At 41.2% G+C, this 288,358-nt stretch overlaps 1 protein-coding gene across 1 annotated transcript; it reads left to right on the top strand.

The window, feature by feature from the left end:
- Window positions 1–47,454: 47,454 nt before the first annotated feature.
- Window positions 47,455–276,228, top strand: pdss2 (prenyl (decaprenyl) diphosphate synthase, subunit 2). The gene is made up of 9 exons (XM_072246133.1): window positions 47,455–47,538; window positions 58,346–58,708; window positions 147,292–147,426; window positions 170,238–170,436; window positions 231,545–231,619; window positions 239,477–239,647; window positions 247,881–248,012; window positions 260,112–260,147; window positions 275,127–276,228. Exons 2-9 carry the CDS (start codon window positions 58,461–58,463, stop codon window positions 275,280–275,282), a joined length of 1,152 nt encoding a protein of 383 aa, XP_072102234.1. The 5' UTR covers window positions 47,455–47,538; window positions 58,346–58,460; the 3' UTR covers window positions 275,283–276,228.
- The last annotated feature ends 12,130 nt before the right edge of the window (window positions 276,229–288,358 follow it).

The following is a 288,358-nucleotide window of genomic DNA, read 5'->3' as shown; positions in this document are numbered from 1 at the left end:
AAACAGGAAGATGACTAGAGTGAGGGTTGGCCCCCTCAGGGATAGAAGAAGAAACATATGCTTGGAGTCAGGAGACGTAGGGAGGTCCTTAATGCATACTTCGCTTCAGTATTCACCATTGAGAGGGACCTTGATGTTTGTGAGGACAGTGTAAAATGGGCTGATATGCTGGAACATGTCGATGTTAAGAAAGAGTATGTGCTGGAACATTTAAAAAAACATTTAGATAGATATGTCACAGGGCTGGATGGTATATATCCCAGGTAACTACAGGAAGTGAGGGAAGAGATTGCTGCACCTTTGATGATGACCTTTGCATCCTCACTGGCCACAGGAATAGTACCAGATGATTGGAGGGTGGCAAATATTATTCCTGTGTTCAAGAAAGGGAGTAGGGATAACCCTGGGAATTATAGACCTGCCAGTCTTACTTCAGTGGTGGGCAAATCATGGAAGAAAATTCTTAGGGACAGGATATACGAGCATTGGAGAAGCACAGTCGGATTAGAGATAGTCAACATGGCTTTGTGACAGGAAGGTTGTGCTCATGAGCCTGATTGAATTCTTTGAGTATGTGACAATGCGCATTGATGAAGGTAGAGCAATGAATGTGGTACATATGGGTATTAGTAAGGCATTTGATAAGGTCCCCCATAGTAGGCTCATTCAGAATATCAGGAGGCATGGGATCCATGGAAACTTGGTGTGTGGATACAGAAATGGCTTGCTCATAGAAAGTAAAAAGTGGTTGTAGATGAAGTGTATTCTGTCTGGAGGTCAGTGACCAGTGGCATTCCACAGGGATCTCTTCTGGGACCGTGCACTTTGCAATTTTTGCAAAGGACTTGGATGAGTAAGTGGAAGGTTGGATTAGTAAGTTTGCAGATGACACACAGCTTTGTGGAGTTGTGGATCATGTGGAAGGCTGTTGTAGGTTGCAGTGGGGCATTGATGGTGCAGAGCTGGGCTGAGAAGTGGCTGATGGAGTTTAACCTAGAAAAGTGTAAGGTGATTCATGTTGGAAGGTTGAATTTGAATACAGAGTTAATGGCAGGATTGTTGGCAGTGTGGAAGAAGAGGGATCCACATCCACAGATCCTTCAAAGTTGCTGTGCAAGTTGATAAGCTTGTTAAGAAAGTGTATAGCCTTCATTCATCGGGAAGTTGGGTTCAAGAGCCATGAGGAAATGTTGCAACTCACTTAAACCCTGGTTAGACTACACTTTGAATATTGTATTCAGTTCTGGTCATCTCATTACAGTAATGATGTGGAAGCTCTAGAGATGGTGCAGAGGAGATTTATACTGAGATGCTGCCTGGATTAGAGACCATATATTATGGAGATAGGTTGAGTGAGTTAGGGCTTTTCTCTCTGGAGTTAAGGAGGGTGAGAGGTGACTTCATAGAGGTGTAAGAATTGAATTGAATTGACTTTATTTCTTACATCCTTCACATACCTGAAGAGTAAAAATCTTTACGTTACGTCTCCATCTAAATGTGCAATCATAGTAATTTATAATAAATAGAACAGTCAATGTAATATGGAGTACATTCAAATCAGCGTGAGTTCATCAGACTGATGGCCTGGTGGAAGAAGCTGTCCCGGAGCCTGTTGACCCTGGCTTTTATGCTGCGGTACCGCAACTGGAACAGTTTGTGGTTGGGATGACTTGGGTTCCCAATGATCCTTTGGGCCCTTTTTACACACCTGTCCTTGTAAGTGTCCTGAATCATGGGAAGTTCACAACTACAGATGCGCTGGGCTGTCTGCACCACCACTCTCTGCGGAGCCCTGCGATTAAGGGAGGTACAGTTCCCATACCAGACAGTGATGCAGCCAGTCAGGATGCTCCCATTTGTGCCCCTGTGGAAATTTCTTAGGATTTGGGATCCCATACCAAACTTCCTCAACCGTCTGAGGTGAAAGAGGCGCTGTGGTGCCTTTTTCACCACACAGCTGGTGTGCACAGACCATGTGAGGTCCTCGGTGATGTGGATGCTGAGGAACTTGAAGCTGTTCACCCTCTCAACCCCAGATCCATTGATGCCAATAGGGTCTCCATTCCTCCTGTAACTGATTGTTTTCTTGACACCACTGTGTCAGAGAGATTACTTCTTCCCTGTCGGCCACCTCATTATTGTTTTAGATAAGGCCAATCTATGTAGCGTCGTTGGCAAGTTTAATTAGCAGATTAGAGCTATGGGTGGCGACTCAGCCATGGGTATACAGGGAGTAAAGGAGTGGCATAAATTGAGTGGATAACCAGGGACTTTTCTCCCCCCAGGACAGAAAAGGCTAATATAAGAGGGCATGATTTTATGGTAATTGGAGGAAAGTATGGGGAGGGGGTTTGTCAGAGGTAAGTTTTTTTACACAGAGCATTGTGAGTGTGTGGAATGCTCTGCCAGGGCTGGTGGTAGAAGCAGATACATTCGGGGCTTTTATGAAATTCTTGGACGGGCACACGGATGATGGCAAAATTAGATCTATGAAGGAGGAAAAAGTTAGTTCGATCCTAGAATAGGTTAAAATGTTGGCACAATGTCATGGGCCAAAGGGCCTGTACTGTGCTGTTCAATGGAAATCTTACCCTTGTACAGGATAAACTCCATCTGCCATTTCTCCACCCATATATCCTCGTGTTACTTTTTGCTGTTTCCTTTGACAACTTTCCTCATTATCCAAACCTCTGCAATATTTGTGTCATCTGATCATCCCACCAACACTTCTATCCAAGACTTTTTTATATATATATAACAAAAACATTCATCCTAGCATCAATCCTTGCAGAAAACCGTTGGTCACAGACCCCCAGCCAGAGTAACATCTCTTCTTAGCCCTAGACAACCCAATCCACAGGTCACCTTAAACTTTTTGATCAGCCCACCATAATACACTCTGTCGACTGCTTCACAAAAGCGCATCCACTTTGTATCTGCCCTTCTGGAATGCTACAGAATTTGAAGGAACGCGGTACATCTTCGGTTTACCCTTGCTGCTTTGTGATTCTTCAAAATGTTGTTCAACATTGAGAAGCATATTCTCCATCTTTGGGGGGACGGTGGAGGGGATGGTTGTGAGTAATCAGGAGCTTTCCTTCTCCAACAATAAGTAAGCTGCTGGAGGGATTCTGCATGTCAAGCAGCACGTGCAGAGGCAAAGGGCTGTGGCACAGCATCAGAACCAGTCTGGAACAAGCCAAAGAACATCTGGAGCAAGGCCAAAGAGAATGTAATTGGCTGCAACAAGGTCAGCATCTAAATGATCTCCAAGAAGAAGAGCTAACCAGGATTCAGGCGTGAATCTTTGGTGTATTTGATTGGCTCACACTCAGCAACTAAGATGCTTCAAATTGGTGAAATGGAAGATGGAGATGGCAGCATAACATCCAATATCCTGGTGGTAACAGAAACCAAGATAGACGAAATGCGTCAGGTGAAGAATGGACTATCAATGCGTATTGGTAAATTGGTTTATTATTGTCAGATGTGTCGAGGTACAGTGAAAAATTTGTCTTGCGTACCATTCATACAGATCAATTCAATATAACAGTGCATTGAGGTAGTTCAGTGTAAACAATAACAGAATGCAGAATAAAATGTTATCATTACAGAGAAAGTGGAGCGCAGGTAGCCCATCAGATGCAAAGTCATAATGATATAAATTATTAGGTCAGGAATCCATCTTATTGTACTGGGGATCCATTCAATAGTCTGAACACAGCAAGATAGAAATTGTCCTTGAGCCTACTGCTATGTTGTTTCAGGCTTTTGTCCAATGGGGGGGGGGGAGGGGGCGAGGGAGAGAAGAGAGAATGTTTGGGGTAAATAGGCTCTTTGGTTATGCTGACTGACTGCTTTACTGAGGCAGTGACAAGTGTAGAGAGACTCTCTGGACGGAAGCCTGATTTCCACGAGTCTGCGGCAATGACTCTCTGCTGCTTCGTGCAGTCATGGGCAGGACAGTTGCAATACCAAGCTGCGAGGCATCCGTATAGGATACTTCCTATTGTGCGTTGATAAAATCACATGAAGGGCAAAGGGTACATGCCAAAATTCTCCAGTCAACCGAGAAAGTAATGGTGCTGATAAGCTTTCTTGGCTGTGGCATTGATGTGGTTGGACCAGGGCAGGCTATTGGTCATATTCACTCCTCAGAACTTGAAGTTCTCAACCCTCTTGACCACTAAGTTAAACAGGAGCGTGCAAAAGGCTTTCCTTCCTGAAATCAATGACTAGCTCTTGTTTTGCTGACATTGTAGTTTAAGTAGTTAGTTCAAATAGTTCAAGTTTAATTGTCATTCATTCAACCACACATGACTACCCATGAATACTGCCAAAGGAAACAGCATTACGCCGGGGCCAAGGTGTACAACACAGCACAAAGCACACATATAACACATATGAGAGAAAGGTTACTGTCATGAGACCTTGTCACTGTCTATCTCTTTCCTCTATTCCAGCCCATCATTTTTTGAGATTTGGCATCATCTGCAAAATTGTAGATGGAGGTAGGTGAGAATCAAGTCATGTAGTCGTATGTGCATAGGGAGTAGAGTAGAGCCTTGTGGGGCCCCAGTATCGATCATAATCATGGCAGAGATGTTGCTCCCTATCCTTACAGATTGTAGTCTATTGGTCAAGAAACCTCAGATCCAGTTGAAGAAGGAAGTGTTAATTCCCAGGTCTCAGAGTTTGGCGATGAGCTTGCTTGGAATTATACAGTAGTACTGAGTGGATCTTGTGACTTGAACAGAGTGCAATATGTGAGTGCTTTTATTTGTCTTTGCAAATAAATAGATGAATGAATAAAGGTTCAGACCAACCTTTTTTTTATGATATCTTGCAGTAGATGTAATTTGCCTTTCCATGAAATCGAGCAAAGCTCAAACCTGTAAAGGACTGGGTACCCCCCTCACCGCAATGGTTTACCTGTAACACAAGCAAGTATGGTACCCCGATCCAGTTCCATCTCGCTACTGTTTCAGCATGCATCACCAAGGCACAGAAGAAACACTGGAGATAGTACTGAGAACATAGTCAAGTATAATTGGTGCTGGTGGCCTGAATGATAAGAAAAGGCTGCAGAGGAACAGTGTTAGGAGGTATCTAAGAGATGATCTTACACAAGTTCTAAAACTAGGTGAAAGGATAGGAAAAGATAAATCAGAGGAGAAAGGCAACTAACTGATTGAAATAAGATAGAATTTAGGGCTGGTGTTGGAGAGTTCATCTGGAGAATTACAGTAGAAGTCAATAATCTGGCAGCCTTGCGACTTGGGTACTAGATTTTTCAGACTTGAAACTTACTCTTAATATGCCCAAACCACATTTAATTCATTTTGTTTAGATGTCATAAGGCAGGATAATAATTTTTACATTGAACCAGGTGAGTTTAAAGAGAGCATAGGAAATTGGGCTTTGGCAAGCTTATGGGAACACAGGAAATGGGACCCTGATGAGCTTAAAGGGAGAGTGGAAAACAGGAATGTGGTGAGTTTAATTGGACCATAGGAAATGCGATGTTAGTGAATTTATAGAGAAGGAAGGAATAGGGCCCAGATGAGTCAGATAACAAAGTATAAGCTTTCTGATTAATTGGACCGTGGAATATCACAATTCTACTGAAAAGTAAACTGATAGTAAATAGACAATGGTTGAAGTGGCCAAAAGAGATTTACAAAGACGAGATTCCGAGTCCCTTGAAAATGAAAAGAAAAGTTACCTATGTACATCTAATTCAAACTAAGTGGGTATCCACACGAGTCTTAAACCATCTACAATTCAAATCACGTGTAGTTTGAACAAAGGTCCCCTCCTTTTCATTCTGGCATCTCCCCACTTCCTTCCCAGCCCTGATAAAGGATCTCAGCCTGAAAAGTTGACTGTTTACTCCTTTCCATAGATACTGTCTGACCTGCTGAGTTCCTCCAGCATTCTGTGTGTGTTGCTTTAGTTTTTCCTTTTGTCCATTTTTCCTTGTTCTAGTGACACGATTTCCAAAATCTAACAAAGAAGCAATAAAAGAAGTAATTCAGCTTTGACTGTCAGAGGCAGTGTGATATAACTAGACAACTGCATTTGAGGCAACCCTGGTTTTGGAGTGTAGCGGCTATACTTTGAATAACTTCCCATTAGCTCTGGAAATTAGCTTAATTCTTGCAAATTTGTTGGAGGTAAGATAGAACATCCCAGGAAGAAAAATTGAGGCAATGCAAGTTTGAAAGATTGAGACAATGATGTAGGATTGTTTCACTGTTTAGAGTTTTGTTGTTATGGTGTGCATCCCATTGTAGGGCAATTGAAGGAGGGAACTGAATTTCTGTGGGAAACCAAAATTCAGAAGGCAGCCTTCTAACTGATGGAATCAAACACTTTTCATCTCTCTGTGCTGAAAACTTTACTGAAAGCATTTCAAGCTAAAACTAATTACCATCTTAGTGTAATTCTTATTCCTATGAAACATGTTTACAGCAATGTGAGAAATAATCTGGTAATATCCTCTGTGGGTTTTAGTTAAGGATTGCTCGTTGGTACAACTTCACTTTAACTATTGCCTTGGGATATGCTAATATTCAACAGAAAGGCCAGTTGACTGACCACCTCATTAGGATGATCAGGAGGTGCTCTTACATGGTTGTACTGGTGCATATTTTATGTTGATCATGTTAAATGCGCAATCTTTTAACTGATCAAGACTTTAACATCATCTCTCCATTTGTCTTCCTTCCAGAAGCAAGGTCAGTGGCCACCTCCCAGAGTTCCTTCCCAAGTTACCCACACTGCCCTGTTCCTTCAGCCTTTGCTGGTTTATAATCATGGAAGCCCTCACCTTGGTAGAGAGTAAGTCCTCTTAAGGATCAGTGTGACCATCTACATGTTGAGTCACCAGAAATAGGAGAAAGACATGGAAGCTAGTGAATTAATGGACGGGAACAGTGATAACCTAGGCAGGGGTGGCACTCCTATGGCACGTGCTCACACAAACATTTTGTTGGCGCGTGGCATGCAGTGCCATCCCTGCACTTCTTTAAAGCATACCAGTAATAAAAAGACGCATAATGATTATCTTTACTGCCAAATGAAGCATTGAATGATTTTTTCACAACCCGAGCGCATGAGAAGTTTTCACAGGAAGCAACCTTTCAAACCTTTGCAGACCTGGTGTGTGCATAATTTTGAAATACAGTTAATTGATTTACAAAGCAGCTCAATTTGAATGCAAAAAACTTGTCAACTTAAGAGCTGAAATAGAAAATATAGAAACTCAAAACGTAAAAATCCACACAATGATGTTCTTAAACTCTGGAATTCAATTCCTGAAACTTTTAACTGTGATAAATTTTGCAATGGCAATATTAGCAGTACTTTCATTGACATTTTCATGTGACACATTGTTTTTAGTATGAACTTCATCAAGACTGATTATAGGAATAGATTTACTGAAGAAACTAGAGCTATTTGCACAGCTCTCAAAAGGCAAAAATACAAGCCGGATACAAAATATTTGTCATCGTTAATGCAGCAACAGAGGTCTCACTGAGATCAAAGTATGCTTATTTTCCTTTCCTTGATCTTTTATGAATAGGCCCCAAAATTTAAAATTTAATATGCACATTTCTTATGTATGAAGTAAATAACAATACTATTTAGAAATACAGTTATTTTCAATTGTCTTTTTAAAAGATTACTATTAATAATTTTTGAACAGGTAATAATACATGCTTCATTTATGTCAATCAATCTCTGTTATACTTTTATTAATTGTAAAACAAGGAATACATGCAAATGAACAACAGGACTCGCCCTTTTTCCTCAAATATTGTTGTTAATTGATGAATGATCATCTCTGCTCAAAATTACCACGTTACACAAGAGAAATTTTCAGAAGAGTAGTGCCAATTTAGGCACATGCTCTCAAAAAGGTTTGCCACCCTCCTCTGAGAAGATATTTGTTGTACAAAGGAAGAGATATTGGAGCAAGAAGGACATTGCTAAGGCATTGGCAGAAATGCTTGAATTTTCATGAGCTACAGGTGAGGTACCAGAAGACTGAAGGATAGCTGATTCTGTTAATTATGAACCATTCTGTTGTTTAGTGACTGTTGCTGTATGTATTGTATTTATTTGTACCGTCGGCCATGGTGGATTTGAAATATGGAAGAAAGTGTTGAACTCGAATGGATCAAGGACAGTGGAAGCAGACAAGTCAGTTGTCTTTGTGTCTGCCATGTGCTTGGAGATGGAGGCTGCCATTCTGCGGAACTGTTTTACATCTTCCGTTTTGTGTGTTAGTTGCTTGGCTTGATCAGTGTCTTAAAGAAGTCACAGTGATACTTCAGGTAATCTGATGGACTAGGGATAATTTCCAAATAAGAAGTTACTTGTGAGATGTTCTTTGGTTGGATATAATATGCAGGTTTTTGACTGTTGGAGTCAGTACCTGTTTTGCATGAATCAAGCTCGTTGCTGATTGAGAACAAAGAGCCATGAATTACCAATGGTCACTTGCAGGGGGAAGAGGGCATTGATGGATGCTGGCCTGGAGCAGAGCCAATAAAAAGGTGTTAAAGGTCAGACACATGACCTACAGCCAATGACACTGGAATGCTACGTTTGAGTTGTTAAGAAATGAATATAAAAGTGGTCACTTCGAGTGCGCTATCAGTGATAACTCCGGAGAATAACCATTGCAAGGAAGAACCCCCACACCAGGGGCTGGGAGAAGAAGGGATCGATTGTCTGGTCAGTATTTGTGTTATATATTGGACAAGTTATCTGAGTGGGTACAGATACAGAGGGAACAGTAGAACTCGTGGTTTAAGTTGTTTGCCCGGGGTCAACATAGTTACGTTGTTGTTTGGGCAGAGACAATACCGTGTAAACTTCAAATAATTATCAGTTCCGTAGTGAATTTCCCAACCTAGTTCTGTTGACGAATGGCCAACAGTACTGTGTATACTGTTTGTTCAAGTGAAGTTCAGATTAAGGAATGTCATTGCAACCTGCTGTGATTTGACAATAACCTTGGTATATATGACAATAAACTCGTGTGAATCTAATGTTGTGCATTTATTTAAGAAGGGCTTAGCCAGAGAACTACAAGCCAGTAAGTCTTACATCTGTGGTGGGTAAGTTTATTTGGCAGGGATTCTGAGGGGCAGGACTTCTTTTCATTTGGAAGGGCGAGGCTTGAGTAGAGATGGTCAGCATGGCTTTGTGCTTGGAAATCCTGTCTCACAGATTTGACTGAGTTTTATGCAGAGCTGTCCAAGAGGGTTCACAAACAAGGTGATGGACATTACCTACAGTACATGTACTTTAGCAAGGCCTTTGACAAGGTCCAGCATGGTGGACTGGTTTGGAAGGTTAGATTGCATGGGATCCAGGTTAAGTTAGTAAACAAGAGACAAAATTGGTTTAGTGGTAGGAGACAGAGGGTGGATGGAGAAGCTTACTTTACAGATTGAAGGTCTGTGACCAGAGATGTGCTGCAGGGATTGCTGTTGGATCAACTGTTATTTACCATCTAGTATATTAATGATTTGCTGAGAATGTAGCTTGGTAATAATTACTAAGGTTGCAGAGGATACCAAAATTGACGATCAAGTGGGCAGTGAAGTTGATTGTCTAAGGTTACAAGAAGATATTGATCAACTCAGAAAGTGGGCAAGGGAATGGGAGATGGAAATTAACTTGAACTGAAGCATTTTGGGAAGTTAAACCTGTTAGGACATACACAGTAAACAGCAAGGCCCCAGGAAGTGCGGCTGAAAAGTGGGACCTTGGAAGAAAGAAGAAAGAAATGATCCCTGAAAGCAGCAACACAGGAAGACAGGGTAGTGAAGAAGGCTCTGGTATGTTTGCCTTCATGGGCAAGCATATTGGTCAGAGTTGGGACGGCACATTAGAACTGAACAAACCGTGGGTTAGGTTGCACTGGAATATTGTGTGCACTTTTGGTTATCATACTGAAGGAAAGACACAGAGAGGCTGCAGAAAATATTCAAAAGGATGTTATCCATATTGGAGGACTTGCATTTTCAGGAGAGACTGCATAGGCTGAGTTTGTTATGCCCAGAGCAAAGAAAGTTGAGAAGTTACAAGATAGTGGTATATAAAATAATCAGAGCCATAGAATGGATAGATATTCAATGTCTGTTTTGCATGGTAGGAAAGTCCTAAACTAGAGGGCATAGATTTGAGATGAGAGGGGCAAGGTTTAAAGGGGATGTGAGGGGTAATATTTCATTCCTCTGATATCTGGAATCAGCTGCCAGAGAAGGTGGTGGTTTAGAGTAACACAAGAGGGAGAAATGTACATAATTCACAACCACCGATATTGAGTTTAAGTTTCGCTTTAAGAGGCTGGTCTGATGTGATGCCATTGTTACGTAAAGATTTTTGGTGCACTTTTGTGTTTAGGTTTTGTAGTTCAATAAAATATGTTATGTGTTTCATTAAACATAAAACACCTCACTTTGTTTTATTTGCGAAAACCTACATTAGTGAGCCTGATGCTCTGGGACAATTCCAAAGTTATCAAACATGTCGGCCAATGCAGCCACTTTGAAACTGCTGGTGCTTTGGGAGCAAAATGCCGACACTTGGTTTGTACAAGATGAGGCTCAATTTTCTCAACGGGAAATCTCTGCCGATGACACCAAATTCTACTACATGATAATGTCGCTCAGCAATTTCACGGTGGCAAGAGTGGTGAGTATGCTTAAACACCCATCCGAACATGATAAATACAAATTCCTGAAAACTTAACTTTTACAAACTTTTGGACTATCGCGCCAATCAGTTGGTGTCCTTGCCTGGTCTTGGCAATGCTGGGCTTTCGGAGCTAATGGGCCACATACTGTTTCTCCTGAGAAATCACCATCCTTGTTGTATTTTTAAAGAACTCTTCATGCAGTAAATGCCTGATCAAATTCGCACAGCCCTTGTTAATGCACCCGTGATGGACGATAGGGATCTTGTTAATATGGTTGATAGTCTACACTCATCTAGGCAGTGGTGTATCATTCCTCCTCCTTTCTCTACCTTAATAAGCCCAGTCAGCCAATACCCCGATATAAGGACACTTGTGGCTGTGAAACAGACGCTGGGTCTATGTTTTTACCACGTGCGCTTTGGTCGGAATGCTAGGAAGTGTTGACCACCTTGCAGTTTCAACAGTGCCAGTGCATTGGGACATCAGGGAACACCATGGGTTCCAGCTGCCAGGGTCATCTACTGTACATCATGGGCACCCTTTCAGGGCGACCTTTCTTGTGTGACATGGGTGCTGAAGTGAGTGTGCTGTGAGCATAACCTTTTGATGAGAAGGCAAAGAGTGATGAAACCTTGCTGGAGGCTGCCCAACGGCAGCAGGGTTCAGACTTACAGCACACGACGGGTGACACTCTACTTTAGTGGGTGACATTACATATGGGACTTCACTCTGGCTAAAGACCTCTGCTCGGTTCAGATTCCCTGTGTGCCCAAGGACTGTTGGTCGATATTAAGAACTGCTTGAGGATATCAAGGAATTTGGGTCATTACCCTGCACCCCCAGGAACTTCCCCACAACAATTCTGTCAAGCACATGCACCACCACATGTGAGTTTACTCGGCTGCTGGGTGAATTCCCAAACCTCACCAAGTCCACATTCTCAACTACTGTCACAAAACATTGGGTCAAGAGCCCCATTCCCACAACTGGCCCGCGCAGGACCCAGAAAAGCTGGGAGCCGAAAGGCTGAGCTTGCCAACGTGGAAAGACTCGGCATTGTACGCCAGTCGAGTAGCCCCTGGGCTGCTCCCCTCCATCTGGTCCCTTGTGAAACACAACAAGTTCTTTGAAATATTACAGGAAACTCTAGATCTAGATTGGAAAGACCTCTGCCTAATCAGAAATCTGTACTGGGAACAAACTGCCGCTGTAAGAATAGATGGAGAAGTGAGTCAGTTTATGAAAATCAAGAGAGGCATTAGACAAGGGTATGTTTTCTCCCCTGATTTGTTTAATGTGTACAGTGAAACAATATTATAAAAAAAATAAGAGACATCTTGGGAATCAAAGTTGGCGGTGAAAACATCAATAATTTCAGATATGGGGATGACACTGTTAATTGCAAGTATGGAGGAAGAGCTACAAAACTTAATTGATATAGTTGTTGAAGAAAGTGCAAAAATGGGTCTATCTATCAATTGCAAAAAGACAGAATGTATGGTGATATCCAAAAAAGGAGAATCCTATCTGCAGGCTGAGAATAAATGGGGAAGACATAAAACAAGTACAGAACTTTTGCTACTTAGGAAGCTGGGTGACATCAGATGGCAGGTGTGACATGGACATCAAAAGAAGAATAGGGATGACAAATGACACCTTTACGAGAATGAAGAGCATACTGACCAACACTAAAATAGGCAAGACAACCCGCCCCAGTTATGTTATATGGATTAGAATGTTGGACAATATCTAGTAACATGTGGAAATGAATTGAAGCAGCAGAGATGTGGTTTTTGAGGAGGATGCAAAGAATATCATGGACGAAATGAGTATCTAACAAGGATGTCATGAACAGAGCAAGCACAAAAAGAGAAGTGATATATGAGATCATGAAAAGGCAATTGGACATGTGATTAGGAAAGAGGAGTTAGAATGCACGGTAATTATGGGAAAGATTGAAGGGAAGAAAGCAAGAGGAAGACAAAGACAAATGATGATGGAGACAGCAGCCAGAGAACTGGAAATGAATACCAATGAATTGATCCACTTGACCCGAAACAGGAGTGTGTGGGTCATGGCAGTCAAAGCTCAAACTGGGCATGGTACCTGATGGTGATGATACTTTGCACCATTCCATTTCCTTTTGAGCTTGTTGCTGCATTTACCGTTGTGTTTATGATTACCATGCATACGATTTACTGTGTGAGCTTCATGGAAGCAAGAAATTTCATTGCAGCCTGATCTATATGGCAATAAACTTACCTGAATCTACACTAAAGGTAGAGGAACTGGGGAGAATGCAGTAAAGTCTTTATAGGGGGCAGGTTGACAGAAAGAGATAATCAATATCTTTGTGCACTTCTGGGCAAACCCACACTCTGAGATGGTAACTAAGAGATTGTAAGGGGAAGAGATGGATAATGTGAAGGTAAGAACAGGTGGAAATGAACAGCAAACATGGTAAATGTTAAAAATGCTTCTGACCTTAGAAAGTAGCCACATGGCAGTCATTGATGTATCAATAAAGAATTGGTGGGGAGAGGGTGAATGGGGCTGAGGAGAGCAGAAGGAAAGACTCTTCCATGCACTGGAGTTAAATTGCCGCCTTAATTCTGGCTTCCTTAGCAGCTTTCCATTCCACCCCTCCCCACTCTCTTTGCTGCTGAGAGGTATTTTATTTTCTCAGTGTTCCTCTTTTGAAGCACTTCAGCCTGAAACATTGCCTTGTTTTTTCCTTTCCTCACTTGCTGTCATGCCTGCTGAGAGTGTCTTATGTTTCTACTTTTATTGCAGTGAAACGATAGGGTCAAGGAGGAAATTGCAGAGAGGAAGAGCTCAGCATTAACAATGTCCCTGGTTTTCATGTAACATGGAAAAACACTCTTCTTTCCTAAAACGTACAAGATTAATTTTAGGCTTAATTTTCCATAGCCTTTCCCCAACATGATATCAATTTTATTACCTAACAGAATTGCCACAGAATATGCTGTCTCCAGCAGTGTGTAATGCCGGGATTTAGGCAGCTAAATCTGGCAGCTGTCTGGGCCACCAACTGGCCCAGAATTTGCCAGAGCAGAAACAGGCTGGAAAGCTGATCATCTTGAGTTTAACTCCGGGCCTGTTCCATTTCCTTGGTATACAGTTTATTACTATTCTTCATTATTTATTTAATTTTTGGGGATTTGGGCATGGCAGGGAAAAGGCAAAACTTATTTCCCATCACTAATTACGTATAAGAAGATGATAGGCAGCTGCCACCTTAAAGTGCTGCTGCCTCTTTCTGATGAAAGATCTCCTACAGTCCTGTTGGAATAGAGTTCCCGGGTTAAGGCCCTTGTCAATGGAAGACTGGCGAGACATCAGGATGATGCGCAACTTGGAAGGGGAGCCTGTAGGTGGCAGTGTTCTCAAGTGCCTTCCTGTTGGTTGGGTCGTGGCCACAGTTTTATTGAAGTACTATTAAAACTGCCTCAGCAAGTGGCAACTACTGTAGCCACTGTATCTCATTGGTGTGGGGAACAAATATTTAGGGTGACGAATGTGGTACCACTCAAAAACACTGCTTTGTTCTGGTTGGTGTCAGCTGGCGGGGCTCTCGTTATCCAGGCTGGTGGACAGTACTTCATGCTTTTGACTTATGTTTTATAGCCGGTGGCAAAGTTTTAGGATAACAGAGAGCGAATCATTTGTCGCCACAGCCTCAGATCTCCTCTTGTAGCCATGTGGGTAGTTGATATGGTGGTCCACTCCTATCACTGTTTACACAGGGCATGTCTTTGAAATTCTCAAATGATTTCTCTCCACTTTGAGCTGTCTTGGAACAGAGATTCTCAGGAGTTGATGAAAATATTGTGCTTCTTCAAGGTGGTTTAACTCCTACTGGAGAATTCCTGCACACACTTGGGTCTCACTTGTTTCTCTGTGCGTTGGTATAGATCTCAGGGATGAGATTAGGGTTAGGATTCTCCTCTGCAAGACTGATTCCCAGGATTATAAACATCAAATTTCTCACAGCTTACAGCATGGCCTCAAACTTTGTTCTCAGTTCTACTATTCCAAACAAAATATTGGGCATCAGCGTTCATTTCTCTGTCTTAGCACTCATCTCACTTTGCAATGGGTGCTTGAGGAATTATTCCTTCAATGGTGCAGTGCCGTGTGAGTCCAAAATTCAAGAGTATTTCAGATGCAATACTTGACTATATTCAAAGTTTGCTTCGAACATTGTTTTCCCAAACTCCTATGGAATATATTCTTTACACTCTGAGGGCTTTCTATTTTAAAAAAAAGTTTTGTTTTTATATTCTTTTTACGCACTGTTATGCTATTTACTACTCATCTTCTTGCCAGTTTCTCCAATGAGGTACTCTGTTCTTAATTTTCTAAAAATCTCGGATATTCAACATCTATCATTTGTCCCTTTCCGAGAAGCATTTTCATTGTGCCCTCAAGAAAATTCAATATGTTTGTGTAAAGTGTTTTACTTCCCTCAAGTCTAGATTGGCATCCATCTACTATATTCACCTTCAAAAGATGTTCCTGAAATTCATCACCTCTGAGGTTCAGAACTGGATAATTCATCTGCTGTTTCTTTCTAAAATAAATGTGATTATGTTCATAAGTTTAGAGTTAAGTGGTATATTCCTGATTTTGCATGACATGCAATACTTTTGTTAACAAAAACAGAAAATATTGGGTGTGCTCTGTTGGTAGACAACATTTGAGGATTGAGAACCAGGCAGCCAGTGACCTATCCTTGGACTGAGTGTGCACCAGATCAACTGTAGTGGCCAAGGGGTAATGCATAATAGAACTGCAGCATACTTCTAAAAGTGAAATTGGTCTAGAATTAGAAAAAAATGTCAAAAAAGACTGGCTGCTTATTAATAAAAATACCTTAGAATTTTCTGCATGGCATTTGCGATGAAGAAAAATTCATAACTTGGAGAAAATTCATAACTTGATTGGAGAAAAGCACAACGTTATAATCTAACGCAATTATATTTGCTTGCCTCAGGTTGTGTACCATCGTGAGAAGTATGAGGTAAATAACTGTTCGAAAGCAACACCAGTTCATATACAGATGGGAATGTAGATTAATAAAGATTAAAATTAGAGTGGATAAAAAAACAAATGAAAATAAAAATTAACTTGTAGATGCTAGAATCGTAAGAAAAGCAGAAAATGCTAGAAAAAGTCAGGAGGTCAGGCAGCATCTGTGGAAGGAGAAATAGTTTGTTTTTCAGGTGAAAACCCCTCAGAGAGGCCCTCCGTTGATTGGGGTTGACCATGGATGTTGTGTCCCAGCTGTCAAGGTGATACACAAGCCAGGGCAGTACGACATGGAGAGCAAGCTGTTTTCCATATCATCTCCACGCAGCTGATGAATCCAAAGGAAGGGCAGAGACGGATACAGTTTGGCACCAGCGGCATCACGGTGTTGAACTCAATGTACGACGGCCTGAGGGACACCAGCTCTGCATTTTTCCTCAGGATTTATTCCTGAAGCCTTCCCCAAGAGTGAGTATAGCCCCAAGGCAGCAGAGGTTTGAGATCAGAGTTTTCCCTCTCCGAGATCAGCTGACAACCCCATCTGCCCAAAGTGACACCAGTAACCCACCGTTGCCCCTTCCCCTGTCATTTGACACACCACCACCGGGTTTAGTAGCTAAGCCACATGTGAAGGCCAGAAGCTGGACTTGGTTGTTAGAGACTACTTGAGCCACGCACCATTGGGAGCATTTAGTAGGTAGTGGGAGCTTATCCCCATTACCAACCCCATACTGTATTTTCACACTTTCTCTGCTTCCACGAAAGGCCTTGACTTGAAATGTTACCTGTTTCCCTTTCCACATTTGCTGACTTGTTGGATATTTTAAGCAACACACATCAAAGTTGCTGGTGAACGCAGCAGGCCAGACAGCATCTCTAGGAAGAGGTACAGTCGACGTTTCAGGCCGAGACCCTTCATCAGGACTAACTGAAGGAAGAGTGAGTAAGGGATTTAAAAGTTGGAGGGGGAGGGGGAGATCCAAAATGATAGGAGAAGACAGGAGGGGGAGGGATGGAGCCAAGAGCTGGACAGGTGATTGGCATAAGGGGATATGAGAGGATCATGGGACGGGAGGTCCGGGAAGAAAGACAAGGAAGGGGGGGGACCCAGAGGATGGGCAAGAGGTATATTCAGAGGGACAGAGGGAGGAAAAGGAGAGTGAGAGAAAGAATGTGTGCATAAAAATAAGTAACAGATGGGGTACGAGGGGGAGGTGGGGCCTAGCGGAAGTTAGAGAAGTCGATGTTCATGCCATCAGGTTGGAGGCTACCCAGACGGAATATAAGGTGTTGTTCCTCCAACCTGAGTGTGGCTTCATCTTTACAGTAGAGGAGGCCGTGGATAGACATATCAGAATGGGAATGGGATGTGGAATTAAAATGTGTGGCCACTGGGAGATCCTGCTTTCTCTGGCGGACAGAGCGTAGATGTTCAGCAAAGCGGTCTCCCAGTCTGCGTCGGGTCTCGCCAATATATAAAAGACCCGATGTTAGAGAAAAGACTTCTCTAACTTCCGCTAGGCCCCACCTCCCCCTCGTACCCCATCTGTTACTTATTTTTATGCACACATTCTTTCTCTCACTCTCCTTTTTCTCCCTCTGTCCCTCTGAATATACCTCTTGCCCATCCTCTGGGTTCCCCCCCTTCCTGGACCTCCTATCCCATGATCCTCTGGTATCTCCTTTTGCCAATCACCTGACCAGCTCTTGGCTCCATCCCTCCCCCTCCTGTCTTCTCCTATCATTTTGGATCTCCTCCTCCCCCTCCCACTTTCAAATCTCTTACTAACTCTTCCTTCAGTTAGTCCTGACGAAGGGTCTCGGCCTGAAACGTCGACTGCACCTCTTCCTACAGATGCCGCCTGGCCTGCTGCGTTCACCAGCAACTTTGATGTGTGTTGCTTGAATTTCCAGCATCTGCAGAATTCCTGTTGTTGGATATTTTCACCATTTTTGTTTTCATTTCAGAAGACAGAAAAAATTACAGATGAACATAGAAAAAATACCACAAACAGGAAAAAAACTGCAGATGCTTGAACAAAATATAAACACAAGAATACACAAGTAATACATTCAGTACTAATGAGATGTTCTCCTTCTTCAAAGAAAGGGGCTTTCCTTCCTCCACCATCAACGCTGCCCTCGCCTGCATCTCTTCCATTTCATGCAAGTCTGCCTTCACCCCAAGCATCCACTACACCAGCGATAGGGTTCCTCTTGCCCTCACCTATCCAACATCAGCCTCCGTGTCCAGCACATAATTCTCCGTAACTTCTGCCATCTCCAAAGGGATCCCACCATCAAGCACATCTTTCCCTCCCCTGTAGGGATTGCTCCCTTCGCAACTCCCTTGTTCACTCATCTCTCCCCCACTGATCTCCTCCTGGCACTTATCCTCGCAAGTGGAACAAGTGCCTCACCTGCCCCTACACTTCCTTCCTCACTACCATTCAGGGCTCCAAACAGTCCTTCCAGGTGAGGTGACACTTCACCTGTGAGTCTGTTGGGGTCATCTATTGTATCCAATGCCCCGAGAGCAGACTCCTGTTTATCGGTGAGACCTAATGTAGTTTGAGAGGCTGCTTTGCCAAACACTTACATTCTATCCAGAAAAAGCTGGGATCTCCCAGCGGCCACACATTTCAACTCTACTTCCCATTCCCATTCCAACATGTCAGTCCATGAAATCCTCTACTGCTGCAACGAGGCCACACTCAGGTTGGAGGAGCAACACCTTTTATTCTGTCTGGGTAGCCTCCAACCTGATGGGCATGAACATTGATTTCTTAAACTTTCAGTAATTGCTCCCCCTGCCTTCTTCACCATTCCCCATTCCCATTTCCCTCTCTCACCTTATCTCCTTACCTGCTCACCTGCCCATCACCTCTCCCTCTGGTGCTCCTCCCCCTTCCCTTTCTTCCATGGCCGCCCTTTTTCTCCTATCTGATTCCCCCTTCTCCAGCTCTTTATCTCTTTCACTAATTGACTTCTCAGCTCTTTACTTCAACCCCGCCCCCCAGTTTCACCTACCACCTTGTACTTCTTCCTCTCCTCTCCCCCCACCTTCTTACTTGGACTTTTAATCCCTTTTTACCAGTCCCGATGAAGATCTCAGCCGGAAATGTCGACTGTTTACTCTTTCCTATTGAGTCTGCTGAGTTCCTCCAGCATTTTGTAAGTATTACATGGAAAAAAAATGTACTTGGGTATGATTGTTGATTACTTAAAATTATTTTAAATTCCATGATATTGTTTCATGTGCGGAAGGTTCAGTGTTTATTTCTCTTGATCAGGTCGTTCGGAATAGAATACAGATAAAAACAGATTATACTGATGGTATTAAACAATGCCTTTGTTCCTGAATATCTGGTTAAAATATGAGCAGATGTTAACATTACAATGCCACAATTAATTTTATCTATACAATTTTCAACCTGTAATTTGCCTTCTCTTGAATTAACAGTTGCATTGTAAGGTTCTACAATACCTACCACTTGTAATATTAACATATATATTTTTAGTGGAACTGAAAGGTGTATTTGTCAGCTGCAATCCAAGTTACCTCAGGTCTTTATTCTATGGGGAAATCACCAAGATTAGAATCAAAATCGGAATTAGAATCAATATCAGCGATATATGTGGTGAGATTTTTTTGTTTTGTGACAGCAATTAGGTGCAATACAAAACAATATGATAAATTACAATATGAAGTATATATACAGTATGTAAAAATAGTTAGATTAAACTAGGGTACAATGGTAGTGTATAATGAGATGCTTTTGCAGCTCAGGGCGTTGGTGTTTGGAGTTCAATTCCAAACTTGAAACCGCTCACCCTTTCCACTGCTGATCCCTCAGTGAGGCCTGGTGTGTGTTCCTTCAACTTCCCCTTCCTGCTTCCACAATCAACTCCTTGGACTTGCTGATGTTGAGTGCAAGGTTGTTGTTGCTACAACACTCAAACAGCTGATCTATCTCGCTCCTGTATGCCACCTCGTCCCTATCTGAGATTCTGCCAACAACAGTTGCGTCATTGGCAAGGTTATGGATGCCATTTGAGCTGAGCCTAGCCGTACGTGGATGTAACGAAAATAGAGGAGTGGGCTAAGCACACGTCACTGAGGTGTGCCAGTGTTGATTGTCAGTAAGGTGGAGATGTTATTTCCGATCTGCACAGGCTGTAGTCTACCAGTAAGGAAGTCGAGGATCCAGTTGCAGAAGAAGGTACAAAAGCCCAGGTTTTGGAGCTTGTTGATTAGTACTGAGGGTACAGCCGTGTTGAACGTTGAGCTGTAATCAATAAATAGCAGCCAGATATAGGTATTGCTGTTGTCCAGGTGGTCCAAGACCGAGCTGAGAGTCAGTGACATTGTGTCCGCTGTAGTCCTGTTGTGGTGGTAGAATATTGCAGTGGGTCCAGGTCCTTGCTTGGTCAAGAGTTAATTCTAGCCATCACCAACCTCTCAAAGAACTTTATCACAGTAGATGTGAGTGCTACTGGACGATAGCCATTGAGGCAGCTTACCCTGCTTTTCTTGGGCACTGGTATGATAGATGCTGTTTTGAAGCAGATGATAATCTCCGACTACAGCAGTGAGAAATTGAAGATGTCCCTAAACACACTCAGCAGTTTGTAGGCACAGGTTTTCAATGCCCTACTAGGTACACCATCTGGGTCCAACACCAGCCTGTTCCTAGCATGTGAAGTCAGCTCCCGCAGACTAGGCAGGTAAGATCTACAGAGAGATCTTCTGACCAGGAGGGTAGCTCTGCAACACCATGTGGAGAGCGAAGGGCATGACAAGGCACAGAAGAAATCGTGGTCATCCACGGTAAACACCTTGTGCAGTTGGATCCTAGACTTCCTATGGGATCGCCGACAGTTGGTAAGGATGGGCTCCCTCACCTCTGCCCCTCAGACCCTCAACACAGGTGTCCCCAGGGTTGTGTTCTGAGTCCCCTTCTCTACTCCCTTTACTGCCATGACTGTACTGCCACACACAGCTCCAATCTGCTGATCAAATTCGCAGATGACATGACTTTGATCAGCCTTATTTCTAGCAGTAATGAGACAGCTTACGAAGGAGATGTTGACACCCTGACAGGATAACAATCTCTCTCTCTCTCTCTCAAAGTCCAAAGAACAGAACAGCTGATTGTGGATTACAGGAGGAATGGAGACAGGCTCAGCCCAGTCAACATCAATGGGACTGCAGTTAAGAGGGTGAGTAGTTTCAAGTTCCTCAGTGTACACATCAGTGATTAACTCACCTAGACTGTACACACTGGATTTGTGGCAAAAAAAGCATTTCTTCCACCTCAGGTGACTGAAGAAGTTCTGCATGGTCCCTAAATCCTCAAGACCTTCTACAGGGGCACCACTGAGGGCATCCTGAATGTCTGTATCACCTCCTGGTATGGGAACTGCACCAACCTTGATCACTGGGCACTGCAGAGAGTGGTACAGACAGCCCAGCGCATCTGTGGGTGCAAACTTCCCTCCAAGGAGGACATTTACAGCAGCAGGTGCAGAAAGAAGGCCTGGAAGATCATTGGGGACACCAGTCACCCCAACCATAAACTGTTTCAGCCGCTTCTGCCTGGCAAACAGTACCGCAGCATTAAATTTCAAATCCCTTACTCACTCTTCCTTCAGTTAGTCCTGACGAAGGGTCTCGGCCTGAAACGTCGACTGCACCTCTTCCTAGAGATGCTGCCTGGCCTGCTGCATTCACCAGCAACTTTTATGTGTGCCGCACCATTAAAGCCAGGACCAACAGGCTACGGGACAGCTTCTTTCTGCAAGCCAATAGTCTTATAAATTCACATGTCTGTACATTGCAACGGAGTCATAACGTAAAGATTTTTACTCCCTCACATTGTGGGATGGATGTAAGATTTAAATAAATTCTAAGTAAATTCTACCTGTCTTACTGGACGCAGGTTGGGAGAGAGAGAAGATTGAGAGAGAAGAACTGCCCCAGCGCGATGGCATTTCCACTTTTAAACCTCTTCCACACAGGTTTCCTATTATTATCAGTTACAATGGACAACCACCAGTTGTATTGTTAGTGTTCTAGTTTGTTCTGTATTTCATTTAAATACATAATTTGTTACTCATTTAAACAGTACTTTGTCTTTTTTATACTTTTTTAACAATTTCCTTGAAATTTCAGCTAATTAGGGCAGCCGCTTAATTGGGCCAAAATGTACTGGTTCCAATTAAAAGTAAACCACTGTATAAGAATTATTAAGTACTTTTGCATATCCTTGCTGGGAATTAACAGCTTTTACCTGATTTAAATTCCAACAATTGTCCATTTCCCTTGAGAATCGTATAAAAAATGTAAGTGATATATAACAAATAACAGAGTTGCTTCCAAATTAATCAGACAGAAAATTGGATATTTTTATGCTGGAAATAGATTCACTGTGTTGAAACACAGGAAATTAGAGCAAGGGCTGACGTCTTGCCCCTTTGGGCTTGCTCTGCCATGTAGCACAATCATGCCTGAGTATCCACTTAGTTCATCCACCCAGTTCCAACCTGCTCTTTAAATCCATTAATTTTTTTAATTAAAAAAGTCAGCCTACCTTCCTGAATATGTTTAATGACTTTGCCCCACTGCCTTCTGCAGTATTCAATGGATTTACGACCGTCAATGAAGAGTTTTCTCCTGATCTCTTTCTGAAATGCCACATCCTGTGTCCTGAAGCTGTGGTCCTTGGTTCTGGATCTTCAGAAATATCATCCCTGTATCTACTATGTGTAGCCCTGCCTGTTAGAATATCATAGATTTCTATGAAATTCCTCTTATAGATCTGTACTCCAGTGAAATAGGCCTAACGAATCATATTTTCATTCATTCATATGTGCCGTGTCATATGATGTGGGCAATCTTGACCATGATTGTTCTCGGCAAATTTTTCTACGGACGTGGTTTGCCATTGCCACATTCTGGGCTGTGTCTTTACAAGACAGGTGACCCCAAGCCATTATCAATACTCTTCAGAGATTGTCTGCATTCAAGTAAAGTCCTTGCACCACATTCATGGCAAGAACATCTTTCCTCGGCTAAGGAGACTGAAATATCACAAAAAACTGAATATGGGGCCTCACCAAGGCCTTGTACAGCTGTAGCAAGGCTTCACTTCTCCAGTACTCAAAGAGATTGACTAAGAAGGAGGAGATGTAGGAAGGAATCTCGCTGGAAGGATGACCACAAATGCATTCACTCTTTCTAGGATCTCTTCCTTTCATATTCTTGTCACCCAGCCCCGGTGGCACTCTCTCCAGAATGTCCTTTCAATCGCGGGCCCAACCACTGAGAGGGCCCATCTCATTAGTGTTCACTCCTGAGTCAGGCTGGGGGGACTGCCTTCAGATCCCATGTGCAATTTTTTCTCTTTCTCGGTCTGTTTGCCATCACTGCCTCTGCCATTGCTCAGATCCCTCCCATCTTTTTTCCCAATATCATTCTATTCTGATCTCTATAACAAATCATTTACCTTCAAGAACCAAACTTCATTACAAAGGGCCACTACCATTCTATTTCTACATGTTACCCATGGCTTGCTGTCTTCAGCGTTGGTGTTACCGTTCTTTTTCATTTGCTGCTCTTGCTTCAATCAGGAGGTTGATGGTCATTATTTAAGTTTAACACATTTCCAAAGAACAAATAAAAAGAACGTCCCCCCACTCCCAACACACGAACACATTCACACAACCACTTCAAGGCACAGCCCTCTTAAAAGCTAAGAACTCCTGCACATTCATGTCACCGATAAGCGAAATATTTCAATCAGTCACCTTTTCCCCTATATAGGATTAATTAATTGAAGTATATTTTTAATTCCAACACCCTTCCGACACAGATATAACACACGTGGAAGACTTTGCTCGCACTCTCACTCAAGTGAAGTCACGTGTGCCCACACCTCACACATTTTTCAAGCTTAAACCATTCACACTTTTTGATGGGGGGAGGTGCAGGGTGAGTGATTCCCCCCCCCCCTTTCACAGGGGTAGGATAGGAAAGCACCTCCGTTGCTGCTGGAGGTCCACCATGGGCTTTTGCAGAACCTCCAGCCAGGGATGTGATGAACCCCGAGCATAATGCCAGGAATCCTGTGGGGGAACAGAAGGAGAATGACCCTTCTCCCTTTTCCCATTTCCCTTTTCTCCTCTTTTCCCGTGGCAGTGCTCCTTCCACATGGCATAGAGGGTGGGAGTGGGATCCCCATCGACCTGTTCCCTCAGGACCCTGGTTTTAAGCAACACCAAAAATATTTCCTTACCGGTCACGCAAGGCCCTCCACCCACAGGCTGCTTGTTTAATTAATGTGCTTGACTACAGGCACTTTCCCTCATGTACTCTAACCTCTCCAATAGTCTGATGGAGGCATCTAAGAAACCCCCTATCGCTGGTCCCAATGAGGGCAGCACCACTCCCCTTAAAGAATGAGCTGCTGCTTTCGCTAAATACCCAGCCATGGTCGAGGTGAACCTATGACCTTCCGGTGGTCAGCCATGAACAAGGCCCTCTGGGAAGGGTTTTGGTTCCTTCCTTTCACTGTGTTTCACTCCTCCTGGGACTGCAAATTCCACTGGAAAAGTGAGCGATACCTGACCTTAGCTGCCCCATAGCATGACCTGTGGAAGCAGAGACACTTTCAAGGCATTGTTCATCTCATGGTGGGATGACAGCCCCCTTCCCCGCCCCCCCCCCCCAGGCCACCCATCTCCCTGTTGGATAGGCTCACTCCAGCATCTCCTGCATCCCAAATCCCAGAAACCACGTGGACACCGGCTCCACTGGCTTCTGCCTGTACCTGTTTCCCAGCTCCATCATTCCTCGGTGGAGAACTCTCTGATGGTGGTCGTCTTGGTGAGACTCACTGTATTATCCTCCCCTAACCTGCTGCTCTTCCTCACCCTGTTCTATAAAGGGTGGAGGATCTACCGGCCAGGGTCTAGGACCATGTGGCCATCAGTCTGTCCTGTACTGGTATGGCTGCACAAGGGGAAGGGCACTCATTTAGAGGGTGATCGCTGAGGCTCTTTTCTAACCTCTCTTTCCCATCCACAGCATCTAACTAAATGCCCCCATTTCACATCCACGTGTTGGGGGCCACCTCCCCACAACATCAGGGCTTGGACCTTAATGGGATCCGGTCACCAGTTAGACCTGTGGCAGCCTCTAACAGCTGCACCTTTAGAGACAGCCAACAGGCCATCTCTACACCCTTATCCTCAAACTCCATAGCCTGAGTTCGTGCTGATCAGGGTAGCCTCCCCTATGGTAAAGCATTGCTGGTTTAGCACCTCCAATTTGTTTCTCAACCTATCTATCTCTCCTTCTGCGAGATTGTCTCCTATTGCCACTTTACAATGGCTGCCAGCAGTCAGAAAGCATCCTTTTGGTTCCCGTGCTCTTCGAGAACCCTTCCTCATTAAGTTCAGGCATGATGTGCTGTCCCAGTTTCACCCCGTGGGAGATCAATTTGTCTAACCAGTCTATGGGTTGGCGAGACTCCAAGTACTACACTGTTGTCTGTCCACTCCAGGACTCGGTACTCCACACACAGGGAATACCCTCTCTTATTTTTCCTTCTAAATATATTTATCTTATGCTTTATCACTGAATTCTGCTTGCATTGCTAATTGATGTGTGAACTCTGGGTTGTGCATTTGGTGAGTGGGGACAGAAGACACTCACTACCAGTAAGTAGGCTAACAATTTATTTACAGGACAAGAGAGACACTAAGTATTCAGTAAACACCTCAAGTTTACACTTGGTTACATACTTATCTAAAACAGGTTGGTCAAAGGGCCAGTTTCTGTGCAATGATACTCAATGAATCCATTCCTCAAGTCTGCTCTGTTATTCGGTGCCACTCACATATTTCTCTAATCATATTCTACCTCACTCTCCATATCATTTGATTCCTTTTGTGTCAAGAAGTATACTGACCTCTTCCATAAATATATTAAGTGACCTGACCTCAACAGCCAAGTCTGGTGACCAATTACATATGTTCACCAGCCTTTGAGTGAATAAACCTCCACTCATCCCACCCTAAATCTCAAGAGGGGAGCTAGCTGAGGTATTTAAAATGATTCAAGCCCTTCAATAGGAGGTTATGAAAATTAAGAAATCCTACCTATATCTATATAAAAGGCAGCAGTGGTTCACTACAGTGAAAAAGAGCTCTGACCAGCACAGCTCTGGATATCACAGGTTTTGAGAGGAGAGGACTTCAATCAGGTCCACTGCCCGAGTACAAAAGGCAGCAGTGAGAAAGAGCTTTGACCAGCAACCAATCAGTGTTTGGGATTGGGATGGAGAGCAAGTTAAGGGAAGGCAGGGCCAAGCACAGCAGCTGTTGTCATAGTGGACAGAGACAGAGCAATGATCTTGAGGCTTCAGCCGGGCAGGATAGTGGAATGCTCCTCTTGTGAGATGTGGGAAGGCAGGGAGACCTCCAGTGTCCCTGATGACTACAACTGCGAGAATTTCATCCAGCTGCAGCTTCTAACAATCCGCGTTAAGGACTTGGAGCTGGAACTGGATGAACTCTAGATTATTTGGGAGGCTGAGAGGTGATAGATAGGACATATAGATAGGTGCAGGACACAGGAAACTGGGTGAAAGTCAGGAAGGGGAAAGGGGTTAAGCAGCTAGTACCGAGTACCCCTGTGGACATCCCACCCAACAACAGGTATATATCTCCAGATTCTTCCTGGGGGAGGGGGGATTGACCTAATAGAGGAAAGTCATAGTGGTCGGGTCTCTGGCACTGAGTCTGCCTCTGTGACTCAGAAGGGAAGGGGGAAAAGAGGAACACTGTGGTGATAGGGGATATGTTAGTTTGGGGAATGGACAAAAGGTTCTGTGGGGAAGAACGAGATTCCCAGATGGTATGTTGTCTACCGGGTGCCAGGGTCTGGGATATCTCGGATCGAGTCCTCAGCATTCTTAAATGGGAGGGTGAATAGCCAGAAGTTGTGGTCCATGTAGGTACCAATGACACGGCTAGGAAGAGTGGCGAGGTTCTGCATAGGGAGTTCAGGGAGTTAGATGCTAAGTTAAAGGGCAGGACCTCCAGGGTTGTCATCTCAGGATTGCTAACCATGCCATGTGCTACTGAGGCCGGAAATAGGAAGTTTAGACAGTTTAATACATGGCTAAGGAGTTGGTGTGTGAGGGAATGCATAAGACTTTTGGCTCATTGGGCTCTCTTCCAGGGAAGGTGGGACCTGTACAGAAGGGATGGTTTGCACCTGAACTGCAGGGGGACTAATATCCTATTGAGAAGTTTTGTTAAAGCTTCCTGGTGGGTTGCAGGGGGATGGGAACCAGGTTGCCAGAACAGTTAGTGGAGAAGTTGCAGAGGCGGATGTTGGTAAGACCTCAGATGAAGTCAGGAATCAAAAGATTGAGCATAGTGCGACTGGTGTCCTGAGCTGCATATATTTCAATACAATAAGTATCATAGGAAAGGCAGATAATGGTGCTGAAGTTGGGATAGCTGGTTTACAAACAGAGGCAATGTGTAATGAGGAGAGGCTGTTGATAGGGCAAAATTGCAGTCAGCAGGATGAGTTGCAAGGTAATAGGTGGACAAAATCGAAGAAGGAGAATGCAGGACTGAAGGTGTTGCATTTGAATGTGCGCAGTAGACGGAATAAGGTAGATGAACTTGCAGCACAGTTGCAGATCAGCAGGTATGATGTTGTAGGCATCACTGAATCATGGCTGAAAGAAGATTATAGCTGGGTGCTTAATGAACAAGGATACACATTGTATTGAAAGAATGGGCAGGGAGGTAAAGAGGGTGGCGTTGCTCTCTTGGTAAAAAAATAAAATTAAATCATTAGAGATGACATTGGGTCGGAAGTGTTGAATCATTGTGGAAAGAGCTAAGGGTAAGAAGACCTTGATGGGTGTTGGATACAGACCTCCGAACAGTAATAAGCATGTGGCCTACAAATTACAATGGGGGATAGAAAATGCATGCCAAAAGGGCACTGTTACAATAGTCATAGGGGACTTCAATATGCAGGTAAATTGGGGAAAATCAGGTTGATGCTGAATTTCAGGAGGGGGAATTCCTAGACTGCCTATGAGATAGCTTTTTAGAGCAGCTTGTGGTTGAGCCCACTAGGGGATCAGCTATTCTGGATTGGGTGGTGTGCAATGAACCAGAATTGATTAGGAAGCTTAAGATAAGAGAACCCTTAGGGGAAAGTGATCATAATATGATTGAATTCACCCTGCAATTTGTGAAGAAGCAGCTAAAGACAGATGTATCAGTATTACAGTGGAGTAAAGGGAATTACAGAGGCATGAGAGAGGAGTTGGCCAGAATTGAATGGAAGAGAACTCTTGCAGGGATGACAGCTGAGCAGCAATGACTGGGATTTCTGGAAGCAATTTGGAAGACACAGGATATATACATCCCAAAGAGGAAGAAGTATTCTAAAGGAAAGATGACAAAACCGTGGCTAACAAGAGAAGTCAAAGCCAGAATAAAAGCCAAAGAGAGGACATAAAATAGAGCAAAAATTAGTAGGAAGTTAGAGGATTGAGAAGCTTTTAAAAACCAACAGAGGGCAACTATAAAAGGTAAAGATAGAATATGAAAGTAAGCTATTAAAGAGCATACCAAAAGTTTCTTCATATACATAAAGGTCAAGATTGGATATCGGACCCTGGAAAACAATGTTGGAGAGGTAGTAATGGGGGACAATGAAATGGCGGACAAACTGAATAAGTATCTTGCGTCAGTCTTCACTGTGGAAGACACTGGTGGAAGTTCCAGGTGTCAGGGATCATGAAGTGTGTGAAGTTGCCATAACTAGAGAGAAGGTTTTTGGGAAACTGAAAGGTCTGAAGGTAGATAGGTCTCCTGGACCAGATGGTGTACATGCCAGGTTCTGAAAGAGGTGGCTGAAGAGGTCGTGGGGCCATTAATAACGATCTTTGAAGAATCATTGGATTCTGGAATGGTTCTGGAAGACTGGAAAGTTGTAAATATCCCTCCACTCTTCAAGAAGGGAGAGAGGCAGAAGAAAGGAAACTATAGGCTAGTGAGCAAGACCTCAGTGGTTGAGAAGATATTGGAGTTGATTATTAAGGATAAGGTCTCAAGGTACTTGGAGGCAAGGGAAAATCTTGGCTGACAAATCTGTTGGAATTCTTTTAAGAAATAACAAGCAGGATAGACAAAGGAGAATTAGTTGTTGTGTACTTGGATTTTAAGAAGGCCTTTGACAAGATGTCACAAATGAGGCTGCCTAACAAGCGACGAGCCCATGGTATTACAGGAAAGATTGTAGCATGGATAATGCAGTGGCTGATCAGCAGAAGGAAATATTGGGAATAAAGGAAGCCTTTTCTGGTTCACTGTCAGTGACTAGTGGTGCTCAGCAAGGGTCTTCTTATTATGTTATATGTCAATGATTTGGATGGTGGAGTTGATGGCTTTGAATCAAAGTTTGCAGAAGATATGAAGATAGGTGGAGGGATAGATAGCTTTGAGGAAGTAGGGCTAATCTTGCAAAATGTGAAGTTAAATGGGTTTAAAATTTCTGTTGTCATCTCTGCTAATGAACAGCCTCGTTATTCGCTGAACATCAAACAAATCAAGGGCATCATCAAACTTTGGAAGTGAAGTTATCCACTTTAGTTCAAGAACCTGATGGCTGAGGAGTAATCACTATTCCAGGTCTCACACCACCAGGTTCAGGAACAGTTCTTACCCCGCAGCCATTAGACTCTTGAACTGGAGGGGATAACTTGCTGAACTTCACTCACCCCATCATTGAAATGTTCCCACAACCTGTAGCTCACTTTCAAGTACTCTTCATTTCATGTTATCAATATTTATTGTTCACTTATTATTATTTGTCTTTTTGTATTTGCACAGTTGGTCTTTTACACACAAGTTGAATGCTCAAGTTGTTTCGATTTTTTATTGATTCTGTTATGGTTATTATTCCATTATGGATTTATTGAGTAGGCCCCCAAGAAAATGAATCTCAGGGTTGTAGATGGTGACATATATGTACTTTGGTAATAAATTTACTTTGAATTTGAATGGCAGATGGTGCAGAGTAAAACTGTCTGTCCCACCACCCCCCCACCATGTAAATTGTTTATAGAGTTGTGGACATGGTTAATCACATCATGGAGGCCAGCCTTCCCTCTATGGACTCTGTCTGCAATTCTCGCTGGTAAAGCAATCAATAGAATCAAAGACCCCACCAACCCTGGAAATTCTTTCTTCTCTCTCCTCTCATATGTGAAGAGCAAGAGGATAAGATGTGAGAGAATAGGACCAATCAAGTGTGACAGTGGAAAAGTGTTTATGGAACTGGAGGAGATAGCAGAGGTACTTAATGAATACTTTGCTTCAGTATTCATGATGGAAAAGGATCTTGGTGATTGTAGGGATGACTTACAGCGGATTGAAAAGCTTGAGCATAGAGACATTAAGAAACAGGATGTGCTGGAGCTTTTAGAAACATAGAAACATAGAAAATAGGTGCGGGAGTAGGCCATTCGGCCCTTCGAGCCTGCACCGCCATTTATTATGATCATGGCTGATCATCCAACTCAGAACACCGCCCCAGCCTTCCCTCCATACCCCCTGACCCCCGTAGCCACAAGGGCCATATCTAACTCCCTCTTAAATATAGCCAATGAACTGGCCTCAACTGTTTCCTGTAGCAGAGAATTCCACAGATTCACCACTCTCTGTGTGAAGAAGTTTTTCCTAATCTCGGTCCTAAAAGGCTTCCCCTCTATCCTCAAACTGTGACCCCTCGTTCTGGACTTCCCCAACATTGGGAACAATCTTCCTGCATCTAGCCTGTCCAATCCCCTTAGGATCTTATACGTTTCAATCAGATCCCCCCTCAATCTTCTAAATTCCAACGAGTACAAGCCCAGTTCATCCAGTCTTTCTTCATATGAAAGTCCTGCCATCCCAGGAATCAATCTGGTGAACCTTCTCTGTACTCCCTCTATGGCAAGGATGTCTTTCCTCAGATTAGGGGACCAAGACTGCACACAATACTCCAGGTGTGGTCTCACCAAGGCCTTGTACAACTGCAGTAGTACCTCCCTGCTCCTGTACTCAAATCCTCTCGCTATAAATGCCAGCATACCATTCGTCTTTTTCACCGCCTGCTGTACCTGCATGCCCACTTTCAATGACTGGTGTATAATGACACCCAGGTATCGTTGCACCTCCCCTTTTCCTAATCGGCCACCATTCAGATAATGATCTGTTTTCCTATTTTTGCCACCAAAGTGGATAACTTCACATTTATCCACATTAAATTGCATCTGCTATGAATTTGCCCACTTACCCAACCTATCCAAGTCACTCTGCATCCTCTTAGCATCCTCCTCACAGCTAACACTGCCACCCAGCTTCGTGTCATCCGCAAACTTGGAGATGCTGCATTTAATTCCCTCATCCAAGTCATTAATATATATTGTAAACAACTGGGGTCCCAGCACTGAGCCTTGCGGTACCCCACTAGTCACCGCCTGCCATTCTGAAAAGGTCCCGTTTATTCCCACTCCTTGCTTCCTGTCTGCTAACCAACTCTCCACCCACACCAATACCTTACCCCCAATACCGTGTGCTTTAAGTTTGCACACTAATCTCCTGTGTGGGACCTTGTCAAAAGCCTTCTGAAAATCCAAATATACCACATCCACTGGTTCTCCCCTATCCACTCTACTAGTTACATCCTCAAAAAATTCTATGAGATTCGTCAGACATGATTTTCCTTTCACAAATCCATGCTGACTTTGTCCGATCATTTCACCGCTTTCCAAATGTGCTGTTATCACATCCTTGATAACTGACTCCAGCAGTTTCCCCACCACCGACGTTAGGCTAACCGGTCTATAATTCCCCGGTTTCTCTCTCCCTCCTTTTTTAAAAAGTGGAGTTACATTAGCCACCCTCCAATCCTCAGGAACTAGTCCAGAATCTAACGAGTTTTGAAAAATTATCACTAATGCATCCACTATTTCTTGGGCTACTTCCTTAAGCACCCTGGGATGCAGACCATCCGGCCCTGGGGATTTATCTGCCTTCAATCCCTTCAATTTACCTAACACCACTTCCCTACTAACATGTATTTCGCTCAGTTCCTCCATCTCACTGGACCCTCTGTCCCCTACTATTTCTGGAAGATTATTTATGTCCTCCTTAGTGAAGACAGAACCAAAGTAATTATTCAATTGGTCTGCCATGTCCTTGCTCCCCATAATCAATGCACCTGTTTCTGCCTGCAGGGGACCTACATTTGCCTTTACCAGTCTTTTCCTTTTTACATATCTATAAAAGCTTTTACAGTCCGTTTTTATGTTGCCTGCCAGTTTTCTCCCATAATCTTTTTTCCCCTTCCTAATTAAGCCCTTTGTCCTCCTCTGCTGAACTCTGAATTTCTCCCAGTCCTCAGGTGATCCACTTTCTCTGGCTAATTTGTATGCTGCTTCTTTGGAATTGATACTATCCCTAATTTTGGAAAGCATCAGGTTGGATAAGTCTCTGGGACTGGACAAGATGTACACCAGCCTACTGTGGGAGGCAAGGAAGAGATTGCTGAGCCTCTGGCAATGATCTTTGCATCATCAATGCAGGCGGGAGAGGTTCTGGAGGATTGGAGGGTTGCAGATGTTGTTCCCTTATTCAAGAAAGGGAGTAGAGATAGCCCAGGAAATTAGAGACCAGTGAGCCTTACTTCAGTGGTTGGTAAGTTGATGGAAAAGATCCTGAGAAGAAGGAATTATGAACATTTGGAGAGACATAATATGATTAGTAATAGTCAGCATGGTTTTGTCAAAGGCAGGTCGTGCCTTACGAGCCTGATTGAATTTTTTGAGGATGTGACTAAACATATTGATGAAGGTAGAGCAGTAGATGTAATGTATATGGATTTCAGCAAGGCATTTGATAAGGTACCCCATGCAAGGCTTATTGAGAAAGTATGGCGGCATGAGATCCAAGGGGACATTGCTTTGTGAATCCAGGGCTGAAATGGCTAGCACGAAAGGGCACAGTTTTAAGATGCTTGGAAGTAGGTACAGAGGAGATGTCAGGGGTAAGTTTGTTACGCAGAGAGTGCTGAGCGCGTGGAATGGGCTGCCAGCGGCGGTGCTGGAGGCGGATACCATAGGGTCTTTTAAGAGACTCCTGGATGGGTACATGGAGCTTAGAAAAATAGAGGGCTATGAGTAACCCTAGGTAATTTCTAAAGTAAGTACATGTTTGGCACAGCATTGTGGGCTGAAGGGCTTGTATTGTGCTGTAGGTTTTCTATGTTTCTAAGTAGGGAGGCTACAGAAGGACTTAGACAAATTTGGAGAATGGGCAAAGAAATGGTGATAGAATACAGTGCCAGAAAGTTTATGGTCATGCACTTCGGTAGAAGAAATGAAAGGGTTGACTATTTTTAAACGAAGAGAAAATGCAAAAAAAGGATGTACTGAAACTGGAGCAACACACATCAAAGTTGCTGGTGAAAGCAGCAGGCCAGGCAGCATCTCCAGGAAGAGGTACAGTCCACATTTTGGGCCGAGACCCTTCGTGAGGACTAACTGAAGGAAGAGCTAGTAAGAATTTCTCGTGTGTACTGAAACTGGAGGGGGTTCAAAGAAAAGTTCATGAAAATGATTCCAGGATTGAATGGCTTGTCATATGAAGAGTGTTTGATGGCTCTGGGCCTGTATTACTTTATTGACTAGAATTCGGAAGAATGAGGGATGACCTAATTGAAACCTATCGAATGGAGAAAAGCCTTGATAAAGTGGATGTGGAGAGGATGTTTCCTATGGTGGGAGAGTCGAAGACCAGAGGGCACAACCTCAGACTAAAGGGGTGTCCTTTTAGAACAGAGATGAAGTGGAACTTCTTTAGCCAAAGTGTGGTGAATCTATGGAATTCTTTGCCACAGGCAGCTATAAAGGTCAAATCTTTATGTATATTTAAGAAAGAGGTTGATAGATTCTTGATGGTTCAGGGCATGAAGGGATATGGAGGTTAGGTGGGAGACTGGGGCCGAGAGGAAAATTGGATCAGACGTGGAGTGGAGCAGACTCGATGGGCCAAATGGCCTAATTCTGCTCCTGTATCTTATGGTCTTATTATGGTCTCATATCCTGAGATTTATGACTACTTGGTCTTGACACCCCAGTCAAGAGAAATATTTTTTCCAAAATCCAGTATGGTTATTCCCATCAGAAATTTGTATGATTCAACTTGATTCCCTCTCCTTCATCTGTATTTCTGTCTGATGGCTTTTAATAATTTAAAATGCTTCAGTTAGCCCATCTGTAATCTTCTAAACTCAATGGAATAAATGTTTACTTAACTTGCTCACATATTGAGTCTGTGGTGGCCAGTGCTATCTTGTTTGCTGTTGTGTGCTGGGGCAGCAGGCTGAGGGTAGCAGACACCAACAGAATCAACAAATTCATTCGTAAGGCCAGTGATGTTGTGGGGATGGAACTGGATTCTCTGATGGTGGTGTCTGAAAAGAGGATACTGTCCAAGTTGCATGCCATCTTGGACAATGTCTCCCATCCACTACATAATGTACTGGTTGGGCATAGATGTACATTCAGCCAGAGACTCATTCCACCGAGATGCAACACAGAGCGTCATAGGAAGTCATTCCTGCCTGTGGCCATCAAACTTTACAACTCCTCCCTTGGAGGGCCAGACACCCTGAGCCAATAGGCTGGTCCTGGACTTATTTCCTGGCGTAATTTACATATTACTATTTAACTATTTATGGTTTATTACTATTTATTATTTATGGTGCAACTGTAACAAAAACCAATTTCCCCCGGGATCAATAAAGTATGACTATGACTATGAATCTCATCATCTCCATATCTTTTTGGTGAACTTGGGCTGAAGAACCCAGTCGAAGGCCAACACACCCTAAGCTGCAGGATTCAAAGCTGAACTTGTGAATCTAGAGCCCGAAACTTGGTGATCTACCAGCACATGGAGATGTCCGTGGGAGAATGCTGCCGACTGGCACACTCTCGGCTGCAGGAGTACGTGCTGAGGGACGCACTGAAACTTGGTGCAGCCACCGCAAGGGCCCGGTGGGGAAGGACCACAGTATAGGTTTCTCCACCCGTGGGAGTGGGAGGGGTCGGTGGGCGAGGAGTATACCCCTCAACAATGAGATGCTAAGCTGAACTACTGGAGTGCCACATGGGTGGCTATAAACACGGGTATTTTACTGAGTATAATGGAAACGTATGTAAAGGATGAAAAGTTATTGAATGGTTTACTGTATATATTTATTTTTGAATAAAGTATATTTTGAAATAAAAAAAAAAAAAAAAAAACACACACAAAATGCTAGAGGATCTCAGCAGACCAGGCAGCATCTATGGAAAAGAGTAAGCAGTCAAGTTTTCGGGCCAAGACCCTTCATCAGGACTCTAGTAGGGATCTGACCAAGGCAGTTAAAAGTGAAACATAACACCCCACTTTGAATTTGAAACCTTTTTATAATCATGATAAGTATGTTCATATTTTTAAACTTATCTCTGGACTTGTGCTTAAGCTTTTAGTGAATTGACTACTAGAATACTTAAATCCCAGCCTCTTTCACAGTCCTTAGTCTTTCATCATCATCACCAGCGAATCCTGTGAGTGTGGCGAAAGGGTGCAGAACATTGAACACATTCTGTGCAACTGTCCACTCTCAACTGATTTAGCTGCTCAACATCAACCAAACAACACTAGAGTGGCTGGCTGTTTGGTGTGACAAGCTATGATGATGATCATTATTATGTGCCATGTCGTATGACATGGATGATTATGGTCTTTCCATGACCTACATGGTTCTTGGAAATTTTTTTTACAGAATTGGTTTGCCATTGCCTTCTGGGCAGTGTCTTTACAAGACATGTGACTCGAGCCATTATCAATAGTCTTCAGAGATTGTCACTGGTCGCATAATCAGGACTTGTGATAAGCATCAACTACTCACACAATCATGCACCACCCGCTTCCATGGCTTCACAGGACCCTATTGGGGTCCAAGCAGGTGCTGCACCTTGCCCAAGGGTGACCTGCAGGATGGTGGAGGGAAGGAGCGCCTTACACCTCCTTTGGTAGAGGCATATCTCCACCCTGCCACCCACCTAGGACTTTACTACTTCAAAGACATTCCAGTTTGTTTTTTTTGGGTCAACTGCAGATACTCCATCTACCAACGTTGCTTCATTCATTCTTCAGGATATGGGCATCTCTAGCAATATACAGTACTCTTATCTCATCTCTCCTTAGGATAAACAATGGAAAGCAGAGAAAGGGCAGTTGAGATCTATTGTAACTCAACTTTGTACACCTCACTAAACAATGTCCATGGTCTTCATTCCTATTCTTTATCTTCTCCCAGTGAACCTAATCACCAGACCGTGTCAGGAATTCCCTTCAACTGCATGCATTTTCAATCTTAAAACATAAGAAATAGGAGCAATAAGATCTGGTCATGGACTCATCTCCACCTACCTGCCTTTCTTAATTCCCCTACTATGCAAAAATCTATCCAACCCAATCTTAAATATATTTACTGAGGTAGCCTCCACTGCTTCACTGGGTAGAGAAATCCACAGATTCACCACTCTCTGGGAAAAGCAGGTCCTCCTCATCTCCATCCTAAATCTACTCCCCCTAATCTTGAGGCTATGTCCCCTAGCTCTTGTCTCACCTACCAGTGGAAGCAACTTTCCTGCCTCTACCTTATCTATCCCTTTCATAATTTTATATGTTTCATCTCATTCTTCTGAATTCCAGCGAATACAGTCCTGGGCAACTCCTCATAAGTCTAACCCGCTCATCTCTGGAATCAACCTGGTGAACTTTCTCTGCACCACCTCCAAAGCCAGTATATCCTTCTTCAAGTAAGGAGACCAGAACTGCAAACAATACTCCAGGTGTGGCCTCACCGGTATCCTGTACAGTTGGAGCATAACCTCCCTGCTCTTAAATTCAATCCCTCTAGCAATGAAGGCCAACATCCCATTTGCCTTCTTGATAGCCTGCTGCACCTGCAAACCAACCTTTTGTGATTCATGCACAAGCACTCCCAAGTCCCTCTGCACAGCAGCATGCTGCAATTTTTTACCATTTAAATAATAATCTGCTCTTTCATTTTTTTTCCTTCAATCTTGCTGCTAACTTATTTAAACCTTTAATGTCTTTTGGAAGTCCAGGTTAAAAAAGCATTTCATAGACATTTCCTCATGCATCATATTGGCAACCACCCAAAAATTCAATTTGTTGTGATCTTTATGATTAATCCTCCAAAAATCTACAATAAATCTCTTTAATGAGTTCGTCCATTTCAGTTATCCAACTGCTGTCCTAGTTGATTCTAATTCATATTAAACAAATAGCCTGGCAATTTCCAGGTTTCTGCTTTCCTAAATAATACGGATACATTAGTACTTTTCCAAAGAAAAGCTGTCATTTTCAAGTCTAACGACCTATGGAAAATTATGACAAAGACATCTGTATTATAATTCAATGTCTTAGAGTGGAATCAATCTTGCTATGGAAATTAAGATATTATTTTCATCATTACAATTTTCTTCAGCCTACTAGACCAAATAATTTCCTCCTTTTCTCATGTTTTTGGGTTCCTCTGCTATGAAAATGGATCCTAACAATTATTAATTTTCTGTCATGTCCTTGTTATCTGTAAAAATATCATAAGTATTTGTCTTCATTTTACCACTCTCATTCTGTTCAGAGGTTTGAGCTGGTTATCAAACCAGAGGGTGAAAATAACTAGAATAAAGGTTTTGGATCTAAATTGCAATAAGTTGTGTTACCTCAGATTTGAGTTGGATTTACAATCACCATGTGAAGGAAGTCTGAAGTGGTTTTGTTAATTTAAGAATAGGTGGGGTTTCAGCAGGAGTGTCTTTGATTGGGAAATTCTGTTGTGGTTTCGATGTTGTTGATAGAGATATTTCTGCATGGGATGATGGGGTTGTTTTCTGTTGGGGGTTCTGTAGATATCCAGTGTATAGAAGAGTAAATAGAGGACCTAGAGCACAGTGGGTAGGGAGATGTGATGCAAGGCGAAGGAGAAGTGAAAACCATCAAAGGTAGTATATGAGTAATTGTCCATGCTTACATTGGCAATAATAAGAGGTGGCGGGTAGCCAGTAAGGAATTGTGACAGAAGGAAGCAAATAGGTGCTTGACTGCAGGAGCAGTAACAAGTGGTGCAGGCCATTGCTGGAAATCAAGACCACTCAAAGGGGATAATCTGCAGCACAATGGTGGAGCCTGGGGAAGGGGACAACTCAATGGGTGGGGGGGGGGGGAGCTTAAAATATTAGCAACTTATGGAAGGACTGAGAGGCATGGGTAGTGAAATGGAAAGAAACAACAGATGAATTTAAGGCTGCACAATAGCGTAGTGGTTAGCACAAAGCTTTACAGTACCAGCCACTACCTGTAAGTTCTCCCCGTGACCGCGTGGATTTTCTCCAGGTGCTCCAGTTTTCTTCCACATTCCAAAGACATATGATTAGTCGGTTAATTGGTCATTGTAAATTGTCCCGTGATTAGGCTTGCTCTGCAGCATGACTTGAAGGGCTGGAAAGGCCTATTCTGTGCTATATCTCAATAAATAAATCATTGCCACAGATAGCTGTGGAACCAAGCCATTGAGTATATTTAAAGTGGAGGTCGATAGGTTCTTGATTAGTAAGAGGGTCAAAGGTAGAAGGCATGGGAATGGGGTTGAGAGAGATATGATTGAATGGCGGAGCAGTCTCAATGGCTTAATTCTGCTCCTTTGTCTTCTGATCTAAATGATTTCCTCCTGTGAAAGAAAATGCACTTGGTGGCAAGTAGCAGCACTGGGGGAATGCCTTTGTCCCAAGGGCCAACATACTGAGAGGTAGGAGGTAAGACTACTATTTTGTGGAGGTAGCAGTGGGAGGAAAGGATCAGAATTGTGGATCAAGGGTAAGTGTGGATGGAATGGAGATAAATAAAAGTATTGCTCTCATAAAGGTATCTCTTGCAAAAGACAAACGTTTTCAAATCTTGATCACTGTGAAAGTTCCATTTTGTTTAAACAACAAGCATAGCTTTCATTCACAATCAATGTTAATTCTTCTAAGCACGATTAACCTGAAACCATTCCACTATGAATGTCGCTCTTAGTCCTGCAGAGGTTGGGCTGATCGGGTAAAGCTTGGATTTGTTTAGGTGTAAACAATACATTGGTGGGGGTAGGGGTGGAAGGAAGAAGAGCAGATATATTGGCAAGTTTCACAGAAGTATATAAGGAAATCATTTAAATTCCCCTAACATTAATTGTGAGAGAGGCCCCTCCACTGGTCGGGGTCAACCATGGCTGTTGCATACTAGCTCTCGACTTTATCGATACGCAAGCCAGGGCAGTAGGATACAGAGAGCAAGCTGTTGCCCACACAACAGGCTTCCCATTTCCACACTGATGATGAATCCAAAGGAACAGCAGGGATCGATACAGTTTGGTACTAGTGGTACTGTGGGAATTAATAAGGGACCAGACTGGATATAGCTTTATTTTGGCAGTCTCATGATATTTCTTCTGCAATATGCAATTTCATGAAAATATGATTTGTAAAAGGAAGCACACAGAAGTCACTATACAGAACCAGGATAATTTTTTGCCTTACATTTTAAGATGTAAATTGATCACTTCAGAGATTACCTTGAGATTTATCCTTGTTCATTGCTCATGAAGCAACCAGCATGTCAACTTACAGTAATACCTGCAAAACATGTTTTCACATTTCAACTTGAGCAAACAAAGCATTTGACAGAAAGCATAGTTTAAAGTAAATTGATTATCAAAGTACATACATGTCAGCGTTTACTGCCAGGGATTCATTTTCTTGCAGGCATTCACAGTAGAATAAAGAAATACAACAGGATCAATGAAAAACTACACACAAAGACTGACAACCAATGAGCAAAAGAAGACAATCTGGGCAAATGCAAACAAAAATAAGCAAATAAATGAACAAATATTGAGAACATGAGTTGTCAGGCTATTGACCGTGAGTCCATAGGTTGTGGAATCAGTTCAGAATTGAGGTTAGTGAAGTTCTCCACTCTTGTTCAGGAGCCTGGTGGTTGAAGGGTAATAACTGCATCTGAACTTCGCACCTTAGGCTCTTATAGCTCCTTCCTGTTGGCAGCAGCGAGAAGAGAACATGGCCTGGATGGTGGGGGTCCTTGCTGATGGATGCTGCTTTCTTGTGGCAGTGCTCCTTGTAGGTGTGCACAATGGTGGAGAGGGCTTTTCCTGTGATGGACTGGGCTGGATTCACTACTTTTTATTGGCTTTTCCTTTAGCTGATTGAAGCGCCAAGCCAGATTAGAAAGATCAAGGTGTCAAGGCCAAAAGGTGAATGACGAACCAGTGTTCAGCTCACTTCTCCAGGAGGCTTTACGTGTTCCAGCGCTGAACTGGCTCCATGGCTGTGAACTCACTTTCGGGGACTCTGTGGTTCATGTTCTGTGTGTTATTTGTCTACTTTTTTATTGTTTGCATGATTTGGTCCATTGTTTGCATACTGGATGTTGGATGGTCTTTGTGGTGGATTATATTGAGTTTCTTTCTTTTGTGGCTGCCTGCAAGGTGAATCTCAAAGTTGTATGTTGTACACATACTTCGATAATTAATGTACTTTGACCTTGGGCATTGGTGTTTTCAGACTAGGCAGTAGCACTTGGAGTGGTTGAGTAGAAGGGTGAGGGCCATTATCATGAGTGAATGTGCCAGCCTTCTTGCATTTCTTAAAGGCAAATTGTTTCAGGGCTACAGCTCATGGCAGATTTCATGATGATTATCATCCTTACTGATGAAATGCCTCAAACACTACCCACTAAGATTCAAGTCAGGAGAGTGTGCAACCGGGCAGAAATATGCTCCTAGAGAAGGGGTTCCCACCCTGGGGTCCACAAACTCCTTCCTCAATGGTATCCGTCCATGGCATAAAAAAGTTGGGAGCCCCTGTCCTAGAGAGAGCCCTTCGTGTCTCCTCTCCTCGAGCATCCTCTGTCTCATTTGACTTTCTAATCATTCTAATGATTGCTGCATTTGAACTAAAATTCATGGCTTTATTAAGAGCCTTTACAGTGATATAAAATAGTTTGTGGTCCCCTTTTGGGAAAAATCAGATATTGTTTCAGGTTTGAAATGTTGTCTGATGCATGACTTAAAAAAATGTTGAGAATTGCACCTGTTATCTTAGTCAGTGGGCCTGCTGGAAACCGCAGAGAATATCAGAGTGCCGTGCTGATTTGATTTCACATTGTCAATTCGCAGCTCAGCTGTCCAACCATTGCCCTCACACATCTAAAATTGCATTCACAAGAAGAAACTCCCACCAGTGTAATCAAAAGTGATTAACAGCTACTTTAGAATTGCAATCTGGATTATTTCTATTCACTGTTGCTATGAGTGTGTACTGGCTGTAGTCAGGAATCACCCTTAAATACTCTGATTGATGACCCCACTCCCACCATGTCTTTGTTGTACAGGATTTTCACAGTCTATACTGTAAATGGTGATTAATTGTCATTTTAGCAACTTCTATACCTGCTATTGTTTTTGTCAGGATAACTCAGTTTCTCAAATGTGTTCATCTGTATGAATCCAAACATGATTGCAGAAGGAATACAATCATTGGAAGATTGAACCAACATCAACAGAGAAAGGGAAATGTACTTCAAGAACACATTTTAATGGATAAAAAAAGTACTTCTAAATTAAATTATATTTTGCTAAGATCTGCAGTGTGGAATACATTTTCTTACAAGTCAGGTCCACCATAAATGAAATGGTCATGGTTTATTGAGAAAAAGGATGGAATGTAAATAGATTTATATTCATATACAGTAAATATAAATTATTACATCTAAAATATAATGCTATTTATATTTTTTTTAGATATTGATAGAAGCTGAGATTAAGGAGTATGGGAATGAGAGACAACACAGGCAGATTTTAAAGTCATCTATAGATATTATCACTGAAGACAATGTCATATCGCCCAGAAATTTATGCTTAGTTTATTTTTAAAGATATTCAATTCTAATTTTAAATCATAATTAAACTAATTTGAATAAACCATAGTTCACCTTTGAAGTTTGTAATTGCTATAAAGCTTACCCACTCTGTTAAGTCTGGGTTGAGTTTTTAAGATGGGAAATTTCACTCGATCAACTTAGCCTTCATTGCATGATCAAAGTAACCAAGATGCAGGGATGAACAATATTGTCAAGGTGTAGATGTTTACTTTGAAACTCCTTTGATAGCTGAATTTAAATAGTGTTGATTCCTGTCATGTAAGCATTCAGAAACGTCTCCTTTCTACAACTTTTAATATTTTCTGAGTTAAACCAGCAAAATTTTGCTGATTTTGCTGCACTTAGATCCAGGACATTGTGGAGCACTCAACTCAACCTCAGAAAGCTTGGTGTCAGCATGTCCAACTGAAATGATGATGCAGCTGAAACCCTTTGCCTGCATTTCCAGTGCCATTTGGGAACCCCAGCATACTTTTGGATAACCATGTATGCAGGAAATAACTCCAGTGGCTCTCTTCACTTGAACTTGAAGACAGGCTATAGTTAGCACAGAACACAAAGGAAAATGAGCATTTCCTTTGATCTACTCCACAGCTGCAAGGAATTCAGACACTTCGGATGTTGGTGATCATGTGGCAAGGGAGATATCCTCTGAGAATGAAATGCCTTCTCCAGTGGTCTACTGCTTAATGCCAGTAACAGAGATGGGCAATCCAGGTAAACAGATCAATGGCATCATGTAACAGTAAGGGGTAGAAAAGCAATTGCCATCTGGGAACCTGAAAAAGAGGGGTATGCACAGTTGCTTCTACAACTGTGATGTGAGCTTCGCATATTCTGCAGCCTCCCTTGTGTGAGGAAAGCATACCAAATATATCACCAAATGCATGCGGATTTTTTTTTGGAAGAATACAAACAACCAAAGTTTGAGGTCTACTTTGGAACAGATGTTGAAGCTAATTTGGAAGGAAGAAATTCATCAGGATAGAGCATTGGAAGTGTGAAGCAAGAAGAGAGGTCATAATTAGTACTAGAACAAAGATTATAAAGGGACTGTCAGGGTGGAAGGGAAATTTGACACAAAGTGAAAAAGCTTAGTATGACAAATCTCCAACTGAATTTTCTTTCATTTAAAGCAATTAGGTTCAGAACTTCAGGGAGAAAAATCTGCTTTCATACTTTTTTGTTTCTGTTGTTTGCACTTGTGCATAATGTGAGAAGGTTGGTGGCAATAGACACAGATAGCGGCATGGAATTATGATTGACAATTAGTGGGAATCAGGCTCTGGCTCCAAAAGAATGATCATAAGGGCATTGGCTACAGAGAATACAACAATAATTTGGAATAAAAACAATACTTTGGAACAGAGGTTAGGATGGAAGTACCAGTCAAGATACTGAAAAAAAGGAATGGTTGCAGAGAAGGAGCAGCGCTGCCCTCCCCATCTTTCCCCCTCCTGAAAATTGACTTTTTTCTCAGTTCTGATGGAAGGTCACAGAACTGAAAACATTTATTGTTTTACACCAGGATCTGCAGACCCTGGAAATCCAGAGTAACACATAAAACTGTTGAAGGAAGTCAGCACTTATGGTAAAGAATAAACAGTCTATGATTTGGGCTGAGACCCTTCATCAGGCCTGAAATGTAGGCTGTTTATTCCTTTCTATAGATGCTGCCTGACCTGCTGAGTTCCTCTAGCATTTTGTGTGTGTTACACTAACTGTTTATCCTTCTACAGAGGTTGCCTGACCTACTGACGGTCTCCAGCATCTGCAGTTTCTCGATTTCCGAGTTGTAGAGTCTGAGACAGATACAGCATTGGAAACAGGCCCTTTCACCCAGCAACTTCTTGATGACCATCAACTGCCAATTTACACAAATCCTACAATAGTCCCATTTTATATTCTCCCCACAGTCTCATCAACTCAAGCACCCCTACCGATTTCACAACTCATCGACACACATGGGCAGTTTACAGTGGCCATTTATCCTACTGATCCTCATGTCCTTGGGGTGTGGGACAAAGGTAGAGAACCCAGGAGAAGTCCACACAGACACAATGAGAACATGCCAAATTCACAGACAGCATCTGAAATCAGGAACTGAACGCAGGTGTCTGGTGTGGTGAGGCAGTGGAACTAACTTTGATACTATTTGTCTTCTAAGTTTTTTTTAATCTGGCTCTCAGTAGCATTTTCTCCTTTGGTGAACACTTGGTAAAATTCTCATCTGAAACCTTATGCATAGTCATTACCTCCCTGATTAAAATTCCTTTTTGTTGTCAGATTAGTCACACCTCTGTTCTTACAATTATTTCTCTGATCACTTGTCTACAGAATGCCTTTGGATTCCCTTTCATGTTTGCTGGAAGTCTTTTCTCATGCTTTCAATTTGCCCCTAATTTTTCCCTTCCCCTCTGAACTCTTTTAGCAACCTTGACATCTGATTGGAAAAGAAATAAAGGCAACATGATATTTTAAAAAAACATAGCAAACTGATTTAGAATCCATGACATAATTTGATGGCTTTTCCAAGAGTTGGAACAGATATAATAGCTTTTCTGAAATGTATAATTATTCAGCAGATCAGGCAGCGTATGCGGAGATGCAGAATCAACCCCACTGATTGATTATCGACTTCTGTGCAGTTTTTATAATGGTTTTAATCATTATCAGAGGGTATTGTCCTGATGAAGGGTCTTGGACCCAAATGTTGACTGTTTATTCCCCTCCATAGATGTGGTCTTACTTGCTGAGTTCCTCCAGCACTTTGTGTCTTGCTCAAGGCTTCCAGCATCTGTAGTGTCTCGAGTCTACAATACCAGAAAGTGTTTTTTTTTTTGGGAATAGCATTGATAAACAATGTTTTCATTAATCAATTTAGTTACATCCAATTTTTTAAAAAATTTGCAATTGTGAAGAAATTTTTTGACAAAGTCTGTAGTCCTCAGTATTGCTGTATTAAACTGCAGGGGAAGATCATGTCTCGCTGAGAACAGCAACAGCAGCAGAGAAGGTGGCCCCGATAATGACCCCACTGAGGTTTGGGCACCGCATTATCATTTATTCCGAATCTGCAGCAGATTTAATATCACTGGCATATGTCATGAAATTTGTTGCTTTGGCAGCAGTACATTACAATACATACTAATAAAGTAGTAACAATAATAAACCCTATAAATTACAAGAAGAAATATATTTCTAAAATTAAATAAGTAGTCTGAAAAGAGAGGAAAAAATATTGAGGTAGTGTACATGGGTTCAATGTCCATTCAGAAATCAGACAGCAGAAGTGTTCGTAAAGTGTTGAGTGTGTGTCTTCAGGCTCCTGTACCTTCTCCTTTGTTGGTAGCAATGAGAAGAGGGCATGAGCTGAGTGATGGTGGTCCTCAATGATAGATGTACCTTTTGTAGAAATTGGCAAGTATTTTGTGTCATAGCAAGTCTCCTCAAACTCCTGATGAAATATAGCCGCTGTCGTGCCTTCTTTGTAATTACATCAATATGCTGGGCTCAGGGTGGATCTTCAGAGATGTTGACAACCAGGAACTTGGAATTACTTGCCCTTTCCACTGCTGATCCCTTGATAAGGACTGGTTTGTGCTTCCTCAACTTAACCTTCCTGAAGTACACAATCAATTCTTTGATCATCCTGACACTGAGTGCAAGGCTGCTGTGCAAACTCCACTCAAGCAGCTGATCTATCTCGCTCCTGTATGCCACCTTATCACCACTTGAAATTCCCCCAAAAATAGTTGTGTCGTCAGCACATTTATCGATGACATTTGATGGCTGTGGATGTAAAGAGACCAGAGCGTTGGGCTAAGCACACGTCCTTGAGGTGCACCAGTTGTGATTGTCAGCGGGAAGATACTATTTCCGATCTGCATTCACTGCGGTCTCCCTGCGAGGAAGTCAAGAATCCAGTTGCAGGGTGAGGTACAGAGGCCCAGGTATAGGAGCTTGTCAATTAGCATTGTGGGTATGATAGTGTTGAACGGTGAGCTGTCATCAATAAACAGCAGGCTGATGTGGGTATTGCTGTTGTCCAGGAGGGCCAAGGCTGAGGGAACAGCCAGTGAGATTGCATCCGCTGTAGACCCATTGTGGCAATAGCAAGTTGCAGGCAAATTTACGGTCCCCCTTCTTCTTCGATCTCTCTCTGTCTCTCCATCTCTGGAGACAGACTAGTTACTGATACTTTTTACAAACCTATTAACTCTCAGTTACTTTAACTATACTTCTTTATTTTTTCTATTTATTTTATTGCAGATGTTAATTTTGTTTGATTTCGACCTTTTCCGGATGTGGGAATTAATATAAAATCCAAATAAAATATTTTAGATAAATGGAGTCAAATCTATTTGAAGGGACTCGATCAAATCGTCAGCTGTCCATTTCCCTCCTCAGATGTTGCCTGACCCGATGAGTTGCTCCAGCATTTTCATTGCTTTGTTCCAGATAACTGCAAGCATGGTCGATCCCAGCTGATCCATGTTCCAAGCCTACACTGTGAATGCTCCCAACATTTCCTCTGCCACATTGACTACAGCATTGGTGCTGCTTCCTGTAACCATGCTGGGCTCATCAACTTTTAATCCAATTTCCACTTTGCCCTCAAATTTACTTGGTCCACTTCTCTTCCCTTTTTCATCTCCAGAGACAGTCTATTCACTGACATCTTTTCCAAACCCACTGACTCTCACAGTTACCTTAACTATACCTCTTCCCACCCTGTCACTTGTAAAAATGTTATTCCCTTCTCTCAGTTTCTCTGTCTGAGGCTTTCCATTCCAGAACATTTGAGATGTCCTCTTTTTTCCTAAAGAACGCGTGTTCCTTTCCACCAAAATCAACACTGCCCTCACCCATTCCCCGCCATCATAACAGTGATAGGGTTGCTTTGTTCATTTCCTACCACCACACGAGTCTCTGTATTCCACATTTCCCGTAATTTACGCCACCTCGAACGGCATCCTGTGTCTTTACCTAACTTTGCTCCCCGCTTTACCGAGGGACCAGTCTTGACAGAACTTCCCCGTGTACTTGTCCCTCCCCACTTCACCCTGCAAGCTTGACGAGTGCTACACCTGCCCATGCACCTCCTCCCCTTCCACCATCCTAGGCCTCCAACAATCCTTCCAGGTGACGCGACTCTTCACCTGCAGGTCTGCGACGGTCATTGACCCTATCAGGTGCAGCCTCAGCGAGAGCTGACGGAGGTGTGGGGACTGCTTTGTCTTTTACTGGCCTCCGCACCCTGAAGAGGGGTCTCGGCTCGAAAAGTCGACTGTTTACTCGCCTGCACAGGTGCTGCCTGACTTGCCGAGTTCCTCCCGTATTTGGTGTATGCGTATTGCTCGAGGTCTCCAGCAAGCGCAGAGCCCAGCACATTGTGTGTGTTGCTTTGGGTTTCCAACGCCTGCGGATTTTCTCGTGTTTGGAAGAGTAGCATCTGCCGAGTTTAGGCTTGAGAGCCGAACACACGCGCACCGCTGTCCTCCGGCTCCAGCCGTGCACTTTACGGCATTGTCGTTCATATCTTGGCGCAGCGACGGGTCGTATTTTGGATTTCGTGCAATGGCGGCGCGCACGACTTGGTGAGTACAGCTAGTGATGGACACTCAAGAGTTAGAGACGGGGAAAGAGGGAGAGGGGGCAGACTCACCCGGGAGGAGGTGGAGTGTGGTGTTAACCCACGGTGCACTGGACCCTGTTGATAGAGGGAACAACACGCCGGGCGCTGGAGGAACTCACCGGGTCAGGCAGCATCTACGGAGGGAAATGGGCAGTCGACGTTTTGGGTCGAGACCGTTCACTTGCTTAGTTTCCTCCGTCGCGGCTGCTTGGTCCGGTGAGTTCCTCCAAATTGTGTGCTACTCCAAATTCCAGCATCTGCAAACTCTTTGTCAGGTCGGGAGGTGACAGACAGTGAAACGGGTCCCGCCGGGTAGGGAGGTGACAGACGGTGAAACGGGACCCGAAGGGGAGAGGTGACAGACGGTGAAACGGGATCACCCGGGTAGAGAGATGATAGACGGTGAAATGGGTCCCGCCGGGTAGAGAGGTGACAGACGGTGAAACAGGACCCACCAGGTTGAGAGGTGACAGACGGTGAAACAGGACCTGCTGGGTAGGGAAGTGACAAACGGTGAAACGGGATCACCCGGGTAGAGAGGTGACAGACGGTGAAACGGGACCTGCTGGGTAGAGAGGTAACAGACAGTGAAACGGGACCTGCCGGGTAGAGAGGTGACAGACGGGGAAACGGGATCACCTGGCTGGAGAGGTGACAGACGGTGAAATGGGTCCCGCCGGGTAGAGAGGTGACACACGGTGAAATGGGTTCTGCCGGGGAGAGAGGTGACACACGGTGAAATGGGTCCCGCCGGGGAGAAAGGTGTCACACGGTGAAACGAGTCCCGCCGGGTAGAGAGGTGAAAGACGGTGAAATGGGACCCGCCAGGTAGAGAGGTGAGACACGGTGAAACGGGTCCCGCCGGGAAGAGAGGTGACACGCAGTGAAACGGGTCCCGCCGGGGAGAAAGGTGACACACGGTGAAACGGGTCCCGCCAGGTTGAGAGGTGACAGACGGTGAAACGGGACCTGCTGGGTAGGGAAGTGACAAATGGTGAAACGGGATCACCCGGGTAGAGAGGTGACAGACGGTGAAACGGGACCTGCTGGGTAGAGAGGTGACAGACGGTGAAACGAGACCCGCCGGGTAGGGAGGTGACAGACGGTGAAACGGTACCCGCCGGGTAGAGAGGTGACACATGGTGAAACGGGTCCCGCCAGGTTGAGAGGTGACACATGGTGAAATGGGACCTGCTGGGTAGGGAAGTGACAAACGGTGAAATGGGATCACCCGGGTAGAGAGGTGACAGATGGTGAAACGGGACCTACTGGGTAGAGAGGTGACAGACGGTGAAACGGGACCTGCCGGGTAGAGAGGTGACAGACGGTGAAACGGGACCCGCCGGGTGGGGAAGAGATAAACAGTGAAACGGGATCACCCGGGTAGGGAGGTGACAGACGGTGAAACGGGATCACCCGGGTAGAGAGGTGACAGACGGTGAAACGGGACCCGCCGGGTAGGGAAGTGACAGACGGTGAAACGGGACCTGCCGGGTAGAGAGGTGACAGACGGTGAAACGGGATCACCCGGGTAGAGAGGTGACAGACGGTGAAACGGGTCCCGCTGGGTAGAAAGGTGACAGACGATAGAATGGATCCCGTTGAGGAGGGCTGACAGATGGTGAAATGATTCCCTCCGGGTTGGTAGGTGACAGGCAGCCAAATGGTTCCCGCTGGGTCAGGAGGTGATAGACAGCGAAGTCAGTCATGCTGGGTACGGAAGTGATAGGCGGCCAAACGGGCCCTGCTGGGTCAGGAGGTGACGGATAGCTAAGTCGGTCCTGCTTGGTGGGGTGGTGCTAAGTGGCGAAGTGGGCACCGCTGGGTCGGGAGGTGAAAGGTGGCGAAGCGGATCTGTCCTGGTCGGGAGATGACTGACAGTGAAACTAGTCCTGTTGGGAGATCCCAGCATTCAGTCAGTTATCCTGGCTGATCTCGGTGTTGGGCACTAAGGAGCAGTTTGACTTGCTGCTCATTGATCCAGGTTCAAGCAGAGGTAGGAATGCCAGCCTGCCTTTCAGGAAGTTGAAGTTATCACCAGAAAGGAAAACTTGACTCAACTTCATTTGCCCATCACTGAATTGTTCCAACTAAACTGGCAACACACATCAAAGTTGCTGGTGAACGCAGCAGGCCAGGCAGCATCCATAAGGGTCTCGGCCTGAAACGTCGACTGTACCTCTTCCTAGAGATGCTGCCTGGCCTGCTGCGTTTACCAGCAACTTTGATGTGTGTTGCTTGAATTTCCAGCATCTGCAGAATTCCTGTTGTTTCCAACTAAACTGGACTCACTTTCAACGACTCTTCGTCTTATGTTATTGATATTCATTGCTTATTTATTTACTAGTATTATTATTATTTTTGTTCTTTCTTTTTACATTTGCAGAGGGTTTTTTTGCACAATCATTGTCCTTTCTGTTGTGTGTGGTATGTCATCGGTTCTATTGTGCTTCTTGGGTTTACTGTGTATGCCTGTAAATAAAGGAATCTCAGGGTTGGAAATGGTGATGTATATGTCCTTTGATAATAAAGTTAGCTTGAACTTTGATCACTCGATGCTCAAAAGTGCTTATGGTTTAAAATAAATATAGAATGCAGCACTCCTTCAGTGGGTGAGCCAGTGTTCATGGAAAGATTGAGGGTCTCGGCTTACTCATGGAATTCAACTTAGATAAGTATGAAATGATGCATTTTGGACAGTCAATGCAGTGTAGGACTTTTAGAGTGCATTTCAGGGCACTGATGATTGTTGTGTAACAGAGGGAGCTGGGAGTAGAAGTGGACAGTTGGCTGAAAGCAGCCACACAAGTACACAGGGTGGTGAGGAAAGCATTCAGTAAGCTGGTCTTCATTTGTCAGGGCATCTAGTTTAGGGGTATCAATGTTATAACTCAAAGTTCAAAATAAACTTATTTTCAAAGTACAGGTGCCCCCCTGCTTTTCGAGCGTTCGCTTTACGAGACCTCGCTGTTATGAAGGACCTACATTAGTACCTGATTTCGCTAACAGAAGGTGTTTTCACTGTTAACGAAAAAAATCAAGGTGCGATAAAAGGCAGCCACTCTCCCCGGATTCGGAACGGCATTCTCACCGACATTGCTTAAGCACGTGCCTGTGAGCAGCCGTTAGCAAGATGAGTTCTAAGGTGTCAGAAAAGCCTGAAAGAGCTTGTAAGGGTGTTACACTTAACGTAAAACTAGACATAATTAAGCGTTTTGATCGTGGTGAACGAAGTAAGGATAAAGTGAGTTTGCCTTGTGGAAGTTGACGAAGATGATGTTGAAGAGGTTTTGGCATCCCATGACCAAGAACTGATAGATGAAGAGCTGATGCAATTGGAAGAGGAAAGGATAACAATCAAAACCGATTGCAGTAGCGAACGGACCACAGACAGATACCGATTCGCAGAGAATGCTGCAGGAGCCGGGAGGCACACAGCGCATCTTTAAGAAAAAAGCCGAAATAAACAAGCTAATTAATTAGGTGCCGCCTGGCACGTAATTGTCGGCCCAGATCAGAGGCAACACAATCGGCAATTGCCTCTGATCTGGGCCAACATTTACCTGCTGGGTGGCACCTAATTAATTAGCTTGTTTGTTTCGGCTTTTTTCTTAAAGATGTGCTGGATGTGTCCCGGCCACCGCTGTACCCCTGCATGCTTCGTGGATGGGTAGCGGTTCGCTGCCCGGAGGGTGGGGGCTGCTGCACCACCCAACCTCCGACAACTGAGCCTAACACACCATCAGCAGTGTGCTCGCTGTCTTCCCGATTCCTGTAAGAGATACTACACTGTACATACATTATTTCTACTTTATATCGGCTGTATATTTTTACGTGTTATTTGGTATGATTTGGCAGCTTCATAGCTTAAACGTTACCGGAGAGAGTGTTTCTGCCAACAGCGCTTGCGTGAGATTTTCTGCCGACGGCCCTTGCGCCGTGTTTCTGCCGAGAGTGCTTGCGCGAGATTTTCGCTACAGAGAACAGTGCGGCAATGATTGTGGAAAAGTATTTCTACTTTACATAGGCTGTGTATTTATCATATCATTCCTGCTTTTACTATATGTTACTGTTATTTTAGGTTTTATGTGTTATTTGGCATGATTTGGTAGGTTATTTTTGGGTCTGCGAACGCTCACAAATTTTTCCCATATAAATAAGTGGTAATTGCTTCTTCACTTTACGACATTCCGGCTTACGAACCGTTTCATAGGAATGCTCTACCTTCGGATGGTGGGGGAAACCTGTACATATATGTCAGCATATACTGCCCTGAGATTTATTTTCTGAGTTGAGCTGAGTGAAGCTATCTATCTGGTTAAAGGTACATAATTGTTCTTGAACCTGGTGGTGTGGGACCTAAGGTTTCTGTTGCTCCTGCCTGATAGCAGCAGTGAGAGGAGAGCATGGCCCAGATGGTGGGGGTCTGTGATGCAGTTTATGTTTTTAGTAAGGCTGGAGTATTCTCTACAGCAGGGGTAGGCAACCTTAAGCACAAATGATTTTCTAGCATGAGTTATTCATAAATTTGAGGCAAAACATAATTAGATGTATTTAAAATGGATAATTCCCATATTTCAAGTTTTTTATGGCATTTATCTGGCCCACCGTCCGCTCATTAATACGCGATCCAGCTCACAGAGGCAAAAAGTTTGCCGACCCCTGCTCTACAGTTTTGGTCACCTTGTCATAGAAAAGACATTGGGAGAGGTTGGCCATGCAGGATCTTTATTCCCATGAGTGTAGGGTATTTATAAAATCATGAGGGTTATGGTGGACGGTCATCATCTGTTCTCCAGGATAAGAAAGTCCAAAATTAGAGGGCACAGATATAAGATAAGAGGGCAGAGATTTAAGAGAGATGTGAGCAGTAACTCCTTTACATATAGGGCAGTGTGTACCTGGAACGAGCTGCCAGATGAACTGTGGAGGTGGGTACAGGTGCAACACTTAAGAGGCAACACATACAAACTGCTGGAGGAACTCAGCAGGAAATGGAAAAAAAAATTGACATTTCAAGTCAAGATCCTTCATAAGGACTGGAAAGGAAGGAGGAAGGTGCCAGAATATGCAAGGGGCCAGATGCTTTCCTTGGGTTTATTCTCTGGAAGACTAATGATAAAATTTATGCTGTAGATCAAAAGGTTGCATTTGCATACTGCTTTTCTTGTAGTTTTGCTAAGGTGCTTCGGAAATGTGTCAGATAATAAGGCTGCTGATCTTGAGGAATTGTGAGATGGTGAGATGATTGACTGAAGACTTGTTGAGTGACAAGGTGGCTGGAGGAGAGGCTTTCAGACTGCAATAAGTGGGAGAACTTAAATCAGGGAAGGGAACTCCAACTGTTTGGAATACTGAATCAGCAAGCAGTGCTAATACATGAATGGATTGATGGGAGGCGAATGAAGAGAAGATTGACCCTCTGTATCTGAAGGATGTCCTTTGAAGTGGAGAAAGCTGTGGGTTATGACAAAGCTTTGAGGGCTTGCCCCAGAGGATCCCAAATGCCTTTTGATAGCTCAGTGCTGTCAAAGACCTGTGTACAGTTTTAAAATGTATTTATAATAATTAAGAAGGTAGGTTAAATGATATTTGGCACAGAGTCTGACCCTGTGGTTCAGAAGTGTAGGGAAGGGAAGAGGATGGCAGCGGTGATAGGGGACTCTATAGTTAGGGTGTCAGACAGGCAATTCTGTGGACACGGGAAAGAAACTCGGATGGTAGTTTGCCTTCCAGGTTTCAGATGGCGTCCAAGATATCCTGCAGTGGAAGGGAGAACAGCCAGAGGTTGTGGTACATATTGGTACCAATGACATAGGTAGGAAAAGGGAAGAGGATCTGAAAAAAGACGACAGGGAGTTAGGAAGGAAGTTAAGAAGGAGGACCGCAAAGATAGTAATCTCAGGATTACTGCCTGTGCCACGCGACAGTGAGAATAGGAATAGAATGAGGTGGAGGATAAATGCGTGGCTGAGGGGTTGGAGCAGGGGACAGGGATTCAGATTTCTGGATCATTGGGACCTCTTTTGGGGCAGGTGTGACCTGTTCAAAAAGGACAGGATACACTTGAATCCCAGGGGGACCAATATCCTGGTGGGGAGGTTTGCTAAGGCTACTGGGGAGCGTTTAAACTAGAATTGTTGGGGGGTGGGAACCGAACTGAAGAGACTGGGGAAGAGGAGGTTGGCTCACAAATAGAGAAAGCTTGTAGACAATGCAGGAGGGAGGATAGGCAGGTGATAGAGAAGGGACACATTCAGACTGATGGTTTGAGATGTGTCTATTTTAACGCAAGGAGTGTTGTGAACAAAGCGGATGAGCTTAGAGCGTGGATCAGTACTTGGAGCTATGATGTGGTGGCCATTACAGAGACTTGGATGGCTCAGGGACAGGAATGGTTACTTCAAGTGCCGGGTTTTAGATGTTTCAGAAAAGACAGGGAAGGAGGCAAAAAAGGTGGGGGCATGGCACTGTTGATCAGAGATAGTGTCACGGCTGCAGAAAAGGTGGACGTCATGGAGGGATTGTCTACGAAGTCTGTGTGGGTGGAGGTTAGGAACAGGAAGGGGTCAATAACTTTACTGGGTGTTTTTTATAGGGTGCCAAATAGTAACAGGGATATCAAGGAGCAGATAGGGAAACAGATCCTGGAAAGGTGTAATAATAACAGAGTTGTCATGGTGGGAGATCTTAATTTCCCAAATATTGATTGGCATCTTCCCAGAGCAAGGGTTTTAGATGGGGTGGAGTTTGCTAGGTGTGTTCAGGAAGGTTTCTTGACACAATATGTAGATAAGCCTACAAGAGGAGAGGCTGTACTTGATCTGGTATTGGGAAATGAACCTGGTCAGGTGTCAGATCTCTCAGTGGGAGAGCATTTTGGAGATAGTGATCATAATTCTATCTCCTTTACAATAGCATTGGAGAGAGATAGGAACAGACAAGTTAGAAAAGCATTTAATTGGAGTAAGGGGAATTATGAGGCTATCAGGCAGGAAATTGGAGGCTTAAATTGGAAACAGATGTTCTCAGGGAAAAGTACGGAAGAAATGTGGCAAATATTCAGGGGATATTTGTGTGGAGTTCTGCATAGGTACGTTCCAATGAGACAGGGAAGTTATGGTAGGGCACAGGAACCGTGGTGTACAAAGGCTGTAAAAAAAGTCTAGTCAAGAAGAAAAGAAAAGCTTATAAAAGGTTCAGAGAGCTAGGTAGTGTTAGAGATCTACAAACGTTTGTAAAAGATTATATGGCTAACAGGGAGGAACCTAAGAAGGAAATCAGGAGAGCCAGAAGGGGCCATGAGAAAGCCTTGGTGAGCAGGATTAAGGAAAACCCCAAGGCATTCTACAAGTATGTGAAAAGCAAGAGGATAGGACATGAAAGAACAGGACCTATCAAGTGTGACAGTGGGAAAGTGTGTATGGAACTGGAGGAAATAACAGATGTACTTAATGAATACTTTACTTCAGAATTCACTATGGAAAAGGATCTTGGTGATTGTAGGGATGACTTGCAGCGGACTGAAAAGCTTGAGCATGTAGATATTAAGAAAGAGGATGTGCTGGAGCTTTTGGAAAGCATCAAGTTGAATAAGTCATCGGGACGGGATGAGATGTACCCCAGGCTACTGTGGGGAGGCGAGGGAGGTGATTGCTGAGCCTCTGGCGATGATCTTTGCAACATCAATGGGATGGGAGAGGTTCCGGAGGATTGGAGGGTTGCGGATGTTTTTCCTTTATTCAAGAAAGGGAGTAGAGATAGCCCAGGAAATTATAGACCAGTGAGTCTTACCTCAGTGGTTGGTAAGTTGATGGAGAAGATCTTGAGAGGCAGGATTTATGAACATTTGAAGAGGTATAATATGGTTAGGAGTAGTCAGCATGGCTTTGTCAAGGGCAGGTCATGCCTTACGAGCCTGATTGAATTTTTTGAGGACGTGACTAAACACATTGATGAAGGAAGAGCAGTAGATGTAGTATATATGGATTTCAGCAAGGCATTTGATAAGGTACCCCATGTAAGGCTTATTGAGAAAGTAAGGAGGCATGGGATCCAAGGGGACATTGCTTTGTGGATCCAGAACTGGCTTCCCCACAGAAGGCAAAGAGTGGTTGTAGACAGGTCATATTCTGCATGGAGGTCGGTCACCAGTGGAGTGCCTCAGGGATCTGTTCTGGGACCCTTAGTCTTCGTGATTTTTATAAATGACCTGGATGAGGAAGTGGAGGGATGGGTTCGTAAGTTTGCACAAAGGTTGGAGGTGTTGTGGATAGTGTGGAGGGTTGTCAGGGGTTACAGTGGGACATTGATAGGATGCAAAACTGGGCTGAGAAGTGGCAGATGGATTTCAACCCAGATAATTGTGAAGTGGTTCATTTTGGTAGGTCAAATATGATGGCAGAATATGGTATTAATTAGATTAGATTAAAGGCACCCGTTAGTCTTGCGAGACCATGGATCTGCGCCTGGAAAGTCTTCACTCTCCAGGGCGCAGGCCTGGGCCAGGTTGTATGGAAGACCAGCAGTTACCCATGCTGCGTCTCCCCTCTCCATGACACCGATGTTGTCCAAGGGAAGGGCATTAGGACTCATACAGCTTGGCACCAGTGTCATCGCAGAGCAATGTGTGATTAAGTTGCCTCATCGCCCCGGCTGGGGCTCAAACTCACGACCTTCAGGTAGCTAGTCCAATGCCTTAACCACTTGGCCACGTGCCCACACAATTAGATTAGATTAGATTCAACTTTATTGTCATTGTGCCAAATACAGATACAAAGCCAATGAAATGCATTTAGCATCTGACCAGAAATGCAAAGAGTAGTGTTATTTACAAAATAACTGCGAATAAAAAAAGTGCTACAGCACACTTGGTAAGACTCTTGGCAGTGAGGAGGATCAGAAGGATCTTGGTGTCCGAGTCCATAGGACACTCAAAATAGCTGCGCAGGTTGAATCTGTGGTTAAGAAGTACGGTGTATTGGCCTTCATCAATCGTGGAACTGAATTTAGGAGCCGAGAGGTAATGTTGCAGCTATATAGGACCCTGGTCAGAGCACACTTGGAGTACTGTGCTCATTTCTGGTTGACTCACTACAGGAAAGATATGGAAGCCACAGAAAGGGTGCAAGGGAGATTTACAAGGATGTTGCCTGGATTGGGGAGCATGCCTTATGAGAGTAGGTTGAGTGAACTTGGCCTTTTCTCCTTGGAGCGACAGAGGATGAGAGGTGACCTGATAGAGGTGTATAAGATGATGGGAGGCATTAATCGTGTGGATAGTCAGAGGCCTTTTCCCAGGGCTGAAGTGGTTGCCACAAGAGGACACAGGTTTAAGGTGCTGGGGAGTAGGTACAGAAGAGATGTGAGGGCTAAGTTTTTTACTCAGAGAGTGGTGAGTGTGTGGAATGGGCTGCCGGCAACGGTGGTGGAGGCAGATATGATAGGGCCTTTTGGGAGATTTTTAGATAGGTACATGGAGCTTAGTAAAATAGAGGCTATAAGTAAGCCTAGTAATTTCTAAGGTAGGGACATGTTTGGCACAACTCTGTGGGCTGAAGGGCCTGTATTATGCTGCAGGTTTTCTATTTTCCTATGATATTTGAAAAAGAATTGAAAAGTAAAATGAATTTATTGAAAATATTATGGTATTGGAAATATTTACCAGGGTGTAGATTTGGCTGAAAAGAGAGACCGGATAGATAAGGGGAAAATTTGCAGATGCTGAGAATAGAAGCAACACACATAAAATGCTGGAGGGACAGTCGACATTTCGGGCAAGTCCCTTTTCCAGTCCTGCTGAAGGGTCTTGGCCCGAAACGTCAATTGTCCTTTTTTCTATAGATGCTGCCTGGCCTGCTGAGTTCCTCCAGAATTTTGTGTGTGTTGACTGGATAGATCTATTTTCCCTGGAGCGGACAAGATTAAGATATGGGACTCAATTGGGGTATATAAGATTATGAGGAATATAATTAGGGTAGACTGAGAAAACCTCTCCCCATATCACATGTGGAAAAAAACTAGGTGACATAGGTTTAGAGTAAGGAGGTAAGATTTAGAGGGGATGTCACCTTCACCCAGCATGGCAAGTGTCTGGACTGCATTGCCTGAGAGAGTGGTTGAAGCTGAGTCACTGATAACACTTCAGAAGTGTTGAGATAAGCACTTGAATCCGAGTGCTGGGTAAGAGGATTAATACAAAAGGATGCCAACTAGTTGCTTTGGATGAGTTAGGTGAATGGATTTTTTTCCCCCAGAAAAATCAGTAAATCAATTAGCATGTTTGACTTGAGATCAGCGATCTTGTTCAAGTGAATGAAGTTGCTTTATTTACTCAGGTCACTTGATATGAAGGTCCAGCCTTGAGGTACGTATGGTCCCACTGTATAATGCCTGAACTTCAGCTTGTTTCTGATTTCCCTGTTTCAATGCACAGGCACTGAGGGTTGAGTTGAGTTGAATGGCAAATGGCATTGTCAGGCAAATATGATGGTACTCTGATATTCAGAGTGCCTATGGGTGTAATTAATGGAACAAAACCTTACATTATCTGTTGCAGTCCTGAAGAAGGGTCTTGGCCCGAAATGTCGATTGTTCATTCATGTCCATAGATGCTGCCTGACCTGTTGAGTTCTGCCAGCATTTTGTGTGTGTTACATTATTTTTTTTTAAGTCTTTTACTTCTTACATATTTACTTCCAGTTGAATGACTGATGGAATAAAAAGAAGCATGGCAAACTAAATTAATTAAGTATCTCTTTTCTTGGCAGGATCCACTGATGATTTTCTTCATCCTTTGTTCCTTCGCTGTCTTTAGCATAGACCCTGGAGTATATGGTTTCCTAGCAGTAAAGTTAAGTATCTCCTAGATCTTCACACTCAACCATGTCACTGATACTAAGAATCCTGAAGTGTGGAACTGCTCTGACTGGTGCTTGCAACCACAGTCGTGCCCTGTACTCAACCACATCCCCTTCATCGTGGACAAAAGTGGTGTCTGAGGCAGAGAAGATCGTTGGATACCCAACTTCCTTTATGAGTCTTCGTTGTCTGCTCAGTGATGAGTTAAGCAACATTGCTCTTCATGTCAGAAAATTGGTTGGGACGAAGCATCCTTTAATATCTACAGCCAGGTAAAAGATGCAGCCAAATACCAGGGGTGGGAGTCCTTTAAATGGTGTCAAAGTCATTTGCCTTAATGATATATTACTGAATGATGTATTTTTGCTGATCTTTTACATGGCCAGAAAACCACTGCAAATCTTAATGGCTATTTACATGTACAAGTATCAACTAAATTGACAAGAGAGCATAAGGCAGGGAGTTAAAATGTAAGCTGACCAGTCCAGCTAAGAGGAATGCTGAAGATCAATGTCTCACAAGCAGCATTTGTATTTCTGCCAACTGCATATGCATCTGATAATTGGTCTGTACATAGTAATGTATGCCCTTATTTCCATTTGTGCTAACAAATTATACAGGGGTGAAAAGTCATCTCAAGTCAAGTTTATTGTCATTTAACTACATGTATACTGTCAAATGAGACAACGTTTCTCTTCTAGACCAGGGATTGAAGCACAGTAGTACACATAACCGACAATAATTTAGGAAAATAAGAAAAAAATTAAATTAAATATTGTTCGGTACTGATCAAATTAACTGGTGACATTTTGAATGAGATGCGGCAGGGAGTTCAAAAGCCTAGTGGTCCGAGGAAAGAAACTGTTTCCCATCTTGACTGTGCTTGTCTTTATGCATCAGAGTCTTCTGCCTAATGGCAGAAAGTCAAAGAGGATGCTGGATGGATGGGTGGGATCCTTGATAATACTTAGGGCACTGTGTATGCAGCTTGCCTGATTAATGTCCCCGATGAGTGGTAGGGAGATCCCTATGATCCTTTCAGCTGTTCTCACAGTCCTTTGTAGAGACTTCCAGTTTGATGCTCTGCTGCTCCCAAACTAGATGGAGACGCAGCTTGTCAATAGTGTTCCTGTAAAATACAGTTAAGATTGAGGTTGAAGTTCCCTACCTGGGAGTGGGTGATGTAGAATTGATGCTGAGGATTACATGTTGGGTTGGAGGCTAGCATTGAGGTAATTTTTATTTTAAATACACCGAAGCAAAAATAACAAATATCCTTGGCTGCTCGCTGTCCCAAGACCAGCTGACTTCATAAAAGGAGCAGCCCATGAGATTATCAACTATTCATAGAGGGGGAAGGGCGAGAATTTTATCGAGTATGAATGAGTTAAGCTTGCCTTTGAAAATGTTGGCTGCACTGGTGTAAAATAAGTAAATTGATATGCTGGCTTCATCTCTGCTGCCCTCTGATTTATTTTCTCCTGAAGTGATGACTTCCCCAGTGTGAGATTTTTAAGGAATTAGTGAGGGTTCAGAACAATATGTTCCCACTGAAAAAATGTATGCCTTCCAAATCTGGAGGCACTTAATTTCAAGAATCACACAGCAAGGAGTAGTAAGTCATAGCAGTCACCAAACGCACACTATGAAAATGTCTAGAAGTGCATAGAAAGGCTGTACATCATACCTTAAATAGAATAGATTAGCTGTGTAGAAGTTCCCAATTTTTTTTTCCTTGGACCAATACCATTAAGCAAGTGGTCTGTGGACCCCAGGCTGGGAACCCTTGGTGGATGGAGTAAAACATAGATTTGATAATATAAACTGGATCTTAAAATTCTGGAGAGAATGTGCATGTGATTACCATGAGATTGTAAAATAGCAAAGAGTGCAACAGTGTTTCTTTTGCTTCAAGAGCAAGATTGTTGGATGTAGTTTAAAAATTAGATTCTAACTTCAAATGTGAAGTTAAGCACATCTGTATGCAAACAATGGTAAAAGTTTGAACTCTTCCTGCAAACAGTACTTTATCCTGGTCGGCTATAAACTTAAGTCCTCCGATTGATGTTGATTAATAATGGCAGGGCAGGTTTATGGATTAAGGGTGTAGATGGCCCTGAACTCATTGAATTGTGAAACAGACTCACATGCTAAAAGGCCCGCTTCAGTTCATGTGTCACTGTTCTCAGTAGTAGAACATTGCTAACCTACAGAATTGAGGTGTTCATGATCATCACAAGTTTGATGAAAATTGACTGCAGGGTTCCATGTATGCCTTTTGTGTATGATTTTTGCTCCGCAAGCCTACACATTTACCACCACCACCTTGAAATTATTGGCAGGAAGACAGCAAGGAATATAAACATCATCATAAAACTTAATGGAACATCCTGTGGGTGTAATGCTTTTGCCCTCTAGATCTGTCTATAATGCTCCTTTCTGATAGTAAAGTTCTCTGAGTAACACTGACCCTTTCCTAGGTGGTGCTGTAAAATCTGTACCAATTGTGGGTTTGCTAGTATTGTCCAACAGTACTGTTTGAACAGTGAGTAGATATTGGGCGGTCAGCTGATAGTATGAAAAGATCATGGTTGAGGGCAAAACAGCAGAAACTCTGTGCTCTGAAGTTATTACTCACTTAACAAGATGCAGGTTTAAGTTTAACAAAAAAATCTAGTCCTACTAGTAGTAGCCCTACCTCAGTTAAACAGCTTGGGTGCAGAAAGTCACTGATCTGCAGCATAAATATCTTGCAAAAAAAATGGTTGAAGTCTGGACTGTCTTATTACGATTTTTCTCATTTCAATTATTGGAATATAAGGAGCTTTATTTATATGGAGCATTGAAAATATGCCAATTTTTGAATATGCAACAGGATGCATTTACCGAGCAGTTAGTGGTCAGTTTGGGGATTTCTGCTTGAACATGTATCTCATGGAGGGTGTGCAGTAAGTGTGTTTTTCATACTCTGTTTCCATTTATTTTTGGAATATGAACCATTTTGTCGATGAAGTCAATTTAATGCTAAAACTTAGCATTTGTTTTGGCAGTGTGATTTGAGACTGCCTCATTCCAAACTGTGCCAACATTAAGTTATCATATAAACAGCAAGGCATTGCTAAGCCTGTATTATTCTTCTACAGAATGTCAAAGCATTTCCTTAAAGCCTTTTAATAATTTTACTTCAGAAAAAAATTTCATTTTTCAAAATGAAATCTCAGACCCGCAGAAGCAGGAATAAATGGAATGAATCGTTTAGCTTATCATGATTATCTTAATGCTGACTTTCTTATAGTGCATTTATTTAAACTTTATCATATTTTCTGTCCTATTGCTCTTTACATTCATTTTAATAGAATCAAATATTTTGAACAATTATGTTCAGTAGGGGCTTGTGGTGAAGTCTTTCAGTTTTTTGTTTTGAACTGTTAGATAAAGCATTTTATAATTAGTTTTCTTTGTACTGGTAGCAATAATGTTGATTAAATGTAACCTGATTTTCATTTTTTGAAATACTGAAAACAATCTTTCATTGTTTGCCCATTTAGTACTTTCCATTTTGCTTTCTTAACATTCTTTTTTAGTCCAGTTTCGAGGTGCCAGTTTTCTGAACCTGAGGTCTCAAGTAGTTCAAGAAGAGAGTCTATTACCACTTACTTGTAACCAGTTAGTGATGCACAACAAACACTGACATTGTCAGTAATGCCTTCAACCTGTTAATCATGAATTCAGTATTTGAGCCTGTTTGAAATGAAAAGATTGTTCTAATCAGGAGTCTAAATACTACAAATTGAACTTTATAATATACTCTAAAATGAACTCTATAATTTTCTTGATTAGATGAAAATTTTAAAAAAACTGCAGATCCTGGAAATTTGAAATAAAATCAAAAAATGCTGGAAATACTGGCTAGACAGCATCTGTTGACATAAAAATTGACTTTTCAGGTCTGGAACCCTTCTTCGATACTTAAATGTAGTTTGAAAATCTCAAATACAGTTGAGAACTCTATTTTATATTACCCCTGTCAATTTAACACATTATCCAAACAGAATATTTTATTTTACTGAAATGCCATGATTTTATACTTTACACAGAAGAAAAATAATTAACTTTTCCAATCTGGGACTCTTCGCTGGGTCTCAAATGCTGTTTGCAAAACTAAAATAAGATTGAGAGCTCCATGTACACTTCTATGGATTTAACACATTAACCAAAGAGGACCACATTTTACTTAAGAGCCATAATCATTTACCCTTCACTTTAAACACAATTATACTTATCATCAGAGTTTGTCTCCTCTGTAATTCTAGATATCCTCTTCCACTGTATGGGTGGGAACTATTTTGATTTGGAATCCATGGCATTCTTTTGGAAAGGTTACTTTCCAACACATTATTGTGTAGTTATGAGAATAATTTTTTTTCACCCAGATGGTGCTTAAAACCTAGAACACAACTTCAGTAGGATTGGTGGTGTCAAGTACTCTTAAAACATCTAGTTGAATACATTGAAGGCCATGGCTCGTGCTGCATAGATCGGAACACAACAGGCTGTAGGACTCTCACTTTGCACGTTTTGGTTTCATGAAAACAATTTTTGCATTATCCTGTTAGCTTCAGCATTGTGAACATCATGGGTGCTTAACTGAAGCACAATCTTGAGAGTACTTGTTCTGGTGGAAACAGTGCTGGAAGATATTCAGCAGATTAGGGAGCATCTTTGAAAAGCAAAACAGTTCATGTTTCAGGCTTATCAGAAATATTTATAATGTATTTGATTTGTCTATGTGTAGATTAGATTGCATGGAATTCTCAACAAGATAAAGAATTTGGCAACACTCAAGATTTAATGCTGCCTTTACATAGCATCTAAAAAGGAGGCACCATGTGGCAGTACTTAAAAAAAAAAGTGTTGCAAATATTCAACATGCTATTCTACAGAAGTTGCATAATTTATCCAAGGTGCCATTGTGGAAAATATTAAGAATGTGCAGATTCAAATTTGGTAATCACTAAATAATGCAAGCAACACTCAATTTGCTGGAGGAACTCAGCAGGCCAGGCAGCATCTATAGAAAAGAGTACAGTTGACGTTTTAGGCCGAGACCCTTCAGCAGGACTGGAGAAAAAGATGAGTCGGAGTTTGAAGGTGGGGGGAGGGGAGGGAGAAAGAGAAGGAGATAGGTGAAACTGAGAGGGGGGAGGAGTGAAATAAAGAGTTGGGACGTTGACTAGTGAAAGAGGTACAGGGCTAGAGAAAGGGCAATCTAATAGGAGAGGGCAGAAGGCCATGGAAAAATGAAAATCAGGAAGGAGCACCAGAGGGGGCGATGAGCAGGTAAGGAGATAGGGTGAGAGAGGGAAAAGGGGATGGGGTATGGTGAAGGGGGGGGGGGAATGGGCTATTACCAGAAGTTTGAGAAAGCTGTGTTCATGCCATCAGGTAGGAGGCTACCCAGATGAAGTACAAGGTGTTGCTCCTCCAGTCTGAGTGTGGCCTCATCACGACAGTACAGGAGGCCGTGGATTGACATGTTGGAATGGGAAGTGGAATTAAAATGGGTAGCCACTGGAAGATCCGCTTTTTCTGGTGGATGGAGCTGAGGTGCTCATTGAAGTGGTCTCCCAACTACGCCGGGTCTCACCGATAAACAAGAGGCTACACCAGGAGCACAGGATACAGTAGATGACACAGACAGACTCACAGGTGAAGTGTCGCCTCAGCTGGAAGGACTGTTTCGGGCCCTGAACAGTAGTGAGAGAGGTGGTGTAGGGGCAGGTGTGGCACTTGTTTCAAAGAAATACTGCAGTTGTTTGCTGAAGTCTGGTGACTATTTCCAATTTTGTTATTCAGCAAATCAGTCTACAAAAATGATAATTTTAAAATGTTTACCTGCTTTATTCTGTTGTTCTGTTGTTGTTAAAATGTGGCTTAGAAGGGAATTAGGGAGGAGTGCAGTGGTGATAAGGGATTCAATAGTTAGGGGAGCAGGCAGGGGAATCAGTGGAGGTGGAACAGACTTTCAGACTCCCAGCTGCCCAGGTCAGGGATGTCTCAGATTGGTTTCACAGTGTTCTAAAGGAAGAGGGTGAGCAACCAGAAGGCGTTGTAGATATTGGTACCAAGGACATGAGTAGGAAAAGGGATGAGGTCATGAATAGAGAATATAGGGTGCTAGGGAAGAAGCTGAAATGCAGTACTTCAAAGGTAGTGATCTCGATTGCTGCCTGTGTTGTGTGCCAGTGAGGATAAGAATAGCATGATTTAGTAGATGAATGCGTGGCTGAGGAATAGGTGCAGTGGGCAGGGTTTCATATTGTGGGCCTTTGGGATCCCTTCAGGAGAATGTATGACCTGTTGTATACAAAAAAGAAGGGCTACATCTGAACTTGAGAGGGACCAATATCCTTGTGGGCAGATTTGGTAGAACTTTTGGGGATGGTTTAAATTAGTTTGGCAGGATGATGGGAACAGAGTGTTAGGTCAGAGGATGTACCAATGATATATAAGTAGATGCAGCGTATAGGGAGATTGTGAGGAAGGATCAGCAGTTGAAAGGGCAAGATTGCTGTCAGTTGGAATGTTTGAAGTGTGTCTTTTTTAATGAAAGAAGTATCAAGAACAAGGATGACGAACTTAGAGCATGGATCAGTATATGGAGCAGTGATGTTGTGGCCATTAAGGAGACTTGTTATCACACGGGCAGAAATGGCTGCCTGATGTTCTGGGATTTAGATGTTCCCAAAGAAACAGGGAGGGAGGTAAAAGAGGTGGGGTAGTGGCGTCGTTAATCAGAGATTGTATCACAGCTGCAGAAAGTGGGGGACGTCTCGGAGGGTTTGTCTGCTGAGTAAGTGTTGGTACAATTCAGAAACAGAAATGAAGCAATCTGTCTATTGGGGGTATTCTAAAGACCCCCTCCCCCCCACCACCACCAATAGTAACAGAGGCACTGAGGAGCAGATCGGGAGACAGATTTTGGAAATGTGTAAAAACAACAGGGATGTCGTCATGGGTGATTTCCACTTTACTGACACTGATTTAACACCTCCTTATTGCAAAAAAAGTTTAGATGGGGTGGAATGTGTTAGTTGTGTCCAGGAAGGAGTCCTGCCACAATATGTAGAGGTGAAACTGTACTGGATCTGGTGCTTTGCAATGCACCAGGTCCAGTGTTCGATCTCTCTATGGGTGAGCATTTCGGAGACAGTGACCACAACTCCCTGACCTTTACCATAGCCTTGGAGAGGGATAGGAACAGACAGTATGGAAAAGTTTTTAATTGGGGGAGGAGGAATTATGATACTATTGGGCAGGAACTGGGGGGCATAAATTGGGAATAGATGTACTCAGGGACATTGCTTAGGGAGTATTCGCATGAGGTTCTGGATAGGCTTGTCCCACTGAGGGAGGGAAATGATGGTAGTGAAAAGGAACCATGGTGACGAGAAGTGGAGCATATAATCAGGAGGAAGAAAGAAGTTTACTCAAGATTTAGGAAGCCAGTATTAGACAGGGTTCTAAAGAGTTGCAAGGTTACCAGGAAGGATCTGAAGAATGGATTTAGGAAGGCTAGAAGGGGGCATGAGAAGGCCTTGGGGGGTAGGATTAAGGAAAACCCCAAAGCGTTGTACACACATGTGAAAAACAAGAGGATGAGGGTAGACAGATGAGAGATAGAAAAGAAAACATATGCTTGGAGTTGGAGGACGTGGGAAGGTCCTTAACGAGTACTTCACTTCAGTATTCACCAGTGAATACCTTGATGTTTGTGAAGACAGCATAAGCAGGCTGAGGTGCTGTAACACATCAATGTTAAGCTAGAGGAAAGATAAGTTCTGGGGCCAAATGGGGTGTATCCAAGGTTACTATGGGAAGCGAAGGAGGAGTTTGCTGCACCTTTGATGATCTTTGAGTCCTCAGTAGCCAAAGGAGAAGTCCCAGATGATTGGAGGGTGGCTAATATTATTCCCGTGTTCACAAAAGGGAATATGGATAATGTTAGAATTATAGACCTGTAAATCTTACTTCAGTGGTAGGCAAATAATTGAAGAAGAATCTTAGAGACAAGATTTAAGAGCATTTGGAGAAGCATAGTTTGTTGAGGGATAGCCAGCATGGCTTTTTAAGGGGCAGGTCATGCCTCACAAACCTGATTTGACTTCTTTGAGGATGTGAAGGTAGAGCAGTGGATGTGATGTATGTGGATTTTAGTAAGGCATTAGATAATGTTTCCCGTAGTAGGCTTAGTCAGGAGGCATGGGATCCAGGGAAACTTGGCTGTGAGAATTTAGAATTGGCTTGTCCACAGACAGAGGGTGGTAATAGATGGAACATATTCTGCCTGGAGGTGGCTTACTAGTGGTGTTCCACAGGGATTTGATCCTTGTTATTTGTTATTTATATAAATGATTTCAATGTGAATGAACAAGGCTTGATCAGTGAGTTTGTGGATGATGTGAAATTAGGAGATGTTATTGATGGTGAAGAAGAATATTGTAGATTATAAGGGGGTCTGAGTTAGGGAAGTAAGCCAAGGAATGGCAACTGCACTTCAATGCAGGTAAATGTGAAATGACACATTTAGGAAAGTCAAACCACCAGAGGACTTGTACTATAAATAGTAGGCACTAGGGAGTGCAGTGGAACAGAGTGACCTTGGAGGACAACGGCATAGTTTGTTGAAAGTAGCGTCAATGTGGTGAAGAAGACTTTTATACGCTGACCTTAAGGACATTGACTATAGGGGTTGTATATTTTGTGACAGTTGTATAAGTCATTGGTGAGGTCTTACTTGGAGGTTTGTGCACAGTTTTGGTCACCCTGTTAAAGGCAACATGTGGTCAAACTGGAAAGAGCACAGTCAAGATTTATGTGGATGTTGCTAGGACTAGAGGGCCAAAGTTACAGAGAAAGGTTGGCCAGACTAGGTCTACAGTACTGTGCAGAAATCTTAGACACATATGTAGAGCTAGAGTGCTTTTGCATAGTACTGTATTTGTCAACGTGAAGTTGAAGGTGAGTTTGTAAATCTGGTGGGAGCATAGGATGTTGGGAATGGCAAGGGTGGAGTGCTGTGGGAGGGTTGTGCGACACGTGGTAGAGGAGCACTGTCGGGTGGGGGATGGTGTTGCGTTGGTGTAGACACACCTTGCCCTGAGATACCAAGCAAGATCATTTGATTCTAAACAACTTGTCAATTGATCCCTCTCCCTTCCCCTTTTCCCAAACATGATTCCCCTCTTCCTCCTCTGTTCCCACTCTCAGTCCACAATAGACACCCATATCAGAATCAGGTTTATCATCACTCACATATGCCATGAATTTTGTTTTGTATTTATGGCAGCAGTACAGTGCAGTACATAAAATTACTCCAGTACTGTGCAAAAGTCTTAGGCACCCTAGCTACATATATGTGTCTAAGACTTGTGCATAGAACTGTATATTCCTTAGAATGTTAGAGAATGAGGAATGATTGATGGAAGTGTTTAGAATTATGAGAGGCATGGACCATAACTCTCCCAGTGTAGGAGAAACCAAAACTAGGAGGCATCGAAATAAGGGGAGAAGGGAAAAATGCAAAAGGGACTGGACGAGCAACTTAATCACGTGGAGGGTGATGAATATATGGAACAAGCTACCATAGAAACTAGTTGAGGCAGGTATAGTGGTATCATTTAAGAAGTACTTGGATAGGTACATAAAGTGTCAGAGCTGAGAGGGAAATGGACCAAGCTCAAGAAATAGCAACTAACTGGGTGAGCACCATAGTTGGTATGGCCTCATTGAGCTGTATAGCCTGTACCTGTGCTGTATTGTTCTGTGATTCTGTGAATCTATGTCTGAAGAGAAGTCTTTGTGTGTTTTTGCATCCCTGCTTTTTGGTTGTTTCCCCATTTCATAGTTTTCTCTGTATGATGAGGTTTAGACCTGTTAAGGTTTAGTTGATATTTCGGGCCGAGACACCTTAGCTCGAAACATCGATTGTACTCTTTTCCATTGATGCTGCCTGGTCTGCTGAGTTTCTCTAGAATTTTGTGTGTGTTGCTTGAATTTCCAGCATCTACAAATTTTCCCTTGTTCGTGATTGAATTTTTTATGGAAACTCATCGTCGTCATCATTATGTGCTCTGTCGTATGATTTGGGTGATCATGGTCTTGCCATGACTGTCATTGTTCTTGGCTATTTTTTGTACAGAAGTGGTTTGCCATTTCCTTCTTCTGGGCAGTGTCTTTACGAGACGGGTAACCCCACCCATTATCAATCGTCTTCAGAGATTGTCTGCCTAGCGTCAGTGGTCGCATAACCAGGACTTGTGATATGCACCAGCTGCTCATATGACCGTCCACCACCTGCTCCCATGGCTTTACATGACCCTGATCATGGGGCTAAGCAGGTGCTACACCTTGCCCAAGGGTGACCTGCAGGCTAGCAGAGGGAAGAAGTGCCTTCCACCTCTTTTGGTAGAGACCTACCTCCTCTCTGCCAGCCAGGAATATGGAAACTACGAGGGGTGATTGATAAGTTTGTGGCCTAAGGTAGAAGGAGTCAATTTTAGAAAACCTAGCACATATATTGTTCCCACATTTACACACCTAGTCCAGCGGTCGTGGAGCATTTTCACTCAGAGTTGAACTGAACGCGTATGTAACCAGAGCTGTATAACTCATCTCCTTCTACCGTGGGCCACGAACTTATCAATCACCCCTGCTGTGGACAACCTGGAGGTCCAAGACGCTTTTGTTACGTGCAAGTGCAGTTTAACTCTGAGTGATAACGCAGAAAGTTTGAAGTTAATAACTCATCTCCTGCTACCTTAGGCCACGGTTTTATCAATCACCCCAGCTGTGGACCACTTCTACAAAGGGATCCGTATGCCCTACGACTGCTGGACTAAGTGTGTACATGTAGGAGGGGACTATGTTGAAAAATAAATGTGCTAGGTTTTCTAAAACTGACTCCCTCTACCTTAGGCCACGGACTTATCAATCACCCCTCGTGTTTCTTTCATATTTAACAAAATGTATTTTCAGCATAATTTATTTATTTTATTTAGCGATAACACACACAGAAAACAGGCCCTTCTGGTCAAGTGAACCTGTGCTGCTCAATTACACCCTTGTGACCAATTAATCTACTAACCTGTACGTCTTTGGAATGTACAGGAAAACTGGAGCACCCAAAGGAGACACGTGTGGCCACAACGAGAACGTACAAGCTATGTACAGTACAGACAGTGACAGAATTGAACACAGGTCACTGAAACTGGTAAGAGTGCCCAGCTGAAGTAAATTACTTTGACTGTTAATCAGGAGGTCGATACACTTTTGGGTGTGTCACCTATTCTGTCATAATATCACACTCTGGTGTGAATTATAGGAATCAAAGTTGTTCAGCTATTTAGCCAAGTACAATGTCAATCTGGTCATGCACATTTTATCCATAATTATTTGTTGATACTATGATCCAACAGAAATTTATTAACCCCAGTTTCTCAGTATCTAAAGTCTTCTGGCAACTTATTTCCAGTTGGAAGTAATCATTGCAGGGTTAGATAGGGTAGATTGTAATAAACCATTCTCCATGCATCTGTCCAGAGGGCATAAATTTAATGTAGATTAAGAGGTTGAGAGGATATCTGAGAGAGATTATTTTTTCTTACCCAGAGTGTGGTTGTGACTTGAACCCATTTCCCAAGAGACTGGTCAAGGCTAGTATTGTTGCAACATTTAAACAAACATTGGTAAATGTGATTAGTATACACGGGTAGTTGATGGCCAGTATACACATTGCAGGCTAAAGGGCTTCTGTGCTGCCTGGCTTTAATTATTGTTTGTAGATTTCTTTCCTGTAAGGTTTTGATCTGATTAACCTGTAATTTCCTAAAGAGACTCTTTATCATTTTTTTTGAAGCCTTTATATTAGCCTCCTTTTACCTTTGTAACTTTTCAACTCTTTTATAGTAACTTGTAACTAAATCTTGGTTCCTCCCAGCTGCTACTAACTTCCCATGCAGAATATATTTTGATTAGTCTCTCTTGGTCCCACTGTTCACCTTAAACCTTGTAATGATCAAGTATGACTGTATCAACAATAAACTGAACTCTCAGTGTTTTTAACAGAGGAAAAAAATGTCTTCGCCTTTCATCACAATGAAGGAGAAAATATGAGTGATCATTCGGTGGAGAATCAGAAGGATCTTAAAAACGAGGGTGGCAGGTGATTGGAAGTGTTCGTTTTAGTTTACTGGGTCTGAGGTGGCTTGCATGAGAAGCCATATTTACAGGAATTGAAAATTAGAAAAGAGCTTTGTGATATGTACGTAGAAGGATTCAGAAGTAGAGAAGGTCAAGTATAGGCTGCTCTTTAATGCATAAGAATGAAATTTTAAAACTAAACCAGGATACTGAATACATTTGGCGGCCACTTTATTAGGTACACCTGCTTGTTAATGCAAATATCTAATCAGTCAATCGTGGAAGCATGCAGATGTAGTCAAGATGTTCAGCTCTTCAGATCAAACATCAGAATAGGGAAGAAATGTGATCTAAGTGACTTTGACCGTGGAATGATTTTTCGTGCCAGAGTATTTTTGGTGGTTTGAGTATTTTATTTATTTATTGAGATACAGTGCAGAATGGGCCCTTCCAGCCCTTCGAACCATGCTGCCCAGCAACCCCCGATTTAACCCGAACCTAATCATGGGATGAGTTCCAATGACCAATTAACTGGTACGTCTTTGGACTGTGGGAGCAAACTGGAGTACTTGAAGGAAACCCATGTGGTCATGGGGAGAATGTACAAACTGCTGACAAGCAGGTTCGGGGATTGAACCCGGTTCTCCTGTAAAGTGTTGTGCTAACCACTATGCTCCCTTCAGGAACTGCTGACCTTCTGGGATTTGCATGCACAACAGTCTCTGGAGTTTATAGGAGAATTTTGCAAAAACAAAAATAATTCCAGAGAGTGGCAGTTTTGTGGCTGAAAATACCTTGTTAACGAGAGAGCTCAGAGGACAATGGTTCAAACTGACAGGAAAGTGATTGTAACTCATAACCACGTGTTACAACTGTGGTGTGTGTGCAGGGGTTGATGGGTCTTACTCTGGATGGAGGACTGTGCCTAATGCTGTTCTGCAGAGATCTGTACTGGTACTTCTTGTTTCTGAGATAGATACACTGAGTGGCCAGTTTATTAGGTACAGGAGGTACCTAATACACTGAGTGTATGTGTCAATAAGAAAAGAATGAATGGGAACGATGTAGGATAAGAGCATTTTATGGAGGGTGGAGAATGGAAGATCAATTTGGAGAGCTTTGAAATAGTTGAGTCTGGTGTTGTCTGTTTTGGAGGGTTTCAGCAGTGGATGTGCTGTTGGAGCAGAAGTCACAATATTACAGAGGTGGAACTACACAACTTTGACAATCCGGAAGGTATGTTGTTGGAACATGTAAAGAAACCTATGAAAAGCTTTGTCAAGTCTGGAGCAACAGAGTGGTTCTGGTAGAGGTGATGGTGTGACATATTTGAATATTGTCCATATTGAAGCTGGCATCAAGATTTAGGTTATTCTGTCATGGTATATATATGAGAAAAAGGAGGCTCCCAGGAATGTATTACTTTGTGGTCTTTCTCGTTGCTCATGAGCATGCTTCCATTTCAACATTTTTAATAACTGAATTTTCAAATCAATTACAGATTTGCTTTCAAAAAACTAGTAATGTGATTAAGTTATAGTACAGTAACCAGAAAATTTTAAGAATTGACTCATCAGACTTTGCTGGGTTGGGTTTGACTTACAGTTGACATCAAAGAGATTTTAAAGAGGCAGAATGTCTGTGATAGGCTCGATCAGGGTTTTCTGGGTAATAATTGCTTTCTGTGTCAATGGTTAGAGAGAAAAGAAATATGTTAATTCTGAGAGATGTTGGACACAGCAGTGGCAGATTAAGTAAAAGGGTCTGCTGGAAATACCTTTTATCTTGTTTTAGGAAACCTTGTCTCAAGAGGTTGAGGAAAAATCCAAGAAGGAACTTGAATGATCTTCAGGAGATTAAGAAATTAGTTTGTAGTATTATCTCTAGTGAAACAAAAGATGTAATAAAATGATATGGAGATTAGTGTACCCTGTAGTCATTTCGTATAGCTTGCATACTTAGAAGGCCAAGAGATTAAGTTCACTCTGCTTCATCTTGGCTCCTGGGAGAGAATGTAGAACAGTGCAGCAGAGTAAGGCCATTCAGCCCATTATGTTAAGCCGATCTTGATGCCAATTGATACTTAATGTCATCCTCCTATGTGTCATCCCATCTCTCTATCCCTTCATATTCAAGCAAAGGGTAAGTTTAGTGAATGATCTGCCTATATGATGAATTCTATGTGATAGAGTGAAACTTCGTCTACTGTGTCAAACATGAAATGTTCACCGCAAAATACTTCAGTGGATGCGTTCCAGTACTATAAAGAATGGGGCAGTTAAAGATGAGAGTGGTGATAAAGACTACATCAGGTAATACCTGTGGACGGGAAATAGTTTGGACATAATCGTGGTCTAATGCACAGAAAAACCTTGCCTTTTCCAGTGTTTAGAATGTTCCGTTGTGTTTAGCTCCTTTGCTTTTATCAGCTTGAGTAATCAGATCTTTGCTGTATCCTACAAAAGCACAGGAATCTATTTACAGGAGAACATTGTGCGAGTCATTGAAAATTAATACCATTCCTTTGCCATCTTTTGTTCTTGGATCATAAACACTGATATTAAACTTGGTGAAACAGTTAAAATTTGTGGAACCTTCATTCTTCCTCCTATCCACTTCAATGAGATCCCGCCTCCCCCCCCCCCATATTCTAAATTCCAGTGAGTACAGGCCCAAGAGCCATAAAATACTCCCCATACATTAACTCTTTAATTCCTGGGATCATTCTTGTGAAGCTCTTCTGGACCCTCTCCAATAACAGCACATCCTTTCTTAGATAAGGGTCCCAAAATTGATCACAATACTCAAGGTATAGTCTGATTAATGTCTTATAAAGCCTCAGTATTACATCCTTGCTTTCATATTTTAGTCCTTTTGAAATGAATGCTAACTTTGCATTTGCCTTCCTTATCACTGAGTTTACCTGCTAGTTAACCTTTAGGGAATCCTCTGCAAGGACTCCAAAGTCCCTTTGCACTTCTGATTTCTGAATTTTCTCCTCATTTAGAAAATAGTCTACGCATTTATTCCTTCTACTAAAGTGCATGACTATACACTTCCTTACACTTAATCCATCTGCCACTTCTCTGTCCATTCTCCTAACCTGTTGAACTCCTTCTGAAGATTCCCTGCTTCCTCAACATTACCAGCTCTTCCACATATCTTCGTATCATCCACAAATGTGGTCACAATGCCATCCATTCTGTCATCCAGATCATTGACGTTTAGCGTGAAAAGAAGCGGTCACATCAATTACAGTTCAATCAGTTACATTGCCAATTTTATTTTTTTAACCAGCTGTTCTGAACTCCCCTGATTGTACAATATAACACTGACGGATTGGTTAATGGAATTTATTCCTGCAGAACACCACCAGTCACTGGCAGCCAACCAGAAAATACCACCTTTAATTTTTGCCTGTCAGACAATCTTCTATCCGTGCTAGTAACTTTCCTGTAATACCATGGGCTCTTATTTTCATTAGCTTCATGTGAGGCACATTGCCCAAGGCCTTCTGAAAATCCAAGTAAACAACGTCCACTATCTCTCTTTTGTCTATCCTGCTTGTTATTTCTTCAAAGCATTCCAACAGATTTTTCAGGGAAGATTTCCCCATAAGGAAACCATGCTGACTTTGGCCTACTTTATCATGTGTTTCATCCTTCATAATGGACACCCAACATCTTCCCAACCACTGAAGGCAGGCTAACTGACTTATAGTTTCCTTTCTTCTGCCTCCCTCCCTTCTTAAAGAGTAGAGTGACATTTGCAATTTTCCATTCCTCTTGTGATTCTTGAACAATCGTTAATAATCCCTGCACAATCTCTTCCGGCTGCCTCTTTTAGAACCCCAGAGTGTAGTCCATCTGGTCCAGGTGACTTACCTACCTTCAGACCTTTTAGCTTTCCAAATGTCATCTCCTTAGATATAGCAACTATACTCACTTCTGACTGACACTCAAATTTCTGAAATACTGCTGGTGTCTTCCTCAGTGAAGACTGAATATCCTGTCTTGTGTCATTTTCCAGTGGTTTGATATCTGCCTTTGATTTCTTTTACTCTTTATATATCTGAAAAATCTTCTGGTTTCCTCTTATATTATTGTCTAACTTACCTTATTATTTCATCTTTTCTTTGCTTATGGCTTCATTAGTTGCTTTCTGTTGCCTTTTAAAAGCTTCCCAATCCTCTAGCTTCCCACTATGTATTTTGACTTCCCTTATCAGTATTGGATACCTCATCCTCTCTTTAGAATACTAATTCTCCTTTGGGATGTATCTATCTTGCATCTTTTGAATTGCTCACAAAACACTCCAGCCATTGCTGTTCTGCCATCATCCTTGCTAGTGTCTCCTTCAAGTGAACTTTGATCAGCTCCTCTTGTGCATTGCAGTTCCCTTTACTGCAATGAAATACTGATATATCTGACTTTATCTTATCCCACTCAAAGGCCAGAGTGTTCATAATGTGATAGAATATACTGTCTCCTCGGGCTTCCTTTACGCAAGCTCCCTACTTAAATCTGGTTCATTTCACAAAGCCTAATCCAGAATTGTCTTTACCCTCATTGGCTCAACCACAAGTTGCTCCAAATATTCATTGGTACATATTCCTTCTCTTGGCATCGAGCATTAACCTGATTTTTTTCAATCTACATGCATATTGAAACCTGACATTCATGCACGTATTGCCTCTTCCTATAATACTTTATGGCAGCTTGCTTGTGAACCAACCACTTGCCAGTGATGGAAGGTGAGGACTGATGATATTTGATGGTATTTTTTATATTGATGATCTTGTAGAATAATTGAGCACAGAAGTCATTTGATCCATTGTAATTCTGACAAATCTGCGAATGAACTATCTAGTGAGTTCCACTCCTCCAGCCTTTCCCTATACCCTTGTAAGTGTTAGCATGTATCTAATTAGTTTTTGATATGTTTTTGTTAGAAGTTTTAACCCTGTACAGGTCATCAGTAGTTAGCCTCAGCTGATGGTACCCTAGTCTCAGAGATTTATACGTATTTTGCATAAAGACAGATGCACAATAAGTGGTGGCTGATGCATGAGTGCAATTTTGAGAAAGCTCTGCACTGTTTGAGGTGCTGTCATTTACTTGGATGAGACAGTAAACTGTGCTCCGTAGTGGACATAAGATCTGATGGAATCGTTTTGAAGAAGGACAGAACAAGTTCTTTGTAGTGTTTGGCTAATACTGAACAGACATCAAAACAAGATATAATCATGTTGTTATTTAATCATTTTTTAAATGTGAACTATCTGTTCCAGCTGTGAATTCTTTTTCCTTGATTTCAGGCCATGATGTTATCTGCAAATGCAATCACACACATCACACTGTTGTTTCAGTTGTGAGTTCACAACATAAGTCATTCTCTGATTTCCCCTTTTCCTTAGAAACATAGAAAATAGGTGCAGGAGTAGGCCATTCGGCCCTTCGAGCCTGCACCGCCATTCAGTATGATCATGGCTGATCATCTAACTCAGAACCCTGTACCTGCCTTCTCTCCATACCCCCTGATCCCTTTAGCCACAAGGGCCATATCTAACTCCCTCTTAAATATAGCCAATGAACTGGCCTCAACCGTTTCCTGTGGCAGAGAATTCCACAGATTCACCACTCTCTGTGTGAAGAAGTTTTTCCTCATCTCAGACCTAAAAGGCTTCCCCTTTATCCTTAAACTGTGACCCCTTGTTCTGGACTTCCCCAACATCGGGAACAATCTTCCTGCATCTAGCCTGTCCAATCACTTTAGAATTTTATACGTTTCAATAAGATCCCCCCCTCAATCTTCTAAATTCCAGTGAGTATAAGCCTAGTCGATTCCGTCTTTCTTCATATGAAAGTCCTGCCATACCAGGAATCAATCTGGTGAACCTTCTTTGTACTCCCTCTATGGCAAGGATGTCTTTCCTCAGATTAGGGGACCAAAACTGCACACAATACTCCAGGTGTGATCTCACCAAGGCCTTGTACAACTGCAGTAGTACCTCCCTGCTCCTGTACTCGAATCCTCTTGCTATGAATGCCAGCATACCATTCACCTTTTTCACCGCCTGCTGTACCTGCATGCCCACTTTCAATGACTGGTGTATAATGACACCCAGGTCTCGTTGCACTTCCCCTTTTCCTAATCGGCCACCATTCAGATAATAATCTGTTTTCCTGTTCTTGCCACCGAAGTGGATAACATTTATCCACATTAAATTGCATCTGCCATGAATTTGCCCACTCACCCAACCCATCCAAGTCACCCTGCATCCTCTTAGCATCCTCCTCACAGCTAACATTGCCGCCCAGCTTCGTGTCATCTGCAAACTTGGAGATGCTGCATTTAATTCCCTCGTCTAAGTCATTAATATATATTGTAAACAACTGGGGTCCCAGCACTGAGCCTTGCGGTACCCTACTAGTCACCGCCTGCCATTCTGAAAAGGTCCCATTTATTCCCACTCTTTGCTTCCTGTCTGCCAACCAATTCTCTGTCTACATCAATACCATACCCCCAATACCATGTGCTTTAAGTTTGCACACTAATCTCCTGTGTGGGACCTTGTCAAAAGCCTTTTGAAAATCCAAATATACCACATCCACTGGTTCTCCCCTATCCACTCTACTAGTTACATCCTCAAAAAATTCTATAAGATTCGTCAGACATGATTTTCCTTTCACAAATCCATGCTGACTTTGTCCGATGATTTCACCGCTTTCCAAATGTGCTGTTATCACATCTTTGATAACTGACTCTAGCAGTTTCCCCACCACCGATGTCAGGCTAACCATTCTATAATTCCCCGATTTCTCTCTCCCTCCTTTTTTAAAAAGCGGGGTTACATTAGCCACCCTCCAATCCTCAGGAACTAGTCCAGAATCTAAAGAGTTTTGAAAAATTATCACTAATGCATCCACTATTTCTTGGGCTACTTCCTTGAGCACTCTGGGATGCAGACCATCTGGCCCTGAGGATTTATCTGCCTTTAATCCCTTCAATTTACTTAACACCACTTCTCTACTAACATGTATTTCCCTCAGTTCCTCCATCTCACTAGACCTTTGATGCCTCTCACATTGTGATGCTCAAAATCATCAAATAGAAACCTTCATGATGTGCGCATTCAAATCTTGTGCATTTGTAGTGGTTTCTCATTACTTTTTCTTAATTCTGTATGCCTTTAAATTAGGTCTTTGTGAGGACTTGTCGAAATCAATTATGTGTGTTCTCTTTGTAATGTTACAACAGTGAATGCATTTAAATTTACCTAACGAACAATCTTGTATTCATGCAAATACAACACTTTTTCTGTATTGTGTGCATTAATATTAAATAAAAACAGCTGTTTTCTTGGGATTTCTAAACTAACAAAATGTAATTTTATTTCCCATAAATTTTACCACTGATCATTGAGAATAGTGAACTTTGTGCAAATTCTGAGTGAAATGAGAAAATTGGCTTCTTTCCTAATGTCTTCAGAAGGACTTCTCAACTTTTCAATGTAAATACACAGAGCTCTGACGAGACAAATGCAACTTGCATTTGATATGTGGTTTGATGGATGAGATTGACCTAAACTGTAAACTAAATATCTTTAACACAAGAAGGTCTACAGATGCTGGAAATTCAAAGCAACACATGCAAAATGCTGCAGCAGCTCAGGCAATGTCTATGGAAATGTATAAACAGTTGACGTTATGGGCCAAGAATCTTCTTCAGAACTGAGAAGGAAGGGAGAAGATGCCAGAATACAAAGGTGGGTGGAAGAGGAAGGAGGCTCACTGGAAGATGATAGCTGAAGCCAGATGGGAAAGGTAAAGGGCTGGAGTTGAAGGTATCTGATAGAAGAGGAGAGCGAAAGGGAAGGAGGATGGGACCAAGGGGCGAGTGATCGGCAGGGGAGAAGAGGTAAGAGGTCAGAGTGAGAAATAGAGGAAGAGGGGAGGGGGAGGGATTTTCTTTACCAGAAGGAGAAATCGATCTACATGCCATCAGGTTGGCGGCTACCCAGATGGAATAAAAAGTGTTGCTTCTCCACCCTGAGGGTGGCCTTATCTTGGCTCAAGGGGAGGCCATGGACTGACATGTCGGAATGGGAATTGGAATTAAAATATTTGGCCACTGGGAATGGAGGTGCTCCATGAAATGGTCCCTAATTTACAATTCCCAGGTAAAATGTTGCCTCATCTAGAATGACTGGAGTCTTGAATGGAAGTGAGGGAGGAAGTGAAGGGGCAGATGTAGCAGTTAGGCCACTTGCAGTGCTTCATGTTGGGAGGGAGATTAGTGGGAAGGGACAAATGGGCAAGGGAATTGGGGAGGGAGTGATGCCTGCGGAAAGGGAGGTGGAGGTAAAGATGTTAAATGCTAGGATCCCTTTGGAGATGGTGGAAGTTGTGGAGGATGATGTGTTGGATGCGGAGGCTGTTGGGGTGGTAGGTAAGGTCAAGAGTAATTCTGTCGCTGTTAAGGCAGCGGGAAGATAGGGTGAGCATGGATGCTCGGGAGATGGAAGAGATGGGGTTCAGGGCAGCATCAGTAGTGGAGAGAGGGAAACCCCGTTCTTTGAAGAAGGAGGACATTTCTGATATATTGGAATGAAACATCGCATCCTGGGAACAGATGTGGCTAAGCCAAAGGAACTGAGTAAAGGGAACAGCATTTTTACAGGAAATAGGGTGGGAAGCAGAATAGTCAAGATAACTGTGGGAATCGGTAGGTTTATAAAAGATGTTGTTTGACAATTTGTCTCCAAAGAGGGAAACAGAGAGATCAAGAAAGGAGAGGGAGATGTCTGAGATGGACCAAGTGAATTTAAGGGCAGGGTGGAAATTAGAGGCAAAGTTAATCAAATTGAAGAAGCAGCACCAATGCAGTCATCAGTGTAGCAGAGGAGTATTTGGTGTGTGCTACCATGGAAGGATTCAAACATAGACTGTTCCATGTAGCCGATGAAGATGCATAGCTGAGGCCCATGTGGGTGCCTGTAGCTGCCCTTCAAGTCTGGAGCATGTGGGAAGGGATGAAGGAAAAATTGTTGGGAGTGATGATCAGTTCTGCCATTCAGTGGAGGGGGAGGGAATTGGTTGGTTCTTTTGTCAAGAAAGAAGCGGAGAGCTTTGAGGCCTTTTTGGGGTTAAAGTGACTTGAAACTGAATATCCGTGGTGAAAATGAGGCGGTCAGGGCCAGGGAATTGAAAGTTACTGGGGAGATTGAGGGTATGAGAAATGTGGGAATTGACTGAACCGAGGAGAAAAGAATGGAATCGAGGTATGTTCGGGGGGGGGGGGCGGAGGTGGGAGGGAGGCGGGGGCGGAGATGGGAGGGAGGCTGGGGCAGCCAGAGACTATAGGCCTACCCAAAGTCAAGTTTGTGGATCTTGGGTTGAAGGTAGAAGTGAGCAGTGCAGGATAAGGGAACTATGAGTTTGCTGGCAGTGGATTTGTGTTCTCGAGTTGATGAGATCAGTGATGGTGATAGAGAGTTTTCTGATGGTCCAGAATGAGGTTCTCTTCAAGGGGTAGGTATGAGGAGGTGTCTGAGAGTTGCCGCCTGTCCTCAGCAAGGTAGTGGTAAATATCTTTACTTTGCTGTACTTGTTTTTCCTATATTGGAAATACAGCTTTCAATACATTGCTGAGTCTTGATTATATCCTGCAATGTTTATTGCTGTTTTCTGGAGGAAATTTTGTCTTAGTAGTTTGGATTTCTTAAATCAATATGTATAACACCCAACAAGAAGAGGGGCCATGCTGGATCTGGTGTTGGGTAATGAGCTTGGCTAGGTGTCTGACTTTCAGCTGGGGAACAATGATCTCAACTCCTGATGTTTTAAGATACTGCAGCAACAGATGAGAATAAGTATGGATGGTGAGGGAGGGAGCCGCTGTTTGGGTACTGTTTGATTAATTGGGTACAGCTGTTTTGGGGCAAGTCCATACCTGACATACGGAGGGTTTAAAGACTGACTGCATAGAGTAGAGGATGGATATGTTTGAGTATGAAGCAAGTACAAGGATGGCAAGGTCAGGGAACGTTAGATCTCAAGAGAATTGGTGAATTTACTTCAGAGTAAAAAGGAAATATATGTAAGATTTAGGAAGCTAAGGTCAAATGGAGCCTTTGAGGATTATAAAGAAGCCATCAAGGAACTCATAGAGGGTCTAAGGAAAGCCAGGAGGGGCTCTGAAAAGTCCTTATCAAGCAGGATTACAGAGAATCCTAAGGCATTTTATAGATACAGCAAGGGGATAACTAGGGCAAGGATGGGACCAAACATCAAAATGAGGAAATATTGAATCACAGTGGATTTAATTTGGCTTTTTTTGACATTGATCAACTGATAAAGACACTTTTGTGTTAAAGTGAAAACCGATCTAATAAAACAGAGACTGTTGTACTATGATGTGTGTTCTCCCGTTGCACAGAGATGCACTGTTGTATATGATTATTGCGTTTGGTAGGAAAGTTTTTCTGTAACGACCCTTGTGACAGCGGAGCTAAATGAGCCTGTTTGAAAGGGTGCTCCGCTGCTTATTCAATAGGTCGTGGAGAGGATATGCCTGATTGTCCATGATGGATAACAGTTTGTTTAGTAACTTTCTCTCTACCACTAACTCAAAAGAGTCTGGGTTGTAGCTGAGGACAGATTGTAACTGTAACCCAAGGGATATTCAGTGACTTGGAAATTTTCTTGTGTCCATCCCCTGACTTGTGCTTTTCAATAACCTTTTTGTGGAGTTGCTCAGAGTGTTCTTTTGTCTTCATGGTGTAGTTTTTGCCAGAATACTGACTCACCAGCAGTTGGACCTTCCAGATATAGGTATAGTTTTACCACAATGAATTGAAACACCTTGACTACACAGAGTTTTGTATATAGCTCAGACACCTTTTATTAATTATGTGATTTCTGTAACCAATTAGATGTACCAGTGATGATTTGATGTGTCATATTAAAGGGAGTGAGTACTTATGCAATTAATTATTTTGTGTTTTATGTTTGTAATTAATTTAGATCACTTTGTAGATAGCTGTTTTCACTTTGACACGAAAGTCTTTTTCTGTTGATCAGTGTCAAGAAAAGCCAAATTAAATCCATTGTGATTCAATGTTGTAAAACAATAAAACATGAAAAGTTCCAAGGGGTGTTTACTTTTTATAGCTCCTGTATGTGATCTGAATGACTTCGACCGTGGAATGATTTTTAGTGCCGGACAGAAGCAGTTTGAGTACCTTGGAAACTGCTGATCTCCTGGGGATTTTTGTACACTACAATCTCTAGAATTTACAGAGAATGGTGCAAAAAAAAACAAAAAGAGGCATCCAGTGAGTGGCAGTTCTGTGGATGAAAGTGCCTTGTTAATGAGGAGGTCAGAGGAGAATGGCCAGACTGGTTCAAGCCGATAGGAAGGTGACAAAAACTCAAATAACCATGTGTTCCAGCAGTGATGTGCAGAATGACATCTCTGACTGCACAGTGTGTTGAAGCTTGAAGTGGATTAACTTCAGAAGCAGAAGAACATGAACATAAACTCAGTGGCCTCTTTATTAGGTACAGAAGGTGTCTAATAAAGTGGCCACTGAATGTGTATATCTGGACTAAAACAAAGATGGATGAATTGGTAACTTTGCAGATATGAATACTGGAGAGCATAGTAGACTGACAATAGATACAGTAGGATATAGATCAGTTTCAGATATGGATGGAGAAATGGAAAATGGAGTTTAACCTGGCCAAGTGTGAACTGTTGCACCTTGGGAGATCAAATGTAAAGAGGCAGTACACTCTTATTGGCCAGACCCTCAACAGTGTTGAGTAGAAGGGTCTTGCGGTCCAAGTTCATAGCTCCCTGTAAGTGGAGCTCACTTATTAGTTGAGTAATTGAGTTTGAGAGTCAGGATGTTGCAGCTTCATCAAACTGTAGTTCAGCTGCATCTGGAATACTGCATTCAGTTCTGGTTGACCCATTATAGAAAAGGTGTCGAGGCTTTGGGGCAGGTGCAGAAGAGGCTTACCAAGACCCTGCTTGGATCAGAGGGCATATGCTATTAGGGGAAGATGGACAAACCTGGGTTATTCTCTCTGGAGTCTGAGGGGGAGATCTGATAGAGGCTTATAAGGTAATGACAACCAATATCTTTTTCCCAAGGTTGAAACGTCTATTAACAGAAGGCATGCATTTGAGGTGAGAGGGTTTAAGTTTGAAGGTGATGTATGGTGCAAGAGTGATGGGCGTTTGGAATGTGCTGTCTGGGATAGTGGTGGAGGCAAATACGATAGAGGCATTCACAAAGCTTTGCAGTGGTGTGGAGGCAAATATGATAGAGGCATTCATGACACTTTGAGGGACATGAATGTGCATTTGGGTATTTGATTACTAATTTAGTTAGTTCAGCACAACATTGTGGGCCAAAGAGCCTGTTCCTGTTGAAGTATTCTTGTATGTTCTTACATTTTGCAAATAGTGCCCAAAAAGATTCCTATACACATATCAACTAATAGGTAACTACTTTTGAAAGAGCACTTCTTGCATTACTTAAGCTTTTTAAACATGGAATAGTTTTTGATATTGTCCAATGTAATTGGACAAAGTTTTTTTTTCTGAGAGGTGACTGCATCATAAATGATCCCTTTGCCAAGAGTCTCTTCAAGTGTATAGTTAGAAAGCAAAGCCTGCAAAAAGGACCTGCTGCTGTCAGACCAAAATAATTGCAGTGCAAAATTCTTACTAGTCAGTCTTTTGTTAACCTAGCAGCCTTAATTATCAAACACAATGAGGACTGTGTGCTATTTTCTGAGGAGCTTCAACGTGTTTATCCAGCAAACTTCATACATTTGCAGTGCAGGGTATTGCGAACAACAGCCATGCACTGTAATTCTAAGTAATTTGTTGTATGGCTTGTGACACAGTTTTCATTCCCTTGAGTGGTTCTTGCCCTTGTTACGTTTCAAATAAAATACTCAATTAAACACAAATGTTTTAACATTAGCCTTATTTTGTGAACACTCTGTTGCGTGGGAGCAAGAATAGTTAAGCATTGCTCGTTGTGTAATGGTCCAGCTATTTAAAAATCTAGTGGTGTTGTCAGTTTATTTGAGATCATAGCTTTGCCACCTCAGATACTTCAGATTCAAATTGGGTGGTGCTCAACAGTGCTGCAGTGCCAGTTTAGAGCAAAAGTGAAATCTGCACTAGATGGTTAAAATAATTGAATGTTTTGGGGAAAATGACTGGGTGAGTTAGAGGACTATGCAGTGCTGATGTGCTATAGATGAGCTACAAATATTTGGAAGATAGTAATCGGAAAGTAAAAATTATGAAATCTGAAATTAAAGCAGTGAATGCTGTACGAGTTAATGTTTCAGGCTGAAGACCTGTCTTCAAAACTGGGAGAACTTTAAGTTGCACTAACTTTAAGTTGGAGGAACGCAGCAGGTATATAGAGCTTTATAGCAGTGCTGAAGGGTCTCGGCTTGAAACATTGGCTCTTTATTTCTCTCCAGGGATGTTGCCTGACCTGCTGAGTTCCTCCAGCATTTTGTATGTCTTACTCTGGATTTCCAGCATCTGCACAATCTCTTGTGTTTTGGAAGATTTTAAAGTTGCAGAATAGTGGGGCGGTTGAAGAGAATAGAGAAAATATCTGACAGGGCAGAAACCGACATTGTCTAGATGACACATACGTCATGGTGTCTTAAGAGAGGTGGTGAAGGCTTATTAACTCTGACTGATTTTTTTGGAGAAGTTCTAAAAAGGAGATTAATAGACACACAAGGAAAGCAAACAATTTTGGAACTGTGAAATTGGCAACAAGGCAAGTGCTGATAATCTGAATAGCAAAGAATGCTGAAAATGCTCAGCTGGTCTGGTAGCATCTGTGGAGAGAGAAAACCTGAACTAATGAACTTGCTTCAGAACTGATCTCTTTCTGTTAGAAACTTATGTAATTTACTATATGTATGTTCATACATTGTTTTGTAGCAATACTACAGTGCAGGCTCATCTAATCTATCCACATAATTACAATCCCTCATATCTTGAGTCTTTTTGATAAATATATTCCTCACTCTCTTTAGCACATGCAGATCTGTTTATTCTGAGATTTCTTATTTCCAGCTCTCGAATGTCAACCATCTTTGCCTGACACAAGTGTACTGAAAGTACTAAAGTGTGACACCCATAACTTGACGTAGTGACACAGTCCAAATTCTAAGCAGACTGTCTCATTGCTCTAGGACATCTTCATAATCAACACTGTTCTCACTTCTCACTTTCCTAAATACCTTGTATCACTTTAGGTTTCAGCTTACGTTTGCCTCCAAACTCCAAATGTAAAAATTGTACTGAGAACATTTTTACTGAAAATCAATAGTTCTCCATGACTTGCCACACTTGCAATAATCAATTTTATAAATAATTGTTTCTTGGTAAATCTTCTGGGCCTTAACATAAGATTCTACAGACTCTGGAGATCTAAAATAAAGTCATCTAGCATCAGTGAAGAAAAAAGCAGAGTTCAGAATCGGGTTTAATATCACTGGCATATGTTGTGAAATTTGTTGTTTTGCAGCATTAATACATTGCAATACACAATATAAACTGAAAAAAGACTGAATTAAATAAGCAGTGCAAAAAGAGAAAAAAATGCTGAGAGGTTGTGTTCATGGGTTCAATTCCATTCAAAAATCTGATGACAGAGAGAAGAAGCTATTCCTGAATCATTAAGTGTGTTCCTCCAGGCTTCTGTACCTCTTCTCTGATGGTGGCAATGAGAAGAGGGCATGTCCTGGGTGATGGGGATCCTTAACGATGGGTGCTGCCTTCTTGAGGCATAGTTCCTTGAAAATGTCCTGTTTGCCAGGTAGGCTAGTGCTCCTAATGGAGCTGATTGAGTTTACAACTTTCTGCAGCTTATTTCAATCCTTTGCAGTGGCCTCTCCATACTAGACAGTGACGCAGCTAGTTAACATATTCTCCATGGTACATACGTAGAAATTTGCAAATGTCTTTGGTGACATTCTAAGTTTCCTTCAACTCCTAATGAAATATAGCTGCTGTTGTGCCTTCTGTCTAACTGCATTGATATGTTGTGCTCAGGATAGCTCCTCAGAGACATTGACACCCAGGAACTTGAAATTGCTCGCCCTTTCCACTTCTGATCCCTCAATGAGGACAGTGGTGTTTTCCCTCATCTTATTCTTTCTGAAGTCCACAATCAGTTCTTTGGTCTGACTGATGCTGACTGCAAGGTTGTTCCTTCGATACCTCAACCAGTTGAGCTATCTCACTCATGCATGCCTTTTCCTCACCATCTGAAATTCTGCCAACAATAGTTGTGTCAGCAAATTTATAGAAGGCATTTGGGCAGTGCCTAGCCACACAGTCATGGGTGTAGAGAGAGTAGAGCAACGGGCAATGCACACATCCTTGAGGTGGAAATGTTATTTCTGATCAGCACAGACTGTGGTCTTCCAGTGATGGAGTCTAGGATCCAGTGACAAAGGGAGGTACAGAGGCCCTGGTTTTGGAGGTTTCATGTTTCAGGTTGATGACCTTTCCAGAAACAAAATGGTTGAAAGACAGATGTGTATTTAGGAAAGAAAAGTAGAATTTTTGTTTGGATTGTTTGCAGTTTATAAGTTTTATTCTGATGTTTTGTTTAGTTTCACTGTATTTTCTTGCTGTGTTTGTCCATCGTCAACGTCGATGAGGACCTAGACAGGTGTCGAGACTAGTGTGTGGTTTGGATTAAGTGAGGAGAGTTGTGCAGTGTCAGCCTCACTCTCTCTTCCCAATTCCCATCTGAATCCAGTGGCAAGGCAGAGTCGAGACGACTGGAGATAGGACTAGGCGCAGTGGATGACCAGGACATGTTCTGTGTCTTGTCCTGCTCTACACATTCCACGACGCTTGCAGAGACCACCTTCTTGACCATTGGACCTTTGGTCTCGTCCGCTCAATCCGCCGGAGTCCGTCTTCACATGCTGGGATAGACAACTCCCTTATCTCACTGAGGGCTTGAGACCATCGGCTACCCTCACCTGGTTTAGCCGGCTTGTCGAAGCCGTTGCCCGGGGTGTGGCCGCTGTCGCATGCAAACAGCTACGGGGAGCCATAGGTGAAAGTTGAGTGCCAGGTGGGGACCAAAGGTGGACAAAACGCCTTGAAAAAGACAGGACATGTTCCCCCACCAGAGGTGTTACCCCTCCCTGACACCCCATACACCTCTTGCTGTACAGCCTGTAATGTGACTGAACAGATGCAGATAGTTGGAACTGTTAATGTTAGAAATTCCATTCAAGAGATTCCTGATAGAGAATCATTGCAAATACATTTCAAGATTATAATTTTGAAAGAATTAGCTGAGATATTTGTCAGTAATATTTCAGTAGATTATTTATCATATTTAATCATGGATTTTTTTTTGTTTCTATTGCAACAACTTATTTTTAAAGTTGTTCAAATTTAGGTATAGTTCCTTAACAAACAACACTCTAAACTGACAAAAAAAAAAGCCTCTACGATGCTGCCAAAGGTTAGGAGTTGCACTTATTCAACTTAAGGCAATCCAGGCTGAGGGTGTGAAGAGAATCAGAACTGACTTTTATGGAACATATATTTCTGTACATTACTTTGCATTTTACTCTTTGGGAATCCAGTCCAAAACAATTCATCTAATTTAAGTAGTTGATGGCTATGTGGAGATTTCCTCTAACTTTGATTATTTAGAAGACTGCTTTTCTTTTAGAGGTTTCAATTCTGCAAACGTTTATATGTTACTTTTCGAAATAGCATTCTAATGAGTTTCCTGCTGTGCAATTTGGAGTATTTAGTCATTCTGCAATTTCAGAAACTATTGTATATTGAAGTGATGTCCAATTGTATGATTTATTCTGAGAATGCTTATTTCCATCTCCCCGTCATCATCCATCATAGAGTTGCACAGCATAGCACAGAAAAGGCCCTTCAGCCCAAATGGTCTGTCTCATATGCTTCTGAACCTTTCCTATCTACATACCTGTCCACATGCCTTTTAAATGTTGTTAATGTACCTGCCTCAACCACTTTCTCTGGCAACTCCTTCCATATATGGCCACCACCTGTCAAAAATTTACCCCAGGCCCCTGTTAAATCTCTTCTCTCTCATCTTGAACCTATACCCTCTAGTTCTTGATTTTCCAGCTCTGGGGAGAAATGCTCCGTGCATTGACTCTATGACCCTCATGATTTTATTCATCTTTCCAAGATCATCTATCATTCTCCTACTATCCAAAGAAAGAGACAAGTCCCAGGATACTCAACCTCTCACCATAACTCAATCACAAGACTTGGCAATGTGCTCATTAATCTCCTCTGCCATTTTTTCAGCTTAATGGCGTCTTTTCAACAGTAGCATGATCAAAATGGAGCACAGTATTCCAACTCCAGCCTCACTAACTTCCTGTACAACTGCAACATGACGTCCCAACTTCCGTACTCAGTACCTTGACTGATGAAGGCCAATGTGCCAAAAGCCCCCTTCACCCCCTACCTGATTTCAGCGAACCACAAACTTGTCTTTACCTTGCACCTCCGCATTGAAGTGTATCACTATTTTTGTCACCTGAAGACTTTTTGTGAAGATTTTAGTGATTTCTTGCCAATGCAACTTCATTGTTCTGTTTTCCTTTTGCACTATATATTTAATTTGTAGTTTGTGGTAATTTTATGTCTTCACACTGTACTGCTGCTGTAAAACAAGAAATTTCACATTATGTAAGGCAGTGATAACAATTCTGATTCCGAAATCCAGCTTGGTTGTAACACGCCCAAGTCTTAAGATAGTGGGTTCAAGACCCATTCCAGAGATCTGAATTCACTGCACACACGAGGGAGTGTTGCACTGTTGCTTTTGGAAGAAACATTTGTCCAAGGCTATGTACTCAGTAACCCTTTTGGACTACTTTAAGGAAGAATAGGTGACTGCTCCCATATCAATATTTATCTTTCAACAATATCACCAGATCAACATGCCTGGAAGTGATCACATTGCTGTTTGTAGGATGTAGGATTCTGGTATGTTGCATTTTGTTAAATGTAACAGCAATTATAACTCTTTAAAAGACGTTAATTGATTCTCAGGAATTTTAATACCATGAAGTTATGAAAGTCGCCAAAGATGCAAGTCACCTTTTAACTCTGTATTTCAGCCACCTTTTCACTGTTTAACAATTAAACTTGGAAGGCTGTCCTTGCTGATCTGCATTGCCTATGCTTTTCAAGTTATTGTAAGCTTCTTGGTCATACTGACAACTTTGTCCTTGCCCTGTTTCTGCAGTATTCCATGTAGCTCAACATTTATAAAGGTACATTGAAATCCATTTATGTAGTTCTTTTTTTCTCCTGTATAGTCAGCAGTTGAGTTCACTGGAGCTAGACTTTTGTTAAGGAATGATTTATCCTTTTTCATTCTTTCTTTCCTCACAAACCTAATCATCCTGACATAATCAAAGGCCCCCACCATCAGTGGTCATTTTCTCTTCTCCCCTCCCTTGTTGGGCAGGTGATGCAAAATCAAATCGTTTAATTATCATTCAGCAATACATGGATATAGCCAAACGAAACAGTGTTCCCCTAAGACCAAGGTGCAAAATGTACAAGGTACATTCAAAAAAGCAAGCAAAAAAAAACATACTCATGCAAAAACCACGTATTGTCTATAACCCTGAGTGATATGTCTTGCAAATTGATGGCACAGTCACCTGTAAGTGTGCAGATGCATGCGATCCAACCTGTTATTCCACCGATCGAACGCTGGAGGGCGGCACTGATGGGAGAGGCCAGCCCCCAACTGAGCACAGATGCCAATGCGCACCACCTCCAGCGTCTCCTCATCTGGGCTGCAGCAGTAGGCAAGCCTGCAGCTTGAGACCTAGTCCTCACTACAACCGAGGCTACTCAGCTCCCATGCTGCATGTTCCTCCACCAAAACAAGGGAAGCAGGCCTGAGTCATCTTACATTATCAGGGTCCAACAGGGTCTTGCTATTGCAAGAGAACCATCCTAGACGATAACCGGTGGTTACTCTGCGCACTGTTTTCGCTCATAAATTTTGATGCCTTTGAGTAGCAGGTAGCTCCTCTGAATCCAGTCTGGCTCCTCCTCCAATACGTCGGCTGACTACTCTGATCAACAAGCAGCTTACTGATGCGGTAGATCTGTGTACCCAAAGTTCTTGGAGTCCAGTATAGTCTTGCAATCATAAAATACACATTTCCTGAAAGCACATGCCACCCAAATTAACAGCAGCTTGTATCCCACCGTTTTGTGGATAGATTTGTATGTGGGTGCTGGTAGCTTTTCCACATGAAGGAATCCAATGAAGTATGTTAGATAAATGTGCAGTGAAAGCAGAAAAAAAGCTTAAATTATGTGGTATCAGTGTGATTGAAAGTATCCCAGCAAAATATATCTTTGTGATTTTACTGTTGAAATACAGTATCCAATTTGCACATCATAGAAGCAAAAGATCCAAACTTATTAAATTTTCAGAAACAGCATCAGGTTTAATAACACTGAGATGTTAGGAGATTTATTGTCTTGTGGCAGTAGAACAGTGTAATGTATATAAAATATAAATTACAATAAGAAATATATACATTATATTAAAAAATATATAAGTAGAAAAAAAAAAGAGAGCAAAAATAGTGAAGTAATGTTCATTGTCCATTCATGAAATTTGATGGTGAAGAAGAAGAAGCTATTCCTTAAATGTTGTGTGTGTGTCTTTAGCTCCTTCATCTTCTTCCTGATGGAATGAAAAGAGGGCATGCCCTGGGTGATGGGTTCCTTTATGGTGGATGCCTCCTTTTTTAGATAGTGCTTTTCGAAGATGTCTTTGATGGTGGGGACTAGTACCCATGATAAAACTGGGTGAGTTTGCAACCCTCTGCAGCTCTTTCCAATCTTGTGCAGTGGCCCCTCCATACCAGATGGTGATGTAACCAGTTAGAAAGCTCTCCAAGTTACATCTGCAGAAATTTGCCAGAGTCTTTGGTGACATACCAAATCTCCTCAAACTCCCAATGAAATATAGTCACGAACATACCTTCTTAGTAATTGCATGAGTATGTTAGGCCCAGGATAAATCTTCAAAGATGTTGACACCCAGGAACTTGAAACTGCTCACCCTTTCCACTGCTGATCCCTCAGAGAAGACTTGTGTGTGTACTCTTGACGTCCCCTTCCTGAAGTCTGCAACCAACTCCTTGGTCTTACTGATGTTGACTGCGTGGTTATTGTTGCAACACCACTCAGTCAGCTGATCTGTCTCACTCCTGTATGCTTTCTCATCAACATCTGAGATTCTGCCAACAACAGTTGTGTCACTGGCAAATTTTTAGATAGTATTTGAGCTGTACCTGACCACACAGTGTAGACAGCGTAGAGCAGTGGACTAAGTACACACTCGATAGATCACTGGAAGTGCATAGGCAATTTTTACAAAGGTCTCGAGCAAGCGTGATGATTAAAGGTTTATAAAAACTATTCATGCAACACAGTACCTGCATGCTTCTAATGAAGCCCAAGATTCTTAGTGGTTGTTTCTCTGATGATATGGATTGCCACTGTCAAATAAAATTATGCACAATATCCACCCTACCAACTTTTTTTGTGTGAGCATTTCCTCTTTTACTTACCCCTATATTTCCCTGCTGAAAAATTAAACATTTAAAGTATTAATTTAAGCTTTACTTGTTGTTCCAGTGCATGCATTACATTGTTAGTTATGTATATGCAACCAACATCCTGCCCCTTCTGTTCTTGCAGTGAAAATTGTACCATCCTGTCTATTGAAACTAATTCAGAAGCTTGACATCTAAACAAAATAGTAAGATACTGACTAAATAGGGATTTCTGTTTTTGAAAGCTGTCATTTACAATTCTGAAGCAAAACAGAAAATGTATTAATCAAAGCTGAAAATCAGAAATTTTTTAGATGTTGAAATTGAAGTGGCAGTTCATACCACCTTTTTTCCCTTCTTTTATTTCAGATTTGTTCTGCTGTGGGAAGCTGCTTGCTTATATCTTAAATATGTGCTGTGGTTTCATTTTCAAAGCTCTACAATTATTGGTGGGTTATATTATTTTCAAACTGAATGATTTTTTTTAAAGATTAGTTGGTTCTTCCAGGGCACACTGCCAAAATTATATTCAGTGATCTCTTAGAATGACTAGTTATAGTCGGTAAGTATTTTTGGGCTGAAGTCACAAGTTGGATAAGTGTGGCTAGGGTTTCTTCATCTACTAAATGATGCCTACCCTTTCTGATGCAGTTTGCAAATTACCAGATTTAATCAAGTTTTACAGTGTGTTGGTGAGAACCTCTCGGTGCTAATCCAGTCCTGTTTTATAGGTCTACCACTCCCTTCTCTAACATTGTTCAAGGCAAAAGAAATATTGGAGAGCAAGATGAAGACATTATTTGATTAGTTATATTTAATTTTGGCTTCCAGTTACATGCAAAGATTTGAATTAATAAACTTATTGGCTTTGGTCATAAAAATTAATTTGTTTTAAGACATAGATTATCAATCATTGAAGCAATTTAGAGGTGATTCCTAATTTCACTGGGAACAACTATCATGCATTATTGCCTTCTTCAGTGAAAGGATGTGTTTGAAATATGGACTGTAATACTATAGAAGAAAATTTATAATAATTTGTTGCTGATTGCTACTTGAAAAATCTTGTGTGTATTTCTTTATGATGAATATAATGGTGTGTCAGTATCATGACAGTTCTGGCATTTTACTGTACAACTGTAGCAGTAGGCATGAAAATAGATCCAAACTGATTTAAAATGACACTCTGCTTTTCCATATCTTGAGCATAGTGAAGATTCCTATTGCACCAGTATTGTCTCAATGGACAAATTGAGAAAAATAATTGCAATAGATTTGCCTGTAGCTAAGTGAGATATTAAAAGAAAGATCTGGACCTGGAAAAAGAATGTTATGAAGGAGGGAGGTGTGGAATGGAGAAAGAGTTAGAACACACAATCTGTATCTTTTAAATCAGAATGAGTGACAGTAGCGAAGGATCTGAAGGCAAATCATGTCTTTATACTTGCTCCTGTTGTTCAGTTGGAGGATATAATGCTTCATTGATGTGCATTTAGCTGTATGTGTATTATGTTTTTTTCTGGCTTTCCATTGCTCTACTTTGTATAGTGATTGAAATGAATTGATATAGTAGTTTGTTATTGGACAGGTATCAATTATGGTCCAGCAGACTGTCCAGAGTGGTTTATAACTTGAAAACACCTTCCTTCTTGGACTTCATGTTGCGTCATTCATTCGAAAGTGTCTTTTTCGCCTTGGAACCCATTAGTCATGTTTAGTTTTAAAATGGGAGGATTGTTTCCCTTCCTCCACCAATTTTGGATCCAATTTCTAAGTTGCCAGAAGCTTTTGTGCAAGTTGAGTATTTGTTCTGCTCTTGGCAGTGGTGATTCTGAGCTTCTGCCTAATTCGTTATCGCACGCTAACAAAGGAGATTATCTCACGCTAATAAAGGTCAGGCTTTACAGTGAATAAACTTTAACTTTACAGTGAATATTTAGGTGCAGTGCAAGACTAGCAATAACTCACTTACTTAGATGCACACTGCAGATCAAGTATGGATGAATGCATCTCATTATATGGAATAAACACTCAATGACAGATTTTGGGCTAAATTGGACATTTAAAAAAAGATCAGAACAAAGATTTATCCTAAACCATTTACAAGGTGCAACACCTGCTTGTTCTCACACAGAACAGTCTGTAGAGTTTCCAGAGAGTGGCACAAGAAACAAAAAAAAAATCTGGTGAGAGGCAATTCTGTAGGCAAAAACGCCTCGTTACTGAGAGAGGTCAGAGGGAGAATGGCCAGACTGGCTCAGGCTGGCAGGAAGATGACAGTAACTCAGATAATTACATGTTAACAATAGTGGTGTGTAGAAGAACGTCTCTGAATGTCCAATGCCTCAAACCTTGAAGGGGATGGGCTACAGTGGCAGAGGACCACGAGCATACACTCAGTGCTCACTTAATTAGGTATAGGAGGTACCTAAAAAGTGGGCACTGGGTGTATAGCAATTATGTTGAATCTAAACAATTATTTCCAGAATGTATTGTTAGTATTTTACAATTCTTTAAACTCTTTTTGTTATTTCTCACTTGGCCTTCAGCTGGTCCTTGGAGTAACACACCTTGGTTCACTTGCATCATAATCTACTATGGTGCTGCAGGTGCTAATCACTGTCGGAGTTTCTGTGCAATACATTTTTCTTAGAATAGCCCTCTTTCCCCACCTCCTTCCCTCAGTTAGCTTCCTTATCTCCTAGCTTTCCTTCTGTCTTCCTCCTTCCATCCTGGCCTTCCCTCGCTTTCTTCCCCTTCCACCATTCCCTCCCCATATCTCCCAGCCCTCCCCTCTATTCTCACCTCACCCTTTCTCCACCTCAGACCCAGAGAAATTATGGGGAAGAAAGTCGCCCTTTATTCTAAAGAACTGCCCAGGAAGAAATCAAGAACAACATTGGAAGTTAACTGATTCAGATACAAAAAGAACTATAGTTGTTGTACTTTAATACATCCCCATCCAAGGAAGCAGAATAGAATGTAATTTTTGTCGTGACTGTGCTTTTTTAAAAAAAAGTTGCATGTGTTTGGGTGTACAGAATAAATTTAGGTAGTTAGCTCAAAAGTCATGAGAAGCCTGAAGCAATTATTCTTTCAGCGCTCAGATTTGCAGCAAATCATCCAGCTAAAATCCTGCCTTACAAGGCAGTCCTTTTGTCAATTGCTTCCATATGATTTGATAATTAGCAGGTAACCCATGGGATCAAATAGAATGTGAATTTTGTGCTTTATTCTACAACTGCACCGATTTCAGTTGGGGTGAGTATCAAACCAACATGGCGCCTGATGTCTCCTGAGATGGTTTATAAATTTCCCCAGTGTCTCAGAGTTCATGGCAGTGGGTGGTGCAATGGAGTAAATTCCTGTACATGTGGGGAAAAAATCTCAAGTGCATTTTCATAATCTTTTTTAACACTGGTAGGTAGACCCAGTTTCCATTGCACCTTGCTGTGTAGAGTCAAGATTGTTTCATGTAATTTCCTCTACACAAGTGTGAAGAAGAACAAAATAATTGTTACTCTGGATCTAATGGAGCAAAAAAAAACCTTCAATAAGACAAAAAACACAATAAAAAAACATAATGAATATAAATACATAAGCTAGCTTTTACTCATGGATTGATTGTATGTCCATAAAGTTATGTTAGGCACAGGAGTGTCTGTACGTAATGTCGCTGACAGGAATGATAAAGTAGTGGTGGTTTGGGGCATGGAGGAGTGGGTGAAGGTGTTGATTAACCTTTCTCCTTGGAGAAAATAACTGCTTTTGAGTCAGGTGGTCCGAGCATGAATGGTACATAGCCTCCTCCCTGATGTGAGTGGGGTAAATTGTCCATGAACAGGGTTTGTGCGATCCTTCATGATGTTACTGGCTCTTTTCTGGCACCTTTCTGAATATTTGTCATTGATGGCAGATAGACTGAGGCCAGTGATGCATTGGGCAGTTTTAACTACCCATTCTAGAGCCTTGATGTCTGTCGCAGTGCAGTTTCTATTGCATGCTGTGGTGCAACTTGTTAGGATGCCCTCTGCTGTTTGTGTGCAGTCTAACTGAGAATAATTGTCTGAGTCACCTTTCTTGTGACTACAAGACTCTGTTGGACATTGTTACTATGGAATGCTGCAGGTCCAATTCACCGATTTATTGGTGGGCGGTGGGGGAGCCGCGTGGCCTCGCTTGTAGCAAGGACTGAGCCTCAAGCCGCAGTACCGTCTGTTTACAACCGCCAAGGAGAAAGGCATTAGAGTTGGTGCACTCCATCGGAGGTGGTGTGGCATGACGTCCAAGCTGGAGTCTGTGCTGCCCCCGGTGTTCACTCAGCAGAAGACAAGCTGTATTGTATTTGATTGCAGACTGCTGCACTCAGAGTCCTGGGCTATTTATTTTCTGTGTGACTATATTTTACTGATATTATTTCTGTGCTATATGTGTCTTGTGTTGTGTGTGACTGTTGGTGCAATGCTGTTCATCTTGGCCCCAGAGTAATGTTATTTCATTTGGCTGTAATCTATGGTTGAATGACAATTAAACTTAAATTTGAACTACTGTACATTTGTAGACTGACGTGAGTGCAAGATGCGTACTCCTAGAGTTTGAAACTGTTTTCCATTTCCACTGCAGTGTCACTGATGTAAAGGGAAGTGTGAGTTCTCCTGAGCCAGTGCATCATGCAAGAGGTTTGTTTAAGGGTTACACACACAAAAAATGTTGGTGAACGCAGCAGGCCAGGCAGCATCTATAGGAAGAGGTACAGCAACGCTTCGGGCCGAGACCCTTCGTCAGGACTAACTGAAAGAAGAGATAGCAAGAGATTTGAAAGTGGGAGGGAGAGGGGGAGATCTGAAATGATAGGAGAAGACAGGAGGGGGAGGGATGGAGCCAAGAGCTGGAAAGTTGATTGGCAAGCAGGAGATACGAGGCTGGAGGAGGGAAAGGATCATGGGACGGGAGGCCTAGGGAGAAAGAAAGGGTGGGGGGGGACCCAGAGGATGGGCCAGGAGTTATAGTGAGAGGGACAGAGGGAGAAAAAAGAGAGGTGGGGGAGAAAAGATAAATAAATAAATAACGGATGGGGTACGAGGGGGAGGTGGGGCATTAATGGAAGTTAGAGAAGTCAATATTCATGCCATTAGTTTGGAGGCTACCCAGACAGCATATAAGCTGTTGTTCCTCCAGCTGAGTGTGGCTTCATCTTGACAGTAGAGGAGGCCGTGGATAGACATATCAGAATGGAAATGGGACGTAGAATTAAAATGTGTAGCCACTGGGAGATCCTGCTGTCTCTGGCAGACAGAGCATAGGTGTTCAGCGAAACGGTCTCCCAGCCTGCGTCAGGTCTCGCCAATATATAGAAGGCCGCACCGGGAGCACCAATATATATTCTGATATGTCTATCCACGTCCCATTCCCATTCTGGTATGTCTATCCACGGCCTCCTCTACTGTCAAGAAAAAGCCACACTCAGATTGGAGGAACCACACCTTATATTCCGTCTGGGTAGTCTCCAACCTGATGGCTTGAATATTGACTTCTCTAACTTCCGTTAATGCCCCACCTCCCTCTCGTACCCCATCCGTTATTTATTTATTTATTCCCCCCCCACCTTTTTCTCTCTTTTTTCTCCCTCTGTCCCTCTCACTATACTCCTTGCCCATCCTCTGGGTTCCCCCACACTTTCCCTCTCCCTAGGCCTCCCGTTCCTTGATCCTCTCCCTTCTCCAGCCTCGTATCCCTTTTGCCAATCAACTTTCCAGCTCTTAGCTCCATCCCTCCCCCTCCTGTCTTCTCCTATCATTTTGGATCTCCCCCTCCCCCTCCCACTTTCAAATCTCTTACTATCTTTTCTTTCAGTTAGTCCTGACGAAGGGTCTCGGCCCAAAATGTCGACTGTACCTCTTCCTGTAGATGCTGCCTGGCCTGCTGCGTTCACCAACATTTTTTGTGTGTGTTGCTTGAATTTCCAGCATCTGCAAATTTCCTTGTATTGTTCAAGGGCTAATCTACTTTGGTTCATAAACTGCATTGACACACTTGTCATTTGTTTTTTGACAAATATATTTGGTCTTCTTTATTAATGTGTTTCCTATTAATTAGGTAAATTAAATTAAATTGGTTCATTATTGTCTTGTATGCCAATGTACAGCAAAAAACTTGCATACCATTCGGAGAGATCATTTCATTACAACAGTACGTCGGGATAGTACAAGGTAAAACAATAACGGTGCAGAAATTAGTGTTATATTCACAGAGAAAATTCTGTGCAGCTAGACAATAAGGTGTGAGGAATAATGAGGTAGATTGTGAAGTCAAAAGTCCATTTTGTCGTGTTAGGAAACAGTTCAATATTCTTCTAACAGCAGGATAGAAACTGTCTTTGAGCTTGGTGGAATATGCTTTCTGGCTTTATATCTTCTGCCAGATGGAAGAAGAGAGATGAGAGAATATCCTGGGTGGGTGGGGTTTTTAATTATACTGGCTGCTTTACCGAAGCAGCCAGAAATGTAGACAGAGTCCATTGAGGGAAGGCTGGTTTCCCATATGACCCCTGCAGTTTTGGGTGGTCATAGGCAGAGTAGTTGCCTTACCAAGCTGTGATGAATTCAGAAGGAGACTTCTGTAAAAACTGGTGCGGATTAAAGGGAAAATGCCAAATTTCTATGGCCTCAGGAGGAAGTAGGGGCACTGTTGAGCTTTTCTGCTGTTGCATCGATATGGTGGGACCAGGACAAGATATTAGTGATGTGCTCTTCTAGGAACTTGAAACTCTCCACTCTCTCGACCTCAGCAATACTGATGTAAACAGGAGAATGTGTGCCGAACCCCCACCCCCTACCCCTCACCCCTCCCACTTCCTGTAGATGGGGTATTGTCTGTAAACTTGCAGATGGAGCCAGAGCAGAATCTGGCCATGTAGTCGTGAATGCAGAGTCGGGACTAGGACTGAGGATGCAGCCTTGTGGGGTATTCAAAGTTCTAAGTAAATTTATAATGCACATATATGTCATCATATGCAACCCTAAGATTAATTTTCTTGTGGGCATACTTAATAAATCCAAAATAGAATAATAACCAAAATACAATCAGTGAAAAACCACACCAATTTGGATATTCAAGTCAATAATCAGCTCTTTGGTCTTGCTGACACTGAGTTAGAGATTGCTGCTGTGGTACCACTCAGCCAGATTTTCAATCTCTCTCCGATATGCTGATCCATCACCACCTTTGATTCAGCCTATGACAGTGGAGTCATCAGCAAACTTGAGCTGTGCTTAGCCATACAGTCATAAGTGTAAAACAAGTAGAGTGGGGCTAAGCACACAACCTTATGGTGCACCTGGGCCAAAGTCTTGAAGCTTAATTATTAGTTTTGAGAGGAAGATGATACGGAATGCTGAGCTGTGGCCCCCTATCCTTACTGATTGCAGTCTCTCCATCATGAAGTCAAAGATCCTGTTGCAAAGGGAGGGATTGAGTCCCAGATCTTGGAGTTTGGAGATATGTTTGCTTGGAGTCATGATAGTACTGTGGCAGTGGCTGTAGCATTACATTATTCAAAGGTCTGTGCAAGTGAACAGTGGATGCTATTGTGTTTATATGGTTCTTGTACACTCACATACATGTCAACAGAATCAACTTGCAATAGCGTTCTTGAAGAAAAAAAATAAGCCTTGTGACTTGGTTTTTGGTTATATTATACAAATACTGAATGCTAATTTAAGATTATTGCCCAAGGATTACAGGAATTAAGATTGTTGTGTTTTAATGCCTGAAATGCTCTTATGGCATAATTGGATCATGTTGAGTCCTGTGTGATCATTTGAAGTGTGGTTACGTGGATGTTGTTCGGCAGAGTTTTGTGTGCAAATGCAAAACATACAGGACTTCTGGCAGTGGTCTTGTGTTTTATAGTTTTCCTTTAATGAATCTCAGTATTTTATATGGTGACATGTATGTACTTTGATAATAAATTTATTTTTAAATTTGAACTGTTTGTAAACAAACTCTCCCAATTCCTACTACAATTCTTTGCAACTTTTTAAATGTCTCTTTTGCTTTACAATTCTGTATCTGTTGTCATATTAATGTATGTATTTTTATACGGTGAAAGAAAACTCTAGATTTAATGTGAAAATTAAGAGTTGTTGAACTTGTTATCAGTTTACTTTGAACCTTTCCCAAAGCATGTGTTTCATTTTAGAAATAACAAAAACCAGTTACAGTATTCAGTATACAAACACAGTATACTGCATGAGTCATAGCCAAAGTCTTAGATGAGAAGAATATGGTTCCTTTTTAAACCATTAAAAAACCATGAGACATAGGAGCAGATTGCAGCCATTTGGCCCATCAAGATTCTTCTGCCATTCTATCATGGCGAATTATTATCCTTCAGTCCCATTCTCCTGACTTCTCACAACCATTGACACCTGATTACCCAAGAACTGCAATAAATATACTCAATAACTTGGATTCCACAGCCATCCGTGACAATGAATTATACAAACTCATCACTCTCTGGCTAAAGAAATTCCTCCTCATATTTGTTCTAAATGGCCGTCCTTCTAGTCTGAGGCTGTGGTCCTAGACTCACATGCAATGAGATATATCCTTCCACATCCACTCAATCCACACCTTTCAATATTTCTTACTGTTCAATGAAATCACCTTTTCTAATTCTTCTAAACTCTAGCAAGTCCAGGCCCAGAGACATCAAACATCCCTGATATGTTAGCATTTTCATTCCTGCGCTTGACTTAGAAATACTTCCTCTCTGGTTTAATTAACTTATTTTTTCGATTTTGTGCATCATGGCAAGACCAACATTTGTTATTCATCCCTCGTTGCCAGGAGAAGGTGGAGGTGTGAAAGTCTGTAATAATCCTGTCTATTGTTTCACACATTTATTTTGCTATCATTTGAATTCTGGAGGAAGTATATTGTATGTTTGTTATCTTTCTCTTCAGTGTGAAGGATTTCTAGTAATCCTTTCTTCTAGCTGTTAGCTGTGTACATACATCTATTGATGCTTCTGGACACATCTTCAGTGATGTTCCTGGAATCATCCGGTGTTTCAGGTCTTTCAACATCATACAACCTCCTCCAGGTGACCCAGCCAGGGCTGATCAGACCCCAGCTTGTGTCCAAAAGGCTAGCTACTTATGACTCCATGGCTCCCCTCTTCTGAGCCATAGCCATCTTGAGGCCCTCTCTGCCGCATCGGTGGTACTGCGGATGGCTCTCCTCTTCCTCTCTCCCTCGATGCCCAAAATGCTGAAGGCTCTAACTAAAGAACGGGCTATGAACCCCCTACAACTAACCTCCACTAGGAGACACCTCGCTCTCCATCCAGCCTGCTGACCAGTCCTGTGTACTTGGAGTGCTTCCTTTCAAAGGCCTCCTCCAAGCTATCTTCCCATGGGACTGTCAGCTCCAGCAGCACCACTTGCTTAGTAGACTCAGACACTAGGACAATGTCTGGTCGCAGGGTGGTGGCTGCGATATGGTTGGGGAACTTCAGCTGCCCTTCGAGGTCCACCAACAGCTGCCAGTCCCTTGCAGAGGTCAGAATGCCTGCAAATGTTCTTTTGGCAGGTATTGGCTGCTCCCAGCTCTGACAAAGGCAATGGTCTGCTTGGAGGGTCGGGACCGCTTTGCCCACTCGACTCCTGCGCTGACGGCTTCAGCGATGGTTTTCAGGACCTGATCATGCCTCTACCTGTACCGTCCATCACCAAATGCCCTTGCACAGCCGCTGAGGATGTGCTCCAGGGTTCCTCGCTCGGAGCACAGTGGGCACGCAGATGACTCTGCCTTGCCCCATGTGTGCAGATTTGATGGGCTTGGAAGCACATTGTACACTGCCTGGATGAGAAATTGGATGCGGTGTGGTTCGGCTTTCCAAAGATCAGCCCAGGTCACTTTCCTCTCAACCGCATTCTCCCATCTTGTCCAAGCTCCCTGTTGCTTCATTCCCACTGCCTTGCAGGCTCTCATCTCCTCCATTACTGCTGTCACCTCCTCCTGAACTAGACAACGCCTTTCCTTCCCTCTGGTGTCCATTTGGAGAGTTGGAAAGGATCCTAGCCCAGCTCGGCCTCATGTGACCACTCCCACCAGCCTCCTGTGACGCAGCCTCGCCTCTGCTTCCTGAACAGCTTCCTCTGCCCTCCACTTCCTGCCAGTACTTACTTGGATTCCTGCTCTAGCCACCTTTGGGTCACTTGAGTCCCTATACTGTAGCACTTCTCTGGCTTTGTTACCTTGAATTCTTCCTCCAAGGATTTGAAGGGCAGTTGCAGTTTGTTGTGGTGTCCATAGAGTGCGATGCTGCTCAGGCTCTTTGGCAGCCCCAGCCATCTCCTGAGGTGGTTGCTAACCCTCCTCTCTAAGGTTTCGACTGTCGAGATTGGAACTGCGTAGATGAGGAGGGGCCACAGGATTCTGTGAAGAATGCCATGCTGATACACCCAGGCTTTAAACTTCCCAGGTAGGCCAGACTTGTCCACAGATTTCAGCCAGCCATCCAACTCGGTGCAGGTTGCCTGAATGGATGTTGTGTCCCTTAAAGAGCTGTATACAAATATCAGGGACAATCTCCTTCCGTCCTCTGTTCACACCTCCCTGCTTCTCACAAAATGGAATTATTTTCACTGAGGGGCTCACAGCACATTACTTATCTTTTTCATCTCAATTAGTGCTGACGAAGGGTCTCAGCCGGATACGTCGACTGTACCTCTTCCTAGAGATGCTGCCTGGCCTGCTGCATTCACCAGCAACTTTGATGTGTGTTGTTAGTGCTATCTTTAGTAGGATTGTTTAGCTGTGATGGTATTAGGTTTGCTATCCATGAAATTCTAAACTCAAATGAAGATCTTAAGCCCTCTCAATAGTTATGGGTACCCTCACTAAAGGGAGGTTATACTGTAGCCACCTACTCTTCAAAGGCTAGGTCACAATTCTGCTTATGGTGAATTTAGCTGCCAATAGTCACTATTTAGGCAGACCCCGCCCCACCCACCAAGGAGCAAATACTTCTGTCTAACAAAGTAATTTAAACAGTTAATTTTAGAATCAGAATCAAGTTTATTATCATCGGCATGTGACATGAAATTTGTTAACTTAGTAGCAGCAGTTCAATGCCATACCTAATGTAGAAGAAACATAAAATAATAATAAATAATTAAGTAAATCTTACTGAGTATACTTTATACAGTATATGTATACAGTACTGAATAGATTAAAAATCATGCAAAAACAGAAATACCATATATTTTTTAAAAAGTGAGGTAGTGTCCAAAGGTTCAATGTCCATTTAGGAATCGGATGACAGAGCGGAAGAAGCTGTTCCTTAATCGCTGAGTGTGTGCCTTCAGGTTTCTGTATCTCCTACCTAATGGTAACAGTGAGAAAAGGGCATGCCCTGGGTGCTGGAGGTCCTTAATAATTGATGCTGCCTTTCTGAGACACCGCTCCTTGAAGATGTCCTGGGTACTTTGTAGACTAGTACCCAAGATGGACCTGACTAGATTTACAACCTTCTGCAGCTTCTTTCGGTCCTGTGCAGTAACCCTTCCATACCAGACAGCCTGTCAGAATGCTCTCCACGGTACATCTATAGTTTTTGAGTGTATTTGTTGACATACCAAAGCTCTTTAATCTCCAAATAAACCCGTATAGCCGGTGTCTAACATTCTTAATAACTGCATCAGTATGTTGGGACCAGGTTAGATCCTCAGCGATCTTGACACCTGGGAACTTGAAGCTGCTCACTCTCTCCACTTCTGATCCCCCTATGAGGATAGGTATGTGTTCTTTTGTCTTGCCTTTCCTGAAGTCCACAATCAGCTCTTTCGTCTTACTGACGCTGAGTGCCAGGTTGTTGCTGCGACACCACTCCACTAGTTTACATACCTCACTCCTGTACACCCTGTTGTCATCACCTGAGACTCTACCAACAATGGTTGTATCATCAGCAAATTTATTTGTAGTGATACGTGTTTAAATCCAGGCAAAATTCTAAAACACGTTTAAACTCAGAGGTTTTCTATCTTATAAAAGATCTCCAATTACAAACCATTTCTAAAGCACAAAGGATTTCCAAAACAATTCCTATATGCTAAAAAGACATGCCAACGAGTTGAAGACGAGTGAGTTATTTGTTGCAGAAATCGAAAGCAGAGGAATGGATTCTAGCTTTCTGTCAAAGCAACACTCACAACATGCTGGAGCAACTCAGCAGGTCGTGCAGCATCCATGGAAATGATCAGCCAATGTTTCGGGCCGGAACCCTTCGTCAGGACTGAAGAGGGAAGGGGCAGAGGCCCTATAAAGAAGGTGGGAGGAAGGTGGGAAGGAGAAGGCTGGTAGGTTCCAGGTGAAAAACCAGTAAGGGGAAAGATAAAGGGGTGGGGGAGGGGAAGCAGGGAGGTGATAGGCAGGAAAGGTGAAGAAGGAATGGGGAAAACACAATAGGTAGTAGAAGGAGGCGGAACCATGAGGGAGGGGATAAGCATCTGGGGGAGGGGGCAGAGTGAAATAGAGATAGGGGAAGGGAGGGGGAGGGAATTACCGGAAGTTGGAGAATTCTATGTTCATACCAAGGGGCTGGAGACTACCTAGACTGTATATGAGGTGTTGCTCCTCCAACCTGAGTTTAGCCTCATCATGGCAGTAGAGGAGGCCATGTATGGACATACCTGAATGGGAGTGGGAAGCGGAGGTGCTTGACGAAGTGGTCCCCCAATCTGCGTCGGGTTTCACCGATGTAGAGGAGGCCGCACCGGGAGCACCGGATGCAATAGATGACCCCAACAGACTCACAAGTGAAGTGTTGCCTCACCTGAAAGGACTGTTCGGGGCCCTGAGTGGTGGCAAGAGAGGAGGTGTAGGGACAGGTGTAGCACTTACGCTTACAGGGATAAGTGCTGGGTGGGAGTTCCATGGGGAGGGACGTGTGGATCAGGGAGTCGCGGAGGGACTGATCCTTGCGGAAAGCGGAGAGGGAAAGATGTGCTTAGGAGTAGGGTCCTGTTGAAGGTGGCGGAAGTTGCGGAGGATAATGTGCTGGATCCGGAGGCTGGTGGGGTGGTAGGTGAGGACAAGGGGAACCCTGTCCCTGTTGTGGTGGTGGGAGGATGGGGTGAGGGCCGAAGTGCGGGAAATGAAGGAGATGCAGGTGAGGGCATCATTGATGACGGTAGAAGGGAAAGCACGATCCTTAAAGAAAGAGAACATTTGAGATGTCCTGGAACGGAAAGCCTCATCCTGGGAGCAGATGCGGTGGAGACGGAGGAACTGGGAATAGGGAATGGCATTTTTGCATGTGGCGGGGTGGGAAGAGGTATAGTCAAGAGCTTTCTGTCATTCTTCTTGCTGTTCCTTGACTATTTCTAACAAGCCTGACTGCTTTCTTACATTTGTACTGTTTTTCTGCCACTTGGTGACTTCACATGCATGATATTTTTTCAGATACCTTTTCACACAGATGGTCTTGAAGCTTCTGGGACAGCAGTCCCAGTCACCCAAAATTAATGCTGTGAAACGGTGATCCTCTGAGTATACAAAATATCAGCTATTTGATGTGCTTGATGATAGTATCAATCTGGTCTACAAACTTAATTGAACTAAATAACTGAGGCCAGTGTTGTCTGGTTTGACAGAGGCCCAATTAAAACAACAGTATTGTCTTACACTGCATCTCCTGAGCAGTCAGACTTCTGTTGTCGGCCCAGCATTCTGTACTCTATAAACAGTGCTGTTTGTTTGCAAAGTTGTTCTTTTAACTTCAGAGTGATTATTGCCATTTACATTAAAAACTGCTGACTGGCTGTGGTTTATGACAAGAAGCTGAACAAAGAATATTGGTTGGAAGTTTAACTTCCTGAAAAACAATTCTGATCTCTACCAGTGTCAGCTGCTATGTTAGAAAGCTGAGCTTGGCAAAAAGGCCCTGGCCCTGGACAGTGAATATCTATCACATAGTTGTCTTAGTTTAACAGCGGCCCTGCATCCATGATTATATTGACCAATGTATTTACCTGTAAACCATTAGAGGATGTCTTGTAAAATTAATTTGAGAATAGAATCCTGTTTGCAGATTGTTTTTTGTTGTAACCCATATTTTCAAAAACTAAGTTCTTGTTATACAACCAGTTAGGTGCAACAGTCTACCTCATCCTGATTAATGATGTTGAATGCTGGTGCTTGCTTCAGTGGCAAGACATTTGCCTTAATATCCACATTGTTAATATGAACACTCAGCTAAATAGATGAACATTGACATTATTAATTACTTATAATTGTATAGACGGTTAAAGAATTCTGAGATTGAATATTGTTGCCAGGGACACTGTGTTCTGATCAAAATGCAGGATTTTGCTCAAAATCAATGAAGAAGAAAACTGCATTGTTTAGCGGTGCCATTGATATGTGAGACTAACAATTACTTAAAGCACAAAAGATTGCTAAGCATCATTTCACTACAGTGAGTTGTAAACAAGATGCTGCTTATTAACATAGTTAGACTGATCAGACAGTTATAGGGATCACTTAATCTGTTGTTCACATTCATCAGTAGGATATCACTGTGGTACAAAAAGAATATGTAATTTGAAACATTTAAAGATTTTTAATGATTTTGTCTCAAGTTTCAGAGATCTTAATTTTATGCTAACTGGATTTGAAAATATTTACCACTGGATAATAAGGTAAATGAGTTATAATGTCACAATTCTCCATCATCGGGTGAGTTAATCAAAAGAACAGCGGTTATTCAAAGTGTCATGGAGGGAAGCAACTTGGAAATAGGCTATATGGCTTACTGAGTTTGTGTCAACTATTCATGCTAATTCCACATTAATCCCACTTTTAAAATTCTCATTAACTTATTCCAGACTGAAATCTACCAACCTGCATGTTGTTAGGATATGCGGGGTAAATGGACTTCCATAAGAAAAACACACCACTACAGAAAATGAGCAAATTCCATATAGATAGCAGCTGAGGTCACTGGCACAAGGAGGCGGCAGCTGCACTGGTTGTACCTCTGTGTTGCCATCTGTGCGTTATTCTCTCCTGTATTTTGAAAATATAGACAATGGGTGCATTGAGGTTTCTGGTCAAGATGGCACTGAGCTGTGGCTCAGATGTGGTTGTTTTTGTAGGTTGGTAGGGATAGTTTTGGGCATAGTACGGGAAATTAGTGGACAGAATAGGGTTTTGGGACTGGGATGAGGGGGACTTAGAGGTCAGGGACGGAAGAGTGTGGGGAGGAGCTGGTGTTTGGAATTCAGGTCAGAGTGCTCTGTGGTTGAAGGTCAGCGATCCCAGAGGTCGGGTTGGCAGGTGCTGAGGACACCAGCGATCCCCAGGTTGGATCAGAGGTCTGTGCGGGTGGGAGTCATGAGGGCTGGTGACCCCCCCACCACCACCCAGGTCTCCATGGTTGGAGGTCCGTGCCAGTCCAGAAATTGAGGCCTGAAGATCAATCCTGTGATCAACGAGTATTGTGGTCGAGATCCAGAGGTCAAACTCATGGTTGACAAGTCTTGGAGTTGAGAACCAGAGGTTAGTGGAGTCTGAAAGGCAAAACTGATGGTTGAAGTCCACAGCTTGGTGAGTCTGGAAGTGGAAGATGACCAAAGTCAGTGAGTGCGAAGGTACAGACCTGAAGGAGTCTCGAGTACCGTGAACCCCCTGGTCACTGTGGTCAGAGGGGTCTTTGTGAGTCTGAAATTCAAGGCAGAAAGTTCAAACTGAGATCGGTGTGTCCTGAGTCGAGGCCAGAAAGGCAACCCATGATCGCTGAGTCCTGGAGTCGATATTCACAAGTCTGTGAAGTCTGACATTAGAGGCCCGATTTCAGAGACTCTAGCTCCAAGAACCCGGAAGCTGGGAGGTGGTCTGTTCTGGGCTTGGGACACGTTTGTGTTTGTGTGTGAGTGGTAGGGTGGGAAGGGGCTTGTTTACTGTTAGTATCTTATTTTGTTGATGCTGCTGCATGTGTTGTTTGGCTAAACATTGTGGGCATGCTAAATTTGGCGACAGAATGTGTGTCAACGCTTGTGGGCTGCCCCCAGCACATTCTTGGTAGTTTGTTGGTAGTTACTGATAACTTATCACTGAATTTGAATAAATCTGAGTGTGAAATGTCGACCATTGTTTGTGAATGATGGGCTAAATGAATATATATTGGAACTGCTGAAGTCAGAGCTTCCCTGGTTCTCTTGACAAATTTACTTCTGTTAATGAGGGAATATAATAATAGTTCTGTTTCTGTTTTATTATGTCACTAATTTTAAAATTCTCCCTTTCTGTAAAATATTACGTGTTAAACTGAACACAAAGGCCATTCTCCCACTGTGTAACTACAGAAGTAACTTTGACTGAGTTCATCAATCAGCAGGCCAGGCAGCATCTATGGAAAAGAGTACAGCTGACGCTTTGGGCTGAGACCCTTCATCAGGTCTCACCTGAAACGTTCACTGTTGACTCTTTTCCACATAGGCTGCCTGCCCTGCTGAGTTTCAGCATTTTGTCTGTATTACTTTGATTTCCAGCATCTGCGGGTTTTCTCATGTTTGAGATATTGAGCACGCTGTTTGAATGCTGCACATGTTAATTTACTTGTTTAAAACCCTTGCTGCTTCTTAAATGTTTAAAACAGCCAATCAAAGTGTTTATCCATCTTAGAACCTTGTGATCAAACATTGCAGGACTGGAATAAATTCAGTTTTTTAGGTTCTTCACTGTTTAGTCAAACACATTATTCACAAATCTAACTTGTTATTTTTTTTCTTTTTTTTGTTGGAGATATTACTGAAAATTTCTTGCTTTATTGAAGTAAAGGTGGCAACTTGTTTTTATATGGTACCTTTTACAGGAGCTTCCTATTTATTCTTTAATGAATTTACTGTGCCTCTCTCATGTCAGAAATAGAATTACCAGTTCGCGAAGTGCAGCATCTCACAGTAGCAATGTGATAATCACTAGATAATCTATTTTAATGATGGGTGAAGGATAATTATTGACCTGGTTAAAGAGACCTCTTCAAATCAGTAAGACAGTAATTGATCTTATTTGAATGTCACAATCCTCCAGTGGAAAAACACTCCTGTGTGGCAGAGAAGTGTTGGCTTGGGTGCAAAACCGAAGTACAATGCCTATGAAAAGTATTCACCCCGCTTGAAAGTTCTCGTGTTTTATTGTTGTACAACATACAGTCACGGTGGAATTAATTTACCTTTCTTTTTGACACTGATCAACAGGAAAAAAAACTCCTTTGTGTCAAAGTGAAAACAGATCTCTACAAAGTGATCTAAATTAATTGTAAATATAAATCACAAAATATATATGTATATAAATATATAAGTGCATAAGTATTCACCCCCTTTAAGTCAGTATTTAGTAGATGCACCTTTGGCAGCAATTACAGTCTTGAGTCTGTGTGGATAGGTCTCTATCAGCTTTGCACACCTGGACACTGCAGTTTTCCCCTATTCTTCTTTACAAAACTGCTGAAGCTCTGTAAAATTGCATAGGGATCATGAGAGAACAGCCCTTTTCAAGTCCAGCACAAGTTCTCAATTGGATTGAGGTCTGGACTCGAAAGTGGTCACGCAGGACATCAACTTTGCTGTTTTTATGCCTTTCCTGTGTAGCTTTGGCTTTATGCTTGGGGTCATTGTCTTGCTGGGAAACAAATTTGCTCCCAAGTCGCAGTTCCCTTGCAGACTGCATCAGGATTTCCTCCAAGATTTCCCTGTATTTTACTGCATTCATTTATGATTATGAAGACACGTAGTCCTCTTTTATTGTCATTTAGTAATGCATGCATTAAGAAATGATACATTATTTCCTCCAGTGTGATATCACAAAACACAGGACAAACCAAGACTGAAAAAACTGTCAAAACCACATAATTATAACATATAGTTATAAACAGCGTAACAATACCATAACTTGATGAAGAAGTCCGTGAGCATAGTGAAGTTCAAAGTTTCTCAAATGTCCCACATCTCACGCAGATGGGAGAAGGAAGAAAAACTCTCCCTGCCATGCCGACCACAATCCGACTCTGAGTCATCCGAAAAATTCGAGCTCTGATCAGCCAGTACTGAGACCGAGTACTGAGCACCATCTCTGGCTGAACGATTCGACCTCCTTCTCGGTCGCCAAATGCAGGCAAGGCTGGGGATTTTGAGGCCTACCCTCTGAAAGATTCACGACCACACAGTAACGACAGCAGCGAACGGGCTTTTCAAAAATTTCTCCAGATGTTCCTCTGTGCTTTCACGTCCATTCTCCATCAAATCAGAATTGTCCACGACCCCTATTTAACAGATACGATATCACTTGCACCGGAGAGCTGCGCATATGCGGCATACTGCTATCTTCTCCTCCCACCTTTCCCTCATCCTTCACAAGCCTTCCAGGGCCTCCTGCAGTAAAGCATCCCCACAGCATGATGCAGTCACCACCTTGCTTCACAATGAAGGGTCTCGGCCTGAAATGTCGACTGTACCTCTTCCTAGAGATGCTGCCTGGCCTGCTGTGTTCACCAGCAACTTTGATGTGTGTTGCTTGAATTTCCAGCATCTGCAGAATTCCTGTTGTTCACAACAGACATGATGTGTTTTTGATGATGTGTGGTGTTTGGCTTACACCAAACATAGCGTTTAGTCTGATAGCCAAAAACTCAATTTTGGTTTCATCAGACAATAGAACCTTCTTCCAAATGACTTCAGAGCCTCCACGTGGCTTCTGGCAAACTGTAGCCAAGATTTCATTGAATTTTTTCAACAGTGGCTTTCTTTTTGCCACTCTCACATAAAGCTGCAACTGGTGAAGCACCCATGCAACAGTTGTATGTGTAGTCTCTCCTGTTTCAGCCACTAAAGCTTGTAACTCCTTCAGAGTTGTCATAGGTCTCTTGGTGACCTCCCTCACTAGTCCCCTTATTGCACAGTCACTCAGTTTTTGAGAACAACCTGCTTTGGGCTGATTTACAACTGTGCCATATTCTTTCCATTTCTTTATGATTGACTTAACTGTACTCCAAGGGATAGTCACTGACTTGGAAATTCTCTTGTATCCATCTCCTGACTTGTGTTTTTCAATAACCTTTTGTGCAGTTGCCCGGAGTGTTCTTCAAGGTGTAGTTTTTGCCAGGATACTGACTCACCAGCAGCCGGACCTTTCAGATGCGGGTATATTTTTACTAGAATCAATTGAAACACCTTGACTGCACACAGGTCTCCAAAAACAGATCTCCATTTAACTAATTATGTAACTTCGAAAACCAATTGGCTGCCCCAGTGATGATTTGGTGTATCATATTAAAGGGGTGAATACTTATGTAATCAATTATTTTGTGTTTTATATTTGTAATTAATTTAAATTACTTTGTAAAGATCTGTTTTCACTTTGACACGAAAGAGACTTTTTCTGTTGACCAGTGTCAAAAAAGCCAAATTAAATCCACTGTGATTCAATGTTGTAAAGCAATAAGACATGAAAACCTGCCGGGGAGGGGGAGGGGGTGAATACTTTTTATAGGCACAGTAGTTATCCTTCCATGTGTAAAATGCTTGGAGTGGCAGCTATCATCTCCAACTGTTGAGGCTCAACTGCCGCACTTCCGCCTTGACATCTGTGGGTGAAAGATGAGAAACATAATTTGCTCTCAAAAATTCCTTGGATAAACACTTTATTTTTCTTTAACCTTTTCAGTTCTTGTTTTGTTTGTGGATTTTATAACATAGGTTGAGAGCAGAGCAAATGAATTTAAGACCTGTTTTGTGGGGAAGCAATGCGATAACTGTTTGGCTGCATAGAATGTTTATACTGTTTGTTCACTGCTCTTTTTTTCATCTAACACTAGACTACCTAAATTTAGCTGATTTAGCTGTTTATTTGCTATCATTAAGTTTCTACAAAAGACGTTTTCTTGATCTTAATGTTAGAATAAGAAAGATTGAGATCAGTGAAAGATTCCACCTTCCGTATGCATCGAGATGTACAGAATGAATATTTTGGAAGTGTTTGCTTGCCGCTAGGGAGCTGGATGAGTGTGGTTGTGGAAGGTGATGGGTTAATGTGTGATGTTTGGATGACGTCATTGGCAGTGTTACTGACATGATTGACAATCATCATCGATGACCTTTTGTAAAAGGTACAGGAAATTTCTGGCTCAATATTTGCATCCTGCAGTTTGCTATTGAAATTGGACATAGCTGTGTTTGTACCAATTGGTCATTGCCTCTTGGAGAAACATCAGGTGAAGGGCTTAACTTTTTGCATAGATGCTATTTCCCTTCATTGTTTACCAGGTCAGTATTTCTCTTCTGTCCCCCTTCCTGTCTCATATAAAGTCACTGAACACCTGTTGGGATATTGGACTAGTTCCAATAGTATTACATTTACATTTCATTTCAATATTTCACAGTTATTTTTACAAGATAATTAATGGTCAGATTTGAAATGGCATTTCACCACAGAAAAGAGTGCAGCCCAACTTAATCTGCTTGATGTCCATACTCACTTTTGACATCAGAATCAGGTTAATATCACTGGCACATGTCATGAAATTTGTCGTTATAAGAGATTCTGTAGAATGCTGGAAATCCAAAGCAAAGCATACAAAAATGCAGGAGGAACACAGCAGGTCAGACAGCATCGATGGAGAGGATTAAACAGCTGATGTTTCAGCTGTGACCCTTCATCTCGATAAAAAGAAATATTTGATTTTTTCATCGTGGTTTGTGGAATGATCTGTGTGTGAGCTGACTTCTGTACATCAACTGTAGTTCCAAAAGTGTGGTTTAATTGGTATTGCAGTATGCCAGGAGGAAAAATGTTCTTGCTCTAACTTCTCATCTACTTTTCCAGTCCTGAAGAGGGGTCTCAGCCTGAAATTTCAACTGTTTACTCTCCCTGGCATTTTGTGAGTGTTGCTCGGATTTCCCGCATCTGCAGATTTTCTCATCCTTATATAGAGGAGGTTTTGTTGATGATGCTGAGTATACCTTCAAATGCAATTTCTTTGTTCTCTTTTAAGGGGATAAAGAATATTTATAGATTTTCTTTTGGACAAACTTTTATTTCTCCTCACAGAAGCTTACAGAAACATAAGAAGTTATATTGTGTCATGACTGCAATGCAGTTAGGCTTTAAATATTGGCCCAAGAGTGTGATAACCTTATATCTTGAAATTCAATCTATCGACCCATTTGTGTTTGATACGATTGCCAAAATAAACTATCTGATCTGATGATATTTTACTGTCTGAAGGAAACAGAATACTTTGAAATGAATATTTAGATGAGCATGCTGCACTTAGTTTAAAACTTGGGGCATTGAAATATTTCTGGGGAAACACAAAAAAAAGTCCTTTTAAAATTACTGGTTAAGAAGCTGCTGCATTTCAGTTTTGTTAGTTTCAATTCCATGCAATTTTATCTGAGGTGATAAGATATAGTTTGTGCATGGTTGGCAAATCTGTTTATTATGTGAATCTTAATCTCTTGAATTTGGTGGGGTAAATATATTTGTGTTCTTTGAACCTGCTGTTGAAGTAATTTAATGACTTTGCCTACAGGAAAGATGTCAGTCAGTAAGATTGAAAGATTACAGAGAAAATTTACAAGGACGTTGCCAGGACTTGAGGACCTGGGCTGTAGGGAAAGATTGAATAAGTTAGGACTTTGTTCCCTGGAACAAAGGAGAATAAGGAGAGATTTGAAAGAGGAATACAAAATTATGAAGGGTATAGATATGGAAAATGCCAGCTGGCTTTTTCCACTGAGACCAGTCATTGGTTAAGGGTGAAAGGTGAAATACTTAAGGGGGAACCTGAGTGTGAATTTCTTCACTGAGATAGTGGTGCACTTGTGGAATGACCTGCCAGAGGGAAGTTGTGGATGCAGGTTTGATTTCAACATTTAAGAGAAGTTTGGATAAATACATGGACAGGAAGGGCATGGATGTCTGTGAACCAGGTGTGTGTCGATGCGATTAGGGAGACTAACAGTTTGGTATGGATGAGATGGGCCGAGGGTTCTGTTTCTGTGCTGCATTACTGTGACTCTATGACTTGGGCTATGTGCTAAATTAACTTTACCAATCATAAAAGTGTGTAATCGAAGGCAGCTGTATACTGCAAATTCTTGGGATCTGCCTGTAAATGGTATTAATCTACCCCAACCCAAAGGATTTCCAAAAGTAGATGGTACAGTATTGCATCCTACATGAGGAGCTTTAATGGAAATTATTTCTCTACAATCATAATCGATTTGCAGTTTGGGTCATCAGAGTTCAATTCCGACATCCTCTGTAAGGAATTTATATGTTCTCCCTTGGAATCCGTGTGTTTCCTCAGGGTGCTCTGGTTTCCTCCCATAGCCCAAAGATGTACCGGTTAGTAGGTTAATTGGTCATTGTAAATTATCCCTTGATTAGACCTTGGTTAACTTGGGGGTTGCTGGCGGTGATGCGGCTCGAAGGGCCGAAGGGTTTTTTCCACGCTGTGTCTCTAAATCAGGGGTCCCCAACCTTTTTTGCACCGCAGACCTGTTTAATTTTGACGATATTCTTGCGGACCAGCCGACGGAGGGAGGGGGGTGGGGGTGGGTGTGACAGGGAATGAGGAAAGGCGCAACTGACTCATATCGTTTCATATCGCCAAATCATATCGTTTCCACGTGGCCCTTGTGGCTTTGCATGTGCTTGGGGACCACGGCTCTAAATAAAATGAAATGCCCATGATTTAGCAATATTAACATTCAATGGGCAAATGCAGTGATAGGAATAGTCACACTATCATAAGAGGCACTATTTCCTGCTTATAAATAACTCAAATTCTTGGAGCAAACTAGATTAACTTGAGTAATATCTCATCTCCACTGTGGCTAAATTGTAAATGATTACTTGTTCCGACCCCGGTTACATCAGTTGCAGTTAACTGTAACCCAAACAGTTTTATAAATCGGAAAAGCAGCTGTGAACTGTGTTCCCAGATGGCAGGAGATGCTGCAGCTCTGGTTGTATGTAAATTGGGCATTGGTAAGCTGGGAAAGCCCTACAGTGGGGGGGAGGGGGATGGTGGTTGTTGTGGATAGCAGTGGTTAAGGTTACAAGAGCAGGAGAGAAACCCAGTCAGATGGATTCCCTTTATTATTATTGTTTCGATCAATTGGCAGATCAGTTTATTGCAGACGATCAAACATTTAACTGTCCTTTTCTTTCTGGATAATTAATTGAATTATTGAATATTCATTGTGAACACATGAATCAGCATTATGATCTCCGTGTGTTTTCCTATTGGCTACTGAAAGCAGAGTAGTTTCTTAATTCACTTTTTTTAAAAGCAGAAGATAATTCATGATCTGAACTCATTTTTGAAGCACGCAAGGAAAGCGATGACAGTAACACAATTCCACAAATAAACTATAAAATAACTGAGAATCAGCCTGAAGCCACTGCCATAAGTACACTTGAATTGCTCAATAAGTTATTTTTAATTGGACAGAAAACAAGTAATGTTGAAGTTTATGTGGGAGGTCCAATATTCACTGTTAGTGAACAAGAAAGTATGATGAGCACAATATTTAAATATGCTATGATTAGTGACAAATTAAACGCCTGGAGGTAGTCAATTTATTGTGCAAAGATTTTTTCCAGGAGTGGCAAACAATTGTAATAAAACAGTAGCTTGCATTTTATTTAATGTATGGTAATACAGAAAGATTTCACTAGTTCAAGACATGTAATCAGGCAAAAATTGAACATGATATTGTTCGTAAAGAGTTGAGGAAGATTTTAAAGGAAATAGTGGAAATGGAGACACTAATGGATTTTAAAGTTATGCTATTTAAGAAATTCTTGGTAATGGTGGGGTGAAACGAGGGAAAGCAGCATAGTTGAACAAGCCATCACTGAAAGTTGGTGACAAGGACGTGTACTGGGAAACTATGTGAGATGTGAGAAGAAGAACAGTTTTGATAAACTGTCTGATCTCTATATGTGAGGAGGAGAGACATCTTGCTGGACGTAGTAAAGGAACAATGGAGCCTGGATGAGCTGAAACAACAAATATTTTTTTCAAGGAAGTTCATTTCAGGAATGAAATGATTACTGCAAAACATACTAATTGCACAATTCATAATCAGTATAAATGTAAGATAAGTATTTGCAGGTGGCGCCGTAGTTGAAAATATGTATGAGACAGTTTAGAATTCTATGTGGCAGTGTTTACACCTGTAAGTGAGCACCAAGGGTTCATGTGGACATTTTAAAGATACGCATTACAGGTTTATTAGTGCTTTAAGTAATTTGTTAAGGCTTGGGAAAATGTTTACTGTATTTTTGCGATGAGCACAGAGAAGGAATGATAGGAATTATTAAATGCATATGTTATCAAAATTAGTTGTCTTGTATTAAATCTGTGTTTTGCTATTTAAAGCTGCTTGTATATTGTGTTGTTTGACTGCTCGTATCAGATACAATGCAAGGGGATGTTTGACAAATATATGCACTCCATCCTGATGAAGCTTGGGGTAAGTGTACCAGCTCAATTGGTCCTGAGCCACCGCAATCAGGCTAAGTGCAAGGTGCAACTCTGACCCATACCTGACTGCGGCATCTCAGAGGAGAAGCTGCAATTAATGTTATCAACAGAATGTGGAACAATAATCCAGTATTTCTGTTTTGATGTGCAGAATTAGTCCAATAATTTGCATTACCTGGCATAAAGTGTTCATGTGTAGACTTTGTCAACACTGAACCACTGATCATTAGGACTGATGCATAAAAATATGTTAGAGTTATAGGCTTTGTAGACCATTTTAAGGGAACAGAGGTGATTAAGGAGCAAATTCCAGAGCTTTGAGAGCTCAAGTTCCTGGAATCATATGCCTCTGAAGTGGGCCTTTCAGTTTACCAAATGTTCACTGACCATGAAGTACCAATTTACACTAATCCCATTTTATTCACCAGCTCCTCACAAATACTGCTGGTCGCCCACACACCAGGGGCATTTTATGATGGCCAATTAGCCTATTACCCACATGATGGCAGGTAGAACATGCAAGCTCTGCACAACATCACGAGAGCTCTGAGACTGCAGCTTTTCAACCTGTGCCACTGCTGTCCGAGTGCGTACATAAATGGTTTAAGCAATTTATAAAAGTGATGCACAACAGCTGATGGAAATCTGAAGTATGTAATCCCAGAGATTCACAAGAGGGAGGACTTTCGAAGACATATTGAGATGGGACAAGTTACAGAGATGGGGAAGGGTAAGCTCTGAATGGAAGAAAGCTTTTCAAGCAGTCACGTGAATGTGCCTGTGAGCTCGGCAACAGGATAATGGCTAAATAGTTTACCATGGGATTAATGAACAAGGCGTAAAGGAACAATTAAATGTTAAAGTCACTGAGGCATGGATGGTGCAGGGGTAGAATAGCAACTTGTTTTGGAGATGCATGTAAGGATGATTAACGGTGGGATGTATGGCGGGGCGGGCAAGGTTGTAAGTTCATCTTGGTGTTAATTTCAACTCCAGGGTTATGAAAAGTTTTCCTCATCGTCAGACACTTTCTCATGAGTCAAGTTTATGTTCGGGACCGAAGACAACAACTGCAGGCATCAATTTGGAATCAGTTTCTGGTTATCTGGATGCAGCATCGGACAGCTCACCAAACAAGTTGTCAACAATACAGTTAACAGGATAGGTAGTGTTGAGTATATTTGGAAGTTTTGGGTGATATCACAGAGGGTCCACACATGGATGAGAAATATGAGGGGCCAAGATAGATAGAATGATTTCGTTCATGTGATTTTCTGGCACAGACTGGATTGGCAAGAATTGAACCTGGTAAGAGAGATCCCATCCAGCTGTATGAGGATGATTTGTTCACAGTCAAATCCAAAGGGTCACATTGATAAGGGTCATTTCCAAAGTGGTGGCAATGGAAATCTGCTCAGAGGACTTGAAACATGTAATTAGGAGGAAGATTTGAACAGATTTTCATGGTAATACCTTGCTCAAAGACATTCGAAAGAAAGGGAAGTTAATCAGTAGGTAGTTTACAAGAACAGTTGGGAAAATGTTTTTTTTAGTGCACTCTGACAGTAAATTTAAAGTGGGGTAAGCGGTCGCCATGTGGAAGCAGCTGCTAACATCACCAGCTGGGGGCCAGTATGGGAAGCTGATGATTTGTCGTGTGGTGAAATAAACTGCTTGGAGTCACAATGTCAAGATAATCACAGAACAAGAATGATGGAGAAAGGAGATTAAGTAATGAAAGACACAAATTTGAGATGGGAGTTGGAATGAATTTTAAGGGATATTTTGTACCAGGCAGGTAGCTGAATGATCGTCGCAATCTCAATAACAAAGAATTTTTTGAACTTCTAAATGTCAGGGGTAATTCTGAAGGAGATGGGCGAGGGATTTAGAAGTGGTGATTTGTAGTCAAGCAGAGAGGTCGGAGATTATCTGTGCATTTTAGGATGAAGACCCAATAGTTTCAGCAGCCAGTGGCGGGCCCAGAAGTGACTGATGTGATCTTTATTCTGGTTATGAATAATGAAGTTTTTTTGCCTTTTAAATCTGTCCAAGTTGAAGCAGATTGCAGATAGTACTGCTGTTCTGGCCATGGTTTGGGATCGCTATTTGATTTCATTCCCTTGACAACGCTGGATCCCAGTGTCATTGTTCGGAAAGAATTTGCAAACGAGGATGTTCATGTCTGTTTTGCAAGTCGCAGTCAGAACCTATGCAGCTGGTAGTTTAAAGTTAAAATGGAGTACAAGTACTGCAATCTTTTGGTGTTAGTTTTATTACTCAACAGAATGCCATTGTGGCTTTTATAAGCTATGTTTACACAGTGTTACAGGAGAGGCAGCTGGGGGTATCCAAGAAAAATACTGTCTTTGACATTCTGTCTGAAACCAGCTTTGCAACATTGTTTAAACTCAGTCATACAGTTCTATGCAAAAAAGGGCACATATACTGTATACAGCTTTGCACAGTACTGTATTTATCAACATGGGACAGAGAATGAGTTTGTAAATCTGGCAGGAGCAAGTGATGTTGGGAATGGTTAAGGTGTGGGATGGGTGGCAGAGAAGGAGTTCTAAGGGTGGGTGGGGGTTGGTGTAGACACACCCAGCCCTGAGACACCAGGCAAGGTCATTTGATTCCAAACTATTGGTTTATTGATCATTACAGAATGTCTCCCTGGTGATTCCCGATCCCTTCACCTTTTCCCACCTATAATTTCCCTCTCCCTGCCACTCACACATGTCATGAAATTTGTCTTTTTTTTGCGGCAGTAGTTAAGTGTAATACATAAAGTGCTCTGCAGAAGTCTTGGGTACCCGAGCCATATATATGTATCTAAGACTTTTGCACAGTGCTGCATACCTGCACTCGTATTTTTTTCTTTTTAGGATACATGTTTAGTGAAAACTACTGAAATATGACCTTATCCAGTCGGAAAGAATGTTCATTATCCATGGAAGAGGAAACCATAAGGGGAATTCCTAATTTTTTTGAACTCCAAATCCTTATTAAACTGGGAGCTTGCAAGTGCAAAGCCCATTGATCTCCAAATTCTATCTGAAGAGTTTCCTATTGTATTTCTCCAACTTTCCCTGTTTTAGAAATTCTTTTATGAAAGATAGATTAGTTATCTTATTGGAGCAAATTCTGTTTTCAATTACTTCGTATAAAGAACATTGGGTGCTACTTGAATTTTATCCTGGTGAGCGACTTTCCTCACTCTTCTTTCCTCTTACTTTCCTCAGCACTTCCTGAAATTCTGAGGTCCTGTCAGATACCTGCCTCGTTGGTGTAAAGGCAAAACAATTAAACGTGCAAGTTTAAGGCATGCCATATATCAGTGTTTAAACCAGTCAGTTTGGTAATTTCAGCCTGAAAGATGATTAAGTGAAGAATACTGGGGTTTCACATTACCAGGGAGACTGTTTCAAGATACTGGAAAGGTTCAAATAACATTTAAAATTTAGAGTCATTGACTTCCAAAATCTCATGTTTCAAAGTTGACGCAAAATACTATTTGAAGGTCAGCAGACTTCCTTTAATGTTGTTTTTGAAAAGGAGAACTTTTTCTAGATTCGTTTGGGAAAAGTGGATGTTATTTTTTAAATCAGTCTCAAGACATTTTATTCTGTATTCCTTTATTTTTGGTCAAATATTTTTGATATATTTTTATGAACATGATATATTTCATTTCCTCTCTTAGGAAGGGGGAACTAAGTCGTCAATTTCAATCATATTTAACCAAGTTATTTGGCATCATTTTATCAGTTTTGAAGCACTGAATAGTGACCAAACATTTCTGCAATCTCTTGCCAAGGAATTGAAGGGACTGTTCTCAGTAGTGTCTGTCATGGCACCCTGAAAACACAGCCAGGCCCAATGCTTATAATCTTTCTCTCTGGTTAAGGAGGTTTCAATGTGAGGCCCATTCCAGGAATTTGAATAATGTAAGATAGCAATCCAGTGCATTTTGGACAGACTATTGTATGACCAGTTTTGCTGTTTAACATCAGCAAAATTTGTATTACAGAGAAGAAAGCTGAGGGTTTTGGTTGCACTAATTGTTGGGGAATTGTACACATCTGTAGAATATGTTAAATGTATGAGACATCTGTGTTTTTTTTTGAGGTACAAGTTGTAAAAAAAAGCTGAGTTACAATGTTTAATACAATTGTGGACAAAATATTAATCCTTGCAACCAAACTTCTTTACAGATCCACAATGGGTTTCAATTTGGCCAGCTGCATTTACAGATTTGCAGAAAATATAGGATATGCCATTGTAGCTTTTGGAGACTTTGGTGTGGTTGTATATTTGTATTTCTATTTGATACACAGTGTGAGTGTTAAAAACTCTCAGCGAATTATCAGTGTGAACAGCAGAATGGTCTCTGATATTGGATTCACTGCAGACTGATAGCTTAGTGGCCTTTTCCCAGTCCTAAATTGACTGCTCTGTTCAGAATTGGGACAAAGTAACGTGTATAATTCTGTTAATAGTTCTCAACATTTTGTTGTATAGAATTACTGAAAAGTTGTTAATTTTGGTTTCATAAAGTACTGCAGGGGAGACAAAGTAAACAATAATTTTGAAGAATATAGTTAAAGATCCTATCCTATTTATTCAATGCATGTGTTATGAAGCTAATCACATAGGCAACCCTGAGCGCTATTCATACTTCGTATCAGATAGACACAAGAATTCTTACTAATTTTATTTTTCTTTGATCAGTCTTAAACTGTAAACCTCCAATCCCATAAGAACAAAGTCCCCTCAAAAAGCAGCTACGTAATGTAAAATCAGGAATGGTCTTTAAAATTTTTTTAAAACTTAATTTTATTGTTTTGCCAATAATAGAACAAACAGGATAAGAACAAACAGACAGGGTCATCATAGGTGAAGTAAAATCCGGATCTTATAATAGAAAAAATGAATTGCAAAATGGGTTACATTGCTGTATCAAGGTTAACCAAACTCTTATGTCCATAATTGTCCTTCAAAGTGTCGGGAGACCTTAAGATCTGTAATTCTAAGGTCCATTCTGCAGGTTCCCTCATAAGGAGAAATAAAACAAAGTTCTTCAAACCAAATAAATGTACAGTGAAGAAGTCATTGCAGGCTCAAATAAAATGTCCAATTTTCCCAGTATCTTTCAAATTTTTTAGTGGCATGTCTCAGAGAGAAAGTCAGTCTTTCCGTAACATAAATTTCTTGAACTATTTCTATCCATTCCAGGACTGCAGGAGACTCCTTGCTTAACCATTTCCTGGTAATTGCTTTCTTTCTGGCTGCTAGCAGTATTTGGTCTTTAAAATTTATTGACTGAAAGTTGCAAACTAGTACAGGCAAGTCCTGCTTTACGGCTGTTTTGGTGATGAAAATTCTTCTTTGCAGGATTCATAATTTACTACCCAAGAAATTGAATTACAGAATCAAATTCAGTCTCTTGGACTTTATGGTGGTGGATTTAGTCATTTTTAGTCTGTGTATCTTGAAGCATGTACACTTAACACAGCTTTGTTTTGCAGATAAACATTGCAGACCTCTTCCTTTAGAATGCAACTTTTCCACTCCCTCCCCATCGCAGTAGTTGTGCTGCTATGTCTATGATTCCTTTCCCCATCAAAGTCACCAGAGAAAATTGAGTTCTGGCGTATAGGTGCTGACTAATCCATGTATTTATATTATAATGGCATTAAAGACAAATTCATCTTAACTGTTAAATTCCATGTGCTTTCAACAGGTCTGTTGTGGATCTAAATTTTTAAGAACAGTAACTCTTGAGAAAGCCACTGTAAGCAATACGTATATTCAAGATACAATTACTTGTGAAGTAAATTACAAAATTGTTGTGAATGTGAAATGCATGCACTCTTTATTTAATATATACTTCAGTTTATAATTCTGAACAAAGTATACTTTTTCTTGAGTAGTTTGATCTTTCTCACTTTTTATTCCTCCTTGGATGTGCTTGTAGCAAATTAACAACTTTAAGCAAATTTGCTAAAATCAGCTTGAATTGATTGTCCAGGAACACCACCATCTGGCATTGGAAAGCTCCAATGACAAACAAAAGATGGTCATAAATGACCTCTTCCCGTTGCTTTTGGATTCTTTAAATTCTGATGGGAACACTTTTTTCCAAAGTTGTGTATTTATTTATTTTCCAAATAATTTTAAGGTATATATTTTACCAATAAATGGAAAGGCGAACAATGTATTTTTTAAAAGAAAAAAAATCATGAATACCCACATTCTGCAAGCTGTGGTCAAAGCTAGCTGTGTAATAATCTGAATCCTATTGCTAATGTTTCCAAGAAAAGCCTCACCTTTCCTTGATTAATTATCCACTCTATTTGCATGGTAACTTTATTGTTTTTGCTTGATATAATCACATGAAAGTACAGACTGCATTTTGAAAACGGATGCATCTTGGTATGAGAGATCTCATATTTGATTGTCTGTTGGTCACTGCCTTCGTCCTGATAATCCTGAAGAGTACAAGCCATATTCTTTTTCTTGAAGTGAGCAGACTGGTGAAAGTGTGAAAATCATGTGCTGTGAGGGCATGGTCTTTGAATTAGTTCAGTGGCCAAGTATAACCCATCGAGTTTTTAGGACTGTAAGTATAGTTTGATTAATAAAATGGAGTACAATTTCCAAGTAAATATATTATTAAAATATATTTATATGTTACCATATACAACCCTGACATTTATTTTCTTGTGGACATTTACAATAAATACAAGAAACACAATAGAGTCAATGAAAGATCACACCCAACAGGACAGATAAACCACCATTGTGCAAAAGACAACATACTGTGCAAATACAAAAAAAAAGAAATAATAATAGAAATAAATAAATAAGCATTAACTATCAGAACCAAAGATGACGAGTCCTGGAAAGTGAGTCCACTGATTGTGGACACTGTTCAGTGATGGGGCGAGTGAAGTTATCATCTGTGGTTCAAGAACCTGATGGTTGAGGCATAATAATTGTTCCTGAGCCTGGCAGTGTGGGTCTTGAAGCTCCCATACTGCCTTCCTGATGGCAGCAGTGAGAAGCGAGAATGGCCAGGAATGCGGAGGTTCTTGATGATGGATGTGGCTCTCCTGTGACAGTGCTCCTTTTAAGATGTGCTCAATGGTTGGGAGGGCTTTACCCATGATAGTTTTTTCTGTATTCACTACTTTTTGTAAGCATTTCTGTTCAAAGGCATTGTTGTTTCCATACCAGGCCTTGATTCAACTATACAGTACACCCTCCACCTCTTTAGAAGTTGGTCACAGTTTTAGATGATGTGCTGAATATTCACAAACCTCTTAAAAAAAAGTAGAGGCGTAATGAAACTTGTGTGCTGGGCCCAGGATAGATGCTCTGAAATGATAACACCGAGGAATTTAAAGTTACTGACCCTCTCTATCTCTGATTCCCCCCAATGAGGACTGGTTCATGGACCTGTGATTTCCTTTTCCTGAAGTCAATAATCAGCTCCTTGATCTTGCTGGTACTGAATGGAAAGGTTATTTTTGTGGCCCCACTCAATCTCCCTCCTATATGCTAATTCATCACCACCTTTGCATCTGCCAACGATAGTGGTGTCGTCAGCGAACTTGAATATAGCACTGGAGCTTTGATTAGCCTCATAATCAGAAGGGTATCCGAATATAGCAGGGGGTTAAGCACACAGCCTTGTGGTGTACCTGTGCTGACGGAGATGTTGTTGCCAATTCAAACTCACTGGGGTCTGCAGGTATTGAAGATCCAATTGCAGCTGTCGAGCATCCTTCAGTGATTCAGGTTTGGTCCGGGATTGCCACTTCGCACGTGAGATGGCTTTTTGGAGACCATTACCTGGACCTCTTGTATTTAATTTAGTCGCCCAACCTGAATGACACTGAACTGGCCCCTCAGCAGATTGCGGATCTCATGGTTCATCCAGGGCTTCTGGTTGGGGAAAAGACTCTGAATGATTTTGTAGAGATGTGTTTGTCTGCACCTGCTTTTATGAAGCACGTTTTATTCATAGAGGCTTTTTTGGGTCAAGTGATTGATTTGAGATAACATTACCACTCAAGGCAAGGTTACTGCGACTGGGAATAAACATTTGAGTTTTGTTTTCAGTGCACAGTTGCATGTAGGCATTTTGGGCAACAATTTCAGTTGTCTGGACCAGGTTTTAGTATCATAGTGTCACCCTTGCAGTCAGCTAGTGTTCGTTTTTCGTGAGAGCTGGAAAAAAAATTCTCTTATTACTTCATTCAACCTTTTCTCTTTTTTTTTCGAGCTGCCTTAAGTATTTATGCAAATGAATATTCTTTAATGAATGGGAGTGAAATGTACTTTAGTTTGCAAAACTGATGATCAAATTTCCTTTTAGATTTAACTGACAGAAATGTCTGCAGTCATGAATTCAATTATGTTTCATTTGGATCATTGCATCTGCTATATATACATGCAAGTGGGCAAAGATGGCACAGTTAATTTCTTATAATTTGTTTATTTTATTTATTTACTATTAATTGACAAGTGAGGGTGGGAAAAATATTCATTTACTCTTGTCATAATTATCTTTATTTATACTTGCATTGATTAAGTTCCTTAAGTTAATGTTTTAAAAGAATTTGAGCAATGGAAAAGGAGAGAACCAAATCAAATTGCTTATTATTCTTGTACTTCTGGAACTGGGTGTATTGGTCCAAAGTATATACTGTTAGATAGCCCACAAAAAGCTGAAGGAACTCAGCATGCCAGGGACTGTCTTCAGAGGGAAATGGACTATTGTCATTTCATGTCGAATCGACTGTCTATTTCCCTTCATAGATGTTCCCTGACCTGTTGAGTTTCTCTAGCTCTCAGTGTGTTGTTCACTGCCCATCATCTGCAGTCTCTTGTGTTTCTACTGAAGGAAATATTCATCTGAATGCTGTATGGGTGAATGAAGGATTATGGGATTTAAGCAAGTGTAGATAATGAGCAAGTGGAACTTTATTGTGTTTCTGATTCCGTGCTGATTTCACCACATGGTTTTGGCCTCAGTTTTAACCATCTTAACAACAGATGCAATTAAAATGTATTTTTTAAAACATCTATTTTAAAAATATACATAGGGATTCAAATCACAAGCTGAGCTGTTAGCTTAAATGGCCATCTAACCTTAGCAAATGCAACCTACCTGCAGCGGGATTGTGTTTAGTTCTGTGCCATTTTTAACTTGCATAGATCATCTTGATGTGTGAACATAGTCAGAATCTGAAATCTATGGCTGTTTTGGAATCCAGCAACACCAGTTTAACTTCGGTTAAACAAAGCAGTTGATGGTCCCCTTTTTGCTGTGTAATATGGATAAAGCTATGGAGAAAGTACAGCTGAGTCACTGAAAAATTACAGGATTGAGGGAAATTAGGAATGTACAAAGCTGGAACCAATTCCCCCATTTCTCAATACTACAATCTAATGTTGGCACTTATTCTATTGCAAATGGTATTTGAAGTTTCACTGGTAAATAAGTGTACTGGTATGACATAATATAATCATTTGTATGATGATGAGCTGTGAACAAGTATCTCAAATCAGTTATGCAGCCTTAAATATAATACCCATGGTTGTAAAAATGTAAGCAAGCTGTATTTTGAGGATAGTGGTATTTCGTCCTTGCCCTCGTGGTTGTTGAGATTACATGAGTATTACAGCTGAGTAAAGAAATACAGTGGTGTTGGTTTAGAAAGTCTGAAATAGCTACGTACTGAATTCACCATTTAATATGTTTGTATTGTCTTCTTCTTATCCAACGAGTTCTCGCTTTGTTTTTCTGACAAAATTTTAAAGTAAAAAAAATAACATTTGAGCAGTTTGACTGAAACAGCTACTGGCAAAACTTGGCTGAAACTGGCACGATCTGAAGAGAGAAAGAGACTTCCATTTATATACTGGTTTTCAGGTTCTCTGGATGTTCAGTAGTTGTTACGGCACCTTTCGAAGTGCAATCGTGGTTGTATTGAAGAACTATGCAACCAATTTGAGTGCAACTAATCCCAACAAGCAACCGTCTGTTGGGATTATGACCAGCTAACATCTTCCGGTTTAAGGTGGCACTACCGATGACGTGCGACAGCTTACTGGTAAATCATAAGGCAAGAGATTCGACTAAAAGCACTACTTATAACATCTTTCATGAAGCAAATTATGGTGAACTACCGCTGCAGACAGTGAGGAGACAGGTGGAGGCGAGGCTGGTTCGGGGGATAAGCCGTGCTGAGGCATTGTGAGGTGCAACATGTTTGAGCCGCAGTAGGAGACGGAGTTCGTGTTGCTGCCGGAGATGGAGTGAACGATTTGGAGGGGAGTCGATGCAAAAGAGTTTCGATGCCTGCCCATCTAACCCAGGTATGAGGTTAGAATGCTGCAAGCACCAAGCCGATTTAGTGAGATTGAGAACTGCTTCAGGTGGGCCAGCCCAGGTGTATCAGGGTGACTGGATCCGGGTCCTAGAACATGGCACCACTTGGTGCTTGGACAATTTAAATGCCGGTACAGATAGACTGGAAGCCTGAGTGTCGGGTATAGAGGCAAGGATCGGGCTGATTTTGCTCGTTTTCCAGTGAACTTTCATTCCTTTCTCCATGGCACCAAGGATGTGAACTGATGCGGTTGCTATGCGTTTGTGCTGCACTGGGGACTGAGGCTTGGCTTGGGCCTACTCCAGCTGCTCTGGACTCAGTCTGGTTTGGGATACTGTTGGCTTGCTTCTATTGTTTTCACCATATGTGTTTTTTTCTCTCTCTCTCTCTCTTCCTCTGTGCAATGTTTTTGTTTTTGTTTCAATTGGGTTATTTGAGTTTTTTTGCTTTGTAGTTGGCTATAAGCAGATAAATTTCAAGGTGTATAATTTATACTTTTTTTTGATAATAAACGTGCTTTGAATCTTGAATCTTTGATATTAAATCAAGGATGAACATTGCACAGGACTCCTGTTCTTGATCAAAATCATTCTGTGAGACCTCTTGCCTGAAAGAGCAGGTTTTACATTGGTTTAACCTCTCATTTCTTTGAGTGTGGCTTTCCCTCAGTACTGCACTGTTGGCCTAGATTTTTGTACTTGAGCCTTTGGAATGTGTCTAGAATCTAGAAACCACAAACTTCTGTCTGAAAAGTGAGAATAATTTCATTTTAGTTGTAACTGGAATTTGGCTATGACAAAAGACTGTATCAGCTAGTCCATGAAATTGCAATGCTTTTTAGGTTCAGATTATATTTTTCCTTTAAATCATTTTAAAGGCAAAGTAATAGTCAATAAAACGAATTAATAGTTAATGAAACTAACCATTTTTGATGAGGTCCTGCTTGAGTGGTTGGTCAAGAAGGTTCATTCACTTAGCGTTCAGGATGAGGTAGTAAATTGAATTTGACGTTAGGTTCACAGGAGAAGTCAAAGAGTGGTAGTAGATGGTTGCCTATCTGACTGGATGCCTGTAATTAGTGGTGTGCCACAGGGATCGATGTTGTGTCCGTTGTTGTTTGTCAACAAACCAGAGGATAACGTGGTAAACTGGATCAGAAAATTTGTGGGTGACACTAAGATTGGGGGCATAGTGGACAGTGAGGAAGGCTATCAAAGGATGCAGTGGAATCTGGAACAGCTGGAAAAATGGGTTGAATAATGGCAGATGAAATTGAATGCAGACAAGTATAAGGTGTTGCACTTTTGAAGGATAAACCAGGATAGGAAAGTGGTTGGGCACTGAGATGTACAGTAAAACAAAGGGATCTGGGAATACCGATCCATAATTCTTGAAGGTGGTGTCACAGATAGATCGGATGGTAAAGAGAGTGTTTGATACTTAGGCTTCATAAATCAGAGTACTGAGTCCAGGAGTTGGAATATTATCTTGGAGTTGTATAAGATGTTGGTGAGGCATAAATTGGAGTATTGTGTGCAGTTCTGGTCACCTAACTATGGGAAGGATATCAATGAGATTGAAAGAGTCCAGAGAAAATTTACAAGGATGTTGCCAGAACTTGACGACCTGAGTTATTGGAAAAGATTGAATACGTTAGGACTTTATTCCTTGGAGTGTAGGAGAATGAGGGGAAATTTTGTAGAGCTGTACAGAATTAGCAGGCTTCTTCCATTGAGTTCAGACTAGAACTACAAGCTGCCAGCAAAAATGGTAAATGCAGGTTCGAATTCAACATTTAAAAGAAATTTAGATGGGTACCTAGACGGGAAGGGTATGAAGGGCTATGGTCCGGTGTAGATCGATGGAACTAGGGAGCTGATTAATAGTTTGACATGGACTAAATGGCCCAAAGGGACTGTTTCTGTGCCATATTGCTCTAAGACTCTGATTCTAATTTCATTATCATAACATCTTTTGCTAAAGAAACATCTGAAGTTATTTCTCATCTGGTTTTAAGAGTTGGAAAAGATGTCTTAAAATTTGGTAAGAAAGATAGATCGAGATTTGTAAAGGTGAATGGAAAAGGGGAATGAATGGATGAGGGAGTTGGAAAGTGTAGGAGAAAGAGAACTGCAAGCTCTGCCTCAATCTGTGCATAAAAAGACAGATAAGATCATGCATGACAGAGTCAAGGAGCAAACAGTAGAGGAGGTTATAGAGACTGGTGGACAGGCTTTGGAGATAACTATAGATATGACCAGGAATTGTGAAGGGATGTGTTATATGATGCTGAGCCAATTGAATATGGTATCAGCAATAAAGTTTTGCCTTTGTTGTGCTCCTGGGTAAATGAACAGTCAAAAAGTAGTAAGTCGATCATGAATGCATTTTTGGTGTCTGTGGTGCCATCACTAATTTCTGTTGACAGGTTGATGGTGAACCGCTGCCATGAACTACTGAGCTCCTTCTGGTTAAGGTTTTCCCACAGTGATGTTGGGCAGGGAGGTGCAGAATTTAGATCTGGTAACAATGTCTCAAGTCTAGATGGTATGCTGCATGGAGGGGAATCTACAGATGGTGCTGTTAGCATGTAACTACGGTCCTTACCCTCCCAGCTGGTAGAAGGTGAAGATTTTGGAGTAGCCTGCACGAGGTAAGAGTCAATTTTGTACATGTTTCAAAACTGCATCCATTTGATGCTGGCAGTGAAGGGAATGAATGTTTGAAAAGGTGATGGAGCGCCTGACAAGTGAGCTGCTTTGTTCGGAATGATGTTGGGATTCTTGAGAGGTTTTTTTTCTGTATTCAACCAGGTAAGTGAAGAATTTTCTATCATGCTGATGTATCTTTTGGATGATAAAGGCCTTGAGGCCTCAGGGTATCCATCATTTGATCTGCCTTGAAGTCCGTTGTAATCTCATGGCATCTATAATTCATCTCTGTAGTCATTGGACCAAGATCTTGATGAGATCTGGAGCCGAGTAGTCTTGGGTAAAACCTGATATCAGTCTTAAAGTATTGGTGACCAAGTGTAGCTTGATAGCAGTGTCGTCTACAGTTTCCATGAATTTGCTGATGATTGCAAGGAGGTTGGACAGGAATTAGCCAAGTGATTTTTTTTTGTCCTATGTGGCCAGTTTTCAGATTGTTGTCTACTGAAGCAGCTTGACTACAGGTGCAGCTAGCTTTGGAGCACAGACTTCTGGATGATGTCTGGTCCTGTAGGATCTGCTGTAATGAGTTTTTTTTAGATTAGATTATGAGGACACTCAGTCCTCCTTTATTGTCATTTAGAATTTTAAAAAAATTATACAATGTTCCTCCAGTATGATATCATAGAAACACAAGACAGACCAAGACTAAAACCGACAAAAAACACATAATTATAAAATATAGTTACAACAGTGCAAAGCAATACCGTAATTTGATAAGAGCAGACCATGGGCATGGTACAAGAAAGTCTCAAAGTCCCGATAGCTCCATCATCTCACGTAGATTGTAGAAGGAAGAAAAACTCTCCCTGCCATGAGCTTCCAGCGCCACAAACTTGCCGATGCAGCAACCTGGAAGCACACGACCACAGTCCGACTCTGAGTCCATCCGAAAACTTTGAGCCTCCGACCAGCCCTCCAACACCGAGCACTGAGCACCATCTCTGCTGGGCGCTTCGACCCTGACCCCGGCCACCAAGCAACAGGCAAAGCTGAGGATTCGGGGCATTCCCCTCCAGAGATTTTGGATCACACAGTAGCGGCGGCAGCGAAACAGGCATTTCAGAAGTTTCTAGGTATCTATCCCATTGAAGTGAGTTTTTTTAGATTATGAGGACACGCAGTCCTCTTTTATTGCCATTTAGTAATGCATGCATTAAGAAGTGATACAATATTCCTCCGGTGTGATATCACAGAAACACAGGACAGACCAAGACTGAAAAACTGACAAAAGCCACATAATTATAACATATAGTTACAACAGTGCAAGCAATACCCTAACTTGATGAAGAACAGGCCATTTAGCACGGTAAAAAGTTCAAAGTCCCTCGAAAGTCCTACATCTCATGCAGACCGGAGAAGGAAGAAAACTCTCCCTGCCATACCTGACCACAGTCCGACTCTGAGTCGACCGAAAACTTCGCGCTCCGACCAGTCCTCCGACAGTGAGCACCAAGCACCATCTCCGTCGAACGCTTCAACTCCAGCCCCGACAAAGCCGACGATTTTTGGGCCTTCCCTCTGGAGATTCTCGATCGCACAGTAGCAGCTGCAGTGAACCGGGCATTTCAGAAGTTACTCCAGATGTTCCTCCGTGCTCTCACAGCTGTCTCCATCAAATCAGAATTGTGCACGGCCCTTATTTACCAATACGATATCATTTCACTGGAGAGGCTACGCGCGCTGCGTCGCGCCATCTTCTCCTGCCACCTCCGCTCTGCATTGAATTGAATTAGCTGCGGATTGGATTCTGTCAAGGAAGGACCTAAAGAAGAAGATAAGCTAGATCACCTGTTTGGTATTTGTAGCTGAATAGGGTTGCAAATGCTTAAATCATTTTAAAGTTCTCTCATGTTAATGAGAGCATGAGGATATACTTGGACCCACCTCCTCCTGCTCATTGTTTAATTGTCCACCGTCATTCATAAATGGAATGTGATAGCACTGGAGACCTTTGATCTGATCCATGGCTTCTAAGAACACCTACTTTGTCAATTACATGCTTTTTTCATTGTTTTGCTCCCTTTTCCTATTTGGCTCCTTTGCTGGGCAGAGTACCCTGACATTAAGCATTACGCCATCATGTTTGGGTACAGGTTTCAGTGGGTGAGAAACTAAGCTGTGGAAGTGGATGTTGGTAAATATGATATGAGATCTGAAGCTTATGACGTGATGTTGCACTACTGAATGGTGTGGTTCAATGTAGAAGAGTGGCTAGCAGAGGACTATGGTGACAAAGTTTGCTGAAAGGTTATCAGTCTTCCTAAGTTTTCAGGTCGGAGCATACATAAAGATTTGATGTTGAATGATCAATCTGATATTATGGAGGTGACTAAAAAACTACTTAAATTGATAGAAAGATCATATTGTGCATAATCGACCTTAAGTGCTGAAGAGCAGTCATGGGGAGAGGGCGGCAATAAGAAGGCACTGTCATGTCACAGGGGTGGACGTCTGACTCTTGATTGAAGTTCAAAAAAACTGAAAAAGAAAGTGATGTCAAAATTAAGCAACACACACAAAATGCTGGAGGAACTCAGCAGGCCAGGCAGCATCTATGGAAAAGAGTACACTTGGTGTTTTGGGCCGAAATCTTTCGGCAAGACTGGAGAGGAACAGCTGAGGAGGAGATTTGAAAGATTGGGGGCGGGGGAGGGGAGAGAGAAACACCAGGTGACAGGTAAAACCTGAAGCGGGAGGGGTGAAGTAAAGAGCTGGGAAGTTGGTGAAAGAGATACAGGGCTGGAGATGGTGAGCCTGATAGAGGAGGACAGAAGGCCATGGAAGAGAGAAAAGGGGGTAGGAGCACAAGAGAGAGGCGATGGGCGGGAAAGATAAGGTGAGAGAGGGAAAAGGGGGTGGGGATTGGTGAAGTGGGGGCATTACTGGAAGTTTGAGAAATTGATGTTCATGCCATCAGGTTGGAGGCTACCCAGACGGTACATAAGATGCTGTTCCTCAAACCTAAGTGTGGCCCCATCACAACAGTGGAGGAGGCAATGGATAGACATATCTGAATGGGAATAGGAAATGGAATTAAAAGGGATGGCCATTGGGAGATCTGCTTTTTCTGGCAGATGAAGTGTAGATGCTTGGTGAAGTGGTCTCCCAGTCTATGTCAGGTCTCACCGATATTCAGGAGACCATGGCGGGAGCACCAGACACAGTATATGACTCCAACAGACTCACAGGTGAGATGTCGCCTCACCTGGAAGGACTGTTTAGCGCCCTGAAAGGTGGCGAGGGAGGTAGTGGCAGGGCAGGTGAAGCGCTTCTTCCGCTTGCAAGGAATAAGTGCCAGGAGGGAGATCAGTGGGAAGGTACAAATGGACAAGGGAATCGGGTAGATAGTGATCCCTGCGGAAAGCAGAAAATGGGGGAGGGGGAGGGAAAGATGTGCTTGGTGGTGGGATCCCACTGGAGAAAATTATACTGAATTACTGCACAGAGGGCCAGTCTGATACCCCTATTTTTTTCTACCAACGTTTATTATATATGGTGCTTCATTATATCAACAGTTCCACATTTTAATGCATCCTTTACACAATTTGGAAGGACTTTGGTATTCTTCACTAGTCAATACGCTCTTTTCTCATCATACTTTTATTATATGTTACATGGAGCAGTGTAGTACAGGAACAGGTCCTTCAGCTGCGATGCCTATGCCAACAACAATGCCAATTTAAATTCATCTCTTCCTGTATGTGGTCTATATCCCTTCAAACTCTGCTTTTTCATGTATTTGCGTGCTATTGTGTTTGCATCTTCCACCCTGACATCATGTTCCAGATAGGTATTCTCCGTGTAAATAAAAACTTGCCTCACAAATCTTTCGACTTTTCTGCTCTCACCATAAATCTATGCCTTCTAGTATTTGGCATTTCCAGCCTGGGAGAAAGACTGTATCTACCATGACATTTCCTCTCATAATTTTATATACTTAAATCAAGTTGTTCCTCAGCCTTCGATGCTTCAGCAAGAATTGTACTATAATATTGTGTATTTATTCCAAAAAACGGATGGCCTCAGCACTATTAATGAGCAGGTCTGATAATTTACTGATGACTTCTGGTCAATGTTCCTTCTATTTTTTTTTACAGCTGTACAAATCAACCATTGCTGTAAACAGGGATTTTTTTTACACAGCTTGAAAACTGTGTGATACTTTCTTTGTAACATGCATACTGTAAATATTTAAAATGAAAATTGAAAAATCACATCTGATTGTATTTATTAAAGGAAGGGTATAATGAAATACAGTACAACAAAGAAAATCATTCACATTTCGTAAACTTTTTCTCATCTGTACAAATCCATTGTCTATAAACACTGTCCAGATTAATTTTGCATCCAGATGAAAGATGCATCTTAATCCTCATTAGATCATCTAATTGTTCCAATTCTGGTCTGCTTCTGGATGTACACTTGATTACATTCATGAGACTGAATCCACATTCACAGTCAGCATTAGAAGCTTGAAATGTTCCAATGATGTCAACAAGCTTTGACAGTTGATTAAATTCTTCATTTTTAAACATGTACTCAACTATCAATAAATATCTTAATTGAATCAGTCTTAACTTTCTCAGAAACTACACATTTTGAATCACAATATAGCTGTGATATTTTTGAGGCAATGCTTTCCTTCTATATAAAAGAAAATTCTAGTGGTGCGTCGACGAAGGCTGTGTGCACAGGAATGTTTCAGTTACTGTGCTTTGGTGCACCCGCGCAGCTTAGAGAGAACAGTCTAATTGGTAAATTGATTTTTAAAAAATATCAGTTGGCTCAGTGTTTAATAGAGTTTCTCCACTCCTGCTTGTAATTTGCCATTGTGAAGCATCTTTACTCATTCCTACAGTGAGAGTTGAGCAGAAGACATTAGGTAGAATCAATTACCTAAACTGATCTTTCATCAACTATATTGTCAATCATCAACTATATTGTCAAAACTGGCCTTATTTTTATTTTTCCTTCTTTTTCTTTCTTCTTTCTCTTTTGTCTTCTTCCCTATCGAAATAGGCTAACTAGTTGGAAATAAAATTTTAATATTTAATATTTTTCATCAGTATTCATTACAAAAATTAGTACCTAAATTTTGTAGTTTTTGTTTGTTCAAAAGACAAAGAACTTTTACTGCCTTCTCATCATTACCAGAAGTGATAAAATTGTCTTTTTTTGTCGAGCCAATCTTCAGTTTATCTTCAAATAATTGCAAGTTAGTGGTCGAGCCCATTCCTTTTCCACAAGAAATCTACTTTACAGAAAGTGAAGTATGAAATTTCTGAGTGTTTCTGTGTAGCCTAATTCTGCTACAGAGGGTAGCACTGAATTTCTTTTAGTGTGTGATGCTACTGAAACAAAAAGATTTTTCGATGGCGATATTCGAGCAAAATGCTTCTAAAAATGTTCATGTGTAACTTTTGAGTCATGATATTAAAAAGTATCTTGAAAATATAGTTCTGTTATCAACATTAATGCCTATTTCCATGTGGGCTTTAACCTGGATAGATTTCCCTTGAGAGGGAAAAGCAAATATGATCAAAAGAAGTTTGATCATAAGCAAGTTCTACTTCTCATTAAAAATTATATTAGAGGGAAATGAACCTTTCATTTTAAAATATTGTGTGTACAAAAAAAAACAAAAAACATTGGTCCTTTGAGGGGAGTATTCTGCCTGAAGGGCAAGTATGAAAAACTTTTAAATTAAAATCTGCTGCTTAATGCTGCTTACAGTGTTTGGCTTCAGGTGTAAAAGTGCAAATTGTAAAGAGTTGGTGAATATGACGCTCCTTTCTGAAGCTTGGCACGTTATTCAGGAAGTGAATCCACTGCACAAGAAGTAATTTTTCTATCCACTTGCTCATGAATTGTGGATTGTCAAAGAATCTAGTTTAAAAGAAAAGGGCTTATGACATATCCCTTCGGAATATTATGTAGCATCGAGTGATGAAGTAGGAGTTGAGTTGATTTGTAAGTTTTTGATATATCCCAAAGGATTTACTAAGAAACTCAAATAGTCTGTTGAAATTGCACTTCGATTGTCATTCTCCATACCCACCAGAGTATTACATCCAGCTAATTGCTGCCAAATCTCTGGCATCAGTCAACAGGCCACTTCATGCTTCTTAAGACACCAAAATCTTATTTATGCTGACAAAAGAAATAATGATAGACATTTTGTTAAATAGAACTTGTCGGGCAAAAAAAAAACTGTGATAAGTAAGATATAAGAAGTTGCTATTGGGTTTAGCACATTTTTTCCACTTTTACCCATTGTTGTTGTCCAAATACAAGGCAATGCCAGTTGTAATGTTCCACTGTTGTCTGAGGAGGCATAGTAGTGTAGCAGTTAATGTATCACTTTACAGCACCAGCAATCCAGGTACATTTCCCTCCAGCGTTTGTGAGGAGTTTGTAAATTCTCCCCGTGACCGTGTGGATTTCCTCCAGGTGCTCTGGTTTCCTCCCACATTCTAAAAATGTACAGGTTAGGGTTTATTATGTTGTGGCCACACTATGCTGGCACTGGTAAAATGACGACACTTGCGGGCTGCACATCCTCGGACTGTGTTGGTCTTTGATGAAAAACAACTTATTTCACTGTTTATTTTGATGTACACGTGACAAATACAAGTCATCTTTAATCTTTTAATCTTTAACATGTTGAACTCCCTTCACTACTGTAAGCAACAGGAGAGTTGTCCAACCAGATTTGACATAAATCTCCAGTGCAGAGATATGAAAGCAGCCTTGTAGGTTTTAAGGAGTTTCTTAAAAAGGACAATAGCTATGAAGGTGTAATTCTAAAGCTTTGGCCAAGACAGGTTAAGGTAGAATTGCTGTCATTGCTCTTGTAGGTTAACAGATGTGTAACAATGAGTTTCTGAGACTGAGCTATGTACCTTACTCCATTTGGTTACAATACCTACTGCAGCTAATAACTACTCGGTTATGTCAGTTGGGTTGGTGGTGGCATTACTGAGAATCCCTTAATGGTTGATGTTTAGGCCCATACATAAACAGTGGCATGCAAAAGTTTGAGCACCCTTGATCAAAATTTCTGTTACTGTGAATAGCTAAGCGAGTAAAAGATGTCCTGATTTCCAAAAGACATAAAGTTAAAGATGACACATTTCTTTAATATTTTAAGCAAGATTACTTCTTATTTCCATCTTTTACAGTTTCAAAATAACAAAAAAGGAAAAGGGCCCGAAGCAAAAATTTGGGCACCCTGCATGGTCAGTACTTAGTAACACCCCCTTTGGAAAGTCTCACAGCTTGTAAACACTTTTTGTAGCCAGCTAAGTCTTTCAATTCTTGTTTGAGAGATTTTCACCCATTCTTCCTTGCAAAAGACTTCTAGTTCTGTGAGATTCTTGGGCTCTCTTGCATGCACTGCTCTTCTGAGGTTTATCCACAGATTTTTGATGGTGTTTAGGTCAGGGGACTGTGAAGGCCATGGCAAAACCTTCAGCTTGCACCTCTTGAATAGTCCATTGTGGATTTTGAGGTGTGTTTAGGATCATTATCTAGAAGCCATCTTCAGCTTTTTTTTCCACAGACAGTGTGATGTTTGCTTCCAGAATTTGCTGGTATTTAATTGAATTCATTCTTCCCTCTACCAATGAAATGTTCCCCGTGCTACTGGCTGCAACACAAGCCCAAAGCATGATCAATTGCTCAGTTGGATCAGTTGGAGAGGTGTTCTTTTCATGAAATTCTGCACCCTTTTTTCTCCAACATACCTTTGCTCATTGCGGCCAAAAAGTTCTATTTTAACTTCATCAGTCCACAGGACTTGTTTCCAAAATGCATCAGCCTTGTTTAGATGTTCCTTTGCAAATTACTGATGCTGAATTTTGTGGTGAGGACACAGGGAAAGATTTTCTTCTGATGACTCTTCCATGAAGGTCATATTTGTGCATGTGTCGCTGCACAGTAGAACAGTGCACCACCACTCCAGAGTCTGCTAAATCTTCCTGAAGGTCTTTTGCAGTCAAATGGGGGTTTTGATTTGCCTTTCTAGCAATCCTATAAGCAGTTCCCTTGGAAATTGTTTTGGTTTTCCAGACCTCAGCTTGATCCCCTATATACTTCCATCCCCCATCAGGAAGGTCTCAAAGCTCTACGCTTTTTGGATTCCAGACCTAATCAGTTCCCCTCTACCACCACTCTGCTCCATCTAGTGGAATTAGTCCTTATTCTTAATAATTTCTCCTTTGGCTCCTCCCACTTCCTCCAAACTAAAGGTGTAGCTATGGGCACCTGTATAGGTCCTAGCTATGCCTGCCTTTTTGTTGGCTTTGTGGAACAATCTATGTTCCGTGCCTATTCTGGTATCTGTCCCCCACTTTTCCTTCGCTACATTGACGACTGCATTGGTGCTGCTTCCTGCACGCATGCAGAGCTCGTTGACTTTATTAACTTTGCTTCCAACTTTCACCCTGCCCTCAAGTTTACCTGGTCCATTTCCGACACCTCCCTCCCCTTTCTAGATCTTTCTGTCTCTGTCTCTGGAGACAGCTTATCCACTGATGTCTACTATAAGCCTACTGACTCTCACAGCTATCGGGACTATTCCTCTTCTCACCCTGTCTCTTGCAAAAATGCCATCCCCTTCTCGCAATTCCTCCGTCTCCGCCGCATCTGCTCTCAGGATGAGGCTTTTCATTCTAGGACGAGGGAGATGTCTTCCTTTTTTAAAGAAAGGGGCTTCCCTTCCTCCACTATCAACTCTGCTCTTAAATGCATCTCCCCCATTTCACGTACATCCGCTCTCACTCCATCCTCCCACCACCCTACTAGGAATAGGGTTTCCCTGGTCCTCACCAACACCCCACCAGCATCCGGGTCCAACATATTATTCTCCGTAACTTCCGCCACCTCCAACGGGATCCCACCACTAAGCACATCTTTCCCTCCCCCCCTCTCTCTGCATTCCGCAGGGGTCGCTCCCTACGCAACTCCCTTGTCCATTCGTCCCCCCCATCCCTCCCCACTGATCTCCCTCCTGGCACTTATTCGTGTAAGCGGAACAAGTGCTACACATGCCCTTACACTTCCTCCCTTACCACCATTCAGGGCCCCAAACAGTCCTTCCAGGTGAGGCAACACTTCACCTGTGAGTCGGCTGGGGTGATATACTGCGTCCGGTGCTCCCAATGTGGCCTTTTATATATTGGCGAGACCGGACGCAGACTGGGAGACCGCTTTGCTGAACATCTACGCTCTGTCCGCCAGAGAAAGCAGGATCTCCCAGTGGCCACGCATTTTAATTCCACATCCCATTCCCATTCTGACATCTCTATCCACGGCCTCCTGTACTGTAAAGATGAAGCCACACTCAGGTTGGAGGAACAACACCTTATATTCCGTCTGGGTAGCCTCCAACCTGATGGCCTGAACATCGACTTCTCTAACTTCCGCTAATGCCCCACCTCCCCCTTGTACCCCATCTGTTACTTATTTGTATACACACATTCTTTCTCTCACTCTCCTTTTTCTCCCTCTGTCCCTCTGAATATACCCCTTGCCCATTCTCTGGGTCTCCCCCCCCCGTCTTTCTTCCCGGACCTCCTGTCCCATGATCCTCTCGTATCCCTTTTGCCTATCACCTGTCCAGCTCTTGGCTCCATCCCTCCCCCTCCTGTCTTCTCCTATCATTTTGAATCTCCCCCTCCCCCTCCAACATTCAAATCCCTTACTCACTCTTCCTTCAGTTAGTCCTGACGAAGGGTCTCGGCCTGAAACGTCGACTGCATCTCTTCCTACAGATGCTGCCTGGCCTGCTGCGTTCACCAGCAACTTTTATGTGTGTTGCTTGATCTCCACTGTTCCTGTTAACTGCCGTTTCTTAATTACATTATGAACTGAGGAAACGGCTACCTGAAAACGCTTTGCTATCTTCTTATAGCCTTCTCTGCTTTATGGCCATCATTTATTGTAATTTTCAGAGTGCTACGCAGATGCTTAGAGGAGCCCATGGCTGCTGACTGTTGGGACAAGGTTTGGGGAGTCAGGGTATTTATAAAGCTTTGAAATTTGCATCACCTGGCCTTTCCTAATGATGACTGTGAACAAGCCATAGCCCTAACAAGCTAATTAAGGTCTGAGACCTTGGTAAAAGTTATCTGAGACCTCAAATCTCCTGGAGTCCCCAAACTTTTGCATGGTGCTCCTTTCCTTTTTTCACCCTAAAATTGTACAAAACAAAAATAATATACTAATCTCGCTTAAAATGTTGAAAAGAATGTTTCATCTTTAACTTTGAGTTTTGGAGATCAGTTCATCTTCAACTCACTTAACTATTCACAGTAACAGAAATTTTGACCAGGGGTGCCCAAACTTTTGCATGCCACTGTATAATCTTATTCTGGTAAGATGGCAGCACACTCATGCAGAGGCTTCTGTCTGCTAACCAAAGGTGTACTGTTTCTTTTTAATGTATTTTTTATGATTGCGAGACCTCAATAGACATTAAGAACTTAAAGTACTGCAAATTACCCCATCAGAGAGTTGCTTGGTGGTGTAGAACCTGAAGGAGCTGGATTTGTATAGATTGTGCTGCTGCCTGCGCCAGAGAATTGGAGTCAGTGTACCATGCTAGTATGCAGTCTAATAGGGAGTGATGGCCTTGGTCGCTTCTCTTGTGATCACAGGACCCTGTTGGACATTAGTAATGTGGTACGCTGCAAGTGCGATTCACTGGTTTATTGGTGAATGGCGAGGGTGGAGAAACTGCGTGGAGTTCTTGGCCTCAAAGCACAGTGTTGCCTGTTTGCAGCCAGCCAGAGAAAGGTGTGGAGTTGGGTGCTTCACTGGAGTGCTGGAGGCAGTGTGGCTCAGTGTCCATGCTGGAGTCGGTGCTGCCCTCCAGTGTTTGCTCAACAGAAGACAAGCTGTGTATTGTGTTCCACTGTTGGCTGCTGCAACATTAATGGACTCAGGGATTTTGATTTTTGACTATATTTTACTGATATTTTGTATGTGCTTGCTATCTTAAATATGCTATATGTGCTGTGTGTGATTGTTGGTACTGTGTTTTGTATCTTGGCCCTGGAGTGACGCTGTTTCGTTTTGCTATATTCATGGATATGCACATTTGGTTGAATGACAATTAAACTTGAACTTGAGCTCTGGTTTTGTTTTCCTCTGAACTTCTCCTAGATCATATTCTATGTGGATGACTACAGAACAGAACCAAGATTAATTAATATGGTTTTGTGAAGGGAGGTTATGTCTCACAAATCCTGGGTTTTCAAAGTTCAAAGTAAATTTGTTATCACAGTACATATATATCACCATATACAACTCTGAGATTAATTTTCTTGTGGGCCAACGCTCAACTCCGTTTAAATCTCTTTCCTTTCATCTTAATCTCTTGCTCCCAAGTTTAAGGCTCACCTACTGTGGGGAAAAGACTGTAACAATCCATTTTACCTTTGCCCCTATAAGGTCAGCACTCAATCTCCTATGATCCAGGGAAAACAGTTCCAGATTTAGCAAGTGTGGCATGACCAGAACTACACAAAATACCCAGGTATTGTCTCACCAATGTCTTTTACAGACTTAACGTGCTGGACCTTCTCAAAGGCCATGCTAAGGTCCAAGTAGATAAAATTCACTGCTCTGTGCTCATCTGTCCATGTGGTCATCTCTTCAAAAAAAAATTTCCAATCAAATTCATGAGATGCTATTTCCCACGCACAAAACCACCTTCGCTATCATTGCCTTCCAAGTGCAGATCGATCCTTTTTCTCAGACTCCCCTCCAGTAAAGTTTCCACCCCTGGTGTTATAGTCACTGGTCTGTAGTTCTTTGGCTTGTTTTTGTAGCCCTTCTTAAATAAAAACATAACGTTGGCCATCCTCCAATCTTCTCGTATCTCACCAGTAGCAAAGGAAGATACAAAAATCATTGCTTAGTCCTCTCCGATTTCTTCCCTTGTTTCTCACAACATTGTTGGATAATCTTGGTCATACCCCAGGGGTTTGTTCACCTTGATGTGCCTCAATACCACCAGTGTCTCCTCTTTTGTAGTTGGCAATGTTTCAGTGCATCACTGTTGTCTTTCCCATATTCCCTAGCATGCATGACCTTCTCTTATGAGAATTGTTAATAAGATTTCCATTTGTTCATATTGTTCATAAAATATCCTCTGATTGCACGTGTAGATGATCACACTGATTCTAAAGGGGGCCTATCCATCCTCGAGTTATGCTTTTGCTCTCAATATTCATGTAGAATATGTGGATTCTCCTTTACTTATTTGCCAAGGATATTTCCTGTTCTCCTTTTTGGCCTCCTAGTTTCCTTCAATCTTTTTACTTGAGGATTTGCTTGATCCCTGCTGCCTATACCTGACAAATGCTTGCTCCTTTTTCCTGATGTGTACTGGGATAGGAAAGGCTTTGAGGATGCAGGCAAAATGGGTTGATAAGGATAGGCATCATGGACAAGGTAGCCTGAAAGAACTTATTTCTGTTCCGTATGATTCTATAATTTGTTGATGATAAGCAAATACAAGTGGTTTATGGAAAGGGCATTTTGTCTTTGCTTGATATGAAAACATGGCACTTCATTGGTTCTGAACTTATTGTTCAAGTCTCTGCACCCCCTTGTGCAAAATTTGCCAATTTCCCTGTGAAGCAGGATGTAGACAACGTTATTGATGGTGAAATATGTGATATTATATTATATGACTAGTCTTAAGCATTTTGATTCACTTCACAGCTTAAGAAGTGACTGAGAGCACTGAATACTGTGGATAATGAGGGATGTGTAACAACTCCCAGATCCTGAAAAATGATAAATCTGCATTTCAGTTGCTGAATTGATCACCTGGTTCTGAGGAGGAAGCTATTTGCCGGACTAAGGTTACTTTTCATAATACCTCCCATTTTGCAATGTTATTGGTGCAGAGGCAGGCATTAAATCCAGTATGTTGACACATGCAAAAATGATGTGCTGATGTTTAACTTCCTTCTCCTCTTCTACTATAGCCCCCATCAACGTATACATGTTTAGCTTCCTCTTAAATTCATCTGTTTTAATCACCTCTGCTCTTTGGTATCTTTAATGAAGAGCTTCATGTTTGTCATAAACATCTTCCTCAGTGTTGTTCACAATTTATTCACAATTTATCAAAGATGATCTTCTGGCTTCTTTCTACAATGACCAATTAACCTACCCAGTATGTCTTTGGTCTGTGGGAGGTTTGGAGAACCCAGAGAAAACACACATATTCCACAGGGAGGAGTACAGCGACTCCTTACAGAACGGCACCGGAATGGAATTCCAGAACGCCCCGAGCTATAATTGCATTGTTTTAACCTCTACGCTACCGTGGTGCGCTCAGATACCAAAGCTGGTGTTCTGTTCCCTTTATAGCAATTGTAAAATAATTTGGGAGACTTTTTTATGCTGCATTTATGATATATTGTCATTTCTTCTGCATTCAGATCCTAACAAAATTTGTAACTTTCATGATTAAATACTTCCACAATTCCTGTATTTATGTAATTGAGTGATTGGGTTCTAAAGCAGAGCTTTGACCCAACATGCAACAATTCCTTTTCCTCTAGAGATGGTGAAGGATTTTGTGGCCTAATTTCATCATTAGTCAACAGAAGATGCTCGTGGTGGAAAGAGAAACATTGGCCTGCTGGGACAGTATCGACCTGAATTCTAAGACAAATGGACGAATTCTAAACATACCTAAGATTTTGCAATGTAGATGCTGTCAAAATGGAAAGTGAAAGTAAATTTCTCCAAAGCAAGCTCCCACAAACAGCAGTGAAAGAATCGGTCTAGTGATATTTTGTTGAGAGATGAGCACTGACCGTGAATGGATAAAAAAAAATCCTGCTTTCTTTTAATACAGTGCTGCAGATTCTTTAATATCAGTCTGTTGGATTCCCAGTACTGTACTAGTGACCATTCTTCAAGGGAAGCTCTTTAAGGACTTATGGGCACTGGTCTGCTACTGTGTAATACAGGGGTTGAGAACTACTAAGCATATATCTGTCTCTGAGTAACATTTGGTTATAGTGACTGGTCATGTCTGTGATGCTACTTATGCAACGACAATGAACTGGACTTTGGACTTTAATACTCGTGGGCATAGAACTGACACCACATTACACTGGAGTGCACTACAGGTAAGTATTTTGTTAGTACTAATTACAGTTCCAAAGAGCTCTTTTAAAGTGCTGGGACAGGTCTAATAAAAGATTCCTACCCCTTCTGCAGAAATCTAGTGAAGTCATTAACAATGAAGAAGTGTGTCCAAGGATACAGCTGGAGGTAGATTAGCAGGAGAGTTGGGCATTGTGGTGTGCAAATTGGATTTTGTCGAGGCAAGTATGATGTAAAGCACTTTGGGAAGTTGAATAATGTTAAGAAATACAGCGTAAATGGCAGTGACCTTAAGAGACTGTTGTACAGAGTGATGTTGGGTTTTAAGTCCATTTCTTCCATCGAGTGGTGAATGGGTTATTGCAAAAAAGCATTTGGTGTGCTTGCCTTTGGAGAACATGGTATTGAATTTAAAAGTTGCAATGTCACATTCTAGCTAAGCAAAACATTGGTTAGACTTTGCATAGAGAGTTACATACAGTTCTGGTTACCGCACTAGAGGGAGGATTTTGTAGCAATAGCAAGGATGCAGAATGTTGCCTAGGATGTAGGCTGTAATCATCAGGAGAGATTGGATAGGCTGGTTTATTCTCACTAGACTGGAGGAGTCTGGGGGATGACTTGTTAGGGGTTTGCAAAATTAAGAGGGGAATAGATGGGGTTAAAAGTTAGAATTCTTTTCCAAAAGTAGAGGAGTATAGAATTCAACAGGAAAGGCAAGATGAAAAGATAGAGAAACTTACAGGAGATCTGAGGTGTATATGTTTCACATGGATGGTTGGTGGTATTCTGAAATGAGCTGCTCGAGGATGTGGTAGAGGCAGGTACAATTACAACATTTAAAAAATGCTTTGACAAGTTACAAGATACAATGTACATGAACAAAGGGATTCCCTGGTAGAATAAAGGGAGAATATTTGTTTTCTTTCTTAACTTGTGGGAAAAGTTTGCTGTATAAGAGAAGAGACGGGTGGCAGGCAATACTTAACTCTTTTATGAATATTCCCAGATTGCTAGGAGTGTTACTTCTGCTGCAGTATCCCAATGAATGTTGACTTTTATTGGACAAGTCAAGCAAACACTTTTGCTACTCACCAATCAGTGGGAGGCTCGAGGCTTGTAGTATACTGTGGTACATATGGTAGTGGTTAAGTTTCGGTTAAGGGCCATGAGATTGAATCTCACCGTACTAGCCGGGGGAATTTAAATTCAACCAGTTAAATTAAATCTAAGGTTTAAAGGAAAGAACTACTATTTACATTCACTCCCTTAATTTCTGGAATACAGTGATGATTGAGGAAAGACTAAAGCATACTCGGCCTATTCTCTCTTTCAATTAGAAGAGAGAAACACCGTCTTGTTGAAATGTATAAAGTTCTCGTGGGGCTTGATAGGGAGATGTTCCCCCTGGTTGTGTGTAAAGAAAACAGTTATAGTCTCCGATTCAGGATTTGGCCATTCAGGACTAAAGTAAAGAGGATAATGCTTTTGCCTAGAGGGTAGTTAGTCTTTGGAATTTTCTACCCAGTATCACTGTGTAGCTTTAGTTGCCTAGTACATTTCTGGTAGACATTGGTTCTCTTGATATTCAAAGTTGTCTCCAAGGATACCTGGTTAATGCAGACAAATGGCAGTGTGATCAAAGATCAACCAGCTCCAGTGGACTAGGTGCAAGGGGCTGAACCATCCTCTTTGTTCTCTATGATTGAAATTCTTTTCAGGAGTACATAGAGAATTTTGGAAAGTAACACATTTCTGATCTGGAAATATGAAATAAGATAGAAAGTTCTCAAAAAGTAACAAAAGTCAAGCAGGATCTGTGAAGGAAAATTGTGTTAACGTTTCAAGTTGATGAGGTTTTCGCTCTCCACAAATGCTGTTTCCCCTGCTGAGTCTTCACAAGATTTTCTGTTTTAAAGCAGATGATGATGGGTGTGGACAAAGATGGTAAGAACACTACTGAAATTGTGAATGGGAAGATAGTTAGGAGCCAAAGAAAGAGCTGTGCTGTTTGTGCTTTCAAATAAAACTGGAAGCATGAGTACCTATTTATATATTTCAGCAAAATGGTTTCTGCAAGTGGCACTTGGAAGTGGTTCAGTCTGTCGATCAGTTCAACCTTGTGCATTACTGACCTGGGAAATCAAACAATGTGCTGGGGGAACTTGGAGGGTTGAACAGCATTTGTGTGGGTGGTGGATGGAGAGGAAGAAATTTCTCTGATCAGGAGAATCCTATGTGTCTATCCTGGTATCTAGTTATTGAAATGAGGTACTTTTATTAAAATATTACATTTTTGACTTAATCTGTTATTTGGATTGTAATCTTCTCACCTGGCTATTTGTCATGTTTATCACTGTAAAGCTGGCCAAAATCTGTGGTTAATATACAAAGGTACTATGTTTACCATGGAAATGAAATTCACATTGCTACGTGCAATTGCCTAAGACCAATGGCTCCTGTTGGAACAGACTCTCCTCCACTTTTTTTCCTCCAGTCCTGCCGAAGGGTTTTGGCACAAAATGTCGACTGTACTTTTTTCCATAGACACTGTCTGGCCTGCTGAGTTCCTCCAGCATTTTGTGTATGTTCCTGTGGATGTGGTTGATTTTTAACTCCCTCTGCAGTTCAGCAAGTTGAGATGAACAACTTGTGCTGATCTTAAATCTTCACATCCTGTGAAACAGTTAAAAAAAAGAACAGAAAACATTTTAGTGATAAATTGGTGGATGAGCACAGCATCTCAATACAAGATGAAATACCCCCAGTCAGTTGCTCAATAGGAAAATAATAAAATGATACGTTTCAGTCATCTTTACTCTTTCAAATTAACTTGGTAATTTTCAATTCAAAATTCAGAGGCTATGGCAGAGTATTGAAATTTCTGTGAGCAGGTAGAAGGGTTCAGGATTGACTCTTACTCGTTTCCTTAATTTGGTATGAATCTGTTTGGAGATAAGTTGGTGATAATTCTGATTCTGAGGTAAGTACGACAGGAGATGCTGCACTGCCTCACAGTAAGATGAAATCAAATAATGACTCATTTATTGAACTGCTTTTTTGAGAGAATAAGGTTGAAATATGTTCACTGAAGCATTGTTGATTAACCCAGAGGTTTCTGTTAGCTTTATCAAAATAACGATGAATGAAGGAATCCTATCAAGCAGAGAGTGAATATACAACATTAAAGTATGCCTTTAAAGGTTTTTTTTTGCAGGTGGCAAACAAAATCATTTTGGTAAGTAGTTTAGTGAGATTCCATTTTTGAACCTGTTAATCTACAAGAAGAATAACCCATCGTGATACATATTTCATATATCTTTTTCTTGTGTATATTTTTATTCCTGGGTTTGTTGCAGATGTATTCCTGCCCAAGCAACAATTGTTGGTATATTGAGTTATTAATATGTAAAGCCTTGATATTAACATTCCTACTCTTGCCCTATTCCTTTCTAGGAGCCCCTCTCATTCTCTGTGATCTTATCTATTGGCCTCCAAGAGACTTGTATTCCTGAATTATCGATTTTTGAGCTTGCTGATTTCAATAAGACAACTTTTGACAACTACCTTTAGTTACCAAAGTCCCTGAATTCCCTAAAATTTTTATGGTTAATTTTAATAACAATGAAAGATCTCAAATTTAAGGAAACAAATGATTATCTGCTTGAGTATGCATTTTGATGAAAATTCAGCTCTTGGTGTGCAATACCTCACTTCCTTGCAAGAATGTTGATATAGGCGCTTACAGGATTTCTCTCTCAATGTCTTGCTTTACAGCTGTTTTACCTTTCTCAGATATACATGGATATATTCGATGACTTGACCATTCAGATTATTATAAAACAAGTCGCAGAAAATGTTATTTATTCTGCTGAAATAATTCAGTAACATTTTGTCAAATATTAAATAGAAATATTACTTTTTATACATAGAACAAATATAACCTAGTGGTTCAGGTAAAAAAAAAGAAAGTGCATTAAGAATATAAAAGAAACACATTTAAACAATTTGCAAAATATTTCTGGAGGGAATTGGTTTGGTAGTTCAGTACTAATAGAAGTGCTGTACCACAATATAATTGTTGGCAGTTGAAATATATATGTGGACTCTCTATTTGTAATCCAATAACATGTTTTCATATCTTTTTTGATTCAATAGGGGGTTTGTGTATGACAACAGGAACAGTCTACAGCTGCGAGGTCTGGTTGTCTTGTTGATGTCAAAAGCAGCTGGACCAAGTGAAAAGGCAGACTCCCGACTAGAAGGAGACCTAGTTAGTGGAATTTACCCCAGGTATGCTTTTCTTTGCTGCAATCAGTTGCCACTAATCAGAGGTCTGCTTGGTAGAAGGAGGAAGCTATTTTTATTTTTCATTAAGGAACATAATTTATCTTTGTCCTTCATCACCAGCCATCTGGGTGAGGTCTTAGAGATGTGGTAGTAAATACAATGAGTGTGATTAGGATGTGGAACTCTCAATCAATATAAGTTGAGGCAAACAGTATGGATGTATTTAATAGAAATCTGAACAGGCAGATGACAAATAAAGGATTAGAACTAGATGCCATTGAAAATCAAAACAAGTGCAGATGCTGGAATATAAAATTAAGGAGCCGAAGTGGTCATTGATCTGAAAAGCAAACTCTTTTTCCATAGATGTTCTGTGAGTATTTCCAGCTTTTACTGGTTAAGCTCCACTTGTGTTCTACACAATTTTTTTGTTTTAGATTGATAGAGAAATACAGCACAGAAACAGGCCCTTTGGCTGATCTAGTCCATGCTGACCTGGTCTTCTGCCTGGTCCCATCTACTGCACCCAGACAATATCCCTCCAAACCTCTCCCATTCATTACTTGTCCAAGATTCTCTTAAATATTACAAATAAACGCACGTCTACCAGCTCATTCCATGCTCACTCTACCCTCTGAGTGAAACCATTTCCCCATAGATTCTCCAGAGTATCACCCAACCTGAGGGGAAAAAAGCCTGTATGCATGCTGTACCCCTCATACATTTCCTTACCTCTATTAGACCTCACCTCATTCTCCTGCAATCCAGTTAGGAATGAAGTCCTAACCTTTTCAACCCTACCCTATAACTCGGGTCCTCCAGTCCCAGCAACATATTTGTAATTTTTCTTGGCACTCTTTCAAGCTTATTGATATCTTTCATGTAGGTTGGTGACCAGATTAGACCAACGTATATATAACTTCAAGATAACACACCCCAACTCCTGTACTCTGTACTCAGATTTAAGGTGACCAATGTGCCAAATGCTTTGATGCTACTTTCAAGGAATTATGGATCTGTATTCCCAGATTCCTTTGTTCTACCACACATCTCAGGAGCCCTACCATTCACTGCATAAATTTTACCCTGGTTTGTCCTGACAAAGTGCAACACCTCAGACTTGTCTGCATTAAATTCGAACTACATATTTTTCAACCATTTTCTTAGGTTGTCAAGGTCAGTTTTAATAGCCCTCCTCACTGTCCATTACAATTCTACTACTAGGCACATCATTATCTCTCCCTCCTCCATTTTCCATAGGGATCTTTCTATACGTGACTCCCTTGTCCACTCATACAGTACCTTCCCTCTGATCTTCCTCCTGGCACTTACTCCTGCTAGCATGGCAATTGCTATACCTACCTCTTCCCTTCCTCCCTCACTGCCATTCAGGACCCCAAGCAATCCTTCCAGGTGAGGCGACATTTCATCTACGAGTTTGTTGGGGTCATCTATTGTACCTGGTGCTCCATTGCGGTTTTCTCTAGACCCAACACAGACTAGAGACTGCTTTGTAGAGCACGTTCACTCTGCGTGTCTTAAAAGGCAGGATCTCCTGGTGGCAAATCATCTCAATTTGACTTTCTGTCCGTGGCCTCCTCTACTTCCATGATGAGTCCAAACTCAGGTTGGAAGAGCAACACCTTATATCCCGTTTAATTTCACTTGTCGTCCTTGCAATATTCCTTACATTGAAATAGATGCATCTCAGAACATTACTCCCACTATGCCAGGGGTCCCCAACCCTTTTAGCGCTGCGGACCGGTTTAATATTGACAATATTCTTGCGGACCGGCCAACCCGGGGGTGGGGGGGGGTGGGTAGGCTTGCCAATGGACAAGAGTAGCAGTCAAAAAAAGACTACAATGACCATGAAGCCTTCCGCGGGCACCAGTGCACATGCGTGACCTGCGCATGCATGTACCTGCTGATATTATTCTCTGCAAAGCGTTTTTGCCGATTCTGTTCGGGGGGGGGGGTGTTCATCACGACTGGAATATTGGTAATAAGGGGCTAATACACTCAATTTCGTTTCTAAAAGGGTTTATCTAACAAATTTAATATTAAACACACAGCGCATATTTTCCTCGCATGAATATAGTGATGTCAATCATCGGGGGAGGATGGGGAGCTTGAAGTAAGTGTTGAAAGAACTTCCAGTAGAAGTGCTAGAGGCAGGTTCGATATTATTTAAAGAAAACTTGGATAGGTATATGGACAGGAAAAGAATGGAGGGGTATGGGCTGAGTGCAGGTCGGTGGGACTAGGTGAGAGTAGCTTTCGGCACGGACTAGAAGGGCCGAGATCGCCTATTTCTGTGCTGTAATTGTTATATGGTTATATAAGTCACTTATCAGTCAATAGCATCATAACATTTTAAGTAACGTTTGAATATTAAACACACAGCACATATTTTCCCCGTATGAACATATAAAATCATTGCAACACACCAGTATCGCTGAATCAGTGGGAGCCCTGGACTTGTTTCCCCGCAACAAGACGGTCCCATCGAGGGGTGATGGGAGACAGCGATACTCGAAGGCGGTTCTTTATGTCCAGTCTATTTAGTTTTCATCGCATTCGTTGTAGAGATATGTTGGAAATGGAAGCAACGTTTTCAGTTCTTTTGTGGCTATCTCAGGATATTTAGCCTTGACTTTGATCCAGAATGCCGGCAGAGATGTTATGTCAAACATACTTTTCAGCCCGCCGTCATTTGCAAGCTCGAGGAGTTGATCTTCTTCCCGCGCTGACATGGATGACGCGCTGTTAATGACCTCGCGTGTGTTCAAGCTCAACAGTGGGCGTGACAGGGAATGAGGAGAGGTGCAGCTGACTCATATCGCCAAATCATATCGTTTTCTTGTGGCCCGGTAGCAAATGCTCTGCAGCCCGGTACCGGTCCGCGGCCCGGTGGTTGGGGACCGCTGCACTATGCTCATCAACCAGTTAATTTCTGTCTTTAAACATGAGAAAGTCTGCAGATGCTGGAAATCCAAATCAACACAAAATGCTGGAGGAACTCTGCAGGTCAGGCAGCATCTATGGAAATAAATAAATAGTTGACATTTCAGGCCGAGTTCCTTCCTCAGGACTGAAAAGAAAAGGAGAAGACGCCAGAATAAAAAGGTGAGAGGAGGGGAGGGAGGCTAGCTAGAAGGTGACAGGTGAAGCCAGGTGGGGGGAAGGTAAAAGACTGGAGAAGAAGGAATCTGATAGGAGAGGAGAGTGGACATAGGGGAAAGGGAAAGAAGAGGGGACCCAGGGGGAAGTGACAGGCAGGTGAGAAGAGTTAAAAAGCCAGAGTGGAATAGAGGAAGAGGGGAGGAGGAGGGAGAGGGAATTTTTTTTTTAACTGGAAGGAGAAATCAATATTCATGCTATCAGGTTGGAAGCTACCCAGAGGGAATGTAAGGTGTTGTTCTTCCACCCTGAGGGTGGCCTCATCATGGCCCAAGAGGAGACCGTGGGCCGACGTGTTGAAATCGGAATCAGAATTAAAATGTTTGGCTACTAGGAAATTCTACTTTTGGCAGAGGGGGCAAAGGTCCTCAATGAAGCAGTCTTCCAATTTACGACGGGTCTCACCAATGTAGAGGAGGCTACATGGGGAGCACCAGCTTTGGTTTTGTTTTTGCTTGTTAGCTCAGCATCTACTTTCCTCACAGCCACTCCACTGCTGCCCTTTCGTTCTGGTTCCATCCACCAGGGAATTCTACCTTAAACCCCCCAGAGAAGCACTCGAAAACCTTCCTACAAGGGTATTGATCCCTCTCCAGTTCAGATACAAGCTGTCCCATTTGTACAGGTCCCACATGCCCTGGATGAGAAAAATTTGAAGCCCTCCCTCTTGCATCATTTCCTTAGCCAGGTGTTAACCTGCGCTATTTTCCTGTTTCTAGCCTCATGAGTATGTGGCACAGGTAGCAATCTTGAGATCACCATCCTGTCTTTTAATGCAACACTAAACTCCCTGAGCTTACTTTGCAGGGCTTTCACCCTTCCTGCCTACGTCATTGGTGCTGATGTGTACCAGAACTTCGGGCTGATTACCTTCCCCTTAAAGAGTGCTGCAGACTCGATCAAAGATGTCTCTGACCCTGGCATCTGGGAGGCAGTATACCATCTGGGACTCTCATTCTCTTCTACAGAGTCTCCGAAAGGCTATAGGTGATCCTGTGTGAGAGGCCAGTTGGATGGTCTTCAAAGTTGACAGTCTGGAGTAATTTTGAAAATACTAATTTGTCAGTCAAAATATTGTTTCCTCCTTTTAACGTCTCCCAAAATAAACAGAGTGGAACTATACTGAATGATACCGCTGAGCCTACTTTATACTACTATGTAAAGGAACACTATTCTCTATGCTTTGGTAAAAAATTAATCCGGATGCAAGTTTGGATTTTCAATTCCTTAATGAGTAGTTTTTCTTTAACCTTTCTCACTGCTGTTAGCACCATTAACTTCTTTTAACTGTCGTCAACAATGGTGAATATGAATGGAAAAAGTGTGTGATAGTCTAGCCTCAACTTTATTTCAGAGGCACTCAAATGATCGTGTTGTCAGTCAAGAACAGCTGTATCCCGCTGTTTTTAGACTCTTGAATGGATCTCTCATTCTCTCAAAGATAAACTTGATCTCCAAATGTACCTCATCGTACCTTGTGCACCTTATTTACCTCTCTACACTGCACTTTCTCTGTAATGGTAACACTGCATTCGACATTTTGTTTCCTTTTTTGCTTCCTCAGTATACTAATGTCTGGAATACCCTGTCTGGGTGCCACGCAAACAGAAGATTTTCACTGCATCTTGGTACAGTAACATGGAAAGACCAATCCCAATGTAAAGGCAAATAAATTCAGCTGACTTTCGCCAAAATCTGGTGTGGTTTGGGTTTGCTCGGCTGAGTTCTAAGCTGCATATTTATTTTTTTTAAAAAAGGTACTATATCTTAACTAGGATTTTTTTTACACCATAAGTTTATCATAATCAAGGGATTCTTTGTAAGTAAAGGAGGGTAAAAGTAATAGGTTTGACTGGAAAGCTCAGATGAATTAGGTGTAAGGGGAGATTGAAATGCCACAAAATTACCAAGTCAAATTGGGCCTGTGCTTTATTGAACTGTCCCATTCCATGATAGCTCAGGCAGTAATGGTAGAGAATAGTTGGCAGAGGGAGGGAAATGATTTGCAAGAGGAACAAAGTATATGATAAGTGCGAAGTGAGAACGGGTCAAAAATAGAAGAGACCTACATAAAGAGATATTAGCACAGCGAGTGAACAAGTGTAGCAGGCAGCAATTGAACTTATATCAGATTTATAAAGAGGGAAAAATGCATATAAATAGAATTAGACTTTGAACCAAAAGAAGAAAGCCATTTTTTATTTGTGAATTGTGTTGCAAAGGTAATTAATTATTACCTGTCGTTTTGCTTTTAGTACATAATTATTTAATGTGTTTTAATGTTAAATTAAGCTGTTTGGAAATTCTAAATATATAGAAATCGACTGTAGAAGTGTAAATATTGTGTATTTAGAAAATTATTGTTTATTTGTGCACATAATCTTATTTGCAGATATAAAATCTTAATACATTATAGTTCACTGCAATTGCTGCATTGCCAGCCCACAGGTCTATTTTGGCCTTGGCAACTTTCAAGTTAGAACTATGGCATTATCTGCAAACCTGTATTCTAGTTCTTCTCTTGTATTTTATTTTTAGGTACCAATTTAATTTTATGTTGTGATTAGTGCAATAAAGTTTTGTGATATCCTTACGAACTCTTTTAACACTTAAAAGAAACTGTTTTACGATGCTCAATTGAGAAACACTGGATATGTAGTAGTTGCCAGTCTATTAGTCACAATGCACAATAGTATTTTATTACAGTTGTTATTTAATACCAAGATATCCTACATGGTTCAAAGTTCAAGTTAAATTTATTATTGAAGTACAGATATGTCACTACATTCAATCCTGAGATTCATTTTCCTATTGGCATACTCAACAAATCTATAGAATAAATTTGAATAGAATAGAACAGGATCAACCAGAGTGCAGAAGACAACAAACTGTGCAAATGCAAATGTAAATAAATAGCAATAAATAGCAAGAACATGAGATAAATGGACCTTAAAGTGAGATCATTGGTTGTGGGAACATCTCAGTGTGACTGTGGTTATCCCGTTTTGTTCAGGAGCCTGATGGTTGAGGGGTAGTAACTGTTCTTGAACCTGGTGGTGTGAACCCTGAGGTGCTTGACCCTTCTACCTGATGGCAACAGTGAAAAAAGAGCATGGCCTGGTTGGTGATGATCTCTGATGATGGATGCTACTTTTCTACAACAGCAGCTCGTGCAGATGTGCTCAGTGGTTGGGAGTACTTTACCTGTGATGTACTCAACTTAATCCACTACCTTTTGTGGGATATTCTGTTCAAAGGCATTGCTGTTTCCGTACCAGACCATGATGCAGCCAGTCAATATACTCTCCACTACACAACTAAAGAAGTTTGTCAAAGTTTCAGGTGTCGTGCCGAATCTCAGCAGACTCCTAAGGAAGCTGAGGTGCGGCCGTGCTTTCTTTGCGTTGGCACTTAGGTGCTGGGCCCAGAACTGGTCCTCTGAAGTAGTTACTCCTATGAATTTAAATTTGCTGACCCTCTCCACCTGTGATCCCCTGATGAGGACTGATTCATGGAGCTCTGGTTTCCTCCTCCTGAAGTCTATAACCATCTCCTTGGTCTTGTTGATATTGAGTTGTTATTGTGGCGCCTCTCAGCCAGATTTTCAATCTCTCTCCTATTTGCTGGTTCGTCACCACCTTTGATTCAGTCAAGGACAGTGGTGTCATCAGCAAACTTGAATGTGGTGTTAGAGCTGTGCTAAGCCACACAGTCATAGGTGTAAAGCAAATACAGCAGGGGGTCTAAGCGCACATCCCTGTGGTGAACTTATGCTGATAGTGATTGTGGGCATGTTGTTGCCAATCTGAACTGAGGTCTGCAAGTGAGAAAATTCAAGCTGCAATTGCACAATGAGTTATTGAGGCCAATACCTCATCTGGTATCACCTGATAAGATACGATCACAGTTATTTGGTGGCAATTAATTTTCATTCAGCTGACAGCCAATATGACATATAGTAATCTACAGCATTATATCACAAGCGAGCAGTTGCTTGTTTGGAGGTGAGTGAGCAGCATGAGGTTTAAAACATGAACTTTCGGATCTTTTCAGTGGGCTTGAGATGTTGTGGTTCATTAGGCACTTGGTAAAGGCCTCTAAGAAGCAAAGTTTAAGCAGAGCAGCCATTGTGTGAGAGGGGAGCTTGAGGCTTTGGCTCGAGAGGCTCAGTCGAGAAGAGACGGAGGCTAATCTAAGTATCTGACAAGTTTGCTTCTTTGTTTTTACCTAGCTAGAGTAGTGAGAATAGATCCTGGGTCACCCTTATAACGACAGTTGTGTGAAGTGCATCGAGACGCAGCTCCTTGCAGATTGTCCTATGGAAATGGAGTTGCAGTTAGGTGAATGGCTAACACAGGAGAATGAAGAAATGATAGGTAAGAGCTACAGGAAGATGGTCACCCCTAAGTTGTAGGAGGCAGGTAGCTGGTTGACTGTCGGGGAGGGAATGGAAATAGGCAAAAGAGCTCAGTGTATCCTGGAGGCCATTCCCCTCAATAACAGGGATATCATTTTGGATACTGTTGTGGGGATGGCCTGGCAGGGAAAAGCTACAGTGACTGGATCTCTGGCATGGAGTCTCTCTCTGTGGCTCAGAAGAGTAGGGGGGAAAAGAGGAGTGCAGTGGTGATAGGAGATTCCATAGATAGAGGAGCATACAAGCGATCCTGCGGACATAAAAGAGACACCCAGATGGTATGTTGCTTCCCAGGTGCCGGGGTCAGGGATGTCTCAGGTTGTGGCCACAGCATTCTAAAGAGCGAGCGCCCAGAAGTTGTGGTACATATTGGTACCAACGGCATAAGAAAGAAAATTCTGAAGAGGGAGTTGAAAATCCAGACCTCAAGGGTAGTAAATTTATGACCTGTACAAAAAAGGGCCTGTTACACCTGAACTTGAGGGATCCAGTACCTTGTGGACAGATTGCTAGAACTGTTGGGGAGGGTTTAAGCCCATTTGGCAGGGCTGCAGGAACCGGAGAGCGAGATCAGAGGATGGGGCAGTTGGTATGCAGGTAGATGCAGCAGGTAGAGAGTCCATGAGGAAGGATAGGCAGTTGCTAGAGCAAAATTGTTGTGACTGGGATGAGTTGAAGTGCGTCTATTTTAGTGCAAGAAGTATCTGCAGCAAGGGTGATAAATTTAGATCATGGGTCAAAACATGGAATTATAATGTTGTGGCCATTACAGAGACTTGGCTGTCACAAGGGCAGGAATGGTTGCTGGATGTTCCATGGTTTAGATGTTTCAAAAGGGACATGGAGGGAGGTAAAAGAGGCTGGGTGGTGGCATTGCTAATCAGGGATAATATCACAGCTGCAGAAAGGAAAATGTTGTAGAGGGATTGTCTACTGCATCATTTTGTGTGGAAATCAGAAACAGGAGGCGGACATTTACTTTATTGGGAGCATTCTGTAGACCATCCCCCTCCCCAGTAGTAATTAAGATACAAAGGGAACAGATCAGGAGGTAGATTTTGGAAAGGTACAAAAATACCAGGGATTGTTGTCATGGGTGACTTCAACTTCCCTAATACTGATTGGCACCTCCTTAGTGCAAAAGAATATATGGGTGGAATTTGTTAGACTTTTGATAAACGTAAGGATAGCTAAGTCACCAAGGCTGGATGGAATATACCTCAGTTTACTACGGGAATATACCTCAGTTTACTACGGGAAGCAAGGGAAGAGATTTCTGCTCCTTTGGCAATCATCTTTGCATCATCATGCCATAGGAGTAGTACCAGATGATTGGAAGGTGTTATTTGTTTGTTCAAGAAAGCTAGTAGGGATAACTCTGGGAATTATAGACCTCTGAGTCTTGCTACAGTGGTAGGCAAATTATTGAAGAAGATTCTTAGTGACAGGATTTTAGAGCGTTTGGAGAAACATAGTCTGATTAGGGAGAGTCAGTATGGCTCTGTGAGGAGCATGTCAGGCCTCACGAGCCTGATTGAATTCTTTGAGGATATACTAAAACACAATGATAAAGGAGAGCAGTTGATGTGTATATGGAATTTAGTAAGGTGTTTGACAAGGTTCCCCATAGTTGGCTCATTCAGAAAGTCAGTAAACATGGGATCCAGGGAACCTTGGCTATGTGACTTCAGAATTGGCTTGCCCGTAGAAAGTAGAATCTGGCTGTAGATGGAGCATATTCTGCCTGAAGATTGGTGACCAATGGTGTTCTGCAACGACCTGTTCTTGGACCCCTGCTCTTTGTCACTTTTTTATAAATGACTTGAATGAGGAAGTGCAAGGATAGGTTAGTAAGTTTGTAGATGACATGAAGGTTGGTGGTGTTGTGGATAGTGTGGAACATTGTCGTAGGTTACAGCAGGACATTGACAGGATGCAGAGCTGTGCTGAGAACTGGCAGATGGAATTCAACCTGAAAAAAATGTGAAGTGATTCACTTTGGAAGGTCGAATTTGAAGGCAAATTGCAAGCTGAAGGACAGGATTCTTAACAATGTTGAGGAACAATGGGATCTTGGGGTTCATGTTCATAGATCCCTCAAAGTTACTGAGCTAGTTGATAGGATTGTGAAGAAGGCATATGATGTATTGGCCTGTATTAGTTGGAGGATTGTGTTCAAGAGCCATGAGTTAATGCTGTGGCTCTATAAAATTCTGATTAGACCACACTTGGAATATTGTGTCAATTCTGGTTGCCTCATTATAGAAGGATGTGGAAGCTTTAGAGAAGGTGACCAGGAGATGTACCAGGGTGCTGCCTGGATTGGAGAGCATATCTTAGGAGGATAGGTTGAGTGAGCTAGGGCTTTTCTCTTTGGAGTGAAGGAGGACAGAAGAATTAGAGGCAACTGGATAGAGGTCCACAAGATGACAAGAGACATAGATCGAGTAAATAACCAGAGACTTTTTCCCAAGGTGGAAATAGTTAAAACGTGGGGCATAATTTTAAAGTGATTGGTGGAAGGTATAGAGGAATGTCAGAGATAAGATTTTTACACAGAAAGTGGTAGGTATATAGAACACCCTGCCAGATGTGACAGAGGCAGATAGATTAGAGACATTTAAGAAACTGTTTGATTGGCATGTGGATGATAAAAATGAAGGGCTATGTAGGAGAGAAGTATTAGATTGATCTTAGAGTATCTTAAAATGTTGGCACAACATTGTGAGCAGAAGGGCCTCAGTGTGGGGTAGTGTTCTATGTCCTATTATAAATGCAAATGACGTCAAGCCCAACTTTTGGCTTGAGCATATCTTCAGTACTCAAACTGGGTTCTTGTCTGGTCCTGTAGCCTTTTTAGTATTCAGAGCATTTCTTGATTTCTCTTTCATTCAGTTGATTTAAGGTTGGCATCAATGATTTTTGTGATCACATGCAAGGATAAGTTGGAAAATCCACTCAGTACCTTTGATAGAAGCTGACTGCAAAAGTTCAGTTTTGTCTTTTGTATGTTATGTGAGTTTACCAACAGTGTTGAATAAGTGATTCTGGATTGGTTTTATTTCATTAACCACAACTGTTAGACGTGTTAGAAGTCTTGTATCACCTGTTTGTTTTGGAAGTACAGTGAAACCCCGTTATAATGTGATCGTTTCAGCAAAAGAAAGGTCCAATGACTCTCACAAAATGCTGGTGGAACGCAGCAGGCCAGGCAGCATCTGGTCGAGACCCTTCGTCAGGACTAACGGAAAAAGAGATAGTAAGAGATTTGAAAGTGGGAGGAGAGGGAGAGTCCCGAAATGATAGGAGAAGACAGGAGGGGGAGGGATGAAGCCAAGAGCTGGGAAGTTGATTGGCAAAAGGGATACAAGGCTGGAGAAGGGGGAGTGTGGATTGGCATAGACATGGATGGACATGAAGTCCAGTGACTCATCGCGTTATATCTGAATTCACATTAAATTGGGGCGTGTAAAATCAGGGTTTCATTGTACTTTGTTCAGTTTGTAATATGCTGCTATAATATTTTTGTTACATTTCAAAGCTTGAGATACCTTATTAAGTCAGGTTTGGCCTTTCAGGTTGATTGAATCCGGGTTCAATCCTAACCTCTGATTCAGTCATGTAGTTTATAGATTATAGATTCAATCTGTTTGCAGTTCTTCCTGCAACTACAATGGTAAACTCTCCATTTCCTTCTGCACACCAAAGGTGTTTGGCAGGTTAATTGCCTACTGTAAGTTATCCCTGGCATTGTTGGAGAGTTGATGGACCTCTGAAAGAAAATTGGTGAAGGTAGGTCGTGGAGTGGGATTTCAGAGAATTGGCATAGGTCATGGTCCAAATCTCGAAGGTTGCAAGGAAATGGAAGGTTGTTAGCAACAATAAAGGAGAACAGGGTACTACCTCACATTACCTTTATAATTTTGTGTGATCCATTCAGTGCTGAGAATGTAGTCTCATCTACACTGGAGGGAGCAAATGAAGATTGGATGAGCACTTTGGATAACACCCTTTTCATTCTGAATGGACAACTTTGAATTTCCAGTCACCTGTCATTTCAGTTCTCCATTCCGCTCCCACTCTGACTTTGGTGCAATATTTTAGTGCAACAATGCCAAAACATAAATTCATGGAATGGAACTCCATCTTCCGTCTGGCAGTTCTTCCTTGTTGTTGCTCTTGGGTTCAGTATTGCCTAACTTAATGATTTCAGGTAGCCACATTGGTTTTTTTATTTCTCCACAGATGTGGCTGTCTCTTTTTCATCAATTTCTGCTCTTCCCTTGTTCCTACAACTGTTGATTTGTTTTCAAGTAATGGTTACTTCATTAGCTTTGGACTACGGAGACATTCATGGTCCTCTTCACTGTTACTTCTTTCCGCAGCATTCACTTATCCATTTCTGAAATACTGAATCTTGTTGCTCTTGTCACAGATGATGTCTGATCTGCTGAGGGATGCCATCATTTTCAGTATTTGTTTCAGATTTCTGGCATCTGCAGTTTGGTTGCTTTATTAGAATGTTTGATGTTATATATTTCTATGCGACCAGCTTTCATGTTTGAAATTTTGAAAGCACATGTTTTTATTGGCTGTGTATGTTTGGATTCTATTCTTATTCATTTCAAGTCAATTATTTCTATTGACATTTTAAATTTAACAGAAAGCTCTTGACACAAACAAGATAAAATCTGCAGATGCTGGAAATCCAAGCAACACACACACAAAAAGCTGGAGGAACTCAGCATGTCAGGCAGCATATATGGAAAAGAGTACAGCCGATGTTTTGGGCAGCGACGCTTAATCAGGACTCAGTCCGAAGGGTCTCAGACCAAAATGTTGACTGTACTCTTTTTCAAAGAAAGTTCTTGAAGTTGTTTTCCCGTTCAGCGAGATCATAATTGATCTATGGTATAATTACATTCACTTGTACCCTTCTCCCATAACTCTTTCCCAAAGTTAAATAATATCTATCATTCTTGCATTTAAAACTAGAAACTGAGAAATGATCAAGTTCTGTTTGGGTAAAAGAGGTAGAAATTTCTACCACTGTGTGTTGAAGTATCTTTGGTTATACGTGCAAAATGAAAGTTGTTCAAAGTTCAAAGAAAATTTATTACCAAAGTATGTATAAATTATACAACCTTGAGACTCATCTGCTAACAGACAGCCGAAAAGCAAGAAACCTGAAAGAACCAAACTTAAAGAAGAGAAAGACCGACATCCAATGTGCAGAGAAAGAGAAAAAAAAAACACTAATCATGCAAACAACAGCACTCCAAACCAAAACTGAGTCCATAATCCCATATCCCGGACCTGTTGAAGTAGGCCCTGCTGTTGTATACATGATTGGTTTATAGTATTAAGCTCTGTGTTGAAATGAAGTATATGGTGAAGAGGGAATTATCTGACAATTTGAAGAAGTTTTTCTTTGTAAGATAGCTAATTGTAAAATCCTAATTAGGATACCTTTACTGAAGATTGACCACTATGATGGCATCTCAAGATAAAATGGTTCATTCACTTGTCAGAACTGAATTACAACCTGAGTCCTTCTGGTCATTTAATGTTGTGACTAGCAGTAATGGATCCTGTGTGATTGTATCATTGGTGCCTGCCTCAGGGTAAGTGATCAAAATGCTTCTGAATGAAAGAGAAAGTGGATCAAACATAATTTCTATTTAATGGAAATGTGAGGATTAACTATTTTTTCTGTATTTGATGATAATTAACTAAACCTAATTTAATAAATGATTTTAAGTGTTGACTGGCAACATGCAGTGCTTTCACTTATTATTTATGGGAGTTTGAAGACTTGCCTATGAAACTTTTCCATTTTAGGAACCCTTGTGACTACATTGAAGGAAAAGGAAGTTGTTGTATTACTTCAAGAGTTTTAAAAATTAAATGTTGGTTTGCTAGGTTTTGCATATGATCTATTTTTGTGCCATTGGAGTGGGGAGGTGAGAACACCTTCAATTGAGTTTCATTTGTATATTTCTTTATGGTAAAAGGCTGGGTTAGATTATTGAGTAAATGATAACAGTGTACTGAGGAAAGCAAACATGATTAGCCCAGGCATAAATACAAGAGATACTGCAGATGCTGGTAATGTTAAGGAACACATGTAAAATGCTGGAGGAACTGAGAAGGTCAGGCAACATACTGTATATGGGGGTTGACTAAACAGTGAATGTAGGGATATAGGGTCTTGGCCCAAAACATCGGGACTGCAAAAGAAGTGGGTAGAAGCCAGAATAAGAATGTAGAGGAAGGTGAAGGAGTGCATGCTGACAGATGAACGCTGAGACCAGTTGTGGGGGAAAGTGGATGGGTGGGGGAATGAAGTTAGAAACTTGGAGGAGATAGGTGTTAGAGGTCAAGTGCTGAAGAAGAAGGAATGTCAAAGGAGAGTACAGCGGACCATGGAAGAAAGGGAAGGAGAAGGGGTGAAAATGTAACCAGAATGAGGAATGGAAAAGACTTGGAAAGAACTTGGAGCCATAGGGGTCAGACACATAAGGCTAGAAATGAGGAAGAATTTCTTCACTCTTGGCGGTGTGATTTTTTTTATTACTGAAGACTTGAGGATCCTTCTTTGGCTGAGGTGGCATCCAAGGTAATCAGGGTTATGGAGATGAAGTGGGCATCAGTTCAGGATTATGGGGACGAAGGGGTTTTTCAGTTTGTGGTTATGGGAATGAAGTGGGCACTTCAGGTTAAGGTTGAATATTAGCTATTGTCTTTTCAGTGGTAAAATGATGACTTTTACTGAATAATACTCAATATTTTTCATTTTCATATTTTAAATAGAGCTATGGGAAAGGAAAATAACAGACATTTTGTTACATATTTTATTTATAAGGCACTTGAAGTTAAACATCAGGCATTTTTTTCAATCCCTTGCTCAACCCCTTTTGAAAATCTGTTGAGTTGTCTGAGATGAGAGATCTGTATATATAATCTAATTAGTTTAATTTCAAGACCTCCGTTTTTGAAATGAAGTGAACCTTGCCAAAGTGCTATCATGCTTAAAACAAATACTGAATTCTGCAGCCGATTTCCCCAACTATATAGAACTTGTTTTAATACACCCTGTTGCTAATTACTCAGAATAGACGGTGGAAGTGAAGCATGTTATTCTTGGCATTGGTGTGCAATGCCTTTCAGAGCCTAAATATTACCAGCTTCAAGCACAATTCACCTCTTAAAATGTTATATAGACGCGATGTAGCACTGCAATTTCAAATTGTTGTAAGCAATTTGTTAATTTTCTAAAATGCCCTCCAGAGAGTTTTAATCATGGTCTTAACGGGAACTGACAGATTTCTTCCAGTCCTTATTCACCAATAACGTCATGCATTTCAAGCAGGCTTTTTGTATAAAACCTTTATTTACTTTGGAAGTGCTCTCTTTCTGACTGCATTAACTCAATTGCCCTTTCCCATATGTCTGAATGTGAAATGCTGGATAATCATTATGAATATGAAATGGCTTGCCAAATATAGCTAATTATGAGTATTCTCCTATCTGAGTAGTTGCTTGGAGTGATCAAAATTTTACACACATAGCCCACGTATTCAGTCAAATGTTTCACCATCAAAAACGGAGTGTGCATGCTCTTCTGACGATGGTGTGGATTTCTCCCAGAAGCTCCTCATTCCTCCCACATCGCAGCTGCTGGTTAATTGGCTACAGTAGGTCACTTCTAGGTTAGGTGGGCGGCAGAGAAACTAAGTGGCATTGATGGTGATGTGAGAAACAATAGGTTACAGAAGCAAATAAGAATGGGATTGATAGGATTCTTCTGCTCAGAGCTAACATTAACTCAAAGTTCAAAGTAAATTTATAATCAGAGTACATACAATACCTTAACACATACTGTAGTAATTTTATATATTACACTGTACCGCTGCCACACAAAAAAATACGGATTTCATGACATGAGTAAAGATAAACCTGACCCTGATATGAGATATAGAGTGGGAAGGGGACAGAGAGAGGGGAAACACTGTTGGGGAAAAGGGGAAGGAAGGGAGCAGGAAGCACCAGAGAGACATTCTGTAATAGTCCTAGGCGCCTATATATAACTAGGTGTCACCATATACAACTCTGAGATTTATTTTCTTGTGGGCAATCACAGTAAAAACAAGAAATTCAGTGACTTGATGGCCTCCTGTCTCATACATAGTAAGTAATTCAACGTAACATAGTCGGCGATACACTAATAGATCTCGTATTGTGCCAGGGACCTGGGTTCAACATTGAATCCTGTAAAGGTTGCACATTCTCCTTACGACCTCAACTTTGCAGAATTTAGATTGCAGTGCACGAACACATCCTCATATGTACCCTTGGACGAAAAATCTCATCAGCAAATAGCCAGACACTGTCTCACGAATCATCATAGATCTCATTGAGAGATATCCCCTTCACAGCCTCCGATTTGATAGTTTCCTAATCCTTATTGCTTGTTTCAATCTACAAAAGATCCATAAACAGGACCACCCAATAGGCTCATCACTTCTGCTTGCTCTTGCCTCACTGAACTTACTTTCTCATGCTTTGACATTTCTTGTTCCCCCCCCCCCATTCAGTCCTTACTATCTCTTACCATCTACATCTGTGACACCTGCATGTTCTCTACTATTTAAATAGTTCTCAATTTCCTGGCCCTCATGACCTTGTCTTCCCTGTGGGTGCTCAATTCCATTCCCATCAGGAAGGCCTTGGGGGCTCTCTCTTTCATTCTAGAGTTATATATCCATCCAGTTCCTCTCTATGAACAGTCTCTTCCAACTGGTCAGGCTTGTTTTCACTCTGGATCACTTCTTGTTTGATTCTTCTCACTGCCTACAAATTAATGTATAGCCCATGGGCCTGAGCTACGCAATTCTTTTCTTTAATATTCTTGCTGGCTATCTGGAGCAGTCCTTGTTCTGGACCTTCTCAGGCACCACTCCCTAATTCTTCGCTACATTGGTGCATACTCCTGCTTTCTTGTTGAAACGGTCAATCTTATCAAGTTTTCGGCTGACTGTCCCCACCCTCAATTTCACTTAGACTACTTCTGGTATCTCCCCCATTTTCTGGATCTCTCTCTGCCCATTTTAAGAGACAAATTGTTCACTGATATCTGCTAGAGACCACACCTCCTCTCACTGTGTTTCTCAATCAACCGTCCCTTTCAATCAGGTTTTTCATCTCTGCCATATCTATCCTTGAGATAAAACTTACCATTCCAGAATATCTAGTCTCTCCTTTTCAGGAAATGCCTTTCCCACTGCTCTGATTGTTGGACCCTTCATCTACACGTTCTTTTCTGCTCTCTCCTGACAGAACAGGGGTCGAATTCCCTCCATGCTCACCTTTCACCCTTCCAACCTCTACATTCAGCACATCAATCTTCATTATTTCACCAGCTGCAACTCATCCTACCGCACATCATCTTCTCATCCTTTCCAGCTTTCTACACAGACCACTATCCCAAGGCTACCTGTTTTGTGCATCACTGTCTCCAGGCACTTTTCCCTACAAGTGCAGGGGGTGCAACACTCCCCACCCACCTCGTCCCTCACCACCATCCAGGGATCTAAACAGGAAGAGATACACTTCCTCTAACTTAGTCTATTGCAGTTGGTGCTCTCCATGTGGCCTTCTGTATATGAGCGAGACCATGCACAGACTGGACAGCTGTTTAGTCGAGCACTTGTGCTCTGTCTCTGTCTCTGGCTATTTCAACTTTGCCTCCAATTCCCACACTGACCTGTTTGTCCATGAACTCCTCCACTACAAGAGTGAGACCAAATGCAAACTAAAGGAATAGCATATCCTATTCCACCTGAGTATTCTATAGCACAACAGTATAAATCTTGAATTCTCCACTTTCAGGTAACCTGCTCCCCCTCTGTCATTTTCTCTCTCCTCCTGATCCACCTAGAACTCCTCCCCCCTCCCCCCTCCCCACCATGCACACATACCCTCCTTCCTGGTTCTTCCCCATCTTATTACATCTGCCAATCACCCACAATTTCTACCCACTCAGCACTCAGTTCCCTATCTTCTCCTCTCCCCCCTCTGTTGCCTTTTGCTCATCATCCCAATCTTGTCTAGTTCCACTCATCACCTTCCTTTTTTTATATCAGATTCCATAATCAGCTACTCATTGTTGTCTCCACTTACCTTCCAGCCTTGTCTTTGTTTCCACTCTTGTGTCCCCTGCCTCTCCTTTCGTTGTTTCACCTGACATTTGCTGACTCTTGTCTCCCCATCCCTCCCTCCCTCTCCATTCCCTCCCACCCCAGTTTCTCCCTCATCTCTTTATACTAGCTAATTTCCCTTTACACTCTTGGTCCTGATGCAAGGATTCAGTCTAAAATGCAACTAACCCTTTGGCTCCACAGAAGCTGCCTGACCTACTAAATTCGTCCAACAGCTTGCTTTGTTTAATTCCAGATTCTATCTTCTGCATCTTCTTGCATGTTGAGAGAAGATTTCTTTAACATTTGTTGCCATTTAGATCTCAGTTCAATGCAATATTAGTTTAATGGTAATATTACTTTTCTACAGTGATCCCATTTCTATGTATTGGACCTACATCCCTCTATTCTTTTCCAAATCAGGTGGCTGTGGACTTCAGGAAGGAGAAGTTAGGTGAACAGACAGCAGTGACCATTGAAAGGTCAGCAGTAGAAAGGGTGAGCAGCTTCAAGTTCCTGGGTGTCAATGTCTTAGGGTTTATCCTTGTCCCAGCACATAAATAAACCATGAAGAAGGCCCATCAGCATCTCTACTTGCTTAGAATTGTAAAGAGATTTGGCATGTCATCAAAGACGGACAGACTTCAAAAAATTTACATTGACAAGCATCCTAAGGGTTGTATCTGGTATGGAAACTCCAGTGCACAGGAAGGGAAGAGGCTCTGGAGCAGGGGTTCCCAACTTTTTTTATTCCATGGCCCCCTACTACGAACCAAGTGGTCCATGGACTCCAGGTTGGGAACCCCTGGGGTCCGCAAGAGTCACGGACCCAGCAATTTCCACCGTGGGTACAGTTCTCCCCACCACTGAGGACACCAACAAACGGCAACATCACAGAGTGGCAAGATCTGACATTAACCCCACTGAACTGGCCATGCCCTCTTTTTAATGCAGGAGGTATGGTATGAAGGCTCAACAGCAGCTTTTTTACCTCTGTAGTCAGGTTCTTGTACAGGCCTGAAAAACCATAGCCTACCCTTGACTGTATTTCCTTTCTCTTTCTCTGAGTGTGTACTAATGTCATTCTGTTTATTTCATCATGTAATTTGCATCTTATGTATGTTAATTTATGTTTGCCATTTTTATTTTTATTTTTATTTTATTGAGATAGCGCAGAAAGGGCCCTTTGAACCATGTCCCCAGCAATCCCCCGATTTAATCCTCGCCCAATCATGGGACAATTTACAAAAAACAATTAAATCTGCCAGCCATTATGTCTTTGGACTGTGTGAGGAAACTGGAGCACCCAGGGGAAACCCATGGGGAGAACGTACAGACTCCTTACAGGCTGCGACAGGATTTGAACTCGAGTCGCCTGTGCTGCAAAGCATTGTGCTGTTTGTAATGTACTGTGCCACAGTTGCAGAAAAGCTATATTTAATGGCATTCATGTCTATGACAATAACCTGGAACCTGTACCTGTCTAGCCTGTTAAACACTTAAGAATGTTTGACAGAGTTCTTGAGAACTATGATTGACAAAGGGTGGCACAGTACACAGCAGCTAGCATAATGCTTTACTTCCTGAGAAAGCTAAAGAAGTTTGGCCTGTCCCCTAAAACCCTCACTAATTTTTATAGATGCACTGTAGAAATCATCCTTCTAGGGTGCATCACAACCTGGTATGGAAGTTGTTCTGTCCAAGACTGGAAGAAGCTGCAGAAGATCGTGAACACGGCGCAGCACATCACACAAACCAATCTTCCGTCCTTGGACTCACTTGACGCTGCACGCCGTCGGAGCAGTGCTGCCAGGATAATCAAGGACACGACCCAGCCAGCCAGCACACTTTTCGTCCCTCTTCCCTCTGGGAGAAGGTTCAGGAGCTTGAAGACTCGTACGGCCAGATTTGGGAACAGCTTCTTTCCAACTGTGATAAGACTGCTGAAGGGATCCTGACCCGGATCTGAGCCGTACCCTCTAAATATTCGGACCTGCCTCTCGGTTTTTTTTTGCACTACCTTACTTTCCCTTTTCTATTTTCTATTTATGATTTATAATTTAAATTTTTAATATTTACTATGGATTTGTACTCCAGGGAGCGTGAAGTGCAGAATCAGATATCACTGTGATGATTGTACTCTCTAGTGTCAATAGTTTGGCGACAATAACATATAAAGTATAATGCCAGTGTGGCCTGGCTTCAATTCCCACCACTCCCTGTGATTGCATGGGTTTTCTCTGAGTGCTCTGGTTTCCTCCCCCATTTACAGGACACATGGGTGTGATTGGTGGCATGGGTTCATCGGGCTGGAAGAGGCTGTTATCTTGCTAGATCTCCAAATAAATAAATATATCATATTTAGCAGAAAATTAGAAGAATTATTATACAGTATATTTTTATAGTCTGAATATTATTCTAAAATCTATCATTTTTAAAGGCAAGTATAGTTTTTATTAATTTTCTTGGTAAGGAAACTCCAATGCACAGAACAATATTTAGAGTTGTGACAGATATGAAATGCTTTGTTTAAGCATTCTATTTCTTTTAATTATTGTTTTTTGGGAGGAGCACACACACCAAGTTCAAGCCTGCCCTCACCCGAAACAGGCTGAGAAATAGCATATTTTGATCAGCATGGTATGAATGTATTTCAGTCCCCATCATGTTAGTAAGTTTTATATTCTCTTCTTAACACTGTTTGACAACCTTGACAGCTTCCATTACGAATGTTGACATAGGAATATGTAATATTAACATGGGCAGAAAGTGCATGTGACCTAAGCAATTTTAATACTGACAATTTTCATGTTTGGCAGTAGTATAAAAAGATAAATGAAGTATTATTTTTCTGCTTGTCTTCCAATCATTTAATTTTGTATCCTACTTCAATAGAAGTCCATAATTTGAAAAAACCTGTTAAATATGATAGACCCTTTTCATTGAAGAACCTTTGTGTTTTTCCAGCAACATTACTGGTCAGTCAGAGCAGGATTGTTAATCCTAACCCTAGCTCTAGCCAGAAAATGCATTCCATCAACATCAGTGCTGGCCAGTTTAAACAAAAAAGTCAATTAAAGGATTGTCAGAAAAGCATTTTTAATAAAGCATTTTAAGCACAAGAATCTGTTCTTGAGCTTTTCACTTGAATGGTTATATTTAAAATTTTATTATTTTGTCTTCTATTTACTATTACCTGTAAATTGTTGCTAATGTTATGCTGTTTTGTATTATTAAAAACATTGCTTTTGTAGTCTTTCATTCTTAATACTTGCATTCTTCTAACTACTTTCCTCTATCCACTTTCTATCAAAGTTTGAAGTTGAAAGTGCATTTATTATCAAAGTATGTATACTGTATACAACCATGAGATTCCTCTCCTACCAGGCAGCCACAAAACAAAGGAACCCATCTAAGAAAAAGAAAACCATCACCCAATGTGCAGAAAATAAAAACACATCATGCCCTTAAAAAAGAACTGATAAAAAAGACCGTCGAACACCCAATGTGCAGAGAAAAACAAACACACCATGCAAACAATAATCACAAGCAAACAAATAGCGTTCTGAGCTGAAGTCCACAAAGCGAGTCCCATAGTTCAGTGTAGAGCCGAATCATGGAGCAACAAACTGAACCAGCATGTCCTTCGCCCTGGGCCCAACACCGTGACCTTTTTAATCTGGCCCAGGGCCAAAATTGCCTTTCAAACATCGGGTTCAATCGCCTCGATGTGCTCTGGGGACAGGACCTCACCGCCACGCTTTGGCTCGTAGCAGTCCTTTCCAATTCAGCCTTGCGCTTAAATCTCCGTCCCAAGTATGAAGTCCATTTACCCTGATATGCTCTGGGGCCTGGACCATGGCACTAAATGATATCTGTGGCAATAGCTTACATTCTAATGAAAAATTAATTTTTATTAAACAATTTAAAAATTACAGATTTATTTTGGTGAAATCAGAACAGATCAGAAGAGATGCAATTTCATAAAAGCAGTTTTTTTGTTGTCATGTGAACTGCTATTGCTCCTTTAAGGCCATGAATTCTAATTGCTAAAAGTGGTCGATATTGAAGTAAATTTCTTTTGATATAATTTGAGATAAATGGAGATAGTTGCTTAACTGCACACAGAAGATCATTTTCTTTTTGTTCTAATTTATGCAGAATATTTCTATAACATGTTCAAGCCCCCTGCAGCAGTGAGACAGAAGCTATGCAACAGATAGTTATGTTTAACCATTTTAATCAGCTAGAGTCTAACAATTGCTTATTTCTGAGCTATTTTGATGTTCAATGTCTGGTGCTTCCAATGTGGCCTCTGTTACATTGGTGAGACCCATTGTAAATTGGGGGACCGCTTCATCGAGCACATCCACACCACCCGCCACAAGCGGGATTTCCCGGTGGCCTCACATCTTAATTCCGATTCCGATTCCCGTTCTGACGTGTCGGTCCATGGCCTCCTCTAATGCCAAGATGAGACCACCCTCATGGTGGAGGAGCAGCACCTTGTATTCCATCTGAGTTATTCTCCAACCTGATGGCTTCAATATCGATTTCAACTTCCAGTGATCAAAATCCGCACCCCGCCTAACCTTTTCCCTACTCTGACCTTTTATTACTTCTCACCTGCATATTACTTCCCCCTGGGTCTCCTCCTCCTTCCCTTTCTCCTATTGTCCACTCTTCCCTCCTATCAGTTTCTTTCCTCTCCAGCACTTGGCCTTTTCCACCCACCTGGCTTCACCTGTCACCTTCCAGCTAGCCTCTTTGCTCTCCCCCCTTGACCTTTTAATTCAGGCATCTCTCCCCCCCTCCCACAACCTCTCAGTCCTGAAGAAGGGTCTTGACCCAAAATGTCGACTGTCTGCTCTTTTCCATAGATGCCACCTGTTCCTCCAGCATTTTATGAGTGTTGATGTGCAATGATGTTTCTTTAATTTTGTGTTGGGATAAAGTCAAGGGGTTGTTTGTTTTGAAAGCCTGGAAATAATTAATTTTATAATATTCATTTTCAGTCAGCGAAATCTGGCAGAAATTACAGAACTGATCCATACAGCTTTTCTCGTGCATCGCGGGATAGTAAATACGATGGAGCTGATGTCATCACATGGGTCATTAAAGGATATGCAGTTTGGCAACAAGATGGCTGTGCTGAGTGGAGACTTCCTTTTGGCCAATGCTTCTGCAGGTCTAGCTCAACTGCAAAATACAAAGGTATTGGTGGGGGGGGGGGGGTGTTATTTGTCATGCTTGTTGCAATGAAAGCGAGAAAAATTCTTTGATCTTTAATTATAAAGCTTTGGTTAATTGCTGTGTCTAAAGTATTTGCAGAGAGCTGAGGAACTTATTGCTTTAGAATGATAGGTTAGTTATGCAACTACTGGTGTGTATTATAACTCACAATTATACCAGCTTTTTTGTTTACTTTACTGGTACTAGTCTCTTTAATTGCTTTTAATTGAATTCTCCAGCTGCATTGGTGGGATTCTTTGATGTTTTCAGACCACTGAACACTGCTCCTACAACTTACTCACCCTAGAGTCATAGAACACCACAGCACAGAAACAGGTACTTCGGCCCATCTAGTTCGTGCCAAACCATTAATATGCCTGGTACCATCGACCTTCACCTGGACCATAGCCCTCCATACCCTTCCCATCTATGTGACTATCCAAACATCTCTTAAATGTTGAAATCAAACCCACATCCACCAGTTGTGTGGGAAACTCGTTCCATATTCTCACCACCCCCTAAGTAAAAACTTCCCCTTAAACACTTTACTGTTCACCCTTAACCCATGACCTCTAGTTGTAGTCTCACCTAACCTCAGTGGAAAAAGCCTGCTTGTATTTACCCTGTCTACATCCCTCATAATTTTGTATACCTCTCATAATTTTGTATATCTCTACCAGTCTCCCTTTAGGATTAAAGTTCTAACCTAATCAAACTTCCCTGTAACTCAGATCCTCAAGTCCCGGCAACATCCATATAAATTTTCTCTGTATTCTTTCAATCTTATTTACATCTTTCCTGCAGGTACAGTAGGTGACCAAAACTGCACACAATACTGCAAGTTAGTCCTCACCAACGTCTTAAACAACTTCAATATAATATCCCACCTTCTCTACTCATACATTGATTTATGAAGGCTAATGTGCCAAAAGCTTTCTTTACAACCCTGTCTAACTATGACGCCACTTTCAAGGAATTATGGATCTGCATTCCCAGATCCCTCTGTTCTACCACACTCCTTGGTGCCCTACAGCTCACCATGCAAGTCTGTCCCTGGATGGTTCTCCCAAAGTGCAACACCTCACACTTTTCTGTATTAAATTTAGTCTGCCATTTTTCAGCCTGTTTTACCAGCCAGACCAAATACCACTGCAAACTTTAAGTTTTCCTTGCTGTCCACTACACCCCCAATCTTAGTGTCATCCACAAATTTGCAGATCCAGTTGACCACATTATCATCCAGATCATTGATATAATGGACAAACAACAAAGGAGCCCGCACCAATCCCTGTGGCATACCACAGGTCACAGGCCTCCGGTCAAAGAGACAACCATCTACTATCACTCTCTAGCTTCTCCCATGAAGCCAATGTCTAATCCAGTTTACTACTTCAACTTTAACACCAAGTGACTGAACCTTCTTGACCAACCTTCCATGCGGGACCTTGTCAAATGTCTTGTTCTAGTCCATGTAGACAACATTCACTGCCTTGGCTTCATCAACTTTCCTGGTAACTTCCTTGAAAAACTATATTGGTTAGAAATGGCCGACCACGCACGGAGCCACGCTAACTATCCCTAATCAGTCCATGTCTATCCAAATACTTAAATGTGCATTCTCTTAAAATACTTCCAGTAACTTTATGACTAGTGATGTCAGGCTCACCGGTCTATAATTTCCTGGCTTATTTTGTGAGCCTTTCTTGCTCAATGGAACAACATTAGCTATCCTCTGATTAATCCTCCAGTATCTTACCTGTGGTTAGGGATGTTTTAACTATCTCTGCTAGGGCCCCTGCAATTTCTGCACTTGCCTCCCACCGGGTCTGAGGGAACACCTTGTAAGGTCCTTGGGGATTTATCCTCCCCAATTTGCCTGAAGACAACAAATACCTCCGCTTCTGTAATCTGTATAGGGTCTATGACCTCACTGCTGCAATGCCTCACCTCAAGAGTCTCTATGTTCATCTTCCAAGTAACTACAGATGCAAAAAATCCATTTAAGATCTCTCCCATCTCTTTCAGTTTCATGCATAGATTACTGCTCTGATCTTCCAGAGAACCAATTTTGTCTCTTGCTGTCCTTTTGCTCGTAATATATCTGTGGAAGCTCTTAGGCTTCTCATTTTTGATGCCATCAAAATTGGCCTTTCTCTAGGTTAGACCAGACCTATCCTTTTCTATAATTACCTTGAAACTAGTGGCATTATTATCATTAGATGCAAAATGTTCCCTGGCACAAATTTGCTGTCACCTACTCTCTATCATGCTCCAATAGAAAATCTAGTATTGCACTCATTCTAGTTGGGATCACTATGTACTGATTAAGGAAACTTTCCTGAACACATTTTTGGCAAACTCCTTCTCACCCAGTCCTTTTACAACATGGGAGTCCCTGTCAATATGTGGAAAGTTTAAAAACATCTATCACAGCCTTATATTTTGTGCAACAGCCCGTGATTTCTCTACAAATTTGCTCCTCTGAATCATGCAGACCTTTGGGTGTTCTATAATATAGCCCCATTTACGTGGTCATACCTTTCTTATTTCTCAGTGCCACCCATATCGCCTCCCTAGTTGAGTTCTCCAGTCTCTCCTGTTGGAGCACTCCCATGACATTTTCCCTGACCAGTAAGGCTGCCCCTCCTCCTTTAATCCCTCCCGTTCTGTTGCGTATAAAATGACAGAACCCCAGAACATTGAACTGCCACTCATGTTCCTCCTGAAATCAGGTCTCACTACTAGCTACAATGTTATAATTCCATGTGCAAATCCATGCCCTAAACTTAACTGCCTTTCCTACATTACTCCTTGTATTGAAATATATGCTGCTCAGAACATTAGTCCCACCATGCTTGACCTTTTGATTCCTGACTTTGGATGCAGGCTTAACAACATCTCTCTCCAAAACCACTCCACTATCTGTTCTGGCACTCTGGTTCTTATCCCCCTGCAAATCTTCACCCCCCCCCCCCCCCACCCCGCCGTGCAGCACCAGCAAACCTTCCCTCTACGATTTTAGTTCCTCTTCAGTTCAGGTGCAAACTGCCCTTTCAGTACAGATCCCACCTTCCTGGGAAGAGTGTCCAATGATCCAAAAATCTGAAGCCCTCACTCCTGTACCATCTCCTTAGCCATGTGTTAAACTGAATGATCTTCCTGGAGGTCCTTTCCTTTAACTTAGTGCCCAGCTCCCTAAACTTATTTTGCAGGACTTCGTCATCCCCACCTACCCATGTCATTGGTACTGACGTAGACCGTGACTCTCACTGCTCATCCTCCCCCTTAAGAATGCTGTGGACTTGATCCGATATATTCCTGAGCCTGGCACCCAGGAGGCCACATGCCATCCAGGAATCTTGTTCCCATCCAGAGAACCACCTTTCTGTTCCCCTAATCAATGAATCCCCTGTGAGTACAACTCGCTTCTTCTCTTCCCCCCCCCCACCCCCTTCCTTTCTGACCACAGGGCCAGACTTAGTGCCAGAGTCCTGACTGCTGTGGCTTTCCTTTGCCAGGTCCCCCCTCTCCCCCACCCCCCACAACAGTATCCACAGCGTTGTGCCTGTTGTTGAGGGAAATAGCCACAGTGTTACTCTGCAATGGCTGCTTATTCCCCCTTCCCCCTCCTGACAGTCACACGGTTCCCTGCATCCTGCACCTTGGGTGTAACTACAACCTTGCATGTCCTGCTTCTCAACCCATCAGACTCCTGAATGATATAGAGTTCATCCAGTTCCAGCTCCATCTCCTTAACAAGGACTATTAGAAGCTCTAACTGGATGCACCTTGCAGATGTAATCATCAGGGACACCGGAGGTCTCCTTACCTTCCCACATTCCGCAAGAGAAGCATTCAACTATACTGTCTGGCATCCCCATTGCTCTAAATGTACAATAAGAGTGAAAGAAAGAAAGAATAAATACCGAATACAAAATCTACCTGTGACCTATGCCTTTCCTCACCGAAGCCACAAATCACACTCTTAACACTGGTCCACTCACAGTATGGCTGCTCCACTTAAACCAACTTCTTTTTATTGGACTTGCCAAATGCCTAATTTTGCACAATTCAACATCTCCTTGGGAACTGTGGTATGCAAAATGCATCGACTGCCCCCCACTCATTTCCTTTAAACACTCTCCCTCAACTCAATCCAATGTCTCCTTGGGAGCTATGGCACTACTGCCATTTTTGCTTGCGTCTGCTCTTAAAATTACCTCCTGGTAATCCCTCCAAAAGTCATAATTTTGCTTGAGTGTTTGTGACGTTTATAGGGATGTTCTATTACATACGGCATTATATAATAAATGTGTTGAATCAGGCCAGGGTAGAGAAGCTCATTTCCAAACCTCATGGGAAAATATGTTAAGAGTTTAGAAATTAAAAGGTCTTCTGAAGAAAGAGTACATTAAATGAAACATTTTGGAGAAAACACTGATTTAACTTTGCATATCCCTTTATTCATAACAGCATGGAGTTTTAAGTATTTTGGCTGCAAACTTTAAAAAATCAGATGTCACAGTTATTGTATTTAAATTCATCTTAAGTGGAAGGGGATAATTGTATTAACGTCAAGAAGTGAAGTTTTATTGCTGCCATCTAAGGTGGCTCTCACTTTACCCATGGTAGCCCTTGTACTATCACTTCAGGGTGGGTCCTTGTGCAGCTTGGCACCTATTTCGTCAGATTTAATTAAAAGGCTCTTCAGAATAACCTGAGCAAACTAATGCTCAATACGGACAAAGATGTTGGTTCTTTCTTAATCCTACTGAACGTATTCTTGAGGGAGCACGGAGGCATGCAGCCCAAGTAATTCTAGATATTCTCAAGTGATGAAGGCGCAAGAGTGTGTTCTGCTTGGAGAATGGTGACTTAATTGATTATGACTGGCACTAAGCCAGGTAAATTTTTCAAATACTGGTGGGCAGAAATCAGAATTAGAAGGTTGAGAGTAATTTGAGAATATAAAGTCTGGTCTGTGAAAGAACCACTTGAATCATCACTGTGCACCATCCTGAATTTATATGTGGTTAATTGCATCATGGAACAATGGGGGTAGTCAGCGAAGATGTGTATATACAGAGTAGTGAACTTCAGGGCAGCATTGAATGATAATATAATTTCAAGGTGAATTTGTGGATAGGAACTAATTTAAGGATATATGAAAAGTTTGGGATTAAGTGTGATGGGTTAATTATAAGGCTTGCTGGGTTTAGAGACCTGTTCCTAAAAATGTGTCTGCTTGCTTGTAGTTTTGTATTCAGTTCTGGGTAAATAATTGGTGGAAAAAAATTATCTTCCTTGCAGCACCTTAGCCGATTGGTGTATTAGAACACAAAACATGGTTAGAACTTCATAGAGATTAAAAATGAGCTATTAAAAATGTGAAAATCCATTATTACTGGAGGTTTAAATTGTTTATAAGTTATTCATCTTTGGAGTCTCCACCTGTTTTCACTTTCATTTCAATTTGTTAGGCATCTTGATCATTTGGATAAATTTCTGTTAGTTTATCTATTATCTTAAATCATCAATGTTCTGGAGAGAGACAGGTTTGAACCACGTCTCCAGTTGTGGAAGAAATGGTGAAGAAAGTCACCTGCAATTAGATATGTCACCAGATAATTTGCAAATTACTATATCAAATGATGGTGTGGAATAGTGTAATCAATTTCAAGAGGTCCTGGTGATTATGACCAATAATGGATGTGGTTTACTCCTGTCCATCTGCACAATACCCCCATCTCTGTATGCGCTGAGGGCAACAATTAAATGAGATATTGAGGAATTTCTTTATTACAAATGTTCTAATGAAATGAAAACCTCTTTTGCTATTGCCAAGTATAACTTTGCAATTGCTCAGTTGTTTATTCTTCCTCAGGCATTTTTCCTTGTAGATTGCATGGGAATATTAAGAGGAAATATTTTGGTATGTTTGTAAGGTTTGTTTACATTTTGTGATCTTGTGTCTTTATTTCACAGTTGGTCGCTTTGTTATGTTTTAATACTATGAATTTGTAAGTACAACTGTTCGATGAACCTAACCTTTTGTGACTGTAAGCATTAATAAGGCAATGGCACAGATTAACACTCATGAAGAAGGGCACATTTTTTATGCAAATAGTGCCACAATCTCAAAAATCCACTTAGCCAGTTGGGTCTTCAGGTCATTGAAAGACTTGCACAATATTTTATAATTAAAATGGCCACTACGTTTCATTATTTTAGAATTACCATTTGATCCTGGAAAATGTTTTTCATACAATAGAGAAATAGTTTTGTTAAATGATGCATTAACATTTTAAATTGACAATATCCGTGCCTTGGTGAGCTGTTTGCCACTTTGAGTGTCACATTTCTATTTGGTGCTGCATTTGGTTTTCACAGGAGAACTGTAATGCTTGTAGTATTTTCATCCCAGGCTTCTGAAAGAGATAGTTGAAGAGATTGTTGAGGCATTACTAATAGTATTTAAAGAATCACCAGATTCTGGAATGGTTCTGGAGGATGGAAAAATTGTAAATGTCACTCCAATCTTAATGGAGGGAGGGAGGAAAGAGACAGAAAATTATAGGCCATTTAGCAATTGTCTTCAGTGGCAGATAATAAGGGAAAGTTGCAGAAAGTGTGATGAGTTGAATTATAACATGGAGGCAAAATCAAAAAGGTGATGAATACAGGATTGAAGGTGTTATATTTGAATACATGCAGTACATGGAATAAGGTAGATGATCTTGTAGTGCAGTTAGAGATTGGTGAGTATGATGTTGTGGGTATCACCAAGTTGTGGCTGAAAGAAGATCATCGTTGGGTGTTTATCTTCCAAGGATACACGGTGTATTGAAAGAACAGGCAGTTAGCGGGGTGGGGGCTGGCTTTATTGGTAAAAAATGAATTCATATCCTTAGAAAGAGGTGACATAGGATCGGAAGATGTAGAATCCTTGTGAGTAGAGTTAAGAAACTGCAAGGGTAAAAAATACACTGATGGGAGTTATATACAAGCCTCTGAACAGTAGCCAGGATGTGGGATACGAATCACTATGCGAGATAGAAAAGGCATGTAAAAAGGTAAATGTTTTGATAGTCATGGAAGATTTCAATATACAGGTAGATTGGGAAAATCATATTGGTGCTGGATTCCAAGAGAGGGAATTTATGGAATGCTTACGAGATGGCTCTTTGGAACAACTTGTGGTTGAGTCCACTTGGGGAAAGGTGTTGTATAATTCCAGATTTGATGAGTGGGTTTAAGGTAAAGGAACTTTTGGCTGCCAATAATAGAATTCACCCTGCAGTTTGAGAGGGAGAAGATAAAGTCAGATGTATCTGTGTCACAGTCAAGTAAAGTGAATTATAGACGCATGAGGGAGGAGCTGGCCAAAATTATTTGGAAGGGGACCCTACCAGGGATGATGGCAGAGCAGCAATGGGTGGATTTTCTGAGGGCAGTTCGCAAGGTGCAGGATAGATGCATCCCAAAGATGAAGAAGTGATCTAATGGCTGACAAGGGAAGTCAAAGGTAGCATAAGAGAAAAAGAGAGGGCAGAAAATATCATAAAAATTAGTGGTAATTTAGAGGATTGGGAACCTTTTAAAAACCAACAGAAGACAATGAAAAAAGTGATAAGCAGAGAAAAGATGAAATATGAAAGTAAGCTAGCTGATAATATAAAAGAAGATGCGTGAAGTTTCTTTTTCAGATAAATAAAGAATAAAAGAGCGGAGAGAGTTGATTTTGGATCACTGGAAAATGACGCTATAGAGGTAGCAATAGGGGACAAAGAAATGGTGGATGAATTTAAGTGTCTTGCTTCAGTCTTCACTGTAGAAGACACTAGCAGTATCCCTGAAATTTGAGAGCGTTGGGCAGAAGTGAATGTTGTTGCTATTGCTAAGGAGAAGGTGCTTGGGAAGCTAAAAGGTCTGAAGGTAGATGAGTTGCTTGGACCAGATGGACAACTCCCCAGGGTTCTAAAAGGACGCTGAAGAGATTGTGCAAACATAAGCAATGGTCTTTCAAGAATCAATAGATTCTAGGACTAGAAAATTGCAAATGTCACTCCACTTTTTAAGAAGGGAGGGAGGCAGAAAAAAAGAAATTATTGGCCACTTAGCCTGATTTCAGTGGTTGGGAAGACGTTGGAATGCATTATTAAGGATTAAGGTGATAAAGTAGGCTAAAGTCAGCATGCATTCCTTTAGGGGAAATCTTGCCTGATACATTTGTTGGAATTATTTGAGGAAATAACAGGCAGCATAGACAAAGGAGAGTCAGTGGATGCTACACTTGAGGCTTCCTAACAAGAGCCTGTGGTATTACAGAAAAGATACTGGCATGGATAGGAGATTGGCTGACAGGAAGGAGGCAAAGAGTTGGAATAAAGGAAACCTGTTCTGGTGTTCTGCAGGGGTCAATATTGGAAAGTTATATGCCAACAGTTTTGATGATGGAAGTTGATGGCTACGCAGCCAAGTTTGCAGAGGATACAAAGATAGGTGGAGGTGCAGGTAGTGCTGAGGAAGCAGGTGTTCTTCAGAAGGGCTCCAGATTGGGAGAATGGGCAAAGAAGTGACAGATGGAATACTGTATAGAGAAGCGCATGGTCATGCGCTTTGGTAGAAGGAATAAAAGCGTAGACTATTTTCTAAATGGGGAGAAAATTCAAAAATCAGAAGTGCAAAGGGACTTGGAAGTCTTCCCTAAAGGTTAACTTGCAGGTTAAGCTGGTTACAAGGAAGGCACATGCAAGTGTGATATGACAATTGTCCCGTATCGGACCGCAAAGCACTCCAGCCTGTGGTGAAAACTGCCCAGTGGATTACCAGCACCCGATTGCCCACCATTGAGAACATCTACCATAAACGCTGCCTGAGCAGGGCAAAAATAATTATCAAGGATGCATCTCACCCTAACCATGGACTCTATACTCTCCTCCCATCTGGTAGGTGCTACAGGAGCTGCCGCTCCCACACCAGCAGACACTGGAAGGGCTTCTTCCCTGAGGCTGTGACCCTGCTGAACCTCACATCACAGCACTAAGCAGTATTGCACCCATATTGGACTGTCTCAGTACTTTTATATTTGTGTGCTGTAGCACTTTTTATTCGCAGTTATTTTATAAATAACACTATTCTTTGCATTTCTGGTTAGATGCTAACTGCATTTCATTGGCTTTGTATCCGCACTCAGCACAATGACAATAAAGTTGAATCTAATCTGATCTAATCTAATCTAATTTTGAGAACGCTGGAATTTAAGTACAAAGATGTGATGCTGAGACTTCATTAAGAATTCGGCAGACTGCACATGGAGTATTGTGAGCAGTTTTAGGCCCCTTTTCTCAGAAAAGATGTGCTGGAGTTGGGGAGGGTCCAGAGGAGGTTGATGAGAATGATTCTGGGAATGAAAGTTTTAAAATAGAGGAGCGTTTGATGGCTCTGGGCCTGTACGCAATGAAGCTTTAAAGAATGGGCGGGGGGTGGTCTCATTGAAACCGATCGAGTATTGAAAGGGCTAGATAGAGTGGATGTGGAGAGGATATTTCCTATAGTGGCTGAATCGAGGATCAGATGTCCATTTAGAGCAAAGATGAGGATGAATTTCTTTAGCCAGAGGACAGTGAATCTCTGGAATTAATTTCCACAAACAGCTATGGGGGCCAAGTCATTGGGTGTATTTAAAAGGAGGTTGATAGGTTCTTGTTTAGTCAGGGGGGTCAAAGAATATGAGGAGAAGGCAAGTTAATGGGGTTGAGAGGGATAATTAATCAGGCATGCTGGAATGGCAGAACAACCTCCATGGGCTGAATGACCTAATTCTGCTCCTGTGTCTTATAGTCTTCAGGTCTTAATACGTATTTGAATTATAATTTAGCATTTTAATGGAATGAATGGCAAACATTTTATAATCTGGAGCTATGCTCAATTGCTTTTGGGTATTGCAGATGATATTTCCGAATTTTCCTGAAGGATTATAATGAAGATGAAGATCTGAGCCTTGGTTTTAGCTACCTTGTAGATGTTTGAAAAGCTGAATAGTCTATTTAATTCTGTAATTCTTTGTATTTTAAAGGCACATACCCACATTTAAATGCACAGTGATAAAGTAAACAGATGGGCCATCAAAGTGTAATTCTAAAGCATTTTAGCGTGTTTAAATTTTTTGAAAGGTTCTTCATCAACTGCTCACAATATGCACTGCATGTTTTGCAACTACGCAGAAGACAGCATGAGTTAATCAGATAAGTGAAACTTGAAAGCTTTTGTAGTTTGAGTCTGAGTTCAAAAGCCTTTGTGCAAATTCTTGTAATGTGCTATGGATATATTTTTTAAATTATCTATTGCAGCTAGAGCGTAGTTAGTAATATTTTGTCATCTGATTGTAGTCTTTGATAGCTATTCTTTGCTGTTGATCTCAGCAAGAATCTATCATTTCTGTTATTCCAATGTAGTCATAAGGCTGGAAATTTAATTTTGATTCATGTTTTGGGATTTTTAGGTGACAGTCAGGCCTGTTTGAACATCAGTACAGGTCTTACAAAAAAATACCAAGCTATTGGAAAGGCATAATTTTTGTTAAAACTGCAGTTTCATTCCACGGGGGTGGAGATATTTTCTGACTTGTCAATATTTAGATTACTTAGTTGTAGAGTCATTCTACAAATGAGATTGATTCATTTACACGCTGTATTTCCAGAAACACAGCGTGCCAAGTCCACTTTCCCACCAAATCCAATATTACTTAAGTTTCCAACATTCTCGGCCTCAATGTCAGCAAAACAAAAGAGCTAGTCATTGACTTAAGGAAGCAAGCTACACGCCATCATCTGTATCAGTGATGTTGAAGTGAAAATGGCTGATAGCTTCAAGTTCCTAGTTTTAAATGCACTAACAATTTGTTCCAGCCAGGGCACATCGGCCAAGAAGACATACCAGCACCTCTACTTCCTCAGAAGGTGAAGGAAGTTCAGCATGTTCCTCTAGTACTCACCAGTGTTTACAGATGCACCATGAGGCATCCTCTGGTAATTGCTCTGCCCAAGAGAGCAAGAAATTGCAGAGCTGTAAACACACCCAGTCAGCTAAGAAAACTAGCCCCGCAGTATAGCACAGTAGCGTACGGTTAGTGCAACAGTGTTACTGTCCCTGCGACCTAGGTTCAAATGCACTGTGTCTGTAAGATGCTGCCCCTGGGACTGGGTGGGTTTCCTCCACGTGCTCTGGTTTACTCCCATGTTCCAAAGATGTACAGGTTGGGATTAGTTAGTTGTGGATATGCTATGTTGGTGCCTGAAGCATTGTGATACTTAGGGGCTGCCCCCAGCAGGCAACTCCTCGGACTGTGTGGTCTTTGATGCAAATGATGCATTTCACTGTATATTTCAATGTACGTGTTTCAAATAAAACTAATCTTCTTATCTTCCCTCCTTGGACTCTGTTTACAGCTCCCACTGCCTTAGGAAAGCAGCCAACATAATCAAAGACTCTTCCCATCCCGGTCATTCTCTCTTCTTCCCCTGTTATGTACTTAATATATCAGTAATATTTGGGTAGTATTGTAAATGTATTGTTTGATTAAACAATCTTTGTTTAAATATTTTGCTATGGGTTACATGTAAATAGCATACATCATTACGCCACCTCGTCATAAGTGCGTGCCTCTCTGGAAGTAAGTTGAAACTATGACGTGGATCTCCAGGCTCCGTGTTTTTCTTTCAATTAGTTTTATATTTTGGAGTTACAAAACATAACACCCTCTCACTTTCATCAGGCAAAAGAGACAAAATCCTGAGAACATGTATCACCTGCTCAGAGATAACTTCTATTCTGCTGTTACCAAACTCTTGAACAGATCCTCATATACAAAAAGTTGAACTGTTGATCACCTAATCTACCTAGTCACGGCTCTTAAGGCTGATTTATACTTCTGCATCAACGTGTCGCCGTAAGGTCTGCGTCGCCACAAACCCTACGCAAAGCCGACGCGGAACCCAACGCGAGAGCTTGCGTTGCTGCGACGCGCACCTCTCCCAAAATGTAACTGCGCATCGAGGCAACGCAAAACGCAACAGCTGTGATTGGTCCGCTTGGTAGCATCACATTTCCTCCTACGCTGCAATAGGTTCCCATTGGGCGACTGAAGGGCAGGGAAGGAACTCTAGCTGCAATGCTTTCCATAAAGCTTTATAGACCTCCAAAATTATGGAGGACACATTTCGCATGAAAAAAGACGCTCGCGTCTTGTTTACCCCAGGGCTACCATGACCATGAAGCCTTGTGCGGGCAGGTGAGTGTGCCTGCGTGACGTGCGCGAATTGCAGAGTAACGCAGACACACCAACACACAAGTATAAATGCTCACAACGCACGTAAGTCACTTGCGTAGGTTACGGCGTCTAGTTAACGCAGAAGTATAAATCAGCCTTTACACTTTGTGTATCTGAACTGCACTTTCTCTGTAACACTATATTCTACATTCTGTTCTTGTTTTCTTTGTGTAAATATGCATGGAATGATCTGTCTGGATGACTTACAAAAGCTTTTCATTGAATCTCAGTACGCTTACAGTGATAAATAAATTTTGAAGACTTGTAGTTCTCTTGGCAAAGAAAAATCCTCTATTTCTGCCCAGAATAGTCAATCCTTTGACTTGTCCTTCAATTATAGATTTCGCATTCAAAGGAACTAGCTACTCAGCATCTATTTTGCAATCCCCCTCAAACTGCTGTATGCCTCTGAATTTGCTGTACATTTTAGGTAATGTCAGTGAAAGATAGGTTAGTCTTATATGATTTGTATACTTTGGACAATTTAACCATCCCATGAATTTACCTGGTGAATTCACGCTGAAGACTAGGGAATTTGAGGGGTCTTTGTGCATTTGTTTTTAGCACATAGAAGGAAAACATGCTTGTACAGCAAACAGTTAGTAAAAGGGTTGGACCAATGTGTCTAATTTTGGTTTCTGCTGGTTCCAAGGCAATTATATCTTTCTTGAGATAGTGAAACCAACACTGGACACATTACTATGACCCTTCTAATAATCGTTTGCTGTTCAAGCATGTTTCCTTCTATGTGTTAGGAACAATGCACAAAGATACCTCAAAATTTCCTAGTTTTCAGCAATTTAAAAAAAGTTTATTCTTTTTTTCCTCAAAGTAATCAACCCATTTCCTTACCTTATCTCTTTATAGATAGTTTGTATTACAGCTTCACAGCTTACCTTTCTACTGAGCTTTGCATCATCTGTCATCTTGAATAAATTGCACACTGCATTTTTATCTGTTATTAGTATTCATTTGAATAACTGAAGGCCCAACAGTGATCTCAGGAGTCCGCTGCTATCGATATGGCAACTAAATTACAGTTATAAAATTCCAAAATAAAGCCTAAAAGTTATAGTGGACAGATTTGTGATAATTTACCAGAATTTTCTGGACTCTCAGCTGGTCCGGCGGATTGGAAATCAGTGAATATCATACCATTGTTTATTTAAGGATATAGGCAAAAGGCGGGTAACTCTTGGCGAGTTAGTTTAATGTCTGCAGTTGGGGAAAATGTTTGAAGCTATCATTAAGGCAGAAGTAGTGAGACATCTGAAGTTTGTAATGCAATAAATAAGATGAAGAAAGGAAAGGCAGCAGTTCCTGATGAATTAGTAACAGAACAAATTATCGCCCTTGAAGATTATGGAATTGAAAAACTTACTGATTTAATCAATGACATTTATGAGACTGGAATAATACCAGAAGAGATGAAAAAAATCAGCATTTACCACTCTTCCTAAGAAACCTGGAGCAAAAGAATGTGAATTACATAGGACCATAAGTTTAATGAGTCATATCAAGATACTATTAAGAATTTTGGTGACAAGAGCTAAAAGTAAGATACAAGCTGAAATAGGTAAAGAACAATGTGGTTTTGTGAAAGACAAAGGTACAAGAAACGCGATATTGATGTTAAGGATACTATCAGAACGAGCTATTCAAGTGCAAAAAGGTTTGTTTGTTTTATCGACTACACAAAAGCATTTGATAAAGTGAAGCACAATAAGTTATTTGAAATATTAAATAACAGATGGGGTACAAGGGGGAGGTGGGGCATTAGTGGAAGTTAGAGAAGTCAATGTTCATGCCATCAGGTTGGAAGCTACCCAGACGGAATATAAGGTGTTGTTCCTCCAACCTGAGTGTAGCTTCATCTTTACAGTAGAGGAGGCCGTGGATAGACATATCAGAATGGGAATGGGATGTGGAATTAAAATTTGTGGCCACTGGGAGGTGGGACACTGGGACAACACCTTATATTCCGTCTGGGTAGCCTCCAACCCGATGGCATGAACATTGACTTCTCAAACTTCCGCTAATGCCCCACCTCCCCCTCGTACCCCATCCGTTACTTATTTATGTGCACACATTCTTTTTCTCTCTCTCCTTTTTCTCCCTCTGTCCCTCTCACTATACCCCTTGCCCGTCCTCTGGGTTTTCCCCCCCTCCCCCTTTTCTTTCTCCCTGGGCCTCCTGTCCCATGATCCTCTCATATCCCTTTTGCCAATCACCTGTCCAGCTCTTGGCTCCATCCCTCCCCCTCCTGTCTTCTATCATTTCGGATCTCCCCCTCCCCTCCCACTTTCAAATCTCTTACTAGCTGTTCTTTCAGTTAGTCCTGACGAAGGGTCTGGGCCGGAAACGTCGACTGTACCTCTTCCTAGAGATGCTGCCTGACCTGCTGTGTTCACCAGCAACTTTGATGTGTGTGGCTTGAATTTCCAGCATCTGCAGAATTCCTCGTGTTTGCGTGCTTAGCTCCTTGCTCTATCGCTTTACATTTATGACTGTGAGGCTAAGCACAGCTCCAATACCATATTCAAGTGTGCTGACGACAGTACTGTCACTGGCTGAATCAAAGGTGGTGACGAATCAGCATATAGATGGGAGACTGAACATCTGGCTGAATGGCACCATAACAGCAACCTCTTACTCAATGCCAGCAAGACCAAGGAGCTAATTATTGGCTTCGGGAGGAGGAAACCAGAGGTCCATGAGCCAGTCCTCATCAGGAGGTCAGAGGTGGAGAGGGTCAGCAACTTTAAGTTCCTCAATGTGATCATTTCAGAGGACCTGTCCTGGGCCCAACACATAAGTGCAATTAATAAGAAAGCACAGCAGTGCCTCTACTTTGTTCGAAATACATGAAGATTCAGCATGATATCTAAAATTTAGATCAACTTCCGTAGATGTGTGGTGGAGAATATGTTGACTGGCTGCATCGTGGCCTGGTGTGGAAACACCAATGCCCTTGAATGGAAAGTCCTATGGTAAGTAGTGCATACAGCCCAGTCCATCATGGGTAAAGCCCCACCACTGACCATATCTACATGGAACACTGTCACAGGAAGTCACCATCGAGGACCCCACCGCCCAGGGTATGCTCTCTTCCTACTGCTGCCATCAGGAAGAAGGCACAGGGACCTGGGATCCCATACCACAAGGTTCAGGAACAGTTATTATCCCTCAACTATCAGGCTTTTGAGCCAGAGGAGTTAACTTCACTTGCCCCATCACTGAACTGTTACCTAACCTATGGACTCACTTTCAGGGACTCTTCATCTCATGTTTTTGATATTTATTGCTTATTTATTATTATTATGTTTTGTCTTTTGTGTTTGCACAGTTTGTTTTATCCACATTGGTTGTCCGGCCTATTGGGTGCAGTCTTTCATTGACTGTACTGTGTTTCTTAGATTTATTGTGCATGCTCGCAAGAAAATGAATCACAGGATTGTATATGGTGAAATATACATACTTTGATAATAAAGTTACTTTGAGCTTTGTGGGTTGCAGGGATTTGGGAATAATGCATTAGCATGAATAAAGATTTGTTAACCAATAGAAGACAGAGGGTTGGGGTAGATGGGTGTTCCTGTAGTTGGAAATCAGTGGTGAGTGAAATGCTGCAGGGGTCAGTGCTGGGCCTGCAACTGTAAACAATATACATTAAAGATTTGGAAGAGTGGGCCAACTGTAGTCTACCTAACTTTGCAGATGACACAAAAATTGAGTGGAAAAGCAAATTGTGCAGAGGATGTGGAGAGTCTTCAAAGAGATACAGTTAGGTTAATTGAGTTGTCAAAGATCTGGCAGATGGAGAACCATGTTGATCAATGTGAGGTTACCTACTTCAGAAGGAAATGTTGGATAAGACTATTCAAAAATTCAGTTTTAAAGTAAATTTATAATCAAAGTACATATACAGTAGGTCACCATAAACAACTCCAAGATTCATTTTCTTGTAGACATCCACAGTAACTCCAAGAAACACAATAGAATTAGTGAAAAACTGCTTCCAACAGTTCAGACAAACAACCAATGTTCAAAAGACAACACATTGTGTAAATACAAAAAGAAATAACAATTTTTTAAAAAATATTGAGAACTTGAGAAGTCCTTGAAAGGTTGTGAGTTGACAGGATAATTATTTAAATTGAAAAAGAGTGCAAAAGCTGTTGTGTAGAGATACTTGAGAGTGCATGTGCATAAATTCAAAAGGTTGCTCTGCAGGTGTGACACTTTATCAAGAGGGCAAATGGAATGTTGGCCTTCACTGCTAGAGGGATTGAACAGGAGCCAGGTGGTGATGCTGCAACTGGACAGGGTACTGGTAAGGCAGCACCTGGAGTACTACCTGCTTTTCTGGTCTCCTTACTAGAGGAAAGACATACTGGCTTTGAGGTGGTGCAGAGGGGGGTTCACAAGGTTAGTTCTTAAGATGGGGCGTTAGCTTGTGAAAAGAGGTTGAGTCGCTTAAGACTGCTCACTGGAGCTTAGAAGACTGAGAGGATCTTGTGAAAACATAACATTATGAAAGGGATAGATCGAGGCAGGACTAGACTCACTGGTAAGTTTGAAATACTCTGTTCTGTGGAGGAGAAAAGGAGGTATGAGGCTAATTGATAAGTTTTTCAGCAAGCTGGTGTAAGCCTTGAATAGCCCCTCCTCTGGATCTGTGGATATTTCCTTGCAACATTTGAGCAATTAATATGACCATTAACTGATTGCCCTCTTATTTGTCTATTACCACTTCCGGGCAGGTGGAAACAAGCAGCTTGCTCAATATTGTTCACATTGTATCTATCAATCATTAGAAAAAGCTAAAACTTCAACATTTCTTTATTGTAACCTTTTTTTCTTTAAAATAAATATGATTTCATTGCTTGGCGTAAGCTGATGAGCCTCACTAAAGCTATGACTGATTATTTCACTTTGAATGCCGCACCAAACTAGTGGTCGTATTAAGCTTCTCAAATTGCTGATGACATTCCTTACTAACTTGAGTGTGGAATGTATCTCCCCTTGGGAGTTAACTCTCATAAAAACATTAGATTCACCTTAGTTTTGGGTGAGTTTTTCTTCCCAGATTGTATATCTTTCTCAAATTCTTCCTCTTCATTTCCAAGCGCAGAGAGACAATCAGCGTGTCTTTTGAAGCACAATAGAGAATTACTGTCTTCGCTTGGAATCATATCCCCTAAAGCACAGGCAATTGATTTACTAATTTAACCATACTGCAATAATTAAAACATGTTCTCAATTTCACACTACAAAAGGTCTCATTTACATTCTTTCAAATTAACATATTATTTACATACTGAAAGACTAACTGTGTTTCAATTGGCATTCTAGCTTTTCACAAAGTTAGGGATGATTTTATTTCTCCACATTGAGGTGAGGTATTAATTACCATGTTTTTTAATGTATGGCACAATAAATTACAGAAGGAGGTGAGTCAAACCTTGCCAGCTTGCTGAAAGAACCATCAGTCAGTCTCATTCCACTCTTCGTTTCTCATTGCCCTGCATTTTTTCCCTTTTGTAAGAATATATCCTGTTTCCTTTCGAAAGTTATTATTGAATCAGTTTTCACCACCCTTTCAGAGAACACATTCCAGGTTTTAACTAACTCCCAGTATGTTTTTTTTAAAAGATTCTCATTCCACTTTGATACTTTTGACCATTTATTTTAGGCCTCTACTTACTCGTCCTGTTGCCAATGGAAACAGTAGACAGCAAGCTATCAAAACCCCACACCATCTCGAAATGTGCATTTCAATATTTTAAAATTTGGGTTTGTCAGCAAAATTTGTAAAAATGAGTATGGCTCGTTTTGTTAAGTGTATGCTCCAAACATAACTGCATGTCTTAGCAGCTAATTGAGTAGACAAGTCATCCAGAAAGTAGTTATTTCAAAACAATTTTTCTGTTTTGCTTCATGGACAGTTTTTGTCCAGTAAATGTTTATGCTTGTGTCCTGTTTAATACAAAAATCTTCCTTCTGTTTGCATACTGTGTGGAGGTAACCAGTAGCGCCACAATAGCGCAATGGTTAGAGTTATTGCGGCTAGGGGGCGCCCGAGTTTGGTATTCAATTCCCATGCTGTCTGCAAGGAGTTTGTACATCCTTCCCACCAACACATGGGCCTCCTCCGGGTGCTCCAGTTTCCTCCCATATTACAAAGACATACTGGTTAGTAGGTTAGCTGGTCAATGTACGTGGTCCTGTGATTAGACTAAGTTAAAATAGGTGGATTGCTGGGCAGCATGGCTCGCTGGGCCAGAAAGGCCTGTTCTGCACTACATCTAGATAAATGAAATTTAAAAGTATATATAAATTAGGCTGTTCACGAATTGAACTTGTGTTTGCTGGTAAATTTTGTTCAGTTCAGTAGTGGGGTATATATGAAGAAAAGGATTTTACAACCTTGAAGGAAAACTTGCCACCGGATCATGAAAACTGACTTTTTTCTACAATCTAAGAAATAGAAATACAGTGGAATCCACTTAATTGGAACACATCAGGACCAGTACACTTTGGCCAAATTAAGTGGCTGTCTCAATTAGCTGAAGTTTCATGGAGATAGTTAAAAAGGTATAAAAAAGACCAACTACTGTTTAACTGAGTAAAAAATTACATATTTAAATGAAATACTACTAAAACTACTGCAGTACTATAAAACTCTATTAGTTTATAGTTATCTATGGAGGAATTAATCCAATATACGCTGCCATATTCTTTTGATTGAGTGTAAATGAACAAAATCAGTGCAGACACCTACTGTAGATAATGGACTGCCTTTGTACAATGCTTTTGATGATTGCATCCTCCAAATCTTCATTTTCATTGTGACATTCAAGATGATTGTCAATGCCTTCAGATTCTGTGTAGTTCCTAACTTGCTGAAGTATTGAAATCACTTCATTTTCACTTCTAGCTGTTTCTGGCATCTCAAAGCCTGAATGCTTGAAACGGCAGTGAACAAAACAGTTCTGAATTGTCTCACTGGCTATTATTCACCAACTATCAGTGGCAAAATCACTGCTTTTTGAACACAATCACACGCAAGTAACGGTAATTATAAACTGTTGGCTTCAATCACTGTGTAGTACCTAATGACCACACGACATATACGTAATTGACGCTAGTTAGAAACTGTTCAGCAACAGTCTCCTGTCCCATTTAAGCGGCATAGTGTTCCAAATAAATGAAAGGAATTCTAGCTATTTTCTCGATTAGTTTTTGTTCTTTATGAGTTGTCTCAAGTAAGCAGCTGTCCTCATTAGTGGATGGCCCAATTAATGGAAATCCACTGTAACTTGTTTTTCATAAGTAGACATAACTTTTTATTGAATGAATGAAAGATAACTGTGAAGTATTGAATATCAAAGTTCACTGTTTACCCAGTAGTTGATCTACATTGATTATCATTCATTACAATTGATACATTTTTAGAAAGCATTTGGAACTAAAGTAAACTGTAGTTTTGTTTTGATTAATAGAAGTCTATTAATATCACTGAAATATTGTCATTTAGTAACTGGGACAGACATAGTTTGGTTTATGTTGATAAAACAATGTGCAGTAAAAAGAGATCTCATTTAAAAATTTTTCATCCTTATAATTTTCATCCATTGGCCCTTATCCCTAAACTCCATCCTCTTGTTGAAAGCAAGTGATCTATTGTGAAAACATTTGAAAAGATGTTGCTGCTAATGAGTTGTCACATGATTTTGAGGTCACCACAAAACTTGGGGTAAAGGAACATGTGTGTATAGTTAGAGAAAGATGTGTAATTTAAATTGAATTTCCTTCAGAAGCAGAATCGGGTTTAATATTGCTGACATACTGTATCTCGTGAAACTTGTTAACTTTGCAGCAGCAGTACAATGCAATACATGATAAATATAGAAAAAACAATTACAGTAAGTATATATGTATATTAAATAGTTAAATTAAGATAAGTAGTGCAAAAAACAGAAATTTAAAAAAAAGTAGTTCATGGGTTTGATGTTCATTTAGGAATAGCGTGGCAGAGGGGAAGAAGCTGTTCCTGAATCACTGAGTGATAATAAGACCATAATATATGGGAGTAGAATTAGGCCATTTAGCCCATTGACTCTGCTTCGCTATTTAATCATGGCTGATCCTTTTTATCCCCCTCCTCAGCTCCACTCCACGGGCTTCTCCCTGTAACCTTTGATGCAATGTCCAATCAAGAACCTATCAAGATCTGCCTTAAATACACACAATGACCTGGCCCCCACAGCTGCCTGTGGTAATAAATTCCACAAATTCACCACCCTCTGGCTAAAGAAATTTCTCTGCATCTCTGTTTTAAATGGACATCCCTCTATCTTGAGGCTGTGCCCTCTCGTCCTAGACTCCCCCGCCATGAGAAACATCCTTTCCACGTCTGCTCAGTCTAGACCTTTCAACATTTGAAAGGTTTCAATGTGATCCCCCCTCACCCTTCTAAATTCCATTGAGTACAGACCCAGAGCTATCAAATGCTCCTCGTATGATAAGCCTTTCATTCCCGGAATGATTCTTGTGAACCTCCTCTGGACCCTCTCCAATGTCAGCCCATCTTGTTGTAGATGAGGATCCTACAACTGTTCACAGTACTCGACTGTGCCTTATAAAGCTTCAGCATCACATCCCTGCTCTTGTATTCTAGACCTCTTAAAATGAATGCTAACATTGCATTTGCCTTCCTCACCACCAACTCAACCTGCAAGTTAACCTTTAGATTCGATTAGATTAGATTATGAGGACACGCAGTCCTTTTTTATTGTCATTTAGTAATGCCTGCATTAAGAAATGATACAATGTTCCTCCAGAATGATATCACAGAAACACAAGACAAATCAAGTCTGAAAAACTGACAAAAACCATGTAATTATAACATATAGTTACAACAGTGCAAAGCAATACCGTAATTTGATAAAGAACAGACCATGGGCACGGTAAAAAAAAAAGTCACAAAGTCTCTCGAAAGTCTCATCATCTCACGCAGACGGTAGAAGGAAGAAAAAAACTCTCCCTGCCGTGAACCTCCAGTGCCGCAAACTTGCCGATGCAGCACTCTGGAAGCACCGGACCACAGCTGACTCTTGAGTCCGTCCAAACAATTTGAGCCTCCGACACCGAGCACCATCTCTGCCGAGAGCTTCAAACCCGGCCCCAGCAATAGGCAAAGTCGAGGATTTGGGGCCTTTCCCTCTGGAGATTATCGATCGCACAGTAGCAGCGGCAACGAAGCGGGCATTTGAGAAGTTTCTCCAGGTGTTCCTCCATGCTTCTCACGTCTGCCTCTATCAAATCAGGATTGTGCACGGCCTCTACTTAACAAATACGATATCATTTCAGAGCGGCCGTGCGCGCTGCGTCGTGCCGCCATCTTCTCCTCCCCTCCCCTCTGCAGAAGGACTCCCAAGTCCCTTTATATCTCAGATTTGTGGATTTTCTCCCCGTTTAGAAAATAGTCTGCACATTTATTTCTACTATCAAAGTGCATGACCATTGCATTTTCCAACATTGTATTTCATTTGCCACTTTCTTGCCCATTCTCCTAATCTGTCCAAGACCTTCTCCATCCTACCTGTTTCCTCAACACTACCTGTCCCTCCACCAATCGTCATATCATCTGCAAACTTGGTACCAGAGCCATCTATTTCATCATCTAAATCATTTATATACAGCATAAAACAAAGTGGTCCCCACACCAACCCCTGTGGAACACCACTAGTCACTGGCAGCCAACCAGAAAAGGATCCCTTTATACCCACTCACTGCCTCCTACCAATCAGCCAGTGCTCTAACCATGCCAGTAACTTTCCCGTAATACCATGGGCTCCTAACTTTGTAAGCTGCCTCATGTGTAGCATCTGAAAGTCAAAGGCTTCTGAAAGTCCAAATATACAACATCTACTGCATCCCCTTTATCTATCCTACTTGTAATCTCCTCAAAGAATTCCAACAAGTTTGTCAGGCAGGAGTTTTCCATAAGGAAACCATGCTGACTTTGTCCTATCTTGTCCTGTGTCACCAAGTACACCATCACCTCATCCCTAACAATTGATTCTTCTTTCTTTATTAATCTTTTTATTGATTTTTAAAAAAAGCGTAAATACAGTCAAGAGGAGAATTTGTTCAAATATATATATCAGTAACAGTATAGACCAAGATTTAGACAAATGTTGTCAAAATCATAGACATTGTTAAACTAGTATAAAATATATAATAATAAAAAGATGAAAATAACAACTCTCCTCTTACCAGTTTATGAAGGGAAAGGAAAACACATTGGGTTTTGAATTAAAAGAAAGGGGAAAAAAAACCCAGTACACTATAATAAAACAACAAAAAAAGGAGTGGGCAGTCCATTTTGAGGATACGACCAAAAAAAGAAAGAAAGAAAGACCTTCTGATCAAATCTAAGACTTCAAGAAAAAAATTGAAAGAGTAATAAATCAAATTAAATGATAATATTGGATAAAAGGCCGCCACATTCGCTCAAATTTAAAGGATGTATCAAATGTCGGACTTCTTATTTTCTCTAAGCTTAAACAAGACATAATGGAGGAAAGCCAGTAAAAGACTGTAGGTAGCAATTGATTCTAACATCTTCCCAACCACTGAGGTCAGGCTAACTGGTCTATAATTTCCTTTTTGCTTCCTTCCACCTTTCTTAAAGGGTGGAGTGACATGTGCAATTTTCCAGTCCTTTGGCACCATGCCAGAGTCCAATGATTTTTGAAAGAGGTCAGAGGATGGGGCAGTTAGTATACAGGTAGGTGCAGTGTGTAGAGACACTATCTGGAAGACTAGGATGAGGAAGGTAATTTAGAATTATTTTGCTCACTGCGGTTTCAATCATACAGGCTTGGAGAAGTCAGAAGCAGCTGAGATGAAAACGGATTGATTTCACTACTTCAGCAAGTTCAGAACTATGAAGAATTTGAAGGCATTGACAATCATCTTTAATGTTACAATGAAATTGCAGATTTGGAGGATGCAATGGGAAAGAAATCCATAATCTGTTCTAGCTGCGATGCATCCAGATAGGATGCTTTCTATAGTACATCACGTAAGATTTGGTAAGGGTTGGCAGGGTGTTAACAAATTTCCTTATCCTACTGAGGAAGCAGAGGTTGGACCAGGACAGCTATGGCTGATATTCACCTCTAAAAACTTAATGCTCTTAACCTTATTAGTCTTCGCACCATTGATACAGACAGGAGAATGTGCTCTCCTCTCCCCCCCACCACCCCCGCAACCTCCCTCCCTTCCTGGAGTCCATACCCAGCTCTTTTGCTTTGATGACATTGAAGGAAATGTTGCCATAACACTCTTTCTGAGCTCCATATCACCTTCCTATGCTCCAACTCATCATTACTTGAGATACAGCCAACTACAGTTGTATCATCTTCAAACTTGTAGATTGAATTAGAGCAGAATCTGACCAGCAGTCATGAATATACAAGGAGCAGAGTAAGGTGCAACTTTGTGGAGCACCAGTGTTGAGAATAATTGTGGTTGATTGCAGTCAGAAAGTCGAAGATTCAGTTGCATAGGAAAGTGTTGGCTCCCAGGTCTTAGGTGATGAGTTTACTTGCAATTATATCATTAAAAGTCAATCTGTACTCGATAAAAAATAGTCTAATGTTGATGTCCAGGTGTTCCAAAAATGAAACTGTGACTGGGGAAATAGTGTCTGCCATAGATCTATTTCAGCAGTAAGGGAATTGTGGTGCATTGAGGTTGTCTGGGAGGCTGGAGTTAATGTGTGCTATAGAAACATAGAAAATAGGTGCAGGAGTAGGCCATTCGGCCCTTCGAGCCTGCACCGCCATTCAGTATGATCACGGCTGATCATCCAACTCAGAACCCTGTACCTGCCTTCTTTCCATACCCCCTGATACCTTTAGCCACAAGGGCCATATCTAACTCCCTCTTAAATATAGCCAATGAACTGGCCTCAACTGTTTCCTGTGGCAGAGAATTCCACAGATTCACCACTCTCTGTGTGAAGAAGTTTTTCCTCATCTCGGTCCTAAAAGGCTTCCCCTTTATCCTTAAACTGTGACCCATCGTTCTGGACTTCCCCAACATCGGGAACAATCTTCCTGCATCTAGCCTGTCTAATCCCTTCAGAATTTTATACGTTTTAGTAAGATCCCCCGTCAATCTTCTAAATTCCAGCGAGTATAAGCCTAGTCAATCCAGTCTTTCATCATATGAAAGTCCTGCCATCCCAGGAATCAATCTGGTGAACCTTCTTTGTACTCCCCCTATGGCAAGAATGTCTTTCCTCAGATTAGGGGACCAAAACTACACACAGTACTCCAGGTGTGGTCTCACCAAGGCCTTGTACAACTGCAGTAGAACCTCCCTGCTTCTGTACTCGAATCCTGTTGCTATGAATGCCAGCATACCATTTGCCTTTTTCACCGCCTGCTGTACCTGCATGCCCACTTTCAATGACTGGTGTATAATGACACCCAGATCTCGTTGCAGCTTCCCTTTTCCTAATCGGCCACCATTCAGATAATAATCTGTTTTCCTGTTTTTGCCACCAAAGTGGATAATCTCACAGTTATCCACATTAAATTGCATCTGCCATGAATTTGCCCACTCACCCAACCAATGCAAGTCACCCTGCATCCTCTTAGCATCCTCCTCACAGCTAACACTGCCGCCCAGCTTCGTGTCATCCGCAAACTTGGAGATGCTGCATTTAATTCCCTTGTCCAAGTCATTAATATATATTGTAAACAACTGGGGTCCCAGCACTGAGCCTTGCTGTACCCCACTAGTCACCGCCTGCCATTCTGAAAAGGTCCCGTTTATTCCCACTCTTTGCTTCCTGTCTGCCAAACAATTCTCTATCCACATCAACACCATAACCCCAATACCGTGTGCTTTAAGTTTGCACACTAATCTCCTGTGTGGGACCTTGTCAAAAGCCTTTTGAAAATCCAAATATACCACATCCACTGGTTCTCCCCTATCCACTCTACTAGTTACATCCTCAAAAAATTCTATGAGGTTCGTCAGACATGATTTTTCTTTCACAAGTCCATGCTGACTTGGTCCGATGATTTCACCGCTTTCCAAATGTGCTGTTATCACATCTTTGATAACTGACTCTAGCATTTTCCCCACCACTGATGTTAGGCTAACTGGTCTATAATTCCCCGGTTTCTCTCTCCTTCCTTTTTTAAAAAACAGGGTTACATTAGCCACCCTCCAATCCTCAGGAACTAGTGCAGAATCTAAAGAGTGATCAGCGTCTCAAAGCACTTCATGATTTTTTTTTTACTCAGGAAGGTTTTTTACTCAGAGTCGTTGGTGTGTGGAATGCACTGCCTGAGTCAGTGGTGGAGGCAGATACACTAGTGAAGTTTAAGAGACTACTAGACAGGTATATGGGGGAATTTAAGGTGGGGGGGGTTATATGAAAGGCAGGGTTTGAGGGTCGGCACAACATTGTTCTATGTTCTATGATGGTGGATGTCAGAGCCACAGGGCAATAGTAGCTTAGCTACCATGATGATAGTAATCTTAAAGCAATTATGAACCTCAGTTTGAAGTGTGGGAAGTTTAACTGTCTGCAAATACCCTGCCAGTTGATTTGCATTGGATCTAAGGACACAATCAGGGACACCATCAAGCCCAGATTATTTCCATGGTTCGCTCTGCAGAAGACTGTGTCTTCAATGCTGACTATGGGTTCAGATGCATTGTGAAGCTGTGGGAGTAGAAGGTAAAGTCCCAGTCCCCTTCAATTCAGAACATGCATAAAATGCATTAAGCTGATTGGAAAGGGATGTGCTGTGTCATTTATGCTATCCAACTTCGATTTGTTGCCTGTTGCAGCATGTAAGCCCTGCCACAACCGATAGCTGGTCTGGGACATGACTTTGGACTGTTACTGTCTCCTTGCATCCTGGTGGCTTTATGGAAGTCGTATCTCAATTTCTGGTATAGGTCAGGGTCACCTGATTTGAATGCTGCAAAGGGAGTAGATCTCCCAGTTCATCCACGTTTTTTTGGTGTGGGAACACCCAGATTGTTCTCATACACATAGTCATCTCATTGTGGATCTTACCATTTCAGTTTGTTTCTGTGTAGGAGAAGAAGCACAGTTTAGTGGTCTGATTTACCAAAGTGTGGATAGGGGATAGCATCTTTGATGGTTGTATCACAATGGTCAATTAGGTGTTTGGCCCCTAATAGGACAAGAGATATGTTGGTAGAATTTTGGTAACACACTTTGAAGTTGTCTGGGTTGACGTAACCAGCAATGAAGAAGAGGTCCTTGGCATCCTGTTTGAAAGCTGCTTACCACAGAATGATTGCAGACTTCACATCCATCTGAGGTGGGGTGTAGACTATCATCAGGATAGCTGAAGTGAACTCCTGTGGTAGTTATTATGGGCAACACTTCACCATTAGGTTTTTGAAATTAGGGATTGAAGAGAAATGTAACAGATACAAACAACAAGGTGAGCTACCCGAAATTGTTGAAATCACTATTGAGTCCTAAAACTCTGGTTAGTGCAAAATATCCCACAGACTGATTTGTAAAGAATCATTATCTTCTTCAAGTGTCCTCATAAATACCATATAAACTGGAAATTAGGGTCACAGAACGCAACAGCACTAAACCAGGCACTTTGACCCATACCGATGAGTTAGTGGTGAACTATTTTCCTGCCTGGTTCCTACACACAGATAATAGCCTTCCATACTCCTCCCATCCATGTACCTATCCAAATTTGTCTAAAGTGTTTAATTCAAACACACATCAACCACTAACACTGGCAACTCGTTTCCCACTCTCGCCACCCTCTGAGTGAAGAAATTCCCCCTCGTGTTCCCCTTAAAAATTTCACCTTTCACCCTTAAGTGTTCTGGGACCTCTACTTTTCGTGATTTTTATTAACAACCTGGATGTGGGGGCAGAAGGGGGGGTTGGCAAGTTTGCAGATGACACAAAGGTTGGTGGTGTTGTAGATAGTGTAGAGGATTGTCAAAGATTGCAGAGAGACATCGATAGGATGCAGAAGTGGGCTGAGAAGTGACAGATGGAGTTCAACCCAGAGAAGTGTGAGGTGGTACACTTTGGAAGGACAAACTCCAAGGCAGAGTACAAAGTAAATGGCAGGATACTTGGTAGTGTGGAGGAGCAGAGGGATCTCGGGGTACATGTCCACAGATCACTGAAAGTTGCCTCACAGGTGGATAGGGTAGTTAAGAAAGCTTATGGGGTGTTAGCTTTCATAAGTCGAGGGATAGAGTTTAAGAGTCGCGATGTAATGATGCAGCTCTCTAAAACTCTGGTTAGGCCACACTTGGAGTACTGTGTCCAGTTCTGGTCACCTCACTATAGGAAGGATGTGGAAGCACTGGAAAGGGTACAGAGGAGATTTACCAGGATGCTGCCTGGTTTAGAAAGTATGCATTATGATCAGAGATTAAGGGAGCTAGGGCTTTACTCTTTGGAGAGAAAGAGGATGAGAGGAGACATGATAGAGGTGTACAAGATAATAAGAGGAATAGATAGAGTGGATAGCCAGCGCCTCTTCCCCAGGGCACCACTGCTCAATACAAGAGGACATGGCTTTAAGGTAAGGGGTGGGAAGTTCAAGGGGGACATTAGAGGAAGGTTTTTCACTCAGAGAGTGGTTGGTGCGTGGAATGCACTGCCTGAGTCAGTGGTGGAGGCAGATACACTAGTGAAGTTTAAGAGACTACTGGACAGGTATATGGAGGAATCTAAGGTGGGGACTTATATGGGAGGCAGGGTTTGAGGGTCGGCACAACATTGTGGGCTGAAGGGCCTGTACTGTGCTGTGCTATTCTATGTTCTATGTTAACCCATGACTTCCAGTTCTAATCTCACCCAACCTCAGTGGAAAAAGCCTCCTCACATCTACCTTAACTATACCCCTCATAATTTTGAAAACATATCAAATCTCTCCGCATTCCCTGATGCTCCAGGGAATAAATCCTAACCTATTCGACCTTTCCCTATACTTCAGGTCCTCAATTCCGGCAACATCCTTGTAAATTTTCTCTGTAATCTTTCAATCTTGTTGACGTCTTTCTGGAATCAGAAAGTCAGGATCAGGTTTAATATCACCAGCATATGCCATGAAATTTGTTAACTTTGTGGCATCAGTACAATGCAATACAAAATTTTAAAAAGTAGTGAGGTAGTGTTTATGGGTTTAATGTCCATTTAGCAGGTGACCAGAATTGCCCACAATACTCCAAATTCGACCCAGCTGGTGGTGTAGTGGCATCAGCGTCGGACTTCGGGACAAAAGGTTCTGAGTTTGAATCCAGCTGGCTCCCCTGCACGCTTTCCATCCGTGCTGGGCTACGAGCTGGTGATCTCTTTGGAAACTCACCCAGCAGAAGGCAATGGCAAACCACTGCTGTAACTTTCCTCGTACGCGGTTCCCCACTACGTCAGAGAGGCGTGGAGGGAAATCGTCTGCTAACCAGAGAAACTCCTGATATGACGTACCTTTCCTTCTACTCCAAATTCAGCCCCACCAACGACTTAAAGAATTTCAACATAATATCCCAATTCCTGTCCTCAATACATTGATTTATGTGCCAAAAGCCTTATTTATGACCCTATCTACCTGTGACTCCACCTTCAAGGAATTATGGGTCTGTATTCAAGATCCCTGCGCTGTGTGCCACATGACTCAGTGCCCTATTGCTCACCATGCAAGCCCTACCCTGGTTTGTCCTCCCAAAGTGTATACCTCACATTTATCTGTATCAAATTCCATCAGCTATTTTTCAGCCCATTTTTCCCATCGGGTCCAGATCCCACTGCAAGCTTTGATAGACTTCCTTGTTATCCACTACACTCCTGATCTTGGTATCATCCATAAGTTTATTATCCAGTTTTCCATATTATCAAAGTTTCAAAGTACATTTATCATCAAAGAATGTATAAATTATACAACCTTGAGATTTGTTTGCTTACAGGTAACCACAAAGCAAGAAACCCGAAAGAGCACTATTTAAAAAAAAGACCAACAACCAATGTGCAGGGGGGGGTGGGGGTGGGAGTGGTCAAAAGTCAAAGTCTGTCCCGAGCCTTTGTGGCCCATCAGGCTGGTGCTTATGCCGGTTTCTGTGGCGTGAAGCAACTGAGAGTACGAGACTCTTCCCCGGATAGGATGCCAGTCTATTGCGAGGTTAACCCCCAGCATTAGCCAGTGCCCATCTTCAGCTGGGTGGATGGAGCAGTGTGTGGTTAGGTGCCTTGCTCAAAGACACAACGCGCCGCCTTGGCAGAGACTCGAACCCACGACCTTCAGAACGTGAGCCCAACGCCCTAACCACTTGGCCACGCGCCACACAGAAGGGGGGGGTGGGTGGCGAACACAAACTATGCAAACAATAGAAACGAACAACGGCATTCCAAACCAAAATGAATCCTTAGATCCGAACCCTGGATTTGGCTCAAGCCTTAGTATCAGTCGTCATATTAGCGGACAGAGAGCACAGCAGACAGAGCAGTCTTCGTAGCCTCAGCGCCATGGAGAGAGGAGTGACCACTGCGGAGAGCAAGCGAAATTAGATCTCACCTCTGATCCCATTGTCCTGTCTTTCCAGTATATCGTTTAAATTGTGCAAACAGCGTATCATATCTTGCACTAGGACCTGTGGCACCACTGCAGCGAAAGGCTCTGGACCACCTAGAACATGGTGCCCAGTGACTTGCTCCAGACCCAGATTTCACTGCCCAGCCCAAAGCTGCTCTCTATTTCTCCAAATTGGTTTGACAGCCAGAGCAATCTAACCTCGCACCCGGGCCAGTTATCTGGCATCGGAACTCCTCTGCTTCAACTTCTCTCCAAATTGCTCTCTCCATCTGCGTCGATTCTGCAACGTACCAGCATGGTTTATCCCTCGAATTTGCTCAATAATTTACTACAATTTACTTCAGAAAAGGTGCTGTTAGTCAAACTTCTTGTCATTTGAACTACCAGCAAGCTGTCACACACATTTGCTAGTGCCATCTTAAAACGGGTTGCTGACATAGATGATAAACGACAACAGACCCAGCACCAATTTCTGTGGCACTCCACTACCCTCAGACCTGCAGTCAGATGGTAGTTGGGACTTGGTGTGTATAACTTATTTTTCTGCATTTTCCTTGATAAGTGTCACTGCATTTCAAAATAAGAGATTTGGGAACAAAAAGTGTGTAAAATATGGGTGTGTATATCTTTTTAAATCATTTACTAATACCTTCTTGTGATAGAACATAATTAGGATTTTGTGAGGTTGGCATTTACAGAGTGTGTTAAAAGTGTCAGAATGACCTTCCAGCCTTTACCTTCCTCTGCCCCTCCTTGGGACAATCTTACTCATTTATTGTGGAAAGTATGCAAATATTTATGAAAGCTAAATCGTATATATAATTCCATCTCTTGTACCACTCTGGTGGATCACCAGAATGCACTAAATGCCAAAATGCTAAATGTGAAAAGCCAAATAGTTTTTCTCTCTTCAGGAATTAGTACACGAAAGCAACCGCAGATTTGCCATTTGATGACTTTTTTTCTCCTTGTTGAGCTGAAGATCTGCTTCAATTTATTTTACGCACCTCAAAATGCAGGGGTCAAGCAATTGCTTGTAGAGTTACTGCATTTGAAAAGGTGCGATCTTGCATCATATTATTACCCAAGTTAGAAAGTGAAACCAGTATGTTGAGATATTCAATTCCATTTGCAGTACTGTATTGTCATTTGGGAAGCCTGTGCTGAATTTGGATTCATTTTTAATATTATTTTCTTTTATTAGTGTGTAATAAAATCTAATACATATGAATTTACATTCTCTTCTTGCATTAACAAACAGAGCAAGCACATCTGGTTGTACGTTTTGCAATTGGCTTCTGGTATGTATGGACTGAAAGATTCTTGGCATGGGAAACTTTAGAGAAGGTGCAGAGGAGATTTAGAACATAGAAAAGTACAGTACAGGAACAGGCTATTCGGCCCACAATGTTGTGCCTAACCAACTAAAAAGCAAGTCAAAAACATCCAAACACTAATCCCTCCTACCTACCCCATGTCCATATCCATCTCTCTTACTTATATCCATGTACCTATCCAAATTTCACTTAAAAGTCTTTAATGTATTTGCTTATACCACCATACCAGGCAGTGCATTCCAGGCATCCATGACCCTCAGAGTGAAAAAAACTTACTCCTCTTTGAACTTACCCCCTCTTAGCTTTAATACATGCTCTCTGGTATCGGACAGTTCAACCCTGAGAAACAGCTACACTGTGTCCACTCTATCTGTGCCTCTCCCAAGTTTATCCAACCTCTCGTGATGGTATATGCCCTCTAAACCAGGCAGCATCCTGGTAAACCTCTTCTGCATCCTCTCCAAAGCCTTAACTTCCTTCCTACAGTGGGGCGAAAAGAACTGTACACCATACCCCAGATGTGGCCAAACAAGAGTTTTATAAAGTTGCAACATAACCTCCTGACTTTTGAACATCTCAACTAATAAAAGCAAGCATTCTATAAGCCTTCTTAATCATCCTATCGACCTGTGTAGCCACTTTCAAGGAGCTATGAACGTAGATCCCAGGATCTCTCTGCTCAGCAGCATTATTAAGGATCTTGTTCTTAACAGTGTATTGTCTCCTTGCATTTGCCCTATTAAAGTGCATTACCTCACATTGATCTGGATTAAAGAAGCAAAGAGTGGGAATAAACGGGACCTTTTCAGAATGGCAGGCAGTGACTAGTGGGGTACTGCAAGGCTCAGTGCTGGGACCCCAGTTGTTTACAATATATATTAATGACTTGGATGAGGGAATTAAATGCAGCATCTCCAAGTTTGCAGATGACACGAAGCTGGGCGGCAGTGTTAGCTGTGAGGAGGATGCTAAGAGGATGCAGGGTGACTTGGATAGGTTAGGTGAGTGGGCAAATTCATGGCAGATGCAATTTAATGTGGATAAATGTGAAGTTATCCACTTTGGTGGCAAAAACAGGAAAACAGATTATTATCTGAATGGTGGCCGATTAGGAAAAGGAGAGGTGCAATGAGACGTGGGTGTCATTATACACCAGTCATTGAAAGTGGGCATGCAGGTAACAGCAGGCGGTGAAAAAGGCCATAGAGGGAGTACAAAGAAGGTTCACCAGATTGATTCCTGGGATGGCAGGACTTTCATATGATGAAAGACTGGATCGACTAGGCTTATACTCGTTGGAATTTAGAAGATTGAGGGGGGATCTTATTGAAACATATAAAATTCTAAAGGGATTGGACAGGCTAGTTGCAGGAAGATTGTTCCCGATGTTGGGGAAGTCCAGAATGAGGGGTCACAGTTTGAGGATAAAGGGGAAGCCTTTTAGGACTGAGATTAGGAAAAACTTCTTCACACAGAGAGTGGTGAATCTATGGAATTTTCTGCCACAGGAAACAGTTGAGGTCAGTTTATTGACTATATTTAAGGGGGAGTTAGATATGGCCCTTGTGGCTAAAGGGATCAGGGGGTATGGGGGGAAGGCTGGTACAGGATTCTGAGTTGGATGATCAGCCATGATCATACTGAATGGCGGTGCAGGCACGAAGGGCTGAATGGCCTACTCCTGCACCTATTTTCTATGTTTCTATGTTTCTAAACTCCATCTGTCATTTCTCAGGCCATATCTGTAACTGGACTGTACCGTGCTGTATTCTTTGCCAGTCTTCTACACTGTCCATAGCTCCACCAATCTTGATATCATCCTCAAATTTACTAACCCACCCATCTACATTTTCATCCAGGTCATCTATATGCATCATAAACAGCAGAGATCCCAGCACAGATGCCTGTGGAACTCCACTAATTATAGATCTCCAGCTGGGATAGGTCCCTTCGACCACTACCTTTTGTCTTCCATGCATAAGCCAGTTCTGAATTCTTGATGAGCCTCCCACAAGGGACTCTCAACCCCCTTACTAAAATCCACTGCCCTATCCTTCTCAATCTTTCTCTTCACCTTGTCAAAAAACTCATGCCCTGCCATGCAGAAAGCCATATTGGCTCTCCCTAATTAGGCCATGGGTTTCTTTCTTTCTTTCTTTTTTTCTATTTTTTAATTTTTTTTTCTTTTTAGAAGAATACAGAGTTCAAGAGATAATAATACCAGATACAGTATATTGAATCACATTAAAGAACTCCTTACTCTATATTCATATGGATTAGATTAATTTGTATATTAGAATACAAACAATTTTATTAAAAAAAAGATCTACACCCACTACCAAAGTCGAAGCTGTTTGGGGAAAAAAAAAGAAAAAAGAAACTTATCAGATAATAAAATATACTATTAACCAAATTCTGTACTTTAACAAGAAGTCAAAGACTATGAAAATAATTTAAAATCTCATTCCAAGTTCCTTCAGAAATTGAGGTCTGTAAATCTTGTTCCCAAAGATTTTTAATCTTGTCTAAAGAATCATTTCTCATTCCTAACAGCATATCATAAGTATTGGATATTGAACCATTATAGAATGGTTTCATATTAAGAATTTCATCTAATATGTTCTTATCAGGTCTATTGCGAAATGTATATAATTGAGATCACAGACAATCTCTAATTTGTAAGTACCGAAAAAAATGGATTTTTGGTAAACTATATTTAGTTGACAATTGTTCAAGCGAAGAAAGATTTCCTCCCACAAGCAGATCCCAGAAGCATGTAATGCCCAATCTTTCCCATTGCTTAAAGACTACATCAGTCATAGAAGGCTTAAAAAAAATTTTGAAAATGGGACTAGAAAGGGAGAATCTCAATAAAACAAAGTGTTTTCTAAATTGTATCCAAATCCTTAAAGTATGTTTGACTACCACATTTTCCGTTATCTTACTTAAGGATAAAGGAAGTGAAGATCCCAATAGGGAGATAATAGAAAATTTATTAACCAAGTTAGCTTTTAAAGAAACCCACCTGGGACAGTCCTCGTGGTTAATATAGTATAACCAAAATGTAAAATTCCTTGTATTAGCTGCCCAGTAATAAAACCTACGATTTGGTAACGCTAAACCTCCATTCTTTTTAACTTTCTGGAGATGGACTTTATTCAGTCGAGGACGTTTATTTTCCCATATGTCGGAGGATAAAATAGAGTCCAGGGAGTCTAAAAAGGATTTAGGAATAAAAACGGGTAATGCCTGAAAGAGGTATATAAATTTAGGTAAAACATTCATTTTAATAGAATTAATTCGGCCAATCAATGATAATGAAAAGGGTGACCAATTTGATAATGTTTTTATATACTGTAATTTAATAAAGCAAGAAAGTTTTCTTTAAATAAGTATTTATAATTCTTAGTAATTGTTACACCCAAATAAGTAAATTGGTTTCTTACAATTTTAAAAGGATGGTTACTATCAGATAATGGCAAATTATTCAAACGAAAAAGTTCACTCTTGTGTAGGTTCAGTTTATATCCAGAAAATTGACTAAACCAAGATAGTAAAGAAAGCACAGAAGGTAACAAAGTTTTGACATTAGAAATGTAAAGCAATAAATCATCTGCATAAAATGAAACTTTGTGGATAGTACCCTTCCGTAAAATACCAGTGATATCGTTAGATTCTCGAAAAGCAATAGCCAAAGGTTCTAAAGCCAGGTCAAAGAGCAAAGAACTCAAAGGGCAACCTTGTCTGGTTCCACATTGAAGTTCAAATGGTTTAGAATTCTGAAAATTAGTAAGAACCTGAGCAAAAGGGGATAAATACAGTAGTTTAATCCATTGAATAAAGTTGGACCCAAAATTAAATTTTTTTAAAATTTTATATAAATAATGCCATTCAACCCGATCAAAAGCCTTCTCAGCATCTAAGGATATCACACACTCCGATATCTCCTTAGAAGGAAAATAAATAACATTTAATGATCGATGAATATTAAAATGAGAATATCGATTTTCAATAAAACCAGTCTGATCGGCAGAAATGATAGATGGTAAGATATTTTCCATCCTACGGGCCAGAACTTTAGATAAAATTTTAGCATCAACGTTAAGTAAAGAAGTTGGTCTATATGAAGAATGTTCAGTTGGATTCTTACTCTTTTTAAGGATAAGTGAATTAGAAGCTTCGTAAAAAGATTGCAGTAACCTACCTGACTTAAAAGAATCTGAAAAACCTGAACATAAATGGGGTATGAACAAAGAAGAAAAAGCCTTATAAAATTCTCCAGAAAATCCATCAGGACCTGGAGCTTTCCCTGAATGCAACGAACGTACAGCCTCAGCTATTCCTTCGTGAGAAATACATCGATCCAACTATTTTCGGTCATCAACAGAAAGCGTAGGGATATCTATTTGGTCTAAAAAATTATCCATTACAGTATTATCTTTAAGAAGATCAGAGCTATAAAGTTTAGAATAATATTCTCTAGAAGTATCATTTATTTCTAAATGATCAGTTGTCCTAGTACCATTAGCTTTATAAATTTCTTTAATCTGTCGTTTAGTACTAGAAGCTTTAATTTGGTTAGCCAATAATTTACCTGTTTTATCTCTGTGGATATAAAATTGACTTTTATCCTTTAGGAGTTGAGTTTCAACAGGGTATGTTAATAAAAAAATCATATTTAGCTTTAATTTCAGCCCGTCTTTTATATACAACAGGATCTGAGGTCAAAGCATATTCTTCATCTAGTTGTTTCAGCTGATTGGCTAAATTAATTCTCTCCTTATTAGCTTTTTTCTTAACACTTGCAGTATAAGAAATGATTTGTCTTCTAATATATGCTTTAAAGGCATCCCGTATGACAAAGCTAGAAGTCTCCTCCACTATAGTCTCTTCAAAAAAAAGCGATTTGTCTCTCCAAGAATTTTAAGAAATCCTTGTCAGATAACAGAGTTAAATTAAAATGCCAGCATCTATTTGTCTGAAGAAAACCAGGAAAATTTATGGATAAAAGCACAGGAGCATGATCAGAGATTGCAATCTCTTTATTTTCACAAGATCGAACTAATGGAATCATTTGGTTATCAGTAAAAAAAAAGTCAATTCTGGATTATGTATGATGAACATGAGAGAAAAATGAGTATTCTCTATCTGTTGGATATAAGAAACGATATATATCAACAGTACCACATTTCGTTAAAAATGAATGGATAAACGAAGCTGATTTATTAAGTGTCGCCGGTTTTGAAGAGGACTGATCTAAAACTGGGTCTAACCAGCAATTAAAGTCTCCTGCCATCACCAATGAATACACACTCAGATCAGGCAAAAACAAAAAAAATCACTCAGAGAATCCTGGATCCATCTATATTTGGGGCTTAAACTTCGGCAAAAACCAACAATTTATTCTCTAATTTGCCTGATACTATAACAAATCATCCATTAGTATCAGAAACAACTTTGTGTTGAATAAAAGGAACTGTATTTTCTATAAAAATTGAGACATCTCTAGCTTTGGGCTGAAAACTTGAGTGAGAGTGCAATCCTCTCCATCGGCTAAAAAGCCGTGAATTATCAGAATTACGTACTTGTGTTTCTTGTAAGAAAATAATTGGGACTTTAAATTTTTTAATATAGGCAAAAATCTTATTTTGTTTCAAAGGATGATTTAATCCTTTCACGTTAAGACTAAGTAATTTAATATTATAATCCATTTTATTGTTATTTTTAAAAAGAAATTAAAAGGGTAATCCTTAAGAAGATTAATAAAACAAAACAATGGCCAATGAGATAAGAAAACCAAACAACAGGATTGGCTAAAAATGCCAAACAGCTTCCAGGAAAAAAAATCCAAACACACTCCCCCCTCCCAAAGAGAGAAAGTCGACCAAAGAAAGTTGACGCCTATGACTAATGACAACAACCCCCCAAAAATCCTGCTGGCTTATGTCCAGATAAATTACAAGGTTAGAATATTCCAACCTAGTCAAAACAACAGATAATAAAGAGACAGTTAATTCTGGTATCAAGAAATAAACTCTAGAAAAGTAAGTATAATATAAAATAATATGGACACACAGAATATTGGCTCATTAAAATCTTAATCTCAAAGTAAAACCTTAAGAGGTTCTGAAAGAAAATTGACTACAAGATTCACCAGAGGTAAAATACACATTCATGTAAGTTTTTGTTAAACAGCTCTAACATGACGCTTTTAAACTTAACAGACAAAGTAATAGCACATTAAAGTCTTATTCTCAAAATAAATCCTTAAAAAGTTCAAAAGGAAAGAGTTAAGTACAAAGTTTAGCAATGGTAAAACAAACAGTTATTCATGTAGCAAATAATAAGCAGTCACTTTACTGACTCTAAATATTCCTGAGCCTGGAGACGGGAATGGAACCATTTGTGCGATCCATCCTGCAGTGTAATTCTGAGCTTCGCCGGGGACCGTAGAGAAAATCTTTTTGTAGAACTCTGACATGACTCTAGCACGTTCCCTCATAATACCTGCTGAGAAATCTTCAACGATTCTAATCTTTTTTCCATTAAAGTCAATCATACCTTTCCAACGAGATTCACGAATTATACAGTCCTTTGTTTGAAACTCATGAAAAGTGATTAGAACTGAAGGAGGTTTGCTTGTAAATATTCTGTTCCCAGGTATTCTATGCGCTCGGTCGAGCATTGGTGTCGATTTTAAAATATCAGGAAATAGCTGAACCATAAGGTTTGCAAAAAATTCCGTAGGACGATCGCCTTCAGTTAACTCTTCAAGACCAAGAATTCGGACGTTATTCCTTCTACTTCTGTTTTCTAAATCAATAATCTTCTGTCTTAGTCCATGGTTAACCTTGGATTATTTTTCATAACGCTTTTGCAGGTCATCCATTTTCTCATCCAGAATCGACAAGATTTCCTCATTCTCTTTTATTCATTTATCATGCTCAGTTAGGGTTCCTTGAATAGAATCCAGTTTTGTGCTTAATTGCTTAATTTCAGAGCCAAGTCGTTGAAACTCTTCGGAGGATTCCTTTCTGAATCACTGAAATTCCTCAGAGGATTCTTTTCTGAATCGCTGCAATTCCTCGGATGCTTCCTTTCTGTGCTTTTGCATCGATTCAATAATAGAATCCAAAGATGCAGAAGAATCTTCTTCTTTTTTACCTTTAGCAGTTCTCGTAGTCATAGTGTCAGATCAGGTTGGAAAGTAGGAAAAGTAAAGTAAACTAGGAGCAGCTGTAAAATGCTGTTATTCCATCCACCGCCAACAGGAAGCTGTGACCATGGGTTTCTAAATGCTCATATATCCTATCCCTAAAAACTTTCTCCAGCAATTTCCCTACAACTGACGTGAGACTCGAGGGTATATGTTCCCTGGATTTTCCCTTGTTCCCTTCCTAAATAGAGGTAGAACATTAGTCACTTGCCAGTCCTCTGGGACCTCGCCTGTGCCTTGAGAGGACACAGAAGTACTGGTCAAGGCCCCAGCAATCTCATCTCTTTCCCCCTTCAATAACCTGGGGTAAATCCCATCAGGCCCTGGGGACTTATCCACTTTGATACTCGTTAAGAGGCCTAACACTTCCTCCTCCTTGACCTCTAAACAATCTAATGTATTTATACGTTCAGCACTGATCTCCTGATCCTCCACATCCTTTTCATGGTAAATACTGAAGCAAAATTTTCATTCAGTACCTCACTCACATTCTCTGCATCGAGGCAAATGTTCCCCCCTTTATCCTTGAGTGGTCTCACCCTCTCCCTAGTTATCCTTTTACTCCTGATGTATGTATAGAATGTGTTGGAATTTACCTTAATCCTCCCTTTTCATGGCTCCTCCTGGCTTTCCTAATTTCCTGCTTTACTTTGTACTCCTCATGTGCTTCATATGAAGCTTTACATACTTTTCCTTTTTCTTCTTGACTAAATTCATCACCTCTCCAGACATCTAATGTTCTCTTATTTTTCCATCCCTGTTCTTCATACCTTTCATATGCTCTGTGCAATTGATTTTTAAACATCATTCACATGTCTGATGTGGACTTGCCAGAGAAACGGTGTTCCCAGTTATCACTTCTTAGTTCCTGCCTAATAGCCTGGTAATTTGCGCTATTCCAATTTAAAACTCTCCCACAAGGACCATCCCTGTCCTTCTCTATAGCTATCCTGAAAGATAAGGAGATGTGGTCACTGTTCTCTAACTGCTCACTCACTGAAAGGTCATTCATCTGGCCAGGCTCATTACCCAACAGCAGGCCCAGTATGGCCCTTCCTATTGTTGTACCAGCCACATATTGATTCAAGAAGCCTTCCAGGATACACTTAACAAATTCAGATCCATCTAAACCCCTTGGACTAAGAAGATCCCAGTTTGTATTAGGGAAGTTGAAATCCCCCATGACAGCAACCCTATTATTTTTACACATTTCCTTAATTAGATTACATATCAATGTGCTGGTGGCTATTAGGATGTCTGTAGTACAATATCATCAGGGTGATTGTGCTATTCCTGTTCCTGAGTTTCGCCCAAATGGACTTAGTGTCTGACCCTTCCATTGTGTCTTCTCTGAGTGCAGCTGTGATATTGTCCCTGATTAGTAGTGCAATTCCACCCCCTCTTTTACCCTCTCTCTCCTCGAAGGTTTAGAAAAAATAAAGATGTTGTCTGCATGGATCTTAAGAGGATACGTTGAGTAAGCTAGGGACTTTCTCTGTGGAGCAAAGCAGGACGAGAGGGAACGTGATAAAAATGTTCATATAAGAGGCATAGATCGAGTGGATAGCCAGAAGCCTTGTCTTAGAGTGGAAGTAGCTAATAAGAGGTAGCATATTTTAAAATGATTGGAGGAATATCAGAAGTAAGTTTTTTTTACACTTAGACGGTGATGGGTGCTTAGAATGTCCTGTCTAGGTTGTGGTAGAAGTAGATACATTAGGGGCATTTAAGAAGCTCTTCGATAGGCACATGAATGATAAAAAAAAATGGAGAGCTATGTTGATGTGAAGGGTTAGATTGATCTTAGAGCAAGTTAAGAGGCCACATCCTGGGCCGAAGGCCCTGTTCTGTGCTGTATTCATAACCTTGTGTAATCAGAGGTGTGCAGACATGATGGGATATAGTTGGGCATCGACGCTCCACCTTCTCCATCCCTGTGTCCTCTTACAATCATAAATAATATTAAAGATATACATACATGTTAACATGCCTGTTGAAAGTGCCATCCAAACGAGATCACAGTGAAATTTCCCAAACTTCGCTGGCTATATTTTGGGTTGGCTTATTATCTAGATTCCAGCCATTTCTCACTGACTACTCTCAAATCTGATTTTCCACTTTACTTTGGGAGAGCATAATTTTTCTTTCATTATTTAACCTCTTCCATCAATAACTTAATAAAATGGAAGTGTATACTTTAACCAGTAGGAGGTAGTGTCTCATCCCACAGACTGAATCCTCAGCTTCCAGTCTGTAAAAAAAAACTAAAACAACAGTGACATTAAGTGTTAGGTGGGAACTACAATAAAGGCTTTATTTTATTTAGAGATACAGTTCAGATTAGGCCCTTCCAGCCCAATGAGCCACACCGCCCAGCGAACCACCTATTTAACACAAGCGTAACCACAGGACCATTTACAATGACCAATTCACCTGCTAACCAGCACATCTTTGGACTGTGTGAGGAAGCTGGAACACCCAGAGGAAACCCAACTGGTCACAGGGAGAACGTACAAACTCCTCACAGGTGGCATTGGAATTGATCTCTGAACTCCGGAACACTCTGAGCTGTAATTGTGGCATGCTAACTGCGATGCCAACGTGGCACCCAGACTGACAGATGTTCTTCTTTCTGGTCAGAATGTTTTACCACTTGAACAGTTTAGGGAAGTGGTGCATGAGTGCAGTCTGAATCTTTAATAAACCTGCATTAAAGTTCAAAATACATTTATTATGAAAGTATGTATACATTATACAATCTTAAGATTCATCAGCTAACAGGCAGCCATGAAACAAAGAACCCAAAAGAACCCACTTTACAAAAAAGACCATCTGACACCCAAAGTGCAGAGAGAAAAAACACATCAAGCACACTGTAACGGCAAGCAAAGAGCGGTCTGAACTTAAGTCCACAAAGAGAATCCCTTGGTTCAGCACACAACAGAGTCGTGTAGCAGCAAGCTGTACTGGCCTATCCCTTGCCTCAGGCCCCGACTCCCTGACCTTTTCAATCTGGTCCGGCACCTAAATCGATGTCCCAGCATCGGGGTCCATTGCCTCAAATCGGCCTGTAGCCGATTTTTTCGATTCAGCCCTGTCCATCCAAGCATCAGCTTTAGTCAAATCGGTACACTATGGTGCCTGGGCCTTGTAGCTTCAGTTCAGCCTTCAGCACCATGCTTGAATCAATTGAAGCTTGGGGTCTTCTTCGCTGTCAACGACAAGCTCTCTCGCTTTACCTCAGTTCTGCCACATCAAATTGCCTCCAAGTCCAATGGAAAGTTACAGACTATGACTTGTGATGATATGCATTACAGATTGTTTACAGAAATGTACAATTCTTTTTTAGGAAAAGTGATATATTCATTATACTCATTTCTTTCAACCAGTCAATGACGTAACTTGGTTTCCAAATCTAGCACTTATACCAGCTATTTGGCGGGAAGTGAATCAAATTGGTTCCAGAGAAGATGTTTCAGGTGCAGAAAATCTGAAATGAAACCATTAAATTACTTGAATCAATCAGTTGGTCAGGTGGCATCTGTTGCAGAGAGACATTAATTTGTCAAATTTTATGGCCTTTTGCATTTGTATTTCTATTTTTAGTTTTAGAGAAAGAACAGCTGCATGTTTTGAAATATTATTCAAGATTTGTAGTGAAACTTAAAGGTTTGTCTTGTAATTCAGAATCAAAGCCAACTGTCCTACAACTTTCCCATGCCAGTCCCTGTTCGGTTTACTGGATGCTTACTATGAAATTTGCTATGCATATTTTTTAATATATTCCTAGTTTTCAATAATCTTTATCACTTTAAGATTCATTCTCATAAGGTGGAATGACATCATGGTAGCACTAGTTAAAGAAACTGCAACTTACTGTCAGCTAATTCAACATAACGACTCCAGATCTGCTGGAAAATTCAGAGCATTTATGCGGAGACATTTGCATGAACTAGATCCCATTGTGCTACCCTAAATATCTGGGTAATGGAAAAGAATCCTTCACATCTTTTCTCAATTTTATTTGTTAACTTCACTTTGTCCAGTAATTTTCAGGACAAGGTGAGATTAGTTCAGCTACTTGGATGTTAGGTTTGGAAAAATGTACAGCTGTTGCTTCGTTGTATGTTTGTATTCTTAGATATAAAGAGAGAGAGAGAGATTAACTTTATTTGCCACATGTACATCAAAACATACAGTGAAATGCACCGTTTTACATCGACCACCAACACAATCTGAGGATTGTGCTGGAGCAGCCTGCAGGTGTAGCCATGTTTCTTGTGCCCATCTAGCATGTCCCCAATTCACTAAGCATAGCCATACATCTTTGGAATGTGGAGAAAACCAGATCACCTGGAGGAAACATACACGGTCATGGAGAGAATGTATGAACTCCTTGCAGACAGTGGCAGGAATCAAACTGTGATCACTGGCATTGTAAAAGGTTTATGCTACCTAATTCCCATTCCTGTCCGTCCATGGCCTCCTCCACTGTCGTGATGAGGCCACAGTTAGGCTGGAGGAACAACACCTTATATTCCGTCTGGGTAGCCTCCAACCTGATGGCATGAACATCGATTTCTCAAACTCCCTTTGGTGCTTCCCCACCCCCTCCTTTTTTCTTTCTTCCATGGCCTTCTATCTCTTTCACCAATCAACTTCCCAGCTCTTTACTTCATCCCTGCCCCTCCAGTTTTCACCTATCACCTGGTGGTTCTCTCTTCCCTCCCCCACCTTTTAAATCTTCTCCTCAGTTTTTTTCTCCAGATCTGCCGAAGGGTTTTGGCCCAAAACATCAGCAGTACTCTTTTCCTAGATGCTGCCTGGCCTGCTGAGTTCCTCTGGCATTTTGCATGTGATGCTATCTAATACACTACAGTGACACCCCATCTTTGAGTAAAATATTATCCATATTTTAGATTTTTTTGTATGAATCTGTTTTTCATTGAAAGGTTTATTTCAATGAAATTTATGAAATTAGTTAAGTGAGTCTAGAGCCAATGTCAGAGTAAGTAGTGGAACATTCTTTTCTAAGGTGAGGAGATATTAGAAAATTATATTAATGCAAATACCTGAAATCTTAAATAAAAATCCAATAACTGTTTCAGCAGCGGTGATAAATCTTAGGAATTCTCTATCCTGGAGCCCATAGAAGCTTGGTCATGGAGTTCATTCAAAATAGGGATCAGTAAATTCCTGTATGTTGAGGCATTAAAGCCATGGGCAACTGGTAGAGGAAAATAACACTGAGGTAAAAGATCAACAGAGATCTTGATTAACAGTCTGTAAGAGGAACCGTATGAATAAAATCAGAGTAGAGTTGAATCCGGTGTAGAGATTGAATGGTCTGGACGACCTTGTGAAAATAGTCAGGAGGGGATAGAAGGAATCAAGTATACGGTTAATAATACTCCAACTATCTGAAGAGTTAACTTATAGAAATTGGGGATTATCTTGGACAGGATGTTTCAGGTTAAGATGGTGGTGGTGAACCTCTGTGACTTTTGGCTGATGGCTTACGAAACAAGGACAACAACCAAATACTTTGTTAACTTCACGTTTTCTGACAAATGATCATTGCAAGTAACTTCCCTTTGGACTTGGAAGCAATTCGATGTGGTAGATCCGAGGCAGCGGGCCTGTCGCCGAGAACGTGGAAGAGCATGTAAAACCGGGCACAGACCGAACCGAAGCTGCAGGGTTCGGGTGCCAGACGCATCTGAGCATGATGTGTGGATGGAGATTTATAAGCTAAATCAGAGTGACGAAGTCTGGCGTATCCAAGTGGCAGAACCTGTTGTTCGGACGGAGGGTTAAGCGCTGGGCCAGATTGAAAAGGTCAGGGTGTTGAGGTCCGAGGTGAGGTACCTCGCTTCGGTCGCTGCTTGAAGTGGCAGTACCCGATGTTTGGATGGAGCCAGACCACATTGAAATGGTCAGGATGTTGGAAGGGGCAGGGTGTCGGGGCCCGAAGTGAGGTAAGGCCTGATTAAGATCGCTGCTCCACAGTGTTTACTGACTGAACTATGAGCCCCTCTTGCGGACTTCAGTTCAGGAACACTAATTGCTTGCAGTTATTGTTTGCAGGATTTTTTTTCATTGCGCATTGGGTGTTTGGTCTTTTTAATAGGTTATTTTATTTTATTTTCTTATAGACATGATGTGTTTTTTTAAAATTTTCTACACGTTGAGTGTTAAATAGTCTTTTTTCAACTATATGGGGTTTGTTTTTGGGTTTCTTTGTTTTGTGGATACCTGTTAAAAGACAAATCTCAAGGTTGTATAATGTATACATAGTTTGTTAATAAAATGTACTTAGAGCTTTGGATGTTTGGGCAACACAGAAATATTGGAGGCATTGAGCAAGGTGACAATTGAACATAGATGGAACCAGGTGTCGTGTACAATGATGTCGAGAAGCAGCTTGCAGCAAAGGATGTCAAGGTTGGGATATTGAGAAGCTCCATTGATAATTGTGAGACCACATATTAAAGCCTTTGCCAGAAATTTTATTCCCTCCTCCTTGTGGCAAACTCCTCCGCTATTCCTATCAGTGTTAGAGTTCATTAAGATAAGTAGTTACTGTAAAGTAAGAGATGTGACACATGGTGTGAGTCTTTGCTCCTTGATTTTAACCAACATTTTACTATTTGAGATAAATTGTTTGGGGATTTACTCCACATGCACCTTGTCATTCTGCATTTTTACCACAATAACTGCATACCATTTAACAACCAAAGTGCAAACATTTTCAGACTGAAGTCTTGTCAAATGGTCAGTAATATTCCAGGTCCTTGTATTTCAATCTCAACATTTTAATGAGTGGTCCGCCAAGCTGGTGAGAGCATTTTGTCAATCATGCAAATGATGTGGGTTAGGTGTCAATGTTGCCCAGTTGTATGGCACTCTTACTATTAGGCAGCCCTTCTTGTTTATAACATAAATGTCAAAAGATTTTTGTGGTTGAGTGGGCGAAGCGGTCCCGTCCCTCCAAGCAGACCATTGCCTTTGTCAGAGCTGGGGAGCAGCCAATACCTGCCAAAAGAACATCTGCAGGCATTCTGACCTCTGCAAGGGACTGGCAGCTGTTGGTGGACCTCGAAGGGCAGCTGAAGTTCCCCAACCATATCGCGGCCACCAGCCTGAGACCAGACATTGTCCTAGTGTCTGAGTCTACTGAGCAAGTGGTGATGCTGGAGCTGACAGTCCCATGGGAAGATAGCTTGAAGAGGCCTTTGAAAGGAAGCTCTCCAAGTATGCAGGACTGGTCAGCAACTGTCAGCAGGCTGGATGGAGAGCAAGGTGTCTCCCAGTGGAGGTTGGTTGTAGGGGATTCGCAGCCCATTCTTTAGTTAGAGCCTTCAGCATTTTGGGCATCGAGGGAGAGAGGAAGAGGAGAGCCATCTGCAGTACCACCGATGCGGCAGAGAGGGCCTCAAGATGGCTGTGGCTCAAGAGAGGGGAACCATGGAGTCATAAGTAGCTAGCCATCTGGACACAAGCTGGGGTCTGATCAGCCCCGGCTGGGTCACCTGGAGGAGGTTGTATGATGTTGAAAGACCCGAAACACCCGATGATTCCAGGAACATCACTGAAGATGTGTCCAGATGCATCAATAGATGTATGTACGCAGTATGTTGTGAGAGTCAAAGGTGCACTGAATGTTTGCTCTAATCTTATTGAATAGTAGATTGGATACAGGGGATGATATTACTCACACCCATAGAGTCTATGACTCTGTGACTTTTACATCATTTGTTCTTGAGTTCAACATGTATTATAAATAAAAATGGACCATGGTATGCTGGACTGAAACCAGTGTGGAGAATTGTTATCCATAGTGCCTGCGTAAGTACATTAACCTGATCTGGATGTAGAGGGTGGTCTCAGTGGTCCTTTGCCTCCATGACCAGTGAACTGGCTAGGCCACATCCTCTGTATGCAGAGGCCAAACCTTTAATGTTCTTGATAGGTTTTGACAGACTAGGGTCGGAGGTCAGTCTTCTGTGAAGGTGGTTATGGGTTGCAATATTCTTGAAACACTTAAGAACAACTAAGTTGAAGTGAATAACTTGAAACAAGGTTTTCTTTTTTGATTAAAAAAGGACTTAAAATACAAAGTACTGTTAAGTAGAATAAACTGATACAAATAATTGACCAAAACCTTGCCTTCCATTTTCCCTCCTTATCAGGCCAGATCTCATTGAAATCAAAGTCCTTATCGAGTGTATGCACAAGTACATTGCATCATATCAGCGCTATTAACAAGAAAAACATACACACATCTTTTACAAGAAGGAACAAACAGAAAAAAGTCATATTTGGTGCAAAGTGATCAAAGTAGTCACTGTGTTGCAGAACTGTAGTGATTAGGTTTGTACTGGCTAGTTTAAGAACTGAATGGTTGAAGGGGGTAGTATTGTCCTTGAGACCGGTGGAGAGGGACTTCAGGCTTCTCAAGGCATGTGAGGTGATTTGTCCTGTGTATCGCTGATGAATCCCTGTAAAATTAGGTTCTACCATTGCTCTTCATGTGAAGTCCACAATGGAGTGTAGTTACAGATTCAGCCACTCAAATACTCGGCGTGTCTGGGTGGAGATATGAGATTTTCCTGCGGTTCTGAACAGTGACAGTTTGCTGTGAACGCATCAGGTACAGCTAGTATTTGGAGCAACCTATGAGGCCATTCAGCCTGTCGCATCTACTTTTGCCATTCCATCATTGTTGACATATTATCCCTCTGAACCCCATTCTATTTGCAAGTGAGTAGAAGGGCAGTAACCAATAAAGGAATTTGCATAAACAGAAGTTAAAGGTCATTTGAACTCTCAGAATGACTTGACACTTTTTATTTTAATTGCCCAATTTTTTAAAATATGTACAGTTATATATTTTTTTAAAACTCAAATTGAATTACTGTCATAAATCTGAGCTGAAAGTGCTGTGTGGCACAAACTAAGTCATGCTGGTGGAATTGCCTGAATCATAGAAGGATATTGCAGCCCTTGTTGATGTCATTATTGGATAGGACAGCACCCTGTGAATCACAGAAAGGTTTCACGTTACTGTAACTCAATCATGCTGTTCAAATGTCTTAAAGTGCAAAAGTGAAACCTAAGCAGTTCATGTCTACAAAATCCAAAGCTTGAATTACAGCCACCAATTCAGCTATTATTTCTGGAGATAATGTGTACAATTTTTAGCAACTTCATTCAGTTTTGCAAGGGATAATGGTGATTATGAAGTTGTAATCACATTTTGGGATTTGGAGAATTAAAGGAAAACTGCTTCAAAATATTCCACAAGTAGAGCCGAGAAAGATTACTTTCTATGTGCTTACATTATATGCTTCAGAAAGGTATAAAAATCGCATTTTTTCTTAGGTGCTTTTTGGTCAATTGTACTTTGGAGATGCAAACTCCTTCAACCACTAACTCGTGTAATTGTGCTATTTTCTGTAGCTCTTGCATTGCTCCCATTCAGGTTGTTGCCTCAAAAGAATATGGTGAAGCCATTACATACTTTAATAACCCATTTGAGAGGGACAAATTTTACTTTATATTTTAACTGTAGATGAGTGCCTGCTTTTCTTTGACAATTTATTATTGAATTCTTTTGATATTGAAGATTTAAGAATTGTTGCTTGTGATTACATTGAGTTTATATAAGTTGATGCAGTAGTTTTGTTAATTCTCTGACACTTATGCTCATCGGTTATTACTTTTTTAAGGCTCTTGTTTCTGGAATAGCTTGACCACATTTTATTTCACTTTAATGAATCAGCTGAATTTACAGCATGTTTGACAAAATATTTTCTAAATGTGAAATGCTTCTCCATACAATGCTCTGCAGCTCTCCTTCAGCTTTTATCATCCTACACGTACTATAGGTTATGAAAAGATGGGCCTTGAGCTTAACATCTGAAAGACGTCCAGCATTTGTCCTCTACAGATCTACCTTTGTTTGCATTTCACTGCCCTCCAGTAATCAAGGCTCACAGAGTGATCCTGGAAAACCATTGACCTCACTCAGCTCAGTTCATTCCTTATGGCAAAAGCAGACATTAATAATTGGGTTCATCACCATTGGGTTCATCACCAGCACAGTTTTTGGCTAATTGAGGAGAAAGTTATTTGAAGATCAGATCCTCAGACTTGTTACAAAACTGCTGATCTGTCAGCTAGCAATGATCCATGCCCCCTTGTGTGCTTCTGACACTAGAACCACCTCCAACAGGTATCTCAAGGTACTGTGAAAATAGCATCTATGCTGTGCCTGCAGTGTTTTTGGAATTCATCAGAAGGCTGAACAGACGAATGCCAGTCTTTTTCCTAAGCAAGCATCCCCAATGTTGAAACCCTGGTAGTGAAAGCCACATTATTCACATGCCTGAAACCAGACTCCCTAAACAGATGTTCTATTTGTCATAGGAAGACAGGTGGACAAAGAAAGAAAATCCAGAAAGAGCTCAAAGCCTCCTTGTAGGAATGCAGTATCCCACCAGCTCTAGGTAATCTGCAGCCCATGACCCCTCAAAGTGGGAGAGGGAAAAAGCATTCAGAATAGTATTGAGGTCACACATTGGGAACATCTGGAAGCCCTACATAAGAAGCAGAAGGGGCCATCCACTTTACATCCTTCACATCAGCCCCATCTGTGGAAAAGTCTGCAGTTCCCACATTGACCTTATTACTCATAAAATCCAAGAAACCTGAGTGGAAATGTCATCTGTGATCACGTACAAGTGCCGCCAAAGGGCGAAGATGAACACGATTTGTTGACAATTTATCACTAAGTTACCAGGCAAACCGTGAAGTTGATTGTAAGGTGCCTATTATCTTGAATGTTTGGAATAATTAGTTTTATTTTAAGAGGAAAGATTCAGGTTGCTGGTAGATGCATTGAGAAGTTCTCTTAACATTCTCAATAAGTAATTTTAAGAGAAGTAGAAACTAGTTTGCTACTAAATTTGCAGACTTACTAAATTCTGTTGAGGATGTTGTAGAAAAAAACAAAACCAGTGAATCACTTCTGAATTATAGTCACCTTTTTTTGTGGACATAATATAGACTGGCACAGTAGTGCAGTTGGTAGAGCTGCTGCTTCTTGTATCCAGTGGATTGGGTTCAATTCTGACCTTGGGGGTTGTATGTCTATAGTTGGCCTGTTCTCTTTATGATGGTGTAGGCTTTCTAACATTCAAGGACATCCAGATTGATAAGTAAGTTGGCCAGTGTGAACTACCCCTGTTAGTTGCCCTTGGTATGTATGTGAGTGGTAGAGTCCGGCGAGGGGAGGGGGGGAAGAGAGGGTTGGAGTTGATTGTAGGGTTTATATGTTCTAGATCAGCAGTTCGCAATCTGGAGACCTGCTTAATGGTATTTGTCCAGGGCATAAAAAGGTTGGGACCCCCTGTTCGAGATTAATTATGCTGATGTTCACCTCGTGGTTATAACATTTTGATCGGATCAAATGGTGAATTTAACAATTAACAGCACTAACTTTTCTTTGCAGGATGATTTTGAATGCTTAACTTTTATGTAGTTACCCACTGCTAGTCTAATCAGGATTGACAGCCTGAAGTTGGAGTGTGGATGTGCAAGAAATAAAGGCATATTTTCCTACTCTGTTCTTCAGTATCTCCTCTTTTCCTTGCCGAAAATTTTTTGCCACAACTCTCAGGAGAACAGTTAATATTTTGCTTCTGATATGAAAGGAGAATCATTTAAGACTCAACTGTCAATCATGCTTTTCTGATGTGCTGAGAAATAAGGTACTAGTTAGTTTCACAGAGGCAGTTTTAGAGGAACGATGCAGCATCATTGGCGGATCTCTGTGAGAATGTGCTGCATTTCCTCTGTTATTTTGAAAGTGAACCAATTCTATAATGGTGCTTGTCCCCAAACCCAACGTTATGTTGTCTAAACTGAGTGTAAAGTTAATACATAATTGGAAATCCTGTTATAGATCAGCTCCAGTCAAGAAATAGTCCTTTTCCTTTGCCTTTGCCCTATGAAGTACTGACTAGTACTTGTTCCTTTTGTCACTGAACTTTCAGCTTTTAGTATATGGAGTATGTAGTACAGTCATCATGTTTCCGAATTCCTGAAGATGAATGTGAAAATAGATGGATTCTATCATTTTCTCTGGTTGAACTATTGCATTCTGCAACATAAAAAATTAATTTAGTTGACTACAAATTATTTTAACAGAATCTTATACCACTAATACAGCAAAGTTTCACTTTTACTATATTTTATTTCATCAAAATATATGTAAGTGCTTTACTGTGTCAAAGTATCAACACTGGCTTTATTTTTTTAAATTGAATTGTGCCTTATTGTTACAGAGGCAGGAAATTGAATTATAATAGAGGTGCTCATATGTCAGAGTAAGAACACTAACCTTGTATAATTTTCACCAAATGCTGTTAATGACTTCCTGTCATCCTTTTAGAAACATACAGATGCATCTGCTGGTGTACCCCAAGCAACAACGCATTCTAGAAGCTGAAGCAGCTCTTACACCATGCAAATATTCTCCTATACTTTAACATTAGTCCAAACAGAAGGGCTTTAATGTAATAAAAGACATTAGGGCTGTCATTTCCTTGCTTTTATCAATAACACAGCCAGCAAACCTCTTAATTCACATAAAATTTTCAACTTTACCAGGTCTCCAGCAGTAACTACTGCAACTCTAAATATGAAGGTTGTTACAAAATAGATAACTTAAAAATATTGTTAAACGGTAAAAGATACTAACTTTGAATGGTGTGGAGAAAATATCTCTATAAATTAAAATTCACATTGCAATCACAGTAAAAATGTGCAATTCGCTCATAAAAGATGAAATTAAATGTGAATTCCAAGATCATTTTTGCTGTTGGTTGTTTTTGAAGGGAGATTTTGATTGACATCTCCCCTTGCTCATCCAGTCTGTATTTATCATAGATAGCAAAGGAATGAATTCCTGAGAAGTGGAAAATTGTAACAGTAAATAACAAAACCCTTCCCTGAGTTAAGTGATCTGATATGACACCTAACAAAGCTGGAGCTTTGGATCTAAGTCCCTCTGACTGTTGTTGCTTTTGCCATGTGGTCATGGTTTATGGGGAGATCTTCTATTCCATTGAAGTTACAAGCACCATGGTGCTGGATAGTACTTTTTGTTTCTACTTGGCCCTTGGTGCAGCCTCTCACCTGGGAGTTTGGTCTTCAGCAGTTCAGAGTGTTTGAGTGCAGTGCAGGAGCTGCCTCAGCACTGATAGAATGAGTTTGACAGCTGCTGAAGACTGCCGCAGGCCCACTAACAGTCCATGGTCACTATTATTCATGCCCTTCAGTCTTTTGAACATAATACTCATTCAACAATGAGATCTCTCTGCAGTTTTGGCTTGAAAACCTGGGTCAGGACTGAAACGGTGATAATTATTTTCCTCCCCAAAGATGCTGCTTGACCTACTGAATTCTCCAGAAGATTATTGGTTGCCCTGCAGACTCCACGAGAAGTCTATCAGAGCAGTGGAGATAGTTGGCAGTCCACTGAGGGGCTCCGATGACAAACTAATAAACCAAGCAGGAGTCATAGACCAGACAGTGAGCTCCCTGTAATTGAGAAATGTCATCAGCAGGGACGGCGAGGTCTTGACTCTGCATACTTCCAATGATAGGGGAGGGCAAGGGCAAGTGCAAGGTATAGGTGTGGCATGGAACTATGAGGATGAAAGACAGTTATCAAAGACGGTGGAGTTGGGGTCCTAGGACGCCTGGACGAAATGGGATCTTCCCAAGCACAGGATTACTTGGGCAGAGCTTTGGAGACTGGAGCCCTTCCACATTCCTAACTACTTGTGGTCCATGTATGATGCTCTCCCTACACCATCCCAGCTGCACGCATGGGGGCTGAGAGAATACCCTAGCTGCAAACTTTGTGGTCAGTGGGGTTCACTGGTATACACATGGTCAGGATGTAAAACAGCCTTAACACAAGGAAGGTATAGGTGGCGCTCTGTGAAGGCCCCGCTGTCCGTTGCTGCCACACTGCAGCAGGAGAGGTGTAAAAAGAGACCAGCTGGCAGAGGGGCAAACAGGGCAGTTATTTTCATCAAAGAGAAGGCCATGCTAGTCCTATCAAAGAGGCCTAAATCCAATCTGATGCAAACTGTTAAGTCATGGGAGATGAGGAAGCTGCAGTTCCCGGAGGTGGTGAAAGCCACACTTTGACCAGGCATCATACTGTGGTCTACCAAGGACAAGGAAATCATCCTGGTGGAGCTCACAGTACCATGGGAGGAAGGATGTGAGGAGGCTTAGGAGAGGAAGGCAATGAAGTACCAGGCCTTATCCCAGGTGTGCAGGAACAAAGGATGGCAGTCGTGGCTAGTCCCCTTAGAGATTGGCTGTAGAGGGTTCCCGGCAAGGTCAGCATGGAGGTTGAGTCTGAGCTGGGCCTTGATGAAAGGAGCAAGAACCAAGCAGCTGGCAGGATGGGGGAGGAAGCAGAAAGAGCCTCTTGCTGGATACGGAGCAGGTGAGAGGAGTTGAGGTGGAAGTCAGGAGCAGATGGGCCGTGACTAGGCCACCACTGCTGACCCGCCAACTGGAGAGTGTAGTGGTTAAGGGTTGAAACACCATGAAGGTTGGGCACCACCTGACGACATCTACCCCTGGCCAAAGGCTATGGTTACCTCATCAGGTAACTGAAGAGAGCACCCCGGTGTATGATGCAAGCCTGTCACAATATTATTTTCTTTATTCATCGGCATGGTGTATGTGGTACAATTTTTCATGAATCTGTGCTGCACTTCTTTCAAATCAAGGGCAGTGTTATAGAGGACACAGATAATTTTGGGGAACTCAAATAACTGGAAATATTTTCAGCTGTGGTGTGAAGGAAGACAAAAGCATCAGAATATAGGAGCCAGAATAGGACATTTGGGCTGAATTCTGTCCTGCCATTCACAATAGTCAAGGCAGATCTGCCCCAGGTCTCATCTCCAATTCCCATACCTCTTAATTATCAATCAATCTATCTAAATCCCCTTTAAATGTCTCATTTGATATATTTTCTACAGCCATATGGGAAAGAGAATTCCAGAGACTGGCTACCCTCTGCAAGTTGTTCCAATGTACCTCAGGTTTAAGTAACCAGTCCCTAATCTTGCAAATGTAACCCCTCATTCATGATTCTCCCACTAGTCAAAGCATCTTCACATCTTCCCCGCTCACTTTATATTTTCTTTTAATGGAGTCTTAGGGTTGTGCAGCACTGAAATAGGCCCTTCAATCCAAGTCGTCCATGCAAACCACATTGCCTATCTCCACTCGTCCCGTTTGTTCACACTAAACCCATGTCTCTCTCCTTCTTTCCTGTCCAAATGCCTTTCATGTGCTGTAATGTATCTGCTGTCACAATTTCCTCTGGAAGCCTATACCATGAAACCACTATCCTGATGTGTAAAAACCTGCCCCTCAGATTTTCCTAAATTTCTCCCTTCTTATCTTAATCTATGTCCTCCACTTTTCTTATTTCCCTCCCTCAGGAAAATGGTTCTAAATACCGAGCCTATGAATACCCCTCATAAACGTGTGCAAGGTCATCCTTCAATTTCCAACGTACTAGTGAAAACAACCCATCCTATCCTTCTCTCTTTCTAACTACAGCCCTCCATTCCAGGCAACATCCTGATGAATCTCTTCTGCACTCATTTTAATGCTACCACGTCTTTCCTGTATAGTGATCAGAACTGTACAATGTATTATACAGTTGACCAATATATTGTACAGTTGCATCATGTTATAGCAATTGTTGTACTCGATCTCAACCTATGAAAGCAAACATGCTGAATGCGTTCTTCACTATCCTATAGTGAGGTGACCAGAACTGGACACAGTACTCCAAGTGTGGCCTAACCAGAGCTTTATAGAGCTGCATCATTACCCCGCAACTCTTAAACTCTGTCCCTCGACTTATGAAAGCTAACACCCCATAAGCTTTCTTAACAACCCTATCTACCTGTGAGGCAACTTTCAGAGATCTGTGGACATGTACCCCTAGATCCCTCTGCTCCTCCACCTTGATTTTTGAGAGATATTAAGACCCTGGTTAAGAAAAAGGAGGGGGTGTATAGCAGGTGTAGAGAGATAGGAACAAATGGGTACTTGAGTATAAGAAATGCAAGTGAATACATAAGGAAATCAGGAGGGCTAAAAGAAGGCATGAGGTTGCTTGAGCAGACAGGGTGAAAGAGAGTCATAATGGTTTCTACAGGTATATTGAGAACAAAAGGGTAGCAAAGAGCAACATTGGTCCTGTGGAATATTAGAGTGATAATCTATGCATGGAGCCAAAAGAGATGGCAGAGAAATGGATTTTGTTTACATCTGTATGTACTCAAGAAACGGACAGTCTACAGATGTGAGGCAAAGCAACAGAAGGGTCATAGACACTATACATATTACAGAGGAGGAGATGTTAGCTATCTTGAGGTAAATTGAGATAAATCCCCAGATCCTGACAAGGTGTCCCCTGAGACCCTATGGGAGGCTAGTGCAGAAACACCCTTAGTGATGTGCTGGAGGATTGGAGGATAGCTAATGTTGTTCCATTATTTAAGAAAGGCTCTAAGAATAAGCCAGGAAATTATAGGCCTGTGAGCCTGACATCAGTAGTAGGAAAATTATTGGAAGGTGTTCTAAGGGACCTGGATATATAAGTATTTGGATAGACAGGGACCGATAAGGGATAGTCAGCATGGTTTTGTGCGTAGTAGGTCATGTCTAACTAGAATTTTTCAAATCAGTTACCAGGAAAGTTGATGAAGGCAGTGGGTGCTGTCTGCATGGACTTTAGCAAGGTCTTTGAAAAGGTCCCACATGGGAGGTTGGTCAAGAATATTCAGTCGCTTGGTGTTCAAGATGAGGACATTGGCTTCACAGGGGAAGCCAGAGAGTTGTAGTTGTTGGTTGGTGCTCCTACTGGAGGTCTGTGACTTGTTGGTGGGCTGCAGTGATTGGTGCTGGGTACATTGTTGTTTGTCATCTATATCAACAATCTGTTAAACTGGATCAGCAAATTAGGGGATGGCGCCAGGACTGCTGGTGTAGTGGACAGCGAGGAAGACTATCAATCTTGCAGCAGGATCCAAGTGGCTGGGCGAATGGGCTGAAAATAGCAGATACAATTTAATGCAGACAAGTGTGAGGTGTGACACTTTGGGAGGACGGTACAGTGTAGGTCTTACACAGTAAGCTGTAGGGCACTGAGGAGTGTGGTTGATCAGAAGGACCTGGAAATACAGATCCATAATTCCTTGACTGTGACGTCACAGGTGGATAGGGTCATAAAGAAAGCCTTTGGCACATTGCCCTTCATCGTGTTCTCTCTTGGGCTGTCATGTTCTATGACTATGCCTTATCGTTTTTGAGCTTTTTCATGAGGGACTGTGTCCAAATCAGAATTAGGTTGATTATCACTGACATACAGTATGTCATGAAATTTGTTAGTTTGCAACAGCAATGCTGTGTAATACACAAAAAAAGTTGTTATAAGTACAAAAATAAATAGTGTAAAAGGGGAATATCAAATGGACCTCCTAGAAATCTGATGGCTAAGGGGAAAAAGCTGTTCCTAAACAGTTGAATGTGGGTTTTCAGGCTCTGGTACCTCTTCCCTGATGGTAGAAATGTGAAGAGGACATGTCCCAGATGGTGAGGATCATTAATGATGGATGTTGTCTTCTTGAGGCACTGACTCTTGAGGATTATCTTGATGGCGGGGAGGATTGTGTCTGTGATAGAACTGGTGTTCTACAAACCTCGGTAGCCCCTTGTGATCCAGTGTACTGGAGGTTCCATACCAGGCTGTGATGCAAGCAGTCTTAATGCTCTCCACCAGAAATATGCAAGACTCTTTGGTGGCAAATGGGCCAGGGCATTTGCTGAAATTAGATCAAAATTATTTACGAGCTTGTCTATTATAATTAACTCTATACCTCAGAATTTCCATGATTGCTCATATCCTGTAATTTAATTAATCTGTGCAGAAATTGTTTAACACCACTTAAAATGCCATCTTTTTCAATTTTATCTTGACTCTTCCTGACTGATTAAATTCTAAATAAATCTTTTCAGGTTAATTATCTTGGTTTTTTCATCTCTTTGGTTTACACAGTATTTAGAAAGATCTCCCCCCCCCCCATTCTCTAATTTCTAAATGTTTATGCTGAAGAATGTTTTATTGAGAAGTGATAATGTGTGTCCCAACTAACTTTCCAAAGGGAAATAGGAAACAAGCATTGAAAAGCGATTTAATAGGAAGGCCTTTCAAGTTTTGAGATGCAATGAAAGGTGAGACTGAATTTGAATTTTTAGCAGTTTCCAGGGAAGAGCACTGGGGCAACCAAAAGACCTGCACTACTATTGGGTGGTGCAAGCTGGATGCAAAAATTAAAGCAGCTGTCAAGGGAACAGAGGACCAGGAATGAGTGAGAAATATGCTGTCTTGCCTTGGACTGTGGGGGCAGGGGTCAGGGGTGCAAGTGGAACATGAGAAGTAAGGAGTGAAAAAAAATGCAGATGCTGGATATCAGAAATTGTGTGGCAATGATCACACTTGCCACTTGCAGTGAGATACCTGTCAACACACACAAAATGCTGGAGAAACTCTGCAGGCCAGGCAGCATCTATGGAAGAGAGTCCTGCTGAGATGTCTCGACCAAAATGTCGACTGTATTGGTTTCCACAGATACCGCCTGACCTGCAGTGTTCCTCCAGCATTTTGTCTGTGTTGTTTGAGTTTCTAGCATTTGCAGATTTTCCCTTGTTTGTAAGATACCTGTGGTGTGTTTTCAACATTTTCTGTTTCACCTTTTCAGCATCTGCAGTTTTCTTTGCTTGTCACATTCTGGCCAGTCTGAAGTAACTTAATTTTCTCTCTTCACAGTTGTGGCCTGATTTGCTGTGTCTTTCCAGCATTCTATGTTATTGCTGATTTCCATTAAATATTATATTCTGCATCACAATTCCAGCAGGATTTTCTTCTCTCCTTGGTTCTCTCACTATTTATATATTCTCCAGACAGATCGGTGGTATTAACAAATCTTCAGTATCCTCTAGTCAAAACCTAGCTGGGCTATTTGACACCTTTTGGTCTCCACCCTATCTCCTCCTCTCCTCTGTAAGTTTTCCCTGTTCTGAAGAAATTGTCAACCTGAATTTTTAAATTTGTTTTTCGCTCTCTCTACATAATTGTCTTGCTTGTTGTCCATTTCCAGCATTTTAAATATGGGGTGAAAAGTGTGTTCCTGTTGGGAAGAATATGGGAATTACTTCACTAGGGAAAGGAGAGATGGAAAATAAGCAGAGGGGTGATGAGAAATCTAAATTAGAGCTTTTATTATTGCATGAAAGAAAAAAAAGACAGGATAAATATCGCCCCCTCATAGACAGAAAAAGGAAAAGGAGGAAATGACAGGAATTAATTACTTTGTGCCTGTCTTCACAGATGAAAATCTGCAAAGCCAGTTGGATATATTAGAAAATCAAAGGTCTCATGATAATGAGGAATTGAAGAACTAACAATTATTCAAAAAACTAGTGCTAGGAAAGCAGACAAATCCCAAGTCTGGATGATTTCCGTCTCTGAATTTCGAAGTAGGTAATGTTAGAGATACTGGATGCATTGGTTGTAATTTCCAGGATTTTTCAGATTCTGGAATTAGTCCTGTAGATAGGAAGTTAGCAATTTTGAGGAGAGAACGGGAAAAGGGGTATCTACTGACCTGTTAGCCTAACATCGTTGGTAAGGGAACTGCTGAAATCTAATATGAAAGATGTAACAACAGAACACCTTATAAAGAGTAATGTGACTGAGAAGAATTTGCATGGATTCACGTTGTGTTTGACTCATATTTGACATCTTTGAAGGTATAACTAGTAGAATATGAAACGTGGAACAAATGGATGTGGTATGTTAGACAGCTTTTGCCAAAGTTCAACACAGGAAGTTGCTCAACGAGAAATCGTATGTGAGAGGAAGAGCAGCGAAGACGTGGATAGCTGACTAACATGGGTGGAGAATTGATTACCAGACAGAAAACAATTCATAGGAATTTTTTTGTCTTCAGATTGGCAAGTAGTGGCTGGCGGGGTAACACATTGTTCATGGATCTAGCAATTCATGATCTCTGTCCACAATTTTCCTGAGGAGACCAAATGTCATATTTCCAGCTCCACGTACATTGTTGAATATGCAGGCTCACTGAATTAAATCATGTCTTTAGACCGTCTCTGCGAACTGTGAATTAGTCTGGTTGCTTTCCTTTCCTTTATTGACTGCAATAACATCAAAATGACCAAGAAACGTAGGTTGTGTCGACTCACTCTAATTTTACCTGGTATCTAATGGTTGGTAGAATATCGGCAGTGTTCTAGGAGCCGAAATTGAAGCCAATTAAATAGAAAATGAGTAATACTATTATGTAACCATTTTTGTTATTGAATAATTTTGAGTTCTTTGATCCTTTCCTTTGTTGTGACATTAATTCATAGACTGTCATTTATGCATTGATAATATGAAGTTGTGAAAAATGTGTGCTCTGTTAAGTGCAAAGGAAACTCTCTCAGGATTAGTCATGTAAGTGCTGACACCTGCAATCGTTCTTTCAAAATAAGTCAATGCTAGTAATCCTAAACTATTCCATTCAGTGCTGGGGAAGTATTGCCAGTACTAACTTTTGGGCTGCAAACTTTGAAATATAACACAGTGTCTTCATATTTTATCGGGTTTCAGTCAAGTTTTGTTCAAAATTTTGTAATATTTCCTGTAATAATATTAATAATAAATGCTTTAAACAGAGCCTTGCACTGACAATAATATACCATTAGGGTTTTAAGCAGTTGGTAGAAGTGGTATGTATGCTTTATTCCTCCCTGTATTTGGAAAGTATTGTTAAGTGAGTTCTTAATTATGCCATATATCCTATATTTGTTATGTCACTGAGCAAATTCTGGCAATTACAAACTAACTGATAAAATCTAGAATTTTACTTTTGTCATCTTGATTTTGTTTAATTTCATTCCCTTGTTCTTTGCTTTAAAAAAAAAGTTGGCTCCTGTAATGCTGGTCAGGATCAGTGCTGAAAGAGGACAAAGTCTCAGCTTGCATTGTATGGTGTCTAAAGTTACGGTGAAGGCAGAAAATAGCTAGTTATCCACAGCTCAGTGTATTGTTAGGAGTTCATGCTATCAGTTTGACATTTAGAACAGGACTTGGTGTCTTCATGAATTCCTCTTCGTATTACCAGTGGCTGTTGATCTGCCAGTCTCTAGGCACAGACCGTTTCACAAACCATAACATTTTTGTGAGTGATTGATTTGTATTATGTGTCTCAGCCATCAGAAGAATCTTGGGATGTAGCTTGTATGAACTGTAACACAATCCTTTACGAGGAGTTTGGTTACATTTCTTCATAGACCTGTTGGCGATACTCAATCTGTTCGGATTTGGGAATGGAGCTTATCTGATACTTTCCAAAAAAACCTTCATTTTCTCTATTCCCATGTTAAATAACACAACACATCTGGTAACACTGTAGGAGCATTGTCCTTGGGTTACTGCAGCAGCTCATATTGCTACAATATTTCCTCAAGGATCTAGTTACTCAAAGGGCAACATGACTGATTAAGAACCATGTTTACTCTGGACTCCAAACTTAAACCTTCTGGATTCAAGACAGAAAGAGAGTTTTTTAAAAAAAATATAACAGTGCAGAATTGCTAAGAATGGTGTTGGTTGATGTGAATTTGTTGCATAATTAATATTTCTGCTTTCAATTATAACACTTGCAGTGCATGATACATTTTATTACTGGATAGGCGATGTTTCTGGTAGAGGACGTGTGGCATTATTTGCAGAAATACAGGAACTTTTTTTATATGTAAGAGGACAAATGAGCTAAAGTTTTTTTCATATACTGTCACATGAGTGCTCACACCAAATTGCTTTCCTGATGAAAATCCACTAGGTGAGTCAAACGGCGAAATATGTAAATGTAAACACAATTAGTTCAAAATTCTAATTGATTCAGGATTGAAATGACCCAAATTAAACTGCTTAAAATCTATATTAACAAAGATAGTTGAAGTCATTTTTTCATGTTTATTCAACTGACAATATTTTCTTAAGATATGTGGTATTAATTCAATCAGTACGCACGCTTCTACATCCCAGTTTCAGTCGTACACTGATGAAATTAAGGAAGGAATAAAATTGATCATATCACTCAGCAATTTTAACTAATAATTTCAGTCCGTCTAAAGTGCTATTATCAAATTTTCATTGAAATAGCAATTGTTAATCTTTCAAACAATGTGGCTTAGGAAACTTAACTACCACTCTTTTTGAATGGAAACAGTGTAAGAAATGATTGCTGGTATAAGTGGTGTTAGTCCAGTGGATTTTGCTGTCATGTACAAATAAATGACTCTATATAGAATTTCAGTGGGTGAAAGAGACAGTCTTTCTAATCCTGAATGGTATCCTTATTTCTTTCTGCAGGTTGTGGAGCTTGTATCAAGTGCAATCGGAGACTTAGTTCAAGGTGTATATTACGAAAACTCTGGAATTGATGAGGTAATATTTTTAGTATTTCTTTTGCAAAGCCATGAACTATTTGAGGAATGCTGTGTATGGGTAGGATATTCAAACTAAATGTTCACATGTTATGTGAACAAAGAGTAAAAGACAGAAAATATATTAATTAAAAAGCAAAGGACTACTGATACTGGAAATCTAAAATAAAATAAATTGTTGGAAATACTCAGCAGATTAGGCAATGTTTGTAGAGATAGAAACAGTTAATTTTCCAGTCAATGACCTTTCATCAGACCAAGCATATTTTTAAATTGTAAAGATAGTGGACAAGTGGAGAGAACAATAGGAATGAAAATCAGAAAATTATGCTGGAAGTCTGAAAACTAAGCTAGAAATACCGGAAACATTCAACAGGTCAGGCAGCATCTGTGGAAGCAGAGAGTTAAATTTCAGGTCCACGATCTTTATATAATATTTTGATAAAGAAACCTAAAACTTTAACTCTGTTTCTCTTTCTATAGATGTTGCCTGGCCAACATTTCTGTTTTTATTTCAGAATAATAGGAATGTCTGAGGTAGGGTGAAATGGCAAGAGATGCCTGTTTAGGGAAGGTGTTGAAGGTTTGTTGATTGCAGTTGATAGATCTGGAAGCAATGCAAATAGAAAGGGTTGAGTGAAGACAAAAGAGAGAAAACTTGCTGAAATAGAAGGGAATGCTCAAAATAATCAGCAGAACAGACACCATCTCTGAAGAGGGAAAACTGGAGCTGATGGTACAGGTTTATGACCTTTAATTAGAACTGTCCATCATTTTAATAGACCTAGCAATAAGATATTACTATGTGATCAGAGTAAAATCAATGTAAATGGTGGAAGTATATTTAGGGGTATAACATTTAAGAAGGTTCTTTTTGGAATATCACCCCTGTTATGCTTGTTGGGACAAAATATGGTGAGAAGAGTCAGTGCAATGTAAGCTGGAAAGATCATTATCATTTTTAGGTCAGTGCAGGTATATTAATTTGTGGGGAAAAATTGCATTTTTAGGATGCTGGTGTGAGAAAAGACAATAACATACTGGTACAGCTGGAAGTGTTGATCTGACAGTGGCCTTAAGAATGGTACATTTGCTCTCATCTACTATGCCTGACCTTGGAGCAATTATTAACAACACTGAAAGACAAAGATGGGCATGTAGCATCTTCTCATGCTGATGCTCTCCCCTTTCTCCTAGATATAGTTGTTGAGCTTCAACTAATCATTCCCACTTTTGCTGTACTAAGCGCTGCCAGGGTGACAGGAATCTAACGAGATCTTTCTCATAATTCCTACATTTCTGTGTTTAACCACATGGTCTGTTGGATGAGTAGGGGAAGAGAGAAGAAATATTTGGAACAACATGTGCATCCCGAGTATACAAACAAGAAGGATACATTTGCAATGAATAGTATCAACAGAAATCCTTGTTTTCCCACTGCATCTTTCACCTTGAATATCACAATCAAGGTTTTCTAGTTCTATTTGAGTATCTGTGCTGTGTTGCCCCAAAATTACACCAAAATCTCCCGGCTTTTGAGCACTAGTGTGAAAATTTCTCCATACTTCCCATCTTTATAATGTCTGTAAGTAGGATAAATAATTTTCCAATTAAATTCAGTTATGCCATAGCCCAGCTACATACTTAGGATCAAATGACCCAGATTTATGGGATGTCAGAATTCATGCAGCCAATTGCCAGAGAATGTTTTTATCTTATTAATTTGGTCTGTTTTCAAATCAGAGTAGGGGTGATGGAAATAAATAACTTGCTTATGCAGTGTATATTCCTTGACTTGTATTTCACATCATTGTGCCAATTGAGAATTTAGTTTATAATTTATGGATGACTCCAATAAATTATAATGTATGGAAAAACAAAAATAAAAGATAGAATCAGGCTGATGTAGTTATATTACAATGTATACAAGTTCATCGGAAAGCTGATCTTGCAGCCTTGGGTGTAGAGGTTTGTAATTTTTAATTTGGTTGTTATTAACCCATAAACTAATCAAAACTGAGAAGTCTAGCCACAGAGAAAGCAAAATATTGTATATGCATAATCAAATTAAATATTGCCTATGCTGAGAAAGGAACAATATATTTCCCACACCCTTGTGTTTCTCTGGACTTTTGCACTGGTCAATTCCCACATGGTTTCACCTGCCCATTGTTGACATACCTATCCACTTGGATTTCTTCTCTCTTGGTTTAACTTTCCTATCCCGTCCCCTACCAAGATCTATCTGCCCACCATCTGGTTTCGCCTCACCTACCAGCCTCTGTCTCAACCTTCCCCCATTCCCTCCCCAGCCTAACTCCATCTGCCTGCATCCTGGTTCTACCTATGCTCTGCCTAACATCTCTGTTTCACATCTATACATTGGCTATCTATAGGCCACGCTGCCTGTCCTGATACAGGGTCTCAACCTGAATCACTTATTATTCCTTTGGCTCAATAGATGCTGCCTTAACCACTGAGTTCTTTCTTCAGCGTTTCACTCCAGATTCCAGCACCTCCAATCCCATTGTCTGCAAAATATTTTGTACTGTATTTTAAAAGTGAGAACAATACCAATGGACTAATATATCAAGGAGCGTGTGCGTCAAAGGTGAAAAAAATAGTTGTAAAGCTTTGGTCAATCTTCAGAGTCCTTCATTCAGGTTAATGCCTCAGACCTTAGAAAAAGCACAGACTCACATGATAGGCTTAAGAGGTTAAACAATTTAGGGAACACACACAAAATGCTGGTGGAACGCAGCAGGCCAGGCAGCATCTATAGGAAGAGGTACAGTTGACGAAGGGTCTTGGCCCGAAACGTCGACTGTACCTCTTCCTATAGATGCTGCCTAGCCTGCTACGCTCCACCAGCATTTTGTGTGTGTTGTCTGAATTTCCAGCATCTGCAGATTTCCTCGTGTTTGAGTAAACAACTTAGGGGTTGATTTTACCCTTTGATACAAGCTGTGAGGTAATTCAATCAATTAGGCTGCAACATCAGGAATCTTCACCAATAGATTACTTTGTTGCTCCACCACACCCAGTCTCTAGCCTTTATCTTAGCTGTGCCTGGGGTCTTTGGCTTGTATATTAATTTCTTCCGGGATCTTTGGCCTCCCTCTTAATCAATCCTCGTCTTATGCCTACATTGGAGCAATGAACTACAGTGGAAAAGGGATGTGTCATGCAAAAAATATTGGTTACCAAGATAAGTATAATATAATGGTTTGACAAGTCCTTGGAAAAAAAGGTGTTGATAGAGTTGAAGTTGTACTCACCTTCCCACAGATCTTGGCAAATTATCAAAGTTCAAAGTAACTTTATTATCCAAGTACATATATGTCACCACATACAACCCTGAGAGTCATTTTCTTGTGGCCATACTCAATAAATCCATAATAGAATCAATGAAAGACTACACCAACTTAGGCGTTCAGTGTGTAAAAGACGAACTGTAAATACAAAAAGAAAAAAGTAATAATAAATAAACAAAAAATATCAAGAACATGAGATGAAGAGTCCTTGAAAGTAAGTCCATAGGTTGTGGGAACATTTCAAAGACTGGGCAAGTAAAGTTGAACCCTTTGGTTCAAGGTGGTTGAGGGGTAATAACTGTTCCTGAACCTAGTGGTGTGAGACCTGAGGCTCCTGTGCTTTCTTCCTGATGGCAGCAGTGAAAAGAGAGCATTATCCAGGTGGTGGGATCCCTGATGATGGATGCTGCTTTCCTGCGACAGTATTTCATGTTGATGTGCTCAATGGTGGGGCAGGCTTTACCTGTGATGAACTATTGAACACAACAATTAAAACTAAATATGACATTTAAATCTTTGTGAGCAAACAGCCCATCATTTGTTCATTTGTTCCTCAAGACACTGAGTGAACCTGTATAATTCATGGTCTTGCATCTATCTGATTTGAAAGACGTTCAGTGCTGTACTTGCTGTTCAAATCTTCTCAAAAGACTTTGCTGAATTTCCAGTAGAAAGTGTTAGCCAGATTTAATGCTACATAGCTACTACCTAACCACCTGAATGTTTGCAGAATTAGTTCAATGATTCTGCTCCACCATTCCATCCTGGCTAATTTATTACTCTTCTCAACCCCCATTCTCCTGCCGTCTCCTCGTAACCTTTGACATCCTGATGGATCAAGAACCTATCAACCTCCGCTTTAAATATACTCAATAACTTGGCATCCGCAGCCATCTGTGGAAACAAATTCCACAGAATCACCAAGCTCTCCTATAGAAAATCCTCCTATCTCCGTTCTAAATGGATGTCCGTCTATTCTGAGGCTGTGCCCTCTGGTCCTCGACTCTCCCACTGTAGGAGACATCCTCTCCACATCAACTCTATATAGGCCTGTTAATATTCTATAGGTTTCAATGAGATTACCCCTAACCCCCTCCCCCACCCATTCTTCTAAACTCTAGCGAGTACAGGAGCAGAGTTATCGAATACTCTGCATAGATGAACCCTTGTACTCCTGGAATCATTCTCATGAACGTCCTCTGGATCCTTTCTGATGCCAGTGCATCTTTTCTTAGATAAGGGACCCAAAACTGCTCACAATACTCCGTGTGGTTTGACCAATGTCTTATTACATCTTTCATTTATATTCTAGCCCACTCAAAAGGAATGCTAACATTGCATTTGCCTTCTTTACCATCGAACACAACCTGCAAGTTAACCTTTCGGAAATCCTACACAATGACTCCAAAGACCTTTTGCACCTCTGAGTTTGAATTTTCTCCCTGATTGGAAAATAGTTTATGGCTTTATTTGGGCTACCAAAGTGCCTGGCCATGCAGTTCCCTGCACTATAGTACATCTGCCACTTCTTTGTCCATTCTTCCAATCTATCCAAGTTCTTCTGTTGACTGCCTGCTTTCTCAGCAGTACCTTGCCCCTCTACCACTATTCATATCATCTACAAATCTGGCCACAAGCTATCAATTCTATCATCCAAATCATTGGCATATAATGCAAAAAGATCAAGTCCCTATACCGACCCTTACGGAACACCACTAGTCACTGTAAGCCAACCAGAAAAGGCCCATTGTATTCCTACTCTTTACTTCCTGTCAATCAGCCAATCTTCCGTCCATGATGGTATCTTTCCTGCAATACCAAGGGCTCTTCTCTTGTTAAGCAGCCTCATGGGCTCACGTCAAAGGCGTTCTGAAAATTCAAGTACACAACATCCACTGACTCTCCTTTATCTATCCTGCCTATTATTTCCTCAAAGAATCTCAATAGATTTGTCCGGCTAGATTTTCCCTTAAGGAAACCATGCTGACTTCATCCTTAATAACGGACTCCAACAACTTCCCAACCATTGAAGTTAGGATAACTAGCCTATAATTTCCTTTCTCCTGTCTCCCTCCCTTCCTAAAGACTGGAGTGCCATTTAAATTTTACAGTCCTCCAGAACAATTCCAGAATCTAGTGATTGTTCAAAGACTATTACTAATGACTCTGCAATCTCTTCAGCTACCTCTATCAGAACCCTGGGGTGAAATCCATCTGGTCCAGGTGACCTATCTGTAATACCTTCAGAACATTTTAGTTTCCTAAGCACCTTCTCCTTAATAGCAACTGTATTCACTTCTGCCCCCAAACACACTCAAATTTCTGGCATTCTGCTAATGTCTTCCACAGTGAAGACTGACGCAAAATACTTATTAAGTTCAACTGCCATTTATTTGTACTTCATTACTACCTCTCCTGCATCATTTTCCAGCAGTCCAATATCCACTTTATCTTTTAATCTTTATATATCTTAAAATCATTTTGGTATCCTCTTGTAGATTATTGGCTAGCTTACTTTCATATTACATCTTTTCTCTCTATGGCTTTTTAGTTACCTTCTGTTGGTTTTTAAAAGCTTCCCAATAATATTTGCTATATTATATGCCCTCTCTTTTCCTTTTATGCTATTTTTGATTTCCTTGTCAGCCATAGTTGCCTCATCCTCACTTTAGAATACGTCTTCATCTTTGTGATGTCCTGCGCCTTCCAAATTACCCCCAGAAACTTCAGCCATTGCTGATCTGCCATCATCCCTGCTCGTGTCCCCTTCCAATCAACTTGGGCCAGTTCATTTTATCTTCTCCTTTTCAAACTGCAGTGTAAATTCTATCATGATATGATTGCTGCTTCTTAAAGCCTCCTTTATCTTTAGCTCCCTAATCAAATCCAGTTCATTTCATACACCCAATCCAGAATTACTTTTCCTCTCGTGGGCTCAAACACAAGCTATCTCAAAGATCTGCAAATTCTTTCTCTTGTGATTCAGTACCAATGTGATTTTCCCAGTCTACCTGCATATTGAAATCTTCCATGACTATTGTAACAATGTCCTTTTTCCATGACTTTTCTGTTCCCCATTGTAATATATTTCCCACTTCCTGGCTACTATTCAGAGGCCCATATATAACTCCCATCAGAGTCTTCTTACCCCTGCAGTTTCTTAACTCTACTCACAAGGATTCTACATCTTCCGATCCTATGTCATCTCTTTCTAAGGATATGAATTCATTTTTAACCAACAGAGACCCCTCACCCCCTCTGCCTGTATCATTGAACGTTCAGCTCCCAACTATGATCTTTCAGCCACAACTCAGTGATGCCCACAACTTCATACCTGCCAATCTAAGACTGTACTGCAAGGTCATCTGCTTTACTCTGTATACCGTGTGCATTCAAAATAACACCTTCAGTCCTGTATTCATCACCTTTTTTGATTTTGTCTCCACGTTGCACCAACTCATCCAACTGACTGCTCTTTTGCCTTATCACCTGCCTGTCCTTCCTCGGTCTCAGTACACACTGCATCTACTTGTATACTGACTGCCCCATCGTTATTTTGATTCTGCATAGAAGTAAAGGTTGAACTTGCTTTCATCAATGCTTTTATGAAAATTGATCTGTCCATTTGCAAGTGAATCGCTGGCAATCATACTTATGCTAATTTCTTAGATGAAAGTAAGTGGCCCATCTGAAAGGAATTTCCTTACCTTGCTAGGCTGAGAAGGTGATTACTTAGATTGCAAATGAACCCTAATGTGGTCCCACTGCTAAAAACTTTTCAAACTGATGCTAGGGTTTGGATCTATTGTTCATTCCAGGCCACTTGTTCAATTATATGGTGATGTGCTGCAAGCTCTCTCTGAAAGGTCTTCCAGTGAGTAGCAGTTAATTGCTGCCGCAATAACTTGTAAGATTTTTTAAGTCCTTCAATACCTATCCACTGAGAAGAGTAGTAAAGGAGTAGTAATTAAGCTGGCCAGTAGTGAAGTGGCATCTGCATCAGACTTCAAGGCAAGTGGTTCGGGGTTTAAGTCCGGCTGGCTCCTTGCCCGCTTTCCATCTGTGCTGGGTTGAGCGTCAAGTTAGCAACTCGGCCTCATAAAAGCAGACAAAAAAAAGCTAAAGAAATGACGAGGTTGCTGCCCGATGTGCTGCAGGGCGTGGAAATGAACAACAATTACAGATGTTGTAGAATTTCCTATATATGAATCAATTCAATCAGCATTAATTGAAGCCTTTACCATGTGAACGCTACCAGAGAATGTAGATCTGTATGTAGGCTTTCCCTTTCATATTGAAGTAGTGCAGAAATTAGACTATTGGTTAACATTGAAAACAATGCTTGGAAAAATCATCATTGAATATAATCCTTCACATGGAGAATTTATGTGCTTGCACTTTAACTTGTAATAGTTAGCTTTAATATCATGTCACTAATGCCAGGCCCAGGCCACTAAATGCGAATTTTGCTCCAGAATATACAGCTGTAATTGTAGGATCATGTTCAACATTCTGAAAGTGATGATTGATGTATTCCCTCTTAGGAGATCCTAACTGAAGACATACCGATAACTAACTGGGAAAAACAAGTTTTTCTATCCCATGGAGCTTTGCTGGCAAAGTGTTGTCAAGGAGCAATGCAGCTCGCAAAGCATGACACTGAAATTCAAGAGATGGCATTTCAGTATGGCAAGCACATGTCTTTAGCCCACAAGGTAAGCAGCTTTTTACTGTGTAAAGTAACTAAATTAGTCAATTCTATTCACAAATATAGGAAATTCACAGCTACAACAGTCTCAAATGTGTATCATAGTTGAAGGTCTGGATGTCTAATTGTTTTAAGTGTAGATCTGATTTATTTTAATAATGTCTTAAGTCTGATCTATAAATGCATTGCCGCTGCTGTTTAAATTTCCACAAATGTTCAACTCTCCCAATAGAAAGCTAGGCAGCCAATAATACTTGGAGAGGGAATTGTATTCAAAAGATTAGTTAAAGTGCAAGGTTGACAGTAAAAGCAGAAGTAGATAAAATCTCTCTCTGTGTATCTATGACAGTTAATTGTTTTTAACATTCCTTTTCCCACACACCACTCCACCCTTCCTTGCCCCTGAGAATGAAAAAGCACGTGGTCATTTTAATTCACTATTCCTCTCCTTCTGTACAAAAAATAACCTCCTATTATTGGAGATCTAACTCTCAGATTAAAAAAAACAAAATAACCAGTTAATTTTATTTTGAATACAATTACTTTTGTGGGGTTATTATTGTTTGTGCAATCATCATAAATATTTAGTTTAACTTAAAATGACTAGGTATTTTTATATTGCTTTTCGTACCCCTTTCAATGCAGTTTGTGTTCATGCAGTGTTTTTGAAGTGTTGTACAGTATCTGTTGTAACATGGAAAGTGTCTGAACTAGTAGATTTTTCTGATGTTTGCACTGATATTGGTCCCAGGTTGACCCAATCAGGAGTAGGATTGCAACAGTCCTGTATTTCCTACTCCCTTCCTGTATTTTTCCTATCCTGTTTTTGAGAAATTTGATTCTGGCTAGGCAGAATTTAGTCTCCTGAAGAAGTAAGAGTTCTTGACAGATGATATGGTGAATTAACTTTGAGTCTCATTGCAGAGAAACCAGGAATCAAAGCTAATAAAACTAATCTAAAATAATGAGTAAAACTGCATGAAGCAGATTGTATTCAAAATTTGGGGCTTGCCCCCGATATTTTGCCATATTGCCGTTTTGGTCTTGTGTATTGTAACTGAAGAGCTTAATGATAAAGGTTAGTTCAGTTTATTTGTTATTCTGTTGCTCTGTCGCAACTGCAGGATAATTTTGCTGTAATTTAAGATAGCTGACTTTGGCATTTGCTTTTCAGTGTCAGTCCCTTACTTATAAGCAGCTTTTGAGGGAGCTGTGCCAAATAATGAGTCTTCAGGCAATCTCTCCTATTACCTGAATTTTTTCATTAATTTTATCTGTATCGACAAATACTGGTTAAACTTCCTTAATTAATACAAAAAAAACGGTTGATTTCCAATACCCTCTTTGCTTTTTTGTTTGCCTTGTAATGTCAGATTAACAATTCATTTCATCCCATTATTTTCAATGTAATTTATTTCAGCACATCTATTATATTCTTATACAACAACTCATGTTGTAATAGCTTCGCTTTTATTTATTTTGCAGTCTTTCTACTTGCCAAATGTTTCAAGGTAAACTAGAAATCAGGTTAAAGAATGAGAAATGTCCACTCTTTTCATTAACTGTATTGATGAACAAACCATTCCCATAATTACATAACTTCTTTTGTGATCTGTGTATTTACTGTCATAAATCTGCACAGCGTATATGTGCACGCTCTGCACCATATGAACTTGTGTTTCTCCCGTTATTGATACAACTTATTCCAATGCTTATATAAATGGGAATTCTATTTGTGTCTCCCTCAAAGGTTTTCAGGCAAGTTGCACAGAGTTTAAGAACAGTTTGCTGTTAATGCTGAGTAGCTGCTGAAAAGATGTGTACTGACTCCAGCAACACTTTTTCCAGACAGACTTTCTAAGTCGTACTTGTGATTAAACATAATGTAATGATAGGAATAGCACAGAAAATAGTGTTATTGTTTGTAATAGAAAAGCTCTATTTTAAAAACTTTCTGTTGACCATTGATTTAGATAATTGGGGTAAGAAGCAAGCGGTTAAACCAAGTCTAATACTGTTAACGTAATTAATTAACAACTGGCCACACAAATGCGATTTCCTTGTTTTGTTACATTTAGAAGAAAAATCATCTTGATTGTCAGCAAAATTAATTTGAGTGCTAACCATGCAACATTTAATTAACTGTATATTTCTTAATGCTGAGCTGACTGCAAACCATTGGAGAACTTTCAAATTAACATTGGTGATGTCAGGAACCACACAAGCTGATTCATTAAAATTTTTAATTGGATAACCAGTGATGGTCTAACATTAGAATGTTTGCTTTTACTAGAGGTATTAAAGAGGATCAGCAATGAGTAAACAATAGAATGGCTGTTCAGGGAAACATTGGTTATTTTCTTTAAGAACTCATTATGCCTTACTAATAATTGAATGGCTTTATTAACGGAACATTGAGCAAAAGGTTTATCTTATTAATCTCTCTGAAAATATATTTTATTTTTTGTTGCTTGTTAGCTAGAGATAATTGGCTTGAAAGAAATGGAACAAATCAACTAGTGATAGTTCATTCATGGTTTTTGTTGTTAAGAAAGAATATTTATTTTTCACAATGTAACTGGCCTTTGTCTTAGCCATTTTAAGGTGGTGTTCCCATCCAGAACAATAGTTTTTAAAAATTGTTCTTCCTCTTTGCTTCCCTTACTGATTTCTCATCTACCTAAAGACACTGAATGCAAGTTTGAGAAATTGGAAAGACTTTGCCCAAAATTCCACTCTGGTATAATTCCCTCTCCCACCTTGGTATTTTTATTGACATACTATGCGGAATAGGCCATTCTGGCTCTTTCAGCCATGCTGCCCAGAACTCCCTCAATTTAATCCTAGCCTAACCCTGAGACAATTTACAATGACCAATTAATCTACCAACCAGTATGACTTTTGAGCACGAGAGAAATGTGGAGCACCCGGAGGAAACTCACGTGGCCATGGAGAGAACGTACAAATACTTTACAGACATCAGCGGGAATTGAACCCAGGTCTCTGTTACGGTGAATTGTTGCGGTAACCACTACAATACCATGCCACTCTCATTTACTTACCTGCCTGTCACCTCTCTCACGTGCTCCTCCCCTTCCCTTTCTTCCATGGTCTTCTACCTTCTCCTATCAGATTCCCCCTTCTCCAGCCCTGTATCTCTATCACCAAGCAACTTCTCAGCTATCTACTTCACTCCTTCCCCCTCTCCTGGTTTTACCTATCACCTACTACCTTGTACTTCTTCCTCCCCTTCCCCACCTTTTTACTCTGACTTCTCATCTTTATTTCCAGTCCTAATGAAGAATCTCAGTCCAAAACATCAACTGTATACTCTTTTCCACAGATATTGCCTGGTCTGCTGAGTTCCTCCAGCATTTTATGTGTGTTGCTTTGATTTCCAGCCTCTCTTGCCTGTGTATTCAGTGTCATTCTTCGATCATTAAAAAATGTTACTCCGTTTCTTAAGCAAGCAAGTAAATGAGGTGCAACTTTGTTGAAAAACAATGAAATTACAAATATTTCAAATTAAGTGGATTTAGAATTTCAATGCATTAGATTGTTTTGCACTTTTTTTCATATCATTCCTTTAAGGATTGTAGAACTTTTCTAGGCTATCAGTGAGCATTCCTTAATATAATCATTTATTAGTAGTGAAAGCTGTGATCCTGGATTTTAATCACCTGCAGCAGCAGGAAGTAACAGATTATTTACCAGACTGTTTGAGTGCATTATTGAACCTGCTGCCTCCCAGAAAGCCATGGTACTCATCTTGTAACCGAAGTTCTCACAAAAGTAAATGTTGGAGACTATTAGATAAGAAAGATGGACATTTCAGCATCCTTTTTTTTTTGAGGCACCTGAATTTATTTTAAAATGCTCCAAAGCCAGCAAACAGTTAGAAATTTTAAATTAGGAGACACCAGGTGTGTGTTCCAAAATATCAACAGAGGTTAGGGAAACCAAAGTCATTATTGTTTTGCTGTACGTGGGCATGTCTTTTTCATATGGAGGTAGACTAGCATATACAGGAGTGATGTTGTCTTGTTGTGAGATTGACTCAAGGAGGTAGTCCATAAGACCTTAATACACAGGAGCAGAATTAGGCCATTTGGCCCATCAGATCTGCACCACCATTTGATCAAGGCTGATCAGATTCCCCCTCAGCCCCAACCTGCTGCCATCTCTGCGTAACTCTTCGTGCCCTGACTTATCAAGAATCTTATCAACTCCTGCCTTAAATACACCTAATGGCCACAGCCGTCTGTGGCAACAAATTTCATAGATCCATCACCCTCTGGCTAAAGGAATTCCTCCTTATTTTGGGCAGCATGGTAGCGTAGTGGTTAGCACAACACTTCAGAGTTCAGGCAACCCGGGTTCAATTCCTACAGCTGCCTGTCAGGAGTCTGTATGTTCTTCCTGAACTGTGGCTATGGCCTGCAGATATCACCGTGTGAACCCACTTCACAGTTCTGAATGCTCCTTGCTTACTTTTACTGCTTGCATGTTTTTTCTTCTTTTTTCTCTGCACGTTGAATGTTTCATGGTCTTTTGTTTTAATGGGTTCTATTGGGTTTCTTTGCTTTGTAGCTACCTGTAAGAAGATGAATCTCAAGGTTGTATAAAGTATACATACTTTGATAATAAATGTACTTTGACTTTGACTGTGAGGGTTTCCTTTGGGTGCTCTGGTTTCTTCCCACAGTCCAAAGACATACCGGTTGATCGCTTAATTGGTCATTGTAAATTATCCTGTGGGTAGGCCAGGATTAAATCAGGATATTGCTGGGTGGCACAGTTCAAAGGGCCAGAAGGGCACTGTATCTCAATAAATAAAGTGTTCAATCAGATTTCCCCTCATTCTTCTAAATTCTAGCAAGTACAGGCCCAGAGCCATCAAGCACACCTCGTAAGATAAGTCTTTCAATCCTGGAATCATTTTTGTGAACCTGCTGTGCACCCTGTCCAATGTCAGCAAGTCCTTTCTTTGGTAAAGGGCCCAAAATCTACTCTCAATACTCCAATTAAGGCTTCACCAGTGCCTTATAACGACTCAGAATTGCATCCTTGTTTTTATATTCTAGTCCCCTTGAGTTAAATGATATTGCCTTTGCCTTTCCCACCCACCACTGCCTCAACCTGCAAATTAACCTTTTAGAAAATCCTGCATGAGGCCTCTTTGCACATCGGATCTTAGAATTTTCTGTCCGTTTAGAAAATATTCTACACTTTTGTTCCTGCTACCAAAGTGCATGACCATGCACTTCCCACACGGTATTCCATGTGCTCCTCCAATATCTTCCAGACTACTGAGGTCAGGCTAACTGACCTGTAATTTCCTTTCTTCTGCCTCCCTCCTTTCTTGAAGAGTGGAGTGACATTTGTAATTTTCCAGTCCTCTGTAACCACGCCAGAATTTAGTGATTCTTAAAAGACTATTACTAATGCCTCCACAATCTCTTCAGCTACCTCTTTCAGAACCATGGGGTATAGTCCATCTGGTCCAGGTGACTTGTCTACCTTAAGACCTTCTCCCTATTAACAGCAACTGCATTACTTCTGCCCCCTGACACTCTCAAATATCTGGCAAATTGCTAGTGTCTTGCACAGTGAAGACTGACATAAAATACAGTTCATCTGCCATTTCCTTGTCCCTCAATTACTACCTCTCCAGCACCATTTTCCAGTGGTCCGCTATCCACTCTCATCTCTCATTTACTCTTTTTATATCTGCAAAAAACTGATACCTTTGATATTTTTGGCTTGCTTACCTTCATATTTCATCCTTTCCCTCCTTCCGCTTTTATTAGTTGTCCTGCGTTAGTTTTTAAAAGCTTCCCATTCCTCTAACTTCCTACTAATTTTTGCTCTTTTTTGTCTTTTTTGCTTTTATGGTGGTTTTGACTTCCCTTGTCAGCCATGGCTGTGTCGTCCTTCCTTTAGAATACTACTTCTTTGGGATGTATGTATTCTGTTGCCTTCTGAATTGCTCCAAGAAACTCCAGCCATTGCTGCTCTGCCATCAATCCTGCTAGTGACCCCTTCCAATCAACTTTGGCCAGCTCTTTTCTCATGCCTCTGTATTTCTCTTTATTCAACTGAAATACTGATACATCTGATTTTGACTTCCCTCTTTTAAACTGCAGGGTGAATTCTATCACGTTATGATCACTGCCTTTGAACGGTTTCTGTACTTTACGCTTCCTAATTAAATCCAGTTCATTACACAACACCCAATCCAAAATAGCTGATCCCCTAGCGGGCTCAACCACAAGCTGCTCTAAAAAGCCATGTCGTAGGCATTCAAATTATCATCTCTGATACAAAATCAGCACCAACCTGACTTTACCACAGTAATGTTGCCCTTTTGACATGCATTTTCTCTCTTCCATTGTAATTTGTAGCCCACATCCAGGTTACTGTTCAGAAACCTGTATATAACTTAGGGCCTTTTTACTCTTGCATTTCCTTAACTCTATGTACAATGATTCTACACCTTACTATGTCACCTCCTTTTAAGGATTTGATTTCATTTTTTACCAACAGAGCTATGCATCCCTTCTGCTCTGTGCCTGTCCTTGTGATATAATATGTATCCTTGAATGTTAAGCTCCTAACTATGATCTACTTTCAGCCACGATTCAATGTTGCCCACAACATCATATCTGCCAATATCTAACTGTGCAACAAGATCTTACCTTATTCTGATAACTGCATGTATTCAAATCTAACACTTTCAGTCCTGTATTCATCACCCTTTTTGACTTTGTCCCCGTTACACTGCAACTGATCCCACTGACTACAATGTTGCCCTATCATCTGCTTGTCCATCCTCACAGTCTCAATGCACACTGCTTCTGTTGGCATACCAACTGCCTCATCCTCAGCCCTACACTCAGTTTCCCATCCCCCTGCCAAGTTAGTTTAAACTCTGCCCAACAGTTCGAGCAAACTTTTCTGCAAGGATATTGGTTCCCCTTTGAGTTCAGATGTAACCCATCCTTTTTGTACAGATCATACCTTTCCCGGAAGAGATCCCAATGATCCAAAAATCTGAAACCCTGCTCTCAGCCACACATTAATCTGTCAGATCATCCTATTCTTATCCTCACTGGCACGTGGAACAGGCAGCAATCCAGAGATTACTACCCTGGAAATAATCTGCTTTTCAGCTTTCTACATAGTTTCCTAAATTCACTTTTCAGGACTTCCTCCCTTTTCCTGCCTATATGATTGGTGCAAATATGTATCAAGACTTCTCACCCTCCATCTTTAGAATGCTGCGGTCCAGATCCGAGATGTCCCTGACTCTGGCACCTGGAAGGCAACATGCCATTTGGGTGTCTCTATCATGTCCACAGAATCTTGTGTCTACTTTTCTAACCACGAAATCCCTATCACTATTGCAGTCCTCTTCTCCCCCTTTCCCTTCTGAGCTGCAGCGCCAGAGACCCAGTTTGCACCTGAGGTGCAGTATGATGCATGAAAACTCTGTCATTTGGGATTTAGGTTAAATTTTCTTTATGATTTATTAGATGGCCCTGTGTTCTGACAGATTTAACTTCTAAAGGTTGAGAAATGGTCATTGCAACCGTATGCTGCAGGCAGTAATTTTGCAGGAATGTGACACATCTGGTGATTAAAAATAATTATCAAAGTTATGCTACTGGAATGGTTCTGGGCTTATTTAAAATGAAGAAAAATACAGTCAATGCTCTGGCACTGCAATACAGTTGATCAGTTTGATTCTATAGTTAGGTGGGTCTGAAAATTTCTGATCTAATTATGTAGGCTCATCAATATTTGACACTGCATTCACTTGCACAAAGAATAGTTGTATGGGCTTTTAGCAGGTCTCTCATAGTTTATTCTTTGGTTATAAGTTAAGGTAGGATTTGGGTGGTGGGGCGAAGATGCATTTCTACCAAGGAGATGTAAGGCGCCCCTTCCCTCTGATAGGCTGCTAGTTTGAATAAATCATTGCTGCATTTTAGTGTTTTGCACTGTTATGATAGTGCCTTTTAATCTTTTATAGTGCTTGTTCCTTTTCATCCTGCTTCTTTGTTGTGCCATACTTGCTCACGGATTTTTGCAAATTAATAAGGCAAGCTGAATTGCTTCACCAAATCCTCAATTTAGTCGCGAGGTTGAAATTTTGGCTCATTTTATTATATTCCTCATTAATAAATGTAATCTTTATTTCCTATTGCTATTCATTTTCCAGTAATAATATTTTGCAGATTAATTCAGACCTTCAGCCGTTTATTGAGGAAACCTTCTGTGATACTGTGCCTTTTAGCCTGAACTCTGCTCCCGTAATATTACATCAGGAGACCTCAGGTCGGGACACATGGATTAATCAACTCAAGCAGGTAGGTTTTGAAGGGTATTTACAGGTTACGTCATTGGTTTGTAACAGAACATCATTATGAACAATTACAACCTATGGAATATCAGACAGGGGTTTGAAATCCTGTTGATGCTTGATATTCTGGTTAAGAATAGAACAGAAAATGCTGTTAGCACTCAGTAAGCATCTGAGAGAAATAGTGTTAACTACTCAGGTGAATAATCTTGTATCAGAACTCTTGAAATACAAGTTGAAGACTGATTATTCAATGTTACAATAATCAAGCTTCCTTATTATTTTATATAGATATCAGTTCTTTTCAATTAAGTTTACCTTACCCTTTTGAGTTCTTTTCTTTCCATTACCTGTACGATAACATGAGCGACAGATGCTTAGCCAGAGTAGCCATTCTTCGCAAGATAAATTGGACAGTGAAAGGTGATGGACTGTCCAGCTCTGAGCTATTAAGGTTGACTTCAAACTTGCACAGTGTAAAGTAAGCCATTGTATAGTAGTTAAAAAGCTACCTGAATTTTATTCATGTTATCCAATTATAGAGTCAATTACTGAATAGTAAAAAGAAGAAAGGAAAATATTCGATTCTCTGCTGATTCATATATGAGCAGAGTATTTTAGTTGGGTGAATAGCCAGTGAGCAGAGTTATAAAATAATTATCAAAAGAACCAGATGCTGATGAAGAGAAATATAATTAGGCAGTATGCTGTGATCTGGAAGGGTCTGCTTTTAGATAGTTAAAGGCAAATTATGTTTATCTAACTTTTTACTTATTTTACTTACTTTTTTATTTATTTGAAGTTTTTAATGATTGAATTAAGTCACTGATCTTTAATTGTATTTGAATGCTTCTGTATTCAGCTATCAGTTTATTTGAAGCTGTTTTGTGTGCAGGGTTGTTCTGGGCTGTTATTATGCTGCATAAGTCTCATTGATACATAAGACCTCACCAGTTTAGATTGAGACAACTTTGTAAGCAAGTTGATACCAGTAGATGTGAAAATATTGAGATTGTAAATACCTTGTTTGGTGAGTTTTATGTCATGTTGAGTGAATGGTAAATATTGACAGAGAAAAAACAGACCAAGTCCTCTGTCTTTCTTCAAAGTAATGCCATGAGAACTTTTATGCTCATCTGATTTACTATCTTGTCCAAATGATGGTATCTCCAAGATTTCAGTATTCTTTTACTCATACACTGAAATGTCAGCCTAGATTCATGTGCTCAAGTCACCAGGTGCAAAGAACATGCAATTATTGTGTATAATGTCAGAACTGCTTAATCAGTTAACCTTTGTATTTATATTTCCTGTGAAGTATCTGTTTACCCATTTGTTTATTGTTTGTCCATATTTCAACTAAGTTTTACAACTGGAAGTTCTTCCTGAGCATTAAATTTTTAATTAGGGCAGCTAGATGTAGGATTGATTTTGAGTGCATGGAGTGAGGAACAAATCTCACAGAATTGGGAAATTGCAAACTACTCAATGGTTAACCAACCTTTGCTGTAGGATAAACCAGTTTGTTAGCATAGTGCCAGTTACCACAAAACATACACAAAATTGCTGAAAGTGCTCACCACCGCAGCCAGCATTTCTTGAGAAAGAGAAAGTTAACACTTCATTAACTTGAAACATTTACCTTTGTTTTCCTTCTCTATGAATCTGCTGAATATTTCCAACTCTTTCTAAGATCTAATCCAAAAGCAGGATCTCAACGTGTATACATCATTAGCTAGGCCACAGATCAAGTATTTGCCTAGTTCTGGCTGAGTTGGTTCAGCAAGTGGGTGGGGGGGGGGGGTGCAGTCAAGGGCATAATAAGATAGCCCATGAGAGATGGTGGCCATGGTGAGAGGCTTCAGCTACAAGAAAACGTTACAGAAACTTGGCTCTAATTTCAGAACTGGTAAAGTTAGGAGTAATAATGATAGAAATATTTAATATTGTCAACGATCTAATGTAATTAAGAAATATTTACATTCATTCTTTGGTAAATGGGGTTCATGCTTAAGTACTTCATGCCTAAGGTTATGATGGTGTGGACTATCTTGCAAGAAATAATGGAATAAATATTATTTAATAAATAAATAAGATTGGAAGGCGCGAGGAACGACAGAGCAAACAGGGGAAATATCTCATTCAAAGATCTGGCACAGGTGCATAAGGCCAAATGGCATCCACTTACATTCCGTATTATAGAAAGGAGCTCAACAGTGTCCACTCGAAGGTGAAGCTGTATCAGAACCATATTCTGTCCACACTCTTGTAAAAGTCAGAATGCTGGTGCATGACAGAGATCGGCCTTGCCAAGCTGTCGTCATTCCACATCATCAGCCTCTGGAAGATCCTCCATGTTTTCTGGCCCACAAAGATCTCTAACCACGCTCTTCTACTTCAGTATCACCAAGAGGACATGGCCACAATCATTATGAGGAAATGTTGGAGATGGTTTGAACACATGATGAGACGAGAAGCCAACTCCATCATTAAGACGGCACTTTACTGGACCTCTGAAGGGCAAAGCAAATACAGGAGACCAAAGACAATTTGGCGCCATACCGTAGAGACCGAAATGAGGACCCTGAACCACACCTGGGGCACAATAGAGAAGATGGCCAAGGTCAAAACAGACATGGAAAACCTTCATTGTTGCCCTAAAGGGCAGCGGCGTAACAGGCATTTGATGATAATGATTATAGAGAAGCCCTGATTTAATGTTTATAAAAATGCACTGTGTGATTAGTGGAGGTGTAGCCAACTTTATCGTTTACATTTTCAGAGTTATGGAGTTACACGGCATGGAAACAGGCCCTCATATCATCCATGCCAATCAAGCTGGTCAAACTGGTCTGTGTTTATCCTTTTTCCTGACCATGTATCAGTCTAAATGCCATTTAAGCATTGTAATCGTACCTTCATGCTGTGTACAACATTGTCGCTTTGCTTCAATATTGATCCGTTTGGTTGTATATATGTACAGTCAGATGACAATGAACTTGAATTTGATGCCCAGATCCCATTTTTTTTTTAGATATTTACAAATAAGAAACTTTTTAAGTACTGCGCTACCTACCTTTCTGACTTCATATCCAACTGATATCATGTAAAAAATTTTAGTTTTAAATACTTATCAGAAGGGTTTAATAGCAACTACTCATGGTATAATTATGAAAATACAGCCAGGTATATCTGATAAAATTAAGAATGAATGGGAAAGGGAACTTCAACTTCACTTACCTATAGAGAAATGGGAGAAAATTTGTCAATTAGTTAACTTTTCCTCTATATGTGCTAAACATACGCTGATACAATTTAAGGTGGTAAACTAGCCCGTGTTTACTCTCATATAAATCCTGTTTGTGACAGATGCCATTCTGAGGTAGCTTCTTTGACTCATATGTTCTGGTCTTGCCCTCTTTTGAAAAAATTTTGGAAAGATATCTTTGATATTATTTCAACAGTTTTGCGTATTGATTTACAACCTCATCCTATTACTGCAATTTTTGGTTTGCCAATGTTGGAACATAGCTCTTTATCCTCTTCAGCCTGTCAGATGATTGCATTTGTTACATTAATGGCCAGAAGATCCATTTTATTGAATTGGAAAGAAACCAATCCTCCTACTGTATTTCAATGGTTTTTCCAAACTATAATCATGTTTAAATTTAGAAAAAATCAGAAGTGTCACTTTTGATCCTTCGGTTAAATTCGAAGAGACTTGGAGGCTATTTATTCAACACTTTCATATGATGTAACTTGACCTTTTCCGAATCCTTTTTATTAATCTAGAATATATGGATAGAGGAGCGGAGTTAATGACATTAATGATTGTATTTGATGTAATATATTAGCGCAGCCTTGTTCTGTTTTGTTTAGATCAGTTCTTGGTTCAGTTTAGTTTAATGTTTTTTTAGTTTTTTTTTACTTTGGGGTTTTTTTTCCTTGATATTTTTTCATTTTTTCTTTTTATCATGGTTAATTATATTAAGAGGTTGGGAGGTCTACTATACTTGTATTATCTGTAGTTTTTACTTGCATATGTCAATTACCAATAATGTAATCCCAATCACTTTGTATTAGTACTGTTACTATGTTTATGAATTTGAAAATCAGTAAAAGGATTAGAAAAGAAAGAAAGAATTTGAACTACAAAACAGATATTCCACATTACCCTCCATTCAGAACCACATCTATTTCACATAGTTTTTCAACATTTCATCTAGATCTGAGCACTGTCACAAGATCTTCTGGAAAGAACCATTCATAATATTGAACCATCTTTGCATTTTCAGGATTAAGCTTTTTATTGGGCTCTGCGTTTTCCTTCACTGGAGATATTCTCCTCATAATAAACCTTCAAACCAAAGTACACTAATGCTTATTTTCAAACATTCATTGGCTTTGCTTCGACTTCACATCATGCCCACAGAATCTCCTGTGCACTTCCTCCAGGATTAGAAGATGTTTTTTGTGCTTGGAGCAATCAACAGATCTTCTTAGTTGTACAAGCAGTGATCAACTCTTTGCGAAAAGAAGACTTGATTCCTGAAGATAACATTATAAATCATTAGATTAGAGTGGTTCATGCATGTCGCTGGTTGACCTTCTTCCACAAATGTGTGCAGTTTTGTTAAAATCTTGAACCCTGAGTTACCTTTGTGTTCACTGGCTTTCATTAGTTTTCTTCAATAATGAGTGGTCATAATCCCTGTTACTTATGCAACATTTTGCTCTTCATTTTCTCTGATGTCTGTAAAACATTATCAGAATGTGCTTTCAGTGTATTGGTGGATTCCAACAATTGTAGTTGGCTGCAGTGAGCATCTTGATTTATCATCAACACCCGACTGATGCCAACACCAATTGTGGCACAGATATTGAACAATCTTAGTACAGATTGGCAACAACATCTCCACACTCATCGCCAGCACAAGTGCACTACAGGGCTGAGTGCTTAGTCTCCTCCTCCACTCACTCTATACCTATAATTTTGTGGATACAGCTGCAGTGCCGTATTTAAGTTTGCTGATAACACCACTGGTGTTGACTGAGTCAAAGGTGACCATAAGAAATAGGAGCATGCCGTTAGGTGGTGACGAATTTGGCACACAGAAGGGAGTTGGAAAATCTGGTTGAGTGGTGCCACAACATCAACTTCTTGCTCAACATCAGCAAAACCAAACAGCTTTGTTTTTGACCATAGGAAAAAGAAACGAAAGGTCCATGAGTCAGTCCTCATGAGGGGAATGGAGGTGGGACAGGGTAAGTCACTTTAAATTCCTTGCTGTTAACATATCAAAAGATATGGACTGGGACTGGCATGTAAATGTCACCACAAAGAAGGCACGGCAGCACCTCTACTTTCTTAGAAGTTGGTGTAGATTTGGCATGTCACCAAAAACTTTCACAAACTTCTATAGATGCACAATGCAGAGGATCCTAACTGGTTGCATAATGGCCTGTAGGGAAACACTAATGCCTAGGAATAGAAAAGACTACAGAAAGTGATGGATTCTGCCCAGTCCATCGCAGGCAAAGCCTCTCCACCATTGAGTACATTTACAGGGAGAGTTGCCACAAAGAAAGCAGCATCCATCATCATAAACACCGCCACCATGCCCTCTTCTCACTACTACTATTGGGCAGGAGGTTCAGAAGCCTTAGGTCCCGCAACACCAAGTTCAGGAATGGTTAGTTAAATTTCAGCCTCAATTGTCATTCAACCATATACATGTATACAGTTAAATGAAACAGTGTTCCTCTGGGACCAAGGTGCAAAACACAGCACATATAGTTATGATAGCACATACAGTTACAAAAATAATACTGGCACAAATGCCTGAGTGGCAGGGCCTGAAGATTGATGGTGCATGGGATGTTGTCCTGGAACCATGTTTCTGCAAGAATACGCATGGAGCAGTTCCTTATCTCATGCTGGGTCAGTTGCAGATGAAAGCAAATCTTCATGTCCTGTACTGCATCAGCTGCAGATGAAGGCAAATCAGCTTCTCTTGTGTTGGGTCAGCCACAGATGAAGACAATCCAGGGAGTGAACACTGGAAAAATAAACTAAAAAGTCTCAATGACCCAGAGAGCTATGTTGGCTGGAGTTGAAACTATGTGTAGGGTCACCCATGCCAAGCAGGTCAAAGAGTCAAAGTAGGTCTGTAGTCCAGTGTAGTTTTGTGTTTTTTTTGATGTAGTTCAGTGTAGTTTTTGTATTTTTCATGTAGCACCATGGTCCTGAAAAACGTTGTCTCGTTTTTACTGTGTACTGAAACAGCAGTTATGGTCGAAACGACAATAAAAAGTGACTTGACTTGAGTATATGCCAGACTAAGAGTGGTCCACCGGTCCTCCAGGTTCGGGTGTTCAGCTCAGGGCTAACAACCCTGACTGATAGAACAAGATTGTTATGGAAACATCAATGAAGAATCTGTCTATGCCTGGGTGGCCAAGGACAGACAGATGAAGGACCTTCATTGCTGCTCTAACTGCCAGCGGCACAACAGGCAGGATGTAAGCACAGAGTACAGGATGGGTATGTTCCAGTAAGGATGGCAATAGTACAGGGTAGGTATGCTCCAGTAAGGATGACAAGGAGAGGGAACCTTGGATGTTGAAAGAGCTGATGAATTTTGTCAAGAGGTAAAAGGAATTATATGAAAGGTTTAGGAAGCTAAAATCAAACAGAACCTTTGATGATTATAAAGATGCCTGAAATGAAATTTAAGAAGAAAATTAGGAAAGCCAGGAGGGGCCATGAGTAGGATTAAAGAGAATCCCAAGTAATTCCATACATTGAGCAAAAGGATAACTAGGGAGCAAATAGGACCATTTAAGGATAAAGGAGGGAATATGTGCTTGGAGGTGAAATTGTGAATAAGGTTGTAATCAGTACTTTGCACCAATATTTATCAAGGAGAATGACATGGAGGATAGGGAGATGAGTGTTGAGCATGCCGATATGTCAAAGCAGTTTGAGATAAAGGAGGTAGTGCTGAGTCTCTTAAAGAGCATTAAGGTGGATGGGATCCAGGACCTGATGGGATGGACCCCAGGTTAATGTGTACCTGGGATGAAATTGCTGCAGCCTTGACCAATATCTTGATGTCCTCTCTAGCCAGAAGCAAGGTTGCAGAGGACTGGTGAGTAGCTACTATTGTTTCTTTATTCAAAAGGGAAATGGGATAATCCTGGAAATCATAGATTGGTGAGTGTTAGGCCAGTGGTAGGGAAGTTGCTGGAGAATTTTTAGGGACAGGATTATGACCTTTGGAAAACCCTAGACCAATTTGTCACAGTCAGCATGGCTTTGTGCAGGGCAAGTCATCTCTTACTAATTTGAGCAGGTGACAAAGGTGATTGATGAAGGTGGAGCTGTGGATGTTGTCTACGTGGATTTTAGTAAGGCGCTTCACAAGGTCCCTCATGGGAAGCACATCCATAAGCTTAAAATGCATAGGATTAATGGTGAATTAGTTCAATTAGGCATCTAATTGTCAGATATTGGCACAACATCATGGCCGATGGGTCTATTCCTGTGCTGGACTTCTCTATGTTCTATGATTTCTGATGGTGTTGGTTAAGGAATAAATGTTACCAATCGCATTGAGAATATTGCTTCACTCCTATTCAATGGATACTGGAGGATTTTCCACAGCCTCCTTAACAGAGCAATGAATTTGGTTTAAACCTACCATTGAGGTACAGAACAGTGTTACCTTATCATTAAACCAAAGCCTCTCTTGATTATAGGCTGAAGATGGAAGGTGAATAAGTGTTCTATTTTCTCTGATGTACGACAAGCAGTATTTGAGTTGATAATGCAAAATTATTCTTTTTTGTTTTCTCTGTGATATCTATGCAGTAAAACATACTTCTGAGAGCAAAATCATTTCGGACATCTGAAAGGATCGTGAAAATGGTACAACAGTAATAGTTATGGAATCATAGAACACGACACACAGAAACAGGCCCTTTGGCCCATCTAGTCCATGCCAAACCATTTATCTGCCTAGTACCATCAGTCCGCACTCAGACCATAGCTTGGAATTCACTAAAACAAAATATCTCTCATTTACCTTGCTGCTTATTAGCATGCAGTGAAAACACAACACTGAACAAATTGCTGTAACACATTGACTTAATAAGTATACACAGAATTAAGTTGCAATTCTGAGCATGTAATTAAACTGGTGCTCTAGGTACATATCATCAAACTAATTATCCTGAAATGTCATGCTGTTCTTTTACAAATTTGAGCTGGATTTTTATTGTATGGAGGTATTCATACAACATGCAATACTGGCTGCACAACATATCTTTTACCATTCCCTTGTGCTGGAACCAAGTTCTCCCAAACATGTAATGAGAAATCTCACAATTTGAGTCACAGAACTACTTACCAGTGAAGCAATGAATTTTAGAATCATTATACCTTTTGAATAAATTGAATTAAGTGGCAGAGCCCAAATTATCTTTAACAAATTGATGCTATATCCTTTATTACCTCAAACTTGTCAAAGTGCCTTTCAGGTTTTCTGTAATTATTGCTTCCTTACTTCTAAGATTAAGTTTGCTAATCTGTGATAGTTCTCACAATCCTTTTGTAATAACCATGTTATATTTACCATTTTGTAGTCCTCTTGTACCTTCTTTGTATCTTGAAGATTATGTCAAGTCCTCCAGCAATCTCCATTTGTAACCCTATCAACTACCACCCAACACGTACTTTTCAACACAGCTTGCTTACTTCCATCACCTACCTCCACTGCCTCCAACTTTATTAATGCTTGGGTCACTAGAACTGAATGCATTACTCCAGATGCAGCCTAACCAAGTGAAGGTGGGAGGGTATGGCGGGGGGGGGGGGGGCATGAAGTAAGAAGTTGGTAGGTGATAGGTGGAAGAGATAAAGGGCTGAAGAAGGAGGAATCTAATAGGAGAAGGCTATGCACCATGGAAGAAAGAGAAGGAGGAGGGGAAGCAGGTGATGGACAGGAAGAAAAGGGGTGAGAGGGTAACCAGAATAGTGAGTGGAGAAAGGAACGGGTGAGCTTCCCCCTTATCTGATCTCACCGATCACCTGTCAGCTTGTACTTACCCCACCTTCTTATTCTGGTTTCTGCCTCCTTCCTTTCCAGTCCTGTTGAAGCATCACAGCCAAAAACATTGACTGTTTATTCCCCTTTGTAGATGCTGCCTGACTTGATAAGTTCCTCCAGCATTTTGTGTGTGTTGCTTCACTTTTGTTCTTTGGCATTTCCATCCCCTTAAGGCCAGGCATGATAACGCCTAAACGTAGAAGACATTTCAAATAGTATTAACAGTCACAGAATAATATAAATCAATTCTTTTAACAATATAAAGTGCTTTTTCCCGTTCTACTCAGGCAATTGTAATCTAGGATGTTGTCTCTTGATGAGCTATGAGTGGGGCAGGGTTAAGGTTTCCTAAATGTATTTAATATGGGACCCCTATTGGAATATATATTTTCACTGATCAGGACTTTATTTCAACATATCAGATATTTATGACAGCTGGGTGGTGGTGAAGTGAATTGCACAGGCAGCCTTGTAGACAGTTCATACATTTTATTATTACCATTATCACTCAGCAGTTTACCATTGTGAAGCCTCAAATTCATTCCCAGTGAAATAAATGCTAAGAACTTGGGATTTAATGATCATCAGCTACATTGTAGTGGATGAAAGTTTCAACTCTTTTGGTGGCTGGGGGAAAAGAAGGTTGAGCAAAACAATTCAACCTTGCAGAAGGGAACCACCTGCTTTAAAGTTTGAAGTAAATTTATTATCAAAGTATATATATGTCACCATATACAACCCTGAGATTCATTTTCTTGAAGGCATACTCAATAAATCTGTAATAGAATAATAATCATAATGGAATCAATGGAAGACCGCACCAGTGTGCACACTGACAGCTGCTATACAGTAGTCAGCAGCAGCTCAATCTTGATTGAAGGTGATAAACATCAGCAGTGGGGACACAGTGAAACTAAATATATATATATATTCCTTTTAGAAAAGAATATCTTGCACATCAAAATCTACGTGTTTATATTCAATTGAAGTTGATGATTTTTGGTCTGCTAGTTTTATATAGGAAATCTCTTGTTATTCTATTCAAAACAGATTCAGAATCAAGTGAAATTTAAATAAAACAGTGACATATTTGGATAGAACAAATTTAGATGATGATCATTGCAAAGCAGTTCACAAGTAATCCACCAGGAGGAATGATTAGGATGAGGCAACCAAAAGTGCGGTGAATGTTTTAAAGGAAGAGGGAAGGTTGGAGGTTTTATAAAGCAAGCCTTCAGCACAGTGTAGAAACCAGAAGAAGCCCCTGTTACCAGCAGTGAGCCACAGGCAAGAAGGATGCAAAGGAGAAATATAATATGTAGAGTCTGGAATCCAGATCAAAAAAACCTACTAAAGGAACTCAGCAGGTTAAGCAGTATCTCCATTTCCTGTACCTCTGCTCTCATTCCCTCCCCCCAGGTGAGACAGAGATCATTCCCGTGGTCTTCACCTTCCACTCCGATAGCTGTCACATCCACTTATCACCTTCTGCCACTTAAGCAGCTCCAGTGCGTCCATGTAACCTGCTGGAGGAAATCACTAAGGTAAGTAGCATCTGTGGAGGCAAAGGAATGGTCAATATTTCAGGTTGAGATGCTGCATCATGACGATGAGAGCCTGTGGGGGAGATAGCCAGTGAGTCTGGTAGGTGAAGAACCATACCTTCTCTTCTCCCTGCTTGCTGATTTCTTTGATTCCGTGGTCCACTCATTCTTTCCAACCAGTTCTGCCCATCACCTTACACTTCTTCTACAACCGTCGAAGATACAACACTTGCCTCTACTCTCACCACAATCATGGTACTTAAAGAGCCCATTCAGATGAAGCAAGGATTCACATGCAGCTCCTCCAATATCATATCTTGCATTCCTTGCTCACAATGTGACCTGCTGTGCAGTCACGAAAACTGAGAGACTATAGGTGATTACTTTTCTTAGTTTGCTCTGTCTATAATGGCCATCTTGAGATTCCAGTTATAAGTCATTTTAGCTCTCTCCACCCCCCTCCCCCCACAACAACAACCTGTCTGTCCTTGGCCGCCTTCACTGCCAGGGTGAAGCCAATCACAAACTAGAGGAACAGCACCTTGTATTTCAGCCAAGTAGCCTAAGAATTTTCAACATTGGAAGTTCAACAATGTCAACTTTGAATTTTCTAATTTCCGTCCCACCCGTTACTCAGAATCATCAGCCTTCTCGTTTGGTTCCATCGACCCATCATCCCTCCTTATGTGGTTCCACCAATCACCAACCCACCTCAGTCTCAATACTTCTCCTTCCTCCACTCCCACCAATCTTCATCTGCCCATCTTTGCCCCCTTATCTGATTCCACCCTTCACCCACCAGACCCACTGGCTATCTCCCCTGCTGGCTCTCAGTCACGATGCAGCCTCTCAGCCCGAAATATCGACCATTCCTTTGCCTCCACAGATGCTGCTTGACTTATTGACTTCCTCCAGCCAGTTATTTTTGGCTTAGGATGTCAAAAGACTGATTTAGTCAATGATCACAGTGTATTCAGAATAGAACTATTGAAATTAATTAACTTGATAACAAAACTTGGAGGTGTTTTTATCAAAAATAAATGGTCTGCTTTGATTTCCAGCATCAGCAATATTTGTTTTTTTCTTTCAGTGTACTACTTCTGGATGTCCTTGACCCCATGACCATTTTGGCAGCAGAGCCTGTGTGAAATTAGCTCTTGACACACAAGAATGCAAGTTGTAGAAAGTGAACCTAGTTATGAATCAATTATTAGAAACTTCGCCGCAGCACTTAGGTCTAAGTTTTCTATCAGAATACCTAAAGAAAGCCATTCAAAATAAATGGGCTGTTCTCAGTTTTATAATTTGGAAACCTAGTGTGCAGGATCTTTGCTAAACCGAAGCGTTTATCAATAATGATCAAATTAAGTAAAATCAGTTTATTAAATAAATTGTACCCAAATCACTCATGCAATTTGCTTACCATTTATCATTCCTTATCTTTTTTTTTAGACCAAAGTAAATGGAAAACAGCCTGATTATGCCAAGGTATGTCCATCAATTCTTTATATATAATTTTATTTAAAATGTATTAATTAACATGTTAGAGAAATAAAATTAGCTGTGCTGAAAATGTCTTTATTTTTGCATGCTATATTTAAAATGCATTATGTATTTTTCCCTGCAGTTCTAACATTTTATTTAACGTTAATATTTTGATTGTAGTCTTAGTTCTGATTAATTTGTAAGTAGAGTTCACATTCCATTGTTCAATCAGAGCTCTGTCTACTCTCTCCACTTCTATCTTGCCAAGAATTTCCCTCACGAATGATAGGATGAATTCACTATTAACTTATCTTTCTCTCAAGAAAGCATTAGCTTTGACATTCTGCTCTCTGTTAAAAATTTGCTGCAGAACAATGGAAAGAAAGGTGGCAAAACAAAGTGATAAAGTTGCAGATTGAATTTGTTCTTTATTCTTGCACTACACAGACAGGAAAGGTGGTCATTTTGTTTGTTGTGCTGATTATTTCAATCATGGTGTTGAGGTGGAGGGGAAGAAAGAACAGCGCAATTGAAATCTGCACTGGCAATTAGGGTTTCAAAGTTCAAAGTAAATTTATTATCAAAATGCATGTATGTCACCTGATACAACCTTGTGATTCATTTTCTTGTGGACATTCTGGATAAATATATGGAATAATAACCATAGCAGAATCAATGAAAGACTGCCCAACCAGGACATTCAACCAGAGTGCAGAAGACAAACTGTGCAAATACAAAAAGAAGAAGAAATAATAATAAATAAATAAGCAATGGTTATCAAGAACATGAGATGAAGAGTCCTTGATACTGAGTCCATTGGTTGTGGGAATATTTCAATGATGGAGCAAGTGAAGTTATCCCCTTTTGGTTCAAGAGTCTGATGGTTGAGGGTAGTAACTGTTCCTGAACCTGGTGGTGTGAGTCCTGAGGCTTCTATACCTTATTCCTGAAGACAGCAGAGAGAAGAGAGTGTGTCCTGGATGGTGGGGGTCCCTGAAGATAAATGCTGCTTTTCTGTGACAATGTTTCATGTAGATGTGCTCAATGGTTGGGAGGGCTTTACCCATGACGGACTGGGCCGTATCCACTACCTCTTGTAGGATTTTTTCCCTACTATTGTGATTGAGGTGGGGTTTAAGGAGGAAAGGCATCATGCTTCTCACCTCTGACATCTGATAAATGAATAGGATGTGATAGCATTTTCAAAATGTGTGAGAATGAGAATTTAACATAAGAGCCATAATGTGGATGAAAGGGGACAATCATGAGAATGTAAGAAAAAGAGAGTAGAAGTAGGCCACATCAAGTCTGCTCTGTCATTCAGTATGATCATAGCTGATTCGCACCTGGCTTTGTCTTCTCCTGCACCAAAGCCCATAGCCCTCAATCTCCTGATCATTCAAAAATATATCTTTTTAATCCTTCCAGTGATGTAGCATCCACAGTTTTCTAGTGTAGACAATGCCAGAAATTCACTACTCTCAGCATGGAGTCCTACACACTGGAATTTTAAATGACCACCCCTAAACCTGTAACCATGTGATTCTGCCACTAGTGGAAATATTTATGACTTCTGGTCTGTCTTGAGCACTATGATTTTTTTGAGTTTCAATAATATCATCCCTCATCCTCCTAAACTCCAAATCTAACCTGATCTTTGATGTTCTATGTTCAAAGTAGTTTGATCTTTGAGGATTGGAGGGAGGCGAATGTTGTCCCCTTGTTCAAAAAAGGTAGATGGGATAGTCCGGGTAATCATAGACCAGTGAGCCTTACGTCTGTGTTGGGAAAGCTGTTGGAAACGATTCTTAGAGATAGGATCTCTGGGCATTTAGAGAATCATGGTCTGATTAGGGACAGTCAGCATGGCTTTGTGAAGGGCAGATCGTGTCCAACAAGCCTGATAGAGTTCTTTGAGGAGGTGACCAGGCATATAGATGAGGGTAGTGCAGTGGATGTGAACTACATGGATTTTAGTAAGGCATTTGACAAGGTTCCACATGGTAGGCTTATTCAGAAAGTGAGAAGGCATGGGATCCAGGGAAGTTTGGCCGGGTGGATTCAGAATTGGCTTGCCTGCAGAAGGCAGAGGGTCGTGGTGGAGGGAGTACATTCAGATTGGAGGATTGTGACTAGTGGTGTCCCACAAGGATCTGTTCTGGGGCCTCTACTTTTCATGATTTTTATTAATGACCTGGATGGGGGCTTATATGGGAGGCAGGGTTTGAGGGTTGGCACAACATTGTGGGCCAAAGGTCCTGTACTGTGCTGTACTATTCTATGTTCTATGTTCAAAGTGGTCATGCTCCAAATGGACTGCCCAAAGTCTGTTGAATTTTCAGTCTTCAATCAGGAAAGCTGAAAAGTGAAATTTAAGATAAAAATCAGAGTGTGGATAAGGAAAGTGGTCAAAAAAAGAAAGCAACAGGCACTGGCTTCAGGAATAGGACAAAGGAGATGTCTGAAAGATGACTGTGCCCACTTCTATCTCTTCCTTCAGTTAGTCCTGACGAAGGGTTCCGACCTGAAACGTTGACTGTACCTCTTCCTATAGATGCTGCCTGGCCTGCTGCGTTCACCAGCATTGTGTGTGTGTGTGTTGCTTGAATTTCCAGCATCTGCAGATTTCCTTGTGTCTGTGCCCACTTCAGGTGCCTAAACTTCATTAAAATTTAAGATGCTAATTCGAGTTGCCAACGGTGTATTCTAAGAATTACCAAATTGTTTGCTATTCACATGGGTTATACCTTTTGAATGCTGCCGACAGTTACCTCTTATGAAACCAGTCCTTCTGTCTCTTATTTGCTGTTAAACTCTCACCCTGTTGTGATGAAGGGTCTCAGCCTGAAATGTCGACTGTGTATATTCCCTTCCATAAATGCTGCCTGACTTTCTGAGTTCCTCCAGCATTTTATGTGCCTTACTCTAGATTTCCAGCATCTGTGGTGGAATCTCTTGTGATCGTGAGGTTGAGAGCTTGCATATCTGCGTGACCACATTACCAAGCACTTACGGTGTTTGGACTACCCTACGGATTCTCATGCCTAATTCTTGCTGGCTGCCTAGAAGGATTGCCTATGCATCGTGTGAGACAGGCTGGATTCCTCAGATATGCCTTTGCCAATTGTCATGTAGACGACCAAAACAACCTTATCAATCCTGAGGTTTGTTAACTGAAAAGCTACAATTGTCAAAGGAGGCAGGAGCCTATAAAAGGAGTTGTTAATGTTTGTAAGTGGAAAGTCTGTAGTGGTTGAAATTCAATACAAGACAGTCTGCTTTCTCTGAAGAAACGAGAATGTAACAAGTGATGTAGAGAGAGTTAAAAGTTACATTAACAAGGATTGTGATTTGAATGTAAATTTATTAAAATTATTAAATTTTTAGAACACAGCATATACACTCAGGGGTCCACGTTAGTAGGCACCACCTGTACCTAATAAGTTGGCCACTGAGTGTATGTTCATGGTCTTCTGCTGCTGTAGCCCATCCACTTCAAGATTCGACGTGTTGTGCATTTAGAGATGCTCTTCTGCACATCACTGCTGTGATGCATGGTTATTTGAGTTACTGTCACCTTCCTGTCAGCTTGAACCAATCTGGCTATCCTCCTGTGACCTCTCTAATTGACAAGGTATTTTCATGCACAGAACTATAGAGGAGGGGCTCCCAACTGTTCTTTATGCCATGGACCCCTACCATTAACTGAAGGGTCTGTGGACCCCAGGTTGGAAGCCCCTGCTCTAGAAATGGTTGTGCATGCAAATCCCAGGAGATCAGTTTCTGAGATGCTCAAACCATCCCGTCTGGCACCAACAATCATTCTACAGTCAAAATCACTTGGATCACATTACTTCTCCATTCTGATGTTCAGTCTAAACAATAACTGAACCTCTGGACCATGTCTGAATGCTTTTATGTATTGAGTTGTTGCCTTGTAATTGGCTGACTAGATATTTGCATTAACGAGCAGGTGTAAAGTGTAAAATAAAGTGGCCACTGGCTGTTAAATTTTATATTTCCAAAGCTTCATTATACTATTCTTGAATAAATTTCTTCTTCTCTTAATCCCTGATTCTGGACACCTCAGCCACCCCAGAAAGAAAAGTCATTCTTGAAACTAAAATCTCTTCAAGAATTTTACTCTTGTTCTCATAAACTCAAGAAAGTATGTGTCCACTCTGTTTATTTTCTCATTACAGGGCAACCCCTTACAATACAGGAGTCTATCTGGTAAACCTTTATTGCAGTCCTGTATCTCAAGGACCAAAGGTTGCACTAATGCTAATTATTTTGAGCTTCTCATTCACTCTAAACCAGTAGTTCTCCAGTATTTCTGTGTATTCTCTGAAATATTAAATATTTGTTTAATTCAGTTGCCATTTTCTTATTGCCCAAAGAGTCTGTAAGGTACCAATGCTGACTCTTGCTAATCTTTACACTCTTACATATTGATGGTAGATTTTGCAATGTTCTTGTTTCTCACTAGACTGCTTTCATACTCAACTTTACCTTTCCTTATTCATGTCTTGATGCTCATTTTCTGAATTCTGAAGTCTTCTGAACCCTCAGGCTTGCATCATAAGACTTAACTTTGATTTAATATTACCTGTAAATTCTCTTGTTTGCCATGAACCATTTTTCCTGTCAGATTTTTGATCCTTAAAGAGGTGCATTTTTAAAATGCATATCTCAATGAAAGTTGGGAGTACAGAATTTTAAAGGAATTACCTCCCCACTCCAGCTTCAACAAGGTAAAGGCAGTTTGAGAGACAGTAATTTTTTTGTGCGCGGACTTGGAAGTTTTGTAGATTTATAATAAAAATCACTTTTGCTGACAAGAATAATTTGCTCAGGGGAGCCAATAATCTCTAAAATATAAACCAAATAGAATTAGAGAGGTAAAAAGCAATTTTTTCTCCCCTGTGTACAAAGTATATGTGCTGTAGGTTTTCTATGTTTCTGTGTATACTAAAGCTTAACATTGATCAAACTTCCAGCCATCCAATGTTGAATTATAAATGAAGTAGAAAACAGAGGGTTAAAAATTGTTAATAAATGCTAACAAACAATGGACAGTAGTTGTATCATGAGTATGGACTAGCAAAATATATTGTTCACGTTATATCACGTAAATTGTATTACTGTTTATTATTCATGGTGTTGAAAGTCTTCAACTAATAACAATACTTTCATCAATGTGGCTTTCATCAGCTTTAAGAATAAAAAACATTGCAACAGATTGCAATGTTTAGTTCCTGGAGTGGTCACCTAAGGTTCCTAACTGCCCAAACACACCTGGACCGTGTGTGGAGGATTAACTTCACTGACTTTCCCAGCCTTCATGAAGGTGATGGGGCCTTTAGTGGCAGGTTGGCTTTGTGCTAATTGGCTTTAACAGATGACAATGCTGAGGTGGAACTTTATTTTCTATTAGAGATTGTGAACTTGTAAGTATCTCTGGCATTCAGGATTTTTAAAAAAACAATTAAAATTGAAGTAAATAATTGAGAAAGTAAAAAAAATCTTTGAAAATAAATCTACAACAATGAACAAAAGTAAAAACACATTCTTAAAACAAAAGTTACTTGCCTTTGCTTCCTAATCTGTCTGTTATGGATCCCCAGATAGCATTGGAAAAGATTCCCCAGGTTAATGCTGGGAAATCTCAGCAGGACTGGGTTGTGCTGCTGAACTCCAAGTGGAATCCAACAGCAGACAGAGCTAAGTGGTTGATGCCGGGCTATCTGTTACCTCTGAGTGTTTCAGAATTCCACATTCAACAGCATATGGATGGAAGTCTGAAACCGTCCGAAGCTGGAACATGATCATCCTAATTGAATCTGCTGACTCCAGTCAGCAAGGTTTTCCCATTGTGCTATGTCACTGAGAAGGAAGATGGGAGTGAGCTGCTTCAGACGGATGCATTCCCCTTGGGGAAGGGATTCCAAGAATTCTATTAGGTAGGGAGTTCCAGTATACTGATTCAGAATTGAAGGAAAGGTGATATACTTCAGAGTACAATGTGAATTTTGTGAATAAAATTATTTTGTTTTTGAAGAGGTCAAGCACCTGCTATAATACACTTGTGTTTGTGTATGGTGCTATAGTGCAGACTGATAATAACAGACTGACTTTCTAATCTATTCTTGCACCACAGGAGCAGAAGTAGATTGGATACTACTGTTTGTCTAAACTGGACTAATCAAGAACTTGAACAAGTCAAACTGAACTTTCACTGTGCATTCTCACCTCTGTGAAAGAGGGCTTTTTCTGTCTAGCAATGCCCACCTATACTCAAGCTTTTGTCAACTCTAGAGCAAACTTCCCTTCTCTGGTCTCCCATCTTCCACCTTTCACTAACTGTAACCTAACCAAAATATGGTTCCTTATGCTTTGTTCCATTTCCTCATTACTTTCGTGTCAGTCCCAGAACAGTATAGTACGCTACAGGTCCTTCAACCCACCTTGTTGTCCGGACCTTTTAACCTACTCCAAGATCAATCTAACCTTCCCTCCAACATAGCCCTCCAATTTTCTTTCATCCATGTGCCTAAGATTCTCTTAAATGTCTCTAATGTATCTGTCTCTGACCCTGACAGTGCATTCCATACACATAACACCCACCTTAAAATAATGCCCCTTCATATTGGCTATTCTTGCAGTGAGAAAAAGCCACTGGTTGTCCACTCTAATCAGAATCAGGTTTATTATCACCGGCCTCTGTCATGAAATTTGATAACTTAGCAGCAGCAGTTCAAGGCATTACATAATATAGAAGAAGAAGAAAGAAAGAAATTACAGTATATGTATATTGAAAATATTAAAAGTTATGCAAAAAACAGAAATAATATATATTTAAAAAGTGAGGTACTGTTCATGGGCTCAATGTCCATTCGGGGATCGGATGGCAGAGGGGAAGAAGCTGTTCCTGAATTGCTGAGTGTGTGCCTTCAGGCTTCTGTACCTCCTACCTGATGGTAGCAGTGATGGGTGCTGGAGGTCCTTAATAATGGACACTGCCTTTTTGAGACACCGCTCCTTGAAGATGTCCTGGGTACTTTGTAAGCTAGTACCCAAGATGGAGCCGACTAAATTTACAACCCTCTTTAGCTTATTTCGGTCCTGTGCAGTAGCCCCTCCCCCCTCCATGCCAGACAGTGATGTAGCCTGTCAGAGTGCTGTCCACGGTACATCTATTCAAGTTTTTGAGTGTATTTGTTGACATACCAAATCTCTTCAAACTCCTAATGAGGTATAGTCGCTGTCTTGCCTTCTTTATAACCGTATTGATATGTTGGGACCACGTTAGGTCCTCAGAGATCTTGACACCCAGGAACTTGAAACTGCTCACTCTCTCCACTTTTGATCCCTCTATGAGGATTGGTGTGTGTTTCTTTGTCTTACCCTTCCTGAAGCCCACAATCAGCTCTTTCGTCTAACTGACGTTGAGTGCAAGATTGCTGCTGCGACACCACTCCACTAGTTGGCATGTCTTGCTCCTGTACGCCCTCTTGTCACCACCTGAGATTCTACCAACAATGGTTGTATCATCAGCAACTTTATAGATGGTATTTGAGCTATGCCTAGCCACATAGTCATGGGTATAGAGAGAGTAGAGCAGTGGGCTAAGCACACACCCCTGAGGTGCACCAGTATGGATCATCAAGGAGGAGAAGATGTTATCACCAATCTGCACCGATCCAATTACAGAGGGAGTTACAGAGGCCCAGATTCTGTAACTTCTCAAGCAGGATTGTGGGAATGATGGTATTAAATGCTGAGCTATAGTCAATAAACAGCATCCTGACATAGGTGTTTGTGTTGTCCAGGTGGTCTAAGGCCGTATGAAGAGCCATTGAGATTACATCTGCCATTGACCTATTGTGGCAATAGGCAAATTGCAATGGGTCCAGGTCCTTGCTGAGGCAGGAGTTCAGTCTAGTCATGACCAACCTCTCAAATCATTTCATCACTGTAGATGTGAATGCTACCGAGTGATAATCATTAAGGCAGCTCACATTATTCTTCTTAGGCCCTGGTATAATTGCTGCCTTTTTGAAGCAAGTGGGAACTTTTGCCCGTAGCAGTGAGAGGTTGAAAATGTCCTTGAATACTCCTGCCAGTTAGTTGACACAGGTTTTCAGAACCTTACCAGGTACTCCATCGGGACCTTCCGCCTTGCAAGCGTTCATTTTCTTTAAAGACAGCCTAACATCGGCCTCTGAGACAGAGATCACAGGGATCTTCACACCTGTGGTTATACTCTCCCTTTCAAAGCGTGCATAGAAGGCGTTGTTCATCTGGTAGTGAAGCATCACTGCCATTCATGCTATTGGGTTTCGCTTTGTTAGGAAGTAATGTCTTGCAAACCCTGCCAGAGTTGTCGTACATCCGATGTCACCTCCAACCTCGTTCGAAATTGTCTGTTCACCCTTGAAATAGCCCTCTGCAAGTCATACCTGGTTTTCTGGTACAGACCTGGGTCACCAAACTTGGATGCCACAGATCTTGCCTTCTGCAGACGACATACCTCCTGGTTCATCCACGACTTTTGGTTTGGGAATGTACAGTAAGTCTTTGTAGGCACACACTCATCCACACAGGTTTTAATGAAGTCGGTAACAATTGCAGCATACTCATCCAGATTCGAAGATGAATCACTGAATACAGTCCAGTCCACTGATTCAAAGCAGTCCTGTGGGCACTCCTGTGCTTCCCTTGTCCAAACCTTCTTGGTCCTCACTACTGGTGCTGCAGTCTTCTGCCTCTGCCTATACTCAGGGAGTAGGAGTACAGCCAAGTGATCAGACTTCCCGAAGTGAGGGAGTGGAATAGCACGTTAGGCATTCTTGCTGGTGGTGTAACAGTGGTCCAGTGTGTTGATTCCTCTGATTGCAAGTGATGGTAATTGCTTAGTGATTTTGCCTCTTATCATGTTATATACCTCTGTCGAGTCACCTCTCATCCTCCTTCGCTCCAAAATCTTGCTTAATGGAGTAACCTGCTCACCAAAGCAAGTTCATTGACACATCCTCCTAGTTCTTCCATGTTCACTATCACTTCTTCCTCTGGAACCCCAGAATCATTTGGTTCCCTGACTGTAAAAGCCCTGCTTTTGTTCCACTATCAATCTTTTTGCTTCATTCCATTTCCATGAGTGAAATGCTTTGAACATCTTTTACATTAAAGACAGTCTATAAATGCTTTTGCTGTTATAGATCTGTTACATTTACTTTTTCTTTCTTGTATTGCATTTAGCATGGTAATTTTGACATCATTTGTCCTACTTAGTTCTATGTGATTGACTTTTCTGTGTCCTTGCTGGTTTTTCAAACTCTAAATTATTTAAAATGAAAATATCTTCAGGAAGCCCTCATAGCAGAAAGCTTGGAAAGAAACCAAACTTGTTCAATCCCCCTTCAGGAAGGAGTTATAGTAAGGCTTCTTGGTACAATGTTTTTTTAGTCAGAACAGAACTGGACTTTGACAGTGTGGGTGGGAGCTCATTATATTTAATGCTCTGTAAGTAAGTGGTTGAAGTGTGGGGAGTACACTGAAGTGTTGAAGTTTTAAGTCACCCTGAACTTCGAGATCACGTGTTAGTGACAATTGTACGGAAGAGACAAACGGTGAAAATATGAAAGGGTGAAGCTTATTGCATAAGCTACTTGTGAGAGTGGGTCTTTGGTTACACGAATAACCTCTATTTTATCCATTATTATAGTATGGTGTTCAAACTCTGTCATTGTTTCCAACAGTAAATTGAGAACAATTTGATATTTTAAATTATGAAGGGTTGTGACAGAGGTATCAATTTCAGTGATTGTGGGATTGAATACAACAGCTATATTGATAATTAATTATAAGTTTTTTTGTGTGACTGTGTAGTGCACCCCAGAGTATATGATTATAGCAAAGGTTATGCTAATGTTAAATAATTTGAGTAGGTGGAGAGAAGAAAGGAATAAGAGAGCAAGAGATTAGTATTGTAGACTGTAAATTACATTTCCTTTTGTTGAAATGTTGAAAAATATTTCCTTTTGCTTTATCTGTATATAATTGCAGAGACATTTCAAATTTGCTGAAATTCTTAATAACAGATCTTCTCTGGTTTTAAAATAAAGCAAACAATGTTGGAAATACCAACCAAACCAGACAGCATCTTTAGAAAGAGAATCACTGGGCCAGTTCTGATGAGAAGTCATTGACCTGATATATGGACTGTTTTACGCTTTCTGCAGATGCTGTCTGCCTGTTTGCACATTGGCTGTTAATCCATCTTGTTGTGTGTGTTTCTTCATTGCTTCTATTGTATTTCTTTATATTTACTGTGAATGTCCGCTGCAAGAAAATGAATCTCAGATAGTATATGGTGACATATATACTTTGGTAAATAAATTTACTTTGAACTTTGAGCATATCAGGGATCAATGTTGACGATAATAATTGAGCGTAAATAGAATTGAATTCAGAAACCTATTGTAAATTAATAAAATTTGCAGGCAATGCTAAACTATGGCAGACAGATTAGCAGTTCCATTATTTGCTTGAGTAACTATATAGGGATTAGGGCAGCAGGAATTTAAAAGTCTATGAGAAAGTTGGGCAACCTCATGAAAAAATATTAAAACAGCGATGAAGTTAAAAGAGATCTATGAGTAGTGGACTGAACGTGCCTTCTAAGATTTGTGGTTCAGCATATCCAACCAACAGAGATCAGCAATCAATAAATCTAATTGAATGTTGACCTTTACAGCTAAAGCAATAGCATACATGTCAAAGGAAGTCATGATGAAAATATATAGTGCTCCAAGACTGTATCCAGTATTGATCTCGTATAGCACTGTGTTCACCTGTTTACACTTACCATTGCCTCAGAAAAGTAGCCAATTTAATCAAATTTGGAATGGACCTCTTGAAGGTCAAGATGACTTCTTAACCTCACAGTCTACCAGGTCTACTACCAGTTTATTACTAAGGTCCTTACAACATGCTGGAGGAACTCAGCAGGTCAGGCAGCATCTGTGGAAACGATCAGTCAACTTTTCAGGCCGGAACCCTTCATCAGTTGAGTCCTGATGAAGGGTTCCAGCCCGAAATATTGACTGATCGTTTCCATGGATGCTGCCCAACCTCTTGAGTTCCTCCAGCGTGTTGTGAGTGTTGCTTTGATCCCAGCGTCGGCAGAGTATTTTGTGTTTACTAAGGCCCTTGCGCCTTATTGTCTATCTGCACTGCACCATTCCCTGTAGCTGTAGTTGTAACACAGTATGCTGCATTCTGTTATTACTTTTCCCCTGTACTACTTCAAAGTACTTGTGTTTTGAAATGATGAGTGGCTTGCAAAACTCAACTTTCCAGTGTAACACATTCATGGTACATGTGACATTATAAACCAATACCAGTTCATTTTGCTGCGTACAACAGAGAGCAAGATGAAGCACTGAGGGCAAGATTTAAGCACCTGAGTTATGATGGGTAACTGAAAACGTTTGAAAACATTTCTCCTCATAAATGCTCTCCGAGACCTGACCTTGTGGAGTTTTGTATTTAATTGGCATGACATTATACAGATGGAGTCCAAAAACAGATTTCTTGTGAATGCAGAGTAATTGGGCCTGGGCATGAGATTAATATGTATTTTGATCTTGCACCTTTTACCCCTGTTTTTATACATTGTAAATTCCTTTGCCAGAGTCACAGTGGCAACTGCCTGTGGCAGCTTGATATTCAGTTCTTACACCCTCCCTTCAGCGAATGCACATTAAGGATGTAATTTGCTTTGGGACTTTGTCAAAGATGTACACAACAATTTGTTTGGATGGTCAGATTTACAATTCACTCCACTTCCTAAAAAATAGGTTTTATCTTCACTAAGGGTATTCTACAAAACTACTCATTGATATCTTTAGTCCTGATGAAGGCCCTCCACCAAAAACGTCAACTCTTTATTCCTGTCCGTGGATGCTGTCTGACCTGCTAAGTTCCACCAGCATTTTGTGCGTGATGTGCTGGATTTCTAGCATCTGCACAATCTCTTGTGTTTTGAATTCTTTAGTAATGTTTAAAGACACACTACACCAGTCACTGTCACTTTTCTAGTCCATCATTGTCTTCCCACTTCTGCATTTTCTACTTTCTTGCTGTTCTACTTGTTACACCCCTAGCCACACTTCCATCTTGCCAAGCACCTCAGTAGTTCCCTTTTCCCGTGTTTCAAGTTCTATTTGAGTAATCCACTCAAAAATCAACAGTCACCAAACCTCCTTCTGATTGTCTTTTTTAAATGAAAATCCATTCTTCAACAAGCCAAGTTTGGATTGTTAATGCCACAACCATCAAGACCTCAAAAAGAGCAGGACATGCAGTGCGGCATGCATTGCAAACATGGGCAGAAAGCCAGCAGCACTGAATATGTGTGTCATGGCTCGGTATGACAACTGCTCTGCCCACAACTGCAAGAAACCGCAGAATATGGTGGACACAGCTCAGCACATCACAGAAACCCGCCTCACGTCCATGGACTATGTCTATGCTTCTCACTGCCTCAGTAAAGCAGCCAACGTAATCCACCCACCCTGGATGTTTTCTCTCTTCTCACCCCTCCCACTGGGCAGAAGTACAAAAGCCTGAAAGCAGATGAGGGTTATGAATAAGGCGGATGTTCATAGTCATGTCTCCAGGGTTGGGGAGTCCAAAACTGGAGGGCACAGGTACAAGTAAAGAGGGGAGAGATTTAAGAGAGACCTGAGGTGACTTCTTCACACAGAGGGTAGTGAGTACGTGGAATGAGTTGTCAGGGGAAGTGGTTGAAGCAGGTAAATTGCAGCAAAAGAAAGTCATACGAGTTGTAAATAAGACAAGTTATTATGAGCCAACCAATCCACTATTTTATTCAACTAAACACTTTAAAATTCAGGGCTTTCATAGATTTTAAAATAATACAAATTATGTATAAAGTAAAAGATGGACAGCTACCACAAAGTATCCAAAGGTTGTTTAAAATGAGAGAAAGTCAACATGATTTGAGAGGAACATGTATATTTCAAAAACAAAGAATAAGAACAAATGTAAAAAATTATTGTATTTCAGTCAGAGGGGTGAATCTATGGAACAGTTGTAGTGAGAATTTAAAAACATGCACCACACTTAACAAGTTTAAAAAATTATTTTAAAATAATTTAGTGAACAAATATAAAATACATGATGTAAAATGAATGGGAGTAATGTAAATAAATGATACTTGGAATTGGATTTTGTGTTAAAAGATTATGAAATTTTTTGTTTTGATGTGATGATTGACACCAAATATGTTGTATAAGTAAGAGGGATAGGCGTAACAAGCTGTAGCTTCAGCCTACACCCTTTCAGTCTGTTTTAAAGAATATCTATGTTTTTTGTTGTAATTTTGTCCTATGAAATCATCGTTGAAAATGATGCTTTTTGTTATGTTTGTACTGACCGAAATAAATTTCATTCATTCATTCATTCACATTTAAGAGACGTTTGGATTGGGTACTGGACATGGAGGGGACAGACTAGGAGTGTTCTGGGCAACTAGGAATTACAGAGGGGATGCTGCAGAAAGTGAAGACCAATTAACCCATGGTCCCGATTCCATAGTGTATGTCTATGTCTCTGTTACGCACATAGCACCAGGCTCAAGGACAAATTCCACCCCTCTGTTACAAAATTATTGAATGGTTCCCTTGTGCAATAAGATGGACTCTTGAACTCACAATCTACCTCCTTATGATCTTATACCGTACTGTCTGCCAGCACTGCACTTTCTCTGTAGTCATTGCATTTTATTCTGCATCATGTTATTGTTTTGCACTGCACAACCTCAAAGCACTGTGTAATGAACTGATCCATATGAACAAGGCAGCTGGACGTCATTGAACGTCCTTCTGGCAGCTCCTGCAGCCAAGCTGGTGCCAAGCGTATTGCTTCACAAGCTCTCCTTTGGACTACACTGGTGAAACTGAGAGGGGCATCTTGACGACTAGGCATCTCAGGATCTCCATACCTTCTGCCCAGGCTTGTGATGATGGTCATCACCCACTGTCCTTCGAGACAGACAGATGCCAACCAACCACAGTTTCAATTATATTTACTTTTCTTTTTGTAATACAGAGTAGACACTACAGATACACTATGTTGGTATTGTGGCTTTGCTTTCTGTAAGTTAGGCTATTTCTTCAACTCCCACCGCCCCACCAATGCTTTAGCTCATACAGAAGTGCAAATAGATCCATTATGCATCAAAGGTGACATGCAAACTGCATCTATGTTCCTGTCACTGATTCTGCATCCATGTGAGGTGTATGAAGTTAACATGAAAATGCTGAACATAACAAAAAACAGGCAAAGTAGAGACAGAACCAAACATTATTACCCAAGACTGTCTTTGTGATATTAAAAACGTATTTGTCTATACTTTGTTGAGGGTCAGAACCATCTTTACAATAATCACCATAAACTAGACCGCACTTAACCTTCAGAATTATTTCTTTCTTGTCCATGATATATGTGAAATACTGATGGGAGTATTAAAATTGACTTACCTCACGTAATTTACTCTCAAAACCAAAGAACCTGTTTAAAATAATGTTATTGTAAGCCCTGTTCCTTCTAATAGGTTTAACTAATAGTCTTTTGAATTTTTTCTTGATCTAATTTTAATTTTTCTATGAAGTTTTTTTGTAAAAACTTAATAGAGAACTTCAAATTTCCTAGAATATTCTTTCTGCACATCTCATGCCAAATAAGTTTACTAACAGCAGCCTCCCTGAAAGTTCATAATAATGCATCTTGACAATTGTTTGTAAAAGCTTAGCTTTGTGAATGTGAACTTTCAAACCTATTGATTGAACCAATGAATACATTTATTTTTCTTAAACTTGTTAAAAAAGGAACATATATGCAATAGATGAAGTATGTACTTTTCTCATATTTTGTGTTTTTTACTTTCTGTAGTTACGTCAAATAATCAAGGCTGGAAAAGGTGTGAGTTCATCTTTTGAATTATGCCATTACCATGGAAACCAAGCGCTGGAAGCCCTAAGATGCTTTCCTACTTCGGAAGCAAGATCAACTTTGGAAAACATAATTTATGCTGTAACCAAATTCTAAATAGTGAACTGCAGTGGAAAGTCAAACTGTCATAAACCCATGCAGATAGGATGTCAATGGAACCTGCTACTTAATTTTTCTTGGAAAAATAAATTGTGATATTAGTTAGTTCTGACTGAAACTGTGCACTGTGATGGATAAAGATATATCCTTTTAATCACAGTGTAATGAAGCAAGTTAACGTGGCATTTTCCTTATCCTCAACTCACTCTGCAAAAAAAATTGCAGAAATTTACAGAAAGGTCAAACAGCTTTCCCTTGTCATGCCAGAAGCATAGTAGAAGCAGCAAGGGCAGAAATAATTAATGAGTTTTGCTGCTGTGACCTCAGCAAATGGACAGGAAATAAGGCTGTATTGATTGGGCACAACCATGAATGGCGCCACTGTGGTGGCCTGTGGTTTTTTTCCTACACTTGGAGGACGGGGGTAATGAGACTGCAGGTGTTGCAAGAAACACTTCATAACCTGCCTGATAGACCTGCCATGTCAGAGTATAGTCTAATTTATCACCCATAGGCCAATTTTTAGTATAAAGACTTCATCCAAGATTGTGAAAATATTGCTGTTTAAATTCCCATTAGTGACTTGTGAGAAAAGATGTTAGTTTGATTTAAAAGCATCACTGAAAACCTGTGCAGAATATTACATTTTGCACACATATAATCAAGATTTGATTATTTTTATTTTTTGCTAGATTTTATTACGACTAATGATCTTTTGGGGTTTTCCTATTTCTTGGGAAGGTCCAATTTGATACCACAGATACTACACTTAAAGCTGCAACAGTAAATCAATAATTTGTTTAAAATTAGTAAATACATCATTTGTTAAAGTTTATGTCTGATTTATATCCCTTGAAGTTGCCTTTGCTGTTGATGGCTCTAACCAAAGGTAGAAGGATGATGTTATAATGAAATGCTTAAAATAAAAGCTCCCTTTCTTGTGTCTCTTCTTAAAATATAAAATGTACTTTTATCATTCCAGAAAGCTATTCTCATTCACTTCATATTCGTCATATTCCCGCTGAGGCAAAAATAAGTTTCTTTTTAACCTTAGGACTTGGAAAAGTCTTGAACAATGAAGCAAAAATGACAGTCGCAGTATATGGAATATCACGTCTGTAAACTGACACTGTCTCTATTTTGTTCATAGAGATGATTTTTGTGGTTTGCATTCATGCAACCTGAGATCAACGTTGACAAGAAGGCTGAGTTTACATAAATGGTCTGGATTGGGTCTAAGCTACCTTTCTTCCTTCTGTGGTGTAATTACAGCCCAATTTTAATCTGAAGACAGCTAACACAGCAAGCAGATATTATTACAAGGTTCACTCAAATAATTAGTATGTTTACATTCTCCAAATTCTTCACAAAAAAAAGCAATGCATCACATTATTGTACAGTACTCGTGTTGTTTATAAACGTCTTTATGTTGATTTCAGTAGGTACAATGAAAATAATTTTCAATAAATATAATGTCAGTGAAGTACTTTTCCCCAATGGTACGATTTGTCTGTCAGGTATCTTCTTTGTTGTACAGCCTCATTCTGACTGCAGGCAATCGTTTCTGAGATGTGTTGATTTACAAAGGGATTCCTTTTTTAGGTTTAATTTGAAAAATGCAATCTGTCTGAGTAATTGTTCTTCCTAATCCACACCCTGTACATCCAAGGCATCTCTCCTACCACCCTAGAAACAGATAACTATGTCATGTTTCATACCAATAAAGTTTTGTGCTCATAAGTGTTTATATCACTATGATAATGATCGCTATGCAGAGCAAGGGCTGCGTGTAAATTCCTAGGATATGCAATTTGGCCAGTTGCTCTGAGGAACTTCAGTGAAGTGGAAATACTGTTTTCCAATTTTAGCCCGAACAAAGGTTGAACCATGAAGGCTTTTGTGACAAAAATCCATTGCGGTTTCTTCTACTGGACCGAAATTCCAGCTTCCTTATTCTTTTGTCCTTTGTCGGCTTCTCCCACCTTTCTGATCCATGCTTACTAGTTGAGGATTACAGTTAGCATTTTAATAGTACCAGTGAAATGAAAGCTCTTAAAGACTTTCCTCTAACAGTTAAATAAAAATAAATATTGAAAGTATGGCTGAACAATCCAGGCGCCAAAATGTCTTTCTATACAATAAAATGTCACTCATGCCATCTCATGGATTTTTTTTTATGAAAGGCAATGCATTTTCAATATAATATTGAAATTGTTTTTGCAGAAGAGTAGACTTTTCACCAGTTACTCGGTGATAGAATGGATTTGATATACAGATTAACTCCAGAGGTAGAATGAGTTATTCTTCTTCCTGTTGGGAAACATCATAATTAAAATTATTTTACAAGCTGAGCTGCAGCAGTGGGAAAGTTTCCACTCTAGAAGAGAGTGAAAAGCAATAGAATATTCTTACTGATTTATCTTGCAAGGATTCCAGGCTATACTTCAAGAACTTATAGTTACTTCCATTTGTAAAAACTGCTCTCTGTCTACAATCTAGTAAACTTATGTAAAACACAGAGGAATGTTTGGTCCTTGGTGTAAAATGTGCAATACAGCAGTGTCTGGTTGGGGTACTCACTGTTACTAACATTAATGGAATTAACGTTTAGAAATGGAGATCAATATGAAGGAATGACCATGTTTATTTATTGCATGTGACTGAAGACCAGCTGCCATGCCATTCTTCTTATTAATCCATGTTTCTCAAGAGAGCTTCCAAAGGTTCACACAGTAAAACATCAGTTAATGAAGCGTTTCAGCCGTTCATTGTTTTCTTAGGCAGACAGGTGGGTACAAGGATGTCTTTGTTCTACAGAAGTTCCGTGGTTCAGGAGGCAGCTGATGAGCCCAATGTGGAACCAGCGGACTCTACCATAGCTGTATACGACTGGTGGGGGAAGCAGTACACCCCTTCTGCCACTCATCCTGGGCTCTTTTGTACTCCTGAGGAATAGACCTGAGATTCCTGGTGCCACCCAAAATAAACCTCTCCCATTGTGAACTGTTATCATCTTTGTTAAAGATCTTGCCATTAACAGTGCACTGTTCTCTTTACATTTGATCTCTCAAGGTGCAACACTTCACATTTCCCTGGTTTAATCTCCATCTGCCATTTTTCCAGTCTTATCTGCAACTGTATCCCACGGTAGCCTTTGCTAGCCTTCTTCACTATGTGCACAACACCACCAATCTTCATGTCATTTGCAAACTTAGTGACCCACCCATTTATGTCTAAATCCAGGTCATTATATAAATCCCAAGCAGGAGACAAGCAAGTATGAATCCCCATGGAATACCACTAGTCACAGGCATCCAGCCATGTGCTGAGTGGTTTAATTTTTCCATTGTCCAATCATGAAGCTTTATTGTTGGTTGTATTCAACTGTGAGGAGGGTTGGTAAAGGATCTTTGAATTGCAGGTGTTGGCCTTTGGGCCCATTTCCTCATTGGTATCAATGGATGATAGGAAGCTTGTCAGCAGAGTGTCTGTACAAATGTTTGTGCACTGCAGCTAATGACTGAAACTGAGAGGTCCTGAGTTCCTGAAAAGGTTGTATGCCAAATGAAAAAACAACAGGCCTTGGGATTACTTCTCCTGAAGTACTAAAATATAAAGAGGAACATCTGAGAAGTGAAGCACCGTCCAGAAGAGCCCAGAGGTGCCATAACTATGACCAATCTTCAAGAAAGGAGGGAATTCTGATTATGCGTCAGTAACTAGAAGGAAAATCACTGCAAGAGGATTTCTCTCACCCACTTACTTCCTGGGTCCAAAGATCTGCTCCCTAAATCAGAGTGGGTTTATTCCACCGAGAGGTAATAGCAGCTAATCAGTGCTTGGGATTAAGTAGCAAGAGCAAATTGAAGGAAGGCAGGGGCAAGGGCAGAGGCCATCATATGAGTGGACTTAAAATTAAGAGTGGTGATCTTGAGGCTTCTAGGAAGAGAGGCTTCACTCAGAGAAAGCAAAGGAAAGAAAAGCTCAAGTTTTTTTTTAAAGAAACATAGAAAACCTACATACAATACAGGCCCATCGGCCCATAAAGCTCTGCTGAACATGTCCTTACCTCAGAAATTACCTAGGGTTACCCATAGCCCTTTATTTTTCTGAGCTCCATGTACCTGTCGAGGAGCCTTTTAAAAGACCCTATCATATCCACCTCCACCACTGTCGCCGGCAGCCCATTCCACGCACTCACCACTCTCTGCATAAAAAATCTTACCCCTGACGTCTCCTCTGTACCTACTTCCAAGCACCTTAAAACTGTGCCCTCTCGTGTTGCGCATTTCAGCCCTGGGAAAAAGCCTCTGACATATAGGGTTAATGGTAAGGCACTGAAGAGTGCAGTGGAACAGAGGGATCTGGGAATACAGATACAAAATTCCCTAAAAGTGGCGTCACAGGTAGATAGGGTCGTAAAGAGAGCTTTTGGTACATTAGCCTTTATTAATCAAAGTATTGAGTATAAGAGCTGGAATGTTATGATGAGGTTGTATAAAGCACTGGTGAGGCCGAATCTGGAGTATTGTGTTCAGTTTTGGTCACCAAATTACAGGAAGGATATAAATAAGGTTGAAAGAGTGCAGAGAAGGTTTACAGGGATGTTGCCAGGACTTGAGAAACTCAGTTACAGAGAAAGGTTGAATAGGTTAGGACTTTATTCCCTGGAGCGTAGAAGAATGAGGGGAGATTTGTTAGAGGTATATAAAATTATGATGGGTATAGATAGAGTGAATGCAAGCAGGCTTTTTCCACTGAGGCAAGGGGAGAAAAAAACCAGAGGACATGGGTTAAGGGTGAGGGGGGAAAAGTTTAAAGGGAACATTGGGGGGGGCTTCTTCACACAGAGAGTGGTGGGAGTATGGAACGAGCTGCCAGATGAGGTGGTAAATGCGGGTTCTTTTTTTAACATTTAAGAATAAATTGGACAGATACATGGATGGGAGGTGTATGGAGGGATATGGTCCGTGTATAGGTCAGTGGGACTAGGCAGAAAATGGTTCAGCACAGCCAAGAAGGGCCAAAAGGCCTGTTTCTGTGCTGTAGTTTCTATGGTTTCTATCCACATGATCAATGCCTCTCATCATCTTATACACCTCAGTGAGGTCACCTCTCATCCTCCGTCACTCCAAGAAGAAAAGGCCGAGTTGGCTCAACCTATTCTCATAAGGCATGCTCCCCAATCCAGGCAACATCCTCTATGGTTTCCACAACCTTCCTATAGTGTGGCAGCGTGTTCGTGTCCTTGAGCAAGGCACTTAACAACACATTGCTCTAGTGTCTGTACGAGGAGTGGCACCCCACACAGACTTCCATTCTGCACCTTGTAAGGCATGAAAATGCCCGATGCAGGCCTCTCATGGTCTGAGTCAACGTTCCCTCCCCTCCCTTCCTAAAGTTTTAACTTTACAATTCCTCCCTTGGAGGGTCAGGCACCCTGAGCCAATAGGCTGGTCCTGGACTTATTTCCTGGCATAATTTACATATTACTATTTAACTATTTATGGTTTTATTGCTATTTAATTATTTATGGTGCAACTGTAACGAAAACCAATTTCCCCCAGGATCAATGAAGTATGACTTTAGTGAGGCGACCAGAACTGAGCACAGTACTCCAAGTGGGGTCTGACCAGGGTCCTATATAGCTGCAACATTACCTCTCAGCTCCTAAAGACAATCCCATGATTGATGAAGGCCAATGCTCCATATGCCTTCTTAACCACAGAGTCAACCTGCGCAGCAACTTTGTCTTATGGACTCAGACCCCAAGATCCCTCTGATCCTCCAGACTGCCAAGAGTCTTACCATTAATACTACAAATGTATATTCTGCCATCATATTTGACCTAACACAATGAACCACCTCATACTTATCTGGGTTGAACTCCATCTGCCACTTCTCAGCCCAGTTTTGCATCTTATCAATGTCTCACTGCAACCTCTGACAGCCCTCCACACTATCCACAACACCCCCAACATTTGTGTCATCAGCAAATTCACCATCTCATCCCTCCAATTCTTCATCCAGGTCACTTATAAAAATCACGAAGAGCAGGGGTCCCAGAACAGATCCTGAGGCACACCACTGGTGACTGATGTCTACAACCATTCTTTGCCTTCTGTGGGTAAGCCAGGTCTGGATCCACAAAGAAATGTCCCCCTTGGATCCCATGCCTCCTTACTTCCTCAATAAGCCTTGCATGGGGTACCTTGTCAAATGCCTTGCTGAAATCCATATACACTATATCTACTGCTCTACCTTCATCAATGTGTTCAGTCACATCCTCAAAAAATTCAATCAGGTTCGTAAGGCATGACCTACCCTTGACAAAGCCATGCTGACTCTTCCTAATCATATTATGCCTCTCCAAATGTTCATAATTCCTGCCTCTCAGGATCTTCTCCATCAACTTACCAATCACTGAAGTAAGACTCACTGGTCTATAATTTCCTGGGCTATCTCTACTCCCTTTCTTGAATAATGGAACAACTTCTGCAACCCTCCAATCCTCTGAAACCTCTCCCATCCCCATTGAAGATGCAAAGATCATTGCCAGAGGCTCAGCAATCTCCTCCCTCACCTCTGACAGTAGCCTGGGGTACATCTCATCCAGTTCTGGTGACTTATCCAACTTGATGCTTTCCAAAAGCTCCAGCACATCCTTTTTCTTAATATCTACATGCTCTAGCTTTTTAGTCCACTGTGAGTCATCCCTACAATCGCCAAGATCCTTTTTCGTAGTGAATACTGAAGCAAAATATTCATTAAGTACCTCTGCTATCTCCACCAGTTCCATACACACTTTTCCACTGCCACACTTGATTGGTCCTATTCTCTCACGTCTTATCCTCTTGCTCTTCACATACTTGTAGAATGCCTTGGGGTTTTCCTGAATCCTGTCCACCAAGGCCTTCTCATGGCCCCTTCTGGCTCTCCTAATTTCTTCCTTAAGGTCCTTCCTGCTTGCCTTATAATCTTCTAGATCTCTATCATTACCTAGTTTTTTTAAAATCTTTCGTAAGCTCTTCTTTTCTTCTTGACTAGATTTACAACAGCCTCTGTACACCACGATTCCTGTACCCTACCATCCATTCCCTGTCTCATTGGAACATACCTATGCAGAACTCCATGCAAATATTTATCCCCTGAACATTTGCCACATTTCTTCCATACTTTTCCCTGAGAACATCTATTCCCAATTTATGCTTCCAAGTTCCTGCCTGATAGCCTCATATTTCCCCTTACACCAATTAAATGCTTTCCTAACTTCACTGTTCCTATCCTCTTCAATGCAATGGTAAGGGAGATAGAATTGTGATCACTATCTCCAAAATGCTCTCCCACTGAGAGATCTGACACCTGACCAGGTTCATTTCCCAATACCAGATCAAGTACAGCCACTCCCCTTGTAGGCTTATCTACATATCTTGTTAAGAAACCTTCTTGAACACACCTAACAAACTCCACCCCATCTAAACCCTTTGCTCCAGGGAGATGCCAAACAATAATTGGGATATTAAAATCTCCCACCACGACAACCCTGTTATTATTACATCTTTCCAGAATCTGTCTCCCTATCTGCTCCTTGATGTCCCTGTTACTATTGGATGGTCTATAAAAAACACCCAGTAGAGTTATTGACCCCTTCCTGTTCCTAACCTCCACCCACACAGACCCCGTAGACAATCCCTCCATGTCTTCCTCCTTTTCTGCAGCCGTGACACTCTCTCTGATCAACAGTGCCACGCCCCCACCTCTTTTGCCTCCCTCCCTGTCCTTTCTGAAACATCTAAAGCCTGGCACTCGAAGCAGCCATTCCTGTCCCTGAGCCATCCAAGTCTCTGTAATGGCCATGACATCACATCTCCAAGTACTGATCCACGCTCTAAGCTCATCCGCTTTGTTCACAATACTCCTTGCATTAAAATAGACACATCTCAAACCATCGGTCTGAGCGCGTCCCTTCTCTATCACCTGCCTATCCTCCCTTTCGCATCGTCTCCAAGCTGTCTCTATTTGTGAGCCAACCACCTCTTCCTCCGTCACTTCAGTTCAGTTCCCACCCCCCCAGCAATCCTAATTTAAACTCTCACCAATAGGGCAAATCTCCCCACCAGGATATTGGTCTCCCTGGGATTCAAGTGCAACTCGTCCTTTTTGTACAGGTCCCACCTTCCCCCAAAAGAGGTCCCACTGATTCAGAAATCTGAATCCCTGCCCCCTGCTCCAATCCCTCAGCCACACATTTATCCTCCACCTCACTCTATTCCTATACTCACTGTCACGTGGCACAGGCAGTAATCCCGAGATGACTACCTTTGTGGTCCTGCTTCTCAACTTCCTTCCTAATTCCCTGTAGTCTGCTTTCAGGACCTCATCCCTTTTCCTACCTATGTTGTTGGTACCAATATATACCACAACCTCTGGCTGTTCTCCTTCCCTCTTCAGGATATCATGGATGCAATCAGAAACATCCCGGACCCTGGCACCTGGGAGGCAAACTACCATCCGTGCTTCTTTCCTGCGTCCACAGAATCGACTGTCTGACCCCCTAACTATAGAGTCCTCTATCATTGCTGCCATCCTCTTCCTTTCCCTACCCTTCTGAGCCACAGGGCCAGACTCTATGCCAGAGACGCAGCCACTGTTGCTTCCCCAGGTAGGCCGTCTCCGCCAACAGTACTCAAACAGGAGTACTTATTGTTAAGGGGGACAGCCACTGGGGTACTCTCTAGCATCTGCTTCTTGCCCTTCTCTCTCCTGACTGTTAGCCACTTATCTGTCTCCCAAGGCCCCGGAGTGACTACCTGCCTCTAGCTCCTCTCTATCACCTCCTCACTCTTCCTGACCAGCCGAAGGTCATCGAGCTGCATCTCCAGTTCCCTAACGCAGTCCCTAAGGAGCTGCAGCTCGATGCACCCAGCGCAGATGTGTCCATCCGGGAGGCTGGGAGTCTCCCGGACTTCCCGCATCTGATACAGAGCACAGAACACCATCCTCACACACATACTTCCTGTCTGTAATCTACACAAATAACCTACCTTGCCTCGACCTGTTATCACTGAAGCCCCGTTGAGCCAAAGCCTTCCTACTCTGTCATCCGCTCCTCATTGCCCACTCTATAAAGCTATCTCCTTTTAAACTCTTCTCGCTGTTCTCTTTGGCTGACGTCCATGCGCTTGCACAGTCGTGCCCCGGGATCAAACCGCTGATGAAATAACCGTCTCCTTTTAAACTCTTCTCGCTGTTCTCACCGGCTGATGTTCATGCGCTTGCGTATTCGTGCACCGATCAAACCGCTGAAGAAATATCCGTCTCCCTTTAAACTCTTTTTCCTTCTCCTCTTCATATCTGTTCAGCTAGGTAGAGATGACAGGCAGGGTAGTGTAATGTTCCTCTTGCGGGATGTGGAAAGGCAGTGTCCCAGACCACTACAACTGCGAAAAGTGCATCCCGCTGCAGCTTCTAACAAACTGCATTAAGGAGTTGGAGCTGGAACTAGATGAATGCCAATTCATTCAAGAGGCCGACAGGGTGATAGACAGGATATATAGAGAGGTAGCTACACTCAAAGTGCAGGACACAGGAAACTGGGTGACAAGAATGAGAAAGGGGTTAAAGAGCCAGTGTAGAGTGTTCCTATAGCCACCCCCCTCAACAACAGGTATATTACTTTGGATACTGTTGGGGGGGGGGGGGGAAATGACCAAACAGAGGAAAGTCACAATGGTTGGGTCTCTGGCACTGACTCTGCCTCTGTGACTCAGAAGGGAAGAGGGAAGAGAGACACACTGTGGTGATAAGGGATTCATTAGGGGAACGGACGGGAGGTTCTGTGGGTGAGAATGAGATTACTAGATGGTATGTTGCCACCCGGGTGCCAGGGTCCAGGATGTCTTGGATCGAGTCCTGGGAGGGTGAACAGTCAGAAGTCGTGGTCCACATAGGTACCAATGACATGGCTGGGATGAGTGATGAGGGTCTCATAGGGAGTTCAGGGAGTCAGATGCTAAGTTAAAGGGCAGGATCTCCAGGGTTGTCATCTCAGGATTGCTACCCTGGCCATGTGCAACTGAGGCCAGAAGTAGGAAGATGATACAGTTTAATACGTGGCTAAGGAGTTGGTGTAGGAAGGAGGTCATAAGATTTTTGGGTCATAGGGCTCTCTTCCAGGGAAGGTAGGACCTGTACAGAAGGGACAGTTTGCACTTGAACTGCAGGGGCACTAAAATCCAAGCAGGAAGATTTGTTAATGCTGCGCAGTGAGTTTTAAACTAGAGTTGTGGGGGGATGGGAACCAGAGTGCCAGGACAGTTAGTGGACGGGTTGTGGAGGCCGATGTTGGTAAGACCTCAGACAAAATTAGGAATCAAAAGGTTGAGCATAGTGTGACAAAGTCAAAAAGGGTGATTACGGGACTGAAGGTGTTGTATCTGAATGCTCTCAGTATATAGAATATGGTAGATGAACTTGTAGCACAGTTGCAGATTGGCAGGTATGACGTTGTAAGCATTGCGGAATCATGGCTGAATTGAAGCTGAGAGATTAATGTCCAAGGATACACATTGTATCGAAAGGATAAGCAGGAAGGCAAAGGGGGCGGCATTGCTCTTTTGGTAAAAACTTAAATCAAATCATTAAAAAGAGGTGTCATAGGGTCAGAAGGTGTTGAATTATTGTGGATACAGCTAAGGAACTGCAAGGGTAAACAGACCCTGCTGGGAGTTGTATACAGACCCCAAACAGTAATAAGGATGGGGCCTACAAATTACAACAGGAGATAGAAAATGTATGTCAAAAGGGCAAATTTACAATAGTCATAAGGGACTTCAATATGCCGGTAGGTTGGTGCTGGATTCTAGGAGGGGAAGTTTCTGGTGTGCCTATCAGATGGCTCTTTAGAGCAGCTCGTGGTTGAGCTCATTAGAGGATCAGCTATTTTGGATTGGGTGTTGTGCAATGAATCTGAATTGATTAGGGAGCTTAAGATAAAAGAACACTTAGGAGCAAGTGATCATAACATGATCAAATTCACCCTATTACAGCGGAGTAAAGGGAATTACACAGGCATGAGAGAGGAGCTGGCCATAATTGATTGGAAAAGAACACTGGCAGGGATGATGGCAGAACAGCAACGGCTGGAATTTCTGGAAGCAATTCGGAAGGCACAGTAGATGTACATCCCAAAGAGGATGAAGTATTCTAAAGGAAAGATGACACAAATATGGCTAACGAGAAGTCAAAGCCAAGATAAAAGACAAAGAGAGGGCATATAATAGAGCAAAAATTAGTGGGAAGTTAGAGGATTGGGAAGATTGTAAAAACTAATAGAAAGTAACCAAAAAAGTCATTAAAAATGTAGCCAATAATATTAAAGAGGATATCAAATGTTTCTTCAGACACAAAGTGTTAAAGAGAGGTGAGAGTGGATATCGGACTGCTTGAAAATGATGCTGGAGAGTAATGAGGGGCAAGGAAATGGCAGACAAACTGAATAATTATTTTGCAACGGTCTTCACTGCAGAAGACACTAACAGTATGGTGGAAGTCTCAGGTGTCGGGGGCATGAAGTGTGTGAGGTTACCATAACTAGAGAGAAGGTTCTTGGGAAACTTAAAGTTCCGAAGGTAGGCAAGTCACCTGGATCAGATGATGTACACTCCAGAGTTCTGAAAGAGGTGGCTGAAGAGATCGTGGAGGCATTAGTAATGATCTTTCAATACTTACTAGATTCTGGAATGGTTCCAGAAGACTGGAAAGCTACATTTGTCACTCCACAAGAAGTGAGAGAGGCAGGAGAAAGGAAACTACCAGTCTGACCTCAGTGGTTGGGAAGATGTTGGAGTCAATTATTAAGGAAGAGGTCTCAGGGTACTTGGAGGCACATGATAAAATAGGCCATAAGCATGGTTTCCTCAAGGGAAAGTCTTGCCTGACAAATCTTTTGGACTTCCTTGAAGAAGCAACAAACAGGATGGACAAAGGAGGATCGGTTGATGTTGTGTACTTGGATTTTCAGAAGTCCTCTGTCAAGGTGCCACACATGAGGCTGCTTAGCATGCTAGGAGCCCACAGTATTACAAGGAAGATTGTAGCATCTATAAAACAGTGGCTGATTGGCAGGAAGGCAAAGAGTGGGAATACAGGGTCCTGAAATCTTGCCTTTTCAGTTCATCTGGCCCGCTGTTTAAATTGTTCAGCAAGAACAGGTGGAAATTCAACCACCCATACACTCACTCCCTCATTCCAGCACATCTGTCCTGCCCATCCTTGACTCTGGTCTTATATTCCCACATTGGAATTCACAGAACTGGAGTGTACGCAAGTTAGCCTTAAATGCTTAAAAATGCTTAAGATGAAATAAATCATCCTAACCAATCAAATCGAATCATCGTGAAATTAACACTGTACGGATTCAGGAGGGTGAATCCAGCCACTCAATGTCAACCCAGGCCCCCAAACTGAGAGTGGGAGAGGAAGCATAGAGAGGGTTAAAAAGAAAGGTTTCTTTGAAATCGCCTTAAAACCAGAGGAAGTGAATAGAGGTTCATTTTGTTCTGTTTGGGTCATGAGACAAACAGCACCTTGACTCCTTTTATTATACAATGTATGTAGCAGCTTTTGGATACTTAAGTTTACTCACATCTGTTTCTCATCTGAAAGTGCTGAACCAAGTGCCATTAACTTGAAATGGAATTCAGAAGTGCTACAGTGTGATCTATTTGATACACCCACATCAATATTCAACCCTCCCTCTCCACGCATGGTTTTTGTTTTCTCCATTAACGGATTTCTTCCCTAATGGCCGGAAAAATGTAAATGCTCCCAAATCCAATGCACCCTGATCAAGAACATCAGCAACCATCAATCTCCCACTCCAACTACAAATGGTAAATGTCAAATCATCTTTTGCACCTTATCACCGGTCAGCAGCAACTTAACCATGTGAACTGCCTGTTGGGACCAGTTCACGCCAAAACATCACTTCACCTTTTAGAATTTGTCACTGAAACCCCATCATTAGAAAATACCTCCCAGGGATTGGTGCAGATCTAGTTTGCTCCATTACA

Source organism: Mobula birostris, chromosome 2 (genome assembly GCF_030028105.1).
Source record: "Mobula birostris isolate sMobBir1 chromosome 2, sMobBir1.hap1, whole genome shotgun sequence".
NCBI lineage: Eukaryota > Metazoa > Chordata > Chondrichthyes > Myliobatiformes > Myliobatidae > Mobula > Mobula birostris.
This window is presented reverse-complemented; position numbering and strand designations above follow the sequence as displayed.

Excerpts from the sequence above, each read along its gene's own strand:
- pdss2 (XM_072246133.1), top strand. The coding sequence starts at position 58,461 with ATGTCACTGATACTAAGAATCCTGAAGTGTGGAACTGCTCTGACTGGT. Across the intron at positions 58,709-147,291 it reads CCTTTAATATCTACAGCCAG|GGGGTTTGTGTATGACAACA; the intron begins GTAAAAGATGCA and ends TTGATTCAATAG. Across the intron at positions 260,148-275,126 it reads AACAGCCTGATTATGCCAAG|TTACGTCAAATAATCAAGGC; the intron begins GTATGTCCATCA and ends TACTTTCTGTAG.